General features: G+C 43.1%; 1 protein-coding gene across 1 annotated transcript; it reads left to right on the top strand.

Annotated features, from left to right (window-relative positions):
- The first annotated feature begins 4,220 nt into the window (after positions 1 to 4,220).
- On the top strand, positions 4,221 to 136,543 carry MTNR1A (melatonin receptor 1A). The gene is made up of 2 exons (XM_040351927.1): positions 4,221 to 4,311; positions 135,199 to 136,543. The coding sequence occupies exons 1-2, from the start codon at positions 4,221 to 4,223 to the stop codon at positions 136,062 to 136,064; spliced, it is 957 nt and encodes a 318-aa protein (XP_040207861.1). The 3' UTR covers positions 136,065 to 136,543.
- Positions 136,544 to 243,329: the final 106,786 nt, after the last annotated feature.

Genomic DNA, 243,329 nt, shown 5'->3' with positions numbered 1-243,329 from the left:
CTTAATCAAACATGTTAAAAAATTCAGTGCTCTGCACCAGTAAAATGAAAAGCAGGTCTCACTGCAATATTCACCCTATCTATGATCCAGTTTCGGTCCTCTTCTGGGTTGATTAATAAACACTTCTTGTGAGCCCTGTGCATCAAGGACCCACCATCTGGAGGGAACACCATTACAGACGATCGGTCAAACCAATGAGAAGGGTCTGATGGACCGTTTTCATCGGACCAAACTAGGGTTGTCCCGATACCACTTTTTTAGGACCGAGTACAAGTACCAATACTTTTTTTCAAGTACTCGCCGATCGCTGTCCCCCACAGATGCAGCCATGTCCCCCACATATGCAGCCATGTCCCCCAAATATGCAGCCATGTCCCCCCACATATGCAGCCATGTCCCCCCACATATGCAGCCATGTCCCCCACATATGCAGCCATGTCTCCCCATACCTAGATGCCGCCGCCTAGTTAATCAGCATGCGGGGAACATTACAGCTTTCATTTGAATAGCTGTCTGTTCCCCGCCGCACCGCGTATAGACACTCCCCCTTGCTCGGGATTGGACGGGTGATCTGCACTTTGATAGACAGATCACCCAACCAATCCCGAGCAAGGGGGAGTGTCTATACGCGGCGCGGCGGGGAACAGAGTCAGACAGCTATTCAAATGAAAGCTATAATGTTCCCGCACGCTGATTAAATAGGCGGCGGGGGCGTTGCGGTATGCGTCGGCGGTGGCGGAGGGTAGTATCGGATCTGGCATCGGGGGCATTTGCGGGAGTACAAGTACTCCCGCAAATGCTCAGTATCGGTCCCGATACCGATACTGGTATCGGTAACGGGACAACCCTAGACCAAATCGATCGTGTGTGGGCCCCATCAGTTATTTATCCGTAGCTTAAAAAAAAGCAATCTTGTTTTAAATTTAACCGATGGATACCTAACCGATAGAACAAAACCGATCGTTTGTAGGCACGTCCATCGGTCAAAAATCCAGGCATGCTCAGAATCAAGTCGACGCATGCTTGGAAGCATTGAACTTCGTTTTTTTCAGCACATCGTTGTGTTTTACGTCACCGCGTTCTGACACAATTGTTTTTTTAACCGATGGTGTGTAGGCGCGACTGACCATCAGTCAGCTTCATCGGTTAACCGATGAAAACGGTCCATCAGACCCTTCTCATCGGTTTGACCAATCGTGTGTACGCGGCATTACAGTCAGGACCTGACAATTGGAAAAGGAAGAATAAAAAGGAAAATGATCTGTGACGTCATACAGATATCCCTTTTGTAACAATATATGTGTACAGTTTAACCACTTCAGCCCCAGGAAGGATTTACCCCCTTCCTGACCAGGCCATTTTTTTTGCAATACGGCACGGCATTGCTTTAACTGAAAGTTGCGCGGTCGTGCGATGTTGTACATAAACAAAATTGATGTCCTTTTTTTCCCACAAATAGAGATTTCTTTTGGTGGTATTTCATAACCTCTGCGTTTTTTATTTTTTGCGCTGTAAACAAAAACAGTGAACATTTTGAAAAAAAAAAAGATTTTTTACTTTTTGCTATAATACATATCCCCAACATGTTATGTATCGGGGTCACCCTATCAGACTATTGATAGGCCTGAATCCCTACCGGAGTTTGAGCCACACCTGTATATATGTTAAGATGTTTTTAAAAGTTGTGCATTGTGGGACCAGAAGTACCGGGAGATATGGACTCCATTGACACTTGGTAGAAACAGACTACACTTCTCACAATGCCCTGCCTTATTGGAACACGTGACACCTTCGCACAGACTTATTGGGGAGGTTACTTAAGGAGGGGGAGGAGTTTTTTTCGCTCTCTTGGGACCTGCATCTTCTCCTCTGCGGAGCTGTGTGGAGCTCCACAGTCAAGCTGATAGGCCTGAAGCCTGGGCCTGAACCCACCGGAGGATCAATCATCCGGAGGGAAGCAAGACCAAGGGCATCCAGCCTGTGTCCCAGGAGATCGGAGAAGTTCGCCAGCTGACGACTGAAGAATAGCGGAGAGCCAGACACCGGAGGCCGCGTGTTATGGAGCAGTGACTAACCAGGGTGCCTCTTTGTGAATGACTTAGATGGATCGGGCCTGTTCGGGTGAGCGGGCACATGCCTAACTTTCAAACCCCATTTCGGCTGATAACTTAGTGTCATCCAATAACCGGAGCCACGTGTTTGATCTTTGACTATATCATAGAGGCCTACTAAGTTGGAAGTTACACCTGCAGAGCTGACTGACGCTGATGAGCGATCAGTCTATCAGCATTAGGTGTTTGTTATACCCCGTTTGACTGAGTTTGTTCTTTCCTTCACTCTTTTGGATTACAGTTTAAAAGTGCACCAACGGCTGCAACATAAACTTGTTCTCAGAAGACATCCGGGAACTGTTAGAGTCAGGCCTGGCTAAAGGTTCTTTGCATTAGCTGTTTTGCAGAACTACCCACTAGGGGGAGCTTGCGAGTATAGACTGCCTAAGTAACATAAGCATTACCCTTTTTTTTTTTTTGTATTCGATTCCCTTTATTTACTTGCTGACTCATGCAAGGGCCCTTGCAGAGTCATTGTGTGTTAATACCTGTGTATGATTAGTACGTTATTCAAACCCTTTTCATTTGCTTTACCATATGCACAGTAAAGTTATTCTTTGGTTTGAATATAGTAAATGTGTGACCTGTCTTTACTCTGGGAATCGCCTACAGGAGAAGATAATAACATCATTGCATTGCCTTTTGCACGTTTTATGTATGCTATTGCGGCCTCAACCAAGTAGGGGGTCACAATACGGTTGTATTCATCCGGTGTGCCAAGGGAGGGTTCGAGCTAGTTAAAAAGGGGTGAATCAATTACTGAGAGTAGATCCCAAATCTAACCAGCGGCTCCTCCGGGGGTAGCGCTACAGTTATAAACACATTTCTTTATCAGTTTAGGCCAATATGTATTCTTCTACATATTTTTGGTAAAAAAATCACAATAAGAGTATATATTGATTGGTTTTTGCAAAAGTTGTAGCGTCTACAAAATAGGGGATAGATTTATGGCATTTTTATTATTACAATTTTTTTTACTAGTAGTGGCAGTGATCAGCGTTTTTTAGCGGGACTGTGACATTGTGTTGGACAGATCGGACAATTTTGACACTTTTTTGGGACCACTGTCATTTATACAGCGATCAGAGCTAAAAATAGCCACTGATTACTGTTTAAATGTCACTGTCAGGGAAGGGGTTAACACTAGGGGGCGATCAAGGGGTTAAGTGTTCCCTAGGGAGGTGTTTCTAACGGTGGGGGGGGTGTACTGACTGGGAGTAGAGAGCGATCGCTGTTCCTGATCACTAGGACCCACAGATCTCTCTCTACTTCCGTGACAGAACGGAGATCTGTCTGTTTACATTGACAGATCCCCATTCTGGCTCTCCGAGCCAGCGGACATCACACGTGCTCTTAAAGCGCCTGGTGTACACCTACGGTAATTCGCGCAGCTGTATAATGGCAGTGGCTAGTTGTCAGGCAGGTAAAGTAAAGAAGTAAAGTGCATTTTATTGAGAAATCACATAGGTATGCAACGTTTTGGGGCCCTTTTCATGTGACACGTTACAAAGCATTCATTCCAGAGAGTACCAATCAATGAACAAGCACCCTTCTAGTGATCTCATAATCCTGACAAATCATAGGTGGATCCTGTCTTTAAATCATGAGTGAGTGTTTTGTTTTTGTTACTTGAGTTGTGCTTTATTATCATGGTTTTCTTTTTCTTTATTGCAACTGTACTTAGTTCGGAAGCATGCCAAGTGTTTAAAATTTACAATGCTCCATTATAGTGATATCCCTCTGTTTCAAATAATCACCAGTCTAAATAAATTACAGTGATTCTAAAGGCTAGACATTTTTTACCTTAAAGTGATATTAAAGTCAACTTTTTTTTTTATAACAAAAATGTTATACTTACCTGCTCTGTTCAGTGGTTTTGCACAGAGCAGCCCCAATACTCTGTTTCTGGGGTGCCCTGCTGGCGCTCCTCGCCCCTCCCTTCTGTTAAGTGCCTCCAGAGCAGGCATCTTGCAATGAGGGCACCCAAGCAGGCTCGTTCCTGAACAGCAGTTCTGCATGTCCTTTCACATACAGAGCTGCATCTCAGCCCCTATCCCACTCTCTCCTCATTGGTTTACTGGCTGTAATTGCCAGTAAACATCCAATCCAATGGCTCAGCTGCTGTCTCAGCCAATGAGGAAGGAGAGTCTCCGGAGAGCCAATGCTCTTGTGCACATCACTGTAACCAAGCGGAGCTCAGGTAAGTATTAGTGGCGCTAGGAGTCTGCTGCACAGAGAAGTTGTTTTTGTTTACCTTCATGCAAATAATGCAAGAGCCTTTAGAAACACTTTAATACATTCCCTGCATCAAGGTAAAACACAAAAGAGAGCAGCGGTAATCAATGCCCCACTAGTTTCCCCCTCACTTCCCTTTAAACTTATCTGAGTCCTATCTTGATCCAGCCCTATGCCTGTCTGCCGGGGTGCTGGTCTCTCAATGGATGGAAGCGAGCCTGCAGGTGTGCCACCATAGAGGCACACAGAAGTGGAGGAGCCAAGTGCACTGGTGGGGACCCAAGATGAGTAGGTACTGTAAGTATACCATGGTTATTTCATCATATGCATTAAGTTGAAAAAACCCTTGCAGTGTCCAGCCCCCCTGCTTTACTTACCTGAGCCCCGAATTTCCATGGGTGCGATCCCATGTCACTAACTCCACTGCTTCTCAGGTCTTCATTGGGTAGATTGATAGCAGCACAGCCATTGGCTCCCGCTGCTGTCAATAAAATCAAATGACGCGCTTGCTGGGGGGGGCGGGGCCAAGTCATACACTCGGCGGCTATGGACGCCGAGTATATGACACAGGCGCGCGCCCGCAAAGTAACCCCCTCTGGAGAGAGCTTCCCAGAGGGGGTTATCTAATGCGGGGAGGAACAGCGAGAGCTGCCGTGGGACCCCAGAAGAGGATGATCGCGGGCCTCTCTGTGCAAAACTAACTGCACAGTGGAGGTAAGTATGATATGTTTTTTTTTGTTTTTTTTTTTAACACAAACCTATAGTATCACTTTAATTTACAGCTTTTTTCTCACACCTGCCTAAAACTTTTGCACAGTAGTGTAAATATAAAACAATATAGAACAATTAGTAATAACAATAAAACAATCAGTAATTAAAGTTTAGTTCCAATCATGTTCAAAGTTCAGTGAACATCATTATTCCAGATTCAACATGCAGTGAGAATCAATCTTTCCAGTGTGAATTCATACTCACCAAAAGTTTGACTTTAATAAGTAAAAGTCATTCTTGCTTTGGTGAGTATGTGTTTCTGTGGGGATATCACAAAAGACACCGTTAAAGGGTTTGGGTGAAATTGATTTCAAAGTTTACTGGGAAGATTGACGCTCACTGCACTTTGAATTGATGCAATAAACCGTATTTACAGATTCTGAAACAAGAACTTTGATTGTTAAATAATATCATCCAGATTTCAGTGTGAATTGTCTGTCAGTTTCTACAGCCTGTTTCTGAATCTGTTATAAAACAACACAGATAACTCTTATTTCAGAAGCATGGATAAATAATGTCAGGCTGTGGCCGATCTCTTGGAGCCTCTTTGCTGCCACATCCTTTCTACACACATGCACTCCAGTTATGCCTGCATGGCAATTCTCAGGGAAGGATTTCTGATAGTGACACCAATGAACTATGCCTGCATAATGTTGTTAAAGTAGTCACTTGTAATTTCCAATGGAAGCCCCTGTGACTTTGGGGTTGATTTACTAAAGGCAAAAAGACTGTGCACTTCACAAAGTGGAGCTGCACCCTGAAAGTGCAGTTGCTCCAGAGCTTAGGGGAAAAAAATGCTCTAGAACCCAAATAAGATAAGATTTTAACCTCTCAAGTTTAGAAAAATAAAAATGGGTTAGGGGTGTACATTCATCCTAATATCGAAGATTAATTGAAGCGTTCAGGGAATCCCCAAAGACCCTGAAACACAGACAGACAATGAATGGGCGGGGAGGACTATGCCGGTACTGGGTAAAGTGATTATACTCAACCAGAGTGATACAAAAGGGTAGTTTTTAGAAAATGTATTCACATAATATACATAAAAAAGGAGAATTTAAAAAAACAGACAATACATTTAAAATACAATACATATACAGCGATTAGGTCACCAGATGTGCAATCCCTTCAGAAATAAGGAGGGGGTACGGGTGGACCAGAAGCGCCATGAGACAAACAGTCTCGGGTCTCAGCCACTTTCATCCCTCCTGAGTGCTATGGATAGCCTGTGTCACGTGGGCACTGTGGTAGCTGCTGACTGGAGCTCCAGAGCTTAGTAAATGAGCAGAAGCCCTGCTGACTTCCATCATCCAATCATGTGCAAGCAAAAATTTAACTTTTTTTATTTTCATTGCACATGATTGGGTACTCTTTGCAAAGTGAAGCCATACCTCATCGCTAAGCTCTGGAGCAACTACACTTGCAGAGGGCAACTACACTTTAAAAAGTGCACAGTCTATTTGCCTTTAGTAAATCAACCCCATTGTGACAACAAAGAAGGAGGGTACCATCCACTGTTGTAGGGTACGATCTGGACTTATATCTTTCTCCTATTTACAATAATTGTACAGACAAATGAAAGCCTATAAACTTTTCCCTTGAATTAGCATTATTTTAGCACCATGAATATGGGCATGCCCAATGGAATCCAACATGCTTTTTTACTTGTGTATGAGTAACTGATTTAATTGATCCTGGTGCTCAACATGATGAATATTCTGAGCATATTGTCTCTAAAGGTCTTGGGCTTCTAAATTTGTTTATTGATCTCCTTTCCCACCAACTGCTTTAGGATTTATAATTCTAACACGTCCTTTAGAGTTGTACCTTTATTTGTGTTATTAACATATTATCTTTGTATATTGAGAAGATTCACGCTGAATCTGATGTAATTTTCTACATGAGATACACCACAGGAATATTATACATAGACTTTCTTCTCAGCAGCTTCCATTCCTTCCTGAAGTGCTGCTGTTCCAATATTGTCTTCTGATCTCCCTATGAGTAAAAAAGGAATGATAAAGCAACAAAGACGTTTTTCTGTAGCAAAATAGATGTATGAATACATATTTTGATGTTTTAAAAATTATACATATCGCAAATTGTAATTCATTATTCTTATTGGCATAAAGATTTGTTTAATGGACAAAACTACAGAATTATTTATGTGAAAAAATGCACATGTTTTATAAAGTGTAACTATGGCTGTAGCAGACAATCCAACTCCAAATGCCCACCTTACCATATCCTGTCTGTGTACGATTTACACTATATTGCTAAAAGTATTGGAACACCTGCCTTTACACGCACATGAACATTAAAGTGGTTGTAAACCCTTTTTGACTAATTCAACCTATAGGTAAGCCTAGAATAAACCTTTGAATTAAAAAATAAGAAAAGAGTAAAGTTAGCTAAATTTTTTTGCATATTGTGAAAGATGATATTACACAGAGTAAATAGATACTTAACGTGTTACACTTTAAAATTACACGCACTCACGGAATGGCGACAAACCAAGATACTTAAAAATCTCTATAGGTGACATTTACATTTTTTTTTTTTAATGGTTATCAGTTTAGAGTTACAGAGGAGGTCTTTTGCTAGAATTATTACTCTTGCTCTATCAATTGCGGCGATACCTCACATGTGTGATTTGAACACCTTTTACATTTGCAGGTGTGATTTATGTATGCGTTTTCTTTGGTGAGCGTTTTCTTATTACATTTTTTATTTTATTTAACACTGTCCCTTTAAAAAAAATCTGATCACTTAATGGGCAGTGACAGATACTCTTTATAGAGACCCCAAACCCCTCCTGTGCACATTAAAGTATTCAAATGCCCAAATCTGCATCTGTAAATACTTTGGATTTTTTTTAAATCTGCACCGTTTGCAGAAGCCAATTCCAGCTTCGTTCAGGTCTCTGACTAGCCGCATACAGGCCAGTTAGTCGCTGGGGTCTCCCGATGTGATGGAAGACCCGAGTGGAGCGGTGGTGGGAGGGGGACGTCCCCTCTTACTCCTTGTGATAATATCAGAGTGGCTCATTAGCCACATTGGATGTTATCATGAGAAAGCCGACCGCCAGCTCTAAAAAACAGTGCTGGGGTGATGCCTCTGGCTGCAGGCATCACCCCGGTACAACCACTTCAACAAAATTACGTAGAGGTATGTAATTTTGTGTGAAGTGGTTAATGGCATCCCAGTCTTAGTCTGCGGGGTTCATAATTGAGTTGGCCCACCCTTTGCAGCTACTGTATAACAGCTTCAACTCTTCTGGGAAGGCTGCCCATAAGATTTAGGAGTGTGTCCATGAGAATGTTTGACCATTCTTTCAGAAGCACATTTGTGAGATCAGGCACTGAGAAGGCCTAGCTTGCAGTCTCTGCCCTAATTCATCCCAAAGGTTTTCTATCGTGTTGAGATCAGGACACATCGATGTCTTTATGGACCTTGCTTTGTGCACTGGTGTGCAGTCACATTGGAACAGGAAGGGGCCGTCCCCAAATTCCACCCATTCCTCCCTCCCAGCTCTGTCAACACCTCCCATGGTGTTGTTGTAGTCTATCATGACTTGTGGTTTCATTATGACACACATCTTTTTTGTCGTGCCATCTCAGTGCCATCATTTTGCCTTTCTGCCAGGCAACTATTTCTCCTGCCTTGAGCTTTTTATTGCCAAAGGTTGGCAGCATGTCATGCCGGTTAGCCCTAATGGTCCCATAGGCATCGGTCTTGTTCTGTAGAAGGAACTCATAGAGTTCAGGAGATGTGTAAAAATTGACTGTAGTTACACAATAGCCCTGATTTAGAAATGGCTCAATCAAGTAAGAACTGAAGATGTTGCCATACCATAATTACTGAATCTTTCGTTGAATTTGGTTCCTTTCCCGGTGTATAGGACCGAATGCCATATGTAACCAGTGCTCGATTCACATAGCATAAATGATTTTATGCCAAATCGTGCTCTCTTTGACGCCATATACTGTATCCAGCTGAGTCCAGCTTCCTTTGTAGGCCATTAGACTTCCGTCTATACTGAAGTCTCTATCTGGTACATAGCTCTGCTGGAAATTTTTCTGAATAATTTGATATACCTCCCAAATCTTTTTTTGGTGCTGGATGAGTAGTCTCAAATTCTTCATTATTTTCAAAGTGTAAATACTTAATTATCAGGGAAAATTTGTACTCTGACATGACCGTGCCAAAGAATGGAGTGGCTAGGAAATTTATTGGTTGTCCAATACCACTTCTGCAGGGGTTTCCACACCACTCCTTGAAGAATTATTAGGCCCAGAAACTTCCAAATGTCCTCTTTGGTCACTGGTTCCCACTTTCTTCTGCTCCTTGAAAACCTCTGATGCGTAAGAGCTTGTTGCTCCTGGTACCGATTTGTCTCCAGAACAATTTTTTCAATAACCTCATCGTTCAAAAAAAGTTGGAGGTATGCCAAGGGGTTGTCATATTCAACATTCACTTTGATACCAGGTGCTCCAGTAAATGGGAATCTTGGGGACGCTACATGATTGTAGTCAATAGAGCACACAGTACGCACATCACTGAGCACAATCGCAGGATCATCGATGAAATCGCTTTCCGTGTCTGATGACGAATTTCCCCACAGATCGCTATCACTCAATTCTGCGAGCGATTCTGTATCACTATCACTATCAGGTCATAAACGGCTTTTGAGGTAGAGGTGCGCTTTTTTTGATGCCATGGTCGTTCTTCAGTTTCCAGACAGAAAGTACTGTAAAACTGCAAGAAAGGGCACTAGACAAAGCACTCGGGGGGGGGCAAACTAAGGTCAATTTATTTTACATAGCGGGAGTACAATGCGGGATCCCGGAGGGTGAGGTAAGTAACCTCTTCCAGGATCCAGCGATGCAATCCCGAGTGTGGCTCGGGGTTACCGCTAATGGTACTGAAATTTCACCCCGAGCCACACTCGGGAATACTGGCAAGGAGGTTAATATGTGCTGAGTACTATTACAGCTATAGTCATTTTTTTGTGAGCATTTGTTTTTATTCCATTCTATGACACACATGTGTCTTTTTTGGACTGGCTATCATTGGTTTACCACTGTATTTTATATAAGCGTGGTATAATTTTTCTTTTTAATTCATATTGCTTTTTTCAGGAAATATATTTTTTCTTTTTTGGCCAGTCCTTTGTTGCATGTGTCTTTCTTTTGCTCTGCTATCCAACAGGCAAAGAAAGGAGCAGTACTTTGTAAGCCTTGAAGACCAGGTAACAGTGCTTTAAGTTTCAAATCCCTACAGATCTGCCACTTGTGTTCATCTTACTTTATAGAACTCAGTATTTTCTCAATACGTTCATAAGATTTTTTCATCCTGACAGTATGAGCAACTAGAACTTTCTTGTTACTGCCATAAAAGCACAACTTTTGCAATAAAATTTTATGAGTCTATGAATTGTCACCTTTCCTTTTGATCATGATGTATCCCTATTGTTTTATTAGACCAGGGATGCCATGATAAAAGTATAAAGTGTCATTTTGAAAATGCAGGTTCTACTTGATGCACAAACTTCAGCTTGTTGTGTGGAAAGGCTGAAGTCTGTGCATGATTGGTAAGTTCTGGTTTCTCAATGAGGTGTAACTCACAGGCTTTCTAAAGTACTAAGGGCTGTATGTAGAGTCAGAATATGTTTACGCTGCTTTCCACCATAGGCTTCATCTCTTTTGGGCAGTTCCTCTTATTTGTTTGTTGGCATAGGTGCCAGTAGACTATCTCTATCCAAGATAGCATGCAATTGTGCTGCAGGTTTGAAAATGACTTGCTAAGCTATTGCTAGACTTGCCAGGCTTCACAAGTGTGTTGCACAATTGCAAAAAGTCCACATTGCATGACTCCAGATCAACTTTCTTTGCAAACATTCTGCAAGTCTGCTGCAAGTTCTGATTCAGTTCAGCAGTCACTGTGGCTGCATTTTCATGCTGTAGACTTGCCAAGCTCTTGCTGTAGACTCACCACTGCAACTTTGCTCTTGCTAATGACTTGCCACCCAAATTTGCTACAAATTGGAAAAGTGTCAACTTGTGTTTCAAATGCTCTGCAAGTGTACAACTTTCCAAGGTAAATGTGGAGCAAGTTAACAGACAATTCAACACTACCATACATTTGTGGCAAGTTATCCTTTCTATCTGGGATGCACTACAGACTGACAAGCAAAGGGCACAGCAGGGTATTCTATTTTACATTTCTTCTTCTTCTTAGAAATACTTTAAATTTCAGTCAGACATAAATGACAATCTTCCAAGAGATGGGCAGGCTTGTGCCAAATTAGCAGAAAGACATAGAACTTTACCTCTTGAGAAGCCTACTTCTTGTCAATGTAGCATTCAAAATAGTAAAAGTAGCCTTGTTTACCATTCTTGTTATTGAACAACTTTAATACTTTTTCATGCATGTAACTGTAGCACTACCCCGTAGGAGCCACTAGATTGAATGAGTCCCTTTTTCTTTGCCTCGACCTTCTCAAGAACCTTAGGCTGAAAATCACTGTAAGTAGCACTTACACTCAGCAGTAATACTGTGTCAAAGAAACCAGCACTATGTAAAATAATAAAAGCAAACCTAATATATTGTCACTAAACAAAGGCCTTGTACACACGGGCAAACATGTACGATGAAAACGGTCAGCGTACATGTCTGCCCGGGGATTTCTGTATGATGGCTGTACTCACCATCATACAGAAATCCGCGCGTACTCGATACGTGGCGACGAGGCCGTGCCGTTGCCGCGACGATGATGCGGCGACGTGCGCGGCCCTGCCAGTTCAATGCTTCCACGCATGCGTCGAAGTCATTCGACGCATGCGAGGGATGGCGGGCGCTCGGACATGTACGGTAGGTCTGTACAGACGACCGAACATGTCCGAGCGGACAGGATTCCAGCGGGCTGTTTCTAAAAAAGTTTGGAAATATTTGCCCGCTGGAAAAAGGCCCGGCGGGCAAATGTATGCTGGAATCCTGTCCGCTCGGCTGTACAGACAACCGAACATGTCTGCTGAAACTGGTCCCCGGACCTGTTTCAGCAGACATGTTCGGTCGTCTGTACAGGGCCAAAGTGGTAACAAACAAGTATATGGATAAACCAGCAATAGTAGTAACACCCTTAGTATAAGTAAGGAGGAGTGATAAAGACTAAGCATAAAATGGCATCTTGGTTTCAGATCAACATAAACTGTAGCAAGGCCACCTTAGGTACAGCAATGAGCAGTAACATATAACGTATGCTACCAACTACAACAGCTATACTATCATAGTGCATTAATGGTGTTTAATTAATGGCTAGGCCTAGGCTGACTCGTGGAAAAATGGTATTAACATAGGGGAACAAAGGCCACGTGGGGTGATTTAAAGGGGGAAGCAGGTTTTTATGTTGTTCTGCCGGCTATTATTGGGGTATTTTAAGAAGCATTGGTGCACTCCTAACAAGCCAGCAGTTGGTGTGGAGTAGCAGTGGTGTAGTGGAAATGGCACAGGGGCAGTTTCCAGGGGGGAGGTATAGGTGCAGAATAGGTAAGACACAGATGCGATGTGCTTAATGTCTTGCTAACAGTGCATATGATGGGAGATGAACCCTCTCACTGGTCCCTGTGATACAGCTGTACGCTTACTGTAGAATGGGCACTAGCTGTATCGTTCCCTGAGGTGTCTGCAAAGTCCAGCTATAGTAAGCGGCAGGTGAGAGGATGCCCCAATCCTTCTGCAGTTATGGTGCAGATCGATCATTGTGGTCTGCGGTGTGTAGCAAGGGCATCCCTCTCTTCCTGAACATTTCACTCATTCCTTCCTGATCCGGTGTAGCCATAGTCTGATTCCATCCAGATGCAGATCCCAAATCCCTGCACTACTGAGTCTGTGTTGCTAGGAGAGTAAAGTTTTCCTAGGCAGTTCAGTAAAAACTGTCTTGCCACTCACCCCGTTCCTCAATGCCTCCTGGGAACTGTAAAGTAAAACTCCCATGATTACCAGTGTTCAGCATAGAAGTCTAATTACTCTCATGACTGTGTTTCTCCCTCTGCTGGTCGGAAGAGATAGTGCAACACATCATTAGTTTTATAGTACAATGTAAAGCACAGAGGGCATTGTCTTCTTCCCCAGGTTGCTGGCTACATAACTCAACCAGTAAAATAACCCAGACACTGCACCAAACGTTTTACATTTTTAAATAGAATCAAGCAAAAATAGCAAACCACTTTCATAATCAACAAGGTTATGAAAGAGCATTTCTTTTCATTACCTTCTGTTTTATTGAGACGTTGCAGTGCTATCAAATTTGCAAAGTTAAATATCCCTAAAGGAATAAAAATGACACTTGTTTCAAATAAATAATATTTAATTACATAAAATTGCAATCTGATAGACTCTTTTAAAGTTATATTTGAATCAACACCCAAAATAGCAAAATGATAAATGTAATGAAAGGTTTATATATGAGCCATTCAATCAGCACTAATTAATAAACAAATCTGCATATTTATTTCTGTAAACAGCTTCTGCCTTCTCTGCAAAAATAATAAGAGCCAACAGAAATGCTGACCCTGTTTATTCTCCAGCATTGCCTGCCATGTCTTTTTCTGTCCTTTGGCACTGGTCCTGTTCTAGGCTGAATGGTCCCCAAAATCAATTAACCCTCTTCTTGTAAGCCCAGAACATCGTAGACATGTCCCTCAAGTGTCACAGCAGAATTCTGCAAAGTTATGACATGAACAGCAGTCTTTAGGGCCATAATCACTGGAGAAGAAATAAAGAAGAGCCCAATCTTTCTGTGACAAACCAAAAGACACCTAGACAAAAATTGATAAGTATTATTGAAGAAGGCTGGAGTATTTTTTTAAATATCACATACACTGCTACATGACCCATTATCTGGGAACATATTAAGTAAAAACGTAGCACTGAAACATATTTATAAATACTTTTATAAGTACCAAACATACCGAATTTCCTCTTGATTTGTACACTTTTAATAATAGGAGGAAATGTTTAGGCATGGGCATTTCGTTTCGTTCCGAATCGAAATGCGGACGAATTTTTCATTATTCGGACATTCGGATGCATACGAATTCCCGAATTGCAATATTAATGAATTTACCGAATCCGAACGAACGTTTTCGATTCCGAATCGAAAACCCGCGGACGAAATTCGATCGGAATTCGAAGTTTTTTTTTTTTTTTTTTGAATTCCGATCGAATTTCGTCCGCGGGTTTTCGATTTGGAATTTGAATTTATTTATTTTTTTATTTTTTTCGAATTCCGATCGAATTTTGAAATTATATTCGAAGAGACTATTTGATTTTTCGAAATTCGGTCGAAAACGAACGAATTCCAAAAACGGTCGAAATATTTTTGAATTCGACCGGATTTTTTGAAATTCGGTCGAAAACGAACGAGTTCCGAAAACGAATTTAACACATGTAACAAACCTAACTTAACGAAATTAATTAAATAAGGAATTAAAACGAAACGAAACAAAATTTTCCCTTTTGCACATGCCTAGAAATGTTTGATTGAGTTTCCTGGAGTGCTAAGGGTGCATTTATTAGATATTTTCAAGGGTTTCCAAAAAGCTTCATGGCACCCTTTCTTCCATGATGTCATGGCTGACCTGACAATGTTCTATATTTATTTTTTATTTTTTATAAATCTCTTTATTAAATTGTATTTTTTCTCATATCCAAGTATACATTTCATATCTTACATTTATCAACCTTTTCCAAGTTTTAAAATCATATTAATACAAATCATTTCATAACAATTACATAAATTACATTTATACATTTAACCTCTTTCTTAACCCTTTCTTCCATTTGTGTAGTTCAATCCCACTTCCGTACCCCCCTACCCTGAAGTCGTTGTCACATTCTCTATCCAATTTGCCCAGATTTTTCCATATTTTTCCCCATTTCCTCTAGACAATGTTCTATATTTAACTGAATTACTATGTTCTTAACCACTTGCCAACCAGCCGCCGTCGTTTTAGGGCGGCAGGTCGGCTCCCCTGCGCGAGAGCACATAATATAACGTCGGCTCTCGCGCAGGCCACTAGGGGTGCGTGCACCCCCCGCTCGCCCCGACCCCGTGCGCGTGCCCGGCGGGCGTGATCGCCGCCGGGCACCCGCGATTACTCGTTACAGAGCGGGGACCGGGAGCTGTGTGTGTAAACACACAGCTCCCGGTCCTGTCAGAGAGAGAAATGCTGATCTTCTGTTCATACAATGTATGAACAGAAGATCAGTCATTTCCCCTAGTGAGGCCACCCCCCCCCTACAGTTAGAACACACCCAGGGAACATACTTAACCCCTTCCCCGCCCCCTAGTGTTAACCCCTTCACTGCCAGTGGCATTTTTACAGTAATCCAATGCATTTTTATAGCACTGATCCCTATAAGGCCTCGTACAGACGGACGGACTGTCCGCTGAAAACGGTCCGCCGGACCGTTTTCAGCGGACATGTCGGCCCGGAGATTTCTGTCTGATGGTTGTACACACCATCAGACAGAAATCCGCGCGTACACGATACGCGGTGACGTGGCCACGCCGTCGCCGCGACGATGACGCGGCGACGTGCGCGGCCCTGGAAGTTCAATGCTTCCACGCATGCGTCGAATCACTTCGACGCATGCGAGGAATGGCGGCCGATCGGACATGTACGGTGAGTCTGTACGGACGAGCGAACATGTCCGACGGACAGGCTTCCAGCGGACATGTTTCTTAGCATGCTAAGAAACATTTGTCCGCCGGAAAACGGTCGGCTGGACAAATGTCCGCTGGAAACCTGTCCGGTCGGCCGTACACACAACCGAACATGTCTGCTGAAACTGGTCCGTGGACCAGTTTCAGCAGACATGATCAGTCGTGTGTACAGGGCCTAAAAATGCAAATGGTCCCAAAAATGTGTCAAAAGTGTCCGAAGTGTCCGCCATAATGTCGCAGTACCAAAATAAAATCGCTGATCACCGCCATTACTAGTAAAAAAAAAAAATTAATAAAAATGCCATAAAAATACCCCCTATTTTGTAAACGCTATAACTTTTGCGCAAACCAATCAATAAACGCTTATTGCGATTTTTTTACGAAAAATATGTAGAAGAATACGTATTGGCCTAAACTGAGGGAAAAAAAAGTTTTTTTATATATTTTTGGGGGATATTTATTATAGCAAAAAGTAAAAAATATAATTTTTTTTCAAAATTGTCGCTCTATTTTTGTTTATAGCGCAAAAACTAAAAATCGCAGAGGTGATCAAATACCACCAAAAGAAAGCTCTATTTGTGGGGGAAAAAGGACGCCAATTTTGTTTGGGAGCCACATCGCAATTGTCAGTTATATCGATGCAGTGCCGAATCACAAAAAGTGCTCTGGTCTTTGACCAGCAATATGGTCCGGGGGTTAAGTGGTTAATAGATGTTAACATCTTCTTTAAAAATAAAAAAATGTAGCGAATAAATTAAAGCATAATGTTTTTCAGGGTGCACATTTGGGATAAATTTGAGCCAATACTTTCATAATATGCATAAGAGTTTTGAGGAAAAAAATGTCTTATGATTTCTGTAATTCTGTTATTTAGTTTACTTAAAGGATAGTGTATGAGTTTAGGACCACCAGAGGTTCAATTTGTGTGTGTTTACCTACAAGCATCTGTCATCTCTAGGTACATGCAATTTATGAACTCATATATGATCACAGAGTTCATTCTTGACTCATGAGCTATTAAGGAGAGGGATCACATAGCGCACTTTACTCATTGTGGTTCCTATTGGCCTGGTGGCCTTGTTACTTTCCTTTCTCTAGTGGCTGCCACTGTTTTGCTCCCTTATTCTGTTTTTGCCAGTGGTGGGGCATTAGTTGGAGAGGGAGGGGGGCTGTTGGGTGGTGTGCCCCTATTTTTTGGGGAGGGGGATAGGCTCTTGTTTGGGTGGGAGGACTGAAGAGGGGACAGAGAGGTACCCTTTTTCTTATTATGAGGTGTATTTTGACATTTTAAATGTTTTCAATAAACTATATTTTGGACGATAGCTGGAGTGGTGTCCATACCTTTTCTTCTTTTGTTTTTGGTACATTTAAAAAAGTACACTAGATGTGTGCTTTGGCATGTAAAATATTCTTTAGTATTTATCTGCATCCCCATGTTTGGGTGTGTAAATGATGACTCTTTGATCATGCTTGAACATTGGTTCTTTCCCATGATTGTTATATACACAATCTGTCTAGCTTTCAAAAAAGTAGGTACCCCCTTCTGTTCTTTCACTACATATATTTGCTTCATCTCTGATAGCCCATTTTTTCCTATATGATGGTAATTGTTAAAAGTCCTTAATATCAGAATCAAGAGGAATGGAAGGAAAATGTGCTAGGACATTTTCTCCTGGCACCTCCCTTCTGCTGAGTGCCCCCCACAGCAAGCAGCTAGCTATGGGGACACCCAAGCCAAGGCGCTGCTCTGTGTGTCCATTCAGACATGAAGCCGTGGCTCAGCCCGGCCCCCTCTCTCTCCTCATTGGTTCGCTGACTTTGATTGACAGCAGCGTGAGCCAATGTGTGTCTCAGCCAATCAAGAGAGAGATTCCCAGACATTCTAGTCTCTCATACAACATCGCTGGATTGAGATGGGGCTCAGGTAATTATTAGGGGGGCCGCTGCACACTGAAACAGAAGGCTTTTTATCTTAACCACTTGTCAACCGCCCACCGTCAAAAGACGGCGGGAGGAAGACTCTGTTATCCTGGGTGGACGTCATATGACGTTGCGCCTTTAAAAACCACTAGGGGGTGCACGTGCGTCGCCGGCGGCGCGCCCCCAACCCATCACCGAGGACGCGATGACCGTCGGGCACCCGCGATTGCTCAGTAGCTGAGCAGGAAAGTGGATCTGTGTACACATATCCACATCCTGTCAGGGAGAGGTGACCGATGGTGTGTCCCATGTATATAGGGACAACCATCGGTCATTTCCCCCAGTCACTCCCCTCCCCCCACAGTAAGAATCACTAATTAGGTAAAACATTAACCTGTTCCTCGCCCCCTAGTGTTAACCCCTTCCCTGCCAGTCACATTTATACAGTAATTGATGCATTTTTATAGCAGGGATCGCTGTATAAATGTGAATGGCCCCAAAAATGTGTCAAAAGTGTCCGATGTGTCCACGGCAATATCGCAGTCACAATAAAAATCTCTGATCACCGCCATTACTAGTAAAAAAAAAAATTATAATAAAAATGCTATCAATCTATCCCCTATTTTGTAGACACTATGGGCCAGATTCAGAGAGATCAGCGCATCTTTAGATAGGCGTAGCACATCTCATATGCGCTACGCCGTCGTAACATTGAGAGGCAAGTACAGTATTCACAAACCACTTGCTCCCATATGTACGCTGGCATAACATAAATGGGCTGGCCTAAGCCCGCCAAATTCAAAGTAGCAAGGCAGTGGGCGTGTTGTATTATAATGAAGCGTGACCCCATGTAAATGCATGGCCGAACGAACGGCGCATGCGCGCGCATGCTCAGAATCACGTTAAATTTACTCCCTAAGATACGCCGGCTCCATTCATACGACGTGAACGTAACCTACGCCCAGCCCCATTCACGTACAACTTACGCAAACGACGTAAAATACGACGGCTGTTTCGACGTTTCCGACGTCCATACCTTTGCATTACCTGCGCCTCATATAGCAGGGGTAACTTTACGCTGGACGTACGCCTTACGTAAATGCGTAGCTTAATGCGATGGGTGCAAGTACGTTCGTGAATCTGCGTATCTAGGTCATTTGCATATTCAACGCGTAAATCTATGGAATCGCCCCTTGCGGCCAGCGTAAATATGCACCCAAGATACGACGGCGTAGGAGACTTACATCGGTCGTATCTTGGCAAAATTCAGGCGTATCTGATTGCATCGATTTAACTGACAATTGCACGATCGTGCAACGTGGCTCCCAAACAAAATTGACATCCTTTTTTCCCCACAAATAGAGGTTTCTTTTGGTGGTATTTGATTACCTCTGTGGTTTTTATTTTTTGCGCTATAAATAAAAATAGAGCGACAATTTGGAAAAAAAAAAAATATTTTGTACTTTTTGCTATAATAAATATCCCCCAAAAATATATAACATTTTATATTAATTGATATTAATATTTTTTTTTTACTAGTAATGGCGCCGATCAGCGATTTTTTATCGTGACTGTGACATTATGGAAGACACATCGGACACTTTTGATGCCATTTTGGGACCATTGTCATTGATACAGCGATCAGTGCTTTTGTTATGTACTGAACGTACCTTGTAGTAGAGCCTGACTTTGTAGAAGGAGACCCTGGCTCAGGAGTCACTGGAGTGGGGACAGTGAACCCAAGAGCACTGTGAGGTAGGAGTATCTGGAATTGTTGTAGTAGCTGGCACAGTAGAAGGATGATGACCCTCCAGGGATGGCTGGAACTGCAGGTGGAAGCAGAGGCGGTTGCAGGTCAGCGACCTGATGAGCTGGGGGGTGCAGGATCAGCAGTGAGCTGGAGCATGGTGAGGCAAGCCAGGTCAGGTGCAGGAGCAGTACAGAGCAAAGCAGCAGGAAGTAGCAGGGTCAGACAAGCTGGGTCAGAGCTGGTAATCAGGCAGTAAACACAGCAGGCTGAAGCATGGTCAGATAAACAGGCAAGGTCTGGCAGCAGGTAAACAACAGGAGATAAAGCAGGGTCAAAGGCTAGCTGAAGGTCAGGATTGGAGATAGTGGGTGGTCAAGCAGAGCCGGGTCGGTACAGGTAATAGGCAAACAGGCTCACAGGTTTACTGGGTATAGAGCTGCAGATCAAACAGCAATGAATGTACCAGTGCAGCTGCTGTCCTTTTAAAGGCCCATTGGTGCCAAGTAGCGCTAACGTGCGTGTGTGCACCTGGATGCGCACAGGCGCGCATAGGTGCCGTTGTCTAGTCTGTACAGGAGTGCGTGTGATCAGTGTCCAGTCACTAGGAAGTGGGGAAATGCTTGTTTACATTAGCATTTCCCTGTTCTTCCTCTCTGTGAGACGATCGTGGGTATCCCCACGGACATCGAGTTAACAGCACCTGTGTTCGGACTCACAATGCTGCAACTTAAAGGGGACGTACAGGTACGTCCATCTGCCCAGCCGTGCCATTGTGTCAATTTATATCGTTGTGCGCTGGTCCTTAAGTGGTTAAACCTACTTGGTGCATGGAATACCTCTCTGCGAGCTCTCCGCTTGAATCTGAACTCCACACTTCCTTTCTTCCTATATTTGGTACTGGCATACATGTATATGTGGGCAATGAAAAGAAAGAATAGAGGGCATTACACAAGATGCTTGCCATGGGTCCACATGTGTCTTAAAATGGATCAGCACTTCACAAGTGCATTTTTGAATTGTAGGATTAAATGCATTCAAACATGCAAACTTCACACAGCTTTCCTGGTGTGATTGGAACTGAAGGCATCAGAACTGCTAGATAGTAAGCTAATCACCTGTAGGCTACAGGAATCACATAGAAGGTAATTTATACTACGTGGCAATAAAACGTACAACATAGCATAGAGATGCTGATGTTAAACTTAGCTTCTATTTTTGACCCAACAGATTTAACACACACTGTCTTTTGAATCAGATTTATCTTGGTAATACTAAAAATTCAAGTTGCTCAAGCATTATCTCATGCTATTTCCTGCTGCAAATGGATTAACCACCACCATCGGCTGTTAAATCTGATGGGATTAGAACAATTTCCTTCTGAGCCAGAGTGAAAAAAATAAAAACAAACTCCAGTGTAGCGGTATGTAATGAGAGAAATAAATATATATTTGCTGTCATCATCTGCTGTCTTCTTCTTTGTGGGATATTTAATTGCTTTGCTGCTAGAGGGCCTATAGTTCATTTTATCTATATTCCAATTTATGAATGAGTGCATTCTATGATCAGATGTCAAGAAAAATAGAATCTACCCACAAAATTATTTAATGTTTAAGACGTAACATGTAACATCCTTCCAGCATGCTTTTTTCCTGTAATTCTGCGTTTGGCTCGGTAGAACAATTCATAGCGATGGCGATATACTTCAGTTCTTTACAAAATGTAACAATAGGAGAAGCATCTGGTACTGGGAAACAATCTGTGCCTACTCTTTAACTCCAGCCAGACTTTCTAGATAATCTGTCAGAAACAGGAAGAATACATTTTGTCATACATCTGCTAACATAGATAAAGTGCACATGAGCATAGATTAACCTGTGTACTGCTAAAACCTTCCCCAGAGATCCTGCCAGAGACAAGTGATCATACCTCAGATGGATAAAAACAATATATGCAAAAAATAATATTTCGTAGCATACACGGGCCCAGATTCACAAAGCACTTACGCCGACGTATAACAAGTTACGCCGACGTAAGTGCAAATGTGCGCAGTTGTATCTGTGCGCCAGACCCACAAACAGACATGCGCCTAAAACCAGGCTACACCCCGCTGACGTAACTTGCTCACGCCGGCGTAGGGTGGGCTCACATTTAGGCTGGGCGCATGGTGGCGCTCCCATTGATTAGCCATTCAAACATGCAAATTAGGCAAATATGGCGATTCACGAACGTGCGTGCGCCCGACGCATGCTACGCAAGGTGCGCGTAAGTTGTACGTCCAGCGTAAAGTTATTCCCCATAAAGGAGGGGCAACCCGGCAACAGACATGCACAGGTCTGCACCAGGGAACACAAGCCGGCGTATTGTGCGTTGGACGTGTGTCTGGCTGGGCGTACGTTATGTTCACGGTGTACGAAGTGATCCGGCGTAGCTTAGGAAGTTTTGCCGGCGTGGTTGTGAGCAGGCGCATGGGGTGCTGTGCTTGCGTCCACGTCACGGCGCATGCGCAGTTCGTGATACGTACCTGTCTGGCGCTCGGCCCATCATTTGCATGGGGTCATGCCTCATTTGCATGGGTTCACGCCCACTTCCACCTAGGCTGACGTGCGCCTTCGAAACCCATGCCACGCTGGCGCAGCATTGGGAGCACTGGCTTGCTGAATGCAATGCTTGCCTCTCTGCGCTGCGTTGGCGTAGAGTACAGTGTTTGCTCTACGGCGGCGTAATGTGCGCCCTGTTCTCTGTGAATCTGGGCCAAAATGTGTAAAGGAAGATTTTTTTTTAAATGTTTATATTTTTACAGCTCTTTACATATACTGTTAAAACTGTGTATTTCCTGTATGTATTGAGATGCAACATATTCTGCCGCTAACACTTCACAATCCATTTCTTGCAACACTGGACCCTATGGAATGTTTCCACGTTAGTCACAAATGAACGTATAACTAAAAGCAAAACTTTTTTTAGATTTGATTTGATTAGTGAGAGTTCGACTCACTGTCAGGCCGAAATGGAAGACCTGATCAGTGTCACGCACGGGCGTGCTGGATCAATTTTCAAGATTCACAGAAATCTGTCAACCACAAAACACACCTGGACAATTAACTACTGCTTACCCAAATCAATAAGCTGTCTTGACTGCAAAGAAGACGATTACGGTGCTGCATTCTGTCAACTCCTTCTCTTATATGTAAAGACGCTTTGGTTTATCTGGTAAAAACATACACATCCCGTATTCTATAGTCCCCAGATGTCTCCTTAGTACCCTTTAAACTCCCTATGCCCCTACACCTTCCTCTCAAATCCTTTCCTCTACAAACCCCATAGTTATATAGCTTCTGAATATCTGAATATCTTGAATATCGCCATTTGATATTGTAACACCACGTCACTCCTCTATTATGACATAATCAAATATGAAATATACCAAGTCACTCTTAGATTTTGCTATTAGATAACCCATACATCATCTTCAGTGTTCCCTTATTCCTCTACGTTGGAAGTTGGAAACGGTTACAAGTCCTACGGTACTATATGTTAAGCCCTGTACACACGATCGGAATTTCCGATGGAAAAAGTCAGATGGGGCATACACACAATCGGAATTTCCGATGAAAAAAGTCAGACGGACTTTTTCCATCTGAAATTCCAACCATGTGTATGCCCCATCTGACTTTTTTCAGAGGAATTCCATAAGATTCCATGTTCTCTTTTACTCTGATGGAATTCAGTTGGAATTCCGATGTGAGTTTGGCCGGGGAAAAGCCTGATCGTGTGTGGGGGGCCATACACATTACTTGCAATGATCCTGATATTGCAAAGCTATGTTCTTTGCTATACATGTTCTGTTTTTGTTCTGTTTTATTTCTATGTAAATCCCCCAAAAATGTGGGAAACAAAAGAATCAGTGTCAGGATTTTAACTGGTTACCTACTGAGGAAAGGTTTTTCATTTAAATTTTGTGAGAGCAGAGGCCCTGGAGAATAAGATGGTACCTGTACCACAGTGAAACGATTAATAATAAATAAATAATAAATAATAAATAAATAATAAATAAATAATAAATAAATAAAATTCTCTCCCGCCAGCGCATCGCCTTAGTGTAGGCAGTGAAGGAGTTTTTCAGGCGGTATAGCAGCGCTATTTTTAGCGCTGTACCGCCTGAAAAACTCCTCAGTGTGAAAGGGGTCTAAGAAAGGGGTTGGATAGTGCATTATCGTTTAAATATAAATTTATTGTAGGTAAAAAGCATCTCACACTTCACAAGTGCTTCAGCACACCAAACTGTAGAAAACATTCAGTATAAAATTCCTCTCTAAATGACTTGTGTATTAGCAGCTAACTGTCTCCTTCAGCGTCCTGGCCCCTCCCCTACGCATTACAACACAGAGCTATCGCATGTCTTCCTCAGGGGATCTGTCAGATTTGTTTTCACCATCTGTGTCCCATTGTGGAGATTTCCCTTCACTTCCTGTCCCAAAGCCAAACAGGAGGTACGAGGAAATCCCTGCAAATTATGGAGGATTTCCTTGGGGAACCTCAGGTCACCAGAACTAGTGTCCCCATTGGAAGATTTCCCCTCTATTACTTCTCTGGGGACAACCCAAAATTCGGGGTTTTCTTTTACTTTCAATGATAATGGTAAACAGGGAAAATAGAGATGGGGCATCTCCTTAACTGGGACACAGACAGCAATAAAAAACTCACAGGTGTTCTAATCCCTCTCCACTCTACCCAAAACAAAAAGAAAACGTTTTGCCTTCAGTTATACTTTAACTCCAGAGAAAAAATAATACAGCAGCATATTCATTAACAAATGATTAAAGGGGTTGTAAAGGTACAATTTTTTTCCTAAATACCTTTACCTTAGTGCAGTCCTCCTTCACTTACCTCATCCTTCCATTTTTCTTTTAAATGTCCTTATTTCTTCTGAGAAATCCTCACTTCCTGTTCTTCTGTCTGTAACTACACACAGTAATGCAAGGCTTTCTCCCTGGTGTGGAGTGTCGTGCTCGCCCCCTCCCTTGGACTACAAACAAATTGTACCTTTACAACCCCTTTAAGTGTATATTTTTATATTACAGCCTTTGTAAGTACCTGAATTTAATTTTGTATCAGCCTCATGCAAAACAAACTGGGAGAAGGAGGGGCAACACAGGTAGCCAATCACATGGGCTGCATGCAGATCTACTAACAAGGGACATGTTTATAGGTGAATAGAGTAGATTAAGCAGAGGGATAACCTCATCAATCTATTGCTGCTCCTTCACTGTCCAGTTAGCAGTCTGGGGGTGGATAGAGGAAGCACCATTGTATTCCTTCTAGAGTTGTAAGAGAGAAAGTGGTGTCACATCTGGAGGCATGAATAGGACTGAACATTTTTGGCAGGAAAAAAAGCTCCCATATATGTATGTTGTATGTGTATTTAATGGTTTGCATGGAATTCTGCTTTCAGACTGTCAGTTCACATACTGTTACATCGATTCTTGCTGTGAAAGTAGCACAAAAAATGGATGAATAAAAGAAATACGTGTTTTTCTTTTACATGTATTGAAAGGGCACCAATCAGATTATATTCTTTGCAAGAAATTCCAGTTATTGTTCGAGGGAAATAGCAAAAGAAGAGAGAGATTCCTGCCAACACTTCTTGTGACAGACATCTTACCAGAGGAGGGAGTGGCAGTGTTTCTTTTCTTTCTTCCTACAAAAGCTTAGATGTATTAACAGGGCAATGACCCTATTGATTGTGAAACTGCTATGTGAAGATATGATAGATATTTTTTTTTTCTTTCTAAGCCATTGTGCTCCAAATATAAAATAATTTAGTAAGCGTATATAAAAAGCAAGCTGCAAATGCAAGTTGTAGGATTTTTTTTATTTTTTTCTATGTTTTTTGGTTTTCTCTCCAAGACATTAGATTTATTTAATAATGGATGTTGCAGATAAAACAATTAACTACTTGAAGACCTAGTCAAGGGATTACTGTTTAAAGATCTTTTCATTTTGTCCATCTGATCCCTTGCGACTGACTAGTTCAGCTAAGGCAGGGGTCTCAAACTGGTGGCCCTCCAGCTGTTGCGAAACTACAAGTCCCATCATGCCTTTGCCAGTGGGAGTCATGCTTGTAACTGTCAGCCTTGCAATGCCTCATGGGACTTGTAGTTGCCCAATAGCTGGAGGGCCACCAGTTTAAGACCCTTGAGCTAAGGCATTCACATGAGCATTTATATCTTAACCACTTAAGGACTGAGTGTTTACAAGTTAACACCCTAGAGAATAAAATGGCGGTCATTGCAATACTTTTTGTCACACCGTATTTGCGCAGCAGTCTTACAAGCGCACTTTTTTCGACAAAATTCACCTTTTTTAATTAAAAAATAAGACAACAGTAAAGTTACCCCAATTTTTTTTTTATATTTTGAAATATAATGTTACGCCGAGTAAAATGATACACAACATGTCAACGCTTCAAAATTGCACCCGCTCGTGGAATGGCGTCAAACTTTTACCCATAAAAATCTCCATAGGCGACGTTTAAAAAATTCTACAGGTTGCATCTTTTGAGTTACAGAGGAGATTTAGGACTAGAATTATTGCTCTTGCTCTAACGATTGCGGCGATACCTCACTTGTGTGATTTAAACACCGTTTTCATATGCGGGCGCTACTCACTTATGCGTTCACTTCTGTGCGCGAGCTCGTCGGGATGGGGCGCTTTAAAAAAAAAAAAATAGTTTTCTTTTTAATTTTACTTGATTTTATTTATTTTTATACTGTTTTTCAAAAATAAAATAAAATGGGTCACTTTTATTCCTTTTACAAGGAATGTAAACATCCCTTGTAATAGAAAAAAGCATGACAGGTCCACTTAAATATGAGATCTGGGGTCAAAAAGACCTCAGATCTCATATTTAGACTAAAATTCAAAAAATTTAATTTGAAAAACTGACAACAAAAAAATGTGCCTTTAAGACGCATTGGCGGAAGTGACGTTTTGACGTCGCTTTTGCCCTGCTAGGCTATGGAGACAGGTGGGTGGCCATCTTGCCCTCACTCGTATCCACACACAGCAGCATGAAGGACCTGATCGCCTCCGACGATTCCGACGGCTCCGGTAAGCGGCGGAGGGCGCGGGAGAGCGGCGGGAGGGGGGCCCTCTTCCGCCACCGATAACAGTGATCTTGCGGCGAATACGCCACGGAGACCACCATTATCGCTTACAGGACCGGCCACGGAAAAAATGAATATCTCGGTTGTGGCAGCAGCTGCTGCCGTTACAGAGATATTCATCTTTAAAGTCATGACGTTTATGTACGTGAGTCGGTCCTTAAGTGGTTAAGGTACAGTACCACAGATTGATTCAATTATTTAGTCAGCACTATTCATTCCCACTAGCCTAGCCAGTCTCTTGTCAGATATGATCAAAAAATTCATTTACACCCAACACTTTGGAAAACTAGTAATTTAATAAATTCATCAACTTGAAACAAGGCGTTTTCGGAAAATATAGAGATTCTACCTGTAGCTCAATAGGCAGCTTACTCTGCAAGATTTTGAACAACAATATATATTTTAACTTGTTATTGCTTGATGTATTTAACACATTAAATATGTACTATAATACATACCACAATACAATGACTTGTATCATTAACTGGAAATCTGTTTGAACGATAACAGGCCATGAAAAATATTTTCCAGTTCACTATCATACTGATTTCTAAGGTGCTCTGTGCTCTGGAATTATTTCCGTCACTGTGGCCAAGTTCCACTGAAACCTGAATATAGGGTGTCTGGGCTTGAATTGCCTGCTGGTGGCACTGTTGTTCCCAGAGCAGAAGGGTGCAGTTCTAGTGGGCAACAGTGGGCATCTTCCTGCAAACAGCTTATCCTAATAGACTCCACATGATATTGACTGCTGGGAAGGAATATAATCCCTCCCTTAACTGATATCTAGTCCACATTGTTCTGCCTCTGAGGCCCCGTACACACGACCGAGGAACTCGACGTGCCAAACACATGGAGTTCCTCGTCGAGTTCAGTGTGGAAGCCGCCGAGGAACTCGGCGGGCCGACTTTTCCCATTGACTAACGAGAAAATAGAGAACATGTTCTCTTTTCGGCCCGACGAGTTCCTCGTCGGCTTCCTCGCTGAAAAGTGTACACACGACCGAGTTTCTCGCCAGAATCCAGCTCCGACTGAGTTTCTGGCTGAATTCTGCCGAGAAACTCGGTTGTGTGTACGGGGCCTGAGCTGTGTCCCTGCCTGATCCTGCATCATGTGCCGTGTATCCAATGACATGCTTCCAGTACCCTGTACCCAGTATTCTGTATCCAGTATACCTGGACACTGCTCCACTCTCCTTGTTTCCAGGCCCAGCCTTGATTCTGTCCTGTTAATGTGAGCTCACTCCATTTTTGTACATAGCATTTGTTAGGTTGTTCTGGATTTTCTGCACTGTCATGGTTATTTCTCACTTTTCCGTTGTACATTGTTTGGTTTGTTGGTGTTATTTATAGTAATAAACTTAATTAATCATACTTGGTCTGGTTTAGGGATGGGCCGAATACCCCCCCTCTTCGGTTTGCACCAGAACTCCCAAACAAAGAAAGAGTTCTGACCCTGGCAGTGCATTGCAGGGCGTTTGGCAGAGCTATCACCCACCGAACACCCTGCAAATTTGGGTGTTTGCCGAATAAGTGAACACACAATGTTTGAGCCCGAACCGTTCACCAAACTCAAGTCTGGTTCTTGATTTCTTAAAGTGTAGCCCAGTAATTGGGTTATCTGTGCTGGATACCTGAATTTGGTATCGCTTTGGTATTAGCATGTAGACAGGTGCAGTCTGTTTAAATAACCGATGGCGCCCACACACGATCGGTTTTGACCGATGAAAACAGTCCATCAGACCATTTTCATCGGTTTAACCTATCGTGTGTACACGGCATAAATTGCTGGCAACAAAAGTGAGTACACCATTAAGTGAAAATTTTCAAATTGGGCCCAAAGTGTAAAAATTTGTGTGGCCACCATTATTTTCCAGCACTGCCTTAACCCTCTTGGGCATGGAGTTCACCAGAGATTCACAGGAGTCCTCTTCAACTCCTCCATGACGACATCACGGAGCTGGTGGATGTCAGAGACCTTGCGCTCCTCCACCTTCCGTTTGAGGATGCCCCACAGATGCTCAATAGGGTTAACGTCTGGAGACATGCTTGGCCAGTCCATCACCTTTACCCTCAGCTTCTTTAGCAAGGCAGTGGTCGTCTTGGAGGTGTGTTTGGGGTCGTTATCATGTTGGAAAACTGCCAATATATATAGCACAGCATTGATGTGAGACATTCAGTAGCCACTAACAACCAATCAAAAACTGGTGTTCTTTTTTTTCATACGGTGTTCTCTATTCATATCAGTGAAACTTCATTAATGTGTATGTATAGCCATATAAACTGCTACAAGTTCAGTTTTCCTTCACTTTCTGCCCCAGAGATGAAACAGGAAGTTAGAGAAAATCTTCCAAAATTACAGGAAATTGTTGTCATAGACAGTTGCCCCAGGAACAGGTGTCCCCACAGGAAGATTTACCTTTACCATTTGTCCGTGGAGCAATTCTAAAATTTTGAGTTTCCCCTCACTTTCTGTCTTGGGGGCAAAAGTAATCAGGATACACCAACTGGTGAATCTGACCAATGGGAACAGTGACCAGCAATATGTAGTGATCTGACAGAGTGTCTAACCCTTCCCCATGATAACCAAGACTAAATTAAAACATTTTTCCTTGAGATACTAATGAATTTCTCTGAATTACAGCACTTCACTTTTTTTAACCACATGCAGATATTTTACTGTATAGAAATGCTCTGTAAGGCTTCACTTTAGCCCCCGAGACATTTCAGTGAGTTGCTCCATTTTCCACAAATTTCAAGCACACTTCTGTGTCACCCTGCTGTCAGTTTCCCAGCTGAAGTTGCTGTGTGTAAGCAGGAGCCACTGTCATGCGCTCCTACTTCAGTGATCACTGTAACAGCTTGTACAGAAACATTTACCGAAACTATGTCAATCTTTTGTTTTACATATTTTCAGCCAAGCAGCTGTTACATCAGACCATAGTCTTGCTTTGTGATCTGCTCCTAATTTGAGCTGCAGAAAACCTGTAAAGTGTAAAAAAGATTTATTAGTTGTCATATAGATTCTCCGATACAAAATCCCTGATTAAGCACCATATAACCCTAATTAGCACCAGTTATCTATTTATTTTCTTACCTCTCCTTATCTAGTTTATTTGTTTGCCCATTTAATAGCATTTATACTGTTCATATGTACAGTAATTACTTTTATGAGTTTTTTTCCAGAATTATGGTAAAAATGTTTACCTTATAAAAAAATGTATACGTTTATAAAATTTGTAAAAAACATTACCGTGCTTGTAAAAATATAACAGGAATTACATTATCAGAATTTAATATTCACTTAATTTCATTGCAACAACTCGAAATGGTCCTCAGTAGTTTGTATGGCCCCCAAGTGCTTGTATGCAATGCATGCCTGACAACATCAGGGCATGCTCCTAATGAGATGATGGGTGGTGTCCTGGGGTATTTCCTCCCAGATCTGGACCAGAGCATCAGTGAGCTCCTGAACAGACTGAAGTGCAACCTGGCGGCACCGAATGGACCGAAACATAATGTCCCACAGGTGTTCTTTTGGATTTAGGTCATTCAATGGTATCAATTTCTTCATCCTCCAGGAACTGGCTGCTTGCTCTCGCCACATGAGGCCGGGCATTGTCGTGCACCAGGAGGAACCCAGGACCCAGTGCACTAGCGTAGGGTCTGACAATGGGTACAAGGATTTCATCCCGATACCTAATGGTAATCAGGGTGCCATTGTGTAGCCTGTAGAGGTCTGTCCGTCCCTCCATGGATATGCCTCTTACAGACCATCACTGACCCACCACCAAACCGGTCATGCTGAACGATGTTACAGGCAGCATAAAGTTTTCCGCGGCTTCTCCAGACCCTTTCACGTCTGTCACATATGCTAAGGGTGAACCTGCTCTCATCTGTGAAAAGCATGGGGCACCAGTGGCGGACCTGCCAATTCTGGTGTTCAATGAAAAATGCCAATCGAGCTCCACAGTGTCCGGCAGTGAGCACAGAGCACACTAGAGGACTTCGGGCCCTCAGGCCACCCCCATGAAGTCTGTTTCTGATTGTTTGGTCAGGGACATTCACACCAGTGGCCTGCTGGTGGTCATTTTGTAGGGCTCTGGCAATGCTCATCCTGTTCCTCCTTGCAGATACCGATCCTGCTGATGGGTTAAGGACACAGCAAACCTTCTGGCAATGACACGTATTGATGTGACATCTTGGAGGAGCTGAACTACCTGTGAAACCTTTATAGGGTCTAAGTATCGCCTCGTGCTACCAGTAGTGACACTGACCCTAGCCAAATGCAAAACGAGTGAAAAACAGTCAGAAAAGATGAGTAAGGGAAAAAAATGTCAGACACCTCCACCTGAAAAAACATTCCTGTTTTGGAGGTCGCCTCATAGTTGCCCATCTAGTGCACATGTTGTTAATTTCAATTAGCAGCAAAGCACCTGAAACTGATTAACAACCCCCTCTGTATATACCCCTCCCCCTCTGCTACTTAACTGACCAGATCAATATCCCAGAAGTTCTGATTCAAAAGCTCCTTTAATTTTTTGAGCAGTGTATATAAAACTTTGAGTTAATAAGTAATTACCAATTAATTAAACTCCTGTGAGGGATGAGGTGGCTCAGAAGTATTGTATATACTTTCACAAGCCACATACAAGCTTAGCCAAGCCAGTGTTAAATGTTGTGATTACAGTATGTGCAAAGCACAGTAATCAAAGCACCCAATCAACAGAGATTATCAATTAGACCAACAACGGTTGATTGGTGATTGGTTGCTTAAGGTCACTGGGCTTCAAACACATGTCTACGCTTTATTAAACAAGTCCGTTTGCATTTAACTGTAAACCATCCCGGACCATTCTTTGTGTAAAATTTACAATACGACTATAATTTGATGAGTACCAACAAAGATACTTTTATCAATCAATCAATAATTATTTTTAAGAAGTTTGTCAACAGTAAGCTGAGATCTATTTTGATTGGTTGTAAGACATACTGCACATCACTGCATACTGCAACTTAAAGTCCTAGGGGCCAGATCCACAAAGATCTGCCTATCTTTAGGCAGGCGTAGCGTATCTAAGATACACTACGCCACCGTAACTTACTTTTTTTTTTTAATCCTCAAAGAATTTGCGCCGTAAGTTACGGTGGCGTAGTGTATCTTTGGCGGCGTAAGGGCGCGGAATTCAAATGGATGTGATAGGGGCGTGTTTTATGTAAATACGTCGTGACCCGACGTAAACAACGTTTTTTTGAACGGCGCATGCGCCGTCCGTGGGAGTATCCCAGTGCGCATGCTTGAAATTAAACCGGAACAAGCCAATGTTTACGACGGTGATGTCATTCTACGCAAATCCCTATTTGCGAACGACTTACGCAAACAACGTAAAAAATTCAAAAGCTGACGCGGGAACGATGGCCATAATTAACATTGAGTAGGGGTAACTATACGCCGTAAAAAGCCGATTGCAAACGACGTAAAAAAATGCGCCGGCCGGACGTACGTTCGTGGATCGCCGTAACTAGCTAATTTGCATACCCGACGCGGAATTCGACTTAAACGCCACCTAGCGGCCGCCGAAAAAATGCACCTAAGACCCGACGGCGTACTAAGACGTACGCCTGTCGGATCGATCCCAGATGCAGTTGTATCTTGTTTTGTGGATACAAAACAAAGATACGACGCGGGAACTTTAAAATTACGGATCTGCCCCCTAGGTACTTATTTTTTCTTTGTTTTTTATGCACTATAATATACATTTTAACGTATAAAATAAGTCACTCATGTACTTGTTTTTGGATATGCTTTCTTTTTTTGTCTATAAGTCTAATTCAGACAATAGAGCGTTGTCAATAATGATTTAGGCCTGCATCACGGTTTAAAAACACTTATATATCCTGCACACAGCTGCTTGTACTGGTGAAGCGGTCATCAGAAGCTCAGGTGAAACGTGTGCACATGCAGTTGCCTGGATGAGCTCAATTCTGTAAAAGTGGCTGTAGAATAATAATACTGTATTTGGTGATTCAATAGTTATTGGAGTAGCAATAGGTGCTCTTAATAAACAATAAATGATTTTGAAACATACTGTTTTACTGGAGCTACTTAGTAAGGATAGAGGAGTATGCATGACTCCTAAATGATTTACAGCCTTATAATCTCAAAAAACTCAATAAACATGTCACTTCTGGGGATATACTGTATAAGTCAAGTGTAATACAAAATAGACTAAAGATATTTAATGCCATATCAGCAACCCCAAGAATGTCCTGTTTTGCTAAGCTGCAAATAGTTAACCATTTTTTTTTTTTTTTGAGAAAACGTACCCCTAATTCTATATGTCAGCATGACATACAGTATCTAGGCTCAGTTAGGAAGTGCCACATTTTGTCCTTAAATATCAGTAGATTCTTAGCGGATAGGAGTTTGGTGACTTTGATAATATTTGAGGTATAAGTGTGGCATACGTATTGGACTTCATGTATATAAACAAATGCAGAACTACAGAAGCTCATAATCTTATTATACTGTGATATTTAACTTATTGCTGGCAAATACTATATATTTAACAGTTTGAAATCAATGTTTTGCAAATTTGTTGATTACCAAGTGGTTCAGCTTCTCGGAATATTATATTAACCACTAGCCATCCGGCAGTGGACTATTTACGGCCGCCGCATCAAACAGGTGCCGATGCACGTGTTTGATGGCCGCGATGTCCGCCATGCACCCGCAATCGTCAGTCACAGAGCAAGGACGTGGATCTCTGTGTGTAAACACAGAGATCCACGTCCTGTTAGGGAGAGGAGACAGATGGTGTGTCCCCTGTACATAGGGACAACCATCGGTCACCTCCCCGATTCAGTATCCTCCCCCCACTGTAAGAATCACTCCCAGGGTACACATTTAACCCCTTCCTCGCCCCCTTAGTGTTAACCCCTTCCCTGCCAGTTATACAGTAATCAGTGCATATTTATAGCACTGTTCGCTGTATAAATGTGAATGGTCCCAAAAATGTGTCAAAAGTGTCCGATGTGTCCGCCGTAATATCGCAGTTGTGACAAAATTTGCAGATCGCTCCCATTTCTAGTAAAAAAAAAAAAATAATAATAAAAAAAAGTAATAATTCTATCCCCTATTTTGTAGGCGTTATAACGTTTGTGCAAACCAATTACTATACACTTATTGCGATTTTTTACCAAAAATATGTAGAAGAATACGTATCGGACTAAACTGAAAAAAAATTTTTTTTTATTTTTTTTCAAATGGGATATTTATTATAGTAAAAAGTTAAAAATATTGTGTTTTTTTTCAAAATTGTCGCTCTATTTTTGTTTATAGAGCAAAAAATAAAAACCACACAGGTGATCAACTACCACCAAAAGAAAGCTCTATTTTTGGGGAAAAGGACGTCAATTTTGTTTGGGAGCCACGTCGCACAACCGCGCAATTGTCATTCAAAGCGTGACAGTGCCGAAAGCTGAAATTTCGCCTGGGCAGGAAGGCGGTATATGTGCCCAGTAAGAAAGTGGTTAAAATAACTGTGTAGCATAACCCTTATTGAACATTGAAGATTGCATCAATACATAATTTTCCTTTCTTGGTCTGCTCCAAGGCAGAACATGGATTTAGAAAAAGTCAATTGCTACTTCACTCCCAAGATTATCTAAAATCCCAATTTCTTTGGCAGCTGTCATAATCTGCTCTTTCTTCACATCTGAGTAAATGGCTGTTTCAATATTGCTTGTCCCGCAAGCAAAAGGTCTGGCTGCAGCTGTAAGGGATATAGCCAGTATGCATGTTCTGCCTACTGCAACATAGAATTTACTGGATTCTAGTCTGGGTACATTTCTGGCCCAAACCATGTTGAGAGGTGACTGCATAATTCATTGGATTCAAGTTGGATCTCCAAGAGTCTTGTAGGATGGTTATACAATGAAGTACAGCAAACCTAGTCGAATTTCCGAGTTCGATAGCTCTTCCTGAGAGGCACTTTGTGCTGATAAAGCAATAAAAAACCTTTCAAAGTAAAACAAGAACTGTATGGACTTCAAACCTGTGTGAACTGAATCCTATTGCCCATGTTTATAGAATCCAGCCTTTGAACATCTGCTTATGTCTGATAACACTTATGCCCTGTACACACGACCGGTCAATCCGATGAGAACGGTCTGATGGACTTTTCCATCAGTTAACCGATGAAGCTGACTGATGGTCAGTCGTGTCTACACACCATCAGTTAAAAAAACGATCGTGTCAGAACGCGGTGACGCAAAACACAACGACGTGCTGAAAAAAAACAGTAAAGTTAGCCCAATGTTTTTGTATAAAGTGAAAGATGATGTTACGCCACGAAAATCATGAGGGAATCGTGATCTTTATTCTGAGCAAAAAAAATCACGATTAGTCAGAATCATGCAGCTCTTCTACATATGTATTTTTTTTGCCTTGACATACACTTAGGTGTTCAGATTTCAAATTTCTTCACTGCCAGCATTCAAATACCAAAGAAAGGTCGGAATTTAAAGGCAATTATGTAGTGTTCATTTTGTTGTCAAATTTCAATTTGATCTTAGCCATAAACTGTTGACTAAAAAGCAATTTTAGTTTTAGTCGTATTTTAGTCATTTGAATTGTTTTAGTCGTATTTTAGTTGGCCAAAACCTCCAGTACATTTTAGTCTACTAAAATTGAATGGGTTAAAGTGAAATGCAATATTTAACCATTTCCCTGAACTCATTATATACTCCTGGAGTAAAAATAGAATAACATGTTATTATTTATGATATTAGGGTTTGAACATGCACTACAGACACTTTTTTGGCATTGTAATATATAACCAATGTTAATTTTGACATCAAATTTCTATTTAGTTTTAGTCATAGTCTTTTGACTAAAATGCCATTTTAGTTTAGTCGTATTTTAGTCATCTGAATTGTTTTAGTTTTAGTCATATTTTATTCAACTAAAATAGTGTTAATTTTGTTGACAAAAGTATTTTCGTAGACAAAATTAAAGGGGTTGTAAAGGAATTTTTTTTTTCCTAAATAGCTTCCTTTACCTTAGTACAGTCCTCCTTCACTTACCTCCTCCTTCCATTTTGCTTTTAAATGTCCGTATTTCTTCTGAGAAATGCTCACTTCCTGTTCTTCTGTCTGTAACTCCACACAGTAATGCAAGGCTTTCTTCTTGGTGTGGAGAAAGCCTCTTGAGGGGGCAAGCAGGAGTGTCAGGACGCCCACTAACACACAGCTCTTTTCTCTATCTGCAAAGTAGAGAGTGTTCTGACTTACCTGCTCGCCCCCTCTCCCCTCAAGAGGTTACTGTGTGGAGTTACATACAGAAGAACAGGAAGTGAGCATTTCTCAGAAGAAATAAGGACATTTAAAAGCAAAATGGAAGGATGAGGTAAGTGAAGGAGGACTGCACTAAGGTAAAGGAAGCTATTTAGGGAAACAAAATGTTTTCCTTTACAACCCCTTTAACACTGCAAGCATGTGCATGCAGATGATAATCCTGAAGCTGTAGGGACAGGTGCTAATCAAGATGAGTGAACTCTGTATATAGTAGAGAACCCCAGTTGATAGATGCCGGGGAAAACCTACAAGTGTATTAGGAAGTCAGGTTATCATTTGGAGGTTGGATCATTGCCTAACATGACAGATGTTTGGTACAAAGCCAGTAGTCTTGCTAACTGTAGGAGTAATTTGCATTTGTTGTTTTCGCCCGGAGCTCAGAAATATGTAAATGCATTAAGAAGGATATAAAGATGAGCTGCTATATTCTTTGGTACACATTGCTTTAAAAGTCCATGGGCAGAATATCCTGGGGACAAATACATTTTTGATAGAAAGAAGCCTTGTGGCAATTGGTTGTAATAGTTAGAATAGCATTTCTCAATACGATTTCTAACTGGACATTTCAGATGTCATCAGTGTGAACATCTAGAGCAGGGGTGTCCAAACTTTTTCAAAGAGGGCCAGATTTGATGAAGTGAACATGCGTAAGGGCCGATCATTTTGCCTAACATTCTTTGAACCATTAAAATTTGGTCTAAGTGTGTTCGTTCAGGCACTAATACACTGCCCAACAAGAATTGGTGAAGAGATGAGCGTGAGCGCGTTATTTGGATATACCGTATTTATCGGCGTATAACACACACCTTCACTTTAGGAGGGAAGTTTCAGGGAAAAAATATGTAAATAAAAATCTGTGAAGCAAAATAAGGTTCATTGCCCATCAATGCAGCCTGCAGTGCCCATATGCAGCCTCTCCATTGCCATGATTACAGCCTGATCGATGTCCATCTGCAGCCTCGGAGGGAAGGGGAGGGGGGGGTGGGAGGAGCACCAACAGATTACATACAGGAGAATCTCCTGTTTACACAGCAGCCTCTTTAATACAATTTCTCCCGCCTCCTATGATAGACAGAGGAGTCCGTCCAATGGCAGCCCAGAAGACAGGACTTCCTATTACAGATGTCACTGAGTAAACAGGAGATTCTCCTGTACGTAATTTGACAGCACTCGTTCCCCCTCTCCCTGTCCCCTCCAAGGCAGCGCCGATAAATACAGTATATATCCAAATTACCAGGGGGGCCACATTAAACTGGAATTGGCCCCCGGGCCAGACTTTGGACATGCCTGATCTAGAGGTTTGCCACTTAGTAGAAAACACTTTGTTTGCACACTCTGAAATAACATACTTTAACCACTTCCCAACCTCCGCATGTAAATGCACGTCCACAATATGGCACGTACAGGCACATGGGCGTTAATGTACGTCCTTGCCTATTAGCGGGTGGGGGGTCCGATCTAGCCGCTCTGTCGCGATCGCTCCCGTATGTAAACACGGCTTCCCCGTGCTTCACTATGGCGGCGCATCGATCGTGTCATCCCCTTTATAGGGGAGACGCAATCGATGATGTCAGTCCTACAGCCACACCCCCCTACAGTTGTAAACACACACTAGGTGCACCCTAACTCCTACAGCGCCACCTGTGGTTAACTCCCAAACTGCAACTGTCATTTTCACAATAAAGAATGCATTTTAAATGCATTTTTTGCTGTGAAAATGACAATGGTCCCAAAAATGTGTCAAAATTGTCCGAAGTGTCCGCCATAATGTCGCAGTCACAAAAAAAATTGCTGATCGCCGCCATTAGTAGTAAAAAAAATTTTTTTTATAAAAATGCAATAAAACTATCCCCTATTTTGTAAACGCTACAAATTTTGCTCAAACCAATCGATAAACGCTTATTGCGATTTTTTTTTACTAAAAATAGGTCGAAGAATACGTATCGGCCTAAACTGAGGGAAAAAAATGTTTTTATATATGTTTTTGGGGGATATTTATTATAGCAAAAAGTAAAAAATATTGAATTTTTTTCAAAATTGTCGCTCTATTTTTGTTTATAGCGCAAAAACTAAAAACCGCAGATGTGATCAAATACCACCAAAAGAAACCTCTATTTGTGGGGAAAAAAGGACGCCAATTTTGTTTGGGAGCCACGTCGCACGACCGCACAATTGTCTGTTAAAGCGACGCAGTCCCGAACTGTAAAAACACCTTGGGTCTTTAGGCTGCATATTGGTCCGGGGCTTAAGTGGTTAAAGGCCATGTTCATTAGTAAAGGGTAGTAGTCTAGAAATACATGCCAAAGATACTTGATAATGGTAATTTCAAAATGTAACCTTGAAAACAGTTTAGATTCTTGAAGTATTCGGCATGAAAAAAACGTAGTTTTTCAAAAACGTCATTTAAAATGATTGTGTGTGGGCTTCACATCATCTTTCAGGTTTTGAAAAATGACAAAAAAAAAAAATTCGATCATGCATTTTTTAACGTCGTTTTAAACTATGTCGTTTTTTTTTCGGGTTGTAAAAAATAATCGTTTGTGGGCTAAAACAACGTAAAAAACAGCGCATGCTCAGAAGCAAGTTATGAGACGGGAGAGCTCGTTCTGGTAAAACTACCGTTCATAATGGAGTAAGCACATTCATCACACTGTAACAGACAAAAAAGCGCGTATCATCTTTTACTAACACGGAATCAGCTAAAGCAGCCCAAAGGTGAATGGAACTTCCCCTTTATAGTGCCGTCGTACGTGTTGTACGTCACTGCGCTTTGCTAGACCATTTTTTTAAAACGATGGTGTGTAGGCAACGTCGTTTTAATGATGAAGTTGGGAAAACTTTTTTCGACATGCTGAAAAACAACGTATGCACAAAGAACCAAGGGCCAGATTTACGTAGAAGTGCGGCGGCGTAACGTATCGTAGATACGTTACACCGCTGCAAGTTTTCATCGCAAGTGCCTGATTCACAAAGCACTTGCAATGAAAACCTACGCCGCGGCCTCCGGCATAAGCCCGCGTACTTCAAAGGGGCGTGTTGCCATTTAAATTAGGCGTGCTCCCGCGCCGGACCTACTGCGCATGCTCCGTTTCGAAATTCCCGCCGTGCTTTGCGCGAAGTGACGTCATTTTTTCGAACGGCGACGTGTGTAGCGTACTTCCGTATTCCCGGACGTCTTACGCAAGAAGGAAAATTTTCAAATTTTGACGCGGGAACGACGGCCATACTTTATACAGCACATACGTGTGCTGTGTAAAGTTAGGGCACCAAGAACGACGACTAACTTTGCGACGGGAAACTAGACTAGCAGCGATGTAGCAAAGGCGAAAAACCGCTGTGGATCACCGTAACTCCTAATTTGCATACCCAACGCTGGTTTACGACGCAAACTCCCCCCAGCGGCGGCCGCGGTATTGCATCCTAAGATCCAACAGTGTAAAACAATTACACCTGTCGGATCTTAGGGCTAAGATGAATCAGTCGCATAGATACTCTGAGAGATACGACGGAGTATCTGAGATACTCCGTCGTATCTCTTTTGTGAATCTGGGCCTAAGTTCTAAAGACCACCCAACAATGAACCAATTCTTTGTGTCTTTTATCAGCTCAGCAAAAATATATAAGAAAAATGAAATGCCTTGCTTTGAATGCACCTCGATGTGTAGGTGGCAGCTTGTGCCTACATGTGCTAGGATTCTATTTTTTTTTTTTCTAAACAGGATTTTTACTAGCACATAGTTGGGTATTCAAAGTGAACACAGTTTCACTGTAATTACTAACATACAGTTTGCTAAGTGAACAGCCTTTACTTTTGTAAAATTGAAACTGATCGTATTTAAATGTATATTATCTACCCGCCACAATCCCCCAACCTATGGTCAGTAGTTTGGGGCCCTGCACTTACCCCATATCTCAAGCAGCACTCCGGGCGGCCTCTCTCCAGACTGTGGGCCGCTGTTTTCTCTGTTCCCCTGTGTCTCCTCCCTCCTCCTCCTGGTGACCAATCTGATCAGATTTCCTTTCGGCCAATCGGGTGATGATGATCATGACCCGCTTCCTGATTGGCCGGGAGGAAAATTCGCTATTGTCACACAACTGGGTGGGCTTCTGGCGCAGTGCTCTACACCCCAAGTCCAGCCTTTTTTGAAGCCTATTACAGCCTCTGACTCTAATCACATGCTTCAAAAAAATAAATCCTGATTGGAATACATACGTCCGGTGCCCTGCATGCAGATCAGGGGGCCCGGACACACAGATAGGGGAGGGGCACTATCTATTTCGCCCCTAATGGATGGGGCAACACTCACTAAAACCCTTATTTTTAGATTTGTGATTGAAGCCATAACATACCTTCTATATATACTATAGTTAATATTTATTTGTTACAGGTACTTATATAGCACTAATAATTTACGCAATGCTTTACATATATACTGTACATTGTACAATCACATAAGTCCCTGCCCTCAAAGAGCTTACAATCTAAGGTTCCTAAATCACATCCCTACATATACATACAAGGGCCAATTTAGACAGGAGCCAATAACCCTACCAGCATATCCAGATGAAACACATGTAGAAACAGGAAAAACATGCAAACTCCAGCAGTTAGTATATACTGTATATAAAAGTTTTAGGCAGGTGTGAATAAATGCTGTAAATTAAGAATGCTTTCAGAAATAGAATTGTTAATTGTTTATTTTTATCGATTAAAGTAAATGAACAGAAGAGAATCAAATCAATATTTGGTTTGACCGTCCTTTGCCTTCAAAACCGCATCAATTCTTTAATGTACACTTGCACACAGTTTTTGAAGGAACTCAGCAGGAAAGTTGTTCCAAACATCTTGGAGAATTAATCTCAGATCTTCTGTGGATGTAGGCTGCTCCAAATCCTCTTTAGGTAATCCTAGACAGACTCTATGATGTTGAAATCAGGGCTCTGTGGGGGCCGAACCATTACTTGCTGGACTTCTTGTACTTCTGAAGATAGTTCTTAATTAATCTGGCTGTATTGTATGTTTTGGGTCTTTGTCCTGCTGCAGAATACATTTGGGGACAATCACACACCTCCCTGGTGGTATAGCATGATGGATACGTATCTGCTTGTATTTCTCAGCTTTGAGAACACCATTGATTCTGATCAAATCTCCAACTTTAACCGCAGAAATGCAGCCTCAAACTTGCAAGGAACCTCCAACATGCTTCACGGTTACCTGCAGACATTATTATTATTATATTATACCACTCCCCAACCCTTCGGTTTACAAACTGCCTCCTGCTACAGGCAAATATTTCAAATTTTGACTTATCAGTCCAGAGCACCTGCTGCCATTTGTCTGCACCCCAGTTCCTATGTTTTAAAGCACAATTAAGTTACTAAGGCCGCGTACACAAGATCGGTTAAAACGATGAGAACGGTCTGGTGGACCGTTTTCATCGGTCCAAACCGATCGTGTGTGGGCGCCATCGGTTATTTATCCATCGGTTAAAAAAAAGCCAACTTGTTTTAAATGTAAACGAGATAAATAAATGATAAGCGCTCCAGGTATGTGATAAATCACAACCAAGATGTATAAATAAATGTATAAATAAGACGTAAGTGAACCAGATTAGCCACAAACAAGAAAAAAGATGAGTGACCAAACTCAAAATGTGCAGTATGTATCCAAAAATTATATATGAATATATATTAGGATACTGTGAGATCCTCTAGGTGTTGGGGATATCTAGCCCCCTATGTGTCTAAAAGGACACTGTGATGTGCACACATGAAAAAATATGAATGTGTTACAATAAAACAATAATAAAACAGTCTATTAGTAGGGATGATAAGATTTTCCAATATTCAGATTTCTATGTTCAGACAGCAGTTTGAAAATCCACATAGGTGTTGTAGTGCCCTTACCATGAAGGTGCTATATGTATGCATATAGTATTATCCCTCCAGGTCTCCGATCACATCTCTCCTGGAGTCACTCGGTTCAAGCTGTTCCAGTTGCTGTGTGCCTCCAAAGGGTCCAAATATTGATGGTCCAATAGGAGATGCAGTGGGGAGGGGAGAAAAAAGATTGCCTCCAATGGTGTAGTAGGTTAAGTATCCAAAAGGTTTATTTGCATCAAAAGCGAGGTAGCACAAAAAACAATTAAAAATACAAACAGCGTTTGTATATGAGAAGCAGACGTGGCGTTTAAAATTGCCGCCTTACGTCCGATGGCCTCCCGCTTGTGCGAGTGTTTCCTCGGTCTCGACTCCCTACGGCGTTACGTCACGTACCTCGTGACTTCATCACGAGGTACATGCTCAGCATGTCGTTGTGTTTTACGTCACCACGTTCTGACACGATCTGTTTTTTTTAACCGATGGTGTGTAGACACGACTGACCATCAGTCAGCTTCATCGGTTAACCGATGAAAACGGTCCATCAGACCGTTCTCATCGGATGGACCGATCGTGTGTACAGGGCTTAAGCCTTTGTTCTATTTCGGGGTTATGGCTTTTTGACCGCAATTCTTTCATGAAGACCACTTCTAGCCAGACTTCTCTAGACAGTAGATGGGTGTACCTGGGTCCCACTGGTTTCCACTAGTTCTGTGCTGATGGCACTGCTGGACACTTCCGATGTTGAAAGGATGTTTCTTGTATCTGCTGGATTACCTTTCCTGTTGACCAGTGCATCTACAGTACTTAGCATTGCCCGTTTATTTCTACTTCATCAAAAGAGCTTGAACAGCACATCTTGAAACCCCATTCTGCTTTAAAATCTTTGCTTTGGAGAGACCTTTCTGATGCAGTATAGCTACCTTGTGTCTTGTTGACGTGTTTAGTCTTGACATGCGACATAAACTGTTTTCCACAACCTCACAGTAGCAGAATATTGCTGTTCCTCATCCAGTTTTAAGACTCCCACACAACTGTTTCTGTTTCACTTAATGACTGTATTTCAACCTACATATGAAATTGATGATCATTAGCACCTGGTTAGGATAATTGATTAATCATACACCTGACTCTAATCTTATAAAAATCCCTGATTTGTGCAAGTGTACAAAGTGTGCAAATGTAAGAATTGACACTGATTTGTAGCCAAAGAGTAGTCAGATCAAATATTGATTTAGATTTTTTTTGTTTCATAAATTGATTCAACTTCTGTTTACTCACTTCGCATTTTGTAAATTGATAAAAAAACAAAAACAATTAAACTATATATTATGACAATTTGAATGAGAGTTCAACTATGAGAGACATACATTAAATATAAAGATTTATAAAAAAACTATATATTATATTTTTTTAAAACAATCTTACTTTACAGCATTTCTTTACACCTGCCTAAATTTTTTGCACAGTACTATATAGTGATTATATACAGTATATATAAAGCTTCTCGTGTTCTTTTGTTGGTCATGGAAGTAAAAAAGATAGTCAACATGTTCAGGGTTAGAAATAACATACAAAACAGAATTGTTGAATAGTAGCATTGATACACAATATAAATGTGGGTACAGTGTAAAATTCATATGTAATATTGTACAAACTTTACTATAAGAACATGAGAAGTTTTGAGAATTTTAAATATTAGGATCCCTTTTCCTTTCCGCAGTTTATCAGTGGTCGGCACAGATACTATATAAGGAACAGCTGGCTTCCCCTGAGGATCTTCTGGCCAATTCTACTTCTATAGTTTTCCTGTTCTAACTAAGTGCGATGCTTGTGACATCTGCTGGTTGAAACACATATTACAGCACAGGTACTGTGTCCTAGCAGCAAATATAAAAATGTTCTCAAGGCACAGGGAAATTGTCATACACACACACACACACACACACACACAAAAAACCCTCATAAGCTATAATTTTCTATTTTTTTTTCCTATAAAATACATGTCTTACTATTGTATCATACATAATTACAAAGATATCTAATGACTCTGGAAATGAAGCGTGTGTATGGTCAAAATGTAAAATCATATATTCATTCCCACATTGTATTTTTATTACTCCTATTAATCTGAATGATCCTGAAGTTTAAACTTACATTTTTTTTCATTGACTTCTGTGAAATGTTTTCACTATGACCTGTGAGCAGGGCCGGTGCAAGGATTAGGACACAGCATATCAGGGCACAGGTCACAGTACATCAGGGCACATGACATTGAGGCACAGCAGATTGGGGCACAGGACATCAGGGCACAGGACATCAGGACACATGGCACATCAGAGCACGGGGCACTTGGCACATCGGGGCATATTGGAGCACATCGGGGCATATTGGAGCACATTGGGGCACAGCGTTTACCTGGCAGCCAGTATGCAGGAAGCATCTGTGATAAGTTCTCTCTCATGTCACGATGGCCTGGCAGCCTCTCCTCTCTTCTCGTCCATCCCAGATGATGTCACAAGCAAATGAGGATGGACGAGAAGAGAGGAGGGGCCGCTGGGGCAGCGTGACATGAGAGAGAATTTATCACACATACTGCCAGTGTGGCTGCAGCGCTCCCCCCCCCCTCCCCTCCCTCCTCCTCTACACTTCACACATAACAGGCTGTGTGTATCGGAGCTTAGTGTGAAAACTTTAAATAACCCCTTCTTCAGCCACTAGCGGGGGTTAAAAGCTCCCCGCTAGCACCCGAAAACCCCCGCTTAAACAGCACTAAAAGGCCACTAAAACAAGCAGTGATTTAGCGTTAACGCACGGGCAGTCCCAGTGTGAAAGTAGCCCAAATGATACTACACTATAGTTCTTTGCACTGTGTTTTTCCCTACTTGTTTTTACAGAGAGAGGTACAAAGAAATATGTGGTATTTAGAAACTGAAAGTAACCAAAAAAGAGAATTTGCAAAGCATGCAGGGAATCTAGGAAGTTGTAAAAAGAGATGACCACCAGATAGGCAGCACTCACAGAATGCAAGATGATGTATATTAGATAGTCAAAGTACTGTAACTATTGTTTCTATTGCTATCTCAAGACTGAAAACAATATTAAAGCCTTGTTTTTTTACAAAAAATAACAAACATGTCATACTTACCTGCTCTGTGCAATGGTTTTTACGCTTCTTGGGTCCCACACTGGTGCTCCTGGCTCCTCCCTCCTGCCCGGGGGCCCCACGGCAAGCATATTGCTGTGGGGGCACCCAAGCAGGCGCACTCCTGACCTGCGGCTCTGTGTGTCCATGCTAACACAGAGCCACGGCTCGGGCCCCGTCCCCTCTATCACATGATTGGTTAACTGGCTGTGATCATGATCATCAGAAAGGGGCACACATAATGGGAAAAATACAACCTCCCTATGCTAGTAGGCACGGCGGAGTGGGGGTGTGTAATTCAAATTTTTTTTATTTTAATTCTGCACTGACTGTCTTTGAAATTGCCCCTGCCCCCTATTAAATCCAATCTGGGGGCAAAACCAGGGACAGACTATGTCCGGGGACAGTGTCCTCAATCAGGGGACTGTCCCCTGAAACTGGAGATGTCTGGTCACCCTATGTTAGGGAGGCTGCTGCACACACGCCTCCTGCCCCTGCTCATATGATAGACAGTGAAGTAGTCCAATGCTGGGCCAGGAGGCGTGGCTGTGCATGACAGAGCGCCGGATACACAGGAAGGAGATCACGGCTCTATGTAATTCAGCGGCGCTCGCTCCTCTTCCCTCAGACAGCAGGGATCGGCGTATAACACGCACCCACGTTTTCCCCCTGATTTTAAGGGGAAAAAAGTGTGTGTTATACGCCGATAAATACGGTAATACTCAGTGCACACAACTAAAAAGATTGGCATTTCCTCTATAGCTGATCACATCCATACAAGCTCTGGTTACTTCCTGGTCTGTGCGCATGCGTGATGACCTCATCCAAACTCCTCCCAATGCATTTCGTCATGATTACTATTTTTACACATTTATATTTACTGTAGTGTTTTGTTGTTATTGTTCAGAATCGTTCCATTAAAATGAAACCTCTCCTTTCTTGTTTGTCTAGCTTGATCGTATAATTTAGTGTTAAGTTGTATAAGCATGCACACATACACAGACATCAAAGAAACCATGTGATTAGTTACAAGGATAAATTACCCTTACAATTAAGCACTTTTTGCAAAACGTGTTTTCTTCTTGTATAGTCTGTTTATCTCTGTAGCCTGTACAGCTTAAAAAATCTTAGTCAGGCACCACGAACAAAGGAACGATGCATTTCATTTCATTGAAATTTGACTGAAAATACCAGGACCGGGCAAGGTCCGTAATCCTTGATTTCTTTGGCCCCACAACTATAGTTCTTTTATATATATATTTTTTTTTTTAAGTATGGAACTATGTTAACTCTATGCCTCTTGCAGAACTACACCCATTTAAATGAACACCCCATTCCTAATTAAAGTGCACTCTCCACCTACACTTGTTTGCTTAAAGGGAAGGGGCAGCAAAGCTTTTGCTCTCTGCCTATGGCCCCATGTTGTCTTTATCTGCCTGCACTTCTGGCTTCAACTATTGCAGACATTCCTCCTCTTTCTTTCCTTGTCAATTGTGTTTATTGAATATTAAACAATATTAGACAATTACAATTAGTAATACATAGTTACAACAAATGGTAATATTAGTTAAAGCGGCTGTATACCCTGTAATTTTTTTTTACACCTGTAAAGGAAAAGCCATAATACTAGCTCATTATGAAATACTTGCCTTAAAACAAGGTGAAGAGAACTTACCTGGTCCATGCCGAGCGAGATGTCATCTTGCTCCGGTGTGTCTTCCGGGTATCGCCGCTCCAGCGCTGTGATTGGCTGGAGCGGCGATGACAGCACTCCCGCGCATGTGCGCGGGAGACTTCAATTCGGCAAGGTCCGGCGGCTGCCGGTCCTTTAGCTGAGGATCCCCACTGCGCATGTGCCGCTGCAATCAGCGGCGCATTGTGGGGGGAATATCTCCTAAACCGTACAGGTTTAGGAGATATTCTTTATACCTACAGGTAAGCCTTATTATAGGCTTACCTGTAGGTAAAAGTCAAAAAGTGGGGTATACAACCACTTTAAGTATATGATAATAAATTGGATTGAATTATACATATCTGAAGATTAGATATTTTACATAAACAGGTAATCAACTCGAAAATGAAATGTTAAGTTAATATAAACAGTTGAAAAATGTAATATGTAAATATACACTTAGTTCCGAACAAATTCAATTAATATATAGTCACTATGGAAAGAAATTTAATTGGAAATCCACTAATTCAATAAAAACTTCAAAAATGTATAATTATTGTAAGTAATAACTAAATATAGTATTTATGTATAATACAGTACCATTCAAATATGGTAATACAAAAAAATAGGGAAATTGAAAAAAAAGGACAGAGTAATAGTAAAAGGGAAATAATGAAGGTAAGAAAGAGAGAAAAGAGCCTAGGGTAAGAAAGTTCTCCGGTGCATCTATATTGTAAGAATATTATTAAGTTAGTACAGAAGACAAATGTTCATGTTTAGTACTTGTTTCCACTCATATTGTTGTATAATATTATAGTATAATAGTATATCAAGGTCTTATTAGGGAATTGTCAGGGATCACAGGGAGAAAATACATCATCCAAGGATTCCATATTTTCTCAAAATGTTGTATAGTATCGTTGGTTATGGCTTCTGATTTGGAAAGGATCATTGCTTGGTTTATTCTGTTTTTAGCTTCAGAGATCATTAATGTATTGGTTTTCCAAGCTTTGGCAATGGCTTGCTTTGCGGCTGTGGTGAGCTGGAGAAAAAGCCCAAATTGAGTATAAGAAAAGTGAACAGGTTTTATATTTAAAAGCGCAAATTCCTCCTCTTTCTAATCAGATTTTGTTTACAGCATCAGAATATGATTATAGGGAACATAAAAAGAATTTTAATTAAAGTGAGTCTGTCATGTGTAGAACAAGATGAAAGTGTTGTACAGGAAATGTGTACAATCTAAGCATCACTGTTACTTTTTTAAATTAAATCTTCTATCGGTTAATACATAGCAATGGAAAACTGAATTAATAGAAGAGAAATCTGTAAATAAACAAAGCAGATAATTATTCAAACAGGCCATACTCACACTTAGGAAAGTAGTACATTGAGATGCTTTTGTTTTCCAATCCATCCCTGTGTATTTGTGGGGACCCATGGCTACTAGGTCAAGGCTTTACATATAAACTTGACTTTTGTCCAAGTCAAGATTAAGGACTGCCCTCATCTGTTTGACAGTATATGACAGGAGAGCAGAACTAAACCCACTGATGTAACGGTTTCCAAAAACAGTTACATTCAATGCATACCTATTTTGATATTTGTCACAGTTGCCATTGTGCTTGTGTCAGCCCTCAACTGAACTTCCAAGCCCTCTAATAGCTGGTGTTATGGCCAACTTCCAAGCCCTCTAATGGCTGGTGTTATGGCCAATCACATTTGAAGCACCATGACAACTGCAGATCTACATATTAGCGAAAATGAGGCAGTCATTAGCTGTAAAGTATAGAAGGGTTTAGTTTCTCTTTACATTTTTGAACTACAGTGGGTTGTAGAAGTATTTCCATTTGACAGTTCAGTGACAGAGGTGGGGCTTATTAACATATTAGGCTTAGGAGGCAAGAGGTGGCAAGGCATGTCAGAGCAGCTTGGGTGCTTAAGCTGAAAAAAGGTACCCAGATCTACCTGCTATGTACTGCAAGCAGTGGAGTTGGTAATTATTATTTACTTTAGGTTTGTTTTCATGACAGCAAACAGCCTTTACCATTCATATCTGTGCAACTTCAAGTTTGCCTATACTACTTTGGTCCAACTTTGATGCAAGTTGAGGTCCATAGACCTCAAGTTTACACAGGCAAAATCGGGCAAATAAACAGTGGGGTAGATTCAGGTACATTTGCGCAATTTTTACGGAGGCGCAGCGCACCGTTTTGCCGCTGCGCCTCCGTAAATTACCTGTGCTACGCTCGATTCACGGAGCAGCAGCTCCATAAATTGCATGGGCGCTCCTGAAAAATGCCCGGCGTAATCGTGCATAATTTAAATGATCCCGTAGGTGGCGTAGATCATTTAAATTAGGCGCATTCCCGCGCCGAGCGTAGTGCGCATGCTCCGTCAGGAAACTTTCCTGACGTGCATTGCGGTAAATGACGTCGCAAGGACGTCATTTGCTTCAAAGTGAACGTGAATGGCGTCCAGCGCCAATTATACTTACGCAAACGACATAATTTTCAAATTTCGCGACGCGGGAACGACGGGTATACTTAGCATTGGCTGCGCCTGCTAATAGCAGGGGCAGCCTTACGCAAAACCCGACGTACGCAAACGAAGTAAACTGCGTATGCAGGGCGCGCGTACGGTTGTGAATCGGCGTTAGTATGCAATTTGCATACTTTACACTGACCACAACGGGAACGCCACCTAGCGGCCTGCGTAAGAATGCAGCCTAAGATATGACGGCATAAGGAGCCTTATGCCAGTCATATCTTAGGCTGCAGTCGGCGTATCGAGGTTCCTGAATCAGGAGCATTCAAAACGCCGGCACAAGTAAGCAATTGCGCTGCGTAACTATGGTTACGCAGACGCAATTGCTTTTTGAATCTACCCCATTGAAAACATACAGGGAACTGGGGAGGGGAAGCGCAAGTTAAACCACCAATATATAGGTGATCAATGTGGATACCTATAATTGATCATGTACCCTGTTGGGTTTTGTTGCTGTAACCTAATAGTCATGGCTATAAAAAGGGGGAACGGGGGAAGGGAATAGCCTAAAGGAAGGCTTATTGAAAAGGGGTTACCAATAGCAACAAGTAATGATCTATACAAAAATATGATACAAAATGATTTATTATAGTATCAAATAAGTATAAAAAGTGCAGCCATTTACAAACTATATGAAAAAATTTAATAATTTAAAAGAAATAGATTGCCATGGACATATATAACAAACAGGACTCACAGTTAACAACACATAGACACAGCACTGGTCTGGACGTTATTAGTTTAGCCACGAGTTACATGCACATCATACAATGGGTTAATTAATTTAACTGTCAAGGAGATAATAAGGGCAATAATAGTTCAGGTAAAAAATGCCTGATAGCCCATCCTTCGTCAGGCCAAATGGTGCTTTTACAGGTGGCTGGACCCAGTGTGTGTGGGAGGGGAGAAAGGTTAGGGAGCAATGGAAATGTGTACATTTATGGGAGGAGCAAGGAGTTTAAGGCTCATCAGAAACAAGCTAAAAAGTAATACGGTTGTCCAATGGATCAGGCAGGGAGCTATCCAGCATTTCAGGTACCTCAGCAAGAGGAGCTACTGTCAGACACAGCAGAGGTCCTGGGTTTAGATTCCAGTCCTGACAATAACTTCCAACAAATGCAGAGGCATCTATTACTACAAAGTCACTTGTGTGGTACATACACTTTGTAAAATGTGCAGACTATTATTTTGTAGAGGCCCATGCTCACATATTGTCTCAACCTGCTTCCAATTACAGTGTATTCATATCCCTTGAAATTTTCCACATTTTGTCATGTTACAACCAACAACGTAAATGTATTTTATTAGGATTTTAAGTGGCACATAATTGTGAAGTGGAAGGGAAATGATAAATCGTTTTCAACATTTTTTTTACAAATAAACATGTAAAAAGTAGGGAAGTAGGGTAATTTGTATTCAGACCCTTTTACTTCTACGTTCAGAAGTCACCTAATTAGCAAAAAATAAACCAAGCTTTGGAGCACTGTTTAATCCATCATCCAAAACAGGAAAGAGTTTGGCACAATTGCAAACCTACCAAGACATGGCCATCCACCTAAACTGACAGGCCGGGCAAGGAGAGCATTAATCAGAGAAGCACCCAAGAGGCCCATGGTAACTCTGGAGGAGCTGCAGAGATCCTCAGCTCAGGTGGGAGAATCTGTCTACAAGACAACTATTAGTCATGCACTCCACAAATCTGGCCTTTATGGAGGAGTGGCAAGAAGAAAGTCAGTGTCGAAAGAAAGCCATAAGAAGTCCCATTTACAGTTTGCGAGAAGCCATGTGGGGGACACAGTAAACATATGAAATAAGATGCTCTGTCTGGTCAGATGAGACCAAAATTGAACTTTATGGTCTAAAAGTAAAGCGTTATTTGTGCTGGAAAACTAACACTGCACATCAACCTGAACACACCATCCCCACCGTGAAACATGGTGGTGGCAGTATCATGTTGTGAGGATACTTTTCTTCAGCAGGGACAGGAAAGCTGGATGGAGCTGGTATGTCTCTATCAGTTTTGCACATCAAGAGACTGAAATTTTTGCCCATTCCTCCTTGTAAAACCGCTCGAGCTCAGTGAGGTTGGATGGAGAGCATTTGTGAACAGCAGTTTTCAGTTCTTTCCACAGATTCTCGATTGGATTCAGGTCTGGACTTTGACTTGGCCATTCTAACACCTGGATATGTTTATTTGTGAACCATTCCATTGTAGATTTTGCTTTATGTTTTGGATCATTGTCTTGTTGGAAGACAAATCTCCGTCCCAGTCTCAGGTCTTTTGCAGACTCCATCAGGTTTTCTTCCAGAATGGTCCTGTATTTGGCTCCATCCATCTTCCCATCAATTTTAACCATCTTCCCTCTCCCTGCTGAAGAAAAACAGGCCCAAACCATGATGCTGCCACCAGCATGTTTGATAGTGGGGATGGTGTGTTCAGTTTAATGAGCTGTGTTGCTTTTGCGCCAAACATAACGTTTTGCATTGTTGCCAAAAAGTTCGATTTTGGTTTTATCTGACCAGAGCACCTTCTTCCACATGTTTGGTATGTCTCCCAGGTGGCTTGTGGCAAACTTTAAACAACACTTTTTATGGATATCTTTAAGAAATGTCTTTCTTCTTGCCACTCTTCCATAAAGGCCAGATTTGTGCAGTATACGACTGATTGTTGTCCTATGGACAGAGTCTCCCACCTCAGCTGTAGATCTCTTCAGTTCATCGAGAGTGATCATGGGCCTCTTGGCTGGATCTCTGATCAGTCTTCTCCTTGTATGAGCTGAAAGTTTAGAGGGACGGCCGGGTCTTCGTAGATTTGCAGTGGTCTGATACTGCTTCCATTTCAATATAATCACGTGCACAGTGCTCCTTGGGATGTTTAAAGCTTGGGAAATCTTTTTGTATCCAAATCCGACTTTAAACTTCTCCACAACAGTATCTCGGACCTGCCTGGTGTGTTCCTTGTTCTTCATGATGCTCTCTGCGCTTCCTCTGACCTCTGAGACTATCACAGTGCAGGTGCATTTATACGGAGACTTGATTTATCATCATTTGTCATTTAGGTTAACATTGGATCATTCAGAGATCCTCACTGAACTTCTGGAGAGAGTTTAGTGCACTGAAAGTAAAGGGGCTGAATATTTTTGCACATCCAATTTTTAAGTTTTTTATTTGTTAAAAAAGTTTGAAATATCCAATAAAATTCGTTCCACTTCATGATTGTGTCCCACTTGTTGTTGATTCTTCAAAAAAAAATACAGTTTTCTATCTTTATGTTTGAAGCCTGAAATGTGGCAAAAGGTCGCAAAGTTCAAGGGGGCCGAATACTTTCGCAAGGCACTGTACATTTTTTCATGCACAATAGGCTTTACTGAACATCATGAAAAAATAAATAAGCCATTTTAACACAAAACCACTTATGTTAGCTAAATGCAAAGCATGACCAATGGAATCCTCTTATGTAGCCAAAATACTAAACTCTTTTCTGCATACATTACACAATTTGAAAATGCCATTGCATTTCATGTTTAGAGGTATAATTCACACAATGATGCCATCCTTTATAAACTGAAAAAAAAGCTCAGATTTAGCCTAAGTTATTACTTTTTAGACGGTTGAATTATGAAACGCATCATAAAAATGAATCCAGCATGTCAAAATTGATTTGCTTTGGGTAGATTTTTGAGACAGTTATGTCCGGTGACAGCATGGAAAGGGCTTATGCTGTCTAGTGTAAGATTGTTTGCTTTCCACTAAACTACTGTCACAATATTGATTCAAGTAATGTTAAATGGTAACTCCAGCCAAATAACTAAATACACAAAAGAAAAAACACATCCATTATATTGTTTTACCTGCGGGGCAGGTAGAGTTTTGAAGGCTGTTTTTCTTAAGATGAGTTGAGCTTACTCCATAAGCTTCCAACAAAATTGAGTGGATGATTGAGTGTTTTTTTTTGGTTACTGCCCAGTTTGCAGTAGATGATGGTGTAGGTAAGAGATGGAACCCTTGCTGCTGTTGGGGCAAAACATTTGGTAGGTTATTAACAATGTTGAAAAAATTTAAAAGCGCAGAGCTCAGAGAGATGTCAGTATTACATTCACTTTAAAAGGAACATCCAGTCTGGTAAGGGGGCTGTTTTTATCTCTAATAAAGTACATTTGATACTGAGATCGCTCTGCGAGCTGCGCTTTGTTTTGCATTGAGGCTGATCTTCCAAGATGGCTGTACAGACGCTGCATTCAATGGTCGGATCATGGAATCTAGCATCATCACCACCCCTTTCCATGCGTCCTCACCTTTGAGCCTAGAATTTCATTAGACTCTGGGGTAGATTCACAGACAAGATATGACGGCGTATCTCCAGATACGCCGTCGTATCTCTGAGTCCGGCCGGTCGTATCTATGCGCCTGATTCATAGAATCAGTTACGCATAGATTTCTATTAGATCCGACTGGCGTAAGTCTCTCACGCCGTCGGATCGTAACTGCATTTTTCCGCTGACCGCTAGGGGCGTGTATGCTGATTTACGCGTCGAAATATGTAAATCACCAAGATACGCAAATTCACGAACGTACACCCGGCCGACGCAGTACATTTATGCCGTTTACGTTAGGCTTTTCCTGGCGTATAGTTACCCCTGCTATATGGTGGCGTAAGTGCGGCGTACCAATGTTAAGTATGGCCGTCGTTCCCGCGACGAATTTAGAATTTTTTACGTCGTTTGCGTAATTCGTCCGTGAATGGGGCTGGACGTCATTTACGTTCACGTCGAAACCAATGACGTCCTTGCGGCGTACTTTGGAGCAATGCACACTGGGAAATTCCACGGACGGCGGGTCAAGCCTAATTTACATAACACACGCCCACCTCTTCACTATTTGAATTAGGCGGGCTTACGCCGGCCTATTTACGCTACGCCGCCGCAACTTTCTTTTAAGAATACGGCACTTGCCTGTAAAAGTTGCGGAGGCGTAACGTAAATAGGATACGTTACGCCCGCACAAAGAAATGCCGATCTACGTAAATCTACCCCTATGTATTTTATTTTTGTTAATTTTTTAATTACTCACTGTCTTCCAGAGAGAACATAAAAGAAACATCTAGGGGACCAGGCCTCCTATTAATTCACCTAGGACTTTTAAGGATGTGTAATTGTCAGCGAGGCATCAAGAAGCAAATGTGAAGCCTCGTACACACACTCGGTTTTCTCGGCAAGAACCAGCAAGAAAACTGCTGGCAGAGCTTTCTTGCTGAGAAAACCGTTTGTGTGTATGGTTTCTTGTCGAGAAAACTGTCGTGAATCTCAACGAGAAAAAAAGAGAACCTGCTCTTTATTTTCTCATCGGGAGTCTCAATTTTCTCGTCCTGATTCTCGTCGGGCTCATTTACGACGAGAAAAACGTTTGTGTGTATGCTTTTCCGAGTCTTATAAACCCAAGCATGATCAGAATCAAGTATGAGACGGGAGCGCACCTTCGGTAAAACTAGCGTTCATAATGGAGATAGCACATTCGTCACGCTGTAACAGACTGAAAAATGCGAATCGTCTCTCACCAAACTTTTACTAACACGCGGTAACAGAAGATTAGCAGCCCCAAGGGTGGCGCCAGTGAAATCGAACTTCCCCTTCATAGTGCCGTCGTACGTGTTGTACATCACCACGTTTGAGAATGGCAAGATTTTGTCTCGAGAGTGTGTATGCAAGGAAAGCTAGACAAGAATCCTGTCAAGCTTGACAAGAATCTCGTCGAGAAAAACAACGTTTTTTTTACGACGGGATTCTCGGCCGTGTGTGTACGAGGCCTAAGATTAAGAATAAAGTAGCTTTATTACAAATTGTTAAAAACCATGAGTCAGGTCAAGATTGAAAAAAGTTAGTGTATAAGTGGTCCAATCTTGACCAGACTCATGATTTTTAACAATTAACAATTTGTAATAAAGCTATGTTATTCTTAATCTTACATTTGCTTCTTGTTGCCTCCCTGACAATTACACATCCTTAAAAGTCCTAGGTGAACTAATAGGAGGATTGGCCACAGAGATGTTCCTTTCTTCTTTTGTGTTCTCTACTAGTAATTAGATGTGTATTGTCACTTCCTCAGCTGACATTATCTCCTTATTTCACTGTCTCCTGGACTTTTTTCCCACAATCCATCAGTACACAGGCTAGAGCTATGGTTTTATTGTTTTTCTTTTTTCATTACCAATGTTATGCCGCGTACACACTATCGGAGTATCCGATGGTCTAAAATCCCATGCATTTTTTCATTGGAATTCTGTTCAAGCTGTCTTGCATACACACTGTCAGACTAATTTCCAATCGTCCAAAACGCGGTGACGTAAAACACTACGACGAGCCGAGAAAATTTAAGTTCAATGCTTCCGAGCATGCGTCGACTTGATTCTGAGCATGCGTGGATTTTTCTCAGATGGAACTCCACACAGACGATCGGAATTTCCCATCTGAAGAATTTGAAACGTTCAATTTCTTTACTCCATTGGAAAAAGTCCGATGGGGCCCACACACCATCGAACTTTTTTCATCGGAAAATCCGATCGTGTGTACGCAGCATTAGACTGAATTTTTAGCTATATGACGCACGAAAAATGCTCACATCAGGTGCTGGGATTTTTAAGGTACCAATAACCCAATTTCATAGACCGGTATTAAAATTCATACATTTTTTATTATATTGATTTTTTTTTAAGTTTACACATAGCAAGAAGGTATACATATACAGTATATAGACAGGAACTGTCACGTATCAGGTGAGACCAGAATTGTGTGGACTGCAACAGAAGTAACCCAGACGTGTTTTAAGTGAAAATATAATTTATTAAGGATAGTGAAATAATATTAAGATAACAACCTCCAATACCACACCAACCAACACCAACAGAAACCACAAATAATAACAGTAATAGACCAATATGTACAAGTAATAGGGACAAACCAGAATCACAACAGGCCCAGGCCAGGATCGTCAACGGGAGGTCAGCAGCAGGGGAAAGGGAGCACAAACAGGACAAGGAGGGGATGGATGGATCACAGGGGGAACAGGTATAGGTACAGGGTACAGGGTACAGGATCACAGGATACCAGGTTCAGGTTCAGGGAGCATAGAAAGATATCAAGGCAAGGTCTAATTGTCACTGACAGGTATTTATACACATCTCCTGCAATCAGGCTCAGGTGATGCCTGATCGCAGGAGATGTCGGCCCCACACTGCCAGGAACCCCCCGCTGGTGGACGCCAGTACTGCGGCCCAAAGATCACATAATACCACCAGGGGAGAGCTCCCCTGGCAGTTTCTGACTGCCAGGAGACACCTGGTGGTGGACCACAGTACTGCACGCCAAATATGAGGCAGTATCACCAGCGGGAGGAACCTTTCCTGACAGGAACACATTTAAAATGACTGAATCAAGTCATTTTGGACGTTAACAGTTATGCTCAATTGTTGATGGTAACTATGGGTTGATAATCTCTTTTTTTTATAAATCTCTTTATTAATTTTCTGAATTTTTTTTCCATACAAAAAATAAAATCGTACATATACATTACATTCATATTCCAATTACATTCCAGTTACATTCATTTGCTCTCTTCAGAGCTTCCATACCATGTCCTTCCACCCAATACAGTGCATTCCTCTCTCTCCCTTTCCCCAATATACCCCCTTTATCCTGATGTTGTCATAGAACTCTCTATCCAGTTTGCCCATACTCTTTCATATTTCTCCCCGTGTCCTCTATTCCAATATGTCTCTCTATACAATGTAAGATTGCTGTTTACTAGGTTTTTCCACTGTGCTACTGAGCAGGGCTGTATCCTGGCCTAGGCCAACAAGGCCCAGGCCTAGGGCAGCACGTTGCAGGGGGGCAGCATGGAAAAAGTCCCCGCCGGCTTGCACTACACTGTTAGTGTAGCGCCAGTCTTATGGGGAGTACTGGACAGAGAGGCAAATTAGTCTAGTGCCCCCATAAAGCAGCTGCACTCCTTCCGGCCAGCATTCCGCAACTGTGGGGGGGTGGAGCTTCTAATTTTGACTGTGCTATCATCCTGGACCACAAACCTTCCTCACTGTGCTATGTATTTTCTGCTGCACCATTGGCATGGTTATATCTTCTTAGTCCTCGCCATAAAATTTTCAGAAATTTGTGCCTAAAGTAGAACTATAGGCAACACTTATTTTTTAGGGAAGGGTGGGTCTTAAACAGCAAGGGGTGTGGCCTTGACAGGAAGGGTGGGTCATATTTAAATTAGGGGGTGCACGAGTTTAGCCAGGCCTAGGGCAGTACAAAACCTAAATACACCACTGCTACTGAGGGGGCCTCTAGCTTTTTCCAGTTTAAGACTATTGCTTTCCTAGCATAGAATATTAACAGGCCTACCTGCGTTCTCTTTTCCCTCGAGACAATATTTCCCCCCACCAATCCCAGCAGACAAATCTCTGCCTCTTGTTCCAAAATTATTGATGTCACTATAGCAATCATTCTCAGAACCTCTCTCCAAAACACTATTATTTTTGGGCAAAGCCAAAATATATGCATGAAGTCTCCTGGAGTATCTGCGCATCTCCAGCAGTTCTGAGGATTAGTCAGTGAGATCTTATGTAGCTTATATGGTGTATAGTGGCTTCTGTGTATAATTTTAAATTGTATCAGTTTATCTCGAAGTGATACCAATATCTGCAATGGGAACCTCCATACTTCCTCCCAGTTCTCCAGATTTGGGACCTCTCTGTTCCAACTTTCCCTTAATTTGCTTATGTCTGAGGATGTAACATTTATTAAATACACATAGAAGTTTGAGATTGTCCTCTTCCCACCTTTTACCATTTGCTCTACATCTGATTCCATTAGTTGCGGGATCCCCTCTGGGAACTGGGCTGATAAAGCATGGATGAGCTGCCTATACCTGGGTTGATAATCTCTAAATGTTTTTCCAATGAATTTGGCTTCCTCAGGGGATATTTATTATCACATCTAAGTAAATGAATAAATTCAAATATAGTCATCATTGTATACAAAGGTATATATTCATTTCAAATTATCTCAGCTATGCAAAGTGAAACACATAAACATTCCAAATAGGTATACACTATTTATGTGTGTTATCATCCAAAAGATGTGAGAGATGAGAGATCCACATATTAGATGTTCAGCAGCCTTTTGAGCTTTCCTCTGATAATTTTCTCCTGTGTTATGAATTTTTAGCTGTTTACCTGGAGTTTAGTGTTAATCAGAAAAAGTACATGCCTTACCCAATATGGCAGCACAGCTGCTGATCTTATATTACTTAAAGTGGATGTAAACCCAAATAGATTTTTTTCTTGCTGTCACAATGTAGAGTAAAAGATTTCCTATCATCTGTGCACAGTCTTGCCACAAAGCGTTAATCCAGCTCTGAGCAATCCTCTTTTCTTTTTTCAGTGAAATAAACGGACAAACAGGAGAAAACCTTTGTCCGTTCTTCCCCCTTGCTGTGAGTGACAGGTTATTTACATATCTCATGCACTAGCCTGGAGACAAGCTTTTTTTTTTAATTCCCACCCCCACTCCTTTTCTGAAGTCATGTGGTTACTTTTCTGGATTTTTACTGGATGTTACTGATCATAGCAGAATTTTGTGTAAGGAATACACAGGACAAAATACGTGTTGACAAAGGGAGTGTAAAGGTGGGCGGGGAGTCTACTGACATCACAACTCCACCCACCGAGCTCCAGACAACAGATCCACCCAGTTTTTCAGTTCTTATAACAGACAGAGAGAAGACATTTGACAGGTAAGGATACATGCATGAGGCATGTATATCCTTATAGATCAGCACTATGGCAGTAGTTTAGAAAGGATGAGAGTGGGTTTACATCCACTTTAAAACCATGTACACACGATCGGTTTGTCTGATGGAAAAGACGAATGGACTGTTTTCATCGGACAAACCGCGTGTGGGCCCCATCGGTCTTTTTTCCATCGGTGTAAAAAAATAGAACATGTTTTACATTTTTCCTAAGGTTAAAAAAACGATAGGAAATTCCAATCGTCTGTGTGGAACTCCATCGGCGAAAAATCCACTAGGAAGCATTGAACTTCATTTTTTTCGGCTCGTCGTTCTGTTTTACGTCACCGCGTTTTGGCACGGTCGGAATTTAGTCTGATAGTGTGTATGCAAGACTGATGAAAGTCAGCTTCATCGGATATCCGACAAAAAAATCCATCGGATTAGATTCCATCAGAAATCCGATTGTGTGTACACTTTAGAGTTCCCGCACATATAGATGTCACAAAACAACAAAGCACTCTTATATTTAAAAAGAGTATTCAAAGCCTTAAACCCTTTTTTGTGTTGGCCGTTTTTTTTTTTACTTAGGGCTCATGTAAGCAAAGCATTGCACAAAAACAAGGCTTGTTGCTCTCTGAAAAACGGTCTGAATGTGATTGCTTATCAGAGAGCATTTGCACAATGGTGAGGAGCTGCTTTAGTGACTCCTAACCTCTTGTTTTAACCACCTAAATGTCAGACTACTGCACCACAACTGTGGTTGTGAGGTGGTTGTAGTGTAGTACCATTCACTTTAATGGGTTGCGTTTGGCTGGCACAAGATAGGGGGTACAATTTCTGCCGTGACCACGGCATGTGTACACCTCTGCCCACTACCTTTAGCTAAAATTGGGAGCAGTTGAGGGGCGGCAAAAAATGCATCTCAACCTCATGGTTTTACCACTAGTGTAAGCCTACTTTTACATAGGGGAGTGGTGCTCTAATGACACAATTCTTTCTAAATGGCTTTTGAGCTGAGTGGAAGGGAAAGCTCGGAGGTCAGTAAGGCAGCATAGAGGAGCTCGACAGATGATGTTGTGATGACACAGATCGTTTTGGGGAAAACCAGCTTGGAATCTATGCCTTGTGGCAGATTGATTCATTTATCTGTAATTGTCACTTTCATATTAAAGTGGTTGTTAAGCCACTATAATCTATTCATGCCATCCCCTCTGTTATATAACAATATGTGTCCCAGTGTCTGATCTACAATATCTCACAAAAGTGAGTACACCCCTCAAATTTTTGCAAATATTTTCTTATATCTTTTCATGTGACAACACTGAAGAAATGACACTTTGCTACAATGTAAAGTAGTGAGTGTACAGCTTGTATAACTATGTGAGTGAGTGAGTGAGTGAGTGAGTGAGTGAGTGAGTGAGTGAGTGAGTGAGAATCTTATATAGCGCAACACATGCGAACTGAATCGCCTCTGGGCGCTGAATCGATTCCATGTGTAGAGCCCCATTTGACCTCAGAAGAGATAGGTTTTAATCTCTCTCCTGAAGGCCATGTGGTTCACCTCCAACCGAATGGTGGTTGGTAGATCGTTCCACAGACGAGGTCCCTGGACTGCAAATCTTCAATCTCCTTTGGACTTGTATCTGGCTTTGGGTATCTGGAATAGATTTTGATTGGTGGATCGCAGAACGCGATTGGGGTTCTGAGCTTTTATTTTTTCGCATAGATATTGGGGGGTGTTTCCTTGAATACACTTATGCATTAGACAGAGTGCCTTGAAAGTGATTCTGTATTTTACTGGCAACCAGTGAAGGGATCTCAGTGAAGGTGAGATTGATTCCCATGGTTTTTTCCCAGTCACTAATCGAGCGGCCGTATTTTGAACGACTTGCAGACGAGTGATTTGGTGTTTGGGGAGTCCGAGATAGAGGGCATTCACATAGTCAAGTCTGGAATTAATAATTGTTCCCACCACGACTGCAATGTCCTCTTTCGGGATAAAGGGGGTGAGTCTGCGTAGTAGGCGCAGCAGATGGTGCGATCCACTGACTACTGACCCTATTTGTGCATCCATTGTCATGTTGGAGTCGAAGATGACTCCCAGACTTTTGACTTTGGTGCTGGGGGTGATTGTTTTACCCAGAATGGGCGGAGGTGTCCATGTTGTTGCGGGATGATTTTTGCGGTTGGCGTGAAACAGGAGGAGTTCTGTTTTCGAACCGTTGAGTTTAAGATAACTCTGTGTCATCCAGTTGTCTATCAAAGTAAGCCATTTCTCTAGTCCGAGATAATGACCTTTTTTGTTGCATACGCGAAAATACAGTTGTGTGTCGTCTGCATAAGAGTGATAAAGTAACTTCTGGTTACTAATGATTTCGAAAAGAGGGCGGAGATAGATGTTAAACAATACGGGTGACAGAGGGGATCCCTGAGGGACTCCGCAAGACACCGTGCGTTTTTCAGAAGTGAAAAGCCCCAGTTTCACTGTTTGTGATCGGTTTTCCAAGAAGGAGGAGAACTAAGCTAAATCACATTCCGTGACTCTGGCTACTTCAACTAGCCGAGTCAGTAGTAATCTATGGTCTACTGTGTCAAAAGCCGCGCTTAGGTCCAACATCAGAAGACAAGATTCTACTTCGTCTACTGCCTCGAGGGCGTCATCCCATATTTTAAGCAGCGCTGTTTCTGTTCCGTGACCAGGACGGAAACCCGATTGGAACGGATTGAGTAATTTATGGGTGTCTAAATGGTGTTGTAACTGTTGTACAACTTCTTTCTCCATTACCTTGGAGAAGACATTTAGGCGTGTACATTTGCTGTCCACGCAACACACAGCCAATAATGTCTAAACTGCAACAAAAGTGAGTACACCCCTAAGTAAAAATGTCCAAATTGGGCCCAAAGTGTCAATATTTTGTGTGGCCACCATTATTTTCCACTGTATATAAAAAAAATGCAGATTATACCTCTACCGGGGCTCACGTGACTCCTTGGCTGACACTGGGACACATATTGTTATATAACAGAGGGGATGGCATTAATATATTATAGATTTTAAAGCAGCAGTAGGGGAAGGGGCAGGCACTGTCACAATCAGACAGGTGGGGGGAGGGGGAGGGAGGACAGAAAAGGACAGAGCAGAGCTGCGGATGACAGAGGCACGTTAACTGACCACGGCGTCAGGGCTCAGCAGCCATGATGAACCATGGTCAGTTTACAGGGGGGAGGGTGGAACCAGGCAGGATCAGCCAGGTATTTCAGGTGATACAGGGGGGCAAATTACACAGCACAAGTACTGTACTGTATAACATGCTTTAGGGGAACATCAGTACTGGGACAGGCCCATCCAGCGCCCAAGGCAAGGATGCAGTACTGTGCCCCCTCCCCCACTACTACTGCATGTTGTAGAATGGGTGTACCACCCTATGTTCATTCCCTGCCACCTTGCTCTGCTGCGCCCAGGGCAACTGGCCCTCATGCCAACCCCTTGTCTCACCCCTAGGGAACAGGATCTATTTTTTTTCTAAGGTAACAAACACTTTAAGGTCTTTCTTACATTTTAAAATATTTTAACAATATCTATGACTTTATATATTTTCTTACTGTTGTATGACTGCAATAGGAAATGATCAATAATATATTAGTTCCTTGGTGGTAATACCGGTGGAATAAAGTTCCTTGTTCATGTAATATATCTGGAAATTATTTTCCCTGTTGCTAAATGATTATGGGAAACATGGAAATATTTGTGCCAAATGGCTGGTGCAGCTGTTAGGTTTCCCTGCCAGAACGTTGCCCTTGATAAACTACAAACAACCTGTCAAAGGATGCCCGAGGAACAGTTAATGACAAAACAAATGGGCAAATGTGACATTTATAAACAATCCCTTTAGTTTCCTGAGCTAATGATGCATACATTAATCTCCAATTGGCAGCCTAGGCAGAAAATTGAAGTGGCATTTGCTTTCTTGCCTCTTTGCAATTTCATATGTATTCATCCAAGTTGTTGGTTAAAACAAAACTTAAGCATGTTGTATGTGTATGCAGTGTCAGGACAAGGTTATCTAGAGCCCAGGCCAAACATGCCAAACTGAACCCCCCCTCCAAGATGTATGAGCATTAATTGTCAGCAAAAATCCCCTCCCCCCCACAAATAAAATTAAGCACTAGTCTGCATGCTTACCCCCTACGCATCAATTCCCCCTCCTCCCTTGACAAATCCCCCCTCTCATCACAACCCCTCCCAGATCAAATCCTATTTCTCCACAAAACCCCCACACAAATCAACCCACAAAAAAATCACTCCTCCTAGCACAAATCCTCTACCCTTCAAATTTCCCTCCCAGTACACATCCTCTGCCCCCACTCCAAATCCCCCCTCCCAGCTCAAATTCTCCATATCCACCCTCCAAGCACATAAGAAAATGTCCTCTTCTAGCACAAATACCCCCTAATGATCCCTACTAGCACACATTTCCCCTCCCTCCACCTCTTCTAGCACAAACCTTCCAAATTCCCCCTTCTAGCAAAAATCCTCCCCAACACAGATCGCCCCAAATAAAAACTCCTAATACCCCCTCAAAATTTCCCCTCCTAGAACAATTTATACCCCCTTCTGCCCCCCCCAAATCTCCCCTTCTAACACATGACCCCCACCACTTATCTTGATACCACAGTGTCCAGGGCAGCCATCCGTCCTGCCACCCCTTGTCCTGGCATTATGTGTATGTTTCAGAAGGACTGTTGGGTTAGATAATGAAACTAAGCTGCAGGTAAAAAAATAAAAATATGCAGATGAAATGCAAACATGGGAGCTATTTCACCTGTCAAAAGATTTGTGTGTCTGTCCATCCAGTTTGGAAGGCCAAGAGAAGTTATTTTTCTGTGTTGCAGTTAAGTCACACTTATAGGTCTCGTGCTTATCCAGCTTGTCACTAGACAGTGAAAGGAGAAACAAAAGACTAGTAAGCTAATCTCTCTTTTACTCTGCTCTCTCTTCCTATCAGCAAATGCATTGTTAGCACAACGGATTGTCTCCATGTGCTGGTTCTTTCTCTCCCAGTCTAAGCTTTGCTGCATAGGGACTGTTTAGGTACTTATACTAATTGCTTTTAAACAATACATTTTAAGGACACATTAATGAACACAGAACTGCATTTCTTTGTGTCTTTTATACCTGTTAACATTAACCACCTGCCGACCGCTCACAGTAAACATACTGCGAGCGGGCAGCAGCTGCAGGCATGGCAACGTGCACATTGCCAGCTTGCTTACGGGTTTGGGGCGCGCATGAGCGGTTGAACACCGCATGAGTTTAGCAGCAGAATTCAGTCAATGATTTTGGCTGAAACCTGCTGATCGTCTGTGTTCAGTCCTGTGTTTACAAATACGTAGAACTCTGTGTACAGAGAACAACTATCTGGCTGTTTCTTTTCCCTAAAAAGCAGGGAGAAAAATAGTCAGATTAGTAAGTAAAAGCAGCACACATTACACTTGTTAGGCAGACATTTAGGCCCTTGATTGCCCCATGATGTTAACCCATTCCCAGTCAGTATCAATAGTACAGTGCATAGTAGTATCACTGATCATTGTATTAGTGTCACTAGCGATATCAGTTTCAGTGCCCCCCTCCTGAACCGTACCAGGCCACATCCCCTCCAAAAAAGTAAAAACAACAGCAGACAGTTTGAAAAAAGTGTTCCGTGATGTAAATCCATCGTCAATCATGACGTCCGATGGTCCAGAGAAAAAAAAGGGCAAAAACTGTGAGGCGTCCCGCCGACTGCTGTCTTTTCGCTTTGACAGCTGTTATTTAGGCAAGCAAGGGGCCACCCGGTGATGTAAATGGGTGACCCCGGCCCCTCTGACATCACATGTGGCTAGCTTCCTTTATTGCATCAGAAGGGGCGGGTAACTTGTTTACATCACCACGTTTCCCCCGCCCTTGCCTCTATAACAGCTGTCAAAGTGAAAAGACGGCAGTCGGTTGGACGCCTTCCATTGAAGCAATTTTGTATGAAAATGTTTCCTTTAGAATTTTCATTTTGCTGTGGTACTGTTATAAACATGGGAAATATGTGCTACTTTACAGGCAGACTAAGGGGACCCCACATACATAATCTTTAAAGAAATATTAAATTTTTATTTGTTTCACTTTAAGCATTATTAAAATCACTGCTCCTAAAAAAACTATTGTTTTAAAAAAAAAAATTGCATTGATACATGTCCCCTGGGGCAGTACCTGGGTCCACATACACTTTTATTGGCAATAACTTGCATATAAGCCTTTCAATTTAGCACTTTTGATTTTTCATGTTCATGTCCCATAGACTGTGTTTGCACAACTTTTTTGCCTGTTCGCATGTTCCGGTGCAAATGGAACCGGGATGGGGGGTGTTCAGCTCATCCCTACATAACATGGGGGGAAAAAAACTCAAAGCAAAAAAAAAAATCAATAGGAGGGTCAAGCCAAAAGGGTAAACAGACCACAATGCTGTAATGGTTCTTTAGCAAAACTCACACTGGCTCACCAAAGTGTTTAGGGGCACGCAGCACAGCCCTTCATCCAGGCTAGAAAATCAATGATAAAAATTAATACAATATGGAGTAAAAGGACGTGGACCTATTATACTGCATGAAATGCATATGTATAGTTAAAATAATTCTTATTTCACAAAGAAAATATGTTATCTCTAAAAAACATTCAATATAAATGAGCAAATCATTGTATAAGACAAGAATAATAAGAACTGGCATCGACACATTTGAAGTAGAAGTCCTACTATTTTCTAGATATCTGGTTCACATGTAGGTGCTGCAGTTAAGTTTGCTCTTAATGTAATTCTATAAGAGCTGATTTACGCCTATGCAAGTACATTACTACACCCACTACACATGCACAAATAGGTATGAATGGTCCCTTAACAATGTATTAAAGCAGCTATAAATCCACATTAACAGACCCTCCTTAAAGCCAGTCTAATTAAAATGTAATCCCTCAAATGTTTGAAAATACCTATTTTCAAAAGTTTTATTAGAAAACATATACTGTATTTATTGGCGTATATCACTCACTTTTTTACCCTGAAAATAGAGGGTAAACTGTGCCTGCGTGTTATACACAGGGGGCTGTGGAAGGTTTATTTCCTGAAAATTCCCTCTTAAAGTTAGGGCGCATGTTATACGCCGATAAATACGGGTATATACAATATTTGTCTTTTAAACAATGAGGCTGGAGCATTTTATTAATGATTGGCTTTCACTTTGAGACTGCTGTGAGACTAGATAGCAACGGGGCTCCAAAATCTAGGTAATAATGTATTTTGTACCACCATTAAGAAAAAAAGGAGCCTTAAAGAAAACACCTGTGGAGGAAAAATAGATAATGAACCGTACTTACCTTACCATTGGCTTCTGCCTGTGGTGACTAAAGTGACATCTTCCTTCGTTACACAAGATCTGGGGAATGTTGAGTAGCCCAAAATTTGCTGGGGAGATGATCCAACATTGTGCTGCAGTGCCTTCTTGCAAGATTTGGAGTACTCAGTATTCTTTGGTATTTTGTGGTCAGGATAATGAAGTCAACCCCGGCACTATGGAAGCGGTATGCATTTTATTTCACTTTTTTCCCGGCAGGTGTTTTTTTCAAATGTTATTCATTATTGTGAAGGGAAGGGAAGGGAGGCTAGATTTAAAAAGCAGACCAGAGTGCAAGTTCCACTTTAAATTGGTTATCTTCATAACAACAGTCTATCAGTTAAACGTTAAAACTTTGTATTTGTTAAAATAATTTTAGTGTCAGGTAAGGGGGACATCAGCTATGATCCACACGATTGCCTCCTTGTATATTTTTCATTGTGATCTCAAGGTAAAGGTCATCATCTAGGGCAGGGGTCTCAAACTCAAATTACCTGAGGGCCACAAGACGAGTTTTCATATCCCATGGGGGGCCGCATGCAAACTTTCAAACTTCAAAAACAACAGTACTGGTGTCAGCGAACGCATTATTAACCCCCCAGCACTGGTGTCAGCGAACGCATTATTACCATCAGCACTGGTGTGAGCGGACGCATTATTATCCCTAGCACTGGTGTCAGTGGATGCATTATTAACACTGACCACTACACTGCACACTGACCACTACACTGCACACTGACCACTACACCGACCACTGAACACTACACGATGACCACTACACTACACGATGACCACTACACTACACGATGACCACTACACTACACGATGACCACTACACTACACACTGCCCACTCACCATCAGGGCACAGCACATCAGGTCACAGAGCCCAGAACATCAGGGCACAGCGCACATCAGGGTACAGAGTCCAGCACATCAGGGTACAGGGCACAGCACATCAGGGTACAGGGCCCAGCATATCAGAGCACAGCACAACAGGCCACATCAGGGTACGGGGCATGGCAAGGCACATCAGGACAAGGCACATGGCACATCAGGGCACAACACATCAGGACAGGGCACATGGCACATCAGGGTACAGAGCCCGGCACATCAGGGTACAGAGCCCGGCACATCAGGGTACAGAGCCCAGCACATCAGGGTACAGAGCCCGGCACATCAGGGTACATGGGGTACATGGGGCACAAGGGGCACATCGGGGTACATGGGGCACAATCAGGGTACATGGGGCACAATCAGGGCACATCGCGGCACAATCAGGGTAAATGGGGCACAATCAGGGCACATGGGGCACAATCAGGGCACATGGGGCACAATCAGGGCACATGGGGCACAATCAGGGCACATGGGGCACATCAGGGCACATGGGGCACATCAGGGCACATCAGGGTACATTAAGGCACATGAGGGCACATTCGGGGTACATTGGGCACATCGGGGTACATGGGGCACATGAGGGCACACTCGGGGTACATGGGGCACAATCAGGGTACATGGGGCACAATCAGGGTACAATCAGGGCACATCAGGGTACATGGGGCACATTAAGGCACAATCGGGGTACATTGGGCACATCAGGGTACATAGGGGAACATGAGGGCACACTCAGGGTACATGGGGCACAATTGGGGTACATGGGGCACAGGTCAGCGTTTACTTGTTGTGGATTTCTTCACATGCAGAGTAAAGCAGGAAGCGTCTGTCATAAGTTCACTTCTCTCTCATGTCACGCTGCGGCTGCTCCCGGCACCCCTCTCTTCTCGTCCATCCCAGATGATATCACAAGCAAATGGGGATGGACGAGAAGAGAGGGGGGCCGCCGGGGGTCGGGGAGCAGCCACAGCGTGACATGACAGACAAGTGAACTTATTACAGACGCTTCCTGCGCTACTCTGCATGCAAAGAAAATCTACTCCCCCCCCCCCCACTTCCACGGCACTAGGTGGCACCCCCCGCCCTGCCTGCGGGCCATTTATAACCGGTCCGCGGGCCGCAAATGGCCCGCGGGCCGGTACTTTGAGACCCCTGATCTAGGGATTTGTTATCCCCCTCTCATTAGCTGCACAGATTTAGTCATACCTTTAAAGCCCTGTACACACGGCCGGGATTCTCGTCAGGAAAAATAACGTTGTTTTTCCTGATGAGATTCGTGGCAAGATTTTCTTGCCGGTCGAGTGTACACACGTACGATTCAAAAGAACCGCCGTTCTTTTGAATGGCACAAACGCGGTGACGTCTTCTATGCTTTGGGTCGTTGTCCTGTTGCAACACCCATCTTCTGTTGAGCTTCAGCTGGTGGACAGATGGCCTTAAGTTCTCCTGCAAAATGTCTTGATAAACTTGGGAATTCATTTTTCCTTCGATGATAGCAATCCGTCCAGGCCCTGACACAGCAAAGCAGCCCCAAACCATGATGCCCTCACCACCATACTTCACAGTTGGGATGAGGTTTTGATGTCAGTGTGCTGTGCCTCGTTTTCTCCACACATAGTGTTGTGTGTTTCTTCCAAACAACTCAACTTTGGTTTCATCTGTCCACAGAATATTTTGCCAGTACTGCTGTGGAACATCCAGGTGCTCTTGTGCAAACTGTAAACGTGCAGCAATGTTTTGTTTGGACAACAGTGGCTTCCTCTGTGGTATCCTCCCATGAAATCCATTCTTGTTTAGTGTTTTATGTATCGTAGATCCGCTAACAGGGATGTTAGCATATGCCAGAGACTTTTGTAAGTCTATAGCTTACACTCTAGGATTCTTCTTCACTTTATTGAGCAGTCTGCGCTGTGCTCTTGCAGTCATCTTTACAGGACGGCGACTCCTAGGGAGAGTAGCAGCATTGCTTAACTTTCTCCATTGATAGACAATTTGTCTTACCGTGGACTGATGAACAGCAAGGCTTTTGGAGATACTTTTATAACCCTTTCCAGCTTTATGCAAGTCAATAATTCTTAATCGTAGGTCTTCTAAGAGCTCTTTTGTGTGAGGCATCTTTCACATCTTCTCATGAAAAGCAAACCCAGAACTGGTGTGTGTTTTTTTTTAGGGCAGGTCAGCTGTAACCAACACCTCCAATCTCATCTAACTGATTGGACTCCAGTTGGCTGACACCTCACTCCAGTTAGCTCTTGGAGATGCCATTAGTCTAGGGCTTCACATACTTTTTCCACCTGCACTTTGAATGTTTACATGATGTGTTCAATAAAAACATGTTAACATTTAATTATGTGTGTGTTATTAGTTTAAGAAAACTGTGATTGTCTATTGTTGTGACTTAGATGAAGATCAGATCACATTTTATGACCAATTTGTGCAGAAATCCATATCATTCCAAAAGGGTTCACATACTTTTTATTGCAACTGTATTTTTTCATAATTACTGCCTCATGAAATGCCCACACAGTCCACCATTTTTAAAGAGAGCTTTCAACTCTCTCAATCCTTTCATATAAAACAGTAGCAGTGTTTTGGGATGGAAAAAAGCAGTTCACTGATTTTTTTTTTCCAGTCTGGAATTGTTCAGTTACATTTTCCCAGTTTACATATTCATTATATTTTCTGGTCTTCAATATTATTCCAAGCCTGCTGATTATTGTAAAGTTTTGAAACATTCTGATGAACTTTATCTAGCAGAATCGCTATTGGATTGAATTGGAAAATTTTAAGCCATCAAAGCTGCAGTGAGCCTTGCTCTACTTTTTCTGTAGGAATTATTGAGTAAGCAGCTAACAAGGCAGATTTGTGAAACCAACCAAAATGGCATATCTGTACATTTACAAAATAGCACATCTTGACAACTTCTCTTTATTTCTCTTCAAATAACTTCACACTTAGGAATAGGAATTTTCCGCGTCAGCTGCTTGGAATCCAAAATGCTCCATATTATGCTTATTGTTTATCGACTTCTTAAGACATTTTTTTTTTTTTAAAACTGATTTCTAAGTATGATGTCTGAATGTTCTATCACAAGTGATGGCTTGACACTTACAGTAGTTGCAACCGTCATTATTTTAAAATCATTCAAAATTCAGCAGTATAAACAGAATGGACAATATAGGGCAAAAGACAGATACAAAAAGAAAAAAAAAAACTGATTGAAAAAAATAGAAAAGTTTGTTAAAAATGTATTTTTCTCACCATTGAATGACCACAATCTAAACCAGGGATCCTCAAACTACAGCCCTCCAGCTCTTGTAGAACTACACATCCCATGAGGCATTGTAACACACTGATATTCACAGACATGGCTAGGTATGATGGGAATTGTAGTGGAATTGGAGTGAACAACTGGAGGGCCGTAGTTTGAAGACCCATGATCTAAACTCTTCTGTATGACTTAAAGTGGAGTTTCCATCCCAAAATTTGTTTTCATTATTGTGCTTATTAGACCTAAAAAAGTAAAAAAAAAAAATATTTTTTTACTCATCTGGAAATGCCTGTTGCTATGCGGTCCCACGAAATCTGCCTTTGAAATCACCTAGGATTCTGACATCATCTCCCTCTAATGCTCCTGGGAAATGTGTGTCATCATTTCCCAGGATGCAGTGCGCTGTCCAATCACTCCCCATCCAAGACTTCCAGGAAGTAAGTGCTTGTAGGCTTCACAATGCCCACAAGCAAAATGACAATGGTGTGGACATAGTTTTATAAACTATCTTTTTTGAATATCTATGCGGATCGGCAGCGGATTGTAAAATAGTAAGTGACCGGATTTATATTATAAAAACGCAGGATGAAAGGACATACATTTAAAAAATGCTAATTGTGGTTGGAACCCCGCTTTAAGAGAACCTGTTGGGAACAATGCTGTATCCTTGCCTAGGCCAACAAGGCCCAGGCCTAGGGCAGCATGGACAGTGTCTCCGCTGGCTTGCGCTACACTGTTAGGCAAATTAGTTTAGCGCCCCCATAAATCAGCCGCACTGCTTCCAGTATGTGGGCGTTTGGCATTCTGCAACAGTGGGGGAGGGGGTGTTGCTTCAAATTTTTTACCATCCCTGTCCCATTGCAGAGATTTCCCTTCACTTACTGTCCCCTAGCCAAACAGGAAGTGAGAGGAAATATATGCAAATTAAGAGAATCCATTGCCCCCCCCCCACCCCCCAAGCCATCAGAACTAGTGTCCCCACTTGAAAATTTTAGGGCGGGTCTTAAACCGCAAGGGGTGTGGCCTTGACAGGAAGGGGTGGGTCATATTTAAATTTAGGGGGTGCACGAGTTTAGTCAGGCCTAGGGCATCACAAAACCTAAATACATCCCTGGTTGGGAAGGTAGTTATCTTCGACAGCCTAGATTTTGTTGGGATAAATCTCAGAATTTTAACAAAAAAAAAAAATTAAGGAGAGAGGCAGAAAATATATCCAGTTTTGCGCACATTTCAGTGACATCAAGAGAACATGCCCTTGTCTTTTTTTTTATGTTTTATTACATTTTGCATTTCGGTATTCCTGATCTCCTCCAACCCCTTTTAAACATTTCCTGTCCACCTGTACTTACTGATGTTTTAGCTACACATAATTGCTCAGAACCAGCTTCCCAATAGTTGCAGTGGTGGTCTATACCTGCACAATATGTGCTAGTACAGCTGTTTGTTTGCTACGGGGGTGACAATGTAGGAGCACAATACAAAGACAGTTGTCAACCCCTGGCACTCCCATCTATCGTTAAGCCATGTTTTTACCTCCCCTAACCACTCCCACTAAGCTGCGAAGGCAGCCGTATGGGGGTATACACATGTGGCGGCGAAAAAAATATTCTTGCTTTTCCATTTGGTAGACAATACCACTAGTTAAACACAACCACGATGCAGGCTTTTAGGGGCTAAAACAGGCAGTTAGAGCCAGATTCTCGTAGAATGGCGTATCCTTGCGGCGGCGTAACGTATGCGATTTACATTACGCCTCCACAACTTAGACGGGCAAGTGCTGTATTCTCAAAGCACTTGCTCTGTAAGTTGCGGCAGCGTAGCGTAATTCGGCCGGCGTAAGGCCGCCTAATTCAAATGTTGAACAGGGGGGCGTGTTTTATGCTAATATGCTGTGACCCGACGTGATTGACGGTTTGCACTTACGGCGCATGCGTCGTCCGTGGAATATCCCAGTGTGCTTTGCGTCAAAGTACGCTGCAAGGACGTATTGGTTTCGACGTGTACGTAAATGACATCCAGCCCCATTCACGGACGACTTACGCAAACAACATAAAACTTTCAAATTTCCACGCGGGAACGACGGCCATACTTAACATTGGTATGCCGCAGTTATGCCTCATATACCAGGGGAAACATTACGCCGGGAAAAGCCTAACGTAAACGGCGTATCTTTACTGCGTCGGCCGTGCATACGTTCGGGAATTCGCGTATCTAGCTAATTTACATATTTTGACGCGTAAATCGGCTTACACGCCCCTAGCGGCTAGCGTAAAAATGCAGTTAGGCTCCGACGGCGTAAGAGACTTACGCCAGTCGGATGTAATAGAAATCTATGCGTAACTGATTCTAAGAATCAGGCGCATAGATACGACGGCACGGATTCGGACTTACGACGGCATGGAGCTACGCCGTCGTAAGTCCTCTGAGAATCCGGGCCACAGATGATAAATTGCTTCCTCACTGCCTGTGGAATACCCTTTGAAAAGCAATCACCCATGGATTGCTCTTCAGAGGGCCAACACAAGTGTGAGGCCTCGTACACACGGCCGAGAAACTCGACGTGCCAAACACGTTGAGTTCCTCGGCGAGTTCAGGGATGAAGCCGCCGAGGAGCTCGGCGGGCCGCCTTCTCCCATAGAACAACGAGAAAATAGAGAACATGTTCTCTATTTTCTCGACGAGTTCCTGGGCGGCTCCATCGGGCCAAAAGTGTACAGACGACAGAGTTTCTCGGCAGAATCCGGCTCTGACCGAGTTTCTCGCTGAATTCTGCCGAGAAACTCTGTCGTGTGTACGAGGCCTCAAGGAGTCCTAAGTGCCTGCACAAAAGGTCTTTCTGGCAGAATCAAGTCTTTTTTAGATGAAAGCTGCAGAGTTTTAATGATTTAAAAACAACTTGTTCTGTTCCACTTGTATACATTTTTTTCTGTGTTACATTGAACTGCATCAGGATATTATTGTTCAGTCGTATGCTGAGATCTAGTGGAGGTTTACATCCACTACAACATATTTACTATGATGTTTTGAGTTCTCCCTCTCTCCTCCTCCCCTGTTTAGTGACAGTTAGTTCAGTCCTAGTTAGACACCACCCCCCTAATTCTTCCATGTGTCTTTAGTCAGTGTTAGTACTTTGCAATAAGTAATTGTCTTCTTACTTTTCAAAAGACTGGAAAAACATAGGCTCAGATTCACGTAGGACTTACGCCGACGTATCTTCTGATACGCCGCGTAAGTTCTAGGATGCGCCGTCGTATCTATGCGCCTTATTCTTGAAACAAGATACGCCTGAATTTCGGCTTGATCCGACCGAAGTAAGTCTCCTACGCCGTTGTATCTTGGGTGCATATTTACGCTGGCCGCTAGGGGCGCTTCCGTTGATTTATGCGTCGAATATGTAAATGACCTAGATACACCGATTCACGAACGTACTTGCGCCCGTCGCAGTAAGCTACGCCGTTTACCTAAGGCGTACCTCCGGCGTAAAGTTATCCCACCTAAAGCAGGGGTAAGTCATGTTAGGGTATGGACGTCGGAACAGCCGTCGTATTTTACGTCGTTTACGTAAGTCGTACGTGAATGGGGCTGGGCGTAGGTTACGTTCACGTCGTATGCATTGAGCCGTTGTATCTTAGGGAGTATATGCAACGTGATTCTGAGCATGCGCGCACATGCGCCGTTCGTTCGGCCATTCATTTACATGGGGTCACGGTTAATTTTAATACAACACGCCCACTACCTTCCCAATTTAAATTAGGTGGGCTTACGCCAGCCCATTTACGCTACGCCGCCGTAACTTAGGGAGCAAGTGCTTTGTGAATACTGCTCATGCCTCTCTATGTTACGTTGGCGTAGCGCATATGAGCTGCGCTACGCCCGCTCAAAGATACGCCGCTCTACGTGAATCTGGGCCATAATCTCTCCTGCAATTAGCTGAAGTAAAACTCTGTTGGATTCAACGTCTGTGTCATAGGTGTAACTCGAACCAGGGGAGGGCTGGCAGCGTTAGACCTGGGGCACAAGTTCAGTCAAGTGGCCCATTGAACCACTGAATCAGCTTACCATCCATGCTCACCTGGTTTTATAACAGATATTGATGTTATGAAGCAAGACAAATATGATACAATGTGGTAACATAATGTAATGTTAATAGCAACAAAGGAGGTTTAAGAAAAATACTGCATCAATGCAGCCTCACCAGTGCCCATTAATGCAGCCTCATCAGTGCCCATCAATGCAGCCTCACCAGTGCCCATCAATGCAGCCTGCCCAGTGCCCATCAATGCAGCCTGCCCAGTGCCCATCAATGCAGCCTAACAAGTGCCCATCAGCTCAGCCTCACCAGTGCCCACCAGTGCAGCCTGATCATTGTCCATCAGTGCAGAGTCACCAGTGCTCATCAATGCAGCCTCATCAGTGCCCACCAATGCAGCCTCACCAGTGCCCATCAGCTCAGCCTCATCAGTGCCCAACAAAGCAGCCTTATCATTATCCATCAGTGCAGCATAATCAGTGTCTATCAATGCAGCCTGATCAGTGCCCATCAATACAGTCTGATCAGTGCCCATCAATGCAGCCTGACCAGTGACAATCAATACAACCTTACCAGTGACCTTCAAAGCAGCCTCACCAGTGCCTATCATTGCAGCCTGATCAGTGCCCGTCAATGCAGTGTTACCAGTGCAGCCTGATCAGTGCACATCAGTGCCCATTTGTGCAGCCTCATCAGTGTCCACAAATGCAGCCTGATCAGTGCCCATCCAAGGCAGCATCACCAGTGCCCATTCAATGCAGCCACGCAAGTGCCCATCCAATGCAAACAAACTTGGTCCAGGGACAGTGTCCTCAGTTCGGGGACTGATCCTGGAAACCAGGGACATCTAGTCATGCTAAGCAGGCCTTGCAGTCCCCAAAGACCATGGCCAGCAGGAACTGCTGGAAGCTGGCCATGGACTTCATGGACTTGTGGGTTCTGTCGACCAGCGCCCAGCAGGACCCACAGTGTTGAGGCCTTTTTTGAGGTACTGGGTGGGCACTGGGGCAGGGTAAATGGGGAGGAGATGGGATGTGGGGTCTGTTGGCCCTAGGGGTGTCATGGTCTCTCACCTCAACCATGACAGCTGCCAGTGCCAGCAGGTCCTTGAACCAGTCCTGGAGGGGGTGATGCTCCTGTTCTGGGGGCTGGGATCAAGTAGAGTTTCAGCCCGAGCTAATCGCGTGGCGTGGGTTCCAAGTCCTGTCTCCCTGGCACGCTCTGCCTCCAATATCTGGAAGTTAAAGTTTCCTGGCTGCGCTACTTCTCCACCCACCGGGAGCTTGAGCATGCACGGAGTGGACTACAACTCCCAGAATGCAACAGCATGTGTAAGCTAGCCGTGCCCCTGCCCCCCAGCCCAACTCCCTCCAAGAAAAAAAAAATTGTCAGCGGGTTTGTTTCTGGCCGTTGTGCATGTATGTTAGGCCGTTCTGAGGGCAAAATGCCACCCTGCCCCCGGCTCAGCCCACCCCTGACTAGAACCGTTAAGGCCCCTGATGCAAAGAAAATCATAGGACTGTTTATTACAGTCCCACTATCAGTGGCGGCTGGTGAAGTTTTAGGATGGGTGGGCGCAATACCCCGCCCTTCCACATTTGGTCCCTCCCACTTCTCATAAGCCACACCCCTTATAGAATCCACCGCTCCGTCCCCTGTATTCCACTTGCTTCTACTCAATGTCAGGAGTATACAGCTCAGCGTCACAGCACAGAGTATACAGCCCCAGCATCACAAATCATGGTATATAGCGCAGCCTTACAGATCGGTGCAAACAAACTAAAATATGACACTGTTAGTAATGAAGGACTCGAAATGGGCAGGAGATTACTAGAGACTGCGGACATACTGCAGGAGATTACCAGAGACTGCAGGCATACTGCAGGAGATCACCAGAGACTGCGGACATACTGCAAGAGATTACTAGAGACTGCGGACATACTGCAGGAGATTACCAGAGACTGCAGGCATACTGCAGGAGATCACCAGAGACTGCGGACATACTGCAGAAGATTACCAGAGACTGCGGACATACTGCAGGAGATTACCAGAGACTGCGGACATACTGCAGAAGATTACCGGGGCCCGGTTACTAAAAAAAAACTTTTTTTATAATTCATTTACCCACTTATTGCTAAATTGAATCAACTATTATAAAGAAACTATTAATAAGCTTAACTGTTAATAATATAACATTTAAAAAAAAAACATTGATCGGGGGGGGGGGGGGGTTGTTGCCTGGCATTATTTTTGCTGAATATTAAATATAAAAAAAAAAAAATTTGGATTAAGCAGGGGGGGGGGGGGGGTGGAGGATTTCTGCCAGCAGCCGAATATTACATGCTAAAACTTTTTTTTAAATAAGCGGGGGGTTGGGGGGGGGGGTCCGGGTCTGCCGATTATTAGATAAAAAACTTCTTGGAATAAGCCGGGGGGGGGGGGCGGCCGTCAAATAGAAAAAAAATTGAAATGTGTTGAATAAGCGGGGGGGGGGGGGGGGGGAGGGGGGGTTGGATGCTGTCACCGAGGCATAGTAAGCAGCTGGTGTTGTGTGTGGTGTTCCTTACAACATCATGGCAGGCATAGCTCAGCTTACCTGCTCCTCTCCTCGGTCGGGCGCACTGAGCTCAAGCAGTCCCGACGTCACTTCCTGTTTTGCCAGTGACGTCGGAACGAGCACAGAGACGAGCGGGTGCACACTGAAAGCGCGTGCACCCGCTTCGGCGATATCAATACTGTCCATCGCGCTGGAAGCAAGTGGCGCGATGGAGAACGCCACAATGCCATATTTTGGCTTCCAATGTAGCGCCGCGTCTGCAATCCCGTGATTGCACAGACGTGGCGCTACTCTTTCTGCACTGTGCCCGGCGTCCGGCGCGCGGACACAGTGCACATATGAGGCCCTTTTTTGGATTTTTTTTTTTTAAAGGGACAGGTTTAAAAAATTTTTTTTTTTTTTTACTGACTGGGGGATGGGGGGCGGCGCCCGGGCGCCCCTATGGACGGGCCGCCACTGCCCACTATCTTCCTGCCGTGTTGGGGTCTCCACCACGGTGGCAAAACACCAGAGCCCAGCTGCAAGTGCGTTCTACCACCGTGGTTATAAACAGACCCCTGATGCCTTATTATTGAGACATAGAAATTGACTGAGTACAGATTATTATTATTATTATTCAGGATTTATATAGCGCCAACAATTTGCACAGCGCTTTACAATATAAGTTGTATGTAATTTGTTAATGCTAACAAGAAAAGCAGGAAAATACTGTAGATCTCTTGCAGACAGGAGCAATAGACCCCCCCCACAACAACAATAGATCCCCAGAAACAATAGATCACCCAGCAGCCAGCATCAACAGACCCAACAGCTGGCAGAACAATAAACCCATCTCTCAAAAGTAGATCCCCCAGCAACAGTAGATCCCCCAGTGACAATAGATCCAGCAGCAGTCAGCATCAATAGACCCTATAGCACACCCCAGCACCCCTCACAATTACATACATTCAGTGCTGGAGGTGGCGGAACAGTGTTTATGCTGAATAAAAGCCCTGCTCCCTTGTTTGACAAAATCAGCCTATAAACAGTATAAGTAAACTTACTTAAAGTGCTTGTAAAGTCTTGTTTTGTTTTTTTAAGTAACAAACATGTTATACTTACCTGCCCTGTGCAGTGAATTTTGCACAGGGCAGCCTGGATCCTCCTATTCATGGGTCTCTCTTTGGCTCTCCTGATCCCTCCCTCCTGTCGAGGGCCCCCACAGCAAGCAGCTTGCTATGGGGGAACCCAATGCAGCTCCGTTCAGACACGGAGCTGCTATTTGGCCCTGCCCCTCTTTCTCCTGATTGGCTAACTTTGGCTAAACTTTGACAGCCAAGAGAGCCAATGGTGCAGCTTCTGTGTCTCAGCCAATCAGGAGGGATAGTCCCGGATGGCAGAGGGACTCATGGACATTGCTGGACAGAGAGGGGATTCAGGTTAGTATTAACCACTTCAGCCCCGGACCATTTTGCTGGTCAAAGACCGGGCCACTTTTTGCGATTCGGCACTGCGTTGCTTTAACTGACAATTGCGCGGTCGTGCAACGTGGCTCCCAAACAAAATTGGCGTCCTTTTTTCCCCACAAATAGAGCTTTCTTTTGGTGGTATTTGATCACCTCTGCGGTTTTTATTTTTTGCGCTATAAACAAAAATAGAGCGAAATTTTGAAAAAAAATAAATATTTTTTACTTTTTGCTGTAATAAATATCCCCCAAAAATATATAAAAAAACTATTTCTGTCCTCAGTTTAGGCCAATACGTATTCTTCTACCTATTTTTCGTAAAAAAAATTACAATAAGTGTTTATTGATTGGTTTGCGCAAAAGTTATAGCGTCTACAAAATAGGGGATAGTTTTATGGCATTTTTATTAATATTTTTATTTTTACTAGTAATGGCGGTGATCTGCGATTTTTATCGGTACTGCGACCTTATGGCGGACACTTCGGACACCTTTGACACATTTTCGGGACCATTGGCATTTTTATAGCGATCAGTGCTATAAAAATGCATTGATTACTGTAAAAATGTCACTGGCAGTGAAGGGGTTAACACTAGGGAGCGAGGAAGGGGTTAATTATGTTCCCTGGGTGTGTTCTAACTGAAGGGGGGGTGGGACTGACTAGTGGAAATGACAGATCGCTGTTCATACATTGTATGAACAGGCAAACGGTCATTTCTCCCCCTGAAAGGACTGGGAGCTGTGTGTTTACACACACAGCTCCCAGTTCTCGTTTCGTAACGAGTAATCGTGGGTGCCCGGCGGCGATCGCGCCCTCCAGGCACGCGCGTCGGCACCAGGGGAGAGCAGGGGGTGCGCGCTCGCACTTCCGGCGGCGTGCACGCGCCCCTAGTGGCTGAAATGCAAGATCACGTTATATTACGTGATTTTGCGCAGCCAAGCCGAACCAGTTTTACGGCGGCTGGTCGGCAAGCGGTTCATGTGGCCGAAGGGAGCTTCTAAACACAGAAGGCTTTTCATCTTAATGCATAGAATGCATTAAGATAAAAAAAACCTTTTGCCTTTACAACTTCTATAAGGAGTGGCCATACAGGGTGTAAGCACTAACTTTACAGATCATTTATTACAATAGTTTGTATGTTGTATTTACAATTTAATGTCAAATGTTACAGATTATTCTTTCGTGATTTCCCCCAGGAAAACCATACGGACAGACTGCACCCTGAAAGATAATTTACACATTTTCCTAATGAAATGAAGAGCAGATGGCTTGTAACTGATCAAAGTTTACCCACTTCACAAGCCACATGTAGCGCTAGTAATATAACCCACTTCAATAATAAAATGACATCTATAGATGCTTTGTGAATACGAGGAATTGGCAAGACCCAAAATCATGTCTGTATAATTCCACTTTATTATTGTACATGATTCCACTGCAGAATTGGAACTTCTCATTTGCCTGCAGTGTTACTATACAATCCATACACCAGGATCTTTTGTGTGACATAATTATTATTTATTACTCTTATCCAGCAAAATGTTGGAAAACATTGCCTCTGTAGTTGCAGATATGGCACATTCACACTGTGGGCAAACATTGGCGCCTCATTACAATAAATAACACCTGCTATTTTTTGATAGTAAGCCTGGGAAGCCGATTGGATTATGTAGTGATCTGCAGACAGTGATATCAAATACAACGCTTAAATTAAAATAATAAAAAAAAAATGCTTTTTTGATCACAAAGCTTAAAGGTAATAATGTGTTATTTGGCTTAACAAAATGACAAATTGGAAATAGGCTCCAAGTCACACAATGATTAAAGCCGGCATTGTCGGGTAATGCTTTGGGAGAGATGGATTCATATGCAGTATACAAATAATGCTATTGTTTGTGCATTGTATTGTATGTTTAGAAAATATGTCATAATTGTTATAATCTTGCTGCCTTTTTAGGGGTAAAAAAAAATGATTTTATTCTACCATTTATCCAAGTAAGAAAAACATTGCAGAAACACTGCTGGTTCCTTAAAATGGAGGTTCACCCTAAAAAAACAATACATTGAGAAGACTGATTACACTGCGGGTATGCTGTTTTTTTTTTTTCGTACATACCGAACGTCGCTGAGCAGGCGCCATATAGAGCCGACTCTATACGGCGCCTGCGCAATGACGTTCGGATTCTGTCGGAAAGTCGTGACGCGCAGTATGCGCCGGTCGGAGGAACATCAATCAACTAGGAACGCCCAGTCCAGCAAGAATCATACCCGGAAGCCGAGGGATGAAACGGCGATAGCGAGGTATGTACGGAACAAAAAAAAAAAAAAAACAGCATACCCGCAGTGTCTTCTCAATGTATTGTTAGAATTTTTTTTTTAGGGTGAACCTCCACTTTAATGTTTTTTAAAAAGACTGTTTATATGGTTGCTATGAAAATGCATAGAGAGGCTTTTATTGAAGCCTGCTCAGGGGGACAATGCTGCTTCTCCATAGATACAGTACAGTGAGTGAACCTTATCACCTTGCGACAGCAAGTGTGTTGCTGGAACCTGAAAATAAAGAGTTAATAGAAAACAAATGCAGCCACCACATCTAATGCCGCGTACACACGATCATTTTTCGGCATGAAAAAAAACCAACGTTTTTAAAAACGTCATTTAAAGCGGGGGTTCACCCTAAAAAAAAAAATAATAATTCTACCATGTCATCCAGCATACTAGCGCGAGCTACAGTATGCCTTTATTTTTTTTTTTTGCGCCGTACTCACAGTTTAATCCCGTAGTTAAGTTTTAGACTCCCCGCGAGGAGTAGGCGTTCCTATGCAGAGGGGAACATGATTGACGGCCGGCTATGGCGCGTCACGCTTCCCGAAAATAGCCGAAATAGGACTTGGCTCTTCACGGCGCCTGCGCAGTCAGCTCCTAGTCTGTGCGCAGGCGCCGTATAGCGCCGTGAAGAGCCGAGTCCTACTCCGGCTATTTTCGGGAAGCGTGACGCGCCATAGCCGGCCGTCAATCATGTTCCCCTCTGCATAGGAACGCCCATTCCCCCCGGGGAGTCTGAAACTTAACTACGGGATTAAACTGTGAGTATGGCGCAAAAAAATAAAATAAAGGCATACTGTAGCTCACACTAGTATGCTGGATTTCATGGTAGAAACTTGTTATTTAGGGTGAACCACCGCTTTAAAATGATCGTGTGTGGGCTTCACATCATTTTTCATCTTCTGAAAAACGTAAAAAAAAATTAGAGCATGCTGCATTTTTTAATGTCGTTTTTCAAAATGTCGTTTTTCGTGATGTAAAAAATAATCGTGTATGGGCAGAAACAACGTTTTAAACCCGCGCATGCTCAGAAGCAAGTTATGAGACGGGAGCGCTCGTTCTGGTAAAACTAGCATTCATAATGGAGTAAGCACATTCATCACGCTGTAACAGACAAAAAAGCGTGAATCGTCTTTTACTAACACTGAATCAGGTAAAAGCAGCCCAAAGGCGAATAGACCTTCCCCTTTCGAGTTCCGTCGTACGTGTTGTACGTCACCACGCTTTGTTCATAATTTTTCCAAAACGATGGTGTGTGGGCAACATCGTTTTTATTGATGAAGTTGGAAAAACGGCGTTTTTTTTCATGATGAAAAAATGTCATTTTTTTTCATGCCGAAAAACAACCGTGTGTACGCGGCATGAGAAATACAATATATTCCATTTCTGTCTTTTGGCTTGGATACACATTAAGGTAACTTAAAGTGATTAAAAAGTTTTGTATGTTTTTAGTTAAATATAACAAACACGTTATACTTGATAGGATATGTGGTAGTTGTGTGCTGCCACCTAGTGGTGTGTGAAAATGAAAGCACCAATATACGCAGAAAAGGTGTGACATAAACAATGTACAATAAATCTAGCTGCTGATATCACCAGGATGTTATCACAAATCAATGAACGAATATCCAAAAAATGTTATAGCCCTGCTGCAATCTGACAGATAATACATAAATCCAAAAATATGCAATAAATACACATGCTGAATAAATATACAATCCAATAGTAAATTTATAAAAGAGTTGATTGAAATAAAAAATCTTCTTATATAGAATGTGTTTCAAATTACACTGTGAGAAAAAAAAGTGCTTCTCAGGTAAAAAATGTAAAAGAAATCCAATATTGATGTGCAATATGTGCCGAAAAATATGAAAAGTCCCATATCAAATATACAGTATATGAAAGTTAATTGGAACACAACATCTTCTTATATACTGTCTTCCCTCATGTAAAGCACTGCGCAAACTGTTGGCGCTATATAAATCCTGTATAATAATAATATAGAGTGCTTCAAATTCTACTGTGAGAAAAAAGTGCTCCTCAGATAAACCAACAATCTGTGACTAGCGTTCCCTTCACCAAGTGAAATGGCTGCTCACTTCCTTCTAAGATCCTGAAAGGGTCAAACTCGCTCACAACTAATGATAATTACTATCAGGAAAAAAAGCTCCACACTGATCTTTAATGGTTCCAACTAAGGTCCTGCAGGGATCAAACATGCTTTGCACCTCGTATACTTCTCCTTTTATGGTTGCCTCTGTGGTGATCACCAGAAACTCCAGACCGTCATGCAAAAATATAAAGTGCCTCCAATAGTCCAGCTTCATCTATTAAACTCGCATTTATTTCAATAGAAAACAGCATATAACATATTTAAAATCCAATAGGTCTCATGCATGTCACCGCCAGGCTCTACCTCTACACGTTACGCCACAATCCACATGGCTTCATCTGGAGGGCAAAAAAAAAAAACACTTACCTGCTCTGTCTAGTGGTTTTGCACAGAGCAGCCCGCTTCCTCCTCTTCTCAGGTCCCTGGCTGGAGCCCCTGTTGAGTGCCCCCACAGCAAGCAGCATGCTATGGGGGCACCCAAGCCGAGACACAGCTCCCTGTGTCTATTCAGAAATGGAGCCATGGCCCAACCCGGCCCCATTTCTCTCCTCATTGTCTGACTGACTTTGATTGATAACAGTGGGAGCCAATGGCCCACGCTGCTGTCTCAGCTAATGAGAAGGGGAGTCTCGGGGCAGCCGAGACACTTCTGCAACATCGTTAGATCTAGAGGGACATCAGGTAAGTATGAGAGGGGCTGCTGCACATAGAATGCATTAGGATAAAAAAACCTTCTGTCTTTGCAATCACTTTAAGCTAAATTTACAGTTAAAAACATGAATAGGTGAACTAACTCACAATATCCTCCCACACCCCTGGTCCCTGCTACACTTACCATCTTGGATTATTATCTTTTATTGGCAAAACTAGCTGATGTAGCATTGCAGGCACCCTTCTTTTTTCTGTGGCATCAGACGTCTCAGAGAAGTTCTCATTGGTCAGTGCGATCATGTGCTGGTGCTGATCAATGCCCACCCACCACCATGATGCTACCCAGCCTTGGGGCTGTGTCCTGCATTTTCCAGATGCCTGGACTGCTAAACTGGCTGCATGTGCTGCAGAAGATAATCAAGGAAGAAGATACGTGCAAGGGTGACTAGGGGCGTGGGGCGGGTGTAGTGAGTTAGTTCACCTTCTCCTTTTTTTCATGCCCCAAACCCTCTAAAGTGTATGTAAACTCACCAAAATGTAATTTAAGTTTTAACATGGCTGAATCTGCCATGAAGGTCCCTGTTTTTGCACTTCCTGTTGTAGCGTGAAAACACTCTTGTCCCTTTATCCCAACTGTGCTCCTGTGTTGTTAGTCTGTTACACAAATTTTTGATAGCGACTACAAGTGGTTTCAACAGCCAATTATTGAGCTGGTCATACATGAATAGAACTTCATTGAATTCCTGCTGACTTTTACCACTTAACAAAAGAAGATTTTTCAATTGCCTTTGGTTAAGGAGCTGGGTGGAAAACTCTCTGACTCTCTGACTTATTATTCCTAGACACTACGGGCCAGATTCACATAGAATTACGTTGCGCTGCGGCGGCGTAACGTATCCCATTTACGTTACACCGCCGCAGGTTTACAGCGTAAGTGCCTGATTCACAAAGCACTTACCTGTAAACTTGCGGCGGCGTATCGTAAATCCGCTTGGCGCAAGCCCGCCTAATTCAAATGGGGCGGGCACCATTTAAATTAGGCGCGTTCCCGCGTCGAGCGTACTGCGCATGCTCCGTCCGTAAAATTACCCGACGTGCATTGCGCTAAATGACGTCGCAAGGGCTGGACGCCCTTGCGACGTCATTTAGCGCAATGCACGTCCATTTACGGACGACTTACGCAAACGACGTGAAATTTAAAATTTTGGTTACACCACCTAGAGGGCAGCCTTAGTTTTACGCGACGCATCTCTACAGAAACTACGTAAATTAGGAGCGACGGGCAAAGCGGACGTTCGTGAATTGGCGTAACTAGTCATTTGCATATTCTACGCCGACCGCAATGGAATCGCCACCGATCGGCCGGCCTAGAATTGCAGCCTAAGATCCGACGGTGTAACACAGTTACACCTGTCGGATCTTAGGGCTATCTATGCGTAACTGATTCTATGAATCAGCCGCATAGATACGACAAACGTATCTCAGAGATACGACGGCGTATCAGGAGATACGCCGTCGTATCTCTTTTGTGAATCTGGCCCTGCAACTTTAGGAGACCCTTTGTCTCCTTTGTGCATTCCTGGCAGTTACAGCTATTCTATATGTATCCCAACCCTCATCTGACATCTTTACTATGACCAATTGATGGTAAGTTTGTTCTGCTAAAACCATACAACAAAACAGAGGGTGCATCAACCTAGTGTATTATTTTAATAACATAGTTTTATTAATGCAAAAAAAATCGTATGTATTATACTCACAGAGTAATAATTGTATCAAAGCTCATCACAAAAACTGCATCATACAGTCTATAGTACATAATAACGTGTGACAGGACAAATTATGATCCAATAGGCCAGGGATATGCAATTAGCAGACCTCCAGCTGTTGCAGAACTACAATTCCCATGAGGCATAGCAAGACTCTGACAGCCACAAGCGTGACATCCAAAGGCAGAGGCATGATGGGACTTGTAGTTTTGAAACAGCTGAAGGTCCGCTAATTGCATATCCCTGCAATAGGCTAACCAGTTTCCAGGACAAACCTCTTCCTCAGAGCCCAGAGCAAAGCCTACTATGCCTTTAGTTTGTTAACCCCACTATCTATTTTAATTTCAGTTGGTCACAAGAGGGAATTGGGATTTCAAATATTATTGTGAAATATATTCTAGTACATCAGAATAATCATCATCTCCCTGAATACCTCCCATGGATAGGATGTACAGTAAATAGTTTCTGTTATACAATTTTGTACATAAGTAATTTTTTTCCTTCACTGATGTGCGCTGATGAGGCTGCACTGATGGGCCCCCGATAGGCTACACTGATGGGCATTGATGAGAATGAACTAATGGGCACTGATGTGGAGGCACTAATATGCAGCACTGATGGGCACTGATACGCGGCACTGAAAGGCAGTACTTATGGACATTGATATGGCGGCATGGATATGTGGCAATGATAGGCACGAATGGGCACTGATAGGCACTATTAGGTGGCACTAATGGGCGCTGTCAGCGTGAGGAGAGGAATACAGATAACTGGCATTTTCTGTTTGCATTGTGATCAGCTGTGTTTGGACACAGCTAATCACATGGTAAAGAGCCTAGCCCTATGTCACACACTCTTTACCATGATTGGTTATAGTTTTAGACACTGACTTGGTGTAGTTTGATATATTGTATCTAATTCTTACTGTGGTTTGTTATGACCATTAACAACATAATATTTGGGTTCGCTCCCTAGCTGCTTTGTGTACACGTTAAGAGTTTTCAACATTATTATTACGCTCGCTAATTAGTTTCCTTTGGTGTAAATCCATTATTAGGTGGTTGCTAATAACATCTCATGCACATTCCCCTGGGATTCTAATCCATTGCTTTAACCTCCCTGGCGGTATGATTCTTTCAGAAAAAACATGCTGAAAGCGGTACCATTATTTGCAAGGAAATTTGGCGTTTTATATTGTAGGTCTGTAATTTTTAGAAATAACTCACTTAAATCTGACCAAACAAGATTCTAATAGGCATCCCGGGTATGACATTTTTTTAAAAACAAAATTATAAATTATAATATAATAAATAATTATAAATAATTATAACAAATAATAATATAATTATAATAAAAATTATTCAATAATGTAATCAAATTAAAATCACTGAAATTTGCTCAGTTGCAGAATTGTTGCTGTCATTATTTTTTTTTTTTTATGACGAATTTCCCCACAAATCGCTATCGCACAATTCTGCAAGCGATTATAATTTATTATCGCTGTTTTTTAGCTGATCTAAAACTATTTTTGACATAAAGGGACACTTTTGGTTGCTATGGACAATCTACAGTTTGCAGGGAGAAAGAAACGTTTTTATTATATAAAATGACATGCATGACACAGGACAGACCACTAGGGACAGGGGGGGTGTGTTTTTTTTACATACAGTACTGTAATCTATAAGATTACAGTATACTGTATGTAAGGTGTTTGTTTACGTTTTTGAATTTGGCGCCGTTCTCCGTCCCCGTGCATCGTAACGTCGCAGGGAACGGAGATCGGCGTCACACGGAGGCACTATGTGAATCGAGCGAGGTCCCGCTCGCTCACACAGCGCGGTGGCATCGCTGGATCCAGGGACAAGGTAAGTAAAAAGTGCCTGTGGATCTAGCGAGGCAAGCCGAGACTGACTCGGGGTTACCGATCGTAGCAGGAAAATCTAACCCAGAGTCAGTCTCGGGAACACCGCCAGGCAGGTTAAGAATGTGCGACACAGCAATTTATTTTGTATTTATTTTTTGATCCATCCAACTGGACACAGTTGTCATGATCTAGAGTAGGACATGTAGGCCAGGGGATGCAGCTGTCCCAGCTGTAAAAGACCTATAAATCAAGGCCTACCTACTGCTTAAGGAATGTGCCGATATTCTTGCACCACCTATCAAGCAGCTGATTAACCAGTCGTTCAGGGAGGGCATAGTGCCCACCCTGTTGAAACAAGGCATATTTAAACCCATCCTAAAGAAGCCCACCCTTGACCCCAAGGACCCTGAACATCGTCGTCCCATAACAGGCCTGAACGTCTTCTCCAAGATAATGGTGAAAGTGGTGGTACAACAGCTGCAACAGCATTTAGACACCCATAATTTGCTCGATCCTTTTCAATCGGGTTTCCGTCCAGGACACGGGACGGAAACAGCATTGCTCAAAATATGGGATGATGCTCTAGAGGCCGCAGACGAAGGGGAATCTTGTCTTCTAGTACTCTTGGACCTCAGCGCAGCTTTTGACACGGTAGACCACAAACTATTGCTGACTCGGCTAGTTGAAGTAGCCAAAGTCACAGAATGTGACTTATCCTGGTTCTCCTCCTTTTTGGAAAACCGATCACAAGTAGTGAAACTGGGACCGTTCACTTCTAAAAAAACGCACTGTGTCAAGCGGAGTCCCTCAAGGATCCCCCCTGTCCCCGGTGCTGTTTAATATCTATCTTCACCCCCTTTTTGAAATCATTAGCAGCCAAAAGCTGCTCTACCACTCTTATGCGGATGACACACAATTGTACTTTCGCATCTGCAACAAAAAGGATCATCTCGCTCTAGAGAATTGCCTCTCTTTGATAGAGAACTGGATGACAAAGAGTTATCTTAAACTCAACGGATCGAAAACAGAACTTCTTCTGTTTCACGCTAATCGAAAGAATCAACCGGCAACAACTTGGACACCTCTGCCCATTCTGGGCAAAATCATCACCCCTAGCACCAAAGTTAAAAGTCTCGGAGTCATCTTTGACACCGACATGACAATGGATGCACAAATAGGGTCAGTAGTCAGCGGATCCCACCATCTGCTGCGCCTACTACGCAGACTTATTCCATTTATTCCCAAAGAGGACATAGCAGTCGTGGTGGGAACAATTGTTAACTCCAGACTCGACTATGCAAATGCCCTGTACCTCCGACTCCCAAAGTATTAAATCGCTCGCCTGCAGGTCGTTCAGAATACTGCCGTGCGACTTGTGACTGGGAAAAAACCTTGGGAATCAATCTCACCCTGACTGAGAAGCCTTCACTGTCTGCCAGTGAAAGATAGAATCACTTTCAAAGTGCTTTGTCTGACGCATAAATGTATTTTGGGAAATGCCCCCAAATATCTATGCGAAAAACTAAAGGCTTACAACTCCAATCGCGTTCTGCGATCTTCAAACCAAAATTTATTCCAAATCCCCAAAACCAGATACAAATCTAAAGGAGAAAGAAGATTTGCTGTCCTGGGCCCTCGACTTTGGAACACTTTACCAACCTCCATTCGGTTGGAGGAGAACCACTTGGCCTTTAGGAGAAAGATCAAAACCCATCTCTTTTGAGGTCAAAGGAGAAATGGTCAACAAGCGCCCAGAGGCGATTCAGTTCGCATGTGCAGCGCTATATACGTTTTTCACTCACTCACTCAACATCTACCACTACACAATGGCCTACCTACAAAGACCCCGTCTGTTCTTCTCTGCAAATACCTACCCTGCTTGGCCGTGTGGCTTGTCTTTCAATGTGTATAGAATTACTTATTCTAAAAAGTGTCCTGAATGACAGCTGAAAGAAGAGCTTGACAAACAAGTAGAGTAAACAGCATAGCGCAAAATAGGAGAAGGCAATTGCTACAGCTCTGTACTGCTTCACTGTTCATATTTACTTGCTGTGGCCTACATTATTACTTAAGTTTGTATAATATTTAACTATGTTGATTTTCAGCACAGTGAATACATTTATGCAGTTTATATTACTAGCCACATGCTTTCTAGGAACGCTGAGATTCTGAAGTGCATAGATAATGTGATCAAGATGACATAGTGACCTGAAATACTTTATGACAGGTTGTTTAAGAGTTTTCTAATTGAAAAGTCAAACATGAAAGAGGAAAGCAGTCAAGATATGTAAATGGCTCTTACTAATAGAGTTAGTTACCGACACGTATTTAATGTATATTTCGAGGATACTCCATTTGTTTTTCCATTTCCAGTACATTACTTACTTAGAAATTGTTTTAATATGCATTCATTTATAAAAAATGCTACTGGAAATGCAAATGTGGAATTTTCAGGCATTTTAAAATGTAGTAAAATAAATCTTCATAAGCATAATTTATGAAAAAAAAATGCTTCTAAATAATTTACAGTAATAGTATAATAGGACACAAGATATTTAAAAGGCAATCCATTTTAAAGTAAATGTACTGTATAACTTTAAAATATAACCTTGATAACTAGCATTGCAGCTACCTAGTTTTTCAGTGCCTTAATTGGTTTGGAGCAGGACCATATACTAAGCTGAAGAATCTGGTCAAACTATCTGGATGGTAATTCTTCCTTCAAAAATAAGAGATAAATTGTAGGTGCAAACGGATTCAGACATCTTAGACGCAGACATACAAGTCTCCATATATAAAAATCATAAGCTGTGACAGTCCAAAAAGTGATCATATAACTTGATGTCTCGATGTTTAAAAGCACTCGATAAATAGGTCACTTTTACCCAGAGCTTGGGAAGCCGAAAGTGCTCCAATGCTGATCGTAATGATCGCGGTGTTACTCACTTCCTCCTTCGGCCTCGTACAGACGAGGGGATCTCCGCTGGAAACGGTCCGCCGGACCGTTTCCAGCGGAGATTCCTCCTCCGTATTTTGATCGGATCAAAATCCGCGCGGAATACATGCGCGGTGACGTGTCGCGCTGTCGCCGCGACGATGACGCGGCGACGTGTGCGACGCTGGAAGGTAAGTACTTCCACGCATGCGTCGAATCATTACGACGCATGCGAGGGAGGGGAGCGGACGGATTGATCCGGTGAATCTGTACAGAAGACCGGATCAATCCGCTACTAAGAAATTTCTATCCGCTTGAAATCGATCGGCCGGACAAATCTCCGCGGATAAATATCCGCTAGGCTGTACAGACGACCGGATTTGTCCGCTGGAACTGATCCGCGGATCAATCCCAGCGGATAGATCCGGTCGTCTGTACGAGGCCTTCCTGTTTAGCTGGCTGGGTTCTGGAATGCACAGCGTCAATAACGTGATTTACGGTTGCCGTAAGATCACGCCCTGACACGGTTCGTCATTATGACTTTGTCCCTCCACAGTGACGTCCCCCCACCCTCAGCCTCCCCGCACTCAGCCCCTCCACAGTGATGGTACCCTCGCACTCAGCCTCTCCACGGTGACAGTTCCCCCCGCACTCAGCCTCTCTACAGTGATGGTACCCCTCCCATTCAGCCCCTCCACGGCTTCCTCGCCCAGCCCGATCTGCCTCCTGTCCTCATTGGCCGGGAGTAAAAGCTGGAAGACAATAGCGAATATTAATTCACTAGTGTCACAAGTGGGTGGGTTCAAGGCACAGTCCCCTGCGCCCAGAGCCCAGCCTTTTTCAAGCCAATTAGTGCCTCAGGCTCTAATCATGTGGCTTAAAAAAAACTCATATGAGCCTTGCACCCTGCACCTCTAATGGACTGGCCAATCCTGAATGTGAAACTACTTATTCTTGTCAGGAGACATGTCATATATAGATATGTGGATTTCCAAAAGGTAAAATTTCATTGTTTTGCAAAACATACGCTGTGCGGTCTTTTGGGCAGGTATGTACGGAGTTAAAGTACTGTATATCTATAGCCAAAACTTTTTTTTGTTTGTTTTAAATAGAATGGAGAAAGAGTAGAACCACGATCAGGTTTTACTTCTATCTGGAGAAAATATACAACAGGGAAACTAACAAGAAAAATCTGAAAGGACCCTTTCAGACTGCTCCATTTAAAAAACACGGTAAAAACATATAGGCATTTTTAATGCTTTTTTTGTGTGTTTTCTGGTTGTCTTCCACTGTGAAATATGTGACTCAAAAAGTGCACCAAAAATGCAACCGCGGTGTGTTTTTGATACGTTTTCGTTCATTTCAATGGGGAAATGCATTTTTTGGTGTTCTTTTTAACCTCTTCAGCCCCGGAATGTGTAATTACCCCCCTTCATGACCTGGCCATTTTTTACAATACGGCACTGCGTTATTTTTTTTTAAAATTCCTTTATTGTAATCATAGCAAAGTTTTACAGATAAAACAAGTCACGTCGGTCTCATGTGCAGAAGTATATTCAATCCGCATACACCAATAACCAAAAACCAGAGACCACAAAGACGACGGAAATAATTGACTATTGAAACAATCACTTTGCCCGTATGATAACATTAATAAGCAATGAAACCAAAGGGCCAAGGGGCCCATAGCACTGCGTTATTTTAACTAAAAATGTTGTGGTCGTGCTGTACCCAAATACAATTGATGTCCCCTATTTTCCCAGGAATAGAGCTTTCTTTTGGTGGTATTTAATAACCTCTGCTATAACACATATGTAATTTATTCATCAATTTAGGCCAATATGTATTCTGCTACATATTTTTGGTAAAAAATCCCAATAAGCATGTATTGATTGGTTTGCGCAAAAGTTATAGTGTTTACAAACTAGCGTCTACAAACTATGGGTTATATTTATGATTTTTTTTTTTTTACTAGTAATGGTGGCGATCAGCATTTTTTAGCAGGACTGCGACATTGCAGCAGACAAATCGGAAACCTAATTGACACTTTTGACACTTTCTGGGGAACAGTGACACCAATACAGTGATCACTGCAAAAAAAAGCACTGTCACTGCACTAATGACACTGACAGGGAAGGGGTTAACATCAGGGGCGATCAAAGCATTAAGTGTGTCTCTAGGGGTTGCTTACAAACTGTGGAGGGGGGGTGCTTTGACTGGGGGAAGACAGAGATCTGTGTTTTCTGCTTAAAAACACAAGATCTCATCTTTCCCCTCTGGCAGAATGGCGTTTTGCCTTGTTTACATAGGCAGACCGCCGTTCTGCCTCTCCTCAGAATGATCGGTGGGTCCCATCAGACATTGCTTCCGCCGGACCCACAGGTCACCCCAGACCCCATGCACAAAATCACATACAGGTACGTGATTTTGTGTAGCAGTGCCGCCCCGCCGCAGTATATCGGCGTGGAACAGTCCAGAAACGGTTAAACATGCACAAAGAATGCGGGACTTTTAAAAATCCACCGCAAACGCAGCGCATTTTGTAAAGAGTTCCATAGGATTTAAAAGGAGAAATTTTCCTTGCATCTTGTTCAGCTTAAAAGGCCCATCAAAAACTGATCAGTGCAAAGAGATCCAGAAATCCCCTTCTTAACCTAAAATATTTTATTCTGAGACTTTTTCTCACTTTGTGTCCTGGGGATATCCTTTTTATCAGAAACTAAGAGAATCTCTCCAACAGAGCTTTTTACATTCGTTTAACAGTTCTAATCTTTTAATTCAATACAAAAATAAAGTTTGGTTATAGATACACTTTAATGCTATAAAGTATTTAAAGTTGTTTTTTTTTTTTTTTACATTTTTGCAGGAAACATGGGTAATATGTTTGTGATTTCAAAGGGGATGTGAGCCTGACTGAGTGGTTCCCTTCACTCACATGCAATTGTCTTGTATGGTTGTGCATATTGTGCTCATCACCATTTATATGCAATGCAAAGTTATCTTTATGTTTGTATTGCATCTTTAAATTAAGAATTTACAAAAAAAAAGGTCCTTCTTTAACCGCTTCAGCCCCGGAAGATTTTACCCCCTTCCTGACCAGAGCATGTTTTACAATTTGTCACTGCGTTGCTCTAACTGACAATTGCGCAGTCATGCAATGCTGTACCCGAACAAAATTTGTGTCCTTTTTTCTGTCCTCTCCTGCTCCTGTTCAGGACACTCCTTGGGTTGTGTGGGGTTCCCCTCACAGTTCTGAGCCACGGCCCAAGGTCAACCCCCCCAAGACTGGGGGGGGTCCCTCCAAGGCCCCGACAGCCTAATACCCTATCTCTCAGTTCTTCAACCCGAACAACTCCTTCCCAGCTGGGCTGACCCAAGGTATTTAAGGAGGCCTGCCCCCTGCCAATCCTAGTTTGGGGATTGGTCAGGACTCCTTAACACACCAAAGACAGCTCCACCTCCTGCCTAAATTTACCTGCACTGGCCAAAAGAAAAACTAACTCTGGCACCTACCTAAGGTAGAGGGTGCTACACTAAACAAAACAAATATATATATATATATATATATATATATATATATATATATATATATATAGTGTATATGCAGTATAATGTGTATATACTGTATACCTAATGAAGTTGAAATAAATAGCACAATCCATATTTAAACCTCAACTGGTGAATGCTGTGACTGCATGATATTAAAAGTATTATCCTCCCAAAAGCAGCCTTCAAGGGTTTGTAAAGGATTTTTTTTTATCTTAATAGCTTCCTTTACCTTAATGCAGTGCTGTTTTCATGTCCTCATTGTTCATTTTTGCTCTCAAGTTGCTGTAATTCTTCTCTGATCTCCACACTTCCTGGTTGTCTGTTTCCTGATGACCACAGTGCTGGGAGCTTTCTCTCCTGTGGTCACAAACTTCAAGGAGGTGTGATTACTGTGTGTCTAGTTTCTAGTTTTGTTTTCCAAACCATCACTGCTCTATGGCTCTGTATGCTCTGTAAGGCAGAGAGGCAGGAAACAACATGCAAAAACAAAACTAAAAAATACTGGTACATTATATGATCTATTTTTAATCGTTTTTAAAAGGAATCAGTTAACTATTATGTCTCTATACCCTGTAAACAGTCATTTCAGCAAAAATATTTTTTTTATTTACAACCCCTTTAAGGATTCATACTTTATCATATGCTCAAGCAGAGCAGGAACAGCACAACAAGGTGCACATACTGATAAAAATAGATCTATAAACTGATGGCTCTTTTTGTGGATTTGCCTTCCAGCCCCAATAAAGCATGTGAACCAGAAACTTTTTTCCTTCCTATTTGTTGAAACGATATGATACGAAGGCAGAAATGTGCCTCCTTCATTACCAACACAATTGCAAAGTAGCCAAGAGAAAAAGATAAAAAATAAAATAAACATCTTATCTTGAACCAGGATTTTGCTGGATATCAATGTGAGCTTCTTGTGTGAAAGAGATAATGGAAAGGAACATAAATACAATTGCAACGTATTCATGGAACAGCGTGTTGTGTCAGATGGCACTAATCTCCGGGTTACATTACTGAAAGACATTTGGAGACACAAGCTTTTAGTTTAATGCTAGAATCATGACAGTAATGAAACATTCCAATGAATTTTAGTACAGGTTCTATCATAAATAGATTTTTTTTTTTCAAAATCAGAAAAAAAACTTTTTTGCATATTGCAAATTAAAGCAATAATTTGGATTTAGGCTACTATCCATGGAAGATTGTAAAGGGAAATCACAGAGTTCTTGGGAGGATTGTAGCAATGTAAATTATACTTGTCTTTGTCCATAGGTGTGTGCAGCCTATTGGATTAGGGTGTGCACCCCAAAGCTCAAACACATGCTACCGATCACTCACTGTGTTCACTCAGAAAGGGAAGGGGCCGGTAAATCACATATTTACCGATCCCTTCCCCACTCATCCTAAAACATCCCCCTGTGTGTGCCTGCAGCAGCAGCCGGTGGGAGAGGAGAGAAGGGAAGTTGCAAGCACTGTGGGGGAAGGGGGGCAGGGCAGTAGGGGAAATCTGTGCTGCACAGGATGATTAGGGTGTGCCTGGGCACACCTGGCACACCCTGTGCGCACACCTATGCCTTTGTCATTGCGGTGTGTTGTAAATGTAAAGCTAATTGCACCCCATGCACATCTATATGCACATCACTGCTAAACACCTGCATTTAAGCATATTACAATGCACAGATTCATATGCTCTGTGCATTGCTACGCATCTACAAAAAATGGCGCAGGACCAACTTTCTGTGCATTAAATGCATCAAAGTGAATTACAAGCTTTTCATTGCACATACACGTACAAAAACACTGCATTCCATTGTGAATGAGCCCTAAAAGTATTTTAAATACAAATATTGCAAGTACCCAAATTTAACTTGGTATCTCTTGCGATCATCAGACAACATCACTCAGACTAGGAGAGGAAGGGGCAGTACTTAGGGGTCTGTCAGTGGTGCTACAGCACTCATATTAAGAAGGAACTTGCTGACAGAATGAGAGAACAGAGTGAGCAGGCAGATGAGCTTATCAGTCTGTTGCTGCTTTATCGTTCTCCAATCACAGAATGGGTGCAGGAAGTTGACAAATTGTTATTGCTTAACTACAGTGGAGTAAACTCAGGTCAGCTTATTTGTGCTGTGTGGAATGTGGCCAGAATTTGAACAAAATTCTAATCCTGGGCAGATAAAACAGCTCATATATATATATATATATATATATATATATATATATATATATATATATATATATATATATATATATATATATATATATATATATATATATATTTCAACTGTTCATCATTCCAATGCAAACAAAAAGTGTATAGAAAAAGTGACATTTACAGATAAAAAAAGCTTTTTTAAAAGGCTTAGGCCTCGTACACACGATAGGTTAATCAGAGGACAACGGTCTGATGGACCGTTTTCATCGGTCAAAACCGAACGTGTGTGGGCCCCATAGGTTATTTAAGCATCGGTTAAAAAAAATACAACTTGCTTTAAATTTAACTGATGGATTCCTAACCGTTGGGGAAAAAATGATTGTCTGTAGGTACGTCCATCGGTTAAAAATCCACGCATGCTCAGAATCAAGTCGACGCATGCTTGGAAGCATTGAACTTTGTTTTTTGCAGCACGTCGTTGTGTTTTACATCACCGCGTTCTGACACAATCAGTTTTTTAACCGATGGTGTGTAGGCGCGACAGACCATCAGTCAGCTTCATCGGGTAACCAACGACAACGGTCCATCAGACCGTTCTCATCGGATGAACTGATCGTGTGTACAGGGCTTTATTCCCATTTTCCTGCAAGCTTCCTTAATTTTGTCAATATTGCAATAGGGGCCACCCCAAAATATATACACGACCCTCATCAAGGAGGAAAAGGGCCTGGTATGTATTTTTGGAGGTCCCCATCACATTATTTACAAAATAAAGTAAGCTTGCTGGCAAACCTAAACAACTTTGTTTTCTATATGTCACTTTTGTTATACATGTTAATGAAATGACACAGGGTCCCCCCAAAATCTATACCATGCTTTTATATTTAGTATGGATTTTAGGAGGAAACCCCAAGTAAAAAAAATAAATAAGCGCATGAGATCCCCCAAATCCATAGTATGCCCTTAATCTGAGCACATAGCCTGGATAGCCAGGAAAGGGGCTGTATCTGGCCACGGGCCCTTAACATTAAGGGCCCACATGTTGATAAGGACAAAGACCTCTTCAGCACAGCTTTGGTTGTAAGGGGTCTGGGGGCATTTATGGTAATCTGGAAAGTCCCATTTATTTAACATAAATACCCCCAGATATCTTCCCCCGCATGAATGAGTAAGGGGTACATAGAACCCCTTCTCATTCACAAGGACAGTTGTAAATAACATACTCTACAGGTTTTTTGGCAAAATAAAAAGTTGTAAATCCTGCGTCAGTCAAGGTGAACATTGCCAACAGATCATCATTTGACCGAACACACTGACCCATCTGTTCACTCAGGAAAAATAAAAAGCGTGTACAATTTTTTTTTTATTTACTTACCAGTGCCAGGATCTTGTCTTGCAAACCAACGGTACACAATTTTTGTACCACAAACACAAACGTAGTGACGTACTATGAAGAATTTCAGCACTTAAGCGCCACCCTTTGGACCCCTTCTTCTAATTTCGTGTTTGGTGAGCATTGATTGCGAGCATGCATGTTTGTACTTTCGACTTTTGTGTGATGGATTTGAGTACTAACCATACGAAAATCAGACAACTGACCTCTGTCCGCCAAAAATTTACTAGCCTGTCATCCAACATTTGTTGGCCCAAAATTGGACAACAATTGTCAAAAGGAGCGTACGAACAGTAAGAATTTAGGACAACAGTCTGTCAACAGAAAATCCCCTGCCAACAATCGTACCATGTGTACAAGGCTTCAGTTCACATTTGTTCACTTTTTTTTATTTCTAAATTCCAGCTCCCCATGTACCAATATAGAAATAATGTAGAGTACTTATTTTGCAAAATAAAAACAGCTTTTCTTTAATTCTACACTGGCTTACCTAACTTCCTTCATAGCTGTTTAAACACACTGGGGTTGATTTACTAAAGACAATTAGACTCTGCACTTTGCAAGGGTAGTTGCTCCAGGACTTTGTAAATGAGGAAAAAAACAGCATTTTTGCACATGATTGGATGATGGAAGTCAGCAGAGCATCTGCTCATTTACTGAGCTCTGGAGGAATTGCTCTTGCAAAGTACACAGTCTAGTTGTCTTTAGTAAATCAACCTTACAGCACGATTACTTCTGCCTTACTTCCTTGTCAGACTTTAGGTCGTGCCATAGGAAGGAGTTGACCAGCTGAGTGAGGGTAGACAATGCAGGGTGTGTGCCAATGAGATCAGCTGGTCAACTCCTTCCTGTGTCATGACCTAAAGTCTGAACAGGAAGTAAGGCAGAAGTAATTAAGCATTGTGTTTAAACAGCTATGAAGAGAGTGGGGTATAGGGGAGCTGGGATTTAGCAAAAAAAAAAGAAGGTGAACAAAGGTGAAGTTAGCATTTAAAGTGTTTTTGTAACGTTACATATGCCCACTAAAGTGATGAGCCTCTGGTGATATGCAGAAATAAAACAAATCCTCCTACATAAGTTGTACTTGTTTATCTGTTGCACTCTTGCCTCTACGTTCTCCTAAAACACAAAGAGCAAATACTTTTTCTCAGCTCAAGAAGGCAGGGAGCATAGGTATGACATTACCCATTGTGAAGCATAGCAAGAAGAGCTCTGTGTAATTTGAGACTTGAGTGAGGGAACAGACACCCCCCCCCCCAACACACAAATGCACACACACAGACTCATGGGAAAACATTTACAGCTGATGCATTTAATCACATATTGTGTGCTGGAGGAAGGACAGGTCATGTCTGTGGTGTCAAGTTAGGCAATGAGAAATGTCTCATGCAGATAGCAGAGAGAGGAGACATCAAAGATGAACCACACTGGGTGCTTTGGATTGGAGTAAGTACAGCCTATACAGTATATGTTTTTTCATTTTTCATTTTTCATTTTAGAGGCGTACAACCACTTTAAGTGAACTCAGTTTTGCTTGCTTGCAGAGCTACAGCCACCACTGGAATTTTCATCATCCGACACTTCTGGATGTGTCTCCCCACTGTTCTCCCTGCTAGTCACTACATCACCAGTGTGTTCCTCCAGCTCTAAGTGGACATACTAATGATGTACCTATTGGTAGGGGGGGCACAGCATGGAGTGGGAAGCCACTGGCATCTGATACACTCAGAAAATGTTGGATGCTGAAGATTTCAGCTGCAGGTGTAGCTTTACAAAAGAGTAAACACTGGGTTCACCAAAGTTGCTGGGTACATTAATAATACTAACTGGCTACATTTATAATGTATCCAAAACTAAAAGAAAAAAATGGCTTTAGATACACTTTAAAGAATATCTAAAACCCCAAACAAAAATTCAATATGTTGCAGTTGCCCTAGATGTAGTGGTTGAATTTGTTTTCTTTTTTAGGCTAAGAACAATTTTAGCAAGTACAGACAATTCCAATGGACATGCAATGTCCTTGCCACATCATGTCAGCAAAAAAAAAAGCACAAATATCCTTATCTTTCTTGTGTAAACTATGAATCCCATCAATCCACTGTGTAATGCAGACATGTTTGAAGTCCAGCCTGCGTCACAACCATGACCCCCTCCATAGATACTATGGAGAAATAAGTGTAACCATAAAGGGATAGTAAATAAGTTAGTCATAGGATTACTGATTAAAAAAAAAAAGAATGAAAAAAGAAAACTAATACACCACTACATGTAAGGCCCCTTTCACACTATTGCGACTTCAAAGTTGCGCGATTTGCTGCAATTTTGTGGCTGCAATTTTGATGTGATTTCAGGGAATGCCTGTGTAACTCGCATCAAAGTTGGGCCAAAGTAGTGCATGGACTATTTTGAAGTAGTCACGACTTGAAGTCGTAATAATATGAATGGTTGTCATTGGAAATCATGGGGAACGACTTGTCATGCTACTTTGCAGTCCCAAATAGTGGGACAAGTCGTACAAGTGTGAAAGGGTCGTAAGGAGTACTAAGCTGCCAAAAAAAAATATCTATTTTACTTTTGGGATTAGATACACTTGTTCAGTGAACTGACCAGTGGTACCTGCTCTAATGTACAGTATACATGTCCTGAGCTTTTTTGAAAATTGCAGCAATTTACTAAATATTGACCTAAATCAACATACTGGACATTAGGAAGAAAGTTGATTGTACTACAAGGAATTCAAGGTTCGCCGGCTGAAAGGATGCTGGACCAATGAAGTAGAGAAGACGCCACAAGATCATCTGCTAGGAAACGTCTAACACATTAGGCTGACAGAGGTTAATTTCCTGTCCTGCGCTGGACTCCACTGTCATTTAGAGCTCAGCACAGCACAAGGGATGAAGCCCTATCAGCCAAAAGCAACATTCAAACAAAATGTTACTGTAATCGTAATTTCATCACTTTTTTCCGCTGTGCTGCCAAAGATGTATCTAGAAAAAAAATTAAACACACTTGTAAATTAAATGCTTGAAATGTCCATTGGGAATGACGATTCACTATACAATGTTAAAGCAGTATACTGTATGTGTCAGATGCTGTCAAAAAGTCCTAACTATGACAAATATGGAAAAAACACTCTTATGCCGCATACAGACGGTCGTTTTTTGTGATGAAAAAAAACGAAGTTTTAAATCATGAAATAAAACGACGTTTTTGAAACATCATTTTCAAAAACGACGTTGCCTACACACCATCGTTTTTTCACAATGCTCTAGCAAAGCGAGGTTACGTTTCACCACTTTTTTCCATTGAAGCTCACTTCATAACTAGCTTCTGGGCATGCGCGGGTTTAAAAACTTTGTTTTAAACGTCGTTTTTGTTTCACAGAAATTGACCGTGTGTAGCGAAAAACGACACAAAAAATTCGAGCATATTCAAATTTTTTTTGGTCGTTTTTTAGAAGACATAAAACGACGTTTTGCCCACACACGATCATTTTAAATGACGTTTTTTAAAACGTCGTTTTTTTTCATCACAAAAAACGACCGTCTGTATGCGGCATTACAGTGGGGCCTCTCTACACTAAAGAGATAAATGCTTGTTAACTCCAGAAGATGAGAAATAGATGTAATATATACCTCAATCTTTGCTCCAGCAGGCTCCATCAATCTGTTTCAATTGTCCTCCCAAGCCTCTCCTCTAATGCCCCGTACACACGATCACTTTTTGTGATAAAATAAAATGACATTTTTAAAAATGTAATTTAAAATGATCGTGTGTGGGCAAAATGTCATTTTATGTCCTCTCAAAAATGACAAAAAAAAAAATTCGAACATGCTTGAATTTTTTATGTCATTTTTTAAAATGTCATTTTTTGTGTCATAAAAAATGATCGTGTGTGGGCAAAAATGACGTTTTAAACCCGCACATGCCCAGAAGCAAGTTTTGAGATGGGAGGTAAAACTACCATTCATAATGGAGTAAGCACATTCATCACGCTGTAACAGACAAAAAAGCACGAATCGTCTTTTACTAACAAGTAACCAGCTAAAAGCAGCCTCAAGGCGAATAGAACATCGCCTTTAGAGTGCCGTCACTTTGTTCATCATTTTTCAAAAACGATGGTGTGTGGGCAACATCATTTTTAATGATGAAGTTGGAAAAATTTCATTTTTTTTCATGATAAAAAATGACATTTTTTTTCATCACAAAAAGTGATCGTGTGTACGCGGCATTAGGCCTCGTACACGACCAAGTTTTTTTTTGCCGAGGAAACCGGTCGTGTGTACACTTTTCGACGAGGAAACCGCAGAGGATCTCGTCGGGCCAAAAAGAAAGCATGTCTTCTTTTTCCTCCACGGGAATGGGAAAATTTGGCTCGCCGAGATCCTCGGCGGCTTCACAAGGAACGCGACGAGCAAAACGATGTGTTTCGCCCGTCGAGTTCCTCGGACGTGTGTACGAGGCTTAAGGCCGTGTACACACGATCAGTCTATCCGATGAGAACGGTCCGAAGGATCGTCGTCATCGGTTAACCGATGAAGCTGACTGATGGTCCGTCGCGTCTACACACCATCGGTTAATAAACCAATAGTGTCAGAACGCGGTGACGTAAAACACAATGACGTGCTGAAAAAAACGAAGTTCAATGCTTCCAAACATGCGTCGACTTGATTCTGGGCATGCGTGGATTTTTAACCGATGCTTTTGCATACTAACCATCGGTTTTGACCTATCGGTTAGGCGTCCATCGGTTCAATTTTAAAGCAAGTTCTCATTTTTTTGACCGAAGGTTAACTGACCGATGGGGCCCACACACGATCGGTTTGGACCCATGAAAATGGTCCTTCAGTCCGCTTTCATCGGTTTTGACCGATCGTGTGTACTAAGAAGTTCTGGACCATTTTTGCACATCATATGCATATCATACGACATCATCAAGTACAGCGTAGGGCCAATTGCCCTGTATTGTACATGAGGATGGCAAGGGACTACTCACAACCCAAAGTGGAAGAGAGAGCCAAAGCCTGCCAGAGAAAGGAATAAGGAAAGTATTACACCTCATTCCTTATGGCCTAGACCTAATGAACATTTGACCCATGCATTGTCATGAAGGGTTTGGCCACTGCAAGTGTATTTTTTTGTAATTTGTGGAGTTGGGTTTTAATGTGCATAATGCTCATACTGTAGGTGTCAGTATGCCGGCTGACATTTTAATAATAACCACTATGACTGGCTTAAAATATTGTGTTTGATTTGTGTGTTTTATCCTGAGCTCAAGGTTTGCATCTAAGATTTTCTATAATAATTGAATGAGGCTCTTGAGTCCGCAGCGATTGCCCTGGAAGGGTTTCCAAGTTTTAAATTGGCTGCAGGAATGGGATAACCCTATCATTACTCCTGAGATCTGTGAATCATATCACACACACTAAAATAAAATGAAGGTTACATAGGGGACTTCATTTATGTAATATTCTTGGTTTGAAAAAACTTCAGTGGACATGGAATCCAGTCGTAATTGGAAGCTGAGACTATTATTTCCATATTAGAAGTATGATTGTTTCCTACCTATGTAACGATTCATAGTAAAAATCAATTGTTACGTTTCATATATACAGCATACGTGTATAATTTTTACCTTGATTTTAAAGGTATAGAATTACAGCAAGAATTATAGAACATCAGAGTTTTCCTTTAGCTGGGTTAATATGTCTGGGGGTTGGTAAAGATTAGATAGCCACTGTCACAGTGGTCACATGATAAGGAGCTGGTCCCACTGGCTCCCAATCATTACCAGTGACTGAAAGCTGCCTTTGTAGTGGTCACTATACCTGGAGCATGCAGTTAGGATCCTCTCAGCACAGAAACTTTAGCCACACATGGATGCATTATGTGCGATGTGTGGGCATTAAAGTTCACCCTCTTTGCTGTCGAACATATGGGTCATGTGGGCAAGAATAGGTTGAATATTGTAAAACAATGTGTGTCTCACTTTTCCCAAGTGTGGCAGTATCATGACATGTAAATACACATTAAGTTGGCGCAGATAGAACACAGATATGACTGTACATGCTAATTTATTTAAAATGTACATTACCTCTTTTATCACAATGATACAAATGTGCATCAGCCTATCCACTGGGAGTTAAAGACTGAAGGTCACATATGTTCATTGCCTCTAGGGCTATGTGGGTGCTTATCTGTTACTTTTTAATGTGTGGTTGTAACTGCAGATACAGTAAGTGGTTCATGCAGTACAGCGGGCAGGCCTTGGGTAGCCTGGGGTTGCCCCACCAGGCTATATGTGTGATGTGATGAATGCTGAACAATCTTTGTGGAGCATGCTGATGTTTAGTCCGTGAGCTCCTCACAAATGTACTTGCCAAGAGTAGTTATCTTGGTCAATTGATAGGGATCTATTGATTTCTCCCTAAATTTGGCCTTGTTGCACTTTTCTCTTCTGCCACTAGGTGGCCGGGTACTTGGTGGTACTAGATACGAGAAGGGCATTCCAAGGTCAGGTTATGGGTATGTGGGTGTCCCAGCCAATGGGCAGGGGTTTTCTTGAATCCCTTGGCCTGCTGGGAGAGCCTATATATTTGGGTGAGGTCAGGTGATCTATGTAATGTGCCACCTGGACGGTTGTCTGGGCGGACGTGTGTCATAAATCAGGCTGCTAGGCTGTGTAAGGGCCTATCCAGAAGTGAGAGAGCAGCGCAGGTTTGGAATTGTGGCTTGCAGTTCTACCAGAAGTGACGGTTCTTCCGGCCGGAGAACCCTTTCAGTGGTCGGAGGTAGAAGGGAAGCTGTCGCCATAAAGGGATCAATCGCCTTTACCAGGAAACACAGTGAGTAACTGAAGTAAGTACTGGAACCATATCCTCACAGAAGGCCACAGTGGAGAATTGGGAAACTTCAGGCGGTGATCAAGTCAGGGACCTAACCAGCAGAGGAGACACTTGCAGAGCAGCCTTGTGTGTCAAGCCAGGCAAGGAGTCGGTTAGCAGGGGTGAAGCTTGAGGAGTATATAGAGTGCCAAGCTAGGAACCCAGCAGAGAAGTGGGGTGACGCTTGAAGGGATACAATCACAAACCTTGGAGGAGCTCAAGGGACTCATAGTCAGTGAATCAGTGGGTCAAGTGAGAGACCAAGAGCTTATTGAAGAACTACAAGGAGCAGTTGTAGTGGAGCTAAAAGAACAGATACATATGATTGAGGAGTGTTAGAGGACTGTTACCATGGGAGACAGCAATCCTGCATGTGCAGAAGTGGCGCCTTGCTGGGGCCTTTGCCTGCCTGGCTGTTCTCATATTGAAGTCTCTGAGTCTGTTAATTGAGTTTGCAACTATCTGAGGGTGTCTTGACCCTAACCCTCTTTTACCCAAAATATATAAAATGGACTGTCAAAATAAATAAAACCTCTTTTACATCCAAGAAGTGTCTGGCGCCCAATGACTTTCACAATCTTTGCACCCACTATGCCTCACAACCCACCACATATTGAAGTATGTCAGCTCATGTTTAGGTAATTGGTGATTGATCGTGACAGTTATGCCCTGTACACACGATCGGTTTTAGGATTTTTTGAGCCTTGGTATCTCCTCTCCTCTGTCTCTCTTTAGCAATCTCTCCCTCTTTTACCTCAGTATTTCCCCCTCCTCATTTACCTCAGCACTTCCTTCTCCTCTTTTTCCCTCAGCACTAGGGTTGCCACCTCATCCCTTTAAAAAGGAACACATATTAATTACACAGGTTCTGTGGCTAATTAAGGTGGTAATTAGACTCATTTGGTGCCTTACCTGCATTAAATTAACCTCAGAACCTGTGTAATTCATATGTGTTCCTTTTTAAAGGGATGAGGTGGCAACTCTACTCAGCACTCCCTGCAAACTCCTTTTACCTCAGCACTTCCTGAAACTCCTCTTTTTTCCAGTGCACTTTGTGCTCCTGAGATTTCTGCAAGGAAAAGTCAGCATTTCTCTGTCTCCATCTTGTGGCCAAAGGAGAAATTACATTACAAAATGCCTGCTACACTGGTGATTAGGAACAACAATCTCTCTCCTCCTCAAGTCAGCCCAGCCCCCATACAGTTGGCATCATTTCTCAGGGAACACAATTAACACCTTGATTGTCCTCTAGTGTTAACCCCTTCCCTGCCATTGACATGTATACAGTGATCAGTAGTTATTTTTAGCTATGATCGCTGCATAAATGTTACTGGTCCCAAAAAAGTCTCAAAAGTGCCACATCTGTCCGCCACAATGTCGCAGTTTCGCAAAAAATTGCAGATCACTGCCATTACTAGTAAAAAATATATATAATAATAAAAATGACATAAATATATCCCCTATTTTGCAGACGCTATAACTTTTGCGCAAACCAATCAATATACGTTTATTGCAATTTTTTAACCAAAAATATGTAGAAGAATACATATTGGCCCAAACTGACTATAAATTTGTTTGTCTGTATTTTTGGGGTAATATTTATCATAGCAAAAAATTGTCGCACTTATTTGTTTATAGCGCAAAAAAATCTAATTGCAGAGGTGATCAGATACCACCAAAAGAAAGCTCTATTTGTGGGAAAAAAAGGAAATCTATTTTGTTTGGGTACAATGTCGCACGACCACGCAAGTTAAAGCAACGCAGTGCCTTATTGCAAAAAATGGCCTAGTAATTAAGGGGGAAAATCTTCCATCCTTAACTGGCTAAAGGAACAGGACGATTTTTTTTTTATCTTGGGTCTCAAACTCATTAATGGAAAACAGCAAGGAAAAAAAGTTTTATAAATTAAAAGTCCTTTTTTATGTTTTTGTTGAAAGAAAGTTTTTTGCTGTTGACTTCAAATGTAGTCCTGCCTACAAAGCATAAAAACTGATACATGCACATCCACTTTGTATATGTAGACAAAGCTTCAGTGGGGACACAGACGGCAATTAAAACATATCAGGGGTATACCTCTATCCAAAACAAAACAAAAAATTGGGCTTGACATACACTTTGAAATAAAGTTTTCTCCAGATGTGACAGTCATAAATAAGCTTTCACCTGAATTATATGCAGGTGTTACTCCAACATTTCATGTCTGCATTGAGCCCTCTGAGAAATACTTTGTGGTGACTTATGTAACAGTCAAAAATGTTTATCTATGAAGAAAGTATATTGGGCCAGATCCACAACCAGCGGGCGCAACGTAACTTTTGTGATTTAAGTTACACCGCCGCAAATTACACAAGTTAGTGCCCGATCCACAAAGCACTTACCTGGAAATTTGCAGCGGTGTAACTTAAATCCGTCCGGCGCAAGGCGGGCCAATTCAAATGGGGCGAGTCCCATTTAAATTAGGTGCGCTCCCGCGCCGGAGGTACTGCGCATGCTCCCGACGCTATTTTCCCGACATGCTTTGCGTTACGTTACGTTGCGCCAAGTTTTGTGAATCGCGACAGGTAAAAAAGAGATGCGGCGGGAAAAAAAATTTTTTAAAAGAAATTTGACAGCGACGCGGGAAAGACAGGTATACTTTTACATGGTGTACTAACTTTACACTTTGTAAAAGTAGCCCTATCTTTGCGACGGCAAACTAACACTTACAGGGACTTAACAAAGGGAAAAAGCAAAAATTTATAAATGTCTAATAGAAGTGGGTCACTTGGACATTCCACCATATATCAAAAAATGGGAGGAAGAATTGGGATCCTCTGTGAGTCTCCCCGAATTAAAACAAATATGGAGAAGAGTGTATACCTCGTCAGCTAATAGTAAAATAATTGAACTAAATTACAAATGTCTGATGCGATGGTATATCACTCCAGACAAGGCTCATAAATATAAGAAGGAAGCCTCAGAAATGTGCTGGCGAGGATGTAGACAGATCGGAGATATGGCGCATATATGGTGGCAATGCCCAAAAATTAAGTGGTTCTGGAGAAGGATTAGACAGTTAATCACTAAAATAACGGACATAGAGATCCCAGATGATCCATGGGGATGCTTGCATCAAAGGATTAGACTACATATGAAACAATATCAAAAAAGTATTTTACCCCATCTTTTAACAGCTGCTAAAAGCCTAATAGCCAGTCACTGGCAAGACAAGGAAAGTCCTCCCATTAAAGAATGGTGCAACAAAATAAACTTGATTCAAAACTTAGAATCCCTAAGGCTAAGTGACACAGATGGCGTAGAGGAATACGAAAAGACATGGTCAAAGTGGTCAGAGTTCAAACATTCCATGGTATTTGCGGAGTTAATGGGTGCATAGGGCATAGGGTTTGAGTATGTAAGATCATTTAGATATCCAGGGCGGGATATAATTTAAGAAAGCAAATAGATAGAAGATAAGACTAAATAGAAGATACAGAAAGGAAACTGGAGGTACAGGGGGAGGGGAGGGGGGTGGGGCGGGGAGGGGAGGGGGGTTGAAGGGCCATGAAGGCACTAAAGGGTTAAAGTGTTATTTAAAAAAAAAAAAAAATTCTACATTAGTAATTCAGGTATCTATTTGCTCCTTGTGGATCGGGGGAAAAAAAAGGAATAAAACGAAGAACAACAAACAAACAAAAAAATAAAAAAATATATATATAAACTTATAAATAAAAACTACCACATATGATGCAAAAACAGAAGGAGATTTGTTGGGCAAATGAATGGCGGGAAAATCTCGCCACCTTCCTCCGGTAAATGGTTAAGTCTGAAGTGGGAAAAAAAACAAACAAACAAAAAAACAAAAAAACAAAGGGAAAAAGCTTTGTGGATCTCCGTAAGTGCTAATTTGCATACCCGACGCTGGATTTCGACGAGAAATGCCCCCAGCGGCGGCCGCGGTACTGCATCCTAAGATCCTATCGGATCTTAGGACTAGCTATGCGTAACTGATTCTATGAATCAGCTGCATAGTTAGAAACAGGGATACGACGGCGTATCAGCAGATACGCCGTCGTATCCCTTTTGTGGATCTGGCCCATTGTTTTCAGGGCTGGTGCAAGGATTTTTGACATCCAAGGCCAGTGATGGGGGACCTTGGCATCCCAGATGTTTTGGAAATACATTTGCTCTACTCAGCTCAACAAAATATTCCCTTATAACTGTGGCCATCTTGACAGAACACTGCACAGCTCCCTCTGAAATGCATGTTTTTTATGAAAATGAAATTTTAATATGAAGTTACAGCCCAAAGAGTCACATTGACATTCTGTTTCTGCCATATATTTTGTCTTTTTCTTTTCTATACACCCTTTCATTGCTGTTATTTTCAGAGGGAAAAAAAAACTGTCTTCAAAGACAGTGTTGTTGACAGCTCTATGTCGTAGATGCATACTGAGCACAAAGCACACACAATACCTCTCAGCAGTGTCATATTTTTGAAACATTTGAACGTGAGACCTACAGCTAGCTCTTCATTCCCCCGAAAAGGGAATAATGTTACTGTGCACAGTCATGGAACTACAGAAGGATGTAAAAATATCAAACACCTCCTAACCAGGGCTCAAGTCCTGCGGGAATGCGTGGGAACGGAGTCCCTGCACTTTTTTCACAGCAGGAACGCAGTTCCCTTTGCAGGACTAGAGCAGCCGAGAGCAGCCGAGCCAATCCTTCACTAAGCAGCGATGCCCAGCTCGAGTCACTGTAAGGGGCAGGCGAACCTTCGTAATCCTTTATGTTACTGGCCGCTTCCTGTATATGGATTCATCGGGTAGTGTGCGGGTATTCAGTCACTTCCTCGATGCCGCAATGTCTCCTGGGAGCTTTTGTCATTGTTCCCAGGAGACATTGCGGAGGTCTGCCGCGAGTTATCGTGGGATTTAGAAAGAACTTGCTTAAAAAAAAAAAAAACATGCGGTTTAGTAATTATGCATATGGGCGTGTCATTTTTTTTTTTTTTGGTGGGGGAGTGGATCTTTGGTGGGAGTACCCACACTTTTTTCAACAGGACTTGACCCCTGCTACACACACAAGCTCAAAAATAGTGTACTGAGATAAAGTGCTCAGTAAACATTTCCAGGTTTGATGAACATTGTGTCCTGTAATGCTGACCCTGCACTATGCCAGTGATTGGCAATCGCTTCTCCTGGGGTTTCCTGGGTCCCGTCCCCCCTCCAATTTTAGTGCCCTACAGTGAATGTAATAGATAAGCTGAGACTTACCGCAGTGTTGCCAACCGCCAGTATTTTTACTGGCAGCCAGTAAAAAATGGGCACTTTTCACCTGCCAGTAAATGGCAGTAAAAGAAAAAAGTGGCTAGTAAAAAATATGGCTGTGACGCTTGGCCGAGACTATCCGAGTGCCTGCTACAGTGTGTTTGGACTGTGCCGGCAGAGTGTCATGTGAAGTCATGGTGCAAGGGAATGGAGCAGCTGGAGCCTCATGTGCAGGTCTGCAGGACAGGAGAAATGCAAGCCGATAGTGGACTGAAGGGACCACCTGCCATAGAGAGAGAGGGTCACTGTGACTCAGGAGGGGACGGGTCATGTTGGTGAGGTGCCATCATCATCTGTGCTGCAGCACACTGCTGTCAGTGTCACTGTGAGAGTCAATTTCATGTGTGTGTGCCGCCCATTCTAATTTCTTGCCCTCTTGATTCCTATCCCGGAGCAACTTATTTACTATATCAAAAATAAAATAAGAAATATGTTTTTGCCTTAATATCTACCTTAAATCACTTTGCTAATTGCATATTGCATATTGTAACTTCCGAACAGCAAACAATTTCGGGAGTTCACTGCAAATTCAAAAAGCCGCGGAACACCCTTTAAAGGTCTATGGGAGAAATCAAAAGTGCTAATGTTAAAGGTTAATATGCAAGTTATTGTCATAAAAAGTGTTTGGGGACCTGGGTCTTGCCCCAGGGGACATGTATCAATGCAAAAAAAGTTTTAAAAACTGCAGTTTTTTCGGGAGCAGTGATTTTAATAATGTTTAAAGTGAAACAATAAAAGTGAAATATTCCTTTGAATTTCATACCTGGGGGCTGTCTATAGTATGCCTGTAAAGTGGTTTTAAATGGCTTTTTTTCCTTCAGAAATTACACTTTGTGCAGGGACAGTTCTAAGCACGGGAAACAAGCGCTACTTCACAGGCATACTATACACCCCCCCCCCCCAGGTATGAAATTTAAAGGAATATTTCACTTTTATTGTTTCACTTTAAGCATTATTAAAATCACTGCTCCCAAAAAAACGGGCGTTTTAAAAACTTTTTTTTTGCATTGATACATGTCCCCTGGGGCAGGACCCAGGTCCCCAAACACTTTTTAGGACAATAACTTGCATATTAGCCTTTAAAATTAGCACTTTAGATTTCTCCCATAGACTTATACAGGGTGTTCCGTGGCTTTTCGAATTTGCCGCGAACACCCCAAATGGTTCACTGTTCGGCGAACAGGCAATGTTCGAGTCCAACATGAGTTTGATTTGAACTCGCAGCTCATCCCTACTGATCACCAATGTAATGAAGAATTTACACTGACAACCAATGTAATGGGGGGGGGGGGGTTTACATCAGCAACCATTAAAGGGTGATTTCTACACTGGCCACCAATGTAAGGGGGGATTTACACTCACCACCAATTTAAAGGGGGCTTCTATATGAACCACCAATATAATGGAGGATTCAAAACTGATAAAATGCAAGTTTGGATTTCTTTATCGATTACCAATATAAAGAGGAGTTTCTACACTTGCCACCAATGTAATGGGGCTTTACACTGACCACTAATGTAATAGGAGCATTCACAGTAACCACCAATGTAAGGATAAATTTACACTGACCACCAATGTAAGGGGGACCTTCACACTGGTCTCTAGTGTGAATGAACGGATTGTACACCAAACCCCAATGTAATGAGAAGATTTACACTGACCACCAATGTACATGAGACATTTAGCCTGCGTTCACATTTGTGTGTGTCGGGAACACATGCAAAATCGCTTTCCTGACACCACAGAAACATGCTGCCCTTTAGCAGATACAAAGCAGTGCCATTAAGTGTTAATGACACCCTAACGCATCTTCTGAGATGTGCGTATTCACATGCAGCAAAATTCACGGTGCTGTGGCACCATGTTATTTTGAAAAAAGGTTTCACCTCCAATCTTCTTACCTTTGCAGAGCAGACTGATGTAATGCCGCGTACACACTGTCGTTTTTTGTCTTGTAAAAAAACATTGTTTTTTCTCATGAAAAAAAACAACGTTTTTCAAACTTCATTTTAAAAAACGACGTTGCCTACACACCATCGTTTTTTCAAAATGCTCTAGCAAAACGCGGTTACGTACAACACGTACGACGGCACTCTGTTCCATTCAAGCTCACGTCATAACTTGCTTCTGAGCATGCGCGGGTTTAAAAACGTTGTTTTAGACGTAGTTTTAGCCCACACAGGATCATTTTTTATGACACAAAAAACGACATTTTGAAAAACGACATAAAAAATTGAAGCATGTTCGAATTTTTTTTTTGTCGTTTTTTAGAAGACAAAAAACGACATAAAGCCCACACACGATCATTTTAAATGACGTTTTTTTAAAACGTCATTTTATTTCATCACAAAAAACAACCATGTGTACGTGGCATTAGGCTTAATGACCACAGTTGTAGGCAGGACTTTCAAGCATGACTTTTTACCTCCCCAGTGGGCAGTATTCAGTAGAAGTGATGGTGGATATGACCTCATGGGGGCATGATATACTTATAAATGCTGTCTCTATTTACATATCAATGCCGCCAGTCTGCAGCTATTTACATATCAATGCAGTTTATGTACATGTAAACACAGGGTCTGCAAGTGAGTCATCTGTACTTGGCAATAGGACAGAACTGGGCAGCATTAGTAACAGAACTTCACACTGAGATATCAGGACACAGCACATGACTAAAACTCCAGAGGGACAGGGGAATTTAAACTGGGATAATTGGCAAGTATGAGGCAGCTGCTTTGGGTCCCACAAAAATGATGGGGCCCAGGGCAGCTGTCCCTTTTGCCCTGCCTTAAAGACGGCCCTAATCGTCACAACACTTGAATAAAGGTAAATTGGTAGAACCGGCACTCTGAAATACATCCATATTCTATATTCAAACAAAATCAAGTTACAGGGTAACTGCTGACATGTTTTGGCGAGTAAATTTGTTCACAGCATAGACTGTGGCCACTCCCATTTGTTAATTAGTATAATTAGCAGTAAATGAGAACCACCACTGCAATGGAAATGGAAACTTTCCACACAGATATATAAATAGATATATATGGTGATACACAGACATGAAAGAATTTTTACAATTTAACCTCCCTGGCGGTATGATTCTTTCAGAAAAAACATGCTGAAAGCGGTACCATTATTTGCAAGGAAATTTGGCGTTTTATATTGTAGGTCTGTCATTTTTAGAAATAACTCACTTAAATCTGACCAAACAAGCTTCTAATAGGCATCCCGGGTATGACATTTTTTTTAAAACAAAATTATAAATTATAATATAATAAATAATTATAAATAATTATAACAAATAATAATATCATTATAATAAAAATTATTCAATAATGTAATCAAATCAAAATCACTGAAATTTGCTCAGTTGCAGAATTGTTGCTGTCATTATTTTTTTTTTTTATGACGAATTTCCCCACAAATCGCTATCGCACAATTCTGCAAGTGATTATAATTTATTATCGCTGTTTTTTAGCTGATCTAAAACTATTTTTGACATAAAGGGACACTTTTGGTTGCTATGGACAATCTACAGTTTGCAGGGAGAAAGAAACGTTTTTATTATATAAAATGACATGCATGACACAGGACAGACCACTAGGGACAAGGGGGGTGTGTTTTTTTTACATACAGTACTGTAATCTATAAGATTACAGTATACTGTATGTATAGTGTTTGTTTATTTTTTTTGAATTTGGCGCCGTTCTCCGTTCCCTGCGACGTTACGACGCACGGGGACGGAGATCGGCGTCACACGGAGGCACTGTGTGAATCGAGCGAGGTCCTGCTCGCTCACACAGCGCGGTGGCATCGCTGGATCCAGGGACAAGGTAAGTAAAACTCCCTGTACATCCAGCGAGGCGAGCCCGAGTCTGACTCGGGGTTACCGATCCTAGCCCAAAAATCTCACCCCGAGTCAGACTCGGGAACACCGCCCAGGAGGTTAATAGACACAAGTTCAGTCATTTAAAAAACGTCAAATAAAATCATTCGACATGTATAGATCAACACCAAGATCTTAGAACAAACAAAGATCTTATAGCAAGAAATGTCAGAGCGATAGAGATAGGTGGAAGATTCGCAGACTCTGACTAACTAGTATTACTAACTAACGTAAAAACAAATCTACATCATAGCTGTAATTCATTCCAGCCGGTGTTCTAGTTTTTAAATTGAATATCCACCAAACTTCTCGTTCCAGAAGCTTACGTTGGGTATTACCCCCCACCACCAGGTGGATTTCTCACTCTCTCCAAACCATAGAAAGTAAAATAGGACATGTCTCCAATATGTACATATTTAAAATGTTTATTCACATTTGACAGTCCTTTATCACTTTGATGCAAAGCTCCATGGAATTGCTCGCCTACCCATGTCCTAAGAGGTCTAATTGTGCAACCCACATACTGTAGTTTACACAAAGTACACTCCACAGCATACGCTACATTAGAAGAGCCACAATTAATCTAATCCCGCAGAAAAAACGACTTCCCTGTTGAGCAGGATAGCACTGTCTTATGCCGCATACACACCATCACTTTATGTGATGAAAAAAAACGACACTTTCTGTGAAGTAAAAAATGACGTTTTTGAAACTTCAATCTTCAAAGACGAAGTTGCCTACACACCATCGTTTTTCTCACAATGTTCTTGCAAAGTGAGGTTACGTTCCACCACGTTTTACCATTGAAGCTTGCTTCATAAGTAGCTTCTGGGCATGCGTGGATGAAAAAACGTCTTAGAAAACGACGTTTTTTGCTACACACGGTCAATTTCTGTGAAGTAAAAAGTGCACTTTTGAAAAACGACACATAAAATTGAAGCATGCTTCAATTTTTTTTGGTCGTTTTTTACAAGACATAAAACGACGTTTTCCCCCACACACGGTCAATTAAAGTGACGTTTTTAAAAACGTCATTTTTTTTCATCACATAAAGTGATGGTGTGTACGCGGCATTAGATTTATTAGTATGTTTTTTTTACAAAAGCAACACGTGTTAACATCATAGGCATAGGATCCATTGGTGTTTAACCTTGTCCTTTCCAAACCTTTGGAAAAAAACAGACTGGGCTATAATATCCCCTCCACCCCCCGGGTTTTCGCCTGACGGCTGGAAAATCTACCCCCATTTTTGACAAATGGAGAGAGATCCCTATCCATGGACAGAATAGGTAGATGTTGCTTTTTAATGCAGCAGCATGCAGAAAGTAATGTCAGAACCCCTGATCTGTATACATTTTCCCATAGGTTTGCGCAAACTATTGGATTAGCATGTGCACCCTAAAGCTCAATCATATGTTTGTGTGTGTCTACATATATATGACCCCGGCACACTGATCTCCCTGCTGGCACAGTGAAAAGGGGGAGATCTATCAGTAAGAGGGAGATCTATCCTTCTATCTTCTTACCGCCACACAGAGCGATAATGCTAATGTGCATGGGGTGATTAAGGTGTGCCCAGGCACATCTGGCATACACTATGCTTCTTCCAGTTCAGTGACTCAGAAAACACTGAAGTATTGACAGGTTAAAGGTGATGAAAAAGAAGCATCCTCTCTATATATTTTTTAAGAGGTTACCTTTAATTTATTATCTGTCTAGCCTTTTGAGTTAATACAACTTATAGGATTCCAGTTCTGCTCTTCAGGATGTTACATGTGAAATAAACATGGCATTTCTTTATACGTTAGCTCGTTGGTGACATTGCAGAGAAAAATAACACATTTATCTTCTTTTCTGGGTCACTCCGCTCCCAGGAGCTACACAGAATATCTTTCTCTGCTGATAGCACATGAATGCAAGCATATTTAAACATTTATATTTGCATGCCAGTCATTTGCAATCCCTGCTGTGAAGGCTAATGAATATCAGTAGCTAAGTCAATGTAATTAGTTATAGTTGATATACTGAAACTCTTACATTTATATTAGTAAAATCCGTGAGAATATATTGCTTATTGTTTTCTATATGAAGCATATCTAATACAAATCACAGACTTGCTGTACAGAATACAGTTAAGATTGTTGACTTCTGTTAGTGATTTTGAAAAGGCGTTTCCTCTGTAATAATTTACTAACTGCTAAAAACAATGGCCGCTACCCAATACTCTTATGCAAATGACAGCCAACAAAGACAGAGTGTCCTAACCCAGGAGGTGACGCGTGCGTTTCACATTGACCTAAGTGCTTCTTCGGCACTGAGGTCAGTGTGAAACACATAAATTCGTTGGAACGTTTTTTTCTTCCTGTTGATCATCGGTGGTGAGCCGTGGTTTGCACCCAGCGCATCCGGACTGTAGTGACTGCTCGCCTAGAGCGGTGTCTTCCTTGTTTCACTCTCTTATGCTCCAGCCAAAAAACAATCTTTGTCTCCACTGTATACAAGGACTCACATAGGAAATAAGTCAAAGTTTGCACAGACACTAAATTCCCACCCACCAACCTGGTTGCTCATGGGAGAGGGGAATGATTAAAATAAATTTTACAAGTGACTTATATAAAAGTCCATATAGTTTGTTACATAAGTGACTTGTATATAGGGAATTCACACAGGACAAAGCCAGTGTCTCTACAAAGTGCACACGCCTCAATCCCCTTACGCTCATTTTTCCATCATTAAAACCAGCAGTGCCGGAGACCCAGGGAAGGTTGTGATGTCACTTCCTCAGTCATGTGACAGTGCTATGGTGTGATTGGCACTGTGACAGAGGAGTACATGCTCCCCCTATCTGGAAGTACTGAGAAGTGCCACCAATGGTGATAAAGGAAGGAGCAATAAAGGTGCTCAGGCAAGATGAGCATAGGGAAGGGCTCGACAAATCCCAGTCGCCAGGTCGCCATGGCGACTAGAAATAGCGGCCTGGCGACTTGGCTTGGAAGGTGGGCAAAAAAAAAGAAGAAATTACACTTTTTTTAATTAAAAAAAATAAGACAACAGTAAAGTTATCCCCATTTTTTTTACTATTATGAAGGATAATGTTACACCGAGTAAATTCATACCCAACATGTCACGCTTCAAAATTGCGTCCGCTCGTGGAATGCCGACAAACTTTTACCCTTTAAAATATTCATAGGCGACGTTTAAAAAAAATTTACAGGTTGCATGTTTTGAGTTACAGAGGAGGTCTAGAGCTAGAATTATTGCTCTCGCTCTACCAATCGCGGCGATACCTCACATGTGTGGTTTGAACACTGTTTACATATGCGGGCGCTGCTCACGTATGTGTTCGCTTCTGCGTGCAAGCTCGTCGGAACGGGGTGCGTTTTCTGGCTCCTAACTTTTTTAGCTGGCTCCTAGATTCCAAGCAAATTTGTCAAACCCTGGCATAGGGCGTTGGTGGACCCTTTGCAGAAACACTGTCACTGCATGGGCTTGTCATTAGCTTTAGGCTTACATAATAATAGCTCCAAATGCAACAGATTTCTTTTTTTAATTACTTTACAATGATAAAATTCATGAAAGCTAGGAATAAATGGAAAATACAGCCCACGTTTATGGAGAATAACTGTAGCACAAAATTGTTCAAACATGAACAGTTCAGCAATCTGCATGAAAATTATATATATCCCAATTTGTGTAAATGTCATCAGTTTCAGTAAATTAAATTCACTGAGAAACTTAATTTTCATTTGACACTGACATAATTCCAGTATTATTCATCAGGTTCAAAATAGGAAATCCACAAGAACTGTAAGGCCGCGTACACACGGTCGTTCCAAACCGATGAGAATGGTCCGACGGGCCATTTCCATCGGTTCACCGCTGAAGTGGCCTGATGGTCTGATGTGTGTACACACCATCGTTCCAAAAACCGATCGGGTCAGAACGCGGTGACGTCAAACACACGGCGTGCTGAACAAAACGAAGTTCAATGCTTCCAAGCATGCGTCGACTTGATTCTGAGCATGCGCGTGTTTTGAACCGATGCTTTCTGTACTAACCATCGGTTTGGACCAATCGGGCAGCGGTCCATCAGTTCGATTTTAAAGCATGTTTTAAAATTTTGGACCGAAGGACAATAGACCGATGGGCTATACACACGGTCGGTTTGGACCGATGAAACTGAACCTCGGTCCATTCTCATCGGTTTTGTCCGACCGTGTGTACGCGGCCTAAATGTCAAAAATGCAACAAGATTTGACAGAAATACTCAGGAATGAATTACTGACAAGGCAAGAGTGTAAAACATGACAGGTGTTCAGGGGCTTGCTTTTGCATCATAAAACCTTAAAGACAATTGATAATGTCTAAGAATGACTGTCAATACCAGGCCTACCCAAAATGGTTTCTGAAGTTGGCAGATGCTTCTGGTCAGCTTTACCACCTTCAGTGGCGTCACTAGGGTTGGTATCACCCGGTGCTGAAAAATTGGTGTTACCTCCTCCTCCACCAACTATAGTCCCCCTTCAGTACAGAGCCCCTCCACTAACTACAGACCTGACTCTATCAGTATAGGTCCTCCTTACTGAAGTACAGACCCCCTCCATCAATATAGCCCCCCTCCCTCAGTACAGACCCCCTTCCATCAATATAGACCCCCCCCACTAAGTACAGACTTCCCTCCCTCAGTACAGACCCCCCATCCATCAGTATAGATCCCCCCCTCAGTACAGACCCACTTTCCTCAGTATAGACCCCCCACTAAGTACTGACTCCTCCCTCAGTACAGACACCCTCCCTCAGTGCAGACTCCCATCCATCAGTATCAATCTCCCCCTCAGTAAAGACCCCCCTCAGTGCGGACCCTCCCATCAGTACATACACCCCCCTCAGTGCAGACTCCCATCAGTGTAGAATCCCCCCTCAGTGCAGACCCCCATTAGTATAGAATCCCCCCTCAGTGCAGACCCCCACAAGTATAGAATACTCCCCTTGGTGCAGACCCCCCCATTAATATAGACACCCCCTCTCCCCTCCCCCTGCACATGTCCATCCACATATACATTAGTAAAGTTTACAGACCTCAGAACAGCGCGTACAGATACACACTTGTGTGGATGTAAACAGAGAGGAGGGGAAGGCGGCTTCAGTCCACTCCGCTGAGGGGCGCAGATCAGGGCAGTGGGCAGTGTTAGCGGTGCATGCCGCTACCCACGGGTGTCACCCCTCTGACAGGTGTCATCCGGGTGCGGGCCGCACCCCCCGCCCCCACCTAGCAAAACCACTGATTTGGGAAGCAACAGGTTTTAAATGAAGGAACCAAGGAGTCTTTGAAAAACATGTAAAAAGGAGCCTAAAGCTTTACTTGTTTGTATAGCTTTATATGAAACTACAAAATATTTATATGCAATATATTTAAAAAAAAAAAAAATCCTGATCGTTGTAAATAAAGAAAATAGGATTAAAGAAAATGTATGTAAAAATATTATACATTCCTTTAAACTTAATTTCCAAACCTACAGTATTTTGTCCATATAATGTTTCGCCACCTGATCTTTACATAAGTGTGCATGATTTCTTAATGCCAAAGTATCTGAATTTATATCAACAACCTGCCTATTGTTAGAAATCTCCCGCTTCCCAATTATATCTGAATTAGCTAAATCTTATGTTATTACCCATCATTAAAATGGGACTCGGAACCTGTCACCAGGGTTGAAACTTGATAATAATAGTGTAGGTAATAAGGTTTAGATGAGGTAGCAGAATGGTGTGCTTTTCCTTTTTCTTTTTTTGTCATTGTCTCACTACTTGGCTGCTCCCATCATATCACTGGCAGTCTATTTATATACAGTATATATGAAATGTAATGATATATTGCCCCTAAATGTCCTTTACTTAATAAAAGCATATTTTCTGGAATATCTCTGTCGGACATCCCAGAGAGACTTGACAATATGTTATAGTATTATCAAACTTAATGATGCGTGGATATAAGTATCTAATCTTTTTAGTTTTACAGGTGCTTAGTGAACCAAATAAACTCGATATTGTGGGGAAATATTTTCAGTCCTACAATTAAAAACATGCCATAGTACCTGTATCTAAAAATTGCTTAAAAACAAACATACACAAGATGTATTTCTATCAGAAGTAAATAAAGGCCTTGTTTGAGACAGCAAGCAAAAGTACATGTGACATTTGTGTACGTTTTTTAAGAAAACAACATTTACCCCTTCACCATCAAGCAAGATTTTCCATTTACTGGGACAAATATGGAGGCTGCTTATGTTGATCTTTCTGAAATCCTTGTTGTCTTGCCTGGCTGTCTTTGTAAGTTGCTGAACCAAAACATGTACACATACCGCACATTATCACATGTCATGAGCTCTGCCTTCACTCTTCCTTCACTGCCTACATACAGGTCATTCTCAAAAAATTAGCATATTGTGATAAAGTTCATTATTTTCTGTAATGTACTGATAAACATTAGACTTTCATATATTTTAGATTCATTACACACAACTGAAGTATTGTTATTGTTTTAATATTGATGATTTTGGCATGCAGCTCATGAAAACCCAAAATTCCTATGTAAAAAAATTAGCATATCATGAAAAGGTTCTCTAAACGAGCTCTTAACCTAATCATCTGAATCAACTAATTAACTCTGAACACCTGCAAAAGATTCCTGAGGCTTTTAAAAACTCCCAGCCTGGTTCATTACTCCAAACCGCAATCATGGGTAAGACTGCCGACCTGACTGCTGTCCAGAAGGCCATCATTGACACCCTTAAGCAAGAGGGTAAGACACAGAAAGACATTTCTGAACGAATAGGCTGTTCCCAGAGTGCTGTATCAAGGCACCTCAGTGGGAAGTCTGTGGGAAGGAAAAAGTGTGGCAGAAAACGCTGCACAACGAGAAGAGGTGACCGGACCCTGTGGAGAAGGACCGATTCCAGACCTTGGGGGACCTGCGGAAGCAGTGGACTGAGTCTGGAGTAGAAACATCCAGAGCCACCGTGTACAGGCGGGTGCAGGAAATGGGCTACAGGTGCCGCATTCCCCAGGTCAAGCCACTTTTGAACCAGAAACAGCGGCAGAAGCGCCTGACCTGGGCTACAGAGAAGCAACACTGGACTGTTGCTCAGTGGTCCAAAGTACTTTTTTCGGATGAAAGCAAATTTTGCATGTCATTCGGTAATCAAGGTGCCAGAGTCTGGAGGAAGACTGGGGAGAGGGAAATGCCAAAATGCCTGAAGTCCAGTGTCAAGTACCCACAGTCAGTGATGGTCTGGGGTGCCATGTCAGCTGCTGGTGTTGGTCCACTGTGTTTTATCAAGGGCAGGGTAAATGCAGCTAGCTATTAGGAGATTTTGGAGCACTTCATGCTTCCATCTGCTGAAAAGCTTTATGGAGATGAAGATTTCATTTTTCAGCATGAACTTGCACCTGCTCACAGTGCCAAAACCACTGGTAAATGGTTTACTGACCATGGTATTACTGTGCTCAATTGGCCTGCCAACTCTCCTGACCTGAACCCCATAGAGAATCTGTGGGATATTGGGAAGAGAAAGTTGAGAGACGCAAGACCCAACACTCTGGATGAGCTTAAGGCCGCTACCGAAGCATCCTGGGCCTCCATAACACCTCAGCAGTGCCACAGGCTGATTGCCTCCATGCCACGCCGCATTCAAGCAGTCATTTCTGCAAAAGGATTCCCGACCAAGTATTGAGTGCATAACTGAACATAATTATTTTAAGGTTGACTTTTTTTTTATTAAAAACACTTTTCTTTTATTGGTCGGATGAAATATGCAAATTTTTTGAGATAGGAATTTTGGGTTTTCATGAGCTGTATGCCAAAATCATCAATATTAAAACAATAAAAGGCTTGAACTACTTCAGTTGTGTGTAATGAATCTAAAATATATGAAAGTCTAATGTTTATCAGTACATTACAGAAAATAATGAACTTCATCACAATATGTTCATTTTTTGAGAATGACCTGTACTTGTTTTGAGCCAGTGACTCAGAAAAAATGATACGAATGGATCAGCATGCCTGCAAGCCAATTGAATTTTTACAAAGAGGTCTACAACGCTCATTCAAAAAGAGGTCTACAAAGTCTCCTTATGCCCTGTAGACACGATCGGAATTTCCGTCGAAAAAAGTCTGACAGAATTTTTTCATCGGATATTCCGAGTGTGGGCCCCATCTGACTTTTTTCGTCGGAGTTTAGAAATAGAACGTGTTTTATTTTTTTTCGGAAATTTATATCGTCTGTGTGGAAATCTGACAGAGAAAAAACCCACTCATGCTCAGAATCAAGTCGCGGCATGCTTGGAAGCATTGAACTTCTTTTTTCACGGCTCGTCGTAGTGTTTTACGTCACCGCGTTTTGGACAGTCGGAATTTGGTCTGACAGTGTGTATGCAAGACAGCTTGAAAGGAATTCCGATGGAAAATTCCATCAGATTTTATCCCATCGTAAATTTCAATCGTGTGTACAGGACATTAAAGTTTTTCTCAAATGTAAACAAAAACTATGTTAGTTTATATACAAGAGCTCAACAATAGTGTAGTATGGATGAATAATGTTGAGAACATTAAAATCATCATTCATTACTTATACACAATGTGGCCACACCAGCTACACTATAAGAAAAGTAGGAACAATGCAGCTCCTTCTCTTCTAACTTTCTTTTCTCATGGATAACAGGCTTAGAGAATACACAGAGAGCACAGAGGAGGTACCAGGGGTTGATAAATAAACAAATTGTGAAATGGTAAAGTTGCCAGTCAATACGGCACTTACCCCATTGTGTCGAGTGGCAGGTGGCAGGCAGTGTAGTGCAGCGGCTCGGCTCCGAATCCTCTACTCCATTGTGGTTTCCAGCTCATCCCCTCCTCCTCCTAGGCATCCAATAGGATCACCTGTTTTTTCAGTCAATTGGGGGACCGGTGTCAAAACCAGCTTCCTGATTGGTCGGGAGCAGGATCAGTGTTACAACAGCGAATATTGATTCGCTGTTGTAACACACCTGGGTGGGCTCGGAGTACACTCTCTGCTACCCTATATTGAAGCCTATTAGAGCCTTTGGCTCTAATCGGTGCTTAAAAAAAACAGCCTATTTGCATTGGAATCCATGCACTGGTGCTTAGAAAGGGGCCAGACGCATGGATAGGTGAGGTGGCGCCCGTGCGCCCTAATAGACTGGCCACCCCTGCTAAAATCCCAACAGCAGAGAAAGAAAATATTTTACCACTCCTTCCTTCTATTACAAGTAGCTGTGGGGTAGTGGACATCATTTCTGTTTAAAGAACAACTAAACTTAAATTACTTTAAATCAGCTAAATGTATTCCAGGTGCTTCTTTAAAATGTAGTCACCGCGAGTAGAAAAGCCTGTCACTGTCAGCATGGAGCAGAAAAATATCCTTGCTTTCTGTATGGGAGCAGTGGGCTTCCTGCAGAGATCTCATAGGTCCCCTGCTAAGTAAAACCTAAAACTTTCCAATCAGCAGGGTGCATGAGATTACAAAGCTGTAGGTTTGCCTCAGCAGGGGGGTGTTGCTCTACTCCACAGCATTCTGGCAGTAGAACTGGCACAATGTTTATTTTGATGCACCAGGAATCAAAAAAGGTATAAAAAATTACCCTGTAAGTAAGTGCCATTTTGTTTATAAAGTCATACTTTTCCAGTAGACTGTTTGATGAAATATTTACTCCCCTGTAGGTATTTTACAAGTTGAATGGGTCAAAAGCTGTTTCCACTACCGCACATGTGCTTGTTTTCACCAGCTATTATGTCCCCTTTGTAATGTAGAAGCCAGAGGGAGAAACAACATCATACAATGGAGGTGCAGGTATTCCACCCACCTGAAAGTTTAGAATACTTGTAGTGTCCAGGGAACAGTGAAAGGGTTGCATTTCAACAAACGGCCACCAGAAAGGCAATTCTATTATTTTACAGGTATGTTTTTTTCATAGGTGTGCGCAGCCTATTGCATTAGGGTGTGCACCCAAAAATCAAACACACATGAACGCCACCTGCTGTCACAGTTGATTGGGATCATATTATTCTACACTCTAAATACGAGTGCAGTGTGTTCCTTTAGTTGAACCTAGCCTGATAAGGATTGATAACCCCTGACACAACCTCAGGGGTTGATCCAAATTATGAAAACATGCAGAGAGCGAGGGACAAACTGCTTGCTTCTGTGTCCCAACCTCAAGAGACAGAGAGGCGGAACCTTTATTGGCTTTATAGACAGAGTGACATCATTCATATGAGCACATTTGATTGGCTTAGTCCATATAAGGCTTCTCTTATTACATGTTCTTCTTGCCATGAGGCACACTCAATCAACAATCATTTGCCATCTTTGTTTCTTCGATGGAGGGGGTTTTGGAGTGAAGAGTACAGGGGAGGGGTTTGGAGACATCTGTTTTCACTCTTATTTCCCGAGCCGAGATTTAACTCTATAATCTGTTACTTCATTTACGGATAATAACACTTGTTGCAATACCCGCACACATATATATTTATCAAGAAATAAAACAATATAAGGAAAGAAAAGCAACATTTGAATGGTTTAGGAGAAAAGTAACAGACACAAAATATTCATTTTAGTAACCTCCATCACAAGCCTTTAATATAATGGGAGCATTTACACTGTCCTCTGGTGCCACTCCTGGATAATGCTAATGCACATGGGGTGATTAGGGTGTGCCCAGGCACACCCAGCACACCCTGTGCGCACACCTATGGTTTTTACATACAAAGGGGTTGACTTGCTTAAACTGGAGAGTGCAAAATCTGGTGCAGCTCTGCACAAAAACCAATCACCTTCCTGTTTATATTGTCAACGCTTCATTGAACAAGCTGAAGTTAGAAGCTGATTGGCTACCATGCATAGCTGCACCAGATTTTGCACTCTCCAGTTTTAGTAAATCAACCCCAAAGTGTCTGTGTGTTAACAGGGTTAATTGAAACTGAGAGTTCAGTTACACTTTAAAGCTGAACAACAGGATAAGCAAACCTTGTCTAAATAGAAGAGTGTGCATATATAGTATTACTTGAATCTTTGTGTATTTCTTCCAGATTTGTACAGTAATCCAGTGTGAAACTTTACCTCTGTGCAGCTTCCTGTAAAAAAGACAGATCACAGCTGCTGTCTCTCCTTGTGAAGGGTAACTGGTCTCGGCTCCTCCCCTTCCTGTTGTTTTCTACAGACAACTTGCAGTGGGTGGAAATTGCTTTCCCCCCTCCTACAGTTCTGCTCTCTGCACATGCAATGTACAGCACAATAACGATACCATTGCTTCTTTTACAAGGTAAAGGTATCTGGGTTTGTAAAGGCATTTGGTGCACATAAAATAACTAATATCCTTTGTGGCTATTGAGAAATATATTTATATGAATATAGGTTCATAAATACCAATACCATTACTCTGCATAAATATTTATCGCTAGCAATAACACCTTTTATAGCACTTTTTTTTTTAACATTCCACTTAAAAAGGTAATACCTATTGCTTCTATCATAGGGAAACCTTTACTGAAAGAAGAATATAGGCTGACATTGCTCATGTCTCCTTTTCAATCTGCCTGATTGTCATGCTGATCCATTGGCTTCTCTGATGTAAGTCACAAACCTGGAACAAGTATGCTGGTCAAGTGGTCTGACTTCACTGTGACCTAACTCACTGCCAGTGGCAGCCCGTTCATTAGGGGTGCTCGGCACCGCTCCCTCTCCCCAGGCCACCTCCTATATGCAATAGATGGATTCATGCATAGCATGAATCTATCCATGGGCCACCCCCTATTCATGCAACCCAGCACACCCAGGTGTGTTACAACAGCAAATGAATATTCGCTGTTGAAACACTGATCCTCAATCCGGTCTAATCAGAAGCGAGTGTGAGACTCATTTTCTGATTGGCTGAAAAGAGAAGACTCCCCATTGGAGGCCGAGGAGGAGGGAGGAAATGCAAGCCGCCACCGCCGTGATGACCTGTGGAGAGCAGGAGAATAGGAGGCTGCTGCCGCCAAGCAGGGGTAGCCGCCTGTGATGGGGTAAGTGCTAACGACCGCCCAGGGGGTGGCATACTGTTTGCCACCCCCCAAATAAATTCCACCGGCTGCAACTGCTCACTGCATACTTTTTCTGAGTTAGTGACACTGACAAAGTATTGAAACTAGAGTCAGCCAGGTATCTAGTATTTGTGAAAGGAGGTTAGCAATGCCAGTCTATATGTGTTTCCATATAGACACATTCTATTCCATTGTTTTTTGTACACTAAGTGCTACAACTATAACATTATGACTGTAAAAAAAAAATCCTGTTCTTCAGAAATGCATTCTTTAGAGAATGCTACAGTAAGCAGATTATTTTATGTAATCTTTTTTAATTTAATCAGCTCTGATGGAATCCACTGACACATAACAAGACATGCCTATTGGGCAATATCTGATTATAGTGAGCTGGGAGCTGCTTCTTTGCTTTTCATTCACATATTAAATCCTCTTGAAACTTTCAATGGATTTTTGCACCAGAATTTCGTTTTTAAGACCGATATTGTGAAATCAAAGTACGGTATATCCCTATCTATAAAATAAGTTATATTTTATAGGAGCTGGAAAGGACCTTAAGTGATGATTATTTTACAGTTTTGGCACAATGTTATTGTTACAGTTAAGAGCTAGCTGTACTTTATTTTATTGACCATATTCATTTTTATGTGACTGAAGTAGCTATTTTAGTCTATATCTGTCTATTATATATTTTGATATATGTAGAATAAGTATTAAAAATAAATTATGAATTTCAAATGCTCAAAATGTTATCTTGATAATAAAATTTATAGCACATTTTAAAGGTTTTTTTTTTCTGAATTAAAGCGATCCATTGACATGAGAATACATCAGATCACGAGAAGCCATCTAATGTGGATGTGCACTTCCGAAAAAATGTGTTTGTTTTCGTTTAATTTGTTTGTTTGTTTTTGGAAATGCCAAAATTCGGAAATTCATAAATTCTAAAATGCGAAATTTGAGAATTCGAAAATCCGAAAATTCTAAATCCGAAAATAACAAAGCAAAATCCAAAAATTCTAAGGAATCGAAAATCTGAAAATACAAAAAACTAACTAACTAACTAACTAACTAACTAACTAACTAACTAACTAACTAATAATAGCTAACTATTAAATTATAGGTATTGGAATTTCCTTTCAAATTTGGCTGTTAGTGAACATAATGAGAACACATTTATCTTAAGTTATGAATTATCCGAAATAACAAATTCCGATACTAAACAAATGGAACGAAACAAAATAATAATAATAATAATAATACGTTTTTATTTTTAGGCCTCATGCTAACGGACGTTTTTACAGCCACTTTCATGAGCGTTTTTTCTAGCTTAAAAACGGCTCTCCATGTTAGCCTCATGCCCATCATGACGTTTTTGAGCTGTAAATGGCTGATGTTTTTAAGCTGCAAAAAAAAACCAGGACTAGTGCGTTCTGAGCTCCAGCGTTAGAGCTGTAAAGACTTCAGACGCCGGCAAAGAGTGTTAACCCCTTCCTTCCTGGGCCATAATAAAATGACGCCGGCAGGAACCCTCCCTCCCTCCCTCTGGGTGGACGCTATATGATATATTTTCTTCCCGGCAATCTAGGGTGCACACGTGCGCTCGCAGCACCGCCCGTGACCCGGTGCACGTGCCCGATGGCCATGGTGTCCGCCGGGCACCCGCGATTGCCAGCGATCACAGCAGGAGTGTGGATCTGTGTGTGTAAACATACAGATCCACCTCCTGTCAGAGGTGAGGAGACCGATGTGTGTTCCCAGTACAGAGGAACACGCATCGGTCTCCTCCCCTTGTGAGTCCTCCTCCCCCTACAGTAAGAATCACTCCCAGGGAACATATTAACCCCTTCAGCGCCCCCTTAGTGTTAACCCCCTCCCTGCCAGTCACATTTACACAGTAATCAGTGCAGTTTTATAGCACTAATCGCTGTATAAATGTGAATGGTCCCAAAAACGTGTCAAAAGTGTCCGATGTGTCTGCCGCAATGTCACGGTCACAATAAAAATCACAGATAGCCGCCATTACTAGTAAAAAAATAAAATAAAATAAAAATGCCATAAATCTATAACCTATTTTGTAGACGCTATAACTTTTGCGCAAACCAATCAATTAACGATTATTGCAATTTTTTTTACCAAAAAAATGTAGAAGAATATGTATCGGTCTAAACTGAGGAAAAAAATATATATATTTTTTTTAAATTGTGATATTTATTAAATAAAGTAAAAAATATTGCGTTTTTTTTTTAATTGTCGCTCTTCTTTTGTTTATACCACAAAAAATAAAAACTCAGAGATGATGGAATACCACCAAACAAAAGCTTGATTTGTGGGGGAAAAAACATAAAGATTTTGTTTGGGTACAGTGTTGCATGACCACGTAATTGTCATTCAAACTGCAACAGCACTGAAAACTAAAAATTGGTCTGGGCAGGAAAGGGGAGAAAATGCCCTGTATGGAAGGGGTTAAATTAGATGGACCTAAAAGGCTTTTCAGAGTCGTCTTGAGAGATATCTTCAGGTTTCTTCTCCTTAAGGCTCGATTCACACCTATGCATGTTGCTTTTGAGCGTTTTTGCAGTGCTTTTTACGGTGCTTGCTGCGTTTTTCGACATGTGCTTCTACAGTGATTTTACCGCGATTTGCGTTTTTTGTTTTTTTTTAAACATTTTTTGTTTTTTTAGCCTGCAATTTTTATTTTTTTACATTTCCTTTAACAGCCAGCTATAAACAGGTAAAAAAAACGCAAATTGTGGCAAAATTGCGTTAAAAACGCTGTACTTGCATTTTGTATGCGGGTCCATTGAATTCTATTATATGCAAAACGCTGCTTTTTGCGGGGAAAAAAAGTCACCGGCCCTTTCCAAAAATGCAGAGACACAAAAAAAAATTGATGTGAACATGTTCCATAGGAAACCATGTTAAAGAATTTCCCTGCATTTCTGCAAAATGCACCAAAAAACGCATTAGTGTGAATGGAGCCTCAGTCTTCCTGAAAGATCTAATTACCCTGAGAACAGAAAGTGTGGGAGAGTCATTGTTTTATATTTGTCTTAATAATGTACATTTTTTGCACACTTTGGGAGTGGCTGGCTCAGTCTCCGGCCTCGTACACACGACCGAGAAACTCATCGTTTTCCTCGACGAGTTCCTTGTTAGGCTTGTCGAGGAACTCGACAAGCTTGCTTTGTGTACACACGGTCAAGACAAAATCTCCTCGTTCTCAAACGCGGTGACTTACAACACATACAATGGCTTGGGGCTGCTTTTGCTAATCTCATGTTACTGCGTGTTAAGTAAAAGTTTAGTAAGAGACGATTTGCACTTTTCTGTCTGTTACAGTGTGAAAAATGTGTATCTCCATTACAAATGCTACTTTTACTCTCGTCTCATACTTTATTCTGAGCATGCGCGGGTTTCTAAGCATACACACAAATGTGTTTCTCGCCGAAAACCAGCCCGACGAGGAACACGACGTGAAAATTGAGACTCACGTCGAGGAAAAAGAGAACTTGTTCTCTTTTTTCCTCGTCGAGTTCCTCGACAGTTTCCTCGATGAAAAACGGACACACGACCGTTTTCCTCGGCAAAAAAGCTCTCCCACCAAGTTTCTTGATGGATTCTGATGAGTTTCTCGGTCGTGTGTACGAGGCCTCCCAGTGGAATACTGGGATGCTTCTAGATGGATCCCAACATTATTGTTACTGCTTTTGCGTTTCGTGTTTTATTCTTCTTTTTTTTTCATTTTTTCTGTAAAAAAAATAAAATAAATAAAAGGCACAATAAGATCCAACATCCTTGAATGGAGTTTCTGTAACACTCAGGAGCCATTTAATGCCCATTGCACCCTTAGAAACCACCCAAGCCTTCTTAATTTCACACTCCCTGCTGATTTTAAAGCTCTTTGCATGTCAAAAACACTTTAATGTGATGTTTTACTATGAGTATTTACAGGCTGGCGCACACTCACATATATTCATCAATCTTTTACTAGAAAAGAGGAAAACAACTGTTGAGATCAATGCGAAGTAGATAGTACTTGATTATGTATGAAGATGACAAATAAGTGCATGTGTGCATTAAAAATGCACCGAACCCGCACTTTTTTTGTGCTTTGTAAATGACCCTATGAGTAAGCAGAATGTACAAAATGTTAAAAACTTTGAATTACGTGTGCAAAATTTATTTTTACACTATAGGATCAGCACTTTCACGCTTTTTAACAAATAAAAAGGGGGGAAATGCAGCAGAAATCCTTACCATGACTTCATGAAAAGAATGCTAATGTGTTAGAGAGCATATAAGAGACGTAGCAAAGGAACCAGTGAGGAAAGCATTTGATTTCCAAACAGCAGAAATGAAATTGGTTTAGAAGCAGACGGTATCATCTAACTCGAGTTTGTGTTTCAATAACGGGTACTGTGTAATCCCTTATGTATTGCTGGTCACCCTTTAGCTTTCTATTTTACATATTTCCAGTGGAGTTAGAAGATTTCCAAATGTATTAATATAACACATTCTGTTGCATGCTCCTCAAAAGTCAATTTAAATTCCAATCGTATACCAAAGCTGCATGCAGGTATGTAAAGCAGCTTTAAAATATGTTTTACTTGTTTCTTTTTTTGCAGTACTTTTTCCAACATACCTCCATGTAGATTTGAGAAGCATCCATTATTTATACATATCAGTTACAAATGAGGGATATTAAAGAAAAATAATAATTGAAGTGTGTTTAAAATGCTGCAAAAAAAAAAAGAAGATGACATTACCCTAAAGAAAAAAATGAATCTTTGGAATGTTCCTCACAGTTTTCTCTAGAACTAATGATGTCTGGGGTAATGCATATTTAATTATATCAGGAAGAACATTCTGCATATTTTACAAGACATTCAAAACTATCAGGAGACATAAACAAAGAAACAACTCGTGATGCAAAAATGATTTGAGGGCCTCCAAAATAGGTGCCTATTAAAATATTAATATGACTTCTGTTTTTCACAAATCATGATATACAACGTTTTCACTTAGTCAGTCTTGTAATGATATTTATCTAATTAAAGTTTTTTTTTTCCATATTCAGGAAATCGTGAAACATGTTTATTTTATAGATAGATTTAAGCTTGTATAATTATTCACTGACTTCTACCTTATAGCAGAACTTCAGTAAAATAGCTAAAGACATATTTATATACTATGTTGTCAAAAGTATTGGAATGCCTGCCTTACACGCACATGAACTTTAATGGCATCTCAGTTAATGCTCCCTGCCCAGAGGCCGTTCCTGGTAAGCAAAAAACTCTCTTTCAAAGCAGAGCGAGAAGTGTTCCAGGTGTGCTGCTGACTGTCACTCTGCTCCCTCCCATACTGCCCCCCTCCGGTCATGCTGTCCTCACATACTGCCCTCACTGCCCCCTCCCATCATGCTGCCTCCCCATACTGCCCTCCACTACCCCCTCCCACCATGCTGTCCCCACATAATTTCCTCCACTACCCCCTCCCATCATGCTGTCCCCCCATACTGCCCTCCCTACCCCCCTCCCAACATGCTGTCCCCCCATACTGTCCTCCATTACCCCCCTCCCATAATGCTGTCCCCCATACTGCCCTCCACTACCCCCCCTCCCATCATGCTGTACCCCATACTGACCTTCACTACCATTCTCCCATCAAGCTGTCCCCCTATACTGTCCTCCACTACCCCCTCCTATCATGCTGTCCCCCATACTGCCCTCCACTACCCCCCATAATGCTATCCCCCCATACTGGCCTCCACTAACCCTCTTCCCATCATGCTGTCCCCCCATACTGGCCTCCACTACCCCTCCTCCCATCATGCTATCTCCCCATACTGCCCTCCACTACCCCCTCCCATCATTCTGTCCCCCATTCTGCCCTCCACTACCCCCATCATTCTGATCCCCATACTGCCCTCCACTACCCCTATCCCATCATGCTGTCCCCCCATACTGCCCTCCACTACCCACCTCCCATCATGCTGTCCCCCTAAACTGCCCTCCACTATCTCCCTCCCTTCAAAAAACAAACAAAAAAATAAATTATAAAATAAAATAAAAATGGTAAAAAATAAATAAATACATAAATAATAAAAAATAAAAACTACTGACCCCACCCACTGCCCTACTAATCTCATCCACTGCTCTACTGACCATGTCCACTGCCCTACTTACCATGTCCACTGCCCTGCTGACCATGTCCACTTCTCTACTGACCATGTCCACTGCCCTACTGACCACACCCACTGCTCTACTGATCATGTCCACTGTTCTACTGACCATGTCCACTATCCCACTGACCACGTCCACTGCCCTACTGACTCACACAATTCACAGTTCACACTGACACCACTGGCAGAACTACCAGGGTCGCAAAGGTCACACTTGCGACTGGGCCCTGGCCTTCCACCACCATGGCAGGGTTCAAGACTGAAGGACTGCACAACATATGAAAGGGATCTGCTGCGGGACCGTAAAGGTTTGTGGGATTAGTGGGAAGGGCTTTGGGCTCAGAGGGAATGGCCCAGGTCGGGGGGGGGGGCTTTTATGGTTTCTTGCATCAGGGCCCTGAAGGTTCTAGTTATTCCTTTGGATTGGCCTGTCAGTTCCAGTGAAGAGGACTCTTAAGGTGTCAGAATACCAACTTCATGCTCCCAACTTTGTGGGAACAGTTTGGGGATGGCCCTTTCCTGTTCCAACATGACTGCACACCAGTGAACACCTTTGGGATAAATTGGAGCGGAGACTGTGAGCCAGGCCTTCTCATCCAACATCAGTTTCTGACCTCACAAATGCGCTTCTGGAAGAATGGTGAAACATTCCCATAGACACACTCCAACTCAATATTGAACCCTACGGACTAAGACTGGGATGCCGTTAAAGTTCATGTGCGTGTTAGGGAAGGCATCACAATACTTACGACAATATAGTGTATATTTATATATATATATTCCCCTGATATATATATATATATATATATATATATATATATATATATATATATATATATATATATATATATATACAGTGAGGAAAATAAGTATTTGAACACCCTGCTATTTTGCAAGTTCTCCCACTTGGAAATCATGGGGGGGTCTGAAATTGTTATCGTAGGTGCATGTCCACTGTGAGAGACATAATCCAAAAAAAAAAAATCCAGAAATCACAATGTATGATTTTTTTAACTATTTATTTGTATGATACAGCTGCAAATAAGTATTTGAACACCTGAGAAAATCAATGTTAATATTTGGTACAGTAGCCTTTGTTTGCAATTACAGAGGTCAAACGTTTCTTGTAGTTTTTCACCAGGTTTGCACACACTGGAGGAGGGATTTTGGCCCACTCCTCCACACAGATCTTCTCTAGATCAGTCAGGTTTCTGGGCTGTCGCTGAGAAACACGGAGTTTGAGCTCCCTCCAAAGATTCTCTATTGGGTTTAGGTCTGGAGACTGGCTAGGCCACGCCAGAACCTTGATATGCTTCTTACAGAGCCACTCCTTGGTTATCCTGGCTGTGTGCTTCGGGTCATTGTCATGTTGGAAGACCCAGCCTCGACCCATCTTCAAAGCTCTAACTGAGGGAAGGAGGTTGTTGCCCAAAATCTCGCAATACATGGCCCCGGTCATCCTCTCCTTAATACAGTGCAGTCGCCCTGTCCCATGTGCAGAAAAACACCCCCAAAGCATGATGCTACCACCCCCATGCTTCACAGTAGGGATGGTGTTCTTGGGATGGTACTCATCATTCTTCTTCCTCCAAACATGGTTAGTGGAATTATGACCAAAAAGTTCTATTTTGGTCTCATCTGACCACATGACTTTCTCCCATGACTCCTCTGGATCATCCAAATGGTCATTGGCAAACATAAGACGGGCCTTGACATGTGCTGGTTTAAGCAGGGTAACCTTCCGTGCCATGCATGATTTCAAACCATGACGTCTTAGTGTATTACCAACAGTAACCTTGGAAACGGTGGTCCCAGCTCTTTTCAGGTCATTGACCAGCTCCTCCCGTGTAGTCCTGGGCTGATTTCTCACCTTTCTTAGGATCATTGAGACCCCACGAGGTGAGATTTTGCATGGAGCCCCAGTCCGAGGGAGATTGACAGTCATGTTTAGCTTCTTCCATTTTCTAATGATTGCTCCAACAGTGGACCTTTTTTCACCAAGCTGCTTGGCAATTTCCCCGTAGCCCTTTCCAGCCTTGTGGAGGTGTACAATTGTGTCTCTAGTGTCTTTGGACAGCTCTTTGGTCTTGGCCATGTTAGTAGTTGGATTCTTACTGATTGTATGGGGTGGACAGGTGTCTTTATGCAGCTAATGACCTCAAACAGGTGCATCTAATTTAGGATAATAAATGGAGTGGAGGTGGACATTTTAAAGGCAGACTAACAGGTCTTTGAGGGTCAGAATTCTAGCTGATAGACAGGTGTTCAAATACTTATTTGCAGCTGTATCATACAAATAAATAGTTAAAAAATCATAAATTGTGATTTCTGGAATTTTTTTTTTTTTGATTATGTCTCTCACAGTGGACATGCACCTACGATGACAATTTCAGACCCCTCCATGATTTCCAAGTGGGAGAACTTGCAAAATAGCAGGGTGTTCAAATACTTATTTTCCTCACTGTATATGTATGTATATATATATATATATATATATATATATATATATATATATATGAATTAATGTGTGATGATGCGCTAAAATCAACCTTCTATTATACACCACAATTAATATAATATACGTGATAAATTCCATCTAATAACACATAAATACAATAAAAACTGATATATGTGCAGATTCCGTGGGAAAAAAATATTAAATCATATTAAAAAAAACTTCCACAGACTGGTAAAAGGGGCTTGCCTGGTAGAATGAGATCAATGAAAAAGTCCCTGCTGTTTGGATAAATCCTGTCCAGAATCCAATTTGTAACAGGCTTCAGGTGTTTTTCACATGTGTTCCTCTCTAAATTGCTTTGTATTGCTTCGTATAGCGTGATATGTTAATACTGGTCACTAGGTCTGAAGTGTAAAGAGTATGACTCACATTCGATCCTATAACCAGCGCATTTGTATAGAATCAGATACAATGTAGCAAGCTCCTCACTCTGCATCTCCTGTTAGGACACGATGGGTATCATCACTTGGCTCCTCCCCGACACGTTGCGTCACTTGTCACATGACTTTTTTAAGGGTCCCTGTTACAAATTGGATTCTGGACAGGATTGATCCAAACAGCACACCTTCACATAGTGACATCCAGACCACAAAAAGGTTTTCAATACAAGAGTAAGATGTAAACCTAACACTTCCAAACTATATTGTGATTCATTCATATATATATATATATATATATATATATATATATATATATATATATATATATATATATATATATATATATATATATATACCAGTAGTTTAGATAGTAATAATAAATAAAACAAAATGGTAAAAAAATTCTACACTCCCTTTCGCTTAGTTGGCATGTGGTTTGTGAAGTTATCATTTAAAAAAACTAAAACTAAAATACTAACCTCTGTACTTTGTTGTTCTTTTGTAGGAAATATATTTGTCGTTAGTCTGGCTGTGGCAGATCTTGTGGTGGCCATCTACCCATATCCGTTGGTACTGACATCGATATTTAGAAAAGGATGGAATCTTGGATATCTCCACTGCCAAATTAGTGGATTCTTGATGGGAATAAGCGTAATAGGATCTATATTCAACATTGCTGGTGTTGCAATCAACCGTTATTGTTACATTTGTCATAGCCTCAAATACGACAAATTATACAGTGACAAAAATTCATTGTTCTATGTGATTCTGATTTGGGTGCTAACATTCATTGCCATTGTGCCAAATTTATTTGTTGGATCTTTACAATATGATGCTCGGATCTACTCATGTACATTCTCCCAGTCTGTCAGCTCCACGTATACCATAGCAGTGGTATTTTTCCATTTTATACTCCCGATTACTATTGTAACTTTTTGCTACTTACGTATTTGGATCTTGGTTATACAGGTGAGACGTAGGGTAAAGCCTGATAATAAACCTAAACTGAAACCTCACGATTTCAGGAACTTTTTGACCATGTTTGTGGTTTTTGTGTTATTTGCAGTCTGCTGGGCACCACTGAACTTCATAGGCCTGGCTGTGGCCGTGAACCCAGACACAATTCTCCCCAGAATTCCTGAATGGTTATTTGTTGGCAGTTATTACATGGCATATTTCAACAGTTGCCTTAATGCTATTATATATGGTCTCTTGAACCAGAATTTCAGGAGGGAGTACAAGAGGATTATCATTTCTATTTGTACTGCAAAGTTTTTCTTTCAAGAAAGTTCCAATGATGCAGAGAAGATTAAAAGCAAACCATCACCAATGTTGACAAACAATAATCAGGTCAAGGTTGACTCCGTGTGAATTTGGATCATGTTTGCATATGTATATCTTATTAAATGAGAACTCCATTCACAAAAAAACATAATGTTTGTTCTTACATTGGTTTTGTTCTTTAGATTTTTCTATTTGTTTTTGGCTTTACAATTCCACTACTTCAGAGACATTAAAGGGTATGTTTCTGGTATGCTGACATTGGCAATTAGTTAAAACTAGGGGTGGTCTGGGACTCTGGTGCCAACTGGAGAAAAAGGAGGGCCCACTGTGTTCTGGGAGAAAATGTGTCGTGGTGCAGTGCAAAGTGTAGCTTAGAGACACAGGATTAAACAGAAGTTAACTACAAATAACTTTAAGGTCACTGAAAGTCACTGAAAGATACAGGAAAACACATAGATGACAACCCATCATGAACAAACTGACTTGTGAACCATGGATGCCAGCAGCTAGTTTAAAGGGGTTGTAAGTGTAAGAGTACAATTTTGTTTTCCTAAATAGCTTTCTTTACCTTAGTGCAGTCCTCCTTCACTTACCTCACCCTTCGATTTTGCTTTTAAAAAACATTGTTTTTGTCCAGGCCTCTATCCACTTTCCACACACACTGCCAGCCCCACTCTCCAGCTATGTGTCACTTGATTGCAAACAACTGCCATCTCCTGGTAACTAGGAGGAGGAGGAGGAGGGGCAGTATGATGTGTATTGTATGTGTATGAGTTATACAAGTACAATACACATCATTCTGCTCTGCCTTTTAGCAAGTAGAAGATACTAAGGGGCACCCCCACTCCGGATCTACCACTATGCGGTTGTAATACCATTTATCTCCTCTAGTGGGTAAATCCACCCCGCTTATGATAAATGTATATCACCAATTACTGAAACATTCTTCACTACCAAAGGCACATCCAAATCAAAAATCTTAGGTGTTCAGGGTTTTAAGACCTAAGACAGCAAGAAGTGATGCAGCTGTTTTTCCCAAGCTGTGAAACATGAGATTTCATGCTTCTACTGTATTAGGTATCCTTGTTTTCTGTAGATGCAGTAAAGTGTTTTGCCTTGTAGATATAGCAGGAAAGTAAAAATGTAGGCAATAACGTGCCTAACTGAATACATTTTGAGGTACAGGTTTTTTGAACCGGCAGTTGACCTAAAGTTCTCTTTTCGGACATGCCACAAGAAGACAATTAAGTGATGGCCAAAGTCTACACTTATATATTTAATTAGCTGCTCAAAAGATTTAAGGGTTTATTTAAGGGTTTATTTACTAAAGGTAAACCCTCTGTGCACTGCAAGTGCACTTGGAAGTGCAGTCGTCATAGATTTGAGGGGGGCATGCAAGGAAAATAAAAAAAAATGCATTTTTGCTTGCACATGATTGGATGATAGAAATCAGCAGTCTCCCCTTATTTCAGATCTTCCCTTGAGATCTGTAGAGACTGCACTTACTAGTGCACTTCAAGTGATTTGCCTTTAGTAAATTAACCCCAGTGTCAACACTCTCCTTTTACTTTTCATTCCTTTCCTCTGTGGGGGTGAAGAGCTTGCTGAGCTGTGCTAGAGGACATGATAACCAGTTGCTTGATTAAAGTAAGTAAAAAGAAGCGAAAAACCCTCCACTAAAATACAGTGTTGCCTTCTTAAAATTGAATTTACAAGTCATTACTTTTGATGTAAACCTGAAAATTTCTCAGTTTAGGATAGCCAGTAGAGCTGATAAATCATGGCATTTTTACTAAATTAACATTCAGAAGCACCAAATTACAACACAGAGACAATCTACAATTACAAAGCCATTTAGGTCAAAGAGCTATTAGCCTCAATTAATTGAGTTTGTGTATTATGGCAAACCTTTTTTGACTTTGTTTTTAAACTCTAACCTATATAATTTTTAAATTCTGCCTGTAGGGTTGTGGCATTATACTCTTCTACGTTTAAATTTTGGAGGTTTGATTTGAAACATATGTTTGAATGGAGTTCTCCTTTAATATTTCATGAAGCCATTTGTACCATCTGGTCTAAATTTTCAATTAAACCATGTGATATTGCAATACAATACCTCTACTGAAGGAATTCAGGGCACATTTGTAGATGTCTGTATATTTCATACATACTGTTTTGCATTGTGTTCATTTTATTTTTGTGAAAAAACAGTAAAACTGACTTGTGTCCTCATCATAGCCATCGTATTCAGTTAACTGCACATACTCACACTTTCAGAATACCTAGAGATGCTTCAGAATGAATGAATCTATTCTTCCGAAATATAATATACTGTTAGTAGCACTGGCACGTAGACTCAATGAGGGCTACATCTGGGTGCAGAGGTATAACTAAGGACAGGCAGCCATATTAAAATCTCTGGGCATTTACAAAACAACTTGACCTCATCCTTAAGGTTGTTTGAAAAACGTAAATTTTCCACAAAAAAAATAAAAATAATGATTACCACTCTTTGTCTAATATACACTAGAAACAGGAGTGGAAGATTCTTATGTGTTGCTTTAGGCAGCACCTCATTTTCTGTATATGCTTTTATGCATATGGTTCACTGTGAAAGCTTTGGGATAAAACACAATTATATATGGTATTGAGGTCTAGTATTTTACCGACTTAGCTGCCAAAAGCAAAAATTGATGCTTACAATATGCTATTGAAAATAAAACATGTACAAGTTTACCTGTGTCCAGATTATGGGTATTAAAGGGGTTGTAAACCTCTGACATAAAAAGAGCATATCCTTTTTATAGTATGTACTTGACTCAATCCAAACTCTGAGGGTGATTTCTGTCTGCTGCCTGCCTGCTCTGCATGAATCCTCGCTACAGCTAATGCTAATTCCAAAGGATGAAGGGGAACACCAGCACACAGCCTGTGATTAAAGGCCTCAGCTGTGCATGTTTGCCTATGAGTTTGTGTATGTGTGAGTGTCTGGGGGGGGAGTATATTCCCTCCACTCAAGGCTCTGTTACACTCAGCTCCTGGCTATGTGCTTTGCAGTGTGTTATGTCAGATTTCCAACTCCTACCTGCTAGAGATGTTTTGTAAAATTTGTGATATAGGAGTCAATAAAATAGGTACAACTTATATAGGAGGATTTTTTTCATCTCTTGCATCACCTGAGGCCAGTCACTTTACTAAGCATTTGTAAATGTTTACAACCACTTTAACATATTTATAGTTTGTTAACAAACAATAAAAGAGCTTTAAACAAACCAACCCTCAACCTCACAAGCTGCATGTACTGTTGGGCAATTCATTTTTAAAGACACTCAGAATCACAGCACAGTCAGTTTCTAACAACTCAAAAATGCCTGTGGTATGTTTACATTAAAAGGCTGGCAGGATTTAAAAATTTTCTCTCCATAGAAAATATCTGACATTTCTGTGACTCTGTTGTGAAATCTGAAGAGTATTTTTCCACAATGCCTGTAGCTACAGATATAACGATGGCTTGTTTTGCTGATTGTTCAAAAAATGTAAATGCTTTAGCATGAGTAATTTGGACACAGGTTCACTTTAAATATTTAGCAAGACTTATTGCACATATAAGCTAACAGGCAATAACAAAGTTTCCAGCTTGTTTTGGTAACTTCAAACATGCATTTTTTGTTAAAGAAACCCATTAAAAATTTCTCACTTTATGTTGTAAAATATGCCTTGTTCTATAGATTGACACCACTGAATTAATTTTTTGTAAAGAGCAGTAATTAAAGTTACTGCAACTACTTTTATTGATTCTTTATTTGACAAGGCAGCTAAACATACAGATTTAGAGAGCAATGTCTACAGCCAAATATTTAAGATATAGATTTTAATGGTCAAATAATTCTTAACATATATAGACAGATATAGTAATCCTGTGATTGTACTATATTGGTATTGTGAAGACATTCACGTTCCATATATTTACTGATCGTCAAAGGGTTCGATTTTTGATTACCTTGTCTGCCGAAAAATTGGAATATCTGCAGATAATAACCATTATCTATATTATGGAAGCCTATGTGAGTACAGACTGTAAGAGTTTGCAGTAATTTATTTTGAAGGTTATTTACTAAATCTGAAGTGTGCAAACTCTGGTGAAGCTCTGCATAGAAACCAATCAGCTTCCAGGTTTTATTGCCAAAGCTTAAAGTGTAAGTTCACCTTTACAGAAAATCTGTAAGGTGACCTTACACTAAACCCCCTCCCCATATCACCTGGTCCTGCTGTATCAGATTGTCGTGATCCTCCGCTGTTAGACACTGAAAAGCCACTTCACTGGTCCGGGGGTTTTTAAATCTTGGTGGCTTTCTCTGCTCATAGTGCTGGCAATACAGGCTATATGGCTTCTGATTGGTCAGCGCTGTCCATTTGATGGTGCTGACCAATTACAATACCTTATATTTGTACTGGCTAAGCAATATGGACAGGAGATTAAGCCACAGGGATTTTAAATCGCTGGGTCAGTGAAGCGGCTTTTCTGTGTCTAACAGCAGGGGGGATTGCAACAATCTTGGTACAGCTGGAGGTAGGATGGGGAGGAGGTCCAGTGTAAGGTCACCTTACAGATTTTCTGTAAAGGTGAACTTACACTTTAATTAACAAAGCTAAAGTTAGAAGCTGATTGGCTATCATTCACAGCTGCACCACATTCTGAGTGCATCAGTTTTAGTAAATCTCCCTTTGTGTCTACATGAAGATCATGTGGCAACCTTTTAAATCTATTATCAATTAAAAGTTTTGACTATGTATGCCTAAAATCTAAATTTATATTTCCCATTGCTGCCCAAGTAACCATTAATTTGGGTTAACCTTGTCCATCTCAAGGTGGAAATGTAATTATGTGAATAGCATTAGCATTATTAGCATTTTAGTGTGATTACACTAAAATGCTGCAGAGATGAGATATTACATAACACTGTGCCCAAAGGTTCTTAGCTATGCCTCTGTTTGCATATGCATGTATATATTTTTTATATGGACAGCCCTTCTGTACAATGCCAGTAGAATGTACTACACAAAATGCTGGTCTTTCTCAAAGCCATGACTTAATCAGTTTAAGTTAGCCAAAGTTAGGTAAGACCCATTTCTTTCAATCCCCTGACCTTAACACACAACTGGCATATTTTTTATCAAAGAAGTGAACATGTTTGTTGTCTGATTATGTTATTTTTCTATGGATATAGATTAACTTATCATTTTATTGGGTACACCAATCTAATAACCACGAATGGATTCATATTGTTAGAAAAGAAACTCAGGAATGCTGCAGCGTAAAAATGATGCTCAGTTTGTACTAAAGAATGTGTGCTATGAATAGTATTTCAACCAATGACACTAGATTCTTGGATTTGTGCTGTGTATGCTGTCCACATATTGAGGCAAAAATCGAGATTCTTGAAAACAAGCAACATTTTCCAGTCTTTAATAGTCCACTTTTGGTGATCTCCTGTCCATGGCAGCATTTTCACATTCGGCCCCGTACACACGACAGAGTTTCTCGGCAGAATTCACCGAGAAACTCGGTCAAAACCCGGATTCTGCCGAGAAACTCTGTCGTCTGTACAGTTTTGGCTCGATGGAGCCGCCGAGGAGCTCGACGAGAAAATAGAGAACATGTTCTCTATTTTCTCGTTGTTCTATGGGAGAAGGCGGCCCGCCGAGCTCCTCGGCGGCTTCATCCCAAAACTCGACGAGGAACTCGACGTGCTTTGCACGTCGAGTTCCTCGGCCGTGTGTACGGGGCCTCTTAAGTGACAGGTGTGGAAAACGATGGAGTTTGCTGCTGTAGCCATTCTCCAAGATTTGACGTATTATAAATTCACAAATGAGCTTCTGCATACTGCAACTAGAATAAGACTGGCCATTCATCTCTGACTTTTACCTCATTAGCAAAATGCCTTTTTTTTGCCCACAAAACCACTACTTTTCTTAAGACTGTTGTGTAACGTAGTTTCTGCATGCTGCAACCACTGGGTCTAGCTCCAACAATCAAGGGTAAAATTATCTTAGATCATGCATCTTTCTTAATATAAAGTTTGGTTGAGGAGCATCTTAAGTTCTTGACCATGCCTGCATGCTTTATATATAGACTTGCAGTCACTTGTTTGCTAAGTATAAGTTAAGGAACAGGTGTACCCAATAAAGTGGCTAAAAACTACATTATTTTGGATATCTGATGATTGTTGAAATTTAGCGACTGTAAATAGTATTTTTCTTTCCACAGAGGCCTAACCACTGCTTATATGAACTATACAGTCTTTGCACTTTATCTGCTTGGATATGTTGAACATAAATACTTGAACACAAGATTAAGACTTTGGCAGCTATGGTATGCAGTATGCTAAAACCATCTTCAATATGCTATAGGTGCCTGAGGAACTAGAGACGTTTTATAGTGATACTAGAATTTTGGAAAGCATGCCAATACATTGCCAAGGATCTTAATAATAATACTTGTTTACATTTACCTATAATGCTCAGACATACTGTGTGAATATGCTTGCATAATTTTGAACATAGATAATAGATTTTCCTCCTATTTTTTTTAAGAGGTTCATCATCTTTTGGAAGCTTTAACCATTAGACTTGTACTTTCAACTTTTACTGAATATAATGCTGTTCTTCTGAAGTCTTCCTATGACATCAGTTATGTAGCACTGAATGTATCACACAATGCTGAGGTCAAATTGAAATTTCTTAACATTTATTCCTATATCTCAGCTGCAGATAAATGACCATTTAAGGATATAACTTCCTGCCGGGAGAACACACAGTTATTATTACTAGCAGCTATGGCATAAAAAATGTATCGATCGATCAACTTGGGTACAATCAGCCTGCCCATACGTGGTAAGAATCTCGACCGATCCCTGCTGAATTAGCCAAGATTCAAAACATCTATGGCCAGCTTTAGTCTTCTCTGGGTCAACTAATGAATAGTATTTTTATTTTTATTTGTTGATGTTGACACTTCTTGCCGGATAATACATTGTCCGCAGACCAAGAAATGAGAGTACATTTTCTGACTTGGGTGGATATACACTTTAAAGGCTAAGTTTAGTTTACCTACAGTCTAGGCCAGCCATCCTCACCCATGGTTCTGTGGAACCCTAGGGTTCCTCCAGAGGTTGCTAGGTGTTCCTTGAGCTATGACTGATTAACTTCCTTTTTGAGGCTTCTTGCATAGTTCTGGGGCCAATGCCACCTGAAAGAGGCAGTGGTACAACACCAATCATCTTTTTTTTATCTATTTCTAAGGATGGAATTCTAACTATAACTGTTAGGCCTCGTACACACGACCGAGCAAAAACCAGCAAGAAACTTGCTGGGAGATATTTTTTTGCCAAGGAAACCGGTCGTGTGTACATTTTCGTCGAGGAAACTGTCGAGAAATTTGACGAGCCAAAAAGAGAGCATGTTCTCTATTTCCTTGACGGGAATGGAGAACTCGACGAGCAAAACGATGTGTTTCGCCCGTCGAGTTTCTCGGTCGTGTGTACGAGGCCTAAGGCATGTTTCCCACTGACTACCAATAAATTGATGTTAGGAATGGTTCTCCTGGACCTTAAAATTATTAAAAGTGTTTCTCTGGAGTATAAAGGTTTAAAAGGGGTATTTTAGGCATATGTTGTGCTGGTAAGGGACAATTTTATAAAAGAGTGATTCTGATATTCAGCAAACATTCTCTGCAGGTGAATTGTGCAGCGCCATGTGTTTTAAATGTCAGTGATTGATTTTCTACCAGAGAATGTTTGGGGAAAGTCAAATCACTGCTTTATAAACAAACCCTTAAATGTATATTTTAGTATAATGTCTGTTTCCACCTGCCCAGCCTGAATGGCTTCAATTTAGCGATATCCTTGAGAACCGGTATAATTTTTCAAGGGAAAATCACTTATTTTTAAAGAGGAAAGACATTGAGGTAGGATCCATGTAAGCCTTTTAAACCATCCCCTAGACTATCATCTCTCTTAGGGCAGGCACCCACTCCTAGTAACAATATTTATATTACGGGTCTAGAAATTGGAAAAAGACCTTATGCCTCAAAGATACACATTTGTACCATTTGTCATCATATATCGAGCATACTGCATGCATGCAGAATTTAGATAACACTATACTTGTCCTTATTTTGTGATGCAGTATATTAAGCTTCAACTGTAGAATCACAGTCTGGACATAAATAAATTACCATGCACATGTGTAACTCTTGTGGACTATTTCTGTTCTGCTCACTGTCAAATTTGCAACAAACTTAACAGAGAGTCTAAAATATATCTTAAAATACAATCTTCATCCATATTTGACTCCTGGGAAACTGCTGTTCCTTAAAGTGTTACTAAACCCAAGACCCTTCATTCACTATATCTGATCTTTCATTTTGCACTGACTGTCCTATTAGGATGTCGGACCCCTGACCCTCTATCTGAACAGTGCTGATTGTCCCTGTGCTAAAAAACTCTTTAGCAATACACACCAAACTGAGCATGTGCAGCTTGTCCCCTGGCTCTGTATTATCAGGAAATATATTGGGGACAGTGGAAGAAGGGGAGAATCAGAGGATACAGGATCAAACAGCCTTTTTAGACAATGCGCAGGATTAACCCCTTAGGTTCCACAGTGAGTATAACAAGCATATTTCACTGCATATACAGACTGATTTTACTGTTTTGGGTTTAGTAACACTTTTAAAGCGGATGTCCACTGAAAAAAAAAAATGTTAAAACCAGCAGCTACAAATACTGCAACTGCTGACTTTTTAATATCAGCACACTTACCTGTCCTGGAGTCCAGCGCCGCCCGCAGCAGAGGACGAGCGATCGCTCGTCACTCTGCTGCTCCCACTGCCATCCTCGGTGAGGGAAACAGGAAGTGAAGTGCCCCGGCTTCACTTCCCCTGTTCCCTACGGCGCATGCGCGAGTTGCGCTGCGCAGTGCTGACTGGTTCCCGCTGTGTTTTGGAAGCTTTGTGTTTACCAGAACACAACAGGGGGGAAGGGATCTGACGTCCTGCCCGCAGTCTACCTGCAGATCGTGTGACCGGAAGTGGATGCAAATACCTGTCTTTAGACAGGTATCTGCACCCCCCTGAAAGGTGTCAAATGTGACACCGGAGGAGGGGAGGGTTCCGATGAGCGGAAGTTCCACTGTAAGGACAGACAAGTCATTTAAAAAGGAAACACACAATTTGACAAGCACTGCATTGTAACCTCTGAGAACAAAATGAGTTTAAAACACAAAAAAGTAATGCAAATGTGTTCTCTGTTATGTTTTACTACCTTTTAATGAACATTTATTAGGGTTTATTCACACTAGGCAACTGAAAAAAGAGGCAGAAAAAATGCTCATAATAGCTTTTATTGTACACGCGTTTATGCCTGTCTACATTTATAAGCGTTTTTCTAAAACATTCCCCATTGCTCGTTTTTCACTATGATCAATTTACACTTGAAAATACCAAACAGGCGTAAGTGCTGTGTTTACATACGTTTACTGTATGTGTGTTATGCCTTTTTTCTGCTCGAAACCTTCTTTTAAAAGTGTGCCTGTGATTTATTTTTTATTTTTTTATCAGACTGTAAATGCTCTACTTCAGATATGAACAGTAGGAGGACTTAGGCTCTATGGTTGGGAAGGGCATATTTAGGAAACCCAGACAAAAAGATTTGACTCTAAAATATATATAAAGCTAGGGTGTTAGGCACCTATGCTGTGTCAAGCCATAACGAATACATGTATTAAAGCAAACTGACCTTTTAATTAGAATTTTCCAGAAATAAATGGAATACATTTTTTACCCTCTACATAAGTAGTATACAGACTTTAGCTTTTTGTTTGACCTCAGGGTTTGGAAATAACATGGTACAAAAGAAAACAAAAAAAAAAGGAAGAAGAGAAGATTAAGCATTCTATCTAGTAAAAGCTGTGGAAAAGCTTGTACAGTATAAGTTGAAAGATTATACTCATCTGTAAAATAAAAAACCTTTTAAACATTTTTTTGTCTTTCACTGTAGTATAGTAAGTTGATTTGATGTGTAATTGAAAGATGGAATGCAACTTTTCTTAATCAGTGTTAAAATTGTTAATGGTTCATTTTGCGTCACTTTGCCTTATTTAAAAAAAACAACAAAAAAAAACATTTCTTCAACGTTCCTGTAGCTTTTTGTTCCAAGGTTTTTGAAAATGATTTACTTGCCTTCATGGACTTAAACTATCACATGGACTTCAGCAACAAATCTGCAAGCCTTGAGACAATAATGAAAGTTGTCTTTGGATCAATGTGAGGAACGTTATGTTGTTATCATTTTTATTTTAAGTCTTAAATGCTATCATGTATGTCAGAATGCTTATATGCAATAAAATTCTGTATCATGCTATATCATGTGTCAGTGCATTAATCAGTATTACCAACATGACCTCCTAAAGCAGAATAATATACAGTAGAGCTCTGTTGTTATGAAATAAAGCTCATTTGCAGCTTAGGAAGTTGTAGTCATTAATACACAATGTATAACATATACATTAGAACTATTAACATGAATAAATAAAATAAAAAAAATCAATTAAAGATGAACTGCCGATGGAGGATTTAAGTGGAACATGGTTTGTTCAAGAAAAAGTCCACTGGACACTGGTAATATAACATAACATAATCATTATAAACACAGCATCATCCCTTTCTGTAAAGGCAGCATAATATATTACAGTGTATCTACACTTACTGATAATTCATTATGTATGGCTTGATTCACTGAAGGCAAAGAGTCTGTTCACTTTGCAAGTACCCAGAGGTGAGGAGGAGCTCTTCTGACTTCCAGCCAATCATGTGCAAGCCAAAATGCTGTTCTTTTTTATTTTCCTTGCACATGATTGTGTATTCTTTGCGAAGTGAAATATGACCACGTTTAATGAGCTTTGGGAGAAATAATTTTGCAAAATGCAACTTCACTTGGAAGGTGAGTAACCTATTTTCCTTTAGTAATTTAACCTGTAGCAGGTCAACTACCATGATCTAATGCAACCCTTTTTCACTTTGCTCTCTGTTATTTCTCTTATCGTCCATGGACGGACACAGCCTTCGCAAGTCTTGACATATGGATTATGTTCCTGTTCATAGGAGAGGACTAGGCAGAACATTAAGTTTAACAAAGTTGAACAGTCCTGCCCAGGGGGCAGTCCCTCCGAACATAACACTCCTCCCTGCAGCATGCAGCCACAGTTTTTTTCTGCCTAGCAGACGAGAAGGACGTTGGCTCCCTTTGGGCCCAGTGCCCTGAAGACATTTTTTATTTTATTTTAAGATTCTTAAAATATCCAGCCTGTTCTGGGCGACAGGCTGGATATATAGATTCTTGTAGTCTCCCCAGTCCGGCCATTAAACGTGAGCACACCTTAGCTAAGAGCTGGGTCTGCCACGACATACCCCATGACTCCTGGGGTGGCCGGTGGGTTTTTTGCTCCACGGTCCACACATGACTGGGCTGTTGTGTTGTCTCACTCACAGTGGACCGGGCCGACAGCTACTCCAACTCGGTTGTATGCCTGTCAGGAATGCGCCAGCGGGTCCTCGCATGGACGGGTAAGTACAGTCCCTCCTGCCTCAGAACAGTTGGGCATTCCTGGGGTTAGGGGTTCTCTTATCCTCCCTTTCCCTGCTCTCTGTCACATTTCCCTCTGCTGTTCTACGCTCAATGCTACCGGGGTTGACCTGTGGGGGGGCTCCATTTACCACTGGGTGGACTGTGGGGTGCCTGGGCCCGTTTTTATCTGTGGGGGTGTGCTCTGCTTCAGGGAAGCCCCATTCGGCCTTCTCATCCACATCGCAACGTTTCGCCGCCATTTTTTACATTCCTGCTGTTTACAATGGAATTTCCCATTGGCGGTCTTTTTGTTGTGGCCGCTCTATCGCGCAGCTTGTTATTGCAGACATTTTCTTGTGGTCACGCCCTGTCATCTCTGAGGCGTCTGGTGGCCATTTTGTGTGGGGTTTGGACTCTAGTGCTGGCTTTCTGAATGGCACGCAGCACAATTCTCCTCACAGATCTTTCCTCACAGCTTTTCCTCACAGCTTTTTCCTCACAACACACGCTGTGTGCAGAGGGCGTCAGTGGCGCTGAGCAGTTTCTTGCTGGGTTGTGAGTCCCCTGGGTAACCCCCCCCCCCAGTCAGTGCAGCAAGGAGGGTGGACTTTCAGGTCTTGAATAGGTCCCTGAGAGCTGTCTGTGTAATTGTAACAGGGGCTGCAAGTTCCCTGTTAACAGGCGCTCTGCGTGCCTGTTATTTCCTATAGTGGGCGCTTCCACCGCCGTAATGCGTTTAATGCTGCAACACCGCTCCTGGTATCAACTACTCCTTTAGTGCTGTTGCACTTGCTACAACCTTGAGGCCTTGCTAAACATCCTTCACCACAGGATCCCTAGTACCTATACTGAAGCCTGCAAAATGGATAAGTTACATTTCTGATACTTGTAGTGCTTTAGCAATACCTGCTACATATACACCAGCTATACAATTGCTATTGCTTATCATGTCTGCTGCTGCTCTACATATTGCTTGATTCAGTGCTTATGCACTGCACCTGTACTAATTCCTCTCCTCCCTATAAAGGCATTCACTTGGCTTCCATGACTTGTTCTATTATTGCCAGTTGTGGAGCAGTGCTAGCGGGAGCTACATCTTGTCAGCATGGAGGCCCTGTTACACCAGTCGCTTCTTCAGCTCCCTATGCTGCAACACCGTTCCTGGAATCCACTACTCCTTTGCTGCTGATGTCTTCTCTGCAATACAGCTCTCTGCAAGGCAACTACAGGGCATTTGGCAACCATCTTCCTTCATGAGAAGTTATTCTCCAATCTATGGAAGCTACAAACAGATAAGTAACCTTTGCTACATATATAGTCCTATAGAAGATCTACTATTACTGTTCCAACTGCTACCATAAATGTAACTACATATGCCGTCAGCTTATCAACATATGGGAGATACTACTATGCTAAATCCTGCTAGCTAAATATTATCTTAAAAGCTCAGCAACCTACAACATACCATTGCTATGTCTATCTAATATATCCTGCTATAAATACCTCTTCTATGCATAATACCTACCTGAGCTATACAGCCTCTCTCATGCAACTAATAATGAGCTATACTGCCTCTCTCAAGCAATACTAATGTCTCAATAGGAATTACCTCAAGTATGCTACTGTAATTACCTAAACTACTTTATTACGTATACGCAGGTGCTACTACGTTACTATAGTATGTGCAATATAAGTAATCAGTTGTTACTACATCACTCAAAATACAAGCTTGGTATAAGTACAAATGTCTTATAGGTCTCGGCCTAATAGTTCGAACTTGTTCTCTTTAAAACTTTTCTTGGCTAAGGGTTGATGCTATTTCCTGGCATCACCCTTAGTAACCTAATACATCTCTGCATGCTGCAGGTGATATCATGTAGTGAACCTCTAAACTCCTGCTACTAGGAGCGACAACTGGGTTTCCCTACTGGAATCACGCGCATGAAGAGGTGTATTGGAAATAATCCTTAAATCTAAAATATATTTAAATCGCTAAGGTCTGGTCGCATGTTGTAATGCTTCCATCCTTAGTAAATCAACGCCCTTCTATATGTGACAGGAAGATGATGTAGAGACCCCCCAAACTCCTGTTGCTAGGAGTGACGCCTGGGGATAATACTGAGTTGTCGCATATAGAAGCGCATTGAGGTCCTTGCATCCGCAGTTGTGATTCACTCCCGTTTCTCCAGTGCTGTTACAGTTATGGAGTCTGGTCCTTCTTCCCCAAACAAGCCAGAGGTGGCAGCTGGTGCCCCTGCACCTGCGGTTCCCATGGACACTTTGTCGGCAGTCCTGGAAATATTTTTTGCCAGGGTGGAAGCGGCATGTGGGCATATGGGGTGTACAAAGCGCCCCCTCCCCCAGAAATCTCCTGGGGAATGCTCTGACTCAGACCCGGGCCTGGCTGCGGCGCAGGACCTGGGTTCTGGGTTGTCAGAGGATGCGGACCAGGACCTTCCTTGTGAGGAAGACCCCTCGCCTGGGTCAGTGCAGGACAGGGCACTTGTTAGTGCGCTTATCAGTGCTGTGAGGAACTCCCTTAAGCTGGATGGTGCAGCAGGGGCATCCACTGAGGGCTCAGTCTTTTTTGGGTCGCAAAAGTTGGACCGCTCTGTAAAGGTTTTTCCTTATGTGTCCTTTTTTGACAAGTTCATTGATAAGGAATGGGAAAAGCCGCAGAAGTCCTTTGTGGTTCCTCAGCACCTGGTGGTCCGTTACCCTTTTAAGGACAGCCTTTTGAAAAAATGGGCTTCTCCTCCGGTGGTTGACCCCCCGGTTGCTCGGTTAAACAAGGTTACCACTCTCCCTATAGAAGGGACCCCTGCTTTTAAGGACCATACTGATAGGAAGTCCGAGGCACTGACTCCATGTTTACCCTGCTAGGGTCTGCATTGCGGCCTATTTTGGCTGCAACCTTGGTGTCACAGACACTCACTGAATAGGCAAAGCTTTTGCACCAGACTGTGGAGGAGCACCAGCTCCCTCCTGAATTTTTTAGACTGGCCGACCACTTGGTCCAGGGCCTTGTATACAATACCTGTGGCCGAGAATGTGTTTCCAGCACGACGGCATCGCGCTGATTCTCGGCGACATGGTGCCAACATCTCGCACTCGCCGGAATAGAAAAAGCACATTCCAGCGAGCGCGTCATAGAAGCGACGAGGGTCCGACTTGGATTCCCGCCAATTCCAGCCGCGGGGTTTGGTATGAATCATAAGGGGAGAACTCCACGCCAAATTTTAAATAAAAAAAACAGTATGGGTTCCCCCCAGGGGCATACCAGGCCCTTAGGTCTGGTATGGATTGTAAGGAGAACACCCCTACGCTGAAAAAACGGTGTGGGGGTCCCCCTACAATCCATACCAGACCTGTATCCAAAGCACGCCACCTGGAGTGGCGACGAGCAAGCGCCCCCCCCCTGAGCCGTACCAGGCCGCATGCCCTCAACATGGGGGGAGTTGGGTGCTCTTGGGCAGGGGGGCGCCCTGAGGCCCCCCCACCCCAAAGCACCCTGTCCCCTTGTTGATAAGGACAGGGCCTCTTCCCGACAACCCTGGCCGTTGGTTGTCCGGGTCTACAGGCGGAGGGCTTATCGGAATCTGGGAGCCCCCTTTAATAAGGGGGCCCCCAGATACCGGCCCTCCACCCTAGGTGAATAAATATGGGGTACATCGTACCCCTACCCATTCACCTGGAGGCACAGTGTCAATAAAAATCAACACACAACACAGGGTTTTAAAATAAATTATTAGTCAGCTCCGGGGGGTCTTCTCCGCTCTTCGGGGGGTCTTCTCCACTCTCCGGGGGGTCTTTTTCTATCTTCTCCGCTCTTCGCTGTCGTCTCGGCGCTCCCCGGTTCTTCTCCCGCTCGCTCTCCAGTGCCTTCTTCGGGGCTGGCCGCCGCTATCTTCTTTTTAGCTCAATTACTAGCGGCGCGCAGCCCGGTCTTCTTTGCCGTCTTCCGCCTTTTTCTTTTCTTCAGATGTTGACGTGTCGCTTCCTCCTGCTGTAATGCCGGGTGTCCAGTGCGTGATGATTTATATAGGCCTCTTATGACGTCACAGTCACATCATGCTCCTGTCCCGGTCAATAGGGCGCCCCCCTGCCCCAGAGCACCCACCCCCCCATGTTAAGGGCATGTGGCCTGGTACGGCTCAGGGGGGGGCGCTCGCTCGTCCCCACTCCTTTCCTGACCGGCCGGGCGGCGTGCTTTGGATACGGGTCTGGTATGGATTGTAGGGGGACCCCCACACCGTTTTTTTTGGCGTAGGGGGGTTCTTCTTACAATCCATACCAGACCTAAGGGCCTGGTATGCCCCTGGGGGGGAACCCATGCCGGAGCAAGATTGACACAATATCGTGGTCACCTACAGTATGTCTGTAATGCTACCCTGGATGCAGCCCCCTTAATATCCAGAGCCTCTGTTTCTGCAGTGGTATTGCGCCGCCTGATTTGGTTGAAATGCTGGTCTGCTGACCAAGCATCCAAAAAAGCCCTGGCAGATTTACCCTACAAAGGTGGGAGACTTTTTGGTACCTCGCTGGACGACATTATTAAGGATGTCACTGGAGGTAAGAGCACTCTTCTCCCTCAGTCCACCAAGGGGAAGGACCCGCTCTGTAAGCTGGGTCCTCTTCCCACGTAGAATTGGTATTTTCGTCAGTCAGGGCCCGCGGGTAGACCCTCCCAGGCTGACAAAGGCTCAGCAGGGGGACAGAAACGTCCCTGGGTGCGTAAGCCAAACAAGTCGGCATCCAAACCCACCACCGCATGAAGTTTTGCCCCCGCCTGACTCATGGGTGGGGGTACGGCTTTGCATGTTCACGACTCGGTGGACCTCCCTGCTCTCTGACCAGTGGGTCTGCGAGGTGGTCTCTTCGGGGTACAAGATAGAGTTTTTTTCCTGTCCGCCGTACAGATTCTTTCCCTCAAATCTCCCTCTCCTTCCGGCTCGTCGGTCTGCCCTATTGGGGGCAGTGCAAGACTTGCTCAAATGCGGGATAATTTTACCTGTTCCGCAGGACGAGAGGTTTCAGGGATTTTATTTGAATCTGTTTGTGGTCCCGAAGAAGGATGGGTTCCGTCCAATCTTGGATCTCAAAGCCCTAAATGCCTTTGTGAGAGTACGGAAGTTCCGCATGGAATCCATTCACTCGGTGGTGGCTGCGATCCATCTGGGGGACTTTCTGGCATCCTTAGACATCATACTTGCATGTCCCAATTTGCGCAGGACACCAGAGGTTTCGGCGCTTTGCAATAGGAGAAGACGATTTTAGACGATTTTCTTCTGAGAGCAGCTTCTGGCTCAGAATTAGAGGTGGATGTGTCTATTGCCAGCCAGACCCTCTGAGAATTTGGGTGGGTGTTAAACATCCAGAAGTCGGTCCTGGTACTGACGCAGCATTTGGAATACCTGGGGCCGAGTGGCCTCTTACTTTAAAAGTGCCTCCCAGCACTGGGGCTGCGGGTATGTCACCGCTTGTAGCGGTTTCACTTTGTTCGGCTATGTCTGCTCCCACCTCCGTGGTGGACGTACAGGTCGCCAGGTGCTGCTAGCTCCTCAAAAACGGAAAGGACGTCAGGCTACCACGTGACCAGGTACCGCCGCCGACGTATGCTTCATTGGTTAACGTCTTCAGGGGGCGCGCCTGAAGACGATCCCCACTTTCTTCCATATCCCATGCAAAGCAACTGCAGTCTAAACATGTTTGGTCTGCTGTTTAGCATGGGCACCATTCAGATAATTCTTTATATTTTCTCAATTAATGCAAAGCATTATCTGATTGGTGGAAGTGGAGAGTGTGATATCACAGCCCCAGCTCTTCACCTTATCCTATTAGAGAATGTTTTGCAAACATTGGGAAAATGCAAAGCATTCTGAAGTAGCAGTGCCTGATACAATGATTTCCAGCTTCAAGGGCGACCCCACTGGTAGGGTATTTGCATAGTTACATTGGTCATTGTAACTATGTAAAAAAATGTAATATGTGGAGTTCTTTAAGTTGTTGATTTACTAAAGGCAAATAGGGTGTTTGCAAGGGAAATTGCATCTTGTAAGGAATTTTGCTCTAGAGGTTAGTCAATGTAGTGAATTTTTACTTTTCAAAAAATACCTAATCACATGCAAGGAATTTATTTTTTATTTTTGCTTGAACATGATTGGAAGATGGAATCTGCAGAGCTTCACTTCTTTCCTTGCAAAGTGAACAGCATAAGAATTTAATGAAGATTTTGCTCTCTCTAGAAAGCCTTCTGGTGCATATAACAGAGGCTTTTTTAACTATTGGTTCGAGTTCCTGTGCATTCTCTATTAACTGGTAACCGTCACTAGTCCTCTACTGACTTGCGACTATCACTGAAGCACACAAATATATTAACGCTTTAAGCAGTAGAAGACACTTAAATTTAAATGACACAGTAGGAGTTCTGTCTTCTACAGGTCCCCTTAGATTATTGCTTTTAGAAGCCAAAATTTTTTTTTGTCCATTGAGCACATATACCAGCAAAGGTAAAGGTCCTGCAATTTGGGAAACACACACCTAGGGGAATACAAAGTAGAAGTTAGAAATTTTACATCTACATGTTTTATTTTCAGTTTGTGTTTTCAAGGCTAATTGAAATGTAATCCACAAACATGGAAAGACGTGTATCAGTACCCATGTGTTAAAGATCATCTTTTACTCTTTTTTATTTTTTTGTATTATTATTTTTTGCAGGTCTGTGGAATAAAATTGCTAAAATAATTTAATAAAACGAACTGTGAATATGCTCACCTTATTTTCAAATTATTCATTTTATTTTAGTTGAATTGTTTGCATTATTTTTGGCACTTTATATATATTGATGGTTTGGAAAATGCTACACAAATCAGATTATCTTCAGAGGTATCAGTTATACGCATGCATGCACATTCAAAGGCACAAAGTAAAACTGACAGGGAAATGCAGTTCAAAGTGACCCTGGAAGGTCTTGGCACAGCAAGGGATTGGATCTATCACTACCTTTTCCTCTGGGCCCTCCTTCTCCTTGACAGAGAGACTAGAGGTACAACCAGTACCACTCCACTAAATATGTATCATCCATTGTTATACATGAAGTGTACAGAAAAGTAAGTCATAACAGGGTCTCTTTTTATTTGTGTTTTTGATTATCTCTATCCTTGCTTCTTTATTTCTAGCTGTCACAAACAGACAAGAAATTAAAAAAGTGTAATGTAACACTATGGGGTTGATTTACTAAAGGCAACTAGACTGTGCACTTTGCAAGTGCAGTTGCTCCAGAGCTTAGTAAATAAGGTGAGGCTTCACTTTGCAAAGAGTACCAAATGTGCAAGGAAAAAACAAAAAAAAAACAGCATTTTGCTTGAACATGATTGGATGATGGAAGTCAGCAGAGCTTCTGCTCATTTACTAAGCTCTGAAGCAACTGCACTTTGCAAAGTTTACAGTCTTTTTGCCTTTAGTAAATCAACCCCTATGCATCCTCTGAATCCACACCCCTTGAAGTTTTAGCAATACACAATGGGCCTCTGACAAAAATTGAAAAAGTGAAAGAAAAACAGTTTTGCAATGAAAAAGTGTTATACCGACAGTACTTTATCCAAACTGGATATGAGGCCCATTTGTACGGAAACATAAAAACATGCATTACAACATTGAGCACAGTGTCACACTGTACTAGAATTGATTAGTTGAAGTACATAAGTCTGAACAGACAATGAATCTTTTGTACACCTGACAGACACCTTTGTTTTTTTAAAAAAGCTGCCAATTGAACTTAAGCTTCTGTGATTACTGGTGTTATTTCTTTTAAAGTTAACAATCCTTTTAGGCAAATTGCAACGTGAGAAAATTATTCTTGTAGAGGTAAAAAAGCAATTATACTTGCAATGTTTGTTTCTTTTGATATATAACTTCAGTGCAGCACTTCACCTTTTCTCTCTGGAATGAAGTGAACTAAATTGGAAATGGGGTTGTGTAAAAGGTGGAATGTTCTAGCAAATCTTATGAGTCATACAAGAACAACGTAAAAAGTCTAATGCATATTGTCAGCATCCATGAGGTCAAAGTTCCTAAATAACACAGCCATTTTGTATGACTAAAGATGACTGTACTAGGGGAACTCATACGGATCACTGATACTAAGTGACATGTGTTGCTGGACAGAGCATTGCTGCCTCTTGAATATCTGAAAGAATGCTCTTTAGGTTCTATTTCAATCTTCATTTTAGACAATAATGAAACACAAGCATCTGTTCCTATGGATGAGAAAATATGTATATTCCAACATTTATTCAAATAAAAAAATAAAACAATTATTACTTTTCAAAACTCAGTTGCAAATTTTAAATCAACCATTGAATACAACTGTGACAAACCCAACTAGGACAGAGGCTTTTGAAGGGGACTACAGACTGGTCTCTTGCCTACTGGCAATGGGCCCTTGCATTTGGGGGGCTCTATTCTTTGGGAGTTAGGGTCCTGGGGGACCGTTGAAGTAGTTTCATTTTGGATTCAAATCCGTGTCTCCGCAAAACACACAGACACTGGTAACTGGAGGACCCAGATACAACCTCCTGCTATAGTCTGTTTATTAAGATTATGGGGTAGATTCAGAAAGAAGTTACGCCGGTGTATCTATTGATACGCAGCGTAACTTCTAGGATGCTCCGGCGTATCTTTTTTTTGTATTCAGAAGACAAGATACGCCGGAATTGGGCTAAGGTCCGACTGGCGTAAGTCTCTTACGCCGTCGTATCTTAGTTGCATATTTACGCTGGCCGCTAGGTGGCGCTTCCGTCGATTTATGCAAGGAATATGCAAATTAGGTAGATACGCCGATTCAGAAACGTACGTCCGCCCGGCGCATTTTTTTACGTCGTTTACGTTAGGCTTTTTTCCGGCGAAAGGTTACCCCTGCTATATGAGGCGTATCCTATGTTAAGTATGGACGTCGGGCCAGCGTCAAATTTTCCGTCGATTACGTTGTTTGCGTAAGTCGTTCGCGAATAGGGCTGTATGTAAGTTACGTTCACGTCAAAAGGATTGACGATTTGTGGCGTAATTTCGAGCATGCGCACTAGGATTCTTTCACGGACGGCGCATGCGCCATTCGTAAAAAATGTCAAATACGTGGGGCCACAAGTAATTTAAATAAAACACGCCCACATCATCCACATTTGAATTAGGCGGGCTTACGCTGGACCACATACGCTACGCCACCGTAACTTAGGGCGCAAGTTCTTTATGAATACGGTACTTGCTCCCTAAGTTACGGCGGTGTAACGTATCTGAGATACGTTACGCCCGCAGAAATTTATGCCAGGCTATTTGAATCTACCCCTATGTGTTTATTAAGTGTGTCTTTCCCATTGTATGCTTCCTAGGTGTGAATTCCCATTGTTAATTGAGTTAATTGAGTCACCTATTGTTTCACCTATTGTTTATGTCTGCTAATTTGGCTAACTCTTGGAGGTTCCTACATGAAGGGATTAGTCTGGTGTCAACTTTATCTAATTATCTAACCATTGTGTGACGTTCTGGGTAAATATTTGTTTTTTATTGTCTATGTGGTGACTGACCTACTTTTGAAGTGTTTATAAACCTGTATTTCTGTTCAATAAAGAGTCATTCATTTGGTTATACATTAACATCTTGTATGTGTATGATGCCTAGGGTAAACGGGCTGGTACTAGCTCTCGGTCTGCTGGAAGGGTTTGGAGAGAAGGAGGCATGGTTTGGTAGAAGCACCCAAGCTGGGTGCAAGGCGTTCTGTCACAACAATTACCATACAGTATGTGTGTAGTTTAAAGCTCAATTTCAATTTTTAAAACAAAAAAGCTGCTCTGGGTGCAGTACTCACCCCCTCTACAACACTATCCCCCCAAAGTAATTATTTTCTGCCGATAGGTGTTCTCAGTATTCTGGGTTAAATGACATCCTGTGAGTGCAAGGCATCGTGGACTCGATCTTTCAGCTAATATCACTGCAGTGTCATTCACATACAATGATGCAGAAGGCAGGGTTCATGTTATGTGAGCATCATTCTCTGCATTATTAACCCCCTCAAGACCAGACACTTTCACCCCCATCCTGAATGATAATTACTCAGGCACGACAGTACAACAGCCATTTCTGCAGAGAGACTGTAAGTAAGTAGAGTCGAGCGAACAGTTCCAGCTGAGCGAACGTTTGGCTCGAACATAGCCTGTTCACCCCTTCGGCGAGCACCCGAATTTGCGGGGCACTCAACGGGATGTTTGCCCACCGAGCACCTCACAATGCACTGTGCTGCACAATGCATTCTAAGCCCTGAATGGGCAAATATTTTCTCAATCAGGGCACAGTGAATAGCTGGTTGTTAAGTATGCCGGTCAAGGCGTCCTTAACAACGAATAAGTCATCAGCAGTCAACGCTGACATCTGAATGAAAAAAATGTAAAAAAAAAGTCACCCGACAGAGATCCATCATCAATCACGACGTCCATCGCCAAAGCTGGACCCAAAAAAGAAAGAAAAGCTCTGCCCATGACGAAGGCTATCCCTTGACTGCAGGCTCTGCCATTTGACAGTTCTTATATAGGTAAGGGGCAGTTTAGTCTTTGCCATGGGTGGAGCATTTCATAAAAATGTTCGGGTCCGGCGGTGCTGGCAGGCATTGTGATTGACAATGGATTTACAAAACAACTGTGTGTGTGTTCTTTTTCTCTACCCCATACTCATTTATATAGGGGGGTGGGATATTCCAGATTCTGATAAGCCCCCTGCCCGCTGACCCCACAACCATAGCCCAAGGTTGTAAAGAAGAGGCCCTTGTTCCTATCAACATGGGGACAAAGTGCTTTGGGGTTAGGGGAGCATGTGGCGTGGTTCGAGCAAGCCCCCCCCTTTCCTGATCGGACACTTTGACACTTTTGTGGAACCAGTGACATTTATACAGCGATCAGTACTGTAAAAATGCACTGATTACTGTAAAAATTACACTGGCAGGGAAGGGGTTAACACTAGGGGACAATCAAGGGATTAAGTGTGTCCTAGGGAGATGCTTTCTAACTGTGGGGGAGTGGACTGACTGGGAGTACAGAGAGATTGCTGTTCCTGATTATTAGGAGCAGACGATCACACTGTACCCCACTGACAGAATGGGGATCTGCTTTGCTTTCAGATGCCTGTTCTGCCTTTCTGTGGAGTGATCGTGGGTGGCCAGCAGACATCACGGCTGTGGGTCAAGCACATCGGCTCCAGTGCCACTCCGCGGGCGCATGCACGCTCACTGTAGGTATTACACAAAGCGCCATACTGGTAGGGTGATTTGCGCAATAGAGCCGCCCTGCAGCAGTATAACTGTGGTGGTTGGTCGGCAAGTGGTTAAAGCATTTGTTAACATAAAAAAAATTGATTCTGTCTCTTTAAAGCATGTTATACAGCACAGTGCTTGTGCTGTGTCATTTGCCCCCCTGTAACACCTGAAATACCTGGCTGATCTTGCCAGTTTCTACCCTCCCCTCTGTAAACTGACCTCAGTATATTATGGCTGCTGAGCCCGGACACCGTAGTTAGTTTATGTGCTTCTGTCATCCGCAGCTCTCCTGTCTTCCTATGTCCACTCTCTCCCCCTTCCTCCCTACTTGTCAGCTAGTGACAGAGCCTGCACCCCCCCCCCTTCCTGCTGCTGCTGGAATAACATGTACATATTTATACTATCAACGCTGTCTCTTAATGCAGTGTCCCCCTGTGTGTGTGACTTATAAAAAAAAAAGCAGATTATACCTCATTTCATGTGACCGGCCAGCTCTCCTCCTCCTCCCCTCCTGACTGACGTCAGTGGGGGAATCTTCTCCCTGCCCGCTGCATCTGTCAGATGAGGAGAAGAGAAAATGTTACGGTCACGTGAGCGCCGAACGGCGCTCAGAAATTAGGTATAATCGGCTTTTTTTTATGCATTAAGAGACAGCACTGATAGTATAAACATGTACAGTACCTGTGCCTTAACAACCACTGTATTAGAGTTTTCAAGCAAAAGTAGAAAACATAGATATGTAAAGAACATTTAAGAGAAAATGTCCCCAGGTATGCTGAGGCCACCTGCTGTCTGGTGGACCATACAAAAATGTCAATTCTATTGATGTACATAGTTAGAACTAGTTGTCACTCTTCTGTTAATACTGGTAATATCATGTTGTGCTAGTAAAAACCCAAAGTATTAAACTCAATCCATAACAAAGCAGAACATTTCAAAACGTGTAATAGTACATTTTTTTAAAGCCCTTTTACTACTTGTTAAGGTTATATTTAATGTATATAGTCTGGACGCAGGTGCAAATTTAGGCTGGTAAAGCTTGATGAAGGTAAAGGTTACTGATCTTGAAGATAGATGTAAAATGGTCCTATTAAGGGGGCATTTTAACTTGATTAAAAGTAAGAAGGCTCTTTAGTTTCTTAATAAAACTATATTAAAAAAACAAATCCACTGAGTACAATGACAGTCTTTTTTTACAAGTTAATTAGAGGGATAAAGTATAAGGATTACCCACATACTTGTAAATTATTAAAAAGAAACTTCAAAGTAAAAAAATAAAAAAAATTCCTGAACGACATATACTCTGTTATTATTCATATTTTCTATTCCTAATAATAAAATTGTAATAAACTTCTAAAACACTATATTCTGACAGAATTACATAAAATGTGCCAGTGCTAGACAGCAGAATATGTTTGTGCTGTAGGTTTATTATTAATGGGTTTTAGGTTTATTGCAGCTGGTGAATCACACCCCTCAGCATTTTAAATCTAACAAAGACATTTAATCTTTTTTTTTAATTGCAGAAAAAAAAAATAACTACTGTACTTTCCACTGCACAGTGGCCTTCGCATACATTTTTTTTTTTAAAGGGTACATTTTTATTGTAAATATAACAAAATATTTGTACATAATCTCTCTGGTTACAGAATAAATAAAAGCTGTAACAAGTACTCACATATCACCATATAACATATGAATAATGTATGCATAATGTCCATTCTCTACATGTAGAACATGGAAAAAGAAACCGAATATATTGATTATAATTTCCTACAAGCATGTCATGACTATCAACAGCAAAAAATTGTATATAAGTACAACATTCCAAAAAAAATGAAATAGAGATTCAGTAAGAAATCTGTCATTTCTAAGCATTACTCTTAGGCCCCGTACACACGAGAGGATCGATCCGCTGAAATTTATCCGCGGACCGGTTTCAGCGGATAGATCCGCTGGTGTGTACGATCCAGCGGATTTTTATCCGCTGATATTTTTCCGGGCGATGGATTTCCAGCGGATCAAAATTTCTTAGCATGCTAAGAAATCGATCCGCTGGAATCCAGTCCAGCGGATTGATCCGATGGTCTGTACAGACTCGCCGGATCAATCCGTCCGAATCCATCCCTTGCATGCGTCGTAATGATTCGACGCATGCGTGGAAGTCCTTATATTACAGCGTCGCGCACGTCGCCGTGTCATCATCGTGGCGACGGCGCGACACGTCACCGCGGAGGGAATTCCGTGCGGATTTTGATCTCATGGTTAGTACAACCATGAGATCAAAATCCGCCAGAGGATTTATCCGCGGAAACGGTCCTCCGGACCGTTTCCGCGGATAAATCCTCTCGTGTGTACTAGGCCTAAGTATTAGGTGGAATAGTGAGATCAGAATTAACCCACAGTTCCCATATCTTATTACATTTAGGAGGGCAGCCTCTAGCTTCATATGTTAGGTTGTATAGTTGGAGTGCCTGATTAACAAGATTAAGCCAAAAGGCAATAGTCAGGGGGTTGAAGATTTCCAATGCATAGTGATATATTTTTTGGCAAAATAAGGCAAGGCACGAAACAAAGTTGGGAATCTTTGGAGAGAGAATCATCATCAATATACCTAGAAGGTACCTTAACCACTTGACCACTGGGCACTTAAACCCCCTTCCTAACCAGACCACAATTTGAATGACAATTACTCAGTCATACAACATTGTGCCCATCTGAAATTTTTGTCCTTTTTTTCCCAAAAATAGAGCTTTCTTTTGGTGGTATTTGATCACCTCTGGGTTTTTTATTTTTTACGCTATAAAAGAAAAAACACTGAAAATTCTGTAAAAATTAATCTTGTTTCTGTCATATTAGCAGGTATTGCGGAGTACTGGGGGTATTGCAGAGTATTGCAGAGTATTGGGGGTATTGCAGAGTATTGGGGGTATTGCAAAGTATTGGGGGTATTGCAGAGTATTGGGGGTATTGCAGAGTATTGGGGGTATTGCAGAATATTGGTGGTATTGCAGAGTATGGGGGGTATTGGTGTTATTGCAGTGTATTGCACAGGGAAGGATGGATGGCTGGATCTGTGACTGCATTTGTCATAGATCCAGCCCACAGCAGCTGCTGCTGCTTCCGTTCTCCCCCTCTCCTCTCACACTGTACCGATCGGTACAGAGAGGAGAGGGAGGAACCGGTGTCATCACATGACGCCGGTTTGTTTACAAGTGATCGCTCCGTCATTTGACGGAGCGATCACATGGTAAACGGCCGCTATCAGCGGCAATTTACCGCGATCTGTGATGCTTCTGTGACCCAGGGACGTCCTCCCAGAACAACTCGACTGCGCTGTAGATGTCTTTTGTCTATGGAGCGGTGGCAAAGAGGATAAAGGATTACAGATATTGGGTATAAGGAAGATTAAGTTGGGCATTCCCAAACCATATGGTAAGACGTAGCATATGTTGCAGAACATATAGAGCATGTTACAGAGGGTACCCTATTTAGTCAAAAAGGGAGACATTGGGGTATAATAAAGCCCTATACAAAAATTTGGTTTGAATAACTTTATCCTTAGAAGAGATAACTGTAGAAGTTTATAAGGGGAGAATTCCACACCTCCTCAGTAAGTTCTGGTATATCCTTCCACCATCTAGATTCGGTGAGACTAAGTCTAGTAGTTTTAGAATGTAATAAAGAGGAGTAATATGAAGATGTAAGTTTGGAGTGAGCCAGGTTACTGAATAGATGTTCCAAAGGGGAGGGCTGTATAGAAATGTTTTGCAGGCCAAATTTAGTTGCAGCTGTATGCCTTAATTGAAGATGTCTACAGTGCACTAGGGGGAAGGTGAAAGTCTCTACGAAACCCATCAAAGGAGTGGAACATATCCTCCAAGAATAGGTGCAAATCAATTTTACTCCACGTCTCAACCAGAATGCCCTATATGTCCTTTGGAAAAATTCACGCAAACGTGGGTTATTCCATAAAGTCCCGTTGGGAGAGTATATAGGTGCACCATCAGACAGGAGCAGATTAGTGAGTTTAAACATTTGCAGTGTCATAGGTAGAATACTCGTACTGTCTATGCCAAGTGTAGGTTGGCAGTGGATTAAGTTTTGAAGGGATTCATAGGATGTGAGAATTTCTACTTCCAGGTAAGTGGCAGCATTATTTGTTTCAGGGTAAAAACCACCATTGAGCATGAATCAGTTGAGACATGATATAGTAGATCTGCAATTTAGAAGCTGCAAGACCACCCTCCAAGACAGGTAACTTGAGTGTATCTCTTGCAATTCTAACAGCTTTGCCTTCCCAAATAAAAAATGTAAGGATAACGTCAATCACACTAAATTGGCATTTAGGAATATACACCAGGGAGTTACTTAGTATACTGTATAAAGGAAGCGTGGCAGGAAAATCATGTTAAATATGTTTACCATACCTAATAGGTTCAGGAGGAGATTAAACCAAACTTTCAAGCTGTTTTTACGTCTGTTGATGAAAGGTTCCAGGTTATTTTTAAGATACAGTGATATTGGCTGCTGTACCACAATGCCCAGGTAACGAAAGTAAGAAACAATTTTTAGTGGGCATAAACCCGGGAGGGAAATCGGAGCGTCCTCATCCACAGAAGAGATTTTTCCCAGTTTACCAGGAATCCCAAGAAACAGCCAAATCTTTGGATAATCTGCATGAGGGTAGATAAAGTGGATTGTGAATCGGCTAGATAGATAATCATGTTGTCTGCGTAAAGAAACACTTTTTCCTGCAGCCCGTTGATCATCAATCTTTCAATAGCCCAATTAGCTATTATCAGCTCATCCAGGGGCTTTATTGCCACTGCAAATACTAATGATGACAACCCTGCCTAGTATCTCTTGTGATGGGAAATGATTCAGAGATAGAGTTATTTACCCGTAATCTGGCCCTGGGCTTACAAAACAGCAGACAAATCCACAACAGGAAGGTATTACCAAAGACAAACTTTGCCAGTACTTTCTGCAAATATGGCCATTCGACTGAATCAAGCGCTTTGTGAGTATCTAATGACAATATAGCCCTAGAGCCCATATTGTTGTGTTTGGCTTGCAGATTAGTAAAAAGTCTACGTAAGTTAATGAAGGTGGAGCGGCCCGGGATAAATCTGGTTTGATCTGACCGTATAATAGTGAGAATGACTCTGTTTAACCTACGAGCAAGGACTTTGGCTATAATTTTGACATCCAAGTTAATTAGGGAACTAGGATGGTTTTATCCACAGTAAAGGTGATCTTTATGAGGTTTTGGTATAAGAACAATTAAAGCTTCAGACATAGAAGGCGGTAATCACCCTTCTTTAGGTGCATGATTAAATACCCGCAATAAGTGTGGGATCAAGACCTCCCTGTACTGCAGGTACATCTCTATAAGGAAGTCATTCAATCCTGGCGTTTTATTGCATGCAAAAGACTGCATGGCTGAAACCTACGGTATTTCCTTGGATGCAGGGAGCATCTAACAATGGGGCCTGGTCTTGGGATAGCCTGGGAAGCTGAATATTATATAGATAGTCATCTAGGTCTACAAAAATTTAGTGTGCTCTAGTGGTATACAAAGTGGAAAAAAAGGCAACAAATGTGTCTACTACATCTTTAGTTTGCTCAACCACCACCCCAGTGGTTCTCAATTCTGGAAATAATGCAGGGCTGAAAGTCGGGTCACGAGAGATATGCTAGGACACGGTTGTTATATCCCCAAACTCAAAAATTCACTGGTTCTGATTTTGAGAAAGTCCATATGATATTGCATAAAGTCCATAAAGTGATTAACGTGCTGAATAATTAATTTTCTAAAGATATATTGCTGTATTATAAAGTGCTGATTAATCCGTGCAAAAGGTGCTGCATGCCACTCTTAATAGAATTTCAGGTGATTCACTCTGTGCACCCTTCCTCTGTGCTCAGGTGTTTCCCGCACTCACCAGATTAAAATCCCCTCCTGGGGTAGCAGGCATCCACAGTGTACGCCCTGTGCTGCGCTCTGGCAAATGATTCAAACAAATCAGGCGTTTGTATATATCCGTGGAAGTGTTGTAACAGCGTGCGTCCGCTCGACTGGTTTCGTCGTAATGACTTCATCTGGAGCGTGCGGGAAACACCTGAGCACAGAGGAAGGGTGCACAGAGTGAATCACCTGAAATTCTATTAAGAGTGGCATGCAGCACCTTTTGCACGGATTAATCAGCACTTTATAATACAGCAATATATCTTTAGAAAATTAATTATTCAGCACGTTAATCACTTTATGAACTTTATGCAATATCATATGGACTTTATGCATGTATTGAGCATTGGGTAAAAGGTGGAGTTGCGCTGAAAAAAACCAACTGTGTCTTATGCAGATCCCCAGTGAAAAAACAACAGAAAAGGAAGTCTAATAAACAATCTAGAGGATTTCTTCAGATGTGCAAAAAAATTTGTAAAAAAGGTGATGAAACAGTTCAGTGTAAAAACAGCTATTGAAAACGTGTTCCAGCAAAGAAATGTAGAGAAACCAAAATTAATCCAGGATGCCTGGTGTTGCAGACCCTTACCAGAGTTAATGATCCACAGGATCAAAACGAGCGGATAGCCATACACCTGGGCTAGACAGGGGAACGGATCCACAGCCAGACACAGACACCCGATGATCCAGCAATGGTGAGCAACCAAAAAAAGAACAGAGCTCACAATAGTGTGATATTGTAAAGTAAAAAGATAAACACCCCAAGTGACTGGCAAACGGACAGTGTGACATAAACCTCCACCTCAGAACACACTGGTCCTTACCAGATTCATGTGAATAAGGGCAAGGAAATCGTGGAAGATGACTATGCAGCTGTTGTAGGGAAACCTCACGTCCAGCAATCCTCAGAAAGGCACTCAGGGCCAACCATCAGAGAAAAAAGGGCCACAATGGTGTGATATCGTTTGATACATTTAATAAATAAAATAGCTCACTTACAAGTTAGTAGACAAATATCAGCAGACAAACAAAGTTCCGACCGGTACGGAACTGTTCCTCACAAGCGGTGACGTCAAGCACGCCTCCTCCCAACGTTTCATCCAATAGGACTTGATCACGGGGTGTGAGGAGGCATCTTGCGTCACCGCTTAAATAGCACAACAATGGGCGGAGCAGGCGTGGGCCACGTCCCAGCAGCCAGCTACGCCGTCAAATCAGAAAAGGGCAGGCGGAGCCAAGGTGGACGCGCGTCCCGGACCGGCGGCCGTCGGCCATTTTGATTAAGGGAAAAACTAAGGGAAAACAAATGTAGATATAAAATGACCAGAAAACATGATTGGTGGTCACCGCATGAAATACATGCTAAAGGTAAAAATCCAATATAGCTCAGAGTTCAGGGGTGACTGGACTCAAGGAACAAAAGATAAAAAATATGTAAAGCACAATAATGAAAATAATAGGCGGAGCCAGCGAGGACTCTCGTCTCAGCTGTCAGCGCCTAATTGCATGATGGCAGATAAAGCAAACATAGGCAACTCATCCCAGACAGTCCCCTATCGGCCATGTTGATTGAAGGCAAAACAAGGGCAAATAGGTATAAATAATGCAAATCGTGGGATCAGTAATGCCTTTATAAAATGATGGGTCCAGTAGAACCCGGAAAGAAGGATAAACCTCATGTTTGAGCAGCGAAGGACGAAACATAAAATTCTAAAAAAAATGCATATTTAAAAAAACGCATAGCCAAATGTCAATTTGGTATGCATAATTGTAGTTAAAAATAGATATATGTATATATATCGTGGTATAGTGCAGAAACCTAATTAAAGGGAATTCCACACCACCGACATATAAAAAAACATATATCTATACATTTATGTGTGACTACAGAAAAAATTAATTAATTGTTAATTAAAAATGAAAGAAACTAAAAAAGGGATTTTTAATACAGCTTACCTGTAAAATCCTTTTCTTGGAGTACATCACGGGACACAGAGCGGCATATTCATTACTATGTGGGTTATATGGAGTACCTTCAGGTGATGGACACTGGCAATCTTAAACAGGAAGTGCCCCTCCCTATATAACCCCCTCCCATAGGAGGAGTACCTCAGTTTTGTAGCAAGCAGTATGCCTCCCAAAAATGGTCCCCATAAGAGGGGTGGGAGCTCTGTGTCCCGTGATGTACTCCAAGAAAAGGATTTTACAGGTAAGCTGTATTAAAAATCCCTTTTTTCTCTATCGTACATCACGGGACACAGAGCGGCATATTCATTACTATGTGGGATGTCCCAAAGCAATGCTTTTAATGAGGGGAGGGAGACATCTTCCCAAGACAAAGGATTTAATTTAGAGGTATACGCAAATAATAATAATAAATCCAATTTAGTCGAGAAAAATTAAACTTAAATTTAAATTTTAACTCAAGGGTGCCCCCGATTCCGAGGGTCTTAAATCACAGCCTGCAGCACTGCCTGCCCAAAGGCTGTATCAGTATTCCTTCTAACGTCCACCTGGTAAAATTTAGTAAACGTGTGGACTGAAGACCCGGTTGCCGCCTTGCAAACTTGAGCCATAGAGATCTGATGGTGTGCTGCCCAGGAGGCGCCCATGGCCCTAGTAGAATGAGCCTTTACTGATAAAGGAGGAGGCAACCTCTTCAAGCCGTAGGCCTGAGTGATTCACTGTTTTATCCACCTCGATGGTAGATTTTGCAGCTGCCTGCCCTCTCTTGGGCCCATCTGGAAAAATGAACAACACATCTGTTTCTCGAATCTTCTCTATAGCTTTAAGATAGGCCTTCATGGCCCTGACAATATCCAAGGTATGCAGCAACCCTTCCTTTCTGGAAGTAGGTTTAGGAAAGAAGGATGGTAGTATCAAATCCTGGTTTAGACGAACACTGGATATAACCCTTGGTAGGAAGGAAGGATGAGGACGGAAAACCACCCTGTCCTTATGCAGAATAAGATATGGCTCCTTACACGATAAGGCTGCCAATTCTGACACTTTTCTGGCGGAAACAATTGCGACCAGAATTACTAACTTCCTTGTCAGTAAAACCAAAGGAATCTCAGCCAACGGCTCAAAGAAAAAAAACATAGTATCAAGCGCTCTCCCCATTGATATCTCTATAGACCATAAACAAAGGATAAAAGTTGGGAACAATAAAACTTCAAACTAATTTTGTGAAAATTAAAAAATGAGGAATATATAGTGCTCATATGGAATTACTATAGTCCATCAATTAAAAAGTCCACAGCACTGAATAGTGAAACGATGCTTTGCTTAGATGGCTGCCAGCTGACAGATGAAGCGATCTGTGAAGCAACAAGAAAAGAGACACAAAGCAGCGCCCTCTGAGCGTAGCAAGTGTGTTTAATATTGGGAATGTTTAAAAGACATATGAATCACCTACTCACATGTCTGATGTAGGTAAACAGCATAGTACATTGTAAGGGGTTCATCCGCGGGGGTCCCGGAGAAGACGAGATGTCCTCACGCTGACATGTGGTGTCCTGATCCGTACTGCAGCGTCGATGGGAACCAGAAGAGCCCTCGGAACTGAAGTGCGCAGTGCAGGTCTCCACTGTGTGCAGCTGTGGCTGCCGACTTCACATCCGGGCGCGGGAGGTGCACGCGTTCGAGGCTTTCCAGTCTCTTCTTCAGGCATAGTAGTGGCCATCTTTCCGGAGCTCAATATGTATACAAGGGAAAGACCGCCCTGAGTACTCCGATTGGCCAGATCTTGATTACGGAACATCTAATACCCCCCACGAGACTTATATACAAAAGTACCATTAAAAACAGCATTTATATAAAAACATTTATACGAAAAATATATATATATCTCTCAGTTGATTAAGACAGCGGCGGTTTGCCTAAGTAGTCATAAAAATAAAATTAAGAAGGCTCTATATTAATACAGTAATAATATGATGGAAATTAATATAATAATAAAAAATATATATAGGTAAATAAGTAGAAACAAATACAAAATTGCTGCACCAAAGTGCTGCACAACAACTACCGCTGTGTTAACCTCCCTCATACACACGGCATATAATATATATACTGCCCAATATACATATATAAAAAAATACATACATATATATAGAAAACATATACATATATAAAAAGAAAAGATTATTAAAATATTAAAATATTAATATCTAAAAAATGTTCAAAAGTGAGGAGGGGGGAAGGGAAAGGAAGAGGGAACTATGGCGTTGATGTCACCTATAATCACTGTTAAAGTTTTATCTGAATCAAGTATATTCTAATGGACTTTATGTATTATCAGCTATATTGTATTGATAGAATATTGTAATCACATTCTAGATCACACTACCCCAGCATCACAATACCCCAGCAAAATATATTCATAATAGAATATTAATCTCTATACCCTCGTTTAAGCCTCCAGGTGAGAGGCTATCGAGGGTAAATATCCAGAAATTCTCCCTCTCACATAGACGCTTATAGCGTTCAGCTGGGGGGAGGAGTCTGGATATTGCCTCAAGGACCCATACACGGAGTCCCTCAGGAGATTGTTCATGATGTTCCTTAAAGTGGCGGGCTACACTGTACTTATCCAAGCCTTTTTCTACGGTGTTTCTATGTTCACCAAACCTCTTTCGTAGGGTGCGTATAGTACGTCCTACATAAAACAGCCCACAAGGGCAAGTTAGACAATATACAACGAATTCTGAGCCACAATTGAAGAATTCGGGTATAGTGTATATTTTACCTTTACATGTAAATTGTTTTTGTCTATGATTTACAAACTGACATGTGAGGCACCGTGGTTTTTTACACTGGTACATCCCTTTGATTTGGAAGAACGTCAGTGGGGCACTAGCTTGGGGTTTTTGTTTTTTCGTTATTTTGCTCGGGGCTATCAATGTCTTGATGTTCCTGGCTCGCCTATAGCTCACCAAAGGTCTATCAGAAATGGCCGATTTTAAATGGGGGTCTTCCCTCAAGATGGGCCAGTGCTTCCGTAAAATTTGTTCCATTCTACGATATTGGTTGTGGAACTGGGTGGTAAATCTCACTGGTTGTTGTTGATTGTGATGCTTTTTGTCACTTTTTTGTAGAACTTCTGTATGCAGATATCTCTGGAAAGCTTCTTCAACTAGGGGTTCCGGATAGTCCTTGTCCACAAATTTATTTTTGAGAAGGCACCCATGTGTAATATAATCCTCCGTACGGGTACAATTATGTTTCAGTCTACAAAATTGACTCTTGGGAATATTGTTTACCCAACTCGGGTGATGACAACTTTGATAGTGCAGGTAAGAATTACCTGCCATGGGTTTAATGTAATTTTGGGAATGAATAACATGATTGGAGTCATGGGATAGTTCAAGGTCAAGAAACACTAGGGACTCTGTGTCTGTGACAAAGGTAAAGGATAGTCCCATCGTATTGGAGTTGCAATGCTCCACGAAAGGTAAAATGGAGCATTCCGGGCCATCCCAAATAATAATAATGTCGTCTATATAACGACCAAAGAAAATTAGATGTTTCGCAAATGGGTTGTTATACCAAATATTTTGTTTTTCCCAGTAGCCCATAGTAAGGTTTGCATAACTGGGGGCAAAATTAGCCCCCATAGCAGTCCCTTGTGTCTGGATGAAGAATTCCTTGTCTAATTCAAAATAATTGTGGGTAAGACAGAATCTGAGGAGATCAACAAGAAAATAAGCTTGTCGTCCATTTAATATAGGGTCCTCATTAAGGTAGTATTGGGTGGCAGAAAGGCCTATGTCGTGTGGAATTGACGTGTATAACGATACAACGTCTAGTGAGAGCCATCTATAGGTGTCTTCCCATCTATAGTTCTTAAGCGTGTCAAGTAATTGAATTCCATCCTTAATATGTGATGGAAGATTTGTAACAAGAGGTTGCAGAAAGTGGTCAATATAAATAGACAAGTAACTAGTCACACTTTCCATGGCCGCAACAATTGGTCTACCTGGTGGATTTTCAGAGTTCTTATGGATCTTGGGCAGGTGGTAAAAATATGGGGTTTTGTAAAAATCATGAACTAAAAATGCGAACTCGGTTTTGGTAATCAGACCATCTATTTTGGCTTTACCAACTAGTTCACGTACTTCCTGGGAAAAGTCAGGGAGGGGATCCTTTTTTAATTTTTGGTAGGTATTGCTATCAGATAACAACCGTTTGCTTTCTTTGATGTAATCTATCGAGTTCTGGACTACTATGCCACCCCCCTTATCAGCCAATCTAATGACTATATTGGTGTTGTCGGTAAGTTTTTTCAGGGCTATCGACTCAGCTGAAGTTAAATTGGACGAAGGTTTATGTAATGACACCTCCTGACACATTCGCTGAATCTCGGTATGTACTACCTGATAAAAACTTTGTACAAATGGTCCTTTTGAAAAGGTGGGATAGAATATTGATTTGGGCCTGAATCTTGTGTTTTGTATCGGTGGTGAAGTAGATAAATGTTGTGACAGTTGTTCTACAAAATCGTCTGAATCTTCAGTATATAATAGCTCTAAATGGTCTAATGCCATCCTTTCTGGGGCGGTGCAATCCTGAAAATGATCATTATTAGTTGGTTTTTCTAATAATTCATCGACAAGGGATGAGTTAATTGTACTGGTGTTGGTGGCCGCCTTCATATTAAAAAACCTTTTTACGGTGATATTTCTGGTGAACCTATTCAAGTCCAGGAACAGTGTAAAGGGGTTTGGTTGGGCTGTAGGCGCGAAAGTGAGTCCCCTAGCCAAGAGTGACTGTTCTGCAACAGATAATTCATGACTAGATAAATTGAAAATTTTTATAGTTTTCGAAAACTAGTTCACCTAGGTCCACTACTTTGATAAGTACTTCCACTACCGTGTCTAGTGTCCAAACCATTTTAGCGAAAATTGAGCCTTCCTTAGAATCCAACTTGATCCTCACTGATTCAGTTATTAATAATGACATAGATATTCTGTCATGTTCAGGCCTTACGCCCCAGCCATCCACTTCTCCTTCTTTTTTGGTACTTGCCCCCCTGTCTTGCCCAAAAAGAAAGCTGTCCATAGAGGCAGGAGAGGGGGACAACGACGTAAATCAAGGAAGACACAAGGGGAAATTTCGAAAACTATAAAAATTTTCAATTTATCTAGTCATGAATTATCTGTTGCAGAACAGTCACTCTTGGCTAGGGGACTCACTTTCGCGCCTACAGCCCAACCAAACCCCTTTACACTGTTCCTGGACTTGAATAGGTTCACCAGAAATATCACCGTAAAAAGGTTTTTTAATATGAAGGCGGCCACCAACACCAGTACAATTAACTCATCCCTTGTCGATGAATTATTAGAAAAACCAACTAATAATGATCATTTTCAGGATTGCACCGCCCCAGAAAGGATGGCATTAGACCATTTAGAGCTATTATATACTGAAGATTCAGACGATTTTGTAGAACAACTGTCACAACATTTATCTACTTCACCACCGATACAAAACACAAGATTCAGGCCCAAATCAATATTCTATCCCACCTTTTCAAAAGGACCATTTGTACAAAGTTTTTATCAGGTAGTACATACCGAGATTCAGCGAATGTGTCAGGAGGTGTCATTACATAAACCTTCGTCCAATTTAACTTCAGCTGAGTCGATAGCCCTGAAAAAACTTACCGACAACACCAATATAGTCATTAGATTGGCTGATAAGGGGGGTGGCATAGTAGTCCAGAACTCGATAGATTACATCAAAGAAAGCAAACGGTTGTTATCTGATAGCAATACCTACCAAAAATTAAAAAAGGATCCCCTCCCTGACTTTTCCCAGGAAGTACGTGAACTAGTTGGTAAAGCCAAAATAGATGGTCTGATTACCAAAACCGAGTTCGCATTTTTAGTTCATGATTTTTACAAAACCCCATATTTTTACCACCTGCCCAAGATCCATAAGAACTCTGAAAATCCACCAGGTAGACCAATTGTTGCGGCCATGGAAAGTGTGACTAGTTACTTGTCTATTTATATTGACCACTTTCTGCAACCTCTTGTTACAAATCTTCCATCACATATTAAGGATGGAATTCAATTACTTGACACGCTTAAGAACTATAGATGGGAAGACACCTATAGATGGCTCTCACTAGACGTTGTATCGTTATACACGTCAATTCCACACGACATAGGCCTTTCTGCCACCCAATACTACCTTAATGAGGACCCTATATTAAATGGACGACAAGCTTATTTTCTTGTTGATCTCCTCAGATTCTGTCTTACCCACAATTATTTTGAATTAGACAAGGAATTCTTCATCCAGACACAAGGGACTGCTATGGGGGCTAATTTTGCCCCCAGTTATGCAAACCTTACTATGGGCTACTGGGAAAAACAAAATATTTGGTATAACAACCCATTTGCGAAACATCTAATTTTCTTTGGTCGTTATATAGACGACATTATTATTATTTGGGATGGCCCGGAATGCTCCATTTTACCTTTCGTGGAGCATTGCAACTCCAATACGATGGGACTATCCTTTACCTTTGTCACAGACACAGAGTCCCTAGTGTTTCTTGACCTTGAACTATCCCATGACTCCAATCATGTTATTCATTCCCAAAATTACATTAAACCCATGGCAGGTAATTCTTACCTGCACTATCAAAGTTGTCATCACCCGAGTTGGGTAAACAATATTCCCAAGAGTCAATTTTGTAGACTGAAACATAATTGTACCCGTACGGAGGATTATATTACACATGGGTGCCTTCTCAAAAATAAATTTGTGGACAAGGACTATCCGGAACCCCTAGTTGAAGAAGCTTTCCAGAGATATCTGCATACAGAAGTTCTACAAAAAAGTGACAAAAAGCATCACAATCAACAACAACCAGTGAGATTTACCACCCAGTTCCACAACCAATATCGTAGAATGGAACAAATTTTACGGAAGCACTGGCCCATCTTGAGGGAAGACCCCCATTTAAAATCGGCCATTTCTGATAGACCTTTGGTGAGCTATAGGCGAGCCAGGAACATCAAGACATTGATAGCCCCGAGCAAAATAACGAAAAAACAAAAACCCCAAGCTAGTGCCCCACTGACGTTCTTCCAAATCAAAGGGATGTACCAGTGTAAAAAACCACGGTGCCTCACATGTCAGTTTGTAAATCATAGACAAAAACAATTTACATGTAAAGGTAAAATATACACTATACCCGAATTCTTCAATTGTGGCTCAGAATTCGTTGTATATTGTCTAACTTGCCCTTGTGGGCTGTTTTATGTAGGACGTACTATACGCACCCTACGAAAGAGGTTTGGTGAACATAGAAACACCGTAGAAAAAGGCTTGGATAAGTACAGTGTAGCCCGCCACTTTAAGGAACATCATGAACAATCTCCTGAGGGACTCCGTGTATGGGTCCTTGAGGCAATATCCAGACTCCTCCCCCCAGCTGAACGCTATAAGCGTCTATGTGAGAGGGAGAATTTCTGGATATTTACCCTCGATAGCCTCTCACCTGGAGGCTTAAACGAGGGTATAGAGATTAATATTCTATTATGAATATATTTTGCTGGGGTATTGTGATGCTGGGGTAGTGTGATCTAGAATGTGATTACAATATTCTATCAATACAATATAGCTGATAATACATAAAGTCCATTAGAATATACTTGATTCAGATAAAACTTTAACAGTGATTATAGGTGACATCAACGCCATAGTTCCCTCTTCCTTTCCCTTCCCCCCTCCTCACTTTTGAACATTTTTTAGATATTAATATTTTAATATTTTAATAATCTTTTCTTTTTATATATGTATATGTTTTCTATATATATGTATGTATTTTTTTATATATGTATATTGGGCAGTATATATATTATATGCCGTGTGTATGAGGGAGGTTAACACAGCGGTAGTTGTTGTGCAGCACTTTGGTGCAGCAATTTTGTATTTGTTTCTACTTATTTACCTATATATATTTTTTATTATTATATTAATTTCCATCATATTATTACTGTATTAATATAGAGCCTTCTTAATTTTATTTTTATGACTACTTAGGCAAACCACCGCTGTCTTAATCAACTGAGAGATATATATATATTTTTCGTATAAATGTTTTTATATAAATGCTGTTTTTAATGGTACTTTTGTATATAAGTCTCGTGGGGGGTATTAGATGTTCCGTAATCAAGATCTGGCCAATCGGAGTACTCAGGGCGGTCTTTCCCTTGTATACATATTGAGCTCCGGAAAGATGGCCACTACTATGCCTGAAGAAGAGACTGGAAAGCCTCGAACGCGTGCACCTCCCGCGCCCGGATGTGAAGTCGGCAGCCACAGCTGCACACAGTGGAGACCTGCACTGCGCACTTCAGTTCCGAGGGCTCTTCTGGTTCCCATCGACGCTGCAGTACTAACGGCTCAAAGGGTTGTTTCTGCAGAGTTGACAGAACTAGATTCAAGTCCCACAGACAAAGTGGCTACTTAACCGGAGGAAAAATACGTAAGACCTCCTGTATGAAGGTCTTAACCAGCGAGTGGGTGGCCAGCGGCCTCTGAAACCACACTGACAAAGCTGAAATCTGTCCTTTGATTGTGCTTAATGCCAGGCCTTTATCCACTCCTAGCTGGAGAAAACTTAACACTCGATCAATGGTATACTTGCGGGAAAGCCATTTCTTGGACTCACACCAGCCTACGTAGGCCTTCCAGACCCTGTAATAAATCACCCTGGGGACCGGCTTTTGTAGCCCTGATCAGGGTAGAGATTACCTGCCTAGGCAGCCCTCTACCCCTGAGAATCAGGGATTCAGCCGCCAGGCCGTCAAATTTAGACGCCGTAATGCAGGGTGGAGGATCGGGCCTTGCGAGAGTAGGTCTGGCCGTAGAGGAAGCGTCCAAGGGTCTCCCACTGCCATCTTTAGGATTAGTGAATACCATGCCCTCCTGGGCCATGCTGGAGCTACCAGGATGACTGGTTTGTGCTCCACCCTGATCCTGCGTAACAGGCGGGGTAGTAACTGTAGCGGGGGAAAGGCATACAGAAGTTTGAACTGATGCCAAGGGCACACCAACGCATCGGTTCCGCAGGCCATCGGGTCCCTTGTCCGGGACATGAACCTGTCTAGTTTCTTGTTGAACCTTGATGCCATGACATCCACGTCTGGCACACCCCACTTCTGGCAGATTGTCCGAAAGACCTGGGGATGTAGAGACCATTCCCCCGGCGACAGAGTTTGGCGACTTAGGAAGTCCGCCTGCCGGTTGTCCACTCCGGGAATGAATATTGCCGATATGCAGGGTACATGAGCTTCTGCCCATAGAAAAATTAAGCTCACTTCTCTCTGAGCGGCGCGACTCCTGGTTCCCCCTTGGTGGTTTATATATGCCACAGCTGTGGCATTGCCTGATTGTATCCTCACCGGGGACCCCTGCAATTTGGATGTCCATGCCAGGAGGGCTAGCCGAGCCGCTCTGAGCTCCAGGATATTGATGGGCAGCTGCTTGTCCGCCTCTGCCCAAGTACCTTGGCGAGTGTAACCATCCAAGACCGCTCCCCAGCCTATCAGGCTGGCATCTGTGGTCACTATCTTCCAGGCTATGGGGGTGAAAGATTTTCCCTTTAGCAGATTCTGAGGGTTTAACCACCAACCCAGACTTTGCCGGACTCTTGATGATAGAGTTAAAGGAAACTCCAAGGCCTGGGCCTTCTTGCTCCAAGCTGTGAGAATGGCTGCCTGTAGGACGCGAGTATGGCTCTGTGCGTAAGGTACCGCCTCGAATGTGGCCACTAGCTTGCCTAGTAAACGCATACATAGGCGAACAGTTGGTTCTCTTTTGCTTAGAACCAATCGAATCAATTCTTTGATAGCTTTGACCTTTACCAGGGGCAAAAATACCTTCTGCTGAGCCGTGTCTAACCTCATGCCGAGATATTCCAACTGTTTTGAGGGTTGAAATGCTGACTTTTCTCGGTTTAGGACCCAACCGAACCTCTCCAGGTACTGAACCGTGAGGGCTACTGCTCGCTCCAAGCAAGGAGGCGAGTGATCTATGATTAAGAGGTCGTCCAAGTATGCTAGGACCGTGACCCCTTGGATTCTTAGATTGGCTAGAATTGGAGCTAGGACCTTCGTGAATACCCGGGGGGCCGTAGCCAGCCCGAAAGGGAGCGCCACAAATTGGAAGTGTCGCTGAGCCACCGTGAAGCGTAAAATTTTTTGATGTGGCTGAAAGATCGGTATATGAAGGTAAGCGTCCTTTATGTCTATAGACGCCAGAAAGTCGTCCTTCTGGAGCGCGGCGGCTGCTGACCGAACGGATTCCATCCGAAATGACTGGACCTTTAGGTAAACATTCAGACTCTTTAGGTCCAAAATTGGTCTGACATCGCCGTTGGGTTTTGGTATGACAAACAAATTGGAGTAGAAACCTAGCCCTTTCTCTTGGGCTGGTACCTCTACTATCACGCCCTGGCGAAGCAGACGATCCAATGCCGCTAGCAACAAGGCCTTTTTTGCTGGATCGTTCGGAACCCTTGATTCCTGGAAATGAGGTGGAGGAAATTTTTGAAACTCTAATCTGTAGCCTGTGGCCACAGATGACTGGACCCATTTGTCGGGGATGTTGGCTTCCCAAACCTCTGCAAAGAGACGAAGCCTTCCCCCCACTCGAGTGAGTGGGGGCGCCCCTTCATAAAGCAGACTTAGGGGCTGGCTTTGTTGGTTTGCGATACCATGGTTTCTTGCCCCCAGGGGGCCTGTCCCTGCGACTTAATGTTAAAATTTGATCGCGCAGCAGGCAGTCGATACTGCCTGGGATTTGAGGGTCCCGGAACAGGAGAAAGCTGCCTTTTGAATGCAGGACCCCGGAATTTCCTCTTGACTGGTAAAAGGGTACTTTTGCCACTTGAAATAGTCTGAATGTATTTATCCAGATCCTCTCCGAAGAGACGCCCCCCATGGAAGGGAAAACCTGCCAGGAGTTTTTTGCATGGGGGCTCGGCCGCCCAGTTTTTTAACCATAAGAGTCTCCTCAAATGCACTAAAATTAGCGACAAACGAGACGCCTGCTGGATAGAATCCTTTATAGCATCTACCGCAAAGCATAGAGCTCTAGGAATATCAGCTAACTCCTCTGCCTGCTGGGCAGGGATGTCTTTAAGCATCTGCTTTGTCTGATCTTTCAAAGCTTGACAGACTCCGATAGCAGCCACAGCCGGCTGAACCACTGCTCCTGCCGTAGCAAAGGAAGCCTTCAAAAGTGTCTCTAACCGTTTATCGACCGGGTCTTTAAACATTTGTATGTTTTCCACTGGGCAAGTTAATGACTTATTTACACATGAGATGGCTGCGTCCACAGCTGGGAGCGCCCACTTCTTAGAAAACTTCTCTTCCATAGGGTAAATCACAGAAAAATTTTTAGGCGGCAGAAAAATTCTATCTGGCCGTACCCAATCTTGAAAAATCAATTCCTCCAACAGAGGATGGACCGGAAAAACTGCGTTGCTCAAGGGCGCTTTTAAAGAGCCCAAAGAGGAAACTGCCCTAGCCTGAGGTTCTGGTAGGGGCAAGTTAAACGCCAAGCGGACCATGTCTGTCAAAGACTGAACCCACAGACTCTCTGCTTGGGAGGCTGAAAATGGTTCGTCCACAGTAGACTCCTCAATCTCTGAACCTTCTAGGTTCCGGTCCAATAGATCCTCCTGAAATTCTACTTCCTCTGAAGAGAGAACTTCCGCATCTGAGGATACACATTTAGGTGAAGGGGATCTAGTCCGCTTCTTGCCTGGAATGGAATTAGTGATCATAGCTGCTAATCTTTTTTCTAGCCCTCCCAGGGAGGCGGCTAGCATGTCCTCCGTGACAAACACAGGGTTGGGTGGATCTGGGCTAGCCTCCGCACCAGACCCCCCTACTGGCTCAACCAAGGCAGCCACCACTGGGTTAACAGGTGGGGAAAGTACTGGCATAGCCTGACTCGTCTCCTCAGAATCCGAGGGGGAACCCTTTTGTTTTTTGACCCCTTTTGTACCTCTTGATCCTGAGCCTTTGGGAGCCATGGTACAATACCGAGGTACCCCTGCTACACCAACTGACAGGTGCAGCCAGGAGATAATCTAGGGGTTTAGGGAAAAGCAGTACTACTGATGTCCAAAAACCTGGTGGGGAGCCCAGTATGTGCCAGTATTTATTTATCTTTGTCTTTTTTTTTTTTTTTTTTTTTCCAAAGAAAACCTCTTTCTTTTTTTTTTTTTTTTTAGAAAGCACTACTGTTCCCCCACACAAAAATTGCTAGTATCCACCTGCTGCATAAGGAATTACTAGGCTAGACAAAAAATAGCTAGTTCTGATTTCCAGAACTGCAATACTTCCCTGCGCCACTGGGTGTCACTGTATATCAGCCACAGCCGCTGCCGCTCTGTGTCCTCCTGGTCCGAGCTCAGCTCTTGAATGAGCTGCATAGCATGGAGGAGGGGAACGCCCCTTCCTCCTATGAACGTGCAACCCCGCCCCCCCCTCGCAACGGCGCGAACATTTTCTTATAACTCGTGCACGCGCCCGTTTACAGGGGGGGCCAAGCAGGAGCCATGAGGATGCCGTGGGACCTCCTAGAGGAGAGCGTTTGAGGCTTTCTGAAGCCCTTCCCAGCTGCCTGTGACAACCAGCCAGGTATGAACACTAGGTAGGTTCAAGACACTTCCTTAGTTCTGGCAAGGTATGGGCCCACAGCCCCCCTTTGCCAACCTAGCGCGCAGCCAGATGTATACAGCAACAGACCAGGGAGATCCAATATTTGGGGAGCCCATCCACAGACCATCCTGTCCCTTAAATAGACATAGTGGCCCAACTGCCAATGCTAGAGCATACACAGGCTAACTCCCCCACAGAAATCCCCTGGAGAGCCTGCTGCGAACCAAGTCCCGCAGGCCCCCCTTTTACCTGCTCCATGCCGCAGGACATTGCACCGCAAGTGGTCCAATCTTCTCCCATCTCCGTGGGTAGCGTACTAGACCTTCAGGCCCTGGGGTCCTGGAAGGTACCCACTGTCCTGGGCCCATACAGCACCCTGGCAAACAGGTTTCTTTAGGCACTAAAAAGGCTCTAAGTCCTGGGCCCAGGGTCCAGCTCTCTGGAAGAGAAGCATTATAGGCAAAAGACCCCCCGCTTGGGGGCCCGGGTACTGTCCACTTTAGCACTGAGGCCGTTGGACAGATCCGGTTAGCCTGCCTTGATCCCAAGGATGCGGAGGCAAAGCTATTCCATGACCAACACCTAAGACACTGGCAAAAAAACTGAGGTACTCCTCCTATGGGAGGGGGTTATATAGGGAGGGGCACTTCCTGTTTAAGATTGCCAGTGTCCATCACCTGAAGGTACTCCATATAACCCACATAGTAATGAATATGCCGCTCTGTGTCCCGTGATGTACGATAGAGAAATAACCGCCAATCATGACGTATTAATAAACAATAATGAAAAATGGTTAAAAAATGGCGACCGATAAACGCCAGGTAAAAAAATCTTCGCATTTGCAAAAAAAAATTTTTTATTATTTGAACTATCAGAAGATGGACCGAACTCGGCCTATAAGTGAAGTCTTGTGCGATTTGCCAAAACCAGCATCAGAAACAACAACAGTTGAGCCAGAGACGCGTGTCCACCATATACAAAAAGGTAAAAACCATAATGCGATGACAAAAGTAGGATGTAACGAACATATAAATAGTTATCATATATACAACCCCAATCGAGGGCTTACATAATAAAGGCATGAACTGGATATTAGGAATTATCGATAAAACAATTCACGTCAACCTCTATATTTAAGCCATGAGGCTCGTAACACTTAAGGGTAAGTACCCACTGCATTTCAGACCTCGAAATGTTCCTGACGAGATCACTCCCTCTCCAGTGTGCCTGAAATTTATCTATGCCTATACATTTAATACCAGTAGGATCTTTTTTGTGACACAACAAAAAGTGCTTTGACACTGAATGGTTGGGGAAACCACTCAGAATATTGGTTAAATGTTCATTAAGGCGAATATGCAGAGCTCGCTTAGTCCTGCCTACGTATTGAAGCCCACAAGGGCATTCTAACAAATACACCACCCCAACACTCGAGCATGTAATGAAGGTCTCTATAGTGTGTATTTTGGGTAAGTGTCTAGAGTGGAAAGTCAAGGTTTTCTTAGGAATAGCCGTGTTGAAGGCACAAACTTGACATTTACCACACTTAAAAAAGCCGACAAGACCTGACAGGAACATTGAAGCAATCTTCGGAGGGTCCAGAACATTGGGGGCCAGTTTGTCTTTTAGTGATGTGGAACCCCTGAATACCACCCTTGGTTTGTCAGGGAGAATGGCACTAAGGGTTCTATCACTTTTCAAAACATGCCAATGTCTAGACACAATGTGTCTGACATTGGCATGCTGGCAGGAATAATCTGTTATGAACGGAGTTATGAAGTTGGCCAGCTGGTCTGCCTTAGGTTTGGTCCGAAGCAAATCCTCACGTCTGGTCTGGCACACCAGACCCAGTGTATTTTCAAGGGAGTTGTGACTATAACCCTTGTCTAGAAATCTTCTGGTCAAGACCCCTGCCTGTTCAACAAAGGTATCATGTTTGCTGCAATTCCTCTTAAGACGAAGGAATTGGCCTTTAGGTACAGCCCGGAGCCAAGTGGTATGGTGGCAGCTATCATTAGGTATAAATTAATTCCTATCTGTGGTTTTGAAAAAAGTGGAGGTGGCAAACATCCCCCCTTCAATCGAAATAGTGAGGTCCAGAAAATTGATGCTCTCTCTACTGGCTTCATATTTCAGAAGTATACCTCTGGTGTTACAATTGAGGAAAGCCATGAAAGTGGAAAGTTCCTCCTCAGACCCCCTCCATAGGAGGAGGATGTCGTCAATGTATCTGGCCCACAGCATAATCTGGGGCCTAGAGACTACATCGACGACATCCTCCTCCCACTTGGCCATGAACAAATTTGCCAGGCTGGGGGCGTATTTGGCCCCCATGGCAACGCCTCTATCTTGACGATAGAATTGTCCATTATGCCAGAAAAAATTATGGGTCGCTGCAAACTGCAGTAATTCCATAATGTATGCAATCTGAACAGCAGGAAGCCCTGAGTCCCTATCCAAAAAATAACCTACTGCCTCAAGGCCTAAATCGTGAGGGATCACGGTGTAGAGGGATGTGACATCAGCTGTCACAAGCCACAGACCTGGGGAGGGTTGTAGGTTTGCCAGAATGTTGATGACTTGTCTGGTGTCTTTCAAAAAGGAAGGCATCTTTTGAACCAAGGGCTGCAAGAAAAAGTCAATATATTTGCCCACCCGGGACGTCACGGAGTCGATGCCGCTGACTATCGGTCGACCCGGGGGGCAAATCGGGTCCTTGTGTACTTTTGGCAAGTAATACACAATTGGGACCCGAGGAGCTCTCGGAACCAAAAACGCCTTTTCCTTTTTGTTCAAAACTTTTAAATTAAAGCCCTTATTAACTAGTTTAACTAAAGATTTTCTGTACTTATCCCCCGGATCAAGAGGGAGACGAGTATAGGTATCCTCATCGCTAAGAATACGGTGCATTTCTGCCAGGTAGTCTGTTTTATTCAAGACCACAATGCCACCGCCCTTATCAGCAGGGCGTATCACCAGATTTTTATTGTCAGTCAGAGATTTAATGCCCTCCTCTAATTGCTGTTTGCATCTCACTTTTTTAACTTTGAGATTTTCCAGGTCCTTAAGGACCAAGTCCCTAAAGACTCTCAAAGAGGCAGGCAATTGACCAGGGGGGTTGTAAGTGGAAGCATTCCTCAGATCAGAGTGCGTGAAGTTGGAAGATGAAGTATTGGAGGGGTTAAACAGGTTAGAGGAGACATACCGTTGGATGTTGAGTTTTCTGATAAACTTATGCACATCCATGTATGTTGTAAATTTGCTGATGTTCTTGGGTGGGGCGTATTTCAGGCCTTTGTCAAGTACACACAGCTCAGGGTGGGTAAGTTGATGTGAACTAAGGTTAAAAATACCAGTCCCTGTTAGGTTTTTGACCTTTTTGAACTAGCCAGCTTTGGGGGGGACAACATTGCCTCCACCTCCACTGCGGGTCAGGCCCAATACTCTGTGCCTTACGAATTGGGCTATCCGAATCAACCCTCATTACATTCCCAGTCCAACTGGGGTTTTCCACGGGCCGGACAGGGAACCAAAAGGCTTGCAGAGCTAAAAGAGGGACTAGGGGAGGACAGCGTTCTCAGTCCAAAAAGGTCAAAAACCTAACAGGGACTGGTATTTTTAACCTTAGTTCAAATCAACTTACCCACCCTGAGCTGTGTGTACTTGACAAAGGCCTGAAATACGCCCCACCCAAGAACATCAGCAAATTTACAACATACATGGATGTGCATAAGTTTATCAGAAAACTCAACATCCAACGGTATGTCTCCTCTAACCCGTTTAACCCCTCCAATACTTCATCTTCCAACTTCACGCACTCTGATCTGAGGAATGCTTCCACTTACAACCCCCCTGGTCAATTGCCTGCCTCTTTGAGAGTCTTTAGGGACTTGGTCCTTAAGGACCTGGAAAATCTCAAAGTTAAAAAAGTGAGATGCAAACAGCAATTAGAGGAGGGCATTAAATCTCTGACTGACAATAAAAATCTGGTGATACGCCCTGCTGATAAGGGCGGTGGCATTGTGGTCTTGAATAAAACAGACTACCTGGCAGAAATGCACCGTATTCTTAGCGATGAGGATACCTATACTCGTCTCCCTCTTGATCCGGGGGATAAGTACAGAAAATCTTTAGTTAAACTAGTTAATAAGGGCTTTAATTTAAAAGTTTTGAACAAAAAGGAAAAGGCGTTTTTGGTTCCGAGAGCTCCTCGGGTCCCAATTGTGTATTACTTGCCAAAAGTACACAAGGACCCGATTTGTCCCCCGGGTCGACCGATAGTCAGCGGCATCGACTCTGTGACGTCCCGGGTGGGCAAATATATTGACTTTTTCTTGCAGCCCTTGGTTCAAAAGATGCCTTCCTTTTTGAAAGACACCAGACAAGTCATCAACATTCTGGCAAACCTACAACCCTCCCCAGGTCTGTGGCTTGTGACAGCTGATGTCACATCCCTCTACACCGTGATCCCTCACGATTTAGGCCTTGAGGCAGTAGGTTATTTTTTGGATAGGGACTCAGGGCTTCCTGCTGTTCAGATTGCATACATTATGGAATTACTGCAGTTTGCAGCGACCCATAATTTTTTCTGGCATAATGGACAATTCTATCGTCAAGATAGAGGCGTTGCCATGGGGGCCAAATACGCCCCCAGCCTGGCAAATTTGTTCATGGCCAAGTGGGAGGAGGATGTCGTCGATGTAGTCTCTAGGCCCCAGATTATGCTGTGGGCCAGATACATTGACGACATCCTCCTCCTATGGAGGGGGTCTGAGGAGGAACTTTCCACTTTCATGGCTTTCCTCAATTGTAACACCAGAGGTATACTTCTGAAATATGAAGCCAGTAGAGAGAGCATCAATTTTCTGGACCTCACTATTTCGATTGAAGGGGGGATGTTTGCCACCTCCACTTTTTTCAAAACCACAGATAGGAATTAATTTATACCTAATGATAGCTGCCACCATACCACTTGGCTCCGGGCTGTACCTAAAGGCCAATTCCTTCGTCTTAAGAGGAATTGCAGCAAACATGATACCTTTGTTGAACAGGCAGGGGTCTTGACCAGAAGATTTCTAGACAAGGGTTATAGTCACAACTCCCTTGAAAATACACTGGGTCTGGTGTGCCAGACCAGACGTGAGGATTTGCTTCGGACCAAACCTAAGGCAGACCAGCTGGCCAACTTCATAACTCCGTTCATAACAGATTATTCCTGCCAGCATGCCAATGTCAGACACATTGTGTCTAGACATTGGCATGTTTTGAAAAGTGATAGAACCCTTAGTGCCATTCTCCCTGACAAACCAAGGGTGGTATTCAGGGGTTCCACATCACTAAAAGACAAACTGGCCCCCAATGTTCTGGACCCTCCGAAGATTGCTTCAATGTTCCTGTCAGGTCTTGTCGGCTTTTTTAAGTGTGGTAAATGTCAAGTTTGTGCCTTCAACACGGCTATTCCTAAGAAAACCTTGACTTTCCACTCTAGACACTTACCCAAAATACACACTATAGAGACCTTCATTACATGCTCGAGTGTTGGGGTGGTGTATTTGTTAGAATGCCCTTGTGGGCTTCAATACGTAGGCAGGACTAAGCGAGCTCTGCATATTCGCCTTAATGAACATTTAACCAATATTCTGAGTGGTTTCCCCAACCATTCAGTGTCAAAGCACTTTTTGTTGTGTCACAAAAAAGATCCTACTGGTATTAAATGTATAGGCATAGATAAATTTCAGGCACACTGGAGAGGGAGTGATCTCGTCAGGAACATTTCGAGGTCTGAAATGCAGTGGGTACTTACCCTTAAGTGTTACGAGCCTCATGGCTTAAATATAGAGGTTGACGTGAATTGTTTTATCGATAATTCCTAATATCCAGTTCATGCCTTTATTATGTAAGCCCTCGATTGGGGTTGTATATATGATAACTATTTATATGTTCGTTACATCCTACTTTTGTCATCGCATTATGGTTTTTACCTTTTTGTATATGGTGGACACGCGTCTCTGGCTCAACTGTTGTTGTTTCTGATGCTGGTTTTGGCAAATCGCACAAGACTTCACTTATAGGCCGAGTTCGGTCCATCTTCTGATAGTTCAAATAATAAAAAATTTTTTTTTGCAAATGCGAAGATTTTTTTACCTGGCGTTTATCGGTCGCCATTTTTTAACCATTTTTCATTATTGTTTATTAATACGTCATGATTGGCGGTTATTTTAGTTTCTTTCATTTTTAATTAACAATTAATTAATTTTTTCTGTAGTCACACATAAATGTATAGATATATGTTTTTTTATATGTCGGTGGTGTGGAATTCCCTTTAATTAGGTTTCTGCACTATACCACGATATATATACATATATCTATTTTTAACTACAATTATGCATACCAAATTGACATTTGGCTATGCGTTTTTTTAAATATGCATTTTTTTTAGAATTTTATGTTTCGTCCTTCGCTGCTCAAACATGAGGTTTATCCTTCTTTCCGGGTTCTACTGGACCCATCATTTTATAAAGGCATTACTGATCCCACGATTTGCATTATTTATACCTATTTGCCCTTGTTTTGCCTTCAATCAACATGGCCGATAGGGGACTGTCTGGGATGAGTTGCCTATGTTTGCTTTATCTGCCATCATGCAATTAGGCGCTGACAGCTGAGACGAGAGTCCTCGCTGGCTCCGCCTATTATTTTCATTATTGTGCTTTACATATTTTTTATCTTTTGTTCCTTGAGTCCAGTCACCCCTGAACTCTGAGCTATATTGGATTTTTACCTTTAGCATGTATTTCATGCGGTGACCACCAATCATGTTTTCTGGTCATTTTATATCTACATTTGTTTTCCCTTAGTTTTTCCCTTAATCAAAATGGCCGATGGCTGCCGGTCCGGGACGCGCGTCCACCTTGGCTCCGCCTGCCCTTTTCTGATTTGACCGGGTAGCTGGCTGCTGGGACGTGGCCCACGCCTGCTCCGCCCATTGTTGTGCTATTTAAGCGGTGACGCAAGACGCCTCCTCACACCCCGTGATCAAGTCCTATTGGATGAAACGTTGGGAGGAGGCGTGCTTGACGTCACCGCTTGTGAGGAACAGTTCCGTACCGGTCGGAACTTTGTTTGTCTGCTGATATTTGTCTACTAACTTGTAAGTGAGCTATTTTATTTATTAAATTTATCAAACGATATCACACCATTGTGGCCCTTTTTTCTCTGATGGTTGGACCATTGCCCTGAGTGCCTTTCTGAGGATTGCTGGACGTGAGGTTTCCCTACAACAGCTGCATAGTCATCTTCCACGATTTCCTTGCCCTTATTCACATGAATCTGGTAAGGACCAGTGTGTTCTGAGGTGGAGGTTTATGTCACACTGTCCGTTTGCCAGTCACTTGGGGTGTTTATCTTTTTACTTTACAATATCACACTATTGTGAGCTCTGTTCTTTTTTTGGTTGCTCACCATTGCTGGATCATCGGGTGTCTGTGTCTGGCTGTGGATCCGTTCCCCTGTCTAGCCCAGGTGTATGGCTATCCGCTCGTTTTGATCCTGTGGATCATTAACTCTGGTAAGGGTCTGCAACACCAGGCATCCTGGATTAATTTTGGTTTCTCTACATTTCTTTGCTGGAACACGTTTTCAATAGCTGTTTTTACACTGAACTGTTTCATCACCTTTTTTACAATTTTTTTTGCACATCTGAAGAAATCCTCTAGATTGTTTATTGGACTTCCTTTTCTGTTGTTTTTTCACTGGGGATCTGCATAAGACACAGTTGGTTTTTTTCAGCGCAACTCCACCTTTTACCCATATCATTATTTGTTTGTATAAACATTTTGAGTTTGCAGCTATTACTTATTATATTAGATAAGCGCACTTTTTTCCTTTACCATGTATTGAGCATTACCAGACCTATATGTGACACATTTATTTACTAATATATATATTTCATATTTTTATTTTTATTTGTATATATTTTTTCACTTAATGTAATCTAAGAAGTATTTACATATTTCACTTTATATTTCACTTTATTAGCATCAGCACAATTATGGTATAGTCTACACCAGTGTTTCCCAACTCCAGTCCTCACGGCACACCAACAGGTCATGTTTTCAGGATTTCCCTCAGATGAAACGGCTGTGGTAATTACTAAGGCAGTGAAACTGATCAAATCACCTGTGCAAAATAATGGAAAGCCTGAAAACATGACCTGTTGGTGTGCCTTGAGGACCGGAGTTGGGAAACACTGATCTACACAGCAGGCGCCACCACCTATCAACCCCCTTTTTATCATATTTATATTCCACCCCGGTGGGATACTTTTGTAGGGGCAGCCACTGTAACCGATATTCTTTTATACTTATTTGCATTTATTTGCATTCATTTCATTGTCCTCCCTGCAAAACCTATATACATATATTTTTTCATACTACCTTTTCATTTTTATATATGGCAGGCCCCTACTTTCAAACATCCAACTTACAAATGACTCCTGCTTGCAAATGGAAGGAGACAACAGGAAGTGAGAGAAAATCTACCCCTAGGAAGGGAAATTCTCTTCTGTAAAGGTGTCTCCTGTCCACTGATGCTTTATCACCAATCCATGTTTCACAAAAAAAATAAAAAATTCAAAAAATGAATTGTCATTGGGACAGAAAGTGAGGTTCAATCTTCTGAACAGATGCGCACAGACAGCAAAACAAATGTTACAGGGATGATAACCCTTCTCTATGTTTTCTGAAAAGCTTACACTTTAAAAAAGTACCAGTTAAAAATTACAAACAGATTCTACTTAACAACAAACCAACAGTCCCTGTCTTGTTTGCACCACCTGTATACTGCTGTTCAAAGTATATAGGGCCAAAGGGGCTGGTAATGACCTGGGGGGAGGGGGGAACCCATGCTATTTTTCTCAATGATTTTCATCCATATTTCAGGGACCAGACATTACATTAAAGCCACAAGCAGTTTTAAATGACTTTTTTATTATAGTAATGTCATTTTGTGCAGGGACAGTTCTAAACATGTGCCACTTCACAGGTATACTATAGACACCCAGCAGGTACAATATTTAAAGAAATTTTTCAGGGGGGCGTGTCCAAGATGGCCACCGGAGCAGACGTGCAGTGAGAGAGCTCCTGCCTGTTCTCCGGCTTTTAGCCCTGTTTCCCTGCAGAGTGACGGTCCCGGTCCGCCTGTGGCGGCAAGGTGGTTGGCGAGGAACGGTATGACCAAGGAGAGAGGCTCCCTGTCCTCCCGAAAGACCCCGAAAGCTGCTCCCGCTTCGACTGTGCTAAACTCCCGCGTGGCGATCAACATGGCGTCGCAGACTGAGGAGACCGGGCCTGATGCTGCGGACAGAGAGCAGTCTAACTTTGAAGCCCTGATGCAGGCTATCAACGAGTGCCAGACAACCCTTACGGGCAAAATCGAACATGTCCAAATGGATATTGGTCTCATCCACAGAGACATGGACTCCTTCCGCTTCCACCTGACTGAAGCGGAGCGCCGAGTGGGGGACACTGAGGACGCGGTCCAGGATCACGAGGCCTCGCTCCGTACGCTACACACCAGAGTCAAGGCCCTGGAGTCACGCGCGGAAGATGCTGAAAACCGCAACAGAAGAAACAATCTTCGCATTGTCGGTCTGCCCGAGGGATCTGAGGGAGCTGATACCACAGCCTTCACTGAATGCCTGCTGCGTAACCTGTTACCCGCGGCGACCTTCTCCCCGTTCTTTGTGGTGGAGTGAGCCCATAGGATGCCCGCTGCCCAGGGGCCCCCGGGAGCTCCTCCACGCACTTTTATCCTGAAATTGCTGAACTTCAGGGATCGGGAATGACGTTCCTCCCTAAATTCCTCTATGTGTTTCGTAATACCCCTGTCCCCATTCCCAACTCCTTTTTTCGGAAATTAGACCAGGTGGTGAGCACGTTCGTGTGGGGAGGGCAGGCCCCCAGGGTTGCCCAAACCACCCTACAGCTCCCTCTATCGTTAGGGGGCCTGGCGCTACCCTGTTTTAAACTGTACTACTGGCCTGCAGTGGTTGTAACTGTGCGCTGGTGGTTCTCCCAGCCGCGGACCAACCCTGCAGTCAACCTGGAGGCGGCTGCGCTTGGCTCCTACTCAGCCCTGAGCAACCTGGTGTTTAGGGGACCTAAAGCACACACTGAGATGACGACCCCTATGCGCACTACTGTCAAGGTCTGGGAACAGATTACGGCTAAAATCAGTAACCCTAATACCATTTCCCCACACACGCCGCTGTGGGGTAATCCCCGACTGGCCCATCTCCAGACGGTCTTTGATCCGGCGCTCTGGGCTCGATACGGGATCAAGGTCCTGCGTCAGGTCTGGGGGAACTATCGTACCGTATGACACGCTGAAGAACACTTTCCAACTATCTCCCAAAATGTTCTTTCGCTACTTGCAACTGAGACATGCAGTGCAGGCCCAATTTCCTAGGGGGGTTGAGCTGAAGTCACACAGAGTGGAGACATTCCTGGCCTCAAGGGGATCTGACCGTGTCCTATCCTCTCTGTATCTTAGACTGTCGTGTGGGGAGGCGGAGGGGGGTCCAAACTATATGATAAGTGGAAGGGGGACTTGCAGTATCTTGCCGCTGATGACTGGGAGGAGGAAATCCAGCAATTTATTCCTCTCATGATCTCGGCAAGGGACAGGTACATCCAGCTCAAATTTTTGCACAGGGTATACTATACACCTGTGCGACTCTCTAGAATATACCCATCCCTATCTGATAGATTTTCCAAATGTGGCACAGACCTGGGCACCTTCCTGCATGTTGTTTGGGCCTGTCCTGTGATCCAACAGTTCTGGTCAGATGTGGTGAATTTCATCAATTCAGTGGGAGATTTGCATATAGACCTGAACCCGATTATACTGCTCCTTGGAATTTGCAATAATGTCATACCCAACACGCATAAGCGGCTGTTTGTATTCTACGCCTCCTTTTATGCTAGAAAGGCTATCCTGCTTAAGTGGAAGCAGCCGGAGCCCCCAACGGTCTCCCAGTGGAAGGCCCTTATAAACGCAGCTCTGCCCTTATATAAGCTTACATATATGAACCGTAAATGTCCTAAAAAGTTTGAGAAGATATGGGGCGCATGGGCTAAAAATTGAAACTAGAACCCCTGCCGATGTAGCTGTGGCTCCTGGTTGTTGTCTGCCTCTGGGTCTCCTCCCGCCCCCTGCCCCCCCCTCCTCTGCCTCTCCCCTTCCCTGCCTGACCTCCCGCTCCCCCTTCTCCCTCTCTCTGCCCCCACCTCTCCCTTTTCGCCCCGCCCTCCTCTCTACTGCCCCTCCGGGGGCCCCATCGTGGAGCTATGCTATGTGCCTATGCCCACTGTTCAGGTTGAAGTGATGTGAGTGTGCTGTCAAACTGTCAGGTGCTTCACTGAACCGTCTTGGCCCCTGTCTTTGATTGTCCTTAATCTATAATGTAAAGCTGCATTGTGCTATTTTTTTATGTACTGTTTGTTGTATGTCTTTATGCTTCTCCTATTGGAGACAAATAAAAAAGTTTCTGTTAAAAAAAAAAAAAAAAAAACATTTTTTTTTCACTTTAAGCGTCATTAAAATCACTGCTCCCGAAAAAACGTTAGTTTTTAAAACTTTTTTCCATTGCTACATGTTCCCTGGGGCAAGACCCGGGTCCCCCAAACCCGTTTTACGACAATAACTTACATATCAGCCTTAAAAATTAGCACTTTTGATTTCGAACGTTCCAGTCCCATAGACTTCAATGGGGTTCTAAAGTTTGCGCGAACGATCGGTCCATTCAAAGGTTCTGGTGCGAACCGAACGGAGGGGGGGGTTTGGCTCATCCCTATACAACACGTACGACAACACATATGATAACACGTACGATGGCACTTTGGGCTGCTTTTGCTGATTTTGTGTTACCGCATGTTAGTAAAAGTTTGGTGAGAGACGATTCGTGCTTTTCAGTCTTCATGCTTTAACCCCCCTGGCGGTATTCCCGAGTCTGACTCGGGGTGAGATTTTCATACCAAAAGCGGTAACCCCGAGTCAGACTCGGGCTTGCCTCGCTGCAGCAGCAGACAAAGTTACTTACCTTGTCCCTGGATCCAGCGATGCCACCGCGCTGTGTGAGCGAGCGGGACCTCGCTCGATTCACACAGTGTCCTCCTGTGCCGCCGATCTCCGTTCCCTGCGACGTTACGACGCACGGGAGCGGAGAACGGCGCCAAATTCAAAAACGTAAACAAACACATTACACACAGTATACTTTTATCTTATAGATTACAGTACTGTATGTAAAAAATACACACACCCCTTGTCCCTAGTGGTCTGCCCAGTGTCTTTTATATAATAAAAACCTTTCTTTCTCCCTGCAAACTGTAGATTGTCCATAGCAGCCAAAAGTGTCTTTTTATGTCAAAAATGGTTTTAGATCAGCTAGAAAACAGCGATAATAAATTATAATCACTTTCAGAATTGTGCGATAGCGATTTGTGGGGAAATTCGTCATAAAAAAATAAATAAATAATGACAGCAACAATTCTGCAACTGAGCAAATTTCAGTGATTTTGAGTTGATTACATTATTGAATCATTTTTATTAGAATTATATTATTATTTGTTATAATTATTTATAATTATTTATTATATTATAATTTATAATTTTGTTTTTAAAAAAATGTCATACCCGGGATGCCTACTAGTCTCTTGTTTGGTCAGATTTAAGTGAGTTAGTCCTAAAAATTACAGACCTACAGTATAAAACACCAAATTTCCTTGCAAATAATGGTACCGCTTTCAGCATCTTTTTTCTGAAAGAATCATGCCGCCAGGGAGGTTAAAGACCGTTTTCTGGTGTTCAGTTTGTGCTTGTGGGTTCGTATCTGTCTTTCAGTGCTTGTAGTCAGTTCGTATCTGTTTTTGTAGTGCGTTCTTGTCCGCTCGGTACTGTTTTTCAGGTCGTTCTTATAGGCCTTGCTTTTCTTCAGTGCGTTCTTTTAGTTCGTTTTGACCAGCCGCCCGTTTGCGAGCCATGTTGCAGGTACGTTCTCGTCACTGAGTTTGTGCTGTGCTTGGTGCTGGGATTGTTGCTTTATCCCGACTCCAGTCCATGAACCGGATGAGGAGGAGTTCATGGACCAAGAATTGGTTGCTCCAGCTAGACCAATTCTGTCACATGCCTCTGCTGCGGGAGATCCAGGAGAATAACCCTGATGACTTCAGGGATTTTCTCAGGATGACGGACCCCGTTTTTCAGCATCTGTTGGCTTTGGTGTCCCCCTATATCACCAGACAGGACACCGGTATGCGGAAAGCCATCACTGCTGAGCAGAGGCTATTTGCTACGTTGCGCTACCTGGCAACAGGGAGAAGCCTGCAGGACCTCACGTTCTCGACAGGCATCTCCCCCCAGGCTCTGGGATCATAATTCCAGAAACCTGTTCTGCCATAATAAAAGTCCTGCAGGAGGACTATATTAAGGTACGTTTTCTCCTTTAACCTCACATTCTATGTATTTAATGCTTGCTATTGTATAGTATTTTTTTCATCAGCCTCTAATTACCATGATTGTAATATGCTGTGAATGTCCCCTTTGTCCCTGTGCATGCTGTAAGCTTTTAATGCTCCTTTTTTTGGCCTACATGCATATTTCCCATAACTAACCTCTCCAGCATGCTCTACTGGGCCCAAACTCATCTCGAACTCCCCCATAAAATAATTTAAATGGGCCAACAGAGGGGGTGAGGAATCTGATTAGTGATATGTTTTTTTGTCTTAAAATACTCCTTCAAATTAATGTTATACTGATGTTTGGGCAAGAATGTTTTGGGATAATCTGCTTGCAATGTTTATGTATCAAAGTATTAATTTTTTTTTCTTGTTTAACTCCACAGTTCCCTTCTACGCCACAGGAATGGAAGAATGTGGCATCAGAGTTTACCCAGCATTGGAACTTTCCCAACTGAGGAGGGGCAATCGATGGCAAGCACGTCCGCATCGTGCCACCACCCCGTTCGGGATCTTATTTTTTTTTTAATATAAAGGGTTCCACAGTACAGTGTCGGCCAATTATGAGTTTCTTTTTGTGGATGTAGGGAAAAATGGGCGGATGTCTGATGGCAGAGTTTTTGCACAGACTGAGTTCGCCCAACGGCTACTATGTGATGACCTGGCATTGCCACCTGCAGCAGAGAATGAAGAGGGACTACCTTTTGTTTTCGTCGCGGATGAGGCGTTTGCGCTCGGTCCACATCAGGACCCTCACCCCTGAAATGAGGGTGTTTAATTACAGGCTGGCCAGAGCCAGAAGGGTGGTGGAAAATGCCTTTGGCATCATGGCCAGCCAGTTCCGCCTCTTTATGACCTCTATCAATCTGGCGGAGTACAAGTGGAACCATGTTGTCATGTCCTGTTGTGTTCTTCACAATTTTTGGAAAAAACATTCCCCTAATTATCTCTCTACTGTTGGGCCTGAGGCCACTCTACATGAAGAAAATCCTTTGCCGGCCCAGGAAGCTGGTCCTACTGGCTTGGCCCCCCAAAGCGGCCGTGATGTGCGGCAACAATATCTTGAATATTTTATGGGTAGGGGGGCCATTGCTATGCCTGATGAACATTGATGTGATATTTTAATAAAAAAATATTTTCTGCTGAAAACATCTTTTTTTTTTGCTTGTGTTTCTTTTATCTTTCTCCTAAGTTCTCCTAGTGCACTTGTAGTGCCATGTGTATTTTCTTTTAGTAAATACCCATCATTGTCAGTGTAAACACCGAAAATATTTTTTTTTGTTTTTAGGCAACATTGATATAAGAAGCCACACATTGTTGAGTATAAAAGCTTTTTAAATGTTGCAGATTCGAAATGTGTGTCTTTTTTTTTATCTAAAATTATTATTATTTTTTTTTTAATCTTTCTTGCTAAAACGCATGAACAGCCATGGTTTAAAACATTATGAAATATGGAACTTGTAAAGTTCAACATGTACAATTGTACAAAAAAACAATTAAAACATTACACACAAAATTAAATATAAAATATTTTTTGTTATTAAAATTAAACCCTCTCAAGCACATCTATGATGTTTTTGAGCCTTTGCTCCACCTGCTTGGTATTTTGCCTGATCTGAACCAAGTCTTCCTTTATTTTATCAAGGTCACGAAAGCAGACCATTAGTTCTTGTATCACCATCTGGGCACTGTGACTGGTGAATGTTTCTTGCTCCACAGGCAGAAAAGCACCAAAAATTTAGAAACACACCATGTATTATAAATATGCAGGCCTACATCTATTACCTGAATCTGTGGTGTATGGCACGGACCTGTTGTGGTGCCATTTCCACTTCCTCCACATCCCGCAGTTCTGGGTCTTTTGTTGGAGGTGTGGGGTTCCTAGGCTCCCGTCTGGAACCTCTTTGAAGCCCTATGAGATTGAAACAAAAGGTATACTTGAGTAAAATTATATTTTAGGCCTGAAATAGGAATATGAATCATTCTTTGGAAGTGTGGTACAATTGTTTGTTTTGTCAGAGTTCAAAGCTGAACACATGATTGTATCCAATAACAAAGCCGATACATTTATCTATTTTGGTCAAGTTTCACACATGGAAACACACCAAGTATCCACTGGACACCCTAAAAAGGTTGTTCTTGTGGCCCACACTTGTGCTACTGTACTAAATCCAGATGTGTAACCAGATGCTGAGCATCCTCTCCTTACTGTACACTGAATCCAGTTATATTATTTAAATATAGTTATCAACACATCTACACAACCATGTTCCAAAAATATTCTCACATAAAAAGGCATGGTCAAATGTAGTTAACACTGTATCAGACAAAAACATTGTATTATTATTAGTGAGCGAATTAATGATGATTCCTACGATCGATTATTGTGCCCATGAACATGAAACTTGACATCTTGAACTGTACTACATTAAAGAAAAAGCACATGCAGCACCATGCTACTAATAATAATCTGAGTAACACAGGAAAATTACTTACTTTTTCCAATAACTTTTTTAATTTTCTGATATTGCTCTGGGTCCCTCAACTTGATGTCAGACCATCATTTTTGGTTATTTTCTTTAGATCAGTGCACCCCAAATTATTTTGCATAGTTTTAACCACTTTGTCCATTATTTTGGCCTTGACCTGATTAGGCTTTTTGTATGGGCCATGTTTTGCATCATAATCCTCCCTCCCCAATATTGCCACCATTTCAACCATCTCCTCGAACGACATGTTTCCTTGTATCTCTGGAATCTGTGGGTCTGTGGTTCCTCCTGACTTTCCTCCTCGGTTGAGGTTGCCACCTGCAGAGTCTCTGCCATGTTTCTTGGACTATGGCGAGCGAGAAGGGGCGGGAAAAGTACTATAACGAACGTCAGGGGCGGGGGAAAGCGCGTGGAGCCTCACGCATGCGCAGTGTATATAAAAAAATGACGTTCAGTGTGTGGAAGAAGGCGTAAGCAACGAACGTTGAGATCGAGGGTACGTAACATTTTTTTGACTTGACTCATCAGTGGATGAGATTGTGGCCTATATATGGTGAGAAAGATTAGTAGAGTCTTGACTGACATTAATATTTTTGTCTTGTTTTTGACTGGAGAAATCATGCAGGTCTTCAAGGATCATGATTTTATGGCTGATTTCCTGCAAAGGTGGAAGAATCTTCCGATTTTATGGCAAACCAAAAGCACTGCTAATAAAAATAAAGAAGCCAGGAAGAAAGCACTGGAGAGCCTGCTTGAATTTGTGAAGACCCAGATCCCCACAGCAACAACCAAGGATGTGAATACCAAAATTGGGACTATTAGGGGTACATATCGTACTGAGCGGAATAAGGTCATTAAATCCATGAGGTCAAGAGCAGCTGCAGAAAAAAATGTATAAGCCTAGTCTGTGGTACTACAGTCAGTTAAGCTTCCTTGATGACCATCTGGAAGCAAGGGAATCTCTTTCAACCCTTCTCCCCAGACATAGCTCCAGCCTTCCATGCAGCCAAGCTCAGCCTTCTTTGGAGGAACAACCTGAGTTCCTGGAGGAGCCTGATTTGACCATATGGAGCCAGGTATAGTATTTCGCTAAAGATTTCTTGTACTAAAAGTATAATGATGTAAAATAGATGTTACGATTGCTAAAAATGTAATGATTGAACAAAAAGAGTTTTACATATCAATAGACAGTAGTGGCCAAAAATGATGGGGACAAGAATGAAAAATGCAGGGGTCAGAATGATTGTCTTTAATATTTATTAGCATTCAATTTGCAACTGTCATGAGGTGAAAAATGTGTGTGATAGATGAAGACAAAAATGTAACTATGTCCCTTTTTATACACAGGTAGAGCACAGCCAGGATGAGGGGGGAGAAAATGAGAGCCAGGAGGAGGCAGGCCCCAGTGGCACACAGGAGGTGGCAGGCCCCAGTGGCACACAGGAGGTCGCCAGAGGCGATTCAGTTCGCATGTGCCGCGCTATATAAGTTTTTCATTCATTCATTCATTCAACACCAGTTCCCAGATACCTCCCCTCTGCATTCCACAAAAAAGGGCCTGGAGGCTTAGGCAGATGGAGGTGGAAACCCATACCCTAATTAAGGATGCTACTGTGGCCCTCAGAGAGCCCCCCACCGCTGCAGAGGGATTTGCTGCTATTATTGGATAAAAACTACCATGAATGGACATGGGCCAACGTCTCCGTAGCAAAACCCTAATTTTGAAGGTTGTCAACAAGGGCTTGATGGGGAAGCTTACTGACTACACAGACCTTGCGGAGGTCGCCCCTCCTCCTCCTGCTCCTGCCACAAGCTCTCCTCCAGGGACACAGCCTCCAAAGACACTGTTAACAAAGGCTGCAGAGAAGACTACAAAGAAGAGAAGAAAATAATTGTGGTTCTAAAGATATGTGCTTCTCATGATCCCAATTTTGGTATTCACATCCTTGGTTGTTTGCTGTGGGGATCTGTGTCTGCACAAATTCAAGCAGGTTCTCCAGTGCTGAATCCCTGTCTTCTTTCTTTTTATTACCTGTGTTTTTGGTTTGCCTTCACCAAAATAAATGGATTACTGTAAAAACTTGACCATGTGTTTTTATTCAAAATAGAGAGTTTGCTAGTGAGTAGGCAGTGAGTAGGCAGGGATATTTCAAAAATAAATTTTCAAATTAACAAGGGACACTAACCTCCTTGAAGGTAAATAATACTAAATAATAATGTTGTTGTGGTAACTAGACACACGCAAATAAAAAAATCTGTCTAAAATATTATACAATTAATAACCAAAAAAGAAAAAAAATGATAAAATAATTTTTATGGATCTGGCTTACAAAAAAATAAAGATTATTCATGAGATCACGATAAATAATAAATAAACAAGTTTGTCATAACTCTGTGAGAATACCAGCAGCAAAATAAGTTGATTATTGTAGCATTATAAAGAAGAAAAGAATGCGCTTGCATTAAACAATGGAATAATTTACAGCATGACTAATGTGATATCTCCATTACAAACATTAGTTTTACCAGAACGAGTGCTCACATCTTATAACTTGCTTCTGAGCATGCACATTTTTTCCCTCTCGTTAACGCGTACACAAGACCGTTTTTCACATTGTGAAAAAGGACGAGGTGAAAAACATTGAGAAAAAATAGAGCAGGATCTAAAAAAAAAATCGGGCATTTTTCTTGTTGAGAAAAATGCTCTGGAGCATACACACGACATTGCATTTTTCTCGTCATGAAAAACGGTCGTGTGTACGCGGCATAAGGCAGGGGTGTCAAACTGATGGCCCTCCAGCTGCTGCAGAACTACAAGTCCCATCATGCCTTTGCCTGTGGGAGTCAAGGTTGTAACTGTCAGCCTTGCAATGCCTCATGGGACTTGTAGCTTTACAACAGCTGGAGGGTCGCCAGTTTTACACCTGTGCTCCAAGAAGTCTTTGCTCAAATGCAGTGAGCTTAAGGGTCTGAGACATTTAAATAGCTTTCATGCACATTACTTCAGAAAGTCTGGAAGCACTTCTGGTAAAGTATGAGGCATCTAAAAATATGACACTAAAAAGATTAATGCCGCATACACACGATCGGAAATTCCGACCGTGTGTAGGATCCATCGGACATTTGCTATCGGAATTTCCGACAACAAAAATTTGAGAGCTGGTTCAAACAAAAGTTCTTGTCGGAAATTCGGATCGTCTGTATGCAACTCAGAAGCCCAAAAATCCTACGCATGCTCGGAATCAATTTGACGCATGCTCGGAATCATTGAACTTAATTTTTCTGGGCTCGTCGTTGTGTTGACGTTCTTGATGGAAAATTGGAAAGAAACTGCGCTAAATACTAAACAAACAAGAAAGAAAGAAAGAAAAACTGCAATGAAATCACAGTCTATTCAATCCGAGAGCTGCGATTACCATGTAAACAATAGATACAAAAAACAAACCGTGAGAAAAATATAAATCGCACTACCTCTAAACCGTGTGAAACAAATGTTTGAATCACAAACCACACAAAACTATGTGATATATATTGATATAAATCATAAACTATGTGGTGGTTGATGGTATATATAAATCACTAATATACCAAAAAACAAGAGAGGTTGATAGCCACTAGAGGGCACTATATAACACTCTCAAGTCCCTCAAAAACAGTGAAACAGTGATAAATGAACATCAAAAAATATTTGGATCATATCATTAGATCAATAAATATTAACCAAATAAAAATATATGAAGACATATAATTAAAACAAATATTGTAGCAATAAAGTCCATAAATGTTTAACACATGAAATGCCAAACACCCATGCTCTGTGCCAAGTTCCAAAATCAGTAAAAAACGTGTCCAAAGAAAAGTGATGTACCCTCCACCAAACTATAGATTGGCTCCTTACCAAATTGCCATGATCCCTTATGACAGGGGATCATGAACAGCATATAATAGGTAGTCACTCCCAGTCTTGCAGTTCAGACAGATACGATCCTTAACATTGGGTCACATCCACAAGTGATTAAACTTCACCAACATCAATGCCCACCATGTAAAAAACAATAACAGCTCCACATAGCGCATTAAATGAGTAAAAAAAAATATTAAAAGTTGTATTGCACTTACAAACATGCAGTAAAAAAATGCCTTGAATCTGATGTGCCGGCCGGTACACAAATTCCCAGACACCAGTCCACTGGGGGAACGTTCTTGACGTTCTTAAAGTTTGGAATTTCTGACCATATATGTGTGACCGTGTGTGTGCAACACAAGTTTGAGCCAACATTTCGTCAGAAAAAAATCCACGGTTTTGTTGTCGGAATTTCCAATCATGTGTACGTGGCATTAGGACATGTTTATGGGGAATTCTGAAGTGGTCGCACAGATAAACTGGAAATAGGTATGGAGTACATTTACCCCCCCAAGGGGCTTGACATAATTTGCTTTCATGCAGCCGATGCCCGGTGCCAAAAAGGTTGGGGACTGCTGCTGTAGACTGATCCTGAACAGCTTCAGACAGTGACACTGGTTGTTTTTTGTGGTTTCGTAGACAATGAACTGTAACAAGTTTTTCTATATGCAAGTAATTGGGGTATTCCATCATGTTTGGGGAAAATATTCCTATTGATGTCATACATATTTTGTGGAAATATGACAGTGTGTTCATACCAAGCTTCCAATTATGTGTACGAAATTTTGAAACAAAGGAAACTTCTTCAGCTTTAGTCATCTATATTCTATTCATATTTTAAACTTTAGCTAATCAGTCCCTAACCTGGAGTATAATGATTAGACAAGAGAAAAAACTTTCCTTGTAACTACAAAAATTAAATATATCTACACAGTATTTGCAAGCTATTTTATTTCCATTTAGTAATATAAACAACAATCTGTTGCAATGTGTTTTAGTAATGTGTTTTAGTAAGGTCTCATATTTTGTTAGCCTGTGTTTTAACCGTGTACAATCAGATAATATATATGTGTCCTTATACAGCATACCCAGCATCCTTTTCTAAAATGTTATGTGAACAAGTAAATTTATAAAGGGGAATTGAATAAACAGTGGTGGCCACACAAAATATTGACACTTTGGGCCCAATTTGGACATTTTCACTTAGATACTTACTTTTGTTGCCAGCGGTTTAGACATTAATGGCTGTGTGTTGAGTTAATTTGAGGGGACAGCAATCCAGCAATGGATGATCTCCACGCTCCAGCGATGATATGCAGCGAGGAATACGCACATGATCCTTACTCCACCGGAGACACCCCGGGAATAACCATGACCAGCCTGACAGCTCTTATGTAGATGAGGGCGGGGCCACCCGTCATGTGACCCGCCCCCCTCTGATGTAAGGGGAATTCACATGATGGATGGTTTCCATTGCACCCATCCACGTCACTGGGAAAGCCCAGTGTTTCCCCTTGCTTCAGACGGGGGAGGGGGTCACATGATGGGTAGCCCCTTCCTAAGCTACATAAGAGCTGTCAGGCTGGCTGCAGTCATTCCCGGGGTGTCTTTGGTGGAGTAAGGATCGTGTGCATATTCCTCGCTGGATATCATCGCTGGAGCGTGGAGATCACCAATTGCTGGATACTAAGAATGGATTCCATCGCTGGAGTGGAGATCGAGACATCGCTGGAATCTTTTTTTTTCTTTTACATTTTTTTATTTTTAATAAAGGACTTATAAAGCTGTGTCTGTGTGGTTTTTAACAATTTGAGTTATTTTTTTTGTGAAATGATAGGGGTACAATGTACCCCTTATCAATTCACATAGGGGGGGCCGGGATATGGGGGTCCCCTTTGTTAAAGGGGCTTCCAGATTCTGATAAGCCCCCTGCCCGCAGACCCCTACAACCCTTGGGCAAGGGTTGTGGGGATGAGGCCCTTGTCCCCATTAACATGGGAACAAGGTGCTTTGAGGGGTCGCAGACCCCAAAGCATCATCCCCATGTTGAGGGCATGTGGCCTGGTACAGTTCAGGAGGGGGGCGCTCTCTCACCCCCCCCTCTTTTCCTGCGGCCTGCCAGGTTGCGTGCTCGGATAAAGGGTCTGGTATGGATTTTTTAAATTACGCAGGGTTCCCCTTTTTTAATTTTGGTTCCCTGCACAAAATGTCATTTTTGAAGGAAAAAAAGGAATTTAAAACTACTCCCGCTATTAATGAATTGTTGAGTCCCGGCAATACAGATAAAAGTAATTGAAAAAAAAGTCAGGGGTTCCTCTTAATATTCATAGCAGACCCAAAGGGCCTGGTAATGGACTGGGGTGGGGACCCCTGTAATTTGTTTCCAATTACTTTACTCTGTATTCCCGGGACCGATAATTCATGAATAGCCGCTAGTAGTTTTAAATTACTTTTTTTCCTTCAGAAATCGTTCGCTGTTCGGCGAACTGGCGAACAGCCAAAGTTCGAGTCGAACTCATCTTTGACTCAAACTCGAAGCTCATCCCTAGACAGGGGACATGGCAAGGCCACACACCTGGTGCCATCTGATCATATAGCCCAGCCACATATCCATGAAACTGGGACATTTTATGGATATTTATACTATAATAAAATACATTTTTGTATACAAATTGTGTGATCACCTCAGTGACAGCCTCATATCCTTAAAAATCCTAGTTCTTCTGTGGAAGGGAATTCCTACCCATTTTTCTTTGATGCAGTCATTACTGGGCCTCTTAGCATTTGCTACACAAGTATTGCAGATAGTTAGAATTTTTTCAGAAGACTTTATATAGCCACTTCTGTGTTAAAGAACCCATTTTCCCAAGCTATTTGCCAATCTTATATGGGAAAGGGGGTTCTTTGGCTTTGCAGCTATTTGGGGCACACATTGGTGTTCTGCTCCATGGCCAGCTGATTGGATAGGCAGGGGTCTTTGTAAACATATTGGGCCTGATTTACTATGCTCTGTGCGCTGCGCTGGTTCATGCGTTAATTAGTACTCCGGGTGGAGGCTTAATTGGGCGCATGAACCAGCGTAGCAGCCGGCGCATTGAAAGTAATATGTAAAGCCGCGCCGAACTCCCTATAGAAGTCTATGGGAGAAATCAAAAGTGTTCATTTTAAAGGCTAATCTGCTAGTTTTGTCCTAAAAAGTGTTTGGGGACCTCAGTCCTGCCCCAGGGAACATGTATCAATGTTTTTTTTATTTTTTAAAACGGCCGTTTTTTCGGGAGCAGTGAAATTAATAATTCTTAAAGTGAAACAATAAAAGTGAAATATTCCTTTAAATTTCGTACCTAGGGGGGGTGTAATGTCAGCATGTGAAATAGCGCATTTTTCCCGCACTTAGAACTGCCCCTGCACAACATGACATTCAGAAGGAAAAAAGTCATTTAAAAATTCTCTCGCGGCTATAATGAATTGTCGGCTCTGACAATTCTAAAGGGATTCATTCATAAAACAAACAAAAAAATGTGTAGGGGTTCCCCCAAATTAAATTACCAGGCCCTTCAGGTCTGAAATGGATATTAAGGGGAACCCCGCCGTAAAAACCAAAAAAAAAAGACGTGCGGTTCCCGGAAAATATCCATTCCAGGCCCTTCAGGTCTGGTGTGGATTTTAAGGGGAACTCCACCCCAAATTGAAAAAAAAATGGCGTGGAGTCCCCCTAAAAATCCACACCAGACCCTTATCCGAGCACGTTGACCTGGCCGGCCGCAGAAAAGAGGGGGGGACAGAGTGCGGCCCCCCTCTCCTGAACCGCACCAGGCCACATGCCCTCAACATGGGGAGGATGTCCCCATGTTGATGGGGACAAGGGCCTCATCCCCACAACCCTTGCCCGGTGGTTGTGAGGGTCTGCGGGCGGGGGGCTTATCAGAATCTGGAAGACCCCTTTAACAAAGGGGACCCCCAGATCCTGGCCCCCCCCCTATGTGAAATGGTAATGGGGTACATTGTACCTCTACCATTTCACCCCCAAAAAAATGTCAAAGTGTTAAAAATGACAGTAGCCGGTTTTTGACAAATCTTTTAATAAAATCTTCTTTTCTTCTTTCCTTCGGGTTTCTTCCGCTGCTTCTTTCTTGGGTCTTCTAGTCCACATCTTGCCTGACGTCTTCTTCTATCTTCTCCGTCCGTCCTTCAGCCTTCTGGTCCCGCATCTTGCCCGGTGTCTTCTCCTGTTTTCTTCTCTGTCCGTCCGCCAGCCTCCTCGTCCGCATCTTGTGTCTTCTCTGGTCTTCTTCTCGGTCCGCCAGCCTTCTCGTCCCCATCTTTTTCTTCCCCGGACTCAGCGTTTGAATTTGATTTGGCCGCCGTGTTCCAGCTCCTGGGACCCGCCCCCCTCTGACGCCACAAGTAAACTCCTTAGAAGGTCATGTGCGTCAAAGGGGGGCGGGGTCACAGAGCGTCACACAGCGGGGGAATTCAATTTCAATCGCGCCGCCCGGAGAAGAAGATGCCGCAGCTTCCAATTGAAGTTCCCGCCGTGTCACACTCATGTGACCCCGCCCCCCTCTGACGCACATATGCCACACGCGGACTTTCATATGAGTTTACTTGTGGTGTCAGAGGGGGGCGGGTCCCAGGAGCGGGAACACGGTGGCCAAATCAAATTCAAACGCTGAGTCCGGGGAAGAAAAAGATGGGGACGAGAAGGCTGGCGGACCGAGAAGAAGACCGGAGAAGACACAAGATGCGGACGAGGAGGCTGGCGGACGGACGGAGAAGAAGACGTCGGGCAAGATGCGGGACCAGAAGGCTGAAGGACGGACGGAGAAGATAGAAGAAGACGTCGGGCAAGATGTGGACGAGAAGACCCAAGAAAGAAGCAGCGGAAGAAACCCGAAGGAAAGAAGAAAAGAAGATTTGTCAAAAACCGGCTACTGTCATTTTTAACACTTTGACATTTTTTTTGGGGTGAAATGGTAGAGGTACAATGTACCCCATTACCATTTCACATGGGGGGGGGCAGGATCTGGGGGTCCCCTTTGTTAAAGGGGTCTTCCAGATTCTGATAAGCCCCCCGCCCACAGACCCCCACAACCACCGGGCAAGGGTTGTGGGGATGAGGCCCTTGTCCCCATCAACATGGGGACATCCTCCCCATGTTGAGGGCATGTGGCCTGGTGCGGTTCAGGAGAGGGGGGGGGCCGCACTCTGTCCACCCCTCTTTTCTGCGGCCGGCCAGGTCAACGTGCTCGGATAAGGGTCTGGTGTGGATTTTTAGGGGGACTCCACGCCATTTTTTTTTTCAATTTGGGGTGGAGTTCCCCTTAAAATCCACACCAGACCTGAAGGGTCTGGTATGGATATTTGGGGGGACCCCACGCCATTTTTTGGGGGGTTTTTTTTACGGCGGGGTTCCCCTTAATATCCATTCCAGACCTGAAGGGCCTGGTAATTTAATTTGGAGGGACCCCCCTTTTTTTTTTTTTTTTTTTTTTTTTAATGAGCAATGACTGTATTCTTTATAGCCATGAGTACTTTAAACTTCCTTTTTTTTGTTTCACTTCAGAAATGACATCTTGTACAGGGACAGTTCTAAGCACGGGAAACATGCGTGTACCCCCCCCCCCGTCTGAAATTTAAAGGAATATTTCACTTTTATTATTTCACTTTAACCACTTCCATACCGCGCCTATTCTGGCACTTCACTCCTCACCCTAGGGAATAAAGTTAGCGGTCATTTTTTATTTGATTTCCAATGGTATTTGCGCAATAATTTTTCAAACGCCTTTTTTTTGGCCCAAAAAAAAAACACGGTTCATGAATTTAAAAAAAAAAAAACAGTAAAGTTATCCCAATTTTTATGGATAATGTTAAAGATGATGTTACACCGAGTAAATAGATACCTAACTTGTCACGCTTTAATATTGTACACACTCATGGAATGGCGCCAAACTTCGGGACATAAACATATCCATAGGTCGATGCTTGTTTTTTTTTTTTACAGGTGACCAGTTCAGAGTTACAGAGGAGGTCTAGGGCTAGAATTATTGCTCTCGCTCTAACGCACGCGTCAATACCTCACATGTGTGGTTTGAATGGTGTTTACATATGTGGGCGGGACTTACATGCATATTTGCTTCTGAGTGCGAGCTTCTAGGGACAGGGGCGTTATTTTATTTTTTTTTTATTTTTTTTTACCTCATATTTTTATTCTTGCACTTTTTTGACACTTTTTTTGATTTTGGATCACTTTTCTTCCTATTACAAGGAATGTAAACATCCCTTGTAATAGGACTAGTGTGTGACAGGTCCTCTTTATGGAGAGAGGCGGGGTCAATAAGGCTGGAAAGCATGGTTTTGAAAAATAAAATAAAAGTTCTCATGCTTTCAGCTGCAATCATGTTCGTTCAGCACAGTGGTGTAGTGTATAGCACTTTGACCTAGCAGCAAAAGAGTCGTTGGTTTGAATCCCACCCGTGACAGCATCTGCATGGAGTTTGCATGTTCTCCCTGTGCCTGCGTGGGTTTCCTCCCACAATATAAAAGCACGCTGTAAATCGGATCCGGTCTAAATAAGCCCTAATATGCAGTAGTATATTTAGGTTTTGTTCTGCCCTAGGCCTGACTACATATCTGCACCTCCTAATAGAAAAATGACCCACCCCTTCCTGTCAAAGCCACACCCTGTTTTTGTATGACCCGCCCAGGAATTTTCAGGGGACCCACACACTAGTTCTGGGGGGCACTGGATTCCCTTAACCACTTCCATACCAGGCACTTACGCACCTTCCCGCCCAAGCCAATTTTCAGCTTTCAACACTGTCGCACTTTGAATGGCAATTGCGCGGTCATACAACACTGTACCCAAACAAAATTGGCGTCCTTTTTCCCCCACAAATAGAGCTTTCTTTTGTTGTTATTTGATCACCTCTGCGATTTTTTTTTTTGCGCAACAACTAAAAAAAGACTGCAAATTTTGAAACAAAAAAACGTTTTTATTTTTTTAGGTAAATTTTTTTGTAAAAAAGTTTTTCTCTTTCAATTACGGGCACTGATATGGCGGCACTGATGGGCACCGATGAGATGGCACTGATGGACATCGATGAGGTAGTACTGACGGGCACAGATGAGGTGGCATTGATTGGCGGCGCTGCTATGCGGCACTGATGGGCACTCATAGGCGGCACTGATGGGCACTCATGGGCGGCACAGATGGGCACTCATGGGCGGCACTTATGGGTGGCACTGATGGATACTTATGGGCGGCACTTATGGGTGGCACTGATGGATACTTATGGGTGGCACAGGTGGGCACTGATAGGTGGGCACTGTGCATGGATGGGCACTGTGGGGTGGCACTGATGGACACTGTGGGGTGGCACTGATGGAGGTTCCCAGGTTGCCAGTCAGTGCCCATTTGTGGGCACTGATTGGCATCTTTTTTCTTTTTTTTTAATGCTTTTTGTTTTTTTTTTCTATATTTTTTTTTTGCACACCCTGGTGGTCCAGGGTGGGCATCCCTGGTGGACCAGTGTGGTGATCCGAGGGGGGGCTGCGCTGATAAACAATCAGCGCGAACGCCCCCTGTCAGGAGAGCCGCCGATCGGCTCTCCTATACTCGCGTCTGTCAGACGCGAGTGAGGAAGAGCCATCGATGGCTCTTCCTGTTTACATCGTGATCAGCCGTGATTGGACACGGCTGATCACGTGGTAAAGAGTCTCCGTCTCCGTGAGAGACTCGGACTGACACCCCGCATCACCGATCGCCGCGCTGCGTGCCCCCACAGGCGCGCGCGGCATGAAATCCTGCAGGACGTCCTGTCAGGATTGTGTAACCACTTCCCGGACGTAAATCGGCCATAGGCTGGGCGGGAAGTGGTTAATTTGCATAGTTTTTCTCTCACTTCCTGTTTGGCAATGGGGCAGGAAGTGAAGGCAAATCTCCCCAATTGGACACAGATAATACAAAATAAACTGACAGGGCCTATAACCCTCCCTCACTCTATCCAAAATTAAAGAAAATAAAACTTGTTGATTATAGTTCTTGTCAGGGGCGGACTGACCATTGAGTCACTCGGGCACTGCCCGAGGGCCCCATGCCACTAGGGGGCCCCATCCGGGTTGCCAGGCTCAGTAAAACCAGGGACAGTATGTAAAAATCTGTGTTTTTTTTAGATCTGTCCAAGATATGTCCGAAAATGACATGCTTTTAATGTGAATATCCCAAGATTTTAGCTGCCCGCCTCTGCACTACCTCCTGGCGTGGTGGTCATCTGTAAGCCAGAGGGGCCCCATAATCTTCTATTGCCCAGGGGCCCCATGAGTTGTCAGTCCGCCCCTGGTTCTAGTTTAAGCACAAATTTCATAGAGTTTTATTGAGAGCCCTAAGAAAATATAACCATGCCAATAGGCCAGGATACAGCGTGGCTAATATGTATGAATGTGTGTGTTAGAGCACCCCACCCAATGTTAACTAAAAAATTATTAATTTGCAAATAAGTATTATCTGCTCATTTTTTTGGGGATGTCTGCACCCCTGATAGTGACAACATTTGTGAGGTGTCTTCACCCTTTCTAATTCATTCACTTCCTGTCACATAGCCAAACAGGAAGTGAGGGTAAAACCTTACTAATATCTTTTCTTGGGGACACAGAGATCAATCTAAATAGTTTCCCATTATGTAAATTGCACTCTAGCATTTTGCTGTGTACACCCCAAATTATTAGGGATCTTGAACTTTGGGGTCCATTTACTAAAGGCAAATCCACTTTGCACTACAAGTGCAAAGCAAGGAAGAAAGAAAACAAAACAACTTTGCTTCTACAGGATTGGATGTTAAAACCATCAGTGCTTCCTCTCTGATTTTCAGCAACTATGCTTGTACTGTAGAGTGGCTTTGCCTTTACTAAACCCCAAACTAAATAATCATTTGGGGCAGGGATCCTCAAACTACGGCCCTCCAGCTGTTGTAGAACTACACATCCCATGAGGCCTTGTAATGCACTGACATTCACAGACATGACTAGACATGATGGTAATTGTAGTTCCTGAACAACTGGAGGGCCGTAGTTTGAAGGCCCATGATTTGGGGTGTACACAGCAGTGCTGGAGTGCAATTTGCTTAATGGGGACACTAGTTAGATTGACCTGTGTCCCCAAGAAATGACACTGGTAGGGTTTTAACCTCACTTCCTGTTCAGCTGTGTGACAGGAAGTGAAGCCAATTTTAAGAAAAGGGACACAAAGCTCAACACAAAAATAAAAAAACACAAAGCAGGGGTTCTAACACTCACTTGGCTTCCCTCAAACACCCACAATTTGAATAGGATTGCCTTGCGCTAGATTTAAGCACAGTGCTGTAAATCAGCACGTCAAGCCTGTCCACCAATAGCAAACCCCCCCCACAGGCCATGTTTGCAGGTTTTCCTTCATCTTGCACATGTGCTTTAAAATACAGTCTGGACAGCAATTCTTGATAAGAGAAATCCACAAAACATGTCCTGTCGGGGGTACTTTAGGGCTGAGGACCACTGCAGAAAAAAGAAAATACTTACCAGTTTTGTCTTTAAAGTCATGGAGAATAAACATGGCAAACATTTCATGATTACACACCAGGAAAGAAGCTTAGACAAAATCACACATAATTTGTTAGGCCCAAACCGATTTCAGCTGCAGCTGTCAACATACGTAGCATGAAAAAGTAACAAAAGACAAACTTAACAATTTTAAAGTAATTTTTATTGGTCAACAAAACAAGGAAAGCAAAAAAAGACAAACAAACAAACACAAACAAAAATACATTTAAAAATTCTAAATAACCATAGCTTCACACATTTTTCATAAAATAAGGCCACATAGACAAATACATCAAAGTGAACATCATTTAAAAATAAACCAAAACCATTGGCAAAATAAAACAAAACCCATGCAACAAACCACATTTGTGTTTAGCAACAGCATTTCTGCCAGCCTGCCCCTTCTGAGGGCAGCTGAGGACTGATCGATCCAAGCTTTTTATAACAGTGCTAGTAATGAAGCAATTGAAATCACATGAACAAATTGCAGTCTCTAGTTTGGGTGAGCTTGTAATTGGGCACACCTGCAATTAACCCAAACCACGCTCTATGAGCATCCAAGGAGTGTTTTTCACCTTTTAAAAAGAAAGGATATTTTTTTTCTAAGTGTTTGAGCATGCTCAGTTCATCACACATGTAGGAACCAAGCTGCAATGGAATGAGAGCTTTTTTTTTTTTTGTTTCCCCTGATCTGATGCTTTCCAGCCTGAAGCGGAGGTGTTAAAGACAGAAGTAAACACGCACATTTAATAATCTATTTGTGGGAAAAAAAAGGTTGCCAATTTTGTTTGGGAGCCACGTCGCACGACTGCGCAATTGTCAGTTAAAGCGACGCCGTGCCGAATCTCAAAAACTTGCCCGGTCATTGACCAGAAATATGGTCCGGGCTCAAGTGGTTAAAAATTAACAAAACACAAAAGTGAGCCCAATTTTTGAAGATAATGTGAAAGATGATGTTACACTGAGTAAATAGATACCTTACATGTCACGCTTTACTATTGGAAACACTCCTGCAATGGGGCCAAAATGAATTCCGTGAATATCCCCATAGGCGACCTTTTTCTTTTTTTTCCAGGTTACCAGTTTATAGTTACAAAGAAGGTCTAGTGGTAAAAGTATTGCTCTCGCTCTAACGCACGCGTCAATACCTCACATGTGTGGTTTGAACGATGTTTATATATGTGGGCGGGACTTGCGTAAGTCCCGCCCACATATGTAAAAATTATTTTTACTTTTTGCTATAATAAATATCCCCAAAAATATATATTCTAAAAAATAAAAAACCCCTCAGTTTAGGCCGATACGTATTCTACATCTTTTTGGTTCCAAAAAATCGCAAATAGCGTTTAGTGTTTGGTTTTGGCAAAAGTTATAGCGTCTACAAAATATATATTTTTTTTGTTTTAACTAGTTATTGCGGCGATCAGCGATTTTTATCGGTACTGCGACATTATGGTGGACACATTGAACACTTTTTTGGAACCATTGGCATTTTTCTAGCGATCAGTGCTGTAAAAATGCATTGCTTACTCTAAAAATGCCACTGGCAGGGAAGGGGTTAACACTAGGTGCGAGGGAGGGGTTAAATATGTTCCCTGGGTGTGTTCTAACTGTAGGGGGGGGTGGGACTGACATGTGTAAATGACAGATCGCTGTGCATGAAGGAGAGCTCCAGACCAAAAAAGCTTCCAGCTCCTCCCAGTTTGGTCATTCCACTTCCTGCTGGAGTAGAGAGAAGACCTGTCTTCCAGAGCTCCTGTGTTCCAGAGGATCCAGCCACCAGGACCAGCCTCCAGCCCCAGCCCCAGCCCCAGCCCCTGGCCCCGGAAGAGGGGAGGGATGGCCTCCCTCAGCCCAGGTGAAGGACCAGCATCCGGCCTCCGGAGTAACCAGCAGCACCTGCCCTCCTCCAGCCAGACGAAGATCAGCAGGGATGACCGCCTCTTCCTGGGCACCCAGCAGGGTCTCTCGGACTGGACCACCATACAACCAGGTGAGACTGAGGCCAAAGCCAGGAAGAGGTGTGATAAGATCAAGTCCCTGCTGGTTAGGATAGCCCAGGCCTGCGTGGAAAAAATGACAGCTCTCGCAGGCCTGAGGGACAAGAGGGACAGGTGCTCTAGTAGTAAGAGGTCGGAGTACAGGGAGGCCATTAACACCCACCGGCTGCAGGTGAAGGAGATTTGGGATTATCTTGGGGGATTTTGTGAACGTGGGGCTGGAGAAGTTGCTTTCCTTGAGGAGCTCAGGAAGACCCTCCAGCAGGCCAGCCAGGAAGGAAGTCAGACGGCAAGGAGGAGCAGCGGGCGGTCGGGGTCCCAACCCTCCAAGCAGCCGGGGAAGTCAGGAGAGCCTGGGTGTAGTGGGGGGGGTGGAAGCTCTGGTGGTGCAGGGCCCAGTAAGGCCATAAAACCTGGGGAGGGCTCCCGAGAGCCGATCCCTCGGTCCGTGAAAAAAGGGGCTGGGGGGTTGGCTATGACAGGGGAGCCCAGTGATCCAGGAGGCCGCAGGGCCCAGGCGCCGCCGGAGGTACCCCCCCGGTGTCTTCGGGTCAGCATGCCCAGGCTCCCTCAGGATGGTCACGCTGCCACAGCTGGGGCCCACCATGTGCCGGCCTCCATGACCCCTCAGCGTGCAGTAGAGCGGGATGATCTGGCAGTGAAAGTGTCAGGGACTGCTCCTGCAGCTGCTATGTCACCGGGAGAGAGGCAGGTACATGGTGGAGGTATAATAACAAAGTCAGCTTCAGGCAAACAGCTGGTGTGTAGTGTGACCAAGATGGCGCCGGCTGCTGGGGGAGGAGCAGCTGAGGCCACATTCCCCAGTGGGAACCAACCCCTTTTCAGGGAAGGGGGATGTGGCCAGCTCCCATCCAGTGCTCGGGACCCGGAAGTGACCGCCCGCGAACCGGAAGTGCACCCCCCGCGAACCGGAAGTGCACCCCCCGCGACCGGAAGTGCACCCCCCGCGACCGGAAGTGCACCCCCCGCGACCGGAAGTGACCCCCCACGATCAGAACTGCCCCCCTGCGAATCTGCGGCTGGTGTCACCGGCTTGGAGGACCTGGGGGATGAGAGGCCGGGGGTGCGGGGGTGCCTAGTCCCGGATGCTGCAGCAGGCACCTCCAGGCACCCCCGGCAAGTAATGGACAGCATGGACGGTAATATGGACGGTAACATGGACGGTAAGCTGCCACCCCCCCAGGTCCCCATGGACATTACCACAAGCCCCGAGGGGCTCCCTGCAGGACAGGCGGGGTGGGGGGAATGTCAGGTGGGACCCCTCCCGGTGGACTGTGCAGCTTATGACTTTATCCGGCAGTTGGAGGGGTCCCAGGGGGGCATCCCCCCAATACGGGTTGAGTCCCAAGGGGCTGGTGAGGTCGCAGAGGGGTCTGGTTGGGGGAGTTTGGTGGGGGAGGTACCCCCCTCTGCTGTGGCCCCAGGGGGGGAGGGGCCTGTAGTCAGGCCAAGGGTGGTGGGTCAGGGGGGTCAGGGTAGTTCAGTGGGGGTGGGTGCAACACCACCGGCAGGGATGGGGGCCCCCCCGTTCCCCCCCACTTCTGGGGGTGCTGAGGGGGGTGCCCCGCTTCCGGAGAACATCTTTCGGGGGTCTCCGGAGGCCAACTTATTATCTGCCCTAAAGGGGGGTCGCTCTTTCGCCCAGGTGGCGGGCTCTCGTGCCCCTCTGGACCACCTGTACAGCCGGTTTGGCGCCCAGAATTTCCGCGCCCCCCCTGCTGACCAGGAGAGGACGCAGGGGTCGGCGTGGACGAGGGGTACAGGTGGTCCAGAGAGGAGGCGTAGGAATGTTGTCCAGCTTCGGTACGAGGGTCCGGACCCCTGCCCCGCCCGAGGGGAGGTGGTGGACCTGGTACTCTCCTTGGGTTTTGGGGTGGGTGACCTTTTTGCTGTCATCCACCCCACCAACACACGGGAGTTTGACATCAGTTTTGTCACTCCCGTGTGTATGGAACGCTTCATCACCAGCTTTGGGCTGGTGAGGGGCGTTGACCCTTGGAAGAAGTACAGGCTCATTCCCATCTCCAGGCAGGAGGAGGTAAAGAACATCACCATCCTGGTGAGGAATGAGTCGCTCCCTCCGGAGGACATTGCCACCTGGCTTGGGAGGTACGGGCAGTTGCAAACCCCCCTGAGAAAGAACCTCGATGAGCGCGGGGTCTGGACCGGGGCTTGGTTGGCCAGGATCCGGCTTAAGAGGGAGGGCAACAGTGTTGCCCACCTCCCTGGCAGCGCCTTCCTGGGAAGAGACCGGATCCTGGCCTTCTACCCGGGACAGCCCCGTCGTTGCTTCAAGTGCGGCAGCCCGACCCACATGAGCTCGGACTGCACGGTGGTCAGATGTGGCCGGTGCCACGAGTTTGGCCACCAGTCCGAGTCATGTGGGAAGATATGCTGCAATTTGTGTGGTGAGATGGGGCACCCATTCAGTCGGTGCCCCAAAGCATATCGGGGTTCTTTCTCAGGGGGGGGACCTCCCGGGCCGGGAGCGGCCGAAGCCCCCCCGGCGAGTGATGGCCGGGGGGGTGGGGATCCTGGGGCCCCTAATGCCCCTCCGGAGGGACCAACAGGCCCACAGCCTCAAAGAAGGCGGAGCAGGCGTGGGCGAGGGGCTCCCCCCCCGGGAGATACGGGCTCAGTTGGCCAGGAGGCTCCCGATCCTCCGGAAGGCGAAGCCGGTGGGGAGGAGTCGGGGAGGCCTGGGGGTCCCGGGCCTGAGGGTCCGGGGCCCCGGCTTTCCCCTCCTTTAGTTGCAGGGCCGATCCCCCCCCCTCCACCTGTTCTATCTGCCTCCCCATGCAGCCCCCCCTCATCTTCCCATCCCCGTCCCCCCCCCCCTCGTCCCCCCCCTCCCAAGTCCCGTCCCCCCCCTCCCCCTTCTTCTGCCGATCCCCTTTCTGTCCCCCCCCCTGTCTCTGGCCCCCCTCCTGCCTCTCCCATCCCCCCCCCTTCTGGACCCAAAGTCTCCTCTGGCCTTGTGGCCATGGAGACGGAAGCTGCTCGAGCCTCATCTAAGAGGGAAATCTCGAGCAGCGGGTCCGAGGAGGGGGGTGGCGTAGTCACCTCAGAGAGATGGCAGGAGTGGGAGCAGGTGAGACGCAGGAAGAAGGGGAAGGCTGTGAAATCTGGGGGCGGGAGGTCCCCTGTGAAGGGTGGGGTTCCCCAGGGGCACGAAGTGGGGTGTCCCTGGGGAACCCGTTTGGTGTCCTCTCCTCCTCCTCGGACTCAGAGGAGGAGGAGGGAGTGTAAATATGTAAATATGTTTTGGTGTTTGTAGTATGAAGGAGAACGTGACCCTTTCAATCATTTTGATGGCGGTACCCTCTCCAATACGGCTTGCGACCATTAATGTCGCAAGTATTCGTTCTGCACGAGCTCGTTTTATGGCCTTTGATTTTCTCAGCCGTGTTGAAGCTGACATTTTGTTTTTGCAGGAGACCTGGCTGGCATCTGTGGCAGAGATGCATCTAGCAAAGAGGGAGTGGAGATGTGGGCCCTCCCTCTGGTCTCTTGCGGCCGAGCCCTGCAGTGGTGTTGCGGTCCTTTTTAAGACTGGTTCGGTGGCTTGCCGGCGAGTGATTGAAGTGGAGATTGGTAGATGTCTGGTGGTGGACGCTGTCGTGAGGGGGCAATTCCTCCGGCTCATTAATTTTTATGGGCCTCAAACCAAGAGGGAGAGGAAGAGCCTCCTTACGGCGGTTAAGCCTTATCTTTTTACATCCCAGCAGGTGATCTTTGGTGGTGACTTCAATATGATCACTAGGCCCAAAGACCGGGCAGGTGCCGCCAACCCTCTGGGATATGATAGTACTTTTTTGAATAGCGTAGTGAGGGAGGCCGGGTTGGTGGATGTGCACGTTCGTCACCTCCCCAACCTCACTGGTTTCACATTTTCCCGAGGTAGTTCTAAGAGTAGATTAGATAGGTTTTTTTTAAAGGGGGACTCTGCTTGCTCGGCTCCAGAGCTGCAGTCGGTGGAGTTCTCCGATCACTGTATGGTATCTGTGGCCCTGAATGTCGCCGACACTCCTCAGAAAGGGAGGGGTATGTGGCGCCTGAATGGGTCGCTACTGGAGGATCCTGAGGTTAGGGAAGCCTATGAGGTTTTCTTCCTGGACCAGACCTCGCTCCTTGAGGGCAACTGCTCCCGCCTTGAATGGTGGGAAGTAGTTAAAAAGAGGTCTGGTGACTTTTTCCGGGAAATCTCTGGGTACAGGGCAGCTTCCAAGTACCAGGCCTACCAGAGACTACGCAGGCAGCTTGACCGCCTGGTGTCCTCTGGGGGCTCTCGGGAACAGATATCCGGTCTGAAGGCGCAGATGAAGGAGTGTCAGTACGACCGTCTCGCCTCCCTGGTTTTTGAGAGGGATTATGGGAAGTTTATCTCTCCTGATCCCTACAGGAGCTGTGGTGAGGCGGCGAGTTCGAAGGTCGTACACGGCCTGAAGGATGCCTCGGGATCTCTGGTCCGGTCCAGATCGGGGATCCTGGGTGTCGTCAGAGACCACTTTTCGGACCTCCTGAAGAAGCGGCCTCTAGACATGGAGAAAGTCAGGGAATTCCTTGATGAGACCCCACTGGAAGTGAGGTCTGACCTTCCTGACTCTCTGACAGAAGAGATCTCGGTGGCTGAAGTCGAGCAGGCTATCAGCTCTTTAGCATCTAAAAAGTCGCCTGGGCCCGATGGGCTCACGGCAGAGTTTTACAAAACCTTTAAGAGCCTCTTGGCTCCTCATTTGAGGGACGTGTACCGTGAATGTTTGGCCTATGGCCTGCTGCCTCCCTCAATGAGAAGGTCAGCTCTGATCCTTCTGTCAAAGGGAAAAGACCCGTCTGTGGTGGAGAATTGGCGTCCGATCGCCCTTCTTACCACAGATAGGAAGATACTGGCAAAGATCTTGTTTACACGTCTGTCTGCTTTGGCGGGCAGGATGCTGTCTCCCTCTCAGCACTGCACAATTCCTGGCCGGGGCACTTTTGGTGCCGTCCTGAACGTCCGGGAGGCTGTGGAAAGGTGCAGGGCTGATGGCAGCGAGCGGTATCTGCTTGCACTGGATCAGGCTAAGGCGTTTGATCGGGTGAACCATGAGTACCTTTGGCTGCTTCTGAGGAGATACGGTCTGCCTGATCAATTTGTTGATTGGCTACAGGTATTGTATAGGGGAGCTGAGAGCTTCCCTCTTGTCAACGGTTGGGTGGGTCGGGCCTTTTCTGTGGACTCTGGCGTCCGGCAGGGCTGCCCGTTGAGCCCCCTCCTGTACGTCTTTGCGGTTGACCCCTTCGTAAGGAGGCTAGACTGCGAGCGTCTTGTGGGGGTTCCGGTGGGACCTGTCGGGGGTCCGGTTTCGGCAGTGAAGGTTGTGGCCTACGCGGATGACGTCTCGGTGGTGGTATCTGGTCGTGAGGAGGCCCATTATGTGGAATCCCAGATCGGGTGCTACTCTGAGGCGTCAGGTTCGCTGGTCAATTGGGACAAGAGTGAAGTTTTTCTGGATGGGGAAGGAGGGGGAGCAGTTCCCCCTTCCGGACGTGTTCCCCATGCCCGTACCAGAGATTCGAGTACTTGGCATTCATTTCGGCCCGGGTGATTATCCCAAGCTAAATTGGGAGCGCAGGCTGGTGAGTGCCACTCGGAAGGTGAAGGCCTGGAGAGGTTGGAAACTTTCCCTGAGGGAAAGGGTATGCTTGGTCAAGACGTACTTACTGCCTGAGTTTCTCTTTGTGAGCTACGTGTGTCTTTTGCCAGCATCTCTCTATGCTCGGGGTCTCTGGTCTGTTCTTCCTGCTGTTGTGGGGAAACAGACTGAACCTGATCAAGAGGGAGGTCACATACCGCCAGCGAAGGCAAGGAGGGTTGGACATGGTCAACCCGGTGGTGTTCTTCATCATCATTTTTGTAAAGTACAACTTGCAGTCCATCTTTGTGGACGCACCTTCCTGGTGGGAATGTTCATGCAAGGACTGGCTCTTGCTGTTCCTGAGGAGGTGGGGGGAGGGGGGAGGCCCGGCGATCTGAGGAGATCGCATGGGTATCTCCCATCCTACGTCCCCCTGGCATTGAAGGCACTGAGGCAGTGGCGGATAACTGCCCTTGAGGTGGGCTCTCTGGGTCGGCGTGAGCTGTACCTGAGGGTCATGGCCTCGGACATTTTGAAGCCCCTGTCTTTAAGGGACTGTCCTGAGAGGGTCCTCACGGAGGGGTTAGCCCTCTTGAATTCTTCCAGAATTCCAAACAAGTTTTGGGATCTTGCATGGAGGTCGTTCCATGGACGACTGTACGTCCGTGCAAATCTCATATATCTGAACCTAGGGGACAGGGGCTGTCCCCGACGGGAATGTGGAGGGACATTGGAGACCATGGACCATTTTCTGGTCCAATGTCCCTTCAACATGGAGGTTCTTACGGGGGTAGGGGGTGCCATTGGCTACCCCCGCCTTCCGGCCCTGACCTATGCTGAGCGGGTGTATGGTGACTTCGGGGTCCGCAGGGGTTTTGAGTTATCGTCACTTTATTTAGTCAGCGTAGTTGTGCTTTACTACACTTGGCACGCTCGGTGTTTGGTGTCCACTAGGGACAAAATCCTGTCTGTGCATGAGGTGGTGGGCGATATCTTTCGGGAGTTGGTGAAGTTGCGGGATCTGGAAAGGAGCAGGGTCGGGCCTGAGAGGTGTGCCCATTTATGGAGGGGGTTCCTCTTCCAGCCCCCTTAGGCCATGACCCTGCCCCTCTCCATGGGTAGGGGCAACTTTCCTTTCTCACCCCCCTTAGATTTTGTTTATAGTTTATTTTTGAAATAAGGCTACAGACATGTCTGATTATCATGTTCTCGCTCATACGTGGGTTGTAGGTATTTGTTGTTGTGGTGGTGGGGTGTGTTGTGGGTTGGCGATGATCTGGACAGTAGTGGTTTTTATGGACTTTAATATTTCCCTACTGTACCAGTGAGCCGTTTTAAGTTGGTTTTGTTCTTTTTTTTTGTTGGCAATGATCTGGACAAGCTTTTTCTGATGGACTGTAAAGACTTTTTCTTGTACCAGTGAGCCTGTTGTAAATACCCGTTCTAATGTTGTTGTGTTTTTTTTTTTTTTTTTTTTTTTTTTTTTTTTTTTTTTTTTTTTTTGCAGTTATTTTCTTGGAGGGTGGTATGATGGTTTGTGTGTGTTGTTTGTTTTGTGTTATTTAGTTTATTTTGTATATTAACTTTTTTATGGTCGTAGTTTAAAAAAATAAAAATCTCCAGACCAAAAAAAAAAATGTGGGTTCCCCTTCAGGTGCATACCAGGCTCTTAGGCTTGGTCTGGAACATAAGGGGTTAAACCCGCGCCGAAAACCAGCGTGGGGTCCCCCCAAGATCCAAACCAAGCCCTCATCCCAGGCACGCAGTCTGGCCGGACAGGAATGGGGGCGGGGACGAGCGAGCGCCCCCCCCTCCTGAGCCGTACCGGACCGCATGCCCTCAACATGGGGGAGTGTGTGCCCCCCCACCCCAAAGCACTCTTGTCCCCATGTCGATAGGGACAAGAGCCTCTTCCCGACAACCCTGGCCGTTGGTTGTCGGGGTATGCGGGCGGGGGGCTTATCAGAATCTGAGAGGCCCCTTTAATAAGGTGGCCCCCAGATTCCGGCCCCTCACCCTATGTGAAGGAGTATGGGGGTACATCGTACCCCTACCCATTCACCTGGGGAAAAAAATGTAAAGAAATAAAACACCACACATGAATAAATTAATTTATTAGTCTGCCGGGGGTCTTCTGCCGGGGCCCCCCACCACCACCCCATTAGGCCCCGGGCTTCGCCGTCTTTCACCGGGACCCCCTTCACCAGTGAGGCTCCTGCCTTTGGGGGAGGGTCCCGGGCTTCTACGACGGTTTCTGCGGGGGGGGGGTGCACTGGCACCCCCCCCCCGTCTTCAGCGACGTAATTCACCGGGACCCCCTTCACCAGTGAGGCTCCTGCCTTTGGGGGAGGGTCCCGGGCTTCTACGACGGTTTCTGCGGGGGGGGTGCACTGGCACCCCACCCCCGTCTTCAGCGACGTAATTCACCGGGACCCCCTTCACCAGTGAGGCTCCTGCCTTTGGGGGAGGGTCCCGGGCTTCTACGACGGTTTCTGCGGGGGGGGGGGTGCACTGGCACCCCACCCCCGTCTTCAGCGACGTAATTCACCGGGACCCCCTTCACCAGTGAGGCTCCTGCCTTTGGGGGAGGGTCCCGGGCTTCTACGACGGTTTTCTGCGGGGGGGGGTGCACTGGCACCCCACCCCCGTCTTCAGCGACGTAATTCACCGGGACCCCCTTCACCAGTGAGGCTCCTGCCTTTGGGGGAGGGTCCCGGGCTTCTACGACGGTTTCTGCGGGGCGGGTGCACTGGCACCCCACCCCCGTCTTCAGCGACGTAATTCACCGGGACCCCCTTCACCAGTGAGGCTCCTGCCTTTGGGGGAGGGTCCCGGGCTTGTATGGTGTCTTCCGCCGGGGGGCGACACCCGCGGGCTTCTGCGATGCCTTCCGCTTCTGCCTGTCTCCTCCGCGGAGCACAGGGCTTGTCTCCGCTGTCTTCTCCCTTCTCTTCCATTCGATGTTGACACGACGAGGTCCGGCGCTGGAATGCCGTCTGAGCAGTGGGCATGGACTTATATAGGGCAATGCCACCATGTGACCTCAACCCATGTGACATCACATTCCCATCATGCCCAGGGAATGTGATGTCACATGGGTTGAGGTCACATGGTGGCATTACCCTATATAAGTCCATGCCCGCCGCTGACACGGCATGTCAGCGCGGAACCTCGTCGTGTCAACATCCAATGGAAGAGAAGGAAGAAGACAGCGGAGACAAGCCCTGGGCTCCCGGAGGAGACAGGCAGAAGAAGGAAGAGAGAAGAAAGAAGACGAAAGAAAGCCCTGGCTCCACGGGGGAGCCAGGCAGAAGAGGGAGCAGAGAAAAGACCGGGGAGTTGGCGCACCCCCGGCAGAAGACCAGGAAGACCGGAACCCTGGCGGAAGGCACCGGAAAGACCGGGGGATAGGCGCCATCCCCCGGCAGAAGACCCCGAAGTCCGGATGCCCCTCCCTAATGAAAAAGAGCTTAAATGGGGTGGGGGCATCCGGCGGAAGGCTCCGGAGAGGACCGAGGGATGGCGCCCTCCCCCGGCAGAAATCACCGAAGCCCAGGGTCCCGGCGAAGATCGGGAGAGAAGAAACCCCCCTTGTAAGAGAGCTAAAGAAGAAAGGGGGGGCTCCGGAGCAGATTAATAAAATATTTTATTCTGTGTGGTGTTTTATTTTACTTTACATTTCCCCCATGTGAATGGGTAGAGGTACGATGTACCCCATACTCATTCACATAGGGTGGGGGGCCGGCATCTGGGGGCCCCCTTATTAAAGGGAGCTCGCAGATTCCGATTAGCCCCGCCCGCATACCCCGACAACCAATGGCAAGGGTTGTCGGGAAGAGGCTCTTGTCCCTATCGACATGGGGGCAAGAGTGCTGTGGGGTGGGGGGGCAGTGCCCCCCTCCCCCACAGCACACACTCCCCCATGTTGAGGGCATGCGGTCTGGTATGGCTCAGGAGGGGGGGGGCGCTCGCTCGTCCCCGCCCCCATTCCTGTCCGGGCCAGACTGCATGCTTGGGATGAGGGCTTGGTTTGGATCTGGGGGGGACCCCAGCGCCGAATCGGCGCGGGTTTAACCCCTCACGTTCCGGACCAAGCCTAAGAGCCTAATGTAGCCCTGGAGGGGGACCCGCGCCGATTTCCCCTTCATGGCTGAAAACAGCTCGGAGATTCCCGTGCGCCGCGTCATGCAGCGCATTCACGGGTACGCCGCTTGGTATTTACCAAGATTTTCACGGCGTACTGACAAGGCGCACGGGAAGCGCCGAAATTTCTCTCTGCGCATGCCCAGTATGCAAATGAACCTTCCGAGGTTCAGGCGCACTGTGCAAGCGTACGGGGATCTGTTTTCAAAAAACACTTTCCCTTTCAATTCGGCCCGCCAAACACTTCAAAACACATGTCACTTCACTTCCCCTGCATCCCCCCACCTCCCCCCCTAATAAACTCCCGCCCAAACCCCCGCAATTTACAGTTCAATGTGCCGTGCGCCAGGTCTGTACTGGTGCACAATGCACCCTCTCCTGGGCGCACGGAGCACATTAGTAACTAGGGAAATACACTGCACTAGCAGCGTATTTCTTTAGTAAATGGCCAAACGGCTGCTACTCCTGCTTTTACTCCATGAGTCATGGAGTAAAGGCTTGGTAAATCAGCCCCTGTGTCTCTATCTCTCTATCTCTCTCTGTCTGACTGACTGATCTTCTCTAGAACCGCCAACACACTACACTAGGCAGCCGTGCAGGCTGCCTTTTATAGTGGGGGCGTGTACTAATCCCCCTGAGCCATAATTGGCCAAAGCCACCCTGGCTTTGGCCAATTATGGCTCTTCGTTTTTTGAGCGCTGTGATTGGCCAAGCATGCGGGACATACAGCATGCTTGGCCAATCATCAGCGCTCAACGCCCCAGTGAATTATGGGACGTTTTGTGTCATTCGAATTTGGGCGAACGACCCGTTTTGTTCGATTTTCGACGAACGATCGAACGACCGATGTTCGATTCGAACCTACGTTCGAATCGAACGCTGAGCTCATCCCTAGTGCTCAGTAGTCCTAAGACAATTTTGACAATACTGCTTCTCCATAGATACAGTACAGTGAGTGAACGTTGTCACACAAGAAAAGGAAGTGTTACTGGCAGAATCACCTTTTCGAAATAAAAGAGAAAAAGAAAATAGATGCAACCACCACATCTAATGCCACATACACAAGATCATTTTTCAGCATGAAAAAAAACGTTGTTTTTCAGCATGTTGAATAAAAACAAAGTTTTTCCAACTTCATCATTAAAACGACGTTGCCCACACACCATCGTTTTAAAAAAATTATCTAGCAAAGCGCGGTGATGTACAACACGTACGACGGCACTATAAAGGGGAAGTTCCATTTGCCTTTGGGCTGCTTTAGCTGATTCCGTGTTAGTAAAAGATGATTCGCGCTTTTTTGTCTGTTACAGCGTGATGAATGTGGTAGTTTTACCAGAACGAGCGCTCCCGTCTCATAACTTGCTTCTGAGCATGCGCAGGTTTTTAACATAGTTTTAGCCCACACACGATCATTTTTTACAACCCGAAAAACGACATAGTTTAAAACGACGTTAAAAAATGCAGCATGTTCAAATTTTTTTTTTGTCGTTTTTCAGAACCTGAAAAATGATGTGAAGCCCACACACGATAATTTAAAATTACATTTTTTAAAAACAACGTTTTTTTTCATGCCGAAAAATGACCGTGTGCCACTGGGGGCCCCCATCAGGGTTGCCAGGCTCATTAAAACCAGGGACAGTATGTAAAAATCTGTGTTTTTTTTACATCTGTCCCTGATAGGTCCAAAACCGACATGCTTTTGATGTGAAAATCCTGAGATTTTAGCTGCCATGCCTCTGTAATGCCTCCTGGCATGTTGGCCATCTGTAAGCCCTGGGGCCCCATAATCTTCTATTGCCCGGGGGCCCCATGAGTTGTCAGTCCGCCCCTGCCCGCTGTGTACGCTGCTGTTCTGAAGGGCAGTGCATTTCTACTTGTATTGCACTCGCAGCAGGGAGCAACTCCTTTATGATTGCAATGGTATTTTATTCTCCAGTTTGTACCTAAACAGGGCTGGGCTGGGACAAAAATTTGGCCCGGGACTTCATCCAGACCGGCCCACTTTAATTCAATAAAATGCTGCCCCACCACCCCCCCCCCGAAAATCACGCCCACCAAAAGGCCCCTACATCCATATTGTATATCATGAGAGGGTGAGAGAGAGGGAGGGTTGAGGGAAAGGGGGTGAGAGAGGGGGGTGAGTGTAAGAAAAAGAGAGTGAGTGTAAAAGAGAGGGGGTGAGTGTAGGACCCCTTATTACACTGAGGCGTTTTTTAGGTGCTTGTGGGCTAAAAATAACGCCTGTAAAGCGACTGAAAAACGCTTCCGCTGCAGTCCTAGTGTGAAAGCCTGAGTGCTTTCACACTGGGGCGCTGTCAGGGCGTTAAAAAAAGTCCTCCAAGCAGCATCTCTCTTTTTAAAAACGGCCCACTGAGCCATCGGCCCACGGGAAACTCCCTGTAGTCCCTATGGTCAGTCCATCCCTGTACCTAAATATATGAACATGAGTGGTTTGAGCCTAAATATTAAAAATCAGTGCTGTGCATGTTTTATGTTAACTGCACAGCTGATTGTCTGTAGCAGCGGCAGGTGTTTGCTTTGTTTCTGGTACATCACAAGGGAAATTTACAGGCATGGAATACGGTAATCCTTGATGAGTTCTTTCTGTTTAATCCAAGCTGATAAAGCACTAATATTTTGGAAAACGTAATTGTGCATGTTTGGGAGCAGCCTGAAAATAAAAAAGAAATGAAGAACTGGATAATATTTTTGTGTGCACTCAACAAATGGATTTTCACTATGTGAATAATTTAGTAGTGACATCTGCTAGCAGCAGTATATATTTAAATTATAACAGTTTCTGATGTTAACCAATACAATGCGGGGGTTTCTTTGTATACTTTTAGAGAAAGCAGACCTCCTCTGTCTGCCTACCCCCTGACCTAAAGTAACCAATCCCATCCCCCCCACTCAGGGGCGCCGGGAGGGGGTGGCTAGCCGTGGCTGAAGCCCCGAATGTGACCCCGTAAAGCCCAGAGTCTCACGTGGCAGGACTGCATTATTAGCCCAGCGCCGCCGAATGTAGCAGAGTGTGGCCGAGTCCCATAGCAAGTCCCGCCTTCTGGAGCCTCCGCAACGCCTACAAGGACGTCCCACCGGTCCAATGCCGCGACCGTGGGAAGTCCATCATAGGCGCTGCACTGGCTCCAGAAGGCAGGAAATTCCAATACGGCCGCCGCACCGGTGCCACATCCCTGTTTGGCGCTCGGGCGGGCCACGGGCGGCTCTCCTTTTAGGTCAGGTAGGTCAGTGTAAGTAGGTCAGTGTATGTCAGGTAGGTCAGTGTAGGTAGGTCAGTGTATGTAGGTAACTACCATCAGTGCAGGTAGGTCAGTGTATGTAGGTCATTGTATGTCAAGTAGGTCAGTGTATGTAGGTCACTACCGTCAGTGTATTTAGGTCAGGTAGGTCACGTGCTAGCCAAAAAAAAAGCTTTAGGTGCACACTGTGCAAAGGACACTAAATCAAAATACTGCAGCTCCCTGCCTGTATTTGTATGAGAACACCAGCAATTGTATTCAGGCAAGCTTTAGGTGCAAACTGTGCAAAGGACACAGTACACTAAGTGAAAATATGCAGCTAGCACATTCACCTGCCTGCCTGTCAGCTTCCCCCCTCCTTAGCAACCACTCTATATACTAGGGTGACCAGACATCCCCAGTTTCAGGGGACAGTCCCCTGATTGAGGACACTGTCCCCGGACCAAGTCTGTCCCTGGTTTTGTCCCCAGATTGGATTTAATAGGGGGCAGGGGCAATTTCAAAGACAATCAGTGCAGAATTAAAATAAAAAAATTAGAATTACACATCCCCTGCTCCGCCGTGCCTACTAGCATAGGGGGGGTGTATTTTTCCCATTATCTGTGCCCCTTTCTGATGATCATGTGCTGGTCGGAGCGGAGGGAATATTTCTTCAGTTTCGGGCGCATTCCCATTCAGCTTCGCTCGCATGTTCTTCTGCCTTGGCTCAAATCCTGGCCAGCCTCCTGCCTATCTCCTTGCCTTCCCTGGCGGAGTGATCTTCCTCCACTCCCCACCCAGTAGTAGCCGGGGCCCGAAGAGAAAGACTTTTGAGGCTGTGAGGCGGGCGGCGACAGGCAGAGAGTCGCTGATTGTTGCCATTACTAGTAAAGAAAAAATATGTCCCCAGATTTCATTTTAAAAATCTGGTCACCTTACTATATACAGTATAAAAAAAAACGCAAAATGCAAATTGCGGCAAAATCGCGGTAAAAACGCAGTACTTGCGTTTTGGATGCGGGTCTTTAGAAGTATATTACATGCAAAATGCAGCATTTTGTGGGAAAAAAAGTACCTGAACCTTTCCAAAAATGCAGAGGCACAAAAATGCATTGATGTGAACATGTTAAAAAATGTTCCTACCTTTCTGAAAAATGCATAAAAAAACACATTAGTGTGAATAGAGCCTTACTGCACACCATCAAGCATAGGCAGTAAGCATTTTCCGGCCTGCAGCTGCACATACAGATGCTGCCTATGATTAGTGGTGTGCAGTGACGGCTTCCTTGCGGGATTGGGACTACGATCGGAACAGGCCTCACCAGCAGTTTTGCGTTTAAACCTGTGAAGACGCATGTGCGTAAATAATAATAAATTGTTATCCCCCTTTGTTTAGACTTAATTCACGCGCTTGCAAACATGTATAGATGCATTTATACATGTAAACGCGTATAGCGCATGCTCTTAGACACAGATTTTTGGATTCGGTGTTCTGATTTTTTTTGTATAGGAAAGCCTATATAATAAGGCTTACCCGTAGGTACAGTAAATATCTCTTAAACATGCATCGTTTAGGAGATATTTACTTATAAAGCCGCCGGTGCGTCACCGACACATGCACTCTGAAGGAACGGCATACTTTTGCCGTTCCTTCAGAGGCCTGTACCATGAACAGAAACTCCCATGCACATGCATGGGAAGGAAGACTGGGTGAAGATGGAAACCCTGTCAGCGGTGACAGCGCAAGGCTGGAAGCCTTTGTTTTAAGGTAAGTTGCACATAATGTGCTAGTATGTGGTGCATACTAGCACATTATAACATTGCCTTGCAGAAGGATTTTTATTTGTATACCGAGTTTACTACCTATTTAAGAAATGTAAAGTTATGCATTTGAGTGCCAAAAATATGTATAAAAAAATTACACATTAGGATGTGTAACTAGTAATGGACTTAGTAATAGCATGCAGTTCAGCTTTGGTCATCAATCTTCAGGGAAAAAGTTGCATTTGAATTGAATTTGAAAGAGTTTAACGAAGGAAAACAAAATTAATTAGGGGATGGAGACCCCAATTATGAAGACTGATTACATAGATTACAATTATTCACTCTGGAGATGAGACACTTAAGCTGGATATGATTACATTGTACAAAAAGAAATACAGCCACGATTTGAGGTTGAAGAAAGAGGTTAAACCTTAGATTGAGGAAGGGTTCTTTATTGTTAGAGCAGTAAAAATTTGGAACTCCTTCTCTTAGGAGTGGTACTAGCTGAGGGAGTCTTCATACAACATCAATAGACTTTTAGCAAAGTTCCTCAGAACTCAGAATATACAGGGATTTGGTATTTGTTAGAGAAAACTATAAAAAGAAAACCCCAGACTAACCATCCAGCCTAATAAAAGGCTCTTCCTTATTACATGCTTTCACCCCACATTAAAGTGATTCTGTACAGACACTGATCATACCCTATGGTCAGAGATGGCACACTCTCTGTCACCTGTGTGATGGCACTTGGGCGTGGCAATTGGCTGCATTGGCACTGACTACTACGTTGGCAAGTAAAGAATGCACATGTGCACTATACCCGGTATTACTAGAAATTTGACCAGGGCTGCAGAGCAGATGAAGGCTCTGTAACTTTCTTGTTTTATTTCTACAGGCTTCTGTTAGGGCATACATACATGCCAACAGTCCCAATTTTCCCAGGACATTCACAGGATTTAGACCCTTGTCCTGAAATTGGCATTTGTCCTGACTCCCTGAGAATCGCCAGGGCCGTCGCTAGAGGTCCGTGGCCGACACCGGTGATGATCCCTGCCACCAGTTTACAGAAGACCAGCTCTAGTGGAGCCTGGTCACCCGCCGAGGGGAAGAAACAAGAGGCAGAGCCCGGGTGGCTGCGAATAGAAATGGAGCTGCCGTCAACCCCTGCCCCTGCCCGCAGTCTGCTGCTGGTCTGTGACCTGTTGTGGTGGAAAGGCCGTCGGGGGGGGGGGTTTGGCGGCAGCTCCATTTCTTTTGGCAGCCACCTGGGCTCCACCTCTTGTTTCTTCCGCTCAGCAAGTCGGGCTTGGCCTCCACGAGAGCTGGTCTTCTGTAATGGCAGCAGAGATCAAATCATGCATTATCCGACAAGAGGCAGAGCCAAGGGACTCTGCTGGGGGCCCCTGATGTAAGGAGGGACTCTGCTGGGGGAACCTGATGTAAGGAGAGACTTTGCTTGGGGCACCTGATGTAAGAAGGGACTCTACTGAAGGCACCTGATGTAAGGAGGGAATCCGCTGGGAGCACCTGATGTAAGGAGGGACTCTGCTGGGGGCACCTAATGTAAGGAGGGACTACGGTGGGGGCACATGATGTAAGAAGAGACTCCGCCAGGGGCACCTGATGTAAGGAGAGACTCTGCTGGGGACACCTGATGTGATGAGGGACTCAATTGGGGGCACCTGATGTAAAGAGGGAGTCTACTGGGAATGCCTGGTGTAAGGAGGGGTTCTGCTCGGGGCACCTGATGGCATCTGTTGGCAGGTGACGGTGGCATGTGACACGCTCAGGGCTCCCACTGATTCTGTATTATGGTGATTTGAACTACTTTTAAATTACAATGTAATAATAGAAATAATGCGTTTCAGTCATCCTGACATCATATCAACCATGGTGCCGTGATGATTGAAGTGCTAACACCAGGTGTTTGGAGTAACTTTATCTGCTGATTGTTAAACTTTCTGGAATACACATATTTCTATTGTGGTGTAGTATCTGGGCCTGCTGTCCCTCCATCTCTCGTTCTTTCCTTCCTTCTTTCTCCTTCCCTCCCTATCTCTTTTTTTCTTTACTCTCTCCCTCTCTCTATCTCCCTCCATCCCTCGTTCATCTCAGACTCTAACCACGCCCTGTTTGAGCCATGCCCCCTTTAAGCCATGCCCAATATTTAGTTTAAACCATGCATTTTTCATTCTCGCTATGTCACGCCTAAAAACGAATGCCCTGCCCCTAATTGTATTAAGACTTCACCTACAGACAAAAAAGTGTCCCTATAATTTTTTTTTACAATGTTTCCAACTATGGGCATAGTAGAAATGGCTGCTGGCGTGGACATATATCTGGTGTCAAGTCAACATGCTGTCTGTCAAAAGAGAGCTTTACAAGCTTATAGGGATGCAGTTAATACACATGCAGTACTCATTAATTTTTAACACACCTCAAATGCTTTACTGAGATTTAATATGAATTGAACAAATTATAATTTTATTAACCCATGTAATAAAGGTTTCATATTATCAGATTACACATATTTACAATAATAACCTTTTGACCATAGATACACTTTAGGATAGCTGCTGTCTAAAGGCTCAATAACCTTGGTAATTAAGGTAAAGCTGTAGTAACTTCCTTCAGCCATTATGTACAAGATAGTTTTTTTTTTTTTTTAAATATCCCTTACACATAGTTGGGTATTCAGGATGAACACAGTTTAACTTTATTTTTTTTTTAAGCTAAGTAACTAATGATTTTGCAAAGTGAACATTCAGTTTGGTACATGGACAGTCTCTAACGAAAAACAGAGCGGTCTGGATACTGCCTCTTAATATGACACAACTCCATCCCGGAATACATATAATGCGAAAAAAGGTTAGCCCATGGGACTTTAAATGATAAGTGGACAGTCTCTACTTAACAGCCTTAATGTCTGGGTAAAATGTTATTCATCCATCAGTAATAGCCATTGGGTCTAGATCCTGGTAAAGTGGTCGTAGCACTTAATAACATACCTCTAATACCTCAATTTTGGACAAAGATGGGAGGAGTTAAATACATTGTCATATTTTATTGATATCTGTGACCCTTCTCTGAAGATTCACCACTGTTCATCCCGATATCCCTCAAGAATTTGAGGAAAAATCCCAAATCTTCCAATGGAGACACCTATTCCCGTGACAAGTCTCTGGAGTTCTGTTCACTTTGGATAGGTTTCTTCTCGTTTACTGTCACGCCTTTAGAATAGGAAGTAAAGGAAAATTTCCCTAGAGGGACACAAACAGCAAAATATAACCTGATAGCCAAAACGTTTTGGCTTTACACACACTTTAATTATTCTATTTACAGTAGATGGGGACTAATTTGGGCCATTATGCAACGAGTGCTGTCAAACTGTTCCCCAGTTCTGACGAAGTTCCGAGACATGGAACGAAACATGTAAACTCTTGGGGATCAGCACCCCCCTATACATGTTGAGCTTTGCTACCCCCCCCCTTTTTAGCTCAGTGATATTCACACTTTGAGCTGTTATGCAGTATTGGAAGACATCACATGGAGACATGAATGGTCTATACTGAAGATAACCACCACGCTCTGCATTGAGCTGCCCTTTGGATTGGAGACTGGAGACCACTATTTTATTAAATATCCGTTTAGACATTTGGCACTAGCCACTGAGTAAACCTGTGTGTTACACACTGTTTCTTATAACCAACATACTACTTGTCTGCTCACAAGCTGCCTACCCAACACTGTGGATACAAATCTTATGGATTGATTTAGATCTTCTATGAGTTACAGCTGCTAGCAATATAATGAACAGCTTTATGGACACAGTTTCTACATTACAACTACTATGATTGAATGGACTATACCCGTATGATATGGGAATCCTTTTAACTGTGACCATATACTTGCAACCTTACTAATTGCATCTCTGGTGAATAACATTGTGAATATCTACAGCGTTTTGTTATCTCCTTTATGTCTCCCAATAACTTTAAGAATCAATGAGATCAGATCCATATGGAGGTTACACCAGTTTGACATGGTGATTTCTATGGAAGGACTTTCAAACTACCAAACAGGTTCTTGTCCCTCTGGTACTCTCATTTACTATCGTGTCTGCTATTAGCTATCCATCAGAGTTGAGTGGTGGTATACTTTTACCACATTTATGTGGTTTGTTAATGTCCCTTTTCAGGTGCCATTCCATGCTGTGTTTCCTCACATAGACAGTGGACATTATCACCTGCTATTACAGGGAACCACTGTCCTGTGTGGGAACCATCAGGGGTAATTTTAGTTAGCAATCGGGCTCTTCATTGAGAGGAGGGGGGGTGTCTGTGTTTTTGTGGAGGGTGGGTGCGCCATCCATATACTTCGGTCCTCCTGCGGGAGAATCGATTTTGTTTTCAGTTACCAGTATATGCCGCTATTGGTGTTCTGTTTATGAGGAATTATCTGGGTAGGTCCACCTATTTTTAGGGGACCATGTTTTTATGCCTTATATATGTTTTTTGATATAGCTTAAGCTTTAAATACATTTTGTAGTTAACTCTTTAGGCAGCAGTCTGTTTCTTTTTTATTTTATTTTTGTTGCCATTATGCAACTTCTAGTTGAAGTTGAAGTGTATGGCTAGCCAAAGCAACTGTAAATGGAAATCTCACTAGGGGGACAGCAAAAAAAAAGGTTTTGGCTATATACACACACTTTACCTTGACTTTTCTTTCCAACATATCACTTTGGTCTTCGATTGCACTATATCCTCAGTTCTCTTTCCCATTTGTACGAGTGAAACTATTTATGTGAGCTTGTAGCACAAGTAAATGAGCTGTAAAACAAGGATATCATTTCTCTCCTTAGGGTCGATATTTTGGCTGTGAACGCATAATTGGCTTCTCGTCTAGAATCCATTCACCCTCTTGGAATTAGAAAAATCAAACATCATAAAACCATTGTGGATCTCTACAATACTCTGCAGTATATTCCCTTCTTCCAACTCATATTTTTAACCTCATTCAGTCAGACTGGAATTCCCTAATCTTGCATGACATACAAATATGTGGATAAATTGCAGTGTATTCTGACAAAATAATCAGGGAGATACTTGCCCTATGATATTTCAAGAACATAGTTGCAAGTGAAAGGAACATGACTGATTAGTTTGAGTGTTTGTGTATGCAGTATACTGTATGCATGTACAAAGTAAAGTGAAGTTTAAAGTAGTAGCCAAACAACTAAAAAGTTGTTAACTATCTGCTGACGTCATGTATGATACCACAGCAAAGACAAATGTTAGCACCTTATTAATGATCCTTATCATTCTGGCTAGCTAGGGCAGAGGAGTATCATAGTACTATTAGCAGTAAATAGTATCATGGTACTATTCGAGAAGAAAACCAAGTAATATTAAAAAAGAAGATCAAACAATTTTGCAACTCATCAGATTTTTCTTTACTGTCCTTCAAAGTTCCATGATGCTGTATTTATACCTCATTGTTCACTACTCTTGATTGGCTCCAGCTTGTGCAGTAGAAGAGTAGAATGTTTTTGGGCTGTTCTAAACTGCATTAATTATCTTCTACAAAGCAAAATTATCTTTTCTAATTTGCCACACCAAAATATGGACAAATATTTAATCTCAATTTCAAATGATATATTTCTGTAATTCATAATATAGGGAAAAAAATAAAGAAATGTCGTGCTACCTAATATAGTGCCAAAGAAAAATTAAATGAAAAAACACAGCAGCAGCTCTAACGTGAGATAACACATCAAGAGTAAATATAGTTTATAGAAGTAACTGCGCTCAAAATAAAAAATAAAAACCAGTGACTGTGATAAATAATTGCATACACCACTAGATACATAAAAATGATCAAAAAGTCTGTATAATTGAATATGAAGACTTGTGTGGGCCACCACTTAACAATATAGATGGTAGATGATAGAAAGGTGAAACTCGATATTGACACCACCAACATGTGTGTACCACCACCACATACATTTCATGCTTACCACGGGCAAGCTATATAAAGCCTGTATGGTGATCTCACTCTTGATCTGCATTAAACACCAACTCACAGGGGTAAACAGAGAGGACGGACCGGATAAGCTCAAATCTCCAGGCAACCAAGAAAACCATCAATCGTATGAAAAAGAGAAACACACATAGGAGCAGGGCCGCTGATAGGCCAGTACAACTGGCCCAGTTGTACCGGGCCCGGCCAGCAAGGGGGCCCGGCAACCTGAACAAAATAGTAGTTAAATGTAAAAAAAAAATGACCGATCAGGGTCCCTTAACATCGTCCAGCACCAAACCCCCCCCCCCCCCGTACATTTTACGTTTTTTTTATTATTTGCTATGTTCATTCTTATGTGTAGCGACAGTGGCGGCCGCGGCAGGGGAGGGACTATTTCTCGTATTTCGGGCGCGGAAGAATACCTCATCCGCGCCCGCTCCTAGTGCCATGCTGGCTCAAGTCTTCAAGACTTCTGTAGTGCCGTCACCTCCTGGCTCCTGGCGCAGCAGAGTGATTTTGATTCCTCTCTCACCACGTGAAGAACGAGCAGTGAGGCGACTACGCCGTTCAGAAGCTCCAACATGTTCTCTGAATTTCTCTCTCTCCACCGGAGTTGGAATCGTATCTAAAAGGTAACGTGAGGAAAAAAAATTAGCATGTGTACTCTGCCATTAGTTCTCAGATTACTGAACATGCGGTGAAGATTTGGCACTCAGCAAAACTAAACCATTGCAAAGTAGTAAAACTGTTGATTAAAGAAACCTAGAGTTCGAGTAACAGAGAAGCTACTGCTGACCTCTCCTGAAAACATTAGCTTTCCTGTCTGTTGCTTCCATAATTTGAGTCCCAAGAATGCAGATCAAAAGTTTAGCACCAAATTGCTGCATGCATGATCTAAGCCTGTGACAAGGAAAGTTTTAAGCCAAAACGATCAGCCTGAAAACTAGTATTTTCTGAAGCAGGTCAGCAACAAGAGCCCCATATTACTTCAGCCTAGGTTTCCCTTGCATGCTAAGGTAAATGTACAGCACTATAAGGTTAAAAACAAAGGACAACGTTGCCGTAAAAAGCACGCACCTGGGATCACATGCAGGCTACAATCGTGAATTATAATGAAGTGCAGGCAATACTGTAAATAGATAAGTGTGTGGGGGATTCAGTTTTAGTGAGATGGCATGAAATCTCAGTGTTGTTAGCCTGGATATGGCTGTACAGATACACTGTGGACGTCTGCTCTCAAATAGAATGGGCTTCAAGATCTACTACCACTGTTTTTTTGTAGCATGGCACCTCTAGTAATACTGCATTACTAGGGGGGGGGGGGGGTGTTTTTCTTCTGGGTCAGGGTTTGAGCGACTCAGGGAGAGCTTGGTGACTCACAGGCAGCATCACTGCGACCTCCCAATTCTTTCCAGAACATCTTGGAATCTTCTCGAAAGAAAGGAGAAGAGTAGAGGTGGAGCTGCCTGGAGTATTCTGAGGGCCCTGACCAATCCCATAGCTGGGTCCATCCAGCTGAGGGGGAATTGGTAAAGGGTGGAAGATGGAGATTGAGTGTTAGACTGTTGTGGCCTTTGAGGGAGCTCCAGAGTCTGGGGAGGGAGGTAAACTTGGGCCTGGGCTCGGGTGCGAACAGGACCCTCTTACAACCCACAGAGGTGTCCTGAACGGGAGGAGCAAGAAAGGACAGTGGAAGTACACTGCTGGGTAAGTCTCCAGGAGTTCCACAGAGTGCAGCCAAGAAGGCTGATGAGTGTTCACACAGTCAGGATAACTGGGGAGGCACGCTTGAGAGGACTGGGAGAGTGCAGTATGGGATGGGTGCAGCACCAGTGGAGTGGACTGTGGTGGCACGGCAGCAGCCAGGAGGGCTGGCAGGGCCTGAAGATGTGATGCTGGGATCAGTGATCACATGGACAGCTAGCACTAGAACTACCTAAATTTTTGCTACACCAAAGGGGTCTGTGGTCCCTGCCTGCAAAGGGCATTTGCTAAGGCCTGGCGGAGCCAGTGTCAGGACTAATCTAAAGTGCTAGCAGGTCCTGGAAGTGAGGAATGAAGTGATGTGCTGGAGTGTGATATCAGCAATGAAGTGATGTGCTGAAGAGTGAGATCAGCAGTCAAGTGATGTGCTGGAGGAAGAGAAGAAGTTTTATATACAGAGAGTGTATATAGTAATTAGGCCCTACATTGTCCTCTTGAAATCTAATGGGCATCCCAAAATTCCCAAATCCCCATTCAAGTTTAATTCCCCCAGTAAAAAAACAAAAAACAAAGTGCATGGACTATTTTGTGTCTAAAGAGTGACTGAAGATTTTGTGTCGGACTGGGCAGGGTGACAAACGAACCACAACTATCAGCAGCCCCTACAGGGGTAAGTATAAGTGATGTGCTGCAGAGTGAGATCAGTGGTCAAGTGATGTGCTGGAGCAGCAGAAGACGTTGTATATACAGAGAGAGTGCATATAGATCTTAGTCCCTACAATGTCCTTATGAAATCTACTGGGCATCCCATAATTCCCAAATCCCCATCTACGTTTTATTGCCCCAATAAAAAATAAATAAAAAAAAAGTGCATGGACTGTTTTCTGTCCAAGGAGTGACTGAAGGTTGTGGGCTGGGCAGGGTGACAGACAAACCACAACTATAAGCATCCACTACGTGGGTACGGCTACATAAAGGTCAGATCTAAGCTGCACCCCTCTCCCACGCAACTTTCCTAAAATACATGTGTAGCAGGGCCCCCTAAGGGACTGCTTAGATTTACCTGCTCATCTGCATCGCTATGATCCTGTGAACCTTCCAACCCACCTGACACTCTGGGTTCAGACATTCATTGCAATACCTTTAAGTAATAAAACAACACTCAATGCATTTATATTCTATTAATGTTTGCTGATGTACTTCAGTTAAGGTCTGGTTGTACAAAGAGGTAATGGTTCAACTGAGTTTGGGATACCAGCACAAACTCAGTTATATGACTACTTAAGAATTGTCAGTTGAGACAAAATATTATATACACCTATGTACAGTAGAATACCACTTTGACATAACCTGAAAGGATAAACAAGTTAAGCAGCAATACTTACAGTACTTCTAGAAAGAGAAACCCAGGCCGGTCTGTTTAAATTCTGATCCTAATGAGAGATGCAGCTAAACATGGCGGGTGTAAGGGCCCTTTAAGTAGCAATGACAGAATGTCCCCATTGCAGATCTGATGGTCTTAACCGGCAGTCGGAGCTCATTAATTGTATCCAATAGGGTGTAATAACAGAGTGGTAGTATATCTTGTGATGACTGTAGCTAAAGAGAATTATGTACAGTGTTCAAATAAAGGTGCAGTGAAGTGTTCCCAAGGTAAAGCTGTCTGTGCACAGTGGACCAATGAAACAAAGAAAAAATGGAGAATCCCCCAAGGTGGGGCTTTTAAGGCAACAGTAGTTCAAATAGTCACGGTAGATACTCCCTTGGATGTTTCCCAGTTAGACTCCCAGTCCCCCTCATTCCTTTCTATATGTTTTTTTTCCTATACTTCATATATCTCTAATTCCCATTCCTATCTTTCTCATACTTCCAGCTACTGAGCTCTCTACTGACCTCTCTGGCCACTACTCAATATTACAGGTATGTCTTTACTTTTATATACAGTTCTTTGGTTCAGCTTTGTCTAGCGGTCTTTTTTGCTTGGCACCTATTATATTATCTCGTCCTTCTATTTTTGGGACAGGTAAAAATAAAATAACCAAAACCTTTTACGCTGTGACACTTCGGGCCAAAGGTCTTGCTACATTGTGATCAATATAGGATGCCAGTCTCCATTCCTCTCTTCACCATCTGAGGTTTTTGATGCGTCCTGCTCGCGATGTTCCATCTAGGGGTGTGCTGAGCTGTATAAACGTCTTGGGTGGTATGATGCTTTCTAATCTGTGCCATTTTGATATGTATATTGCTATTTTCTCCATTGAATGTTATTATTTTCAACATATATGTTATTTGTTTGTTTTTTCTAGAAAAGTTGTTTATTAGACTTTTGACTCCACATATACTTCGGCCCCTGAAGAAGGAAACCCGAAACGCGTTGGGCCCTGTATTCATGCTGTGGACTCTCTACTCTTTTCAAGTTACACCCCAATATGTGTTGTTTTTAAACTACTGTGTTATATATGTTTATCATATTTTTTGTCCATTATTAAACTATTATATATTTTTGTATCTACCGTGACTATTTGAACTACTGTTGCCTTAAAAGCCCCACCTTGGGGGATTCTCCATTTTTTCCTGTTTACCAGGGGTGTTGGCAACCACTAGAGACCATATTATCAAAGATGTTCCATTCATATTAATGAAACAAAGAAAAGGTTTGCAAAGATCAGGCTAATTCAACGCCTTCGAGCTAGCGACTCCCGAATGGATGTTCTGGCTGCCCATCCCCGGTTATGGAGCACAAAGCGTGCACTGTAGAGAGAGTGCTGATCAGAAGTCCAATAAACAGCAGGCAGCGCTGAATCTCTTCTATGTAAGGTAGAAAAGCCCCCGACCCCGTTTGTGAAGAGCGGGAGAGTGAGGTCGCGGCCTACCACGCGGTCCACAGATTATCTACCTGCCCCCAGCAATCTCCCTGGTGGTAGCAAAGATCCCTTGGATATGTAGTCACCACTTTGGACTTGACAAGGCCTAGCACTATTCTTTTACAATCTTAAAGCTGCCAGGCTGCACATGATAATCTCAACTCCCTAGACTACAGTTGACTGCCTGCAGATTCATAGATCTATGAACAGGCTTCCCCATTATAGTGTATAATGAATGGTATACAGTGAGATCCTAACAATGCCAGAGGGATAGGAATACAGCAATGCCAGATTAAGGCCTAACTTTTGTTTTATGTACAATAGGTAGGGTTTTGGGGGGTCAAACAATATGAAAAGCAGCCCCTATGGTTGTACCGCTACATTTGAGGGCTTGTTGCAGAACGTCTGTTCACAGGTAACCTGCCAGCCGTTGCCCCTAGCAACTGAAGTTGACCGAGCTGGAGAATTGCACTTTGTTCCACCAGTTGAGGGATTGAACCCAGGGAAGGATTTATACGCTCTGCCTGCATTCAGTACTACACTATTAGGTGTCGTTGCCCATAGCAAACAGCAGGCTCTGCCTGTCAAGTTATTGCTGCCTGCTTACCCAGTTGACCAACCGTGGCTGGGACAGACACTTAGGCCCGGATTCACAAAGCACTTGCGCCGACGTATCTCGAGATACGCAGCGTAAGTGCAAATATGCGCCGTCGTATCTGTGCGCCGTTCCCCCTGAAAATAGGCTTCATCCGACCGACGTAACTTGCCTACGCCGGGTAGAGTGGGCGCATATATACACTGGACGTATTTGGCGCACCCATTGATTTTCTATTCACATATGCAAATGAGGGAGATACGCCGATTCACGAACGTCCGTCCGTCCGACGCAGTGCGCGTAAAGTCATACGTCCGGTGTAAAGTTATGCCCCATAAAGGAGGTGTAACTCAGCAGCATCCATGCAAAGGTCTGCACCAGGGAACTCAAGCCGTCGTATTTTACGTCGTTTACGTTGTACGTGAATATGACTAGGCGTAGGTTTCGTTCACGTCGTAGGCAGTGATCCGTCGTATCTTACAGAGTAGTTCCAACGTGATTCTGAGCATGCGCACTAGATGCGTCCACGGGACGGCACTTTCGCTGTTCGTTATTCGTATCTTTATGGCGCTCGGCCCATCATTTGCATGGGGTCACGCCTCATTTGCATGGCTCACGTCCACTTCCACTTACGAAGGCTTACGCCGAGGGAACCCAGCGCAGTTTGGGAGGCAAGTGCTTTGTGAATTCGGTGCTTGCCTCTCTGCGCTACGTCGGCGTAGCGTATATTGGATACGCTACGCCGGCATAAATATGCGCCAATGTATGTGAATCCAGGCCTTATACTTTAAACCTGCAATTCATTAACTTTCTACCATGTACTGTCACCCATGGCAACCACAGTGGGCGTTCTGGGCTTTTGAACCAGCCTCTTGGCGCCTGCACACAGGTGCCCCGCGTTGCTCACAGTGCACTAGCAACCACATGGCCCTCCCCCTATCCATGTCTCTTTTGGACAGCAAAAGCGCGCTTCTGGCGCGCGCACATGCCTCTGTCATGGCGGCGCCCAGGAGACGAGGAAGAGGGGGGAGAGATTACTGGGGGCATCATTATGGACCCCTGTATGCGTAATTGTGGCAGAGCCTGCAGCGGAAGGAGGTGAGTGGTGTTTAAATTTGACCGACTTCACTGAGCTTGTATCCTGTATGGCTATGTAAGAAAACACCAGGTTTGTACTTACTCCCTCCAGTGGTGAGAACAAGGAAAGACATCCTACTCATAGAAGACAATATACAAATACATTTATCCTCTTCTTACCTTATCCACGCCGCAGGAAAGCTACTAAAAGTAGTTCCAGCTTTCACCCATCACAGTGTTCAAGTTGTGCCAACCTTCAGGTTTATCAAGAGTTCCATTAGAGAAAACCTCATACCTGGACCTGTAGAAGACTCTGCCAGAAACTTTTCGTGCCACAGATGTATTAGTACACCAAAGTCTGGATCCCAGAGCCTAGCCCTTTGCAGAGAGACATTACAGGGAAACCTCATTTCTTCTTTACACGAGGCCCAGGTACCAACCATCTTAGGCTTTTGATATCGGCCCGAGGAATGGATCCGGTTATAGCTCCTAGGTCTCCGCAGCCAGACCATCAAAAGAGCATTTTTCTTCTTGAACGTGACCAACCACCTTAAACACTGGCGAAAAAACTGAGATACTCTCCATTGGGAGGGGTTATATAGGGGAGGAACTCAATTTTAATTGGGTTTGCCAGTGTCCAATCACCTGTGGTGACTACATAACCCATTAAGTAATTAAGGCTCTGTGTCCCATGATGTATGATCAAGAAAAGACACAAGTCTATCAAGTCCAACCTATGTGTGTGATTATATGTCAGTAGTATTGTATTGTAGTATTGTGATCTTAGTGAGTAGCTATATTGGTAGGAAAGATTATGTGCTTTTGATAAGTTATAAAGATTTACATTGTAAATAGTTATTGACTTAGGCAGGGACATTTTGGTAGGGACTTCCCAGAGAAAGCACATATTCCATAGTCATAGACTGAAAATATCACTGGCAGATACATCAGACAAGTGTTGATCCTCTGCTCCTTGTGACCTTGGAAGATTCCAGTATAAAGAACAAAGATGTATGACAAGTAACCCAGTAAGAAGTCACTGTTACTTATTTCAAATTCTCAGTGGAATTTAACAGAGGAGTTTCGAAGTCCCCAGAGGAGGATGTCATTTTTTCAAGGCTTCCCACCTGGCAGTTTGACACTTTTCGTGGGGCAAGAAATATGTCATTTCCAAGATAACCCAAGCAGAATATAATATATACATTATCTCACAAAAGTACACCCCTCACATTTTTGTAAATATTTAATTATAACTTTTCATGTGACAAAACTGAAGAAATGACACTTTGCTACAATGTAAAGTAGTGAGTATACAGCTTGTATAACAGTGTACATTTTCTGTCCCCTCAAAATAATTCAACACACAGCAATTCATATCTAAACCGCTGGCAACAAAAGTGAGTACACCCCTAAGTGAAAATTTCCAAATTGGGCCCAATTGGCCATTTTCACTCCCCTAAGTCATGTGACTCAGTGTTACAAGGTCTCAGGTGTGAATGGGGAGCAGGGTGTTAAATTTGGTGTTATCACTCTTACTCTCTAATACTGGTCACTGGAAGTTCAACATGGCACCTCATGCAAAGAACTCTGTGAGGATCTGAAGACTCTGAAACTGAGCTGCAACACAGTGGCCAAGACCATACAGTGGTTTAACAGAACAGGTCACACTCAGAACAGGCCGTAACATGGTCGATCAAAGAAGTTGAGTGCACATGCTCAGTGTCATATCCAGAGGTTGTCTTTTGGGAAATAGACGTATGAGTGCTGCCAGCATTGCTACAGAGGTTGAAGGGGTGGGGGGTCAGCCTGTCAGTGCTCAGACCATAAGCCGCACATACTGCATCAAATTGGTCTGTATGGCTGTCGTCCCAGAAGGAAGCCTCTTCTAAAGATGATGCACAAGAAAGCCTGCAAACAGTTTGCTGAAGACAAGCAGACTAAGGACATGGATTACTGGAACATGATGAGACCAAGATAAACTTATTTGGTTTAGATGGTGTCAAGCATGTGTGGTGGCAACCAGGTGAGGAGTACAAAGGCAAGTGTGTCTAGCCTACAGTCAAACATGGTGGTGGGAGTGTCAGCTGCATTAGTGCTGCCGGCACTGGGAGCTACAGTTCATTGAGGGAACCATGAATGCCAACATGTATTGTTTTTTTAATATCATTTATTTATATTTTTTATCCAAGACCACAAAGAGGTATTATCATAACAGAAAAAAGAGGAGTACATAGTCATATACATGTTATCGCTCCAACCAGCGAAAAAACAAAAAACAACCAATAAAGGAATGTCCATATCTCTCCTTTCCCATAATATTATCCTAGTGAACATAGCTTCTTAAACCTTCTCATCCGAGACTCTAAATTAAATTTGTTGTTCTCATACACCAAAAAAAACTCTCTGTTCCCTTGTCCTTATATACCCTAACTTCTCCTCCCCTACCCCAAACAAACAAGCAAAGGGATAACTGTGATTAGCTGCAGGAGACTCATCATGGTTTCCTTTAAATGGGAGTCTGACAGCGCCTGCAGCCATTTGCGTCTATTCACATGTATTTAAACATGCAGCAATTACCTGAAGAGGAACAGCACTGGACTTAATCTTTTCTAATATTAACATAACATAACTGACCAGGATATTCGAGACTGGCAAGGCTACAGGGCTAAGTTCCTAAAATATTTTTAGGAACACAATACATTGTGTGAAGATTCACTTTAATTATCCAATTACATGTTTATTTAATTTGTACAAAACTGGATAATTGAAGTAGATATTCACATAATTTCTTGTGGGAAGTTTCTTAACACCTATGGTAATCTCTCTCTCTCTCTCTCTCTCTCTCTCTCCAGCTCTATCTCCCTCTCTCCCCCTCCCTCACTCTATCTCTCTCTTGCTCTCTATCTCCTTCACTCCATTTCTCTCTTGCTCTCTCTCTTTCTCCCTCACTCTATCTCTCTCTCTCGCTCTCTCTCTCCCTCACTCTATCTCTCTCTTGCTCTCTCTCGCTCTCTCTTTCGTCTTTTCTTCTTTTAATACAAGAAAATATCTTGATCACCCTGGAAGCTGCAGATTGACTTTGCATGTTGTTATTAAATATATAATCTACCAGGGCTAACAGTTCAATCTCTTTTATTGATTTGAAAGACTGATTTAATTTTGTTGATGTAATTATGTCATTTACCCAATGAGGGAGTATACTATTTCCTTATTAAATAAATTACACCATGATGATTAAAGAGGATGCAAGATCCTGCAATATGCCAAATTCAAAGAAGTTTAAAGTGGTATTAAAGGTTTTTCTATTTTAATTAAGGTATTCTATGCATTAAGGTAAAAAACCTTCCAGTATAAGCTCCCCCAGCCCCCCTCCCACCAAATACTTACCCGGTTAGACTTTCGATCCAGCACTGTGCCCAAGAGCTAGAGGCACAAGATTGTCCATGGGAGGCTCAGGGGGTCTCCATATGATGGAGCCAGAGGCTGTCTAGGGTGGCTCTGGTCTTCTCTGGTGGAACAAGGGGGAACTGAGTCACACAGTGAGAGTATGTGGGCACGGGGTTAATTCAGCCTACAAAAGCTGAGAATGAAAAGCTAGAGGTGTCTGTAGCGCCACCAGAGCAAGGTGGGTGATCAAAATAGGGAATTGCACCTTGTCTTGGTTGAGGATGCAATCTCTCAGGCCTTGTACATACGACCGTTTTCCTCGACAAAATCCATCAAGAACATTGGTGGCAGAGCTTTTTTGCCGAGGAAAACGGGCGTGTATATGTTTTTCGTCGAGAAAACTGTCGTGGATCTCGATGAGAAAAAAAGAGAACATATTCTCTTTTTTCTCGTCGGGAGTCTCAATTTCCTCGTCGTGCAGTAACATGAGATTAGCAAAAGCAGCCCCAAGGGTGGTGCCAATGGAATCAAACTTCCCCTTTATAGTGCCATTGTATGTGTTGTACGTCACCGCATTTGAGAACGACAAGATTTTGTCTTCACAGTGTGTATGCAAAGAAAGCTTGACAAGATTCTCGACAAGCCTGACAAGAACCTCGTCGAGGAAAACGATGTTTCATTTACAACGAGATTCTCGGTCGTGTGTACGAGGCCTGGGGCTACCTGGCCCTTAAAGGGTCACTAAAGGATTTTTTTTAGCTAAATAGCTTCCTTTACCTTACTGCATTGCTGGTTTCATGTCCTCATTGCTCGTTTTTGCTCTGATGTTGCTGTAATACTACTCTGTTCTGGACACTTCCTGGTTGTCTGGCTCCTTATGAAAAAAGTCATGGGAGAGTTTAGTTTTGTTTTCCTAGCCATGACTCTCTATGGCACTGTCCAGCACAGAGGCATAAAATAACATGCAAAGACTAAACTACTTTCAGTTTCGTTTTTGCATCTAAGAGGCACATTATATGATTGATTTTTATCTATTTGTAATCGTTTTAAAAAGCAATCAGTTAACTATTATGTCTCTATACCCTGTAAACAGTAATTCCAGCAAAATGTTTTTTTCCTTTAGTGATCCTTTAATTATAATGTCTGTCTGACGTGCACCAAAAGAGCATCTATCACTTGAGCTAAACAACCCAATATCACAATATATTATATATATATATATATATATATATATATATATATATATATATATATATATATACATACATACACATAGTTAGGTCCATATATATTTGGGCACAGGCACATTTTTTTTTTCATGTATTTACTAAAACATATTCAAGCTATAGTTACAGTATACAATGGTTCTGGGCTGAAAGTGCACACTCTCACATTTAGTTTGAGGGCATGTACATCCAAATCGGAAGAAAGGGTTTGGAATCTACAGCTCTTAAAGCGGAGTTCCACTCGCCCCTTTAAAAGTTAAAAGTCAGCAGCTAAACATACTTAGGTAGATTCACAAAGAGTTAGGCCGGCTTATCTACAGATAAGCCGACCTAACTCTGAATCTAAGCCAGCCTATGTTTAAGTGTATTCTCAAACAGAGATACACTTAACCACTTACCCCCCGGACCATATTGCTGCCCAAAGACCAGAGTACTTTTTGCGATTCGGGACTGCGTCGCTTTAACAGACAATTGCGCGGTCGTGCGACGTGGCTCCCAAACAAAATTGGCGTCCTTTTTTTCCCACAAATAGAGCTTTCTTTTGGTGGTATTTGATCACCTCTGCGTTTTTTTATTTTTTGCGCTATAAACAAAAATAGAACGACAATTTTGAAAAAAATGAA

Source organism: Rana temporaria, chromosome 1, assembly GCF_905171775.1.
Source record: "Rana temporaria chromosome 1, aRanTem1.1, whole genome shotgun sequence".
NCBI classification, from domain to species: Eukaryota; Metazoa; Chordata; class Amphibia; order Anura; family Ranidae; genus Rana; species Rana temporaria.
This window is presented reverse-complemented; position numbering and strand designations above follow the sequence as displayed.

Excerpts from the sequence above, each read along its gene's own strand:
- MTNR1A (XM_040351927.1), top strand. The coding sequence starts at position 4,221 with ATGGCTCAGCTGCTGTCTCAGCCAATGAGGAAGGAGAGTCTCCGGAGA. Across the intron at positions 4,312-135,198 it reads TGTAACCAAGCGGAGCTCAG|GAAATATATTTGTCGTTAGT; the intron begins GTAAGTATTAGT and ends GTTCTTTTGTAG.